Raw genomic sequence first — 288,358 nt, forward strand, 5'->3', positions numbered from 1 at the left:
TAAATGACACTTTAAGAACAGCAAATATGATCTTTATTTTTAAATACTGTAAGTTTAAAAATGTATCTGACACCAACACCACCTCCCCTGCCCTCCCTCCCCCCTCCCCCAGCCAAAAAAAAAGAAAGTCAAATAAGGATTTCCTACAGCATGGTAAATGAGGAATCCAGCAACAGACTTCAGCTTAGACTGTATTTTGAGAAAAACAAAAACAAAAACAAAAACACAGCTTTACAGTAAGATTGATCTGGTTTACTTGATCTTGTATTTTTTTACACTGTCTTCAAAATCCCCCTTTATTCCTTTTTTTCCCCTGCAGCATGGCTACTGTGAAAAAGCTCAAGTGAAACTTACAGTAAAATCCCTTTAACTAGCTAAATAATGACTGGATTATTGATTACATGGAGATGTTTCTGTTTTGACTGATACAACTCAAAATGTTATGGGTAAATACAAGTCAAAAAAGAGGAAATATCAATAACTCTTCAAAACAAAACATGGTCTTGCAAGATCTCTACTGACCTAACAAATTAGGCAGAGACAGATGGCTTCAGTGGTTTAATGCATACTAAATTTTAGAATGTATGGTTTATGTCAAAAGAGGGACTGTATTTACAGAAGTGTGAATTTCTAAATTACAGTAGTTGACTACCTACACTAGGCCATTTTAACTTCCTGTGTTATGATGGTTCTCCAAAACGCACTGGCTTTACTGGTCTCCTAACTAGAGGTAGGTCATTTGTAGGCCTTGTTAATATGCTGTGCACACTTCATTAATTTACTAAAGCAATAGTATGCAGGATAACCATGCACAGAGCTCCAACAACAGCAGCACGTATAATAAATTATTTGGGTAATTTTATTTTTTTTTTCATGTGGGTTAGCATGTCTTTGTTTTCTCCTAATACTTCATTCTTTTGTGAAGAATGTGTAGCAAGGCAAGAGTTATTCGGTTGAGTAATCTGAAAGTCTTTTGCACCTTACAACCAAAGGCTGGGAGTCTAGCAACGTCTTTATATGCAGCCCTTTTCCCCCTATTTAAAGTTTTTGCAAATCATGCAGTCAAGTCTGACTGATATCCAGCATAAGAAGTCTCCTCCACGTTCAAACTTAAAAAAGCGATTCACAATCATGTGGCAGTATGATTAAAAATTACAGTTCATACACCTTGACAATCAAAAGAGTCTGAATTATAAAAAGTAAACTGCCCTTATAGCTGCATCATCCTATATATGTAAGGACAGTGCCAGTTAATTTGTGAAAAAGGCAAGTTTAAGGTTTCTGTAAAACACGTATTACAGCTTTCTTGTGCTAGCGAACATCTAGAATACACAGGTTCCCATGACGTTTTCCTTCCCTCCTCCCCCATTTATGACATTCAAATAAATCACATAATTTTGGCAAAGTTAAAAGGGTTTCGGTCTTATTTTTGCCTTCAGCTTCATGTTAGAGGCACAAACTTCTAGACTCAAGCACTATAAGGCATAGTAGAAACCACCAATTAAAACAACAGCAACGACAACAACACAACAACAACAACAGAATATATTGCAAGTGGGAACAGCTGTGTCATTTAAAAAGGAAATGTTTCTGTAAACTGTCACACTGCAATGCTGTGTTAGGTGATTCATGTAAAGCTTGCCTTGGCATGCTGATTTTTTTTTCTTTTTTTTCTTTTTTTTTTTTTTTTTCAGAACATGCTCAAATGATCTAAACACTGCCACAGGTTCAACTTACCTAAAATATACCAGAAGTAGCCCAGTGGCACACACTCTTGAAAACTTTTGCAATCACAATATAACTATAAAGCATGAGTAAACTTTTGTTTTTATACAAAACGTAGAACCACATTTCCTTCTCCCACACCCAATATCCCCTAACAAAAATCAAAACAAAACAAAAAGAAGCTCCGCCAAACCATACCTTTGTTAGACACCACTGGCTTTTTTCTTATTTTCTGGCTACAGTTTTATTTATATCACTGACACCAGCATGGCCAATGTATCCCCAGGTTAAAAGACGGGATATTATCAACAGTGGAACTGTAAAATAAGAAGCTCTGTTGCATTTATAGCAAGACCAGGACGAATTTTGTAATGCCGTATATAAGACTAACTGTTCTGATCACCTATTTAAAATGTCAGTGTCATTTTTTATAACCTACGTCTATCTGCTTTAGCTTTATTAATTAAAATGCTTTAACACCTTATAATTCTTCACAATAGTGACTTTTTGGTTGTTGTTGTTATATTTAAAGTTTCTGGAATTTCTGAAATACTGTATAATTGATCTGATGTTCCTTTTTTTTTTTTTTCAGGGAAACAGCATGTACCCACTATTACTTATGTGCAATGGCTTCAATCATCTCTAAATTCACTTTTCTAATAAAAGTCTCTTGGAAAGGTAAAAGTAATCTAATGAAAATCTGCCAAAAATAAATTAAATTTGTATTTAAGAGCTTATGTTCCAATCCTATATATAACGGCTTAAGTTTTTCTAATAAAACTGGTTTCTAAATCTGTATAAAGCCCTGACAAGCTTTAAGCAGTTTCAAATATGAATGGCCTCTGTCTGGGTGTCTCCAATTTACTTCTACTCAGGAATGTGCAAATGATTTTATACAGCACGATGCTAGTACCACTCTGTACTATAGTATTTTTTTTGTTTTGTAAATAAAAAACAACAACAAATCCCTAGTCAGAAATAAACTGACAAAATTTACATTCTTCTCTCTTAAAAAAGTAAATAAAATAACATTATTTAAAATGTGAATTAGCTATAAGACATACAATACAATTACATAGATACATATCAATACAGCACATTCAATTTGCCAAAAATTAATGATTACAAAGCCAATATGGATGCTGCCATATATATATATAGATGTATGTACAATGATTATAGCATTCATAATTGCACTATACCTACAACCAGTTTTAAATTACAAGGTGTTTTATGAGGGAGCAAAAAAACAGCAACTGTTCTTATTATTTTTGTTTTGGAGTTGGGAGGGTTAAAGATGAAAAACGTCTCATTAGTATTTATTGTTAACTTTGGTAATCAACTAATAAGCCATTCTTTTTTCCACCTCCCATACGCTGCTGTAAGGCAGCAATTTCTGTGTTAAGTGCACTCCAGTGCTACTTGGCATTGCAGATAATCAATTTAATTACATGTCTGACCTCTGAGTCTTCTGTAGCTTGCTAGCAATCATGCACCTGGTCAAAAAACACCTTTCAACTTAAGCTGCAGAATAAAGGCTCATCAACGTGTGCTGCATTTTTGTTGTTATAAAATTGCACATTAAAATTTCAAGAATGATATTCTCACTGTTTCATTTACATTAATAAATCTTTTTCTAAAGAACATCAAGAGAGGCTATTTTGATGAAAGCCTATCAAACGTCTGTGAATCAGTTAACAAGCAACCTTATCAGGAAAGGTTCCCTGTTGTGATCTCTCATCAATAACATCTTGTTGTACAACTAAATGTGCCTTGATATTATTACAGAAACCAATCTCATGCCATACCTGACATAAAGAGAGACTTAAACTGTCTTTACAATAGTAGACCATATGCATGTGCATGGTGCACCTTGTAGCGTATTCACTCACACTGTTGTTTTTGGCATTTGAAAATGGAACAATTTCCAAAAAAGGGAACAAGGAGCTGAAACTGTTTGTTTGGCAGTTGACTCAATCAGGTCAGTTCCCAACTGATCAGTTTGGCATTTCAATTGGTATCTTACGTTTCAAGAGTATCAATTTTGTAAAAAGCCAGATTTGGCAACATTAATTTTATACAATAAAAATAATTTTTCTACCGTGGAAAAAAAATTAAAATGCTCTAACTTAAGAAAAAACACACAACTGAAGAAAGAAAAAAGAAACAAAAACACTGTCTCAGGCTGTAGCCACTGGGGAAAATGTAGTGTCTATGACATTTTTGTTTGGCATTTGTGAATAAAAGAGAGAAAAAATGGCACATGGCAATTAAAAAGAGATTCTACCATATTCCATGTACATCCTAGGTTGTGTCTTAATTATTTCATTACTGTCTTCTCTGCACCTTTCCAAAATGTGAAAATGATTAAATTTAGTATCCATACACCACTATAATTCATTTTTGAAATTCCAATATTGTAGTCCCAAAAGCGAAGACAGAACGAAAACATCCATGTCAAGAATTTAAAAATCACAGTATCAATACTTTTGATCCTTCAGAGAAAGTACATACTGTAAAATTATAATGGACTGATGACTTAAATTCTGCTGATAGTATTTTCCTGACCAAATCACTCAACAGAAAATATTTTACCCAGGAACGTAACTGGGAAAAAAAGGCCATTGTACCTTTAAAAAGATAAGGGAGAAGGCAAAGGAGGGGGAGAGAGACGGTCAGGGAAACAGGAAATCAGCTCGATTTTGCTTCAACAGCAAAAATCTGCTATCCTTTGTAAGTGTATGACTGAGAATTTAAAACACATTGAGTCACAAGGTTTTGCCTAAAAAATGAGGAAATGTGCTGTGAATGTACTTCAGCATCTTTTGGTTTTCCTCCATATAGTTTAAATAAAATCATAATATTAACTACAAACTCTGTGGACATTCACAGAGTCCAGGCCAACAATAAATTAGTATTATGCAAATTGTTTTCACAGATAATACAGTCCCTCTTGTGTATCTTCAATCACGCAAAGTTGGTTTTGGAGGGCCTTGTAGGCACAGTTAGACCAGGTTGTACTCCTTCAGGTTTAACTGAAGGATTGTGTCCTTGACAGCAGCAAAGACGAAGCGGATATTCTCTGTGTCTGTAGCGCATGTGAAGTGGGAGTAGATAATTTTGTCACTGTCTGGATTCAGGTCTACGAACATCTTCAGGATGAACTCTCGTGCTGCTTGTGCATCCCGCTGTGGTCCTTTTAATAAGGAAGAGAAAATTAGTTTTCTTACAGTCAATTTAATATTTGAACTTCTTTAACAGTGATCTATTTGGAGCAGAATATGGAAGCAAGGCTCAATCTATGATCTTCACGTAAGAGGAGACTAGAAACCTTTTACAAATAAATACTATCATATGCTGGCTACTTTCCTCTGTGAAGGAACTGTTAAAAATAAAGAGAGAAAGTTCATTGCAGAGCTATCACATCCGAGTTTTATTTTTCCTGCGGATCATCTTTCTTTCTTAAGATGACTGTTAAAATGGAGAGATGAAATGGGTGGTTTATAACCACACAGAATGAGTAAAAGAAAGATGAAATCCCTAAAATAAATCCTTACAAATGTTAACAGAATTAGCAAGTTTCAGTATACACCTACTATTTTAAATTATACTTAAGTTCTTTTAGCACTGTAAAATGTATTTGTTGTACGACAATTTTAACAGATAACATAATGAAGTTGTATCCTAAACTGGTATGACACTGTCATCAACAGAACCTCATTTACATTAGAGATAATAAAATACATGTGCTCTCCAGCTGAAGCTGTTCAACAGCAAAAAGTTCATGTTCTAACAAGTCAACTGCTATCTAAATTATAAGAACAATCCTAAATTAAATCCTAAGTAGTAATTCTGAGAAGGATGCAGACTCTACGCAACCAAATCCCATGTTTAGTTTTACACAGGACAGAAGGTAAAATAGCAACTTCCAGAGTAGCACAGTGAAGATTCATTCACATTCACAGCCCAAAGAGCAGAGCAGGAGCAAGAATGACAGCTGTTGTTCTCCTGTGCTGCAATTCTATTCCACTATTCCAATACAATTTTCATAGGGCATTACTTCCTCACTCCCCTGTTTCTGGAATGCAGGTTTCTATGGAACATGCATGTTTTCTGTGCTGTCTCCTCTTATTCTTCCCATTAGTCCTGGTCTCGTTACATGGCAATATAAATACCTGCGTTCTGCTGTTACATATAACTTTGTCCTTCAATAGTTATGAAATCTCTACTTTAGGGAATTAACAAGTACATATGTATTTTTCAATAACTGGATAATAACATTTATTTTTAATACTTCAAGTTTACTACTGCAAACGTTTCTGATGTGAGTAACTTCATAAAAATTAGGTAGCAAAAGCATGGAAGAGAATTCACATGCTTTCCAGTATCTACCAGCTGCAAATCCTTATATCCAGCTTAATATATGGATATATGCACACGAACATATGTATTCATTCATAAACATATACAGACTACACATTTTCTAGGACTTAGGCATGTATACAGATTTGTAAGCTCTCTAAGACAGGGTGGAGGACTTCTCAACATTTTTACAGTTTCTGCACAATTGGATTCTAGTTTGGTCACCCAGACTCAAAAGAAACAGCAGCAACTATTCACACTACAAATATAGCAAATTTATTAAGAAACTCCTAGACTTTCAAAGATAACAATTTCTTCAAAATAGACCATTTATAGTTCTAATCAACTTTCTGTAATTTTGTTAATGCAGTTTTGCAGTAGCTAGACACTGTCCGTCTCTCAAAATCTTCTGAACTATTCAAAGCCTTTATCCATTTGCTAACCTGATGACACCTGTGCTGACGATATAATGTAATTTAAAATTTTCACTTTACTACAGTTCAAGCACGGAAAATTGAGGATTAAAAAAAAAAAAGATTACTGCCTTAGAAAGACCTTAGAAAGAAACAGGATGTTAGATTTATACTGCTAAGTGGTTATGATCTCAATAACATGGAGACTTTGAAAGTAATTGCCATATAAATCAGTAGTTTTCTTGTCTGCTACAGTCTCTCTGCATGATATACTAAAGACTATGAGTGTACAACACTATGCAAGAAGTACTGCATCAGCGTTTCTCATTCTTTGCTCCCAAATACGTCCCTTTTTGTCTGTTTCACCTCTTCATTCCTGTCTGTAAGTCAAGCCTACTAGCACTAGCTGTGAAAGGATGACTTTGTGTGATACACTGACACTTGAGCACGTCTCAGTCCTCATTTCAATGCTTCCGGTACCATGCAACAGAACCGCTTAATTTAAAACAGTTCAATTCACCATCCCGGCTTGCAGTTCTTATCTCTACGCTACTTTCACCACTCTGCTGAAAACAAGAAAACAGAAGGGAGAAGTGATCCAACTGAAAAATATCTAATTCTGATCCCTTCCTCAAACTTGCCCACCTCTCGCATTCAGTGTACTGGGACAGTGGAGGACACCACACTGTGACCTGTGCAAGCCTTTGACTCTACCTTGCCAACAGAAGATATCAGATCAAACCATAACCTTGTCCAGCAAGATTTGCAGAATTAAGAGATAAAGACACTTCAAGACTTCCAGGTCTGCACTGCAACAGTTCCACCTTTATGAACAGCTCTTCATAAACCTTTTTTTCAGTCACCCATAGCAAAAGGCAGGAGAAATAGGGTTTCTCTGAACTGAGTGGTTGAGTTTTGTCTGTGTTTTCTGGACACATACCTAACACAGATGTTATCTCCTTTTAAGTGGTGATAACAGAATGGCCTGTAGACTCCGCTTGTGTTCCAGGATGTCATCTAGGGAACTTGTAACTATGAAATAAAGTTGCAACAACTAGAATCTTTTCTATTTAACTGCTAGTTCTCTTCTGCACTATGAAACTAATCTCACTTGTGAACAATGCAATCTGATCCTGCAGGCTAAGCTGTTCAGTGTGAACAGATAACTTTCCCTGAAACAGGAAAACAAAGTTGTAAATTTTTCCTATTATTACTCTCCAATTTTTAACATGAGAGATAATCTTTTCTTCAGCTTTCAAAACTGCTGTTCACTCCCTGGTGGGAAAAAAGATTTTTTATATTTTTTTTTTTTACCAAAGAGGAGCATTTAGTTTTCAGTCTTCTTATCATGTGAATTTGATTTTCTTTGTTTTGAAGGCCTCCACTCAGTTAACTTAGCTGTCTACCTCAAGAGAAATCTCTGAAAGTTTTATTTCTCTGCTTTATTATGATTTATTTATGATCTATGTATTTTTTCTGAGAAAGCAAATTAGAACTGTTAGAACAATTAGAACACTTTTACATAAGTGATGTAAAATTAGTATCAAAAAAAGTTTTTTTTTTAAAAAGGTTATGAAGAGTGATAATAGTTTCTAGTTTCTGGTAACTAGTGCTACCTGAGAGCTTGTAACACTGCTTTAAGCAAAACCAAACTTCAAAAAGAGAGTATGCTAGACAATATATAAAAATGAGGAATGCATTTTCACTTATTTTTATATTTCAGCTTCAGCTTTTATACTTCAGTTCCAATGCTCACTCCAACGTATGAAAACAAGAAGAATTCTGTCCATTGCTAATGTTGATAATACTCACCTTAACATTAACCATTTCCCATGAAATGTACTGCCATCCTACCCACAATTAATAGCAATACAAAATTAAATCCTAGCAATCTAAAAAATCCCACAAGACTTCAATTACATTTTTAAAAATTCCATGATTAAAAATTTTATAGCACTCGTTTTTTTGTTTGTTTGTTTGTTTTGTTAAGGAGCAAAGTATCTCAATGGATCTATCTGTCTACCATTTGGACAAGACTTTTGTCCAAATTTTGTCAGTATAAACACAGCATGAGCTCTGATGTACTACTTACCATCATACTCTGGAAAATAATCAACTAGATGGGAGTACATAATTTTCTCCTCTAAGAGATCTTTTTTGTTTAAGAACAGAATAACTGAAGAGTTCTGGAACCATGGATATGTGATAATTGTCCGAAAGAGCGCTTTGCTTTCTTCCATTCGATTCTGGAATAAAAAAGAGAGAGGAATTTAAGTGGTCAAGAAAATAATAAAACCCAAAACAATTTGAAATCAACTCATGCCATCTCATTTTAGTTGGTAACAGATCCATTTTACGCTTTGCACCTTCCTAACAAAATGGATGGTTTAAGTGATTCAGCAACAACTGACAAGTAAGCAGGTAATTAAATATCCAGGCATTTTCCTTTTGCAAAGTCAACTCCCCAGGCATAAGTATTCTTTAAAACATAGGTCATGAACATGAATGCCAGAACAGATACGGATGTAAAGTCTGAATATGCATAGTTATGACCAGCTAATGAGCTCTTGGGTATTGAAATGCATGGATTCTTGTGGAAGGGACAAGTATACCAAAACAAGATATGTTAACAAATTCAAGGTTTACAAGCATTATTTATTTTACAAGACATTTCTAAACTCCAAATGCAGAGACATTTAATTTGTAGAACGACCAGCTTTAATACACTTGCTAGTAAATTTGGTACCTGAGAACACTTCCCGTACGTCAAAGGCTTATAATAAAACCTTAATGTGAATTGGTGAATTTGTTTCTAACATCACTGGGTTAGCCTTTATTTTATTGCCTAACTGTTCCTTAACTGCGCTTTTTGTTATAGCTGAAATGTAAGCAAAGCCTATGTTTCTATTTGTAATGACTTTCTGACATGGTAAAATTAATTATGATTTGATATAATTTTGAAAAGGTTAGGCTGACATCATGTGGCTGATGTCAGAGTCAGAACAAAGTGAGTTCAAAACCCAGAATTAACTTCCTCTTTTTTATTACTATTATTTAATGGAGCTGCCCTCTCAAAAGAACAATTTCACCACCAACAGGAAGGCTGTGAATCCTGCAGATTCTGCTTTTGTTCAGCCAGGGAACAATCTTTGAGAAAATTCAGACAGTTCATAAAATTTTACAGCATGCCAGAGTGATGGATGAAAATGGATAGTGAAATGTATAGGTTGAATAGTTAATACAGATGAGTGAAATCTTTGCTTTCTTCCAGTCACGTCTTATGAGTCACACTGATTTCAGCCATGCCAGGATTTCATTCAGAGAGAAGAAAAACTGAAATATCAATGGAGCTGAGCATAAAACCTAAATCTTCTACATATTCTGTATGGATTTCTTGTCTACACAAAACCTTATAGAGAGGTAATGGGAACACCACAGGATCAGTTTTCACTTTCATAGCCTTATGAAAAATGTAAGACAACATAAACTTTAAACTACTGTTTCAATTCTACATATTCACCTGAACTCATCAGCACTTGCTATCTTCTAATGGGACATTCAGATAGTGAAAAGGCTTCATCACTTGATTAGCAGTGTTATTTCACAATAAATTTATCAGCTATTGATAACTTCTCAGTAAGAAAAGTGCATAGAAAACACAAAGAAATCGTTTTTCTAGAGTAATCATTCCCCCTCTTCAAAAAACAAACCTTCAAGTGTACTGCAGCATTTCAAACTGTAATTTTGATCTTTTTTCCATATACATAGTACAGAATTGCAAAGATAAAATAAATGAGCTTGGATAAACTCATGACACTTCTCCCAGGAGAGCTAAGAAGACTGTGTTTTGCATAAATGGTTATGAGACACAGCATATTTTCATTTTCTGTTTGAAAGGGATGCCAAACAATATGAAATAGAAAAGGCACGCAGACTAAAGTACAATGATATCATGCCTGAAACAATTTCTGGCATCTAATCAGCTACATTAACTCTGTAAGTGTTCTGTATCATGAAGATACCAGAGGACAGGCACAATAAAGAAAAAAATATTGTCTTCAATGTCAAGACTATGTGCTTATCTATTTATTAAGTATGAATCCTTTATAAATATGAATTCCACATACTCTTTTTTTTTTTTTTTTTTCTATTACAAATTTATAAATATGTCTAAAGTCCCTTTGGACTTGATTTGAAGCATCTTATTTAAACCTCTTACTAATTTAGTAAAGATACCACCCAACAAACAGATCAGAGATGAAGCAGGTTTCCATGATTTCAAAGAGAAATTTAAATTAATTTAAAACCAATCTGGAATGCCAAAGAAGGAGATTTCCTACTACGAAGGCAGTATAGAAGTGATGCCAAATAATAAAAATAATAAATGTAATGAATGTTTATATTAAAGGAAATAATTACAGCCTTGAGAAATCATTTACAGAAGTGGTCTGTAAGTGTAGTCTAACAAAATGGAAATAAGGCTGAGCTGCTTTAGAAAAATACATAGTTCAGGATGGCAGTAACTGAAATCAGTATAATACTACCAGATTATCCCAGCCTTCTTCACTTCACTGTATTCCTTAATACAATCACAAGCTTCAATTCTAAAGAAGCTGCTTGCCTCCAAAATTCATCCAGTTAACTGCATTTCCAGGAAGAGCCATGCTCTTCCTGAATCTATCTATTCTATGAATCTATTACTGAATCTGAGGGAGTACACTTTAAAGAGGCAACAACAGCAGATTGTTGCCCTTGCTGATTTTGCATTATATTAACCAGTCCAAAACAAAATCAACAGGAAGTCAGAGTATTTTGGGAACGAAAAATGATACAAAATGCAAACTGCATTGAAAGAGCCCCCTGGAGTAGAATGAATTCTTATGGTACAAGGACCTTGCCCTGTACAGTGGCACCAGTTGAGGATATTGGGAAGGTGAGACCATCGAGTCTTGCATACTAACAGGTATCTATGAGGAATAGTAACTTACAGGTATTATCTCAGAGTGTACATCATTACAGAACAGCCTTGACGGCATCTTGAATGAAGCATAAAGCAGCTATTAAGATATCAGGAAGGCTACAGAAACATTTTCTAAAGAGTTAGTAAAGGGTGATAAACTGCCCACATCAGTCAAGAAAAAGATCACTCTTCTTGAGTTCTGATATTGACAGGTTCATGAATTTCCTTGATCCTTCCCAAGGAAAATCACTCAATGTTATGATCTACCCTACAACACGGTGGGGGCAACGACACTTTGGCTAAAAAAATACTAGTTATCTTCTCTGATTGTAAGTCTCATTGCAATGTTCTGCAGTCATCTATACCCCCACAAAAGACACATAATAAGACAGTACCACTAAAACATCAAGAGGACAGATCTGTAAATGCAGATTTCACATCTTTCACGTAGTTAGTATCTTGCGAAGCTTCATAAATATGTTAGTTAAGAAAATTTCATTTTAGTTCATTTCATGACATTCATAACTTTATGAATAAGATACTAAATAACCGCTGCAGTCAATATTATTTTACTGGAGGGAATGCTATATCTTAGATGGAATAATGTCATGAAGGAATTGTCCATGAGCTTGTCTGTTTTCTCTAATTGTTGTATAAATTGGTGTAGTACAATTATTGTCTTCTACAGCTCTTGCTTATTTTAGCATTTGAAATGTCCATGGGGATCCTCTGAGTGAAAAATGTCAGGGCTATCTGACAGCATTGTAAACTACGTAGCAGTTATTGCAGTGGTGTTACATTAACATCATAACTTACACATCTAAAGATCAAACCAAGAATTTGTTTTTTCAAAAAATACATAAATGAATGATGTCAACTCTGTTCTTTTTTGATGTTGCTGTTTCTTTTTCTTTTTTTTTTTACCTTTATTAACCATACACCTACTGAAAATATTGTGGAAAGTATTGTGGAACTCAAAGGGACTCAGACAGAATAGGGGAAAAAAGCCAGTAACATATGTCCTAAATTTATACTCACTTAAATAAAAAACAAACAAACAAAAAACCACTACTCTTTTCTCTGTCTTCTTGGTGCCACAAACTGAACTCACAGGATGGACATTATTATCAAGGTGGGATAAAACAAAGTACTTGAACACTGTAAAAACCTGGTATGTCTTCTCTGAAGAAAAGATAGGCACTTGTATGTTGACCTTATGTCTTCTGTTGATGTGTAGGTGTAACGAATAAAATGTAAGGAGTCTAACTCTTCTGTTCCTTCCCAGTAACTCCCCTATTCAGGTAAGTTGTCTTCCCAAAACTGAACCCTTTCTTAGAAACTAAATAATGATGCTTACTAGTTGCCTGAATTATGGGAAAATCTCTGGCTTTTCGCTGTACAGAGGCTTTTTCTCTGTCCTTAAGAGGAAGGTAATTAATTAAATGCATGTTAAACTCTCCACACTTTTCAAAAACTGTCCCAACTTTCAGCACTATAAACTTGAGATCAATACCTATCATTATGAAAAAATGATTGGCCTTTTCCTTCATTTGAATACTGTACCAAACATCGAATTAAACCATTAGCAAACAGTTTCATAGTTTCTGATTTAACAGAGGAGAGTCAAGAAGTTTCAAAGAAAGCAAATGGACAACAAAAAAAAACAAACCACACAGAGACGAAATATTATAGCTTATATATTAATGGGAAGTGATGGACTTTCTAGGAAAATATTGTATTTGGAAATTAAGGATTACTTTTGTTAAACATTCCACTGAACAACTCAGCATAATTAAAATCAATCAATAGCAAGTGCAGTCAATATTTGTGGGGGTAGCTGAACTATATCCAACACAAGCCCTAAAGGCAAAAATTATGAGAAGAATTTTGTTCTTACATAATTAACATGTAAATAACATGGATTCAGCAAAGCCACTCCTTTGCTTAACATTAGGCATAAGATCATGATGGCACATGCTGTTAGGAAAGCGTCTGAAGGAAAATACCATTATACACTCTTCTACTTCTGTCATATGCTCTTTCTCTTCTTAGAATCTATTCACAAGAGGGAACCTCCTATATTCTTTCTCTGTGTTAAGACACTGGGACACATATTTGGAGAAGAATTTTGCCTTTGTTTCACCAGAATCTACTCATCATAAAATTAGTAATGGCAACCTACAACAGTTCCAGAATCAAATTCTTCAGATAACAATACTACTGATCCTACTCAATACACATTCTGAGTCCGGCTACATGGGTGGTATCAGAGTAAGGTCTACATCTATAAACAGTGCAGTTAAGATGACAGAAGTTATCACTATAGGCTAGGAGGACACAGACACCACGACTAAGTACATACACACTGGCAGGGATGCTGCTGCTTTGCTGATACCAGTAAGAACCATGCAACATGAATGAGTAACAGACACATACTTAATCTGTTCAAATGCAAAGAGCTGCAACTGGTCACTGTGACTCTCACACATCTTCTAACTGAAACAGCTCCGAAATGGGAGCAGAGTGTTAACCCTGAAATGTTGGCTGGAAAGCAAATTCAGAGCTCACGTACAGTAGCTTTTTATTTATGCAGGCTATTGGCAACACAGGAGCAGGTCAGTCATTGCGTTGTCTCAAGCACTCTTGAAAACCTCTGCAGACAGAGACTTCAACACCTCTCTGCTTTCTTCTCCCCACTGACAGACATTCAAGGTAAAAGTGTTTCCTAATAAACAACCTGAACCTCCAAACCAACAATTTGTGTCCTTTGCTTTCTGCTATATTGTCTACCTAGAAGAGCTTGGCTCCATGGAACACTTGCAACTCTTCAAATATTTGCTGGCAAGTATCAGCCTCCTCTTCACCAGACTAGACGTGTTAAGGTCACTTCCCCAGTCTTCACAGGACATGGGCCCTGGACCGTTCATAGCTTTCCCAAGAGTTGATGTGATCATGAAATTGCATTTATAAATCCTTTGCAGTGATTCCACATGGAAATGGAAGGGAATTGTATTAAGGATGTTGAATAGACATTTTGCTATTTTATCACTCAGATGTGTACCCCATGGATGTTTTGCAGTAATTGAAAGATGGCCTAGAGATTTTTAAGTAGATTTTATCTGCTTGAGCAGATAAAGCAAGATAGGTCCTTAAAATACCTTAACAGGCTAAGCATCCTAACACAGCTTTACTATCTTATTTTAGAATGATTCAAGAATTAATCCCAAATCATTTTTTGACTCATCAATCTCTGCTTAGCCTTCTGCAGTCTTTCATCCCTTTGCTTATTCAATGTCTAGGAGCAAATTAACTTTTACAGACTTCATGGCAGATAACACTATTTCTGTTACACAAGTCATTTCTCCAACAATACTGCTGATCATTCCTTAAAATTTCTCCCGATTTTCTGTTGCTAATAATAGCTTGTACCATCGCATGCTCAACATTTCCTTCATTAAACATATGCAACATTACTATCATACTATTTTAAATCAGTTTAACTAAAGAATGTTTGACAACACAAAATTGTTGCATTACTCACTGTTTCTGAAAACCACTCGTCATTAACAAAATACACTTTTTCTTACATAAGAAACAGTTTCATGACACAGTATTTGTACTGGAAATAAGGATGGGACTACGAGGAATATAGAAAAAGGCCAGCACTGAGGATCTGACCTTCTATTAGATGCACCCCATAAAGGAAGCCCTGCCAAACCAAGCTGGACAGTGCAAATTTTGAAAAGGGGGCAGGAGCAGTGCAGGAGCAGTATTTAATAGTTTGATCAAACACTAGGTCTGACTTCATAAGCCTGCTCTACCTCACCAAGTGGCTTCCAGCAAAAACGTACTTCAGTTTCAATGTAAAAGGCTACAGAAAGAAACTTGCCAATAACTAATGCACAGAAGTGTGCAGCTGGAGCCGATGCAAGCGTTTCTCAGCAGCTGACAGCCGTTCTCAGCAGTGGTGACAGCCTTCAGAGCAACAGCTCTCTGACATGAGCAACCACTCACTGTGGCCTCACTGGCTTTGCAAGTACCTGGCACAAGGAACATGAGAAGCACCATCACTATTTTAACCATTCCCCAAGATGTGCTGGCCTAGGCAACCTCCCTGTTGTTCTTTTGTCTGTGTGCTTTACCTGCATGCAACTGAACAGAGGCTTACTGACATTGTCAGCTGTTAACTTCACTTTTCCTTGTTATGATAAACAGATGTCAGCACGAATTTCTTCCATCACTCTCCACACAAACTGACACAGTCACCAATCCAATGTAATAGCACCATCACGAAACACAGAAGAAAAAGTAAAGACAGACTCAACAAGTGAAGAGAAATTTGTTAACTATAAACAGATTGTATAATGTTGGACAAAATTGTTCCATTTCCTTATTAGATGCCAAGATAGAAAGCTGCACTTACTCATTAATCATAGGAATGTCCACTTTTATGACTAGAAACTTCTCTTTATAAAATCTAAGTAAAACAGAATTTTTCTACCATGTACCTCTTCCTATATAAAAGGTCTTATACTAATAAATTATTGTATGACAATGAAACATTGACACAAATATAAGGAGACATACATACCGTTTTCTCACATTTTTATCAAAATGCGTTTTCTGACATTTGCTCATTTTTAAATAGGTAAAAAAATATACTTGCTTCCACATAGTTTTTTAATCCCGTTTTTCAGTTTTTGTGTTAAAATTACTAATTTCTAATTTGTAATTACTTATTAAAAAATTCTTAGTTACTTATTGCTCTGGAAAAATATGCAATTAGTTCTGCAATTATGAAATTGGTATAATTTATAAACACTTGGTTCTAACAAGTCACATCCTTGAAAAAACACCTGAAGAGGGCTAAAATAACATTTAGAAGCCATACCCGCTGATACCCAGTGAAGAGAAACCAGCACTTCCCAGACAACAAAAACAGTGCTTTGGCAGAAGACAATGTACTACATTAATCTAAAACAATACAGAAACATAGTGGAATTACACTCAAAAATGTCTTTATAATTGTCTAGAGTGGCATCTAGTGGGCATACTGTAAGTTACATACTGAGCAAAAAATGCTCTTATCACAAGTTTTCTTAAAAACTTGAGTAATTTAAGTAGCATCTGCTAACAAAGCTAAGAATTCAGAAATCTTGAGGGACAGAATTTCATTGAATTGATGAGTGATAAGGTGGTGAGGCATACAAGCATTTTTAAATTAACAGCTTGCACTGTACAGACAACTGTTTATGCTGACAAGGAATGTTTATTCTAGTGATAGGGCATTCAGAGATGGTAACTGCAGAAGAGGAGATACTGACACATGAAAGCATCAGAAAAAAAGTAGAAAACAACTCAAAGATCACAGTATTTCAGAAGTTGTTCAGTATCATCGTAATGTGTATTATTTTACCTGTGTGTTGTGTTTTTTTTTTTGGGGGGGGGGGGGGGAAAGTCTGTGTTAGTTTGTCGTATCTCGCTTCTCCAAATATGGCTTTCAGCATTTATTTAAGTAGAACTGCCTGGCAGCACACAGAGACCCTACAGTGTATTTCTTGGCTAAAAATTTAATAGGGCTACTACTTTAAAATTGGGAAATAACAGGAAATCAGGAAGTGGGAGGTCAGCAGTCTTCAGCATGTAAAAAAGTAAATACAGTATCAAAAATGGAAGGACTTCTGTTTTTTGCCACCAGCGAAGCATAATCTTCAAGCTACACTGCTACAGCTGACTACAAGACAAAGGACTAAACTGGCCGTACAAATATTTTCAGGAATAACGCAGTAAGTGAATACTTCAAACACAGAGCTCACGAATAATTCCTCTATTTGATTTGCTTGCCCTGACTCTTTCTGCAAACCAGCCTGACGAAAACAAGCTGCTGACTGGGAAGACAACTGCATAGCTAAGAACTGTACTTGTAAATCACCTGGGAGAAGAACTCTAACTGCTCCATCAACTTGAAATTGCAGCATTGCCCTCGGAAATATATTGCAATTTCATGCACCCAGCAGAGGGACAGATGAATCAAATGACAGGTGAAATCCATCAAAATCAGCCTGTTCAAAATCCACCAAATCACAGAAATACTGTCAAAATAAAATTGGTCCAAAAAGTGGCCAAAAACTTTAGTCCAAACATTGTCGTCAACATATTTTTAATGAAAAAAAAAAAAAAGATGTTAAATTGATTTTGATGAAATGATTTGAATGCGGGTATAATCAGTTTTTCATGAATATCCATGTACTTTCGAGAAAAATGGGTGAAAATCTTTTAAAATAATGTTGTCATTGAAAAAGCTCCTTTTCTGGTCAGTTTTTATGCTGGTTATTGAACAAAAGAAATCACAATCTTCTTTGCCAGCAATTGCTGCCAATAGCAAAATTTACCAGCAGCATTTCTGGCAAACAGGCTCACGAATGTTCAACATCCCATTTCCATTACGATCTACCACTTTAACAAAGACAAATAGGCTCTGGCCCTTCCATATGCAAATGTTCAATACTAACACTTTATATTCAAAGTGTTCTCTAACCAAAAACCAAAAAGATAACACATATGCATGTGTGAGAACTTGTATGAACAAATACAATACATACAGCAAAATAGTTTTGGCACAGAAGATTAATGTGTTGTTTTCTCTAGTTTCCAAATAAACAATGAGTTCTGGAGATCTTAATTACCATGAAAGTAATACTGTTAAATAATTTTGAAGATCATTTGAGGATTTTAATTCTATCTCTCTGTCCTATACCCAATTGTTCTGGATTGCTGAATGTTGAAAAAACAGACAACTGAAGTATTATGTTTATTCATGATGCAGAAAAAAAGAAGTGCTCTGATCTCAATATTATTTTCTTTCAGCCTTCGTGCTAAGCCATGTAGGACTAGCTTGTGAATAAGGAACACAAAGTGCTGGAAGAAAAGTGGAAACATGCCCAGATGTGAACCGCAAGATAGTTCTGATGTAAAAATGAAACATGTTCTTTAGATAATTATCTCCATAAAGAGTGAAAGTATTCCAAACTCTGTGTCCTCGTGCCATTCTCATTTTTGGTCCCTATTGAACGAAAGTGTGACTGGCACATTGTACCCATTTGTCATCCATTAACAGATCACACTGATGAACACTATGGAAGTTCCATCTAGAGGCTTTGGATACTCCTCTATTTTACAGATTTATTTTGTCCAGAATCAAAACATGAGCAAGTATGTCTGCATCTACATACTGGTATACACACATGGATGAATTCACACTAAAAATATCTATCCTAGGTTTCAGATTTTCATGTAGTTTTAATATGTTAGACCTTAACTGGAATGTTTTTGTAACAAACCAACAAACACCACTGATCCACTCTACTTAAGATTCTACTTTGGACGATCTAAGAATAACAAGATTTTTCACCAACCCAAACAACTGACATCCTTGCACAGTGCTTTCATTCAGTACTTAAAGCACAGAAAACCTCTGTTCCTTAGGTTTCCATTTGCACTTGCAGCAGAGGTACAGAAGCTCTATTTTCTAAACACCCTGTTCTGCCTTCATATAAGTGGTACTCCTGATAAAGTTGCAGAACAGTTCTTTAATGTAAATTAAGTACTATGTAGGTAACCACATTAATTCATTTATCCAATGCAACATAAAAAGGTTTAAGGGTTTTGAAGAAGTTGTGGGAAAACTTTACAGCCTGACTGCAAAGACACTCTCCAAAGAAAGAAAAAAAAATTCTAAGCTCAGAGTCACAGAAGAATATGTATCTTGGAAAGGACATGTGGAAGTCACCTAGCCCAAGTCCTTGCTCTCTGCAGGACTGATTTTGTCATTAGATCAGGTTGCTCATAGTCACATTCAGTCAAGGTTTGAACGTCTCTCCTAGAATGTTGAAGGCACAGGTCCAGAATTTCTTGAGCCAAGGAATAATAGTTGTGATTTTGAGAAACTCAAAATCCTTAAGTCACTTCAGTTTGCCTCATTTATTACAAAAAAATTCAACAAGAACTCTAATGTATGATGAAACGCATATACATGAATTAGAAGGAGGTGGTAGTTTCCAAAAAAAACTTTAATGAAAATTGGATGACAACTCTCATAATCAAAGGCAAGAGAAGGAAATATTGGTTTAAGAACCAATTATTAAATCACACATTATTATGTTGAAACAACTTTAGGTGCAGCTACATCAAACAATTTCTTAAGATATAGTATGAGCCTTAGAACTAGAGTTTTCACGTCTCTTAAGTACATCTCTAGATTGTACATGCATGAGAACAGAAAGCCTAGATGGAGCTTCTTCTGTACTGTTTGTCATGTCATCTGTTAACAGATGACAAATTGGTACAATGTTCTAGTCACACCTTCTTTTTACGTCAGCAAAAAATAAGAAATGGCATGAACTAAAAAAAAAAAAAAGCTCTTTTCCACGAACCCAGATTTTGAAACTATACAGTACTGTCTCTAGTCCTCATATAAACTCAAGTGGTTAGTGTTGTTTCTGTATTTATTGCTCCGACACCATGAGATTTAGTACATTTATAAGAGATACCTATAATACATATTAGAATGGAGCCTGTCCTGGAACATGGATTAATACACTTTATCTATGAAAAATCCTTTACATAAAGAACCAACTTGATTTTTAAAACGGTAAAGTTCTAAACTGTGCTTTTTGATAAAACTGAAGATTTATCCACATCTTCTCCTATAATTCTGAGCAAAAACCTGACCTAGAGGACATTTCACACCATAAACTTACTTATCAGAGAGTTGATTCCTTCACTTTTTATCTCACGTCTAATTCTGTCAGTCTTTCCTTAAATAGTGAAAAGGTCAAATACACCTGACATTTCAACTTGTAACACATTCTCCTTCATCACATCATATAAGACTTAGGGACAATTTACTTAATTTACAATACTATTAATGTAATTAGTATATTATGTCCTCTGGATTGAGTTTTGTTCTAATTTCCACCAATGAATCTAGACAGACTTACTGTTTTATTAAGGGCAGAATTTGGAACACTAAAATAGCCCTTCTTTTACATGTATTTAAAAGACAGAAGCATTTCAAAACTGTACATCATCTGAATTTTTTGAAAGGTGTTTAAATATACCATCCTTAGCAATTTCTCATATTTTATATTAATGAATCAAAGCAGATGCCTAGTTATGTACAATCTAGACACACACTTGAGAAAGGAGAGATAATGGTATTTTTGAGAATTGCCTGCCAGAGGAATCACTGTTATGATACTGCTGGGCAGCCATGCATGCTCTTCTTCAGGTTTGAGGCCCCGATTCTTTGACCTTCAGATCTTTGTCACTGCAGTGCAACTTCTTAAAATTTCAATTTTCATGTGCCATTAAGTGCCATTCTACATGAGGTTCTGAAAGGCAGGCAGTCTGAACATTTGTCTCGTTTTCAATGTATGATGTCCTCTTCCAGAGTATTTATACTTTATTCCTCAGAACTATGAAGTCTTAAGTCTTTCAAGGGTATGAAGACAGAAACTGTGCCCAACTTAATCCCAAACATACCAAGAGAATAAAAGCCCCTGAGAGACACTAGCAAAGCCTCTCAACTCAGTGTAGCCTCATCTGATTTATAATCCAAATGTATTTCTCTCGAACAAGCTAAACAAGGGAAGAAATGACTTACAGCTAAGAGTTTGTCATGCACGACATTCTGAAATACAAATCTGAGTCTTAAGGGCTCTAAACCAGTTTCATAATCATGAAGGGTCATACAAACATGCATGCACTGAATGCCAAATAATAATTCTTAAGATTTATGTTTATACATTAAAATGAGATTAATGAAACAATTTATTAGCTAAAAAGAATCCAACAGATGATGAAAAAGTATAGTTTTCTTTGTAAAACATACTACAAGGAAAAAGACTTCAGGCAGTAACATGCAGTGGACTAATTAAAGTAGGCTGTCTTACAAAAATCATACTGTATAATCAGGCCATGAAAGCAATGCAAAGGGAGTAGCAGAACATTGCAAGTTGTTGAGTCAGATCTTTTAATTTGAGTAAGAGGCACTCAGATCAAAGGAGGATTAGATTCTAGTGTAGTATCACACTGATGCTGTACATATGAAGAAAGTAGGGCACTCTCACTTTGCTGCTGAAATTTTAATTCCATTTCACAATTAAGGAGTGTGAAAAAGTATCTCTTTGTTGATAATCAGAGTATCCAAGCTAAATTACTGACTTCCCCAGTGAGCTTGTCACACCACAATAAAGAATTAAAAATATTCTTAATTCAAGGTGTGATCTAGCCTTTAAAACCTTTCCAAATTTCTGTGATACCCACATTCAGACAAACTATACTTTACTTCATGCAGAATAAGTACACCCATTATTCTCCTACGTGTTTTAGGGCTGGAATGTCTGGAGGTACAGCAAAGGAGTAAAAAAGGGAATATAGCAGTGCTCTAGTATACTGACTTTTGTCTAGACAGGCCACAGCTTGCTGAAAGCCAAAACTTAGCTGTCCAGATAGGTGATCAGCATAAGACAGGTCGAATCCATCTCAGAACTAGAATAACACAGTCCTCAGGGTGCTGGTATGTGCTACTGGGGCCTGTACGTGGGCCTGTATGTAAGACTTGCAAACAAAAACTGGTATGAATTAAACTTATGAACAGATTCCAAACTGAAAGTCAAAAAGGTTCATAAGTTTTCCACTGCTGTTAGTAAGAAAAATAAACAGTTTAGCAGTGAGGTGCAAAAATCGTCTTCAAGGTGAAGAGGAGTTTTACAGCTTTTACTTCCACAAAGGTAGAAGTGAAAACTTGAAAAATCAGAACAGCTTTCTGAGTACGATGACCGTTTTCACAACAGCTGAAAAGTAGTTACAGAAAAGCTATCACAACTTGAGGTATCACTTCAGGCATCAGACAGCCCAGGACCGAACATGATCTTCAGTTTGTGTGTTCAATTCATAGAATGTGAACCCTTTTAGCTTACAAGAACACAACACAAGATTATGTACTCCAAATGATTCAGCCTACCTTCTACAGTATAGATGCTCTATGTCATGATCTGCAAATTGACATTATTGGACCAAATATAAAATCAAGGGTTTTATCAAGCCACCTAATTAGAAGAGGATAAATGTAATAGAACACCATTATGTTAAGCCTTTCCTATGAGAAAGAGGGTTCCTTCCTTTTGTTTAAAAGGATGAAAACACAATGGGTTGAAGAGCTAACACCAAAAAGTTTCAAAATTTATTTTGGACAGTTAGATAACAGAATTTGAAAATTATCACAACAAAGTTTTCTTTATGTGATTTCCAATATAATTTCACCTGTATGATCAAAATGTTTGATACTTCATCATTGATTTTGTGGCTACAAAAGACTAATGCAAACCAGAAAAAAAAGATAGAACCAGACACTTCACTCTTGGCTTCAAGTGAGCCAAGTCTGACTTTGTTCTGTTTTTATCTACATATCTAGCTTCCAAAATTACAAGAGATCAAGTTGGTGCTGATTACATCACTGTAACAAAATGTCAGCTAGTCACTTAAAGACCAGCTCTTTTTGTAAATTAAATCATAAATGATATGGCTGATACATATTTGCAAAAAAAAAATAATAATAATAATGTAAAAATATTTTTCTCTTATGGGAAGACTATACATAAAAAATTCAGACTTTATTATAAAAATAATACTGAATATATTTGAGCATAGAAATGTGTCCAGGGTGTTCAGAGACACCTCTTTGCTATGTCAGTCACTGTCTTAAACAGTGAAATCAGCCATGGAGGACTTTAAAATATTTTATTTTTTTCATCTAAATTTTTTAAGTATGTGTTAACAGACTTGTACAGGACAGTGCCAGTAAGTAACTCATAGAAGGCTGATGAATAACTGAAAATAGCCCTCAGGAAAGAAGAAAAAAACAATCAATCAAAAAAACCCAGCACCACATACTCTCACTACTCTGTAAAACTGCATTTGAAATACAAATACTAGTATGCTTTATCCTGTCAGCTCACAGGTCCCCATCCAACATATCTTGATTTTTGTTATTGTTTGAAAAAAAAAAAAAAAAAAAACGATTAGAAAATATAAGCCATCACAGTCTATGCTATAAGTCAACTGAATCAATTTTACTAGTGTAGGGTTTGTTCTAGCAAAAAATCAATAAATTTTGTCTTCATTTCCACTCTCAATTTTTATGGCTCTGCTAGTCAATACCTACTGTACAAACAGCCAAAAACATTTCTCTTTATTCAACCGTACTCCCTTTCAACACAAAACAGATAGGTTTCACTGAATATCCCACAGAGTGGTTCAGCCTTCCCATAGTTCAAGATTAACCTCTAGATCTTTGCAGTACTTCTCAATCCATTGTGTGTAGTTGTATATGACTGCTGGGGGATGGATGCATTTGGAAAAACCTGGGACTGGACAAGTAAAATTATTTTTTTCCTGAAAACTGATGCATTGTGTTTGTTGATGGTTTCTTACCTCATTGTCTGACTCCACAAGCACTTGATCATATTCACTAAGAGCTACTAGGAACATGATAGATGTGACGTTTTCAAAGCAATGTATCCATTTTCTTCTTTCTGATCGTTGGCCTCCTACATCCACCATTCTGCAAAATTAATATCCACATCAACTCCATGAATACCATAACAGATGAACATACAAGCACATACAAAAAAAAACAAAAACAAAAGAATTTAGTTGAAAACACAGTTTGGTTTTCTTAATGTTTTTTCCATTGATATTAAAGTTTAATAGAATCTGTTGTAAGTAATCCTGTTTGATTTTCAGTCTGACGTGTTCCTGTATTTAAATTACTGTGAGTCTCAAAACCTTCAAATTTCTGAGATGATAAAGTCTGCCGATCCTGAGTCACGATTACGGAATGTATACTCTGTATATTTAGCAAAACACAGAATAGTCTCAGTGGTTTGCCTCTTCCCTCCAAAAATTACCAGTGTCAAAATTCCCAGTTTGCCAAAGATGACCCATTTTAAGAGTCCATACAGAAAACAAATTTACCTACTTAAGTTGTTAATAGACAGCAGAAAAACTCAAATGTATTAGCAGTTTACTCTCACACTGCCCTCTGTCTCAGTGTAACTAAACTCTCAGGTGCCTAACTTGCAATTGACATCCCATAATTATTTTTTAAGCACCAGTACTTGCACTCCAGTAGACATGATTTCTCTCCAGGAGAGTGATTTCTTGCTAATACTCAACTACACAAGTGGTAATTATGCATTCCATAATTTACAAGAATTAGGATACCTGATTGCATTTTCATGTTATTATTCCTAATAAGACTTTGATAAATTTTACTGAAAAGATGAATTATAGGCTTTATCAGTAATAACTGTCTGCAGAAAAAGAATAACTTAATTCTCTTTCACCCTTTGACATCTTTAACATCAGCTGCTAATTAGATGTGGACAATGACATGAAAAGAACATAGATAAGCTCAAACTGTAAAAGCACAGAATTAACACTTTTTTGTGCAATTTTAACCAATATCCTATATGTGGCATTATTAATGCAAGAGGAAGCAACAAAAACAAAGCAAATGCCTGTTAAACTTTTTTTCTACCTGAAAATGACGCTTTGTAGGTCGAATGGATATTCAATGATTCCTGTTGTTGGGACTCGAACTCTAAGCACATCTTGCTGAGTTGGCAGATAGGTGGAATCTGCTATGCGGTCCAAGTCATTAAGATAGCTATAGACAGGGAGAAACAAAAGGAATGCAAGACAGTGACACCATAATTTGAATAAGGAAGAGAGAAGGGAAGACTTGGAAGTGGAAATGGGCTGTGGGATAGGAAGAAGTGCAACAAAAAAAAAGCATTATTGGCATAAAAGAGGGAACAAACTGTAATGTGATCCATTCACCCTTCCTGGGCACTTTCACAGAGTTAAGTAAATCCTACAAAATGGAAATATAAAATTGCATAGTCTTATGTGACAACATAACACATTCCTTGATATTCACATTTCAGTGTCTACACAGATACATAGATAAACGTGAGTCTCCCAAGGAACAATGCAGTGATATTATCACTTCACTATAAATACATATAAATGTATGTACATGGAGGTGTATATACAAGTATGTATGTATATAAAAGTATATACATATATACAAGTATATATGTATATAAAATATTTACCAGTTATAAAATGATTAGGGATAAATGGCACTGCTTGAAGATCAATTAAAAAATAATAATTAAACAAAGAAGGAAAAAAGTACCCAGTGACAAATTAAGGAACTTTCTGGATCTTGTTGTTGGAAGACAGCACTGATCCCACAGTGGGATCTCTAGCACTTAAAATTCCTGCATTTACACTGAAACCTCTGATCAGGTTAATAAGCCTGAAGTATGTGAAATACATCCCAGCTGATTAGCCAAAAAAAAAAACAACAACAAAAAAATCCTGGTAAAGATTCATTAACTACAACACAGAACTCAGTGGTTTGCATCTATAAAGCAGAAATATACTGGAGGTTTTGCCTAACTCTCTTAAGAGAGAGGCCTTAATAAAGATATGTACCTATGTCTGTGTGATGGCCTGTTTGGGTCCACGAGCTGGACATTTGATGAATTCAGTGCAGCAGACAGCGTGGGCTCTTCCCACAGCAGACATCTGAGAGAAAGACTGCTGCAGCAAATGAAGTTCTCAGGCATTCGATTACTTCCAAGCACAAGAATGACTTAGAGCTAGCCACTGATATCAGTTAATCTAAGAATGCCCTGATTCATTGCTAGGGAGGGCAGCAATGGACTCCTTGAATTTTTCAAATGATGAAGTATCACAAAGCTCTGAAAATGTTCTCTTCCTCCTGGTTATTACTGAAGGTGCTCTTTTTAAATAAACCCCCACAATAAATACTTAGACCATTTCTAAATGCTCTGAAGGACTTGTTATGAAATAGTGGGAGCAAATTATCCTGAACAATGACAGAAACAAACCAGTTTGAGCTCTACCTTACAGCAAAAATTCAGAAGAATTTATCTGTTAGGTCTGGAAGGGATCCAAATGCCTTATAACATTTTCCTATGATTTTATTCATGAGAGATTAATCTGATAGTAAACAATGAATGTGAGAAAGTTACATATATTTAGAAAGATATAATGAACCATCTATCTCAGATATCATATTCAGAAGCTATTACTTTGAAAATATTTCTCAGAATACAGATTAATTTCTGCCTGTAAGAAAAAGTCTTAAGAACATGAGCAATTCATCTGCCCTTAGATGCTTTGATGCTTTACATACACACACAAAAAAAAAAAAAAAAAAAAGAAGAACAAGTGCATCATCATTTTGTCCGGGGAAAAAAAAAAAGAAAAAAGTGAAGGAAATCCATAACCACCACAAGAGGAAACTGATGGAGACCCTGAAACACTATTTTTCCCCTCCCACCTGGCAAAATTGGTTTTGTTACTTCTATTTTGGAAAGCTACAAAGAAGCACTGTGGGTCACTACACGCTACAATAGTATTCAAGACAGCAAAGAATCTTAGCAAAATAAATTGGCAGGTGTCCCTTTCATACAATCACCCTCTTGCACAATTTTGGAAAGCTTCAGCTGGTCTCTGATGCGAGCCTGGTGACCGTACCTCTGAACCATGAGCACAGTGGACGTAGTACTAAGATACGCTCACTGATTTTAGAAAGTCAGTAATTTAAAGGCATATTATTCAATAAGCAAATTTCATTTTTGCTACTTGAAGCCATTCAAAGGACAGATGAGTATTTTTTTCTGTCCTAGCACAACTCACTGATGTCATTAAGTTCCACAAAAACTAATTTATCCTTTACAAATACATCTTTTCTTCATTCTTAGTTTTGTTCTTACACATGTAATAAACAGAAACCTTGATACTCATTTCACCAGCAAGCACCATATAGAGCCTAAGTCCATAACAGAGTCCTTACAGATCTTTACAGAGGCCTGTTTCTTATCCTAGATTTCTCACCTAACAAACAAAATGATGTAGAACACTCTAAGAAATCTCCAAAACTATGAATTCAAACCCAGAATCAAGGAAGCTGTGTCAAAACCAGTCAGAGTAACTCACAGAATATAAATAAATAAATAAATAAATAAATCCTAAAAAGAATAAAAGAAAAAATCAGACAGCATGCACAACAACCTACTGGAAAAAAATAAATTCGTATTTGCAAATCAAGAACAGAATTTATAGTCCAACAAAATCAATTCATTTTTTGTTTTTGCATAACGACATTTAGTCCTTACTACTTTTACTTATGACTTAAAACCTATAAATAAAATAAAGACTTCATTATATGCTTTTATTTAAATGAAAATAGCCCAGTTTTTTGTTGCACAACTTCTAAATCTGTTATTATTGTAATTTTTGTGATGCAAGCATACAACAAATAGTCAATGAAATTCTTTTAAGTAGAAGAAAACCCTCCTTCTCTATTAAGCTTTTATTATTATTTATTTATTTTAAACTGAGACATTGCTGCTGAAGAACTGTTTGTGCTGGAATTCAGATTTTAATAATGCTTGTGCATTCTTGCTCTGAATCAAAGGAATAGAGGTTTATTTATTTTATCCTTCTTTGCATGACTGTATTTTCTGTTACTTAAACAGTTCTGCAGATTAGCTATACTTCCTATTACCATATAACATACATAACTTCACATACTTTAAATGATTTGGAAGGTGGTTAAAAGTGTTTCTGAAAAAAAGTTTTGCCCTTCAAGATGCTCTAAAATCACTGAAACCTACTTACATCTCTCTTACAATTCATGCCTCTTAAACAAAGTAAAACAATTTGTTACTATTTGTATTAATTACAGAATAGTATGATTCTACGTACATAGAGCTACATACACAGAGCTACACAGAAAAAAAGAAATCTCTTCTTTAAACACAAAAATACATTTTTACATTGCACTAGGAGGGACGGTGTGACAGCTTCTTTCTTAATACCTTAAGTTGTTGAATTGATTTTACTATTTCAAAATGCTCTGCCTGGAAGTCAGTGCCCATAAGCACCTGCAAGCTCTTTCACTTGCACAATAGCGCTGTAACAGATTTCTCTCAAAATGATTAGAAATAGTGAAGAAACGCTATTAAAATTGTTCAAATTAAGGTAGTTAATATGACTGATGTGAGGATACAGGTAGTCCACAAACAGCAGCAGAAAGACATGCTGCAGCTATTACCTTCCTTGGCTTATCTATACCTTGTGAAGCCAGGGTTTCAAGAGTCTCTGAATTCACGCAGGTGACGAAGGAAGGAAACTAGGAAACTTTATATACATATTTATATACACATATACACACATATATACACATATACACATACATATATATGTATTTATGTATGTATTTATTTATATATATATTTTTTGACATCCATTTGTTATAAGCCTGATTCACTGTGGCTTTGAAGTGCCTACTTAATGGTGCCCTAATCAAACTCCTGGTAAAAACATCACTCATGGGCAAACACATCCTGTGCACATACAGAAAAATTAACCATGTATGGTTAACCAGATATGCACAGAGTATTTTAGAATAACTTAGAAAATGATTTCTAAAAAGTCCTTAGAATTTTCACCACATGCATGTATGCACAAATATTGTCATCAGCCTTTGTAGCACAAATGACTGTTCAGCATATGCTAGAAATCGATACACATGCACTCTTGCAAGCAAATGATGAAACACATCATAAATATGAACTTTCACCAAAAAAAGTATGCCCAATAATTGCCAAAAGCCAATGTATCCTTAATCTATTAACTTTATACATTAAATTACTAATAATGAAATGGATATTGGAAATATCCTGGCAACTGCCTTGAGACCTACTCCAAAAACAGGTTAACTGGAGTTACCAGCCTGGGAACTCACTTACACAGCGAGCAGCATCTGTGTAAAGCATTTCAGTCTGATCTGTACGGCACTCTGAATTTATTTTTGCCACCTGTCTTACTTTGCTGAGACATACTGTAGTTACATGGCCTCTCACCCAAATAACATTTATTCAGCTAAGCATTATACAAAATAACAGAAAAATAAAAAAAAAAAAAAAAAAAAGGAAACTAATATGAAATTACTTTAATGAAAAAAAAAAAAGCAAAATCACATAGGTCCAAGTAAATGTTATAGTGCAGATGAAGTTTAAAAAGTTAATTATACCAATAATTAGTTTTGTAAAAATGAATTTTAGTGGCTGCTGAGGTAATTTTCCAGGAGGTTGCTATAGTGACAGGCACAAGGTGCATTACCAAGGTAATGTGTGTGTAATGAGCTGCTGACAGTAGCTTTCCCCTGACGTCAAGAAAAACTGCCACAGCCTCATAGTACACTTGTGGTCTGCACACTGACCAGAAACAAAGGAAACCTTTTGTTTCCTAATCAGTATTGAGAGAGAAGTACTCATTTTAAATGCACTTCATATTGCCTATGACAAGGTCCAAAACCACAGCCAGCCTCAAGGACGCTGCCAAGCTATGAAGGTGCTAATGATACCCTTGAGAGAGTGTGTTTCAAAAGTACCTTTTGTCCATATTTCAAAATAAACAGAAAGAACAGGGTAACAGGAATAGGCTGACTAGCTCTGTATTTTCCTACATGCCCTTCTCATATAGAAAACAGGCAAAAAGGTGAGACTCCTAACCCTATAAACAGGCAGTCTTAACCAATAACCTTCTTCCAGAAGGTAAATACAGCCCCCCCTTGCCATAACACAGTAGCTCAATATTCACCTTTAATTCACTTTACAGAGCTGCATCACCTAAGGAAAACTGGCCATTGAAACTTAGTTGAATTCAATTTCAGTGAATGAAGTCCCGAAACATCTTCAGTATGAAGAAACACGGGTCAGGCATTTCAAACACGTAACCTCCTCCAACCATGAACTTACATTTTCCAGCATCTCTGAGGTCAAATTTTTATTGCAGGTAAGCAGGTGACAGAGAAGCATTCTCTCAAGAATAATTCTGTAAGATGAATTTCCGTAACTCTAAACTAAATTTAGTGTATAGCCTAATTAACCAAGGGAAGGCATTAAGGGATGAGCAGACAAAGACAGCAAGAGCCTTTGTCTGCATATAACCTTCATTTTCCTGCCCAAGGCTGCAACTGAGATTGTTCTATTCATCAGTACTGCCCGTAACTCCTGTCAAACTCAACAGGCAAGACTGATGGAGCACGACGCTGAATTAGTATTTGTCAGCATACTAATAAACCTCATGCTTTGAAGGAATCTCTCTGCCAACACCTTGCAAAGACAAGAGAAATTCCTGGAGAACATAGTGGCTCTGCAACACATTGCTGAGGAGAAGCAATGGGGTGACTGGAATGCCACAAGAAGCATCCCCCAAAAATCTCTAAACCAGAAACAAACATGTTGAGATAAAGGTAACTAACACTGGTAAGAGCTCAATCTACAACTAGTGAAGATGACTTGTTACAATCCAGTCAGTAAACAACGAAACGTTTCCTTCATCTACATGGGGAGGACGACAGTACAGGGGAAGAGGAAAGGGTCAAACCCCATAAAACTACAGAAAGTTTGTCATTTAACTGAAGGTTTGTTAGGAGATGTCAGGATAGCTGCAGCTATAAAGGCAAGGCTTACTAACAATATCTTATACGCAAATGCTTCCACTGTGTTTAACCACATGCAAGATAGATGCCACTTGGCTTTTTGCTGGTGTGGCACTAACTGTTAACATTTACAGCTTTTAAATCCTATAGCTCTTTGATTTAAGGCAAACATTTATTTTCCACAAAGCTAAGATAGTTCATAGGTATGACCCTTCCATAAAATGATCACCATCATGCACATACCAGTGACAGTTCAGCTGAAAATAAAACACTAACCAAAGTTTAAGACTAAGGCAGATTATTTAATTAGATTTGCTATATCTCTGTCCTTTGGCTACTCTGCAAATGGGCGGAGCTACCATACTTCTGTTGGGGTTTGGTGTATTTCTGTGTTGTTTTTGTTTGTTTGTTTACCTTTTTTTTTTGTTTTTCCTGCAAAACTCTGAACCGGCTGTTGAGAATACCACAAACTAAAACCATGTGCTGGAAAACAAACTCTGAAAGGGAAAAGCCTTTTTATGCATTTTAGAAAATACATACATATATTATTGTCTACCAACTCCACATATGTAAAATGTTAAAGCTGCTGTAGTAGGACTTCTCCTACCTCACAGAGTTGCCAGAACAACACAGGCATCCTTTTTGGTAACATGCAGTAGACTAAATTGAATCAATTTTCAGTGTACTAACAGGAGTTGTGGGAAAAAAAAAAAAAAAATATATATATATATATATATATATATAAACTCGTACTGGTTGCATTTTCAGAATTTCTGTGGAGTTTTGCATTTCTGATACTCTCTACCACTGGTGAGAAGTTGAGGTACATCTACCAGTTTCCAGAACTACCTAATCTTAACCTAAAGTAAATACAGTAAATCTTAAGATCTTTGCAATATGGTAGGAGGTAGATAAGTCTGCAATATGTTCCTTTTGTTGATACCCCTTACAAATCATGCCTTTCTACCTCAATTTCAAATTCCTGCTTAGCTAAAAAACAACCTTAGCAGAAGGCTAAAAAAAAAAAAGCAAATTAAAAATGCTTCTGCAAACTGAGTATTTTAAAAATTATGTAAGACATTAAAAGTATAAAATAATAGAATGGCTTGGGTTGGAAAAAGATGTCAAAGATCATCTAATTCCAACTCCCATTCCATGTGCATGGACACCTCCCGCTGTATCAGATTGCCCAAAGCCCCATCCTGGTCTTTAACTTCTCCAGGGATGGAGCATCCACAGCTTCTCTGGGCAACCTCTTCCAGTGCCTCACCACCTCCTGAGTAAATAATTTATTCTGAATATCTAATCTAAATCTACCTTCTTTTAGCTTAAAGCCAATACCCCTTGTCTATCACTCCACTCCCTGACAAAGGGTCCCTCCCCAGGTTTGCTGTAGGTCCCCTTTCAGGTACTGAAGGCTGCTGTAAGGTGTCCCTAGAGCCTTGCCTTCTCTAGGCTAAACAACACCAACTCTCAGCCTGTCTTCATAGGAGAGGTGCTACTGTCCTCTAATCATCTTCATGGCCCTCCTCTGGACTTGCTTTAACAAGTTCCTGTCTTTCTTATGCCGGGGCCCCAGAGTTGAACACAGTACTCTAGGTGGGGTCTCACCAGAGCAGAGGGGAAGAATCACCTTCTATTCTATTGTGCAATCTTCATTTTTTCTATGGGCTGCAGTGATCTAGTATGCAGTCAATTCCATGCTGTGTCTTTTCTCAGACCTTCCTTTTATATTTAAGGAATATGTGTAAAGTGTAAGATAGAGCAGGAACGGTTCTACTAATAACATTTGATTTTGATCTTCAGATTCTCATTTTTATTTGCCATTTTTATCTTGCTGCAAACAAGTGTTAGACTGTGTAAAGTGTGAGCACATAAAAGCAGAATCCACTATTTTGCAACACAAATTGCACCAAAATATAGCCTTACAACCTTCAAATATATATTTTTAAAATGAAAAGAAGAAACAAGCAATGAACAGTATTAAAATGCTTATGAAATAATTATGTGCTTATGTATATTATAAATAGTGAGTGTAAGACAATATGGTTTTCTCACACCAAAAAAATAGCAGTTACACAGATAGCTATTTGTAATTTGCTATACCAGTGTCAGCAGCGTAACAGGTCTCTTACAGTATTAGTCCTTTTGAAAGGCTCCCACAGGCATACAGCTTTATGAAACAAAAGAATGAATGTTGTGATCACTAGAGGCAGTACCATCAAACAGTAAACCGTTGTAGAAAAAAAAAATAGATTCAAACATCAATCTTTCTTCTGGCAGAAAAAACACTATTTAACAGACAGTAAGTGCACTGAAATGCACCTATTTTGAAAGGGTAACATGGAAGCAAAATGGTGGTTTTAAGAGACAGGTATGAAGGAATTAATTGTTCAGCTGAAGTCAACAAACCCATCAAACTCTGAAAGAATAGAACCATAGAATGGTTTGGGTTGGAAGGGACGTTAAAGATCATCTAATTCCAACCCCCAATCTTATGTAAAATATTGTAACATAACAGTTACTAGATGACCAAAGAACTACAGTGCTGTTCATCTAACTCAAGTCACATAATCACATGGCTAAATTACCATACAATAACAAAGAGTTTAAATTAAGACTATGTTGCTCAAGGTGATGGCAAATGCAGAAACAAAAGCTTCAAGGACCTTCTGCATTTATAATACTGACTGGCATAACAATGAAGTGGGGTATTCAATACTAGGTGGTATATAACAAACTGATGAACTTGCAGGGAAAATATATTTATTTATTTGAAGTGTTGTAACACACAAGCAGGGAAGAGCTGCTAACCAGGTATCCTCAGATACCCTTGTGTAGCAACTAAAAATGTTTGGTTGGAGGTACACAGTGACATAATTCTTCCATTTCGCAAGGCCAGAGAAAGGTGAAGTTTATCACCAAGGCTCTGAGAAGCTTTCCTGTTCTAAGCACTTCTTATTTCTTCACGAAGGTCAAGTCATTTGTGTCATATTGGAGAGAAATGGTGATGAATCTCCATAAACTCCAGTTTCAACACAAATTCTGCAAGTTGTGCCATAAATATGAAATGTTACTTCTAACGACAGTCTCTTGGTAAAACTGTTGCCTTTCCTTTTTACAGGCTTTGAAACACCATGATATAATCAGACTGCTGACTGGAAACCTGCTTCCTTTGCTTCCCTAACCTTGGTTACTGTATTGTCACCCTGCACAGTACACACAGAAAGATCTTATCGTACACAACTATTACTTAAGGCTATCCACACTGTGGTGGTGTTTTACATCTGGCTTACACTGTGAACACTATCTCTGAAGCCATAAAGGGAAGTGGTTTAGTGGTAAATAAGTGGGTAAGTCACCCAGTAATATATATGGGAAGTGAATGATCTCCATTTACCCAACGTGCTGTTGACTTTACCACAGATAATACAAGAAATTACTTCTAAAACAACAGGAACATCCAACTTTTGTAGCATCCAAGGGTAAGGGAAGAGAATGGAATGCAATTGTTGAGCTACCAAGAGGTCCAAATCAAATCCCATAATTCAGAAAATTTTCTCTTAGATCTAACCCTCAACCTCATCTGGTAAAAACACATCTGATATATTCTTCCATGGTACTAGCAGTTGGTATAAAAACATAAAAAATATAGCTAACGTTAACAAAGCAGATCAGAAGATGACAGTAAGTGAAAGGATAGAAACATACAAGATATTTTAGAAGCTGAAACATCACTTATAAACAATAACAGAAAGAGAAAATACAGAGAAAGAGATAGAGAAAGACATGAAATAGTGAAAAACAAACAAAAAACAACCAACCATATAGGGAACAGACTGAAAATACTACTACAAAAAAAAAAAAAAAAAAAAAACAGGGAAAAAACACTGAAAGGATCATACAAGGCATGAATGATCAAGCTGTGACACACTCACACATATGCTTAAAAACATGCAAGAGATCGGGTGGACAACAAACCATTGTTTTCTGTTTAAAACATCAAGCCAGAAGAAATTTCTAAGCCTCACCAAGTCAACCGGCAGTGAGTGTTTATTTCTCTTTTACTGCCCTGTGAATCCCAATTGTGAATTTTAAGCATCTTGTTTTGCTGCTTTGTGACATGGGCACTTAAATTAACAAATTCTCTTTCTATTGCTAAACAGATTAGCTGTGTTTCTGAAACAATGCCTCTTTGATTTCTGCTAATTGCTTTTCCGGGACTTACCTATTTGAAGAAACTCTACTTGTAAGCATAAATACATGAGATACTTTTATATAAAAGACTCATATAGTGATTCATAATTCTGATGTTCTATGACATGTTCTAAAACAGATTTTGCAGAACTCTGCAGTATGAACTATAATCTATTATAGTTAAAATCAGGAAACTTGCAAAACCTCATGTCAAATTGCTTAATCTATTAAGCTTTGAAAGTAACCAATCTGCTAGTACATTTATCTTTTGCAACGCAATGTACTAGCAATTTGCTTCTATAGCTACTTATTGAATTATTCCCTGCTATTTTTAATAGTACTCAGAAGATCCACTATAGTGGTAATTTCACTAGAACTAGGTCAAAATAATTGTATTCAGTACAATCTGATCTGAAGTAGCATCAGATGATTATTTCCTACTTTGGAGACTTAGTTTATTCTATCTCTATCCTCTAAGGCAAGTGCACAAAATACATACATTTATTTTAACTTCACAAGCATTATCATGCCTGGTGTAGAAACAAAGATAGGACCTACAGATAGAAGAAACTGAGAGTATAAGGCAAGCTCTGCTTCGCTTTCTACTTGTGCTTGCTACTCATCTTAGTACAGTACAATCTGGAAGTATACTGTTAGTAATTTGTCTCTCAAGTTTTCTTTTTACCATTTATATACCCTAAAGTTTTTCACTTTAGGTAGTATTTTGTTTGCTTTCTTACCACTGAAAAATAAAACACAATATTGTACATTTGGGGACAACAAGAACCTAAACAATAGGAGAGGCTTCACTGTCCTTTGCGCCACTGTGCACCAAAATATGCATATACAAATAATAGAAGTTGTAGGCTGAGAAGGTAACCAGCTCCACAGACAGGACCCTATATATGGGAAAAGGAAAATGAAGCAAAAGAAGAAAATTATGTGCCAACAACAAGGAGCGCTGGAACAAATCTAGGCAGAACAGTATCATGCAATTCTAGCTCTTCAGCTGCCTAAACTGTATCTGCAAGACATTAATATGTTTGTCTTGAAGCAGTAACATATTGTTAAGCTAGATAAGAATCCTCAGGCTACTGTGCAGATCATCTCATCCCAGTCCTCTCCTATGTCTATGGCTGTGTTCCAATGAGCTGAATGGGAGCTTCACCATGTCTTTCAGCTCCTTCTGTGCTTTCCTCAATAAGAGACTTCCACTCATGTCAGCATGACAAAGCGACTGGAATGACATAATTAGAAATATCTTCATAGATGATACAAAAATTCATGTGGAGACCACAGAGGTTTTTGCCACAGTTTTAATAAGCAGGCATGCCGTATTTTTTAAATATTGGGCAACACCAAAAGGTCATCATCCGTTACCATCACCAATTTGATAGAGGATGAGAAATTTTGTCAAAGTTATAGGCTACTTCACTCAAGAATAACTGGATTTCATTAAGCTAATCTTTGGCTGATTCCAATGTTAAATTCTACAATGCTACTTTATCAGGACCCTTCCCCAGAAATGAAGAGCATAACATTTGAGAGCAATTTTAGTCATGTAGGCATTTTTATTGTTGATCTATAAAAGAGAGGATTTGATTTAAAAGGCTCTTACTGTACTTTTTTTCACCTTTTACAAATTGAAGTCTCTTTTCAGCTATGTCTTTTCTGGAAGCCATGTTCTTTCACATTTAGGCCTCCTTTCAACAAAAGAAAGGCAGCTCAACAAAACATGAGAACACTTGCTTGTTTACCTCACCACCAGGACTGCAAAAGCAGCCTGTGAGGGAAAAGGGGAAAGCCTTGGAAAAGAGACTTCTGATTTTTACGCATTTTACAAAGTTTACCTTGATTACACCTCTTGTGTTATAGTATCTAAAAGTATTCTTGCCCAGTTTGCAATTGTGCGCATATGTCGGAGGAGAGAAAGGGCTTGAAAAGATACATCAAAATCAAAACCAGCAGTGTTTAACTACCCCTAGTTAGAACTTTTAAGACTTCAAATGGTAACCAACTTTCACTCTGGGAAACACACACACACACTCTAAACTAAAACTAGATGCACTCCACAACTTAAAAGCAGCTTTTAAATTACAATTCTTAAGCGTATGTTCATGTAAGTTCATGTTCCACATGCATACAAATATGTACACAGACAGACAGTTAAGAAGTTAAAAAGTAAGTATTACTTTGTTAGACACAAAGTGAGACACGGTTATTTGTAGCCATCATGCACTTACTATTTAGTTGAATCTGATAATTGATACTCCCGTCGTCTGTCATAACATTCCTGGATTCCAGGGTCATTCCATAAGCTTCTTATTGCATCTACATACGGGTTCTCAAAAGTTGACACCTTTTCTACATCGACTTCTCGAACTAACTGTGCATGAGCCTAATTAAAAGAAACAAAACAATAAACTTTACTTAATTTTCTCTACTTGCAGATAGCTTATATACAGTGAACATGATTAACAGGAATAATTTTCATGACTGGCCATCCCACCAATGCGTATATACAATTTGAAAAATCAAGTACCATGATGAAGGTTGGTAAAATGGAGAAAAGAGACTACCAGTATAAGGCATTCCAGAAATGAGAAGGAACTGAGGAACCCTTCATTTTTTTATAGAAAGTACATACATGTCAACATGAATTAGCAAATTATTTACCTTTCATGCTACTAGACGCTGTCAAACACAATACCTACCATCCACTCTATGAGCTGAATAACTCACAACAAGAAGATAAAAAAAGACAACAAAGTCCTGAAATATTCAAAGATGAATAATTTACTAAGATTTATGTGAATGAACTTAGGGACGCTGCAGGAAGGACCATCACTGATGTATTCCAGATGACCTTAAAGTAAATGGTGAATGAATGAGAATAAATAGGAGTACTGAGTAAATTAGAAATGAGTGATGATAAGGAGAGCTTGAACTAAGACAAACATTAACAAGTATAGCATTAGGACAGAAGGTGAATTAACAAATGTGGGCCTTCCTTTCAGACTACGTTTACTCCAATCCAGTATAATTTAGATGAAATGGATGAGGTGAATAAAATTTATATTTAATTAAGCTAATTCTAAAGAAAGCTTTCATTTTTGATTTTTCAGGTATAGAGCATATAAAATATCTGCTTTTTAAATTATAACCACAGAATCACAGAATGGGCAGGGTTGAAAGGAACCTCTGAAGATCACCTAGTCCAACCCCCTGCCAAGCAGGATCTCCCCTCAGCCTTCTCTTTTCCAGGCTAAGCAGGCCCAGTTCTCTCAGCCTGTCCTCGTATGACAGGTGCTGCAGTCCCCTGATCACCTTCATAACCCTCCTCTGGACTCCCTCCAGTAGCTCCATGTCCCTCTTGTGGTGGGGTGCCCAGAACTGGACACAACACTCCAGGTATGGCCACACCAGAGCTGAGCAGAGGGGGAGAATCACCTCCCTTGACCTGCTGGCAACACTCTTCCGAACGCAGCCCAGGATACCGCTGGCCTTCTTGGCCACAAGGGCACATTGCTGACCCATGGTCAGCCTGCAGTCCACCAGGATCCCCAGTTCCCTCTCCTCAGAGCTGCTCTCCAGCAGGTCAGCCCCCAGCCTGGGTGGGAGGAATAAATGATATCTGACCCGATCATCTTTGACCAAGGGAAAATCCTTCTTTCTCCGGACTTAACCAGTCAACCAACTTGGCAGATTCAGACTCTGACAGGAGCAGAGAATAGAGAGATAAGGAGTTTGCCTTTCAGAGGGATTAATTTTTAAAAGTTATTGGTGCTGCCACAAATGTATTAAAACTTATTACTAAGAAAAGTGAGATTCTTAGAAAAGTTCTTAAGATTCAGTTTGTACTATAAATTCTGTTTTTACTTTAACAAGTAATCTCTAAAATTGGAATTTGCCGATAGGAAAACCCTAATAAACACATCACCCTCCAAAATACTGTCAAAATTTAGTTAAAGCCTACAGAGACAGAGAAGAACAATTTGTAATTTGTGCTGAAAGCATTATGTACACGATTCAGTGTATGAACATATGTATCTATGTAGATATAGATATACATACAAACACACACAAACACAATGAGAAAAAAAAAAAAGGGAAACTCAGTCAAGCAAAAACATGAAGAATTAAATTCTCTTATGTAGTCTGCATTTCAGGCAAGGACACAAATCTCCTTCCATTTTAAATTAGGTGAAGGTATTCTGAAATAAGCTTTTTGGTTATTTTTAAATAAATTTATCCTGTGTTTGCACATGTGCAACCCCAGTCCCCCTTTTAAACTCTCCAGGAGAATTATGGTATGCTCATTACTTAACAAAGTATTTTATATACAACTGTTGTTTATTCTAGATGAAATAATCTTCAAATTCCATGTGAAAAAATTGCGTCTTAGAGATATGTTGAACTTCTCTGTTACCAGAACTCAATCTTAAAAGTTCTAACAGAAAGTATTTTCTTCTGCATCACATCCACACATACCCAAAATATCTGGAAAAATCATGAAGGGTCCCTACATCCTCAGAGTGATTAATAAGAAATCATATTCTACTAAGCACAAACTAATGCTCTCGTGAAATGGGTTGATTTGTTTTGGAAACTAACTTGTATCTTACCAAGCTCAGTTATATTCTCTTGACTGTGTATGCTTCCAAAAGAATATGCCACAAATATTTGTTCATTGTTTGTGACAAACTAATAAACAGTATATTCTGATACTGTTTTGTTTGTTTTTTTAAGCACTTGAGCTCTGAAATTATAGCCAAGTGCTCTCTAGGTGCTAATGGAGGTGAAAGACTGACCAACTGTTCAAAAGCTGCTCTTAGGTTTTCATTGGAAATCTATCAAAACTGAAATATTTCTCTAAAGGTTCTCTAAACATTCTCTGGAAAGTGCTCAAATGTACTGGTAGCAGAGAAAATTGTGCAGGATAATTACTTTATTTTAGACAGTTACCTATCTAGAACAGATAGTTACTACTACTACAGTCGTCCAAGATATTGCATTGTTTTATTTATCAGTTCTGTGACTTCTACCATACAATTAACATGACTCTGCACGGCAGGTAAAACTTAACGAAATAAACTATGGTATATGCTGGTAAGTTACATCCATCAGAAAATTAATTCAGCTCTTTTAAAAGAAAAAGTATTTCCCCAGTGAATACTATTTCTGATTCCCTGTGGTTTGCTTGGTCAACTCATGAGAGCTGACTCACTCTACTGACTTACAGTTTACTACAGTTCACTTCACATCACTGCTACTTCTCTTAAAGAAGTAATGTCCCTTCACATAGATTTTAAGTTTTTATTAATTCTCATTTATGTCTTCATGTTCCCAAAGTACTGTGTTTTCTTGTACACAACATTTTTCATTTCTCTGAGAGTCTTCGTCAGCCAATATATTTTGCTGGCTTCTAATTCCTGGTGGCAGAGACAGAGATCTAAATACATCTGTTGGCTTTACACTTCTCTTATTTGCTCTGATGAAAGTAAAAAGTAATTCTACTGAAACCTTGTGAGGTGAAGAAACATAAATTAAATGTAGAAGAACCACCAAGCATGCACATTTGGTGTCAAAACTGCTAACTACTAGCTTTAGTTCCCTTCTAATAATATAAATAGCAAATTCCAAACATTATTTTTGATGTTAGCACTCAAATTACTTGCAAGAAAAAAATAATCCAAGGACTCTACATAAATCTGTTAGTAAGATTTCTGTAAGTATAAACTTTATCTAGAAATTCTTAGTCTTCACTAATGCTTTTGCTGTACCCTGAAATTAATGTTATTTTGAGGGGCGTGGGGAAGTCAAGCTATTACCATTTTAAAAACGTGATTTCTTAGATTTCTCTTTTGGGACATCAATAATTACTATAAAGGCATTCAAAAACCACCACCAACAAAAATAAAATAAAATCCAAACAAAACTGAAGTATTCTGCAAGTATCAACTTCAAACTGGTTATTTAGATGTAATTACTAGTTCAGCTGTGATGTACCACCAAATAAATCTAGACAGTGTAGCTACTTTTCTGTCCAATACACTATTTACATCAGCAGTGATTTTCCATGGCTGTCAAGCATAAGAATACTTGTAACAATTTTCACGTTATGTCCCAGAGATCTTACTAACACTCATCCAATTATTTTTTGCAAATGACACCTATCCTAGATTAAAGAGTTTCTTCACTGATTTCTACAAGCATTTAATAAATGATCCCAGAAAAAAAAAAAAAAAAAAAAAAAAAAAGAGAACTATTAGTTTCTGAAACAAGGAAATCTGAGCCAGAGAAAATACCAAAATACCTATCTTTTCTTCTTCATCATCATTCCCCTCAGCAAACTATGAATAGTGTAAAAACTAATTGTGGGCTTGAACAACATTACACTTTTATGTTGGTCTGTCTGTAATAGTCTTTTGCACACAATCTGTTAAAAGTATGGAACTTCTGGGCTCCATTGCATCAGTTTTCTACTTTTAATCTGTTAATTCTTTGAAAGCTCTGATGCTTCTTAGGGACTAACTGTGCCAGCCAATGTTTGTGTTCTTGTGTTTACTCTATATGTACATCAACCATTTGGAGCCTTACAAACCATGGCTGCAAATCAATGTTTTAGAAAGCTTGGTAAAAGTTTCAGATTTTTATATTCTTTTTGATATAATCACTGCAATTTTTCCAGAGTAGCTCTACAACCTACCAGATTGATTAATATGATAGAGGCCAGGCAGAAATGCAGTCTATTTCAAATGAAGTTCCTCTGAGATACTAAATCCACAGGAGAAAGCAGTATGTTTGAGATGCAGCAGGGAAGGGAGTTTTTATATTAATGGTCTCTGTGGTCTAGCAGATTTTAAGATGCCCATTTAAAGAATAACCTTGAATGGGACAGATACCTTGTATTTATAAATGTAAATGTTTTCTGCTTTGTAAAAGGATTTCCCAAGCCAATCAGAAAAACCCAGTGTCTGTGATGCTTGGCTGCCAGTAGCTAAAGGAAAAAGCGCACTGATGTTAGGTCTGTATGCTGAAGTTTATGAAGATTGTACAATTGAGAGCAAAGTCATGGGATCATATCAAAGCAGTCCAGGAGCTGAGTGGAAGTCATTCCATAGCCACCGTCATGATCATGGATTTGTTTCTCTTATTTCACAAGGACAAAAAAATATACATATATAAAAAATAAAAATAAAAAAGCAAAACACATTCCTTGATAATGCAGCGTAAAAACTATTAATCATTCCAGTTCAACAAGAGCCACGAGCCCACATTTACGGGTTCAGATCCTGCTGAGTTACAATCTACAAGTGTGGTTCACACAAATGTCTTCACCTGCAGGGCTGTACAGCAAGACATACTGCTTTAGAGACTTTCCTGTAAACCTGTGGATATTTCAAGCAGGTGTAACGTTCAGGGAGAGCAATACTAGTCCATTCACTGTCTTGAGAAGTAAACAGCCCCAATATGCTCGAATCTCCCAACATATTTCTTAATATGCCAGAAAACCGAAATCTCTGACTGATAATCTCTCCCAGGTAGCAAAGTGTTTTCACACACCAGTCCGATAGTTTGGAAAAGGACTGGAAAGAGGACATTGCTTCCTGTGACCAACTCTGGACCACAGAATGGACTAGCCTAAACAGGGAAGCGTTTGCATGATGTGCTACACTGAAGCACATCATTAAATGTAATAAATTAATACATTCATTATGTATTAATAAAGTGTGCTGTGGAATTCTGGAAAAAGGCTTGATATGATCCTAATCAACCTTCAGTTACTCAGGAAGGTTAATAGGGGATCAAACCACCTAAATGAGAATTTGTATTCCTTCCTGTTTCACATCATGACCTTTGAAAAGAAAAAATAGCTTAAGTTCTTTGAAAAAGAATTCCACAGACACTAAGAAGAATCTGAAAAATCAAGTGGATAAATAAAATTTTTGCTTGTTACTGGTTATTGTCTGTAAAATGCTGAGGATAACAGATTCTAACTCATGAGCACTAAAGTAAAACAAGGATTTAAAACAAAATATTTTATGACTAGAAAATTAATTCATTTGGAAAAATCAGCTGGAAAATGGATCCATTCAAAATACATCATTATACCCTAGCTGCAGTATTTTCATGTATCAAAAAACTGGAATAATGAAAGAAAGACGTGTACACATATGAGATTTTTTATTTATTTGTTTATGTATTTTTACTAAGGCTCAGAGAAGCCTTAGGAATTAGCTGAATGAATCAGAACTTTATTTGTGCACTTCAGTCAGAGCCCTGAATTTTCTTGATTTCTTGTTTACTTATAAGATGCATCAGAGATGGAAGACAAGCATGATGCTGCTGCTATAAGGCTACAACCAGAACATTTGAGTAAGCTGTTATCTACAATTATATCACAGTTTCTACATATGTAATAGAAAAGGTTTCAAAAACATATATTTTAGAAGCTAGATTATCCCTACAGAGCTTGAAAAAAATGTTTTAATTACAGAAGAAGAGAGGCACCATGAAATAACTTACTGTCACCCTAGCAGAGTCTCTTGCAAAGGTCAGAGAGACATGTACACACCATGTGAGTCATGTTAAAGGAGAACACACGGAAGCTTAGGTGTACAACTTAAATGCCAAATCAAGATCTAGCTAAATGTACACAGTCATCCTACTAGACTCTCCTACAGATTCCAATCCTCTTTTTATACACAAAAGCTTTTGTCAGCAAGAAAACAAGGTTTTTCCAATGTCAGCACGCAGAAGAATAGTCACCTTACTCTCTGATAACTAAGACACTCTGTGCAAGTAACTTTCAGAAATTTAGCTGAATTAAAAAACAGAGAATGTAAAAATAGTTTTCCTTTATGAAAAGTGAGATGTTCTCCTATGTGACAGAACATAACCATTTTTTAAGGAAAGGAAATCTACAGAATGATGCAATTACAGCACACTGCAGATACTCTTTAGAAGTAAGCAGGTCTAAAGAGCCCAGAGCTAACACAGACTACTTCTGCTAATGCAAACAGTGCTACAGGGCAACAAAAGGGTGTGTAATCATTTTTCCACTTACTGTCCAACTTCCATACTCTATATATAAATGTCTGGTTGCCTGTTAAGGTGTTGCCTAACACGGAAAAGCAACATAAAAATATCAGTAGGAACAATACTGTTGTTTTGATTGAATATCAAATTCCACGTAAAGCCTTGAAATAATGCTTTTATCACTCTTCACTCCTTCCCTCTCCAAACCACCTACCTGTAACACTTCAAGTAACTGAAACAACTTCTGGCAATCAGCCTCTAGAGAACCAAACATGTTTTCAAGACAAAGGAGAAAACAGGAAAATGGGAAGAAAAAGTAAGAATGAAGCCATTCCCCATCCACCGAAAGGAGGAACAGGTAGAAGCAGTAAAATGAATCATTCTGCCAGTGGTCTTGGGTAACTTCTTTGCCAACTCTCCTCTCAAAAGAAGGCTAAGTTTTAAACAATCTTTGAACAATCCCAACCTTGTTATTTGTTGCAAATCTACACAAAGTATCTTTAAGAAAAACTCTGGTAAAATGACAGAGATGAAAGACAGAAACTGTATTTTTAACTTCAGGTTTTAGTTATCCATCCTCCCCGTATCTTTTTCACCTGACCTACCTGCTTCATTTTGTAGATTTAAAATAAAATATGCTCTATATAGCATTGGATCCGTGTAACAAAAATGATAGACTCTTTTACCCTCTCTTTAAAAAGCTTAGTATCCCTAACTTTTCTTAGGTATTATTTTTATGAGGTCAGATCATTTTAAGCATTATAACTTTGTTAATGACAACACATGTTCTTATATGCTCTTCAAATATTGCCAGAGCTAGGAAAGCAGAGATGGAAAATGACACCAATGCTTGACAAAATACCATGTTACAAATACCTCTTTCAAAAAAGATCATACTTGATATTCATCATTATTCTCAGTGGTATGTTACATTTACAGTGGATTATAAATTAGGTATTTGCACGTCCTGCTTTTAATAAATATAGTATACTGGCTGAAATTTCTAGACAAAGGTTCTGGAATTGCGCAGCTAGTGATTGCTTTTCTGACATGTGAATCAAAAATCCATCACTTTTCCTGTGAAGATTACAGAGATAGAAAATGCTTTATGCTCTGTACATAACCTTTAGTGTGTCTCTTTTCAAAGACCTCTTTATGGATCAGCCAACTGCTATATCCTTCACAACTGCTCTAGCAATTCACCTTCAACTGATTATTTTTGTCATGCTGGGAAGCCAGATATTCTGCTTGATCGATGCTTTATTCCATGAATTCAGCAAATTCAATTTGTTTTCCATGGTTTGCCTACTTTTACTTTGAACAAAATAGAGCAACAAGTAAAATACAGGCCACATAAGTAAAGAGATCCAGAGCACTGGAGTGCAAAATTATGTTTACTTCTTTTAAAAATGAGGTAGTCACTGAACATTATGTTTTGACTTGTTTTCCAAATGTTATTTTTGCTACTAAATTTTCGAAGACTTTAGGCAGGTATTGACATTCTGAAATTCAACTCCTTTTTGAAATAAATCTGTAAGATTCCAAAGGAAGTTATGGCAGATATTGGTGAAGAAACCCCTACTGAAGTAGCTGAAAGTAAACAGCTGAAAATGAATTCTTCTTGGGTTCTGACATTGCTAACCTGAATATAAAACTAAAGAATTCTTCTCTTGGACATATTTACTAGCAACTATTTATATCCTCATGAAGTCCTCATAATTAATAACTTGCAAGCACAAGCTAGTAAAATATTTTTCTGGTAGCAAAACCTATTTCCAAAGCTAACTCAGTTAATGACAGAATGACAATGACAGAAACTAACTGAAAAACATTTCACATATAAATCCCATATATATCTATATCAGAAACTAACTGAAAAACATTTCACATATAAATCCCATGTATATCTATATCTATATAAATCACATATGTATCTAAGTAAGAATTTGTAACAAAATCTTTTCTCTCAACAGTAGTTGTAGTTAACACAAATTATCCAAATTACTGCTGTCCATGGAGTCTATAGAGTACTATCAAAAATTGTTTTCAAAAACATATCCATGCATGCACATATAGTCATGTTTTCAGAAAAAAATCAATGTCCTAGAATTTTTTCTTTCTGAGGGCCACTTTTAAGATTGTGCTGTAATTGTATAAACAATTACAATAAAGACACATAAGCAATAAACCATTGTTTCTTGAACTGCTACACAGCAAAAATGAAACTGATGGAGTGCTTCTTAGTGTTTTTCCAGCTGACACTCCAAGTTAAGTGTCACAGAAACTGCTGTATCGAGCTTACCTGAGTAAGTAAGGTGTACAGAGGCAGAAGGGGGATATACCTGAAGCCAGAAAACTCAAAGAACACTTTCTATATATTTAGCTGATACAAACTGGGGAAGATTTAGAACGGCTTTTAACAATACTGAACAGAGAACAACGTCAACCTCAGACTCAGGGATGTATTTTCTCAGGAAAAACTATTCAAAGTATTTTAATACGTGAATAAACTAAAACTGCTCCATCACAGTCCCTCCTGAGGGGCATCTTCCGAATGTGTTGCCCACAGAAAAAAAATAAAAATGGATCTGTAAAACAGAAGGGTTAATTAATTATTTAATTCTACAGCAACTCTCTCTACAATACCTTCACAAGAATCCAGGATAAATCACTGCAATTTTTAAGTAGTCCTTCTACTCTACATGTATCACCGATTTTATGAGCTTTATAGCAGTCTTCATACCCTAGTACCTCTTTTTTTGAACAACGGTGCTTAATAACAGCATCACAAGTAACAACAAACTTTTCTGCAGTGATGTTTTTCTATGTGGTATGATAGGATCTATGGAAGAGTATGTTACGCAAACATGGGCATGCTGAAATCTTCATTCAATTTTAAGCAAAATAACTGGCTGTACTTCACAGTCCTGCAGGAATCCACTACCTCAAGTCAACCGATGCAATACAACAGTAAGTGTATAAAAAGATTAAAAAAAAAAAGGACAATTGGTCATGTAACTCCTCCTGAGCCTCACTCCTGCGCAAAGCCTGAACGAACATTGCACAATAGATGTTTTTAACGATCAGAGGAATAAAAGCTTTGCTTGGCTTCATGGATTAAAATAGCTAGAACTGAAAGGACTCTGTGGCTCTTTATATAGTAGAGGCTATGGTCATTTGATTTGGGCAATTCAGAAATTCAGCAATACCATTCAATTGCCTACATGAAAGAACCGCATTAGGTTTCACTGTTTTTGATACCTAGAGAGGAACCAAGAGGTGAACATACGACAGGCACAGGGAAATTAACAACAGGTTCATTTTTAAAGAATTATGTCTTCCTCTGTTTCAATTCAGAAAAGTATTTACATGAAAAATAATTCTGTACAGAATTGTATTGTATCAAATTTCGTTTCACACATACAATTTGTACTAAAAAAAAAGTACTGCAAAGAAAAGCAGCTCACCTCTCTTATTTTTAAGTCATACTTCCTTTTATTTTTCAAGGAAGAGAGTGCCCTCTGCTGACTAATGCATATTAGAGAAAGCAATCTTTTCAAAGTGGTATTTCTAGAAGTATCAGAGGACTGGGAGGGTCCCTCTCAAAATAATGAATGACTGAAGTAGGAGTTTTCCTCTGCAAAAATTACAACAAACTTAAATGGTGTGTTCTCCAACCACGAAGATTGTCTTTCTAAACAATTACCTCATTTCTTGGGAATAAAACTTTGAAAAATGACTTTCAGAGTTAACATAGGCATGATAAGCTACATGATACAGTATCACCTACTTCTTTTGGGTGCTTTCATTAATCTCTTTATGTGTAGAGAAATGAACTGGCAGAACTGCAGAGAGGGGCAACATTTAACCTCTGATAAAAATCTGTTCTTTTGAACAGGGTCACAGAAGAATTAATTTTGCCCCAAGTTATTAAAGATAGCAATCCAACATGATTTTCTCCAGAGAAACCACAGACACATTATAACATGGTGATGAGTAACTATTTGAAACATGCCTTGAGGGAGAATAAAAATAAAAAAGCTTTTGTGCCATGTGTGACCTAAAAAAATGATAGCTTCTTTATAAATTAATTCCTAGAAACATACTGCATTTCTGCTGGCTCAAATCAGATGCCAAGAAGAGCTTATTTAAAGAAGGACAGCAAAGCACTGCTGACTACTCTTGCAAGGCTTCAGGCAAAACACCAGTCTCTTAAAACATGGTGCCAACTTCCACCATTAGGAAGAAAACCCATTAATACACAACACTCCTACTCTTAAATGACAAAATAGAGTTTAACACAAATAAGAGCTTGAAGAGCTCTTATTAGTTAGTTAGCTCTGCTAACTAACATCACTATTTACAGGGAAAGGTTACACTGGGCTCTTTAACAGCCATTTGGGGAGGCCTATTTATCTGTCAAAGCGTACATGGATTATCCTCCCAAGATGTTAACCAAAACAGGACATGGTCCTTACAAAAGTATCACTATTCATTAACTGAGGGGAAACATTTTTGTACATTGTTTTTAATAATCTAAATGTCTTATAAAAGCCCTTGTTTTCAGTTAGAAGGAAAGCAAATCTGATTTTTAAATTAATTTTCATTAAATTGTAAGTGAAAGCTTATGGATGACTGAGTAGTAACGATAGAAAAGCAGCAACACTGTCTACTGAGGAAAACTGTATATTCCTATTATTAGTTTATTAGTACAGTGAGGTTTCTGTACTCGATCACCTAGTCCCACTGTGCTATGGAGATTCCCAGGACACAGCAAGAGGATGAATATCCAGGGACAAAGTCAACAGCTCCATACTGGCATATCACATCAAATCTGCTGGAGACAAAGGTTTCCATGTAGTGACAAGTGCTCTGTACCTACAGACCATGTACCTGTACCATTTGTAATTATTTCACAAATGCCCAAAGCAGTTTCCCAATAAATCTTCAAGACAAATTTATTAAGTTAATTTGGGGCAGCTCTCAGAGTAGCAAAGACAGATTGTTTATGTTACATTCTGCTACCCAGAAAAAAGCATATTCATAGTCCTTATCTACCCTGTTCACACATACTATCAGAGACAGACAACTACTTAAGAAATCAGCATGCAGCTAGTCCATATAATCACTTTCAACTAGGATTACACTATTAATGCAAATGCTGATATTAAGACTGAACTAGACAGTTAACAGAAACAGTCTGCAATTAGTCTGTAAAACTGAAAGTCGCATTAATTCACCTTAATAAATAAGAAAGAATTATGATGAAAAAATCAGCAAAGCACTGTTGCTCTGACCCAATACCAACTGAAATTATCATCATAATTTCAATTTTTTTCGCTGGACTTTGAACTCCCTCTCAATACAAAAATGACCACAATTCGTTTTTCAGGACAGGGTAGGTAAGTATTTTAAGTTAGACTTCTGGCCCAAGACGAACCACAAATTCGCTAAAAGTGAGTAATATTTAGCTTCATTGGATCATTGTAGTATTTTCATTTCATGAAATCAAACTACCCACAGAATGAACATCGTATCAGGAACATTTCTGCATGTTTGTAGGTAGGACAAAATTTATAAAATTAAAGAGAGCACAGCTGGAGGAGAGAAATGAGTCAGAAGCAGTTTTATGCTGGTTTTGCACACATCCAATACTTTTTTTTTTTTAAGTGTTGATTTCTATACAATCTGCAAAAGCACAGCAGCCCCGCAGTCCCTCTAATGCACAACAGCCAGTCTAATGGCTGGATGACTGCTCATTAATGACTGCTATGGTCAGCACCTGGCAGTCCCTCCATTCAGATATGCTACCACTGCTCTCCTTAAACCACCTCTGGAGTCTAACATACAGACCAGGAATCACAGAATCACTGAGAATCCTGAGCTGGAAGGGACCCACAAGGATCATTGAGTCCAACTCCTGGATCCACACCTGACTGCCCAAAAATCAGACCATGTGTCTGAGGGCATTGCCCAAAGGCTTCTGGAACTCTGGCAGCTCAGTGCTGTGACCACTGCCCTGGGGAGCCTGTCCCAGTGCCCGACCCCCCTCTGGGTGCAGACCCTTTCCCTAACCCCCAGCCTGACCCTCCCCTGTCCCAGCTCCATGCCATTCCCTCGGGTCCTGTCGCTGTCCCCAGAGAGCAGAGCTCAGCGCCTGCCCCTCCGCTCCCCTCGTGAGGGAGCTGCAGGCCGCCATGAGGCCTCCCCTCAGCCTGCTCTGCTCGGGGCTGAGCAAACGAAGGGACCTCAGCTGCTCCTCACATGCCTTTCCCTCTAGACCCTTCACCATCTTTGTAGCCCTTCTTTTGGCTCCCTCTAATAGTTTTATGTCCTTCTCATACTGTGAAGAGTATGAGAAGGCAGAGCAGAGCAGGACAATCGCTTCCCTTGACCAGCTGGCAGTGCTGTGCCTCATGCACCCCAGGGTACAGCTGGCCCTTTTGGCTGGCTTGCCATCAACCAGAACCCCTGATCCCTTTCTGCAGGGCTGCTCTCCAGCCTCTCATCCTCCAGTCTGTACATACAGCCACAGTTGCCCCATCCCAGGTGCAGAATCCAGCACTTGCTGTTGCTAAATTTCATATCGTTCGTGCTTGCCCAGCCCTCTGGTCTGTCAAGCTGTCTCTGCAAGGCCTTTGTACTCTCAAGGGAGTCCACAGCTCCTCCTAATTTAGTGTCATCTTCAAACTTATGTATTGTGCATTCAACTCCTGTTTCCAGGTCACTTATGAGAACACTGCAGAAAGCTGGCCCTAGAATGGAGCCCTGAGGGACCCCACAAGGGACTGGTCACCAGCCTGATGTAACCTAATTTACAAGCCTTTGAGCCCAATCTGTCAGCCAATAATCTCTCTACCATCTTATGTACCTGTCAAGCTATATGTCCAGAAGGTGAGAGACAGGATGAAGATTTTGCTGAAATACAAAAAGATTTCAGCTACTGGCTTCCCTTGGTCAACCAAAAGGGACTAACAAGTCACCTTTCTTTAGCCAGCATGAGCACAAGTCCTAATTGTAATGTTATTAGCAGGTGGCAAATTTTTAAAAGGATGAAAAGTTGGAAAAGTAGAATACCTGGTAAGGACATGGTTCTGCCACCATACTTTTATGTTTGTGCACTTTCCTTCACACTGTAATTTTGATGCTGTAACACATATATTTTTAAATGACTGATTTAAATTAGATTTAGTTTAAAAGACAGACATTAAACAGATAGATGAGAACCTTAAAGATGCATGCTAACTCAGCAGTTATGGGATGTAGTATGGTATGTCCCTTATAGTAAAATCTGATTGTTATGATAAAAATAGAATCATGTTGATTCAGACATCAACATAATAATGGATCACTTTCTTCTTTATTCAAGTACTCTTAGTTACTATCTCCGTCAAGCTGTCAAAACTGTTTTAACCAAAACCCACTGGCAGTGGATTTACAGTAGTTGACTAATTCACTGCATTGGTGTCACACTGGTGAATTATATTGGAATGCATAATAAAGGAATAAAAAACATTTAATAGAAAGCTAAGCAATTCACAGCAAGCATAGTTCAAAGAAAACACTAAATTTTCTCTTACTTGCTGCATGGGAAGAAGGAACCTCAGAACCCAAGGTTCTGAGATTTCAGTGACAAAAGATTTCAGTGTTGCTTCCCTTTCATCATCTTCTTTTATATAATTTCCCTTTACAGAACTAACTATTGTAACTGTTAATCTGCTGCACACTTCACTGTTATATATTTTAGAATATGACTTTAACTAAAAAAATCTTATTTAGAAAATAGGAAATCAAATTCCACTAAGAGATATTTCCATAAAGTAATCAGTCCTTTCTTCCTGTGATCATGAATTCCAAATAGTCTTCTGCATCCTTTTTCAAAATTCTGCTTTTACAATACAGAACCATCTTCCTTAGTTGGGGGCTCTATGTTGGAGAAAGCTACCAGTATATTCAGAGGTCCCAGTAACTCATGACCAGAGAAGTATTTATCTGAATGCAAATTTGGATTAGCAATCACATTTACCTTTTAGAAGCTGCTAAGCATAGAGTAGTGAAAACACCCCATTCTAAATTGAAACAAGTAAAATCCAAGTCTGAGATCAGAAAATCCGTTGCTCTTTTAGGTCACCCTCTTTTCAGCTTAAGCAGAAAAAAGCCAGAAATGGTTGCAGCGTTTGCTCCTGAGAGACAGCACATGACTCAAGTATAACAAAGGAAAAAAAACGTTTAAGAACAAAACGGTCTGGATCAGAACAGAAAGGTCTGCATACGCGCCTTTCTGTGGCTGCTGATCTGCAAAAGCTGTCTCAGCCTCCTGCACCACAATGTCACAGATATTGCATAGCATTGTGAGACTCACATACACAGTTTCAACTCTGACATGTAGGTTATGTGTGTGCCATTCTGAAAACCTACTGGTATGGTAAAAAGTTAACTAAGCTTGTCAAAATGTGAGCTTTTGAGGAGGAAACAGAAGTACAATTAGAAATCATATTTTGATTCCATAAACACAAAAGACTTGACAAGCCACTTCATCAAATTAAGGCAAGCATGCATTTGTGGTTTGGCTCTCAGTGCTATCAGATGTCACTCTCCCATGCAACTTATTATTCTAATGGGAATCCATGAATTCTGTCCATGTATCTTGATACACCATACCTCCTAACAACTCCACTGCTGTAATTTTAAGCAAAACCTGTGATCTGGAAAAAAATGATAAAAATCAAAGTGTTTGATCATTATCAACCTCAAAACCTACCCAACCTTCTTCATCTCTATGACTGATGGGCTCAATGACAATGTCTTGGGTCTGACACTAGTACTTCTACGCCAAGAAAGAAGTAATAAAAGAAAGAAGAGGGAATAAACAATGAAAAGAATTCTCTAACCTTTAAAGTGTATAACAACCTCATTTTCTCTCTACTGAAATCTAAATTAGAATAGCTCCCACAATCTGTACTGAATGAGCACTTCAAGTTACTATTCCCATGTGAGCCAGATAAATTACATAAATCCTGGAAGGGTCTAACAAAGATCTGAAAGTTGTGTTCTTCTCCTTGCTATCTTGTGTTCTCTTGTTATCAAACCAAACTGGAAACCTAACTACCTTACATACTGGATGAATGATGATAACTGGTTCAAATTGCTGTGTTACCAAATTACAAGTTTGAAAACCGAAAAACACCCATCAATCCTTCTTTGAGTATTGCTGTGCATTCAATGTCCTTATTTACATCAGACCTGCTTTTATTAATACAAAGTACAGCAACTTGGTCTGTTTTCCTCTTGCGTATGCCACATAAAATGTGATGGCAATGAGGAGGAAGAGATGAGAAACAAAATGACATCTTTAAAGATGATATTCCTTGGGCACTGCTGTCTCCTACTGTCCTAGGAGAATAATTATAAAAGGAAAGCTACATTTCTTGAAGCCAAAGAAAAAACATTCCCAAGGCAGTATTTTAGAAGCGTATTTGAGATAATACTGCTACACTGGTTTCCCTGCTTTTATCCATAGACTCAAAGGGTGAAATAAATTTAACAAAAATAACCAAGAAACACAGCTTTAACAATATGACTAAATTTTCATTTTTCACAGTAAAGGCACTACTATATTGGCTGTTTTCATGTACAATCTTCTCAAAACCTCATTACAGGTAAGTCCACCTCCAGCTAAATGTTCAAGTGATGTACTAACAGCATCAACACAGAAACTTGACTGCTAAGCTCCTAAGGGTTCGTAACTCCCCCAAAAACTGAAGACAGGTTGTATAAGTAGTCCTTTTCATCAAGAGGCCTTGCCCAGATTAATGCTGGTCTTTCCTTCTAACATGAGTAAACAGAGATGTTAGAACAAGCAACAGGCAGAACAAATACTCTGGAAGAAAGCAAATTAACAAGCAGAACAAGAACTCAAGGAGAAAGCAAATTACTCATCCAAGTGTCACAGTGGCAGCTTGCCATGAACTTGTAGGCCATACCAAAATGGCATCAAACAAAGCAGAAGACAGCTGCCCCTCATAACCTGAATATCAATGGAAGAGATGCTTAATGGTTTCTCCAGGAAATGAAGATGTGCCTACACACTCTACACTTTCAAATTAAATTGTGAATTGCTTTTGCAGAATACTGGGTATTGAATTTGACTGTGGACTATATTTGGCAATCTCTGAAGTATGTTGTGTGAGTCAGGCTGCAATCGAAAAGCTGTAATTGAAGAACCTGGTAAGGTTTATAACTTCAGGAAAGAAACCAGAAAGCAGGCTGACATATGAAAAGCTAATTTACAAATGAGAAGAAATCTTCATTTTTCCCATTCGTGCTTTTACTTCTTTAAAGTGTCACTCTAAGCAGTTTTCCTGTATGCTGGGGAAAAGGAAGGCTGAAACCAACACTATAAAAGCAGTATCACTGCTTTAGTTTCCATCTTAACACATTTAACTTTGACATGCATTCTACACACATTAAACCTTTACTTTTTACATTTAACAAACAGGTTTACTTAGTAGTAAATAGAAAACACAAAGCTGCTTGCCAAGTAGATTACAGACATTTCATTCAGATGATCCTCAAGACATAAGCATAATCAATTTGGTTACATGGTCACATGCTGAAGTCATACACAGAAATATGACTAAGTGAGAAACAAACAACTCAGTATGACTTAGAAGTCATTTCAGAAACTTTTAAAATAAAACTACTGGATGAATATATTTTACTGAAAGGTAATTCAAATCTACATAAATTCTAACAAGTCACTCTGTATTAGGTATACTACAGAAAACAAGTTTTCACCCTCTGTGTTCAAACTACAATATTGCCAATTGTCCTACAAGTTTAAAACAGATTGATCTCTTTCTGTTCATACAAATATTTTTGTTTTCAGAAGTCATACATCATGGAAATCACTTGCCGTACACATCATTTATCTGAATGAGGCTTGCTAGGTTTTTTGGTACAACCTGTATCATCAGCAAAGTCAATAATGTAGGAGTGACCCTAGACAAAAAAACAAGACTTCAAGAAGTTCGAAAAATTGAGGACGAAAATGGACACAAGGAAAAGCAGAAGAGCAAGATTTAACACTGAGAATAAATGCCAGGTAGAGCATGCGTGTTTCATGGCTTTAAAATAGTGTACCTGGAAATACTTCAAAACTTTTAGTGCAAATGAAAATGTGGAGCTATACTAGAAAACAGAAAATACTGAAAATGGTGTACAAGATAATTATGAACTACAACATGTCTCAAAATATGCACCAACTACCTTCCAAAGGGCAACAGAAACAGAAAAAGCAGCTCCAGGGACTTAAAGCAAGACCTTAAATAAACTATACTATATTCATTATGAATATATGCATTTATAGTCTAAAGAATAGGATTTGGCAAAACAAAAACAAAACAAACAACAACAATAAAAAGACATTCCAAGGGGGAAAAAAGAGCCAATCAAAAACCTTTGAGGCAAAAATTGCTTTCCTTGATGTAATGTAATATGAAAGACAGTGCTTTCTCCATCTTCTAACTAGAATTTATGACTTCACTATTCTGATCTATCTAGAACCTCCATGTCTTTAATTTATGTCTGAAATCACGCACCTAGAATACATCACCTTGTCTATATCACCACTATAATTAGCCTGGAGATTAATGCATAAGGTATCATTACTACTACTCAGCTAGGAAAAAGAGATAACCATAAAAAAATTACCAAAACACATGTAATTGTGTTAACACAACAGCAGGCTGCTAGAGGATGACAGCCTTCTGGCTACTATGCAGCCAGACAAAAATCTTCTCAAGTCAGCAGAACTATTAAACAGACAAACCACCAAACTTGAAAGCTGTAGAGAAAAACAAAAAACATGAACTCATTCACGTATATTTCACCACTGAATTCTTATCAGTATTTTTCCTATTTTTTACCCACACGATACTCCTGTTATTTTTGTCCTCATGACAACCTTCTACTAGCCACTACTACTGTCTTTGTTTTTATCTCACATCTTATTTCACTTAATATTTATCCAGATATAAAGGAATAATTTTACATGATTGCTCCAATTAACACTCCACAAATTTTAACTGTTTTGTTTGCTGGAGGCCTTGTGCATGGGTTGCTAAATTTGACTGCTCCTTTCACAAAAAGAGATAAAAATTTCATTTGTTACTGCACAGGAAAACTAAGGCTCTTTCGCTTTCTGTTGAAACACAGTTCCGGAGCCAGAGATGTAAGCTCTGATTTCCCTTCAAGATATTGAACTGTCCTGAGTGCTTTCAGAAAGCTTGGGAGCCAGATTGCTTTCATGGTTCTGAAACACAGGTCTATCATATTAAAAAAAAAAAAAAAAAAAAAAAAAAGACCTACTTGGGAACTGCTGTTTTCTTTTCTGGGCATAAGAAACAAAGACTCAAATTGAGATCATTCTTTGGCAGTACAAGAGATTTTACTGACTCACAAGCTTTGCTGGATTCCAGAGCTGCATGTATTTATCATGTAGTTCTTGAGGAACTGGGTTAGCAAAAGCAAAATAATTGCTTTTAGTTTCTCTCTGGTACATTGTACATGGTATTTTATTTCACAGCTATAAAACCAGTTAAGTGCTAAGCTTGCTGCAATTATACTCACTGATTTTGATATAGCATTAGGTTATTGCTTATGGAAAATATTTTTTTATTATTATTATTTTTTGCACTTCTGTGCATGTTTTTTGTGAACTGTGAGAAACACAGTGTCAGACCATAGTTTTTAGTAAGTCTATTTTAAGAATAAACTAAGTGGCTCCTATATTTTTCCTTCACTTTTAAAAATACCTTTCTGTGTGATACCACATCTTAGGTGCCACTCACTATTAAAACCAATGGTTTCTCCATATGTAAACTCATAAAAACTGAGGGGAGTTAACTGAAATTAACTTAGGTGTAGACATAGACAGTAACTAGTCTTTCATTCAGATCAACCTAATTGGTTTTGGAAACTAGGTTTCCTTTTAGAGGTTAAAAATGAAAAAAAAAAAAAAAAAAAAAAAAAAAACAGGCACAAAACGTATTAATATATCCCCAGCTATCCCCTCTCACAAAACTCATCTTTGAGTTCTGTGCTAGATTGAACCTGGACTGTGGGGCATTTGAGATTTTAACAGATGACAAGCATTAATGGGGATCATTAGTTATCACTTTTATTTTGTAAAATTTTATTTTATTTACAAAATTTTATTTTGTAAAAGTAAATTTAAAAGTACAAAATGCTTAAAATAAAAGTCACTCAGGAATGAGAGACGGGAAAATTCTTTTTGGTGATTTTTGTTTTCTTGAGAATAGGGTGAACTACTGCAATTTTCAAGGTAATACATTTTCTTTTAAAGAGAAGCACATTAGAATAAATGCTAATGAGTCTGTAGCTAAATTAGGTCATTGAGGTTTACCACACACTGGACTATATATGCTCTTAAGTTAGATTCACTGCAAAGATTCCCCTGGGAATCTCCCAGGGGAGGTTGCAGGTAGGCTGTTTGCCTGTAGATCTGGCCAACAGCTCCAAGTATCCAAAAGTCATTTCACTGTGGAAAACTGTAGGAGAAGTAGGTAACCAGGAATGTTTGATCTATTGCGTGCTGCTGCTGCCACATCCTCTGCAACAGTCCTTACCCACCCAATGACAATGGAGAAAGAAAGATGCAAAAATGACTGTATGAAACATTAGTGAGTCATACAGTAAGAGAAACTTTCATTGTACCTACACCCTTCATTGCGTTTTGTGTCTTACAAACCACTTGCTAGAAATACTACCTTTAATTGGTAACAAAAAAAAAATCAGCTTTTTTCTAGAAATTTAATTATGCTGCTTATGTTGTATATTATTCAGTATTTTAGTACAGACTAAAACTTAATTCAAAACATGCAATCCTTAGCTGAATTCCAAAGGTGTTTTGATTTTGAACATCTGAACTATGATAATATCTGAATGAAGATCGACAACTTATTAATTTATTTTTGTAGGTATATTAAACTCTCTCTCTCAAGCTGATTTATGCTAAAACCTACCACATAAATCAATCTCTCAGTTATCGTGCTTTTGGAAAGTAGAAAATTGTTAATGGAGATTTATTGGGTTTGTTGTATTACGAGATTACAGCATCAATTAAACTTGTTATTTGGTTTGTGTCTTAAGAACTCCATGTCTCTCTTCCTGCCTTTCTTTATCAAAGGAAATGAAATAGATATGTTCATAGTATTTACTAGGGTCTCTTAGGAAATTCTGCAACTAGAACAAATCCTATCCCTACATGTGCTACAAAGACTTTTTACAGTACTTTATACAACAACAAAAGAGGCAGATCAAATGACTCATGGTTTCTGTAATCATTCAGAAGTATTTAGATTTGACCATATATGTGTATCTTAGTAAAATGAGAAACATCTCTGAAATGCATGCACTGGCCACATAACAAAACTGTAAAATGGAAATAAAATTAACACTGGAACTACATTCATAGAAAACAACCCTTTGGTGGCAATCATGCTTTGTGTTATCACAATACCAATTACATGAGACACTTAAGTCACTCTCATCTGGTTTGCTGGAAGAGGAAGTGTTCTACTGTTTATATGTACATGTGTTACAGTATCTGTTTGTAGGATACATCTTTAGTGTGATGCATGTTCTGAAAATGAAAAGGAAGTGCTAAGTAAAAAATACATTTTAAAATTAAAACCTTCCTTTTCACTGAGAAGTTACACTTCTCTCTAAATTTCTTTGGACAAGTTAAAAATATTCTCACTTTTGATAAAATGCAGTATTTTACAAAATAAAAACACATTCTATCCAAAAGTGAAATGTTAAAATTCTAAGTTACCTTCTAAATAGTAACCCATATTGTCGAATGCAGAGTAAACTGAAATGAGTCATTGTGGATTCAGTGAAACCACTGTTTCGGTCAGTATTACCCAACCTTCACCAGTTTCTTACTCAAAACATTGCTTGACATCAAGTAAGCACCACCCTTTGATGACTACTACTCCGGTTCAGTAACTAGCAGATATTACAGATACTACAAATTCAAAATCTCTTCTGTCAAATGGATTTTAAATGTTCACAGTCATTCTGGAGGTATAAAATATCTGGTTTCTATATGAAGCTGAAAGTCATTATACGTCATGTAAGTCTTTCCATTAAAGGCCATCCGGTCTGCTACAGATCCATCCAAGTCCCGTATTGTAACACATTCCAGTTAGAGGTTTGTTTTCTACACAGATAGTATTCTCAGTTTATGCTTGCTTTAATATTAGATGATCAAAAGCTATATAATGCAATCCACGAGAAATTATTTACATTCAAGACCAGCGGACTTCGGGCAACTTTATGAAATTGTGGTAAGATGTAAAGTTGTAATAGAAAGCAAACTTTTAGTGTGATCTTTGCTAGAATAATAAGAAAAGCAAACATTGAGAAAATGCACATAAAAAAAAATATGTATTCTTTCAACATTACTACAGCAAAATAATTCCATCATAGACAGAGACAGAACATTTTAAAGACACAGAAAGGAAATCTTTTCCTAGCGAAAGGTTGGAATATGTAGAAAAGAGTAAAATGTATGAAATTGCATCCCTTTCAAAACAGAGTTGTATCAACTTCTTAAAGAGAAAAAATAAAAGTATAATCTAAGTAGTATAAAGATAAAAACATGCCTGCTTTTTACAGAATAGATTTATTATTAGAGCTAGAGTACGGATACTTTAGTGTTATTTTTGTTTCTTACTATACACATAAAGCAAGAAAAAGTACAAAATGCTTAAAATAAAAGTCACCACTACTGTTGAACCCCCAAAGTAAAAAGACTACAGCCAATTGGCTCAGACAGAGCAAACCAATAAACACAAAAGGCTACGTGCAGATATGTAGAAAATCATAGTGTTAGAAAAAAATCTGGAAAATGAACATGCTACTTCTATATACGATGACTGTAACACACTGAGTACAGTTATGAGGATCTAATGTAAATTTAATCTCTAGATTATTGGCACTGTAAATACTGAACACTATTTCAAAACAAAGTGAATTCATTCAAAATATGACAGCTACATTTTGCAGGACTACAATAGAGTAGTCAGAATTTGCAACTACTAAATAATTATGGTTTCATCATCTGTAAAGATGTTGAATTCACACCTTTCATGTATTTTTTAAGTTGCCCATATCGGATCTTTTAAAGAATATTATGACCCTGAAAATCTGTGGACAAGAGGTATTTCTAGAATGTCACATCTTTAGTCATATGCAGTTTCAAGTCAAGGAGAGAGAACACACTTCAATTTTCATATCATTATCATTATCATTTGAATTTAAATTAATGAAGTGTTGCATTTCTTTTACTATGTATTTTAAGTTATTTCACTAGAGGACAATAGGAAACAGCATGTGTAGGGAGTCTGCTTCATTTTGGTCCTTTTCAATTGCATTTTTCCCTCCCAAAAAAGGCAGATGTCCAAATGCTAACTCCCAGAGCTACACATAATTTCCTGTTTTAATGGAAACCAAAATTAAAGCAACATGGAATTATTGTAAAATCACTATAATAGTAAGGCATTGCAATACTGTTTCTCCGATGCATGTGAAGAAATATTAAATATAGACAGACAGAAAGAAAGAAATTGGAAGGTACTTAACCACTTCATATGACAGAACTGCATGTACATAGAGAGAAATTTACATAGATGTGTTTTCACACCACCACAACTCCTCCATACACAGTAAGCAAGGACATATTCTCCAGGGAAGCTAAAGGAAGTAACATCAATTTTGACTTACTTACGTAACTTTTTACATATTTCTCAGTTTATACTACCAATAGTTCTGTGCTCCTGCACAGCTCGTCTATTCAGTTCGAAGAACTCTCACATAAGGAGATGCAATTAAAATGAGAAGTGTAAACAAAGCAAAGCAGTTTTGCTGTCCTAGACTCTATACACATCATTATGGAGAAGCTCCCTTCAAAAGTCCCACTGAAGGAGCTAAATTCTCCTCTGCAATCCAGTAACAAAAGTGCTCCCAATAAACCTTCTTCTGCTTCCTATCTTGATGAATCAGGTAGACTATTAAAAAGAGCAATTTTCAGAGAATGAGTTTGGATATTCTTGCACACACATCATGCCTGGACGTTTTACAAACAAAACTCTGAAGTGAGGGCAGGGTGCAATAGGTTCAACAGAAGGTTTATCTTTTAATGAAAGTGAAAGCAAGGAAAGAAAAAAAGGCTTAAAAGAAAGGGCTTGAGAAGAGCTGCTTGAGAACACAGAGCACAAAATGTGCCAGTTTCAATTATCATTATATGTACATGTTAGGCACATTTTCATTTTAAATCCTCTGAGATTTATCTGCTGTTGACAAAGGTTCTCCCCTGCATACACCCTCCAAAATTATTTGCAAATACTACAAAATAGATTTCCTAGTTTGGTCAAGGGGTAGGAGGAATCAGGAAGGGTGCAGAATGGGATTAAGCGAAGAACCAAAGTAAGTAATTTCTTTATAATTAAGTCTGAAACAAACTTTCCACTACCTCTACCAAAACACATGAAAAGTTGCACAAAATCAAGTGTGGTTTTGTTGTTTTTGTGTTGTTGCTTTTTTTTTTTTTTTTTTTTTCCAAATTGTAATCTGACAGATTACTCTTTGGGAGATACTTAAGGTTTCAGAAGACATGATCTCACTATATCAACATCTCTCTTCTTGTAAACATTCAGTAAACAGTCGATACAACTTACATCTAATGACTTCTCTTTTGTTCTTCCATGTCAAAAACGGACTCAGCTAGTTATACAACCAGAATACAGAACTTGTGAAAAACAGGAAAAGAACCAACCAATATTTCTTAGGATTCCCATGGGCAGTATTCTTGCCTCTGCCAACTGAGAACAATAAACCCGTCTCAATGCTGTCAATCTCTCCTGTCTCAGAGTTAGGTTTCTTTCAGGAATTCAAACCCCATGCAATTTCAGGCATACAGTTCAAATGTATTAGGTAAGACTGTGAGAGCAAGGTGTCTTTTTCTGATGAAAGAGTTTCAACGTAAGTTATGATTCCCATAGATTTCTCATCTGTGTAGAGCTTCTAATGTTAATGGGCCTGACCAGCCCCACAGAGAACTTTCCCAGTTCCACACAGGCCCATAGAAAGGCTCTGATGGACAAATTACAATCACATGGAAACAAACAAACAACAACAAAAAAAAAAAAAAGGAAAGGGAAAACAAAGCAGTGTGTATCTGTGGAACATAAAAGACTTTCAGGAGGGTAAGTGGGACTGTTGTGGGAACTATCAGATGACAGTCTCCAACTGGTACCACGATCCACGAGGTTTATTAAAGAAAATTTCCTAAAAATGTAAGAGACATCAACAAATTCCCACGCAGCATTTTTCTTTTTTTTTTTTTTCTAGTATCTCAAATTATCAAGTACTTTTCCTGAATCCTAAAGAACTTGGGAACTCAGACCTATTATTTTATTTATTAAGAACAAATTATTTTGAAAAAAGAATAAAAAATATGCTCCAGAAATAGAGTGACAATGAAACATGATACAATGGGACCACTATCCCAGGTAAAAGCAGCAAAACCAAAGCAATCTTTGAAATTAGACTCTGAAATTAGACGAACTCTGAAATTAGACAAACAATTTGAAGAAAATTAAGTTTGTTAACGGTCTGTAACACAGTAACAAGATTGCAGATGTAAAGGTATTGTTATTCCACTGCAATTCTTAGAATACACAAGTTAGTAGAAATATTAATACTCAAAAATGTGTTTAGCACATCCATAAGCACATGTTCAGCACAGTGCCTCCATTTTATAGGTAACACTGCAAGCACTGCTACAGAATTAGCTCACTTGCAGGAAAAGTGTTCTCTTGATGTTAACATGTAGAAATGAAAGGAATAAAGAGGTCCATCATGTAATATCCTGGGCAACAGTTTTGCTTAATAAGAAAGTAATGACAAAAACCAGCACACTGTTTCTCTACGACTTTTCCTTTAAATACTTAAAACTCAACCATAGCTCAGCAAAAAGGTGTATGCACACATGTATAAAATAAAAAGTAAAGGGACACGATTCACTGGCACAAACACTGTTATTTTGGTTTCCTGCATTACATTTCTTGGCTGAACATGTCCTGTTGTTTAATCTGCAAGTGTTTGTTGTTTCTTTACTATTGAGTTTAGATTCACAAGAAGAGATAAAAGTTTCTTCCTTCTCCAAGAAGTGCCCATTTAAAGCAATGTTTTATTTCAAGTCATACATAACATTTGATCCAAATTATATTTCCCCAAGCTTCATGGCCAAGTTTCAGGAAGAACTGGGTAGACCGAGAAGCATTTGGGAGTCTGAAAAGGTGATAGATCAACGTAGTCCTGCTCTGCCTTCTCAGGTACACACCTGGCTTGGCCACCGCTGAAGCAGGCCTGGCATCAGGATAAAGGCAGTAACTTGAAGAGGAGTGGAAGCAAGCTACTGCACAGAGCTGCAGGAGAAGCCCCTGTCTGCCCACTCCACTACCACTACTGAATAGCTATGAGTCTCTGGGTGCAGCTGATGAGGGATATGAAATGAGGGAAGAAGAGGTGTCTATGCAAATTCTCTCTCCAAGGTCAGATCAATCAAGCTTGATAGTGAGTGCAGTGTCAAGACCAGCACTGTGAAGAAACAGTGGCAAGGTATAGTAATGGGTGACTCCCTCCTCAAGGGAATGAAGTCTCTCATCTGCTGGCTAGACCCTCTTCAGAGAGGTTTCCTGCCTCCCTGGGGCTAGGATCAGGGATATTACCGCTAAGCTTTCAAGCATAACACAGCATTCAGACTACTGCCCACTCCTCCCCTTTCAAGTAGCTGCAGGAAGCCTGGGGTCTATCAAAGGAGATTTTAGGGTCCTGGGGTGATAAACTAAGTCTCAATGGGGGAAATGTTTCTTGGCTTGTAAACTGGTGAGACTGACTGAGAAGGCTTTACTCTAGGATCAATCGGGGAGGAGGGCACCATTAAGAAAAGAGGTTAAGCCAAGGGATGTTGTGGCACTGGCTGAGGAAGGCAAGGCTAACGGGGGCGTCTATGCAGCTCCAGGGAGCCCTGAATATTTTGGAGTATATCGGAAGTCCTTGTAGACCGATGCACACAGTATGAGGAACGAACAGGATGAACTGGAAGCTCTGGTCCTTTCCCAGAGCCATGACATCACTGGTATTAGTGAGACTTGGTGGGACAAGTCCCATGACTGCAGTGTCGGGATGGAAGCCTATCGGCTCCTCAGGAGGGCCAGGCCAGGCAGGCGGGTGAAGGTGTTGCACCATGTGCAAGGGAGAGATTAGACTGTACAGACATTGCCGTTAGGGATGATGCAGTACGGAGCCTCTGGGTGAGGCTTAAGGGGACAGATACCAAAGCAGATATCATTGTGGGTGTCTACTACAGACTGCCCACCCAGAAAAATGGCACAGATGAGCCATTAGGGGAAATCTCTTGGGATTGGTTGACTTCATCCTTATGAGAAATGTCAACTTCCTAGACCTAAACTGGGAATATCATATCATGAGAACTGGTTGCTTTTCAAGAACCACCTTTTAAAAGCCGAGGAACTGGCAATCCCACTGTGCTGCTAGTCAAGCAAGTGGGGCAGAAGTCCAGCCTGGCTGAACAGGGAACTCTGTCCAGAAGTAGGGAGGAAAAAGGAAATGCATCACCTCTGGAAGCCTGAGAAATGCTGGACACAGGTACAGCTGGGAGACAAATGGCTGGACAGCAGCTCAGCAAAAAGGGGTCTGGGGTGCTGGTTAATAGTGAGCTCAACACGAGCCACCAGGAGGGCAAACTGCATTGTGGGGTGCGTTAAGCATGGCATAGCCAGTCAGAAGAGGTGATTCTCCTACTACATTCAGCACTGGTGCAGCCTCACCTTGAATATTGTGTGCAGTTCTGGTCTTCATAATATAAAAAGGAAGTTAAGGAGAGGTTCGGACTGAACTTAAGAAGAGATTTCTTTCCTGTGAGGGTGGTCAAACACTGGAACAGGCTTCCTGGAGAGGTGGTTGATGCCCCATGCCTGTCAGTGGGATTTTTTTTTTTATTATTATTATGAAGGTGGTGAGGCACTGGAACAGGTTTCCCAGAGAGAGCTATGGATGCCCCATCCCTGGAAGTGTTTCAGGCCAGGTTGCATGGGGCTTTGAGCAACCTGGTCTGGTGGGAGGTGTCCCTACCCATGACAGGGGGGTTGGAATTGGGTGATCTTTAAGGTCCCTTCCAACCCAAACTGTTTTTGTGATTTGGACAATGCCCTCAATAATATGCTATAACTTTTGGTTAGCCCTGAAGAGGTCAGGCACTTAGACTTGAGGATCTTTGAATGTCCTTTCCATATGAACTATGCTATTTTCACATTCATGAAGAAAATCACAGGGTTTTGCACTTGGAAATACACAGCTATCACAATGCAGTAACTGAAACAATGTTAAGTTTGAAGTATGTGAAAAAACAGAGAATGCTCATCAGAATATGACTGCGTGTTTGTTGCACTGTATCACAACTTCAGAATTTGAAAAAAGAAGTGCTATGCATCATAGTGCTTATTACATTTGCTAAATGTCAATAACAAATACACTAGTCCTTCTGCAAATAAGCATTTAGGCAAGTCTCCAGACTGGTCAAATAAACTCTAAAGATTTCCCATTATTTGTTACTTGCTAATACTACTAAGGCAGGCAAATCTGCACAGCTAAACATAATAGCACCAAGAAACTTATTTAGTATATCTGGTATGATCTAAGAATCTTTTGAACACAGCATTAAAAAATGGTTTCACAATCTAAAATCAAATTCTTTGTCTGAAGTTCTCTCATTTTTTCTCCTGATGTTTAATTTTCTGAAACATCAGTGGAAGAATAAAAAAGGGCATAAATTCCTTATTAGAACAAAAACCATCTTAGAAGAGCAGAAAAGCTGGACTTAATCCAAGGTTTTGATGACGATGGGAAAAGGAAACGGGAGGAAATGGGAAAGCAATTGCTATTTGACTTCTGGTAATTTAGCAGATGAAATGAGGAGAACGAAACTGTTACAACAGAGTTTGTAATCAACTAATATCTGCAGGCAGGTGCAGAATTATGGTCTCAACAGAAACCTTTGCTATTGGAAGCATTTCTTCTGGTAGCAGAAGAGAAACACCCTGATTCCTTAATTATGTAACCATTCTTGCTTTGAAGTCTCTGCAGACCTAAGAAGTCTGATGTCAACAAAAAACAAATGTGGTATCAACTCTTGGCTGGTAGAAAGCAGATCATTACAGACCTTGCAGCAGAACTAGGAAAATTTATATAAATGCTGAAGCAGAAAGAAAATCAAGGAAAGGTGAGAACTATATTCTTTATTATGTTTTCTTTATTTTTTATTATCCTTTTGAGAACACTATCAGGAATACACAGCTATTGACTTACAACTGAAATGAATGAACTCTACCTCTGACATAAATACTGATGATGTTAGCATGCTCATCTGTTAGATTTCCTTACAAAAAGAAATGTTTTTAGTACAAAAGTCTTCTTAATTCAGTTAAAAGGAAAAATAAGAACTATCTTATACTGGATGTATTGTAAGATGGTAAGGCTAACTATGCGAAACAAAAAATTTCCTTTCTGTTTAGAGCATCAGACCTGTAACTCATTCAAAGGAGCCTGGATTCTCAGAGACTAAGAGGTGCCAATGGAGGTCATGGTTCCTGAGGGGACTACTCCTGAGTGGAAAAGAATCAACAAAATCCAAAGAATCAACAGAAAAGTATAATGGAAACATTAGATTAAGGCTTGTCAGGCTGTACCTTTTCTTTGACCTGCATACATAGTCTGGATAAGTTTGCAACATATTATTTAAATAAAAATTGAAGACTATTAGTAAAAATTTTACCTCTTACTTTCTCACTCCTGTTCCTTTCATTTTTGGAGTTAAGGAGAATCACAGAAACACGTCATTTTTGCTTTGTAAATACACAGCCTTGCTACTTGGCTGCAAATTGGTGTAACGATAAGCATTATGCATGCACATGCTGAACGAAGTAATCTGACAATCAGCAAAAGGACATAAAGAATTGATTACAGTGAGTATTCTCCACTGGTCAAAGGAGTTACAGTGATACAGTTTCATTACTGTACAGTGTAAGCTTCTAATTACACCCTTCATGCTCTTTTCTTACTCTTTTTACCTAGCGGTTCAAAAAATACAGTGCTCCATTCTATGCGTATTTTCCTGAGGGTCTGAACAGAAATAGTGAGTTTAGTGCATGACTGTTGAATTGTGTGAAAAGCAACGAATTCGGAGGTTTACTCCTGAATTTTATGCCTGTAATATGGACTGATTATTTCTCTTCTTGAATGTTTTCTCGTAAGTTTCCCAAGCATTACCACAATTTTTACGTGCTCTGATATATGGAGATTTTGGTATGTAATGTTACTTTGCAGCCCAACATGTGTATTTTATACATATACATATATATAAAATTCTAAACTTCAACTGGAATTAGGTCCTGACTTTATTTTCATTATTTTCCTTGTACAGCACAAAAGCTTTCCCTATGCTTTTATTTGATATCATCACAGATGTTGATTTATTATCATCATGACACGTGTAGAAACAAGTTAACAATTACTTTAACAGCAAATATTTAAAGCAGCATGGGAAAACAAAAACAAAAACAAAACAACAACAACAACAACAAAAACACACCAGCAATTCCTACAAAAGCACTGAATCAGAAGATACATAATCATTGATACAGATTTTTGAAAGAGGTTGCAACTTTTCAAGAAAGAAGTGCAAAGGCAGTAGGATCACATTCTCTTTTAAAAATGCACACTAACAACTAATACTAATAAAGCGAACATAAATTTTTCCACTATCAGTCAGCATTAGCAAAACAGGATAATCAAGGAGCAGTAAAGTTTGGAAGACTGAGACAGACCTTACTCTAATAGGTAACCGTTTCAATCCACCTTAGCCATGATAATAGCTGTTACCATGTCATGAAAACAGCTGTATTATCTCCTCTTTGGAGAGCTTTCTGACCTCTGTCTAACCGTTTGCATTGACCTACTGCATTGCTGTTATCAAGGTAAGAAATGAAAAACTATGAATTGCTGCAGTGAATCCCTTCAATGCAGCATCATACTATGCTCATACAGCCCACTACCTTCTACACATTACTGCCTCTTATGCCAGCACCACCAATACCAGAGCCCAGAGTCAAAACTCTCTGCTTTGATTTCTGTCCCCAGCTTGTCACTGAAATCATAAAAGCTTGAAGCCAACGGGCTTATCTGAATCTAAAACACAGTGCAAGCACAGTTTACACAAAGGCAGACCGTGTCCGTGAACTAGGGAGGTAACAGCCTTCTTGATGAAGCACCCTCTGTCTGCTGCATGCATTTACAGAGTGGAAGGCGCTCAGGAAGAGAAGCAGTGTCACCAACTTCAGCAATACGTTAGGTAGACACTGTTGCACTGATTTGCTCCACTGCAGAAGCAATTGAATCAGAACAATGGAAAGGCCCCTCACCACCACGCAGCAGAGCTCCTGCTCAATGCTATCTCACGATCTACATAACGGTGCCCATTTATCGGGGTGAGAACCTGCGTGGTTTGTAGCAAGCATCAGCCACCTCCATAACTCCCTTGAGCTGCTTGTTTTGGTTCAGTTTTCAAAGCTATTTCATGAATAACTTGAGCTCTCTGCTAAGTACTATTACTTTGCTTGCCTCCTCCATTTGTATTTACAGAGATAACAAGCGTGACTCACTTGCACATAAAAACAGTGCTCTCTTCCTGAGTTAATGGCCAGAAAGCCGAGATGCTTGTGCTGCTGTGTTTAGCTCTGTCAAACACCAACAGGAGTTAACAAGTTTACAATCAGCCTCACCACTGTTTTTTTTTCCAGCAGTACTTGTACAATTAAAAAAACTATGCTAATTGAATTCCGCTCTGATGCTAACGGAAGTTATGGAATGCAGAACTGCTGCGCTGGACTCGCTTTCTTGGGGAGGAGGAAAACCTAAAATACAGTCTGAGATAGCCATCAAGAGACACACACAGGCTTACAATTATAAAGGCTTTTTCTTCTCTTCCTACATCAGAGGTTCACATAAAGGTGACACCCAGAAATTCCAGTCTAGCACCATTACTTTGTACGACAAATAAATAAAAGAATACCACCCTTCCTTCTCCAGCAGCTATTTACTGGGTGTTGCCAAGACTTGAAAGTATTGCCCATATCACTATTTGCAGATACGTGGGTTTTTATTATTTTTTTTTATTATTATCTTGTTTGATTCTTGCCTGTTAGTTTTAGCCTTCCTGTTAGGGTAGAATAGGTATGAAGAACTGACAAAGTTGAGAGTCAAAATGAACTGCTACTGACATGGAAGTTACGTCAACCACCAGTGCATGACTACTAGATAACCACAAAATCCCTCCCACTTATCTCAGCTGCTTGCTACACAGATTCACCGTTTACTTTGAGCCTCTGGAGCAACAACAGAGACAACAAACAAAAGATATCAATGCTCTGAAATTCTGCAGTTTAGCATCATCATTAGCAGTTCTGCAGCATCACTGTTAGGAGATTTAATTCAATTGAGATCTACAATAAATTTTCATTTCACAGTTAGGAGATGCAAAAGTGATGAACAGACAATAAAAAACAGAATTAACTAGCTAGTGATTCACCAACAACATGGCTATACATTAAATAACATTAGTTACTCATAATTTGGTTGCCTTTAAGTATCCAAACCTAAAATCAAGGATATTGTTCTTGAAGCAATGCATTTCTGGAAAACGACCTCCATAAGGAGTTGCTGTTTGTTCAAATTAAAAGCATCCTGTTAGCAAGCACCATTTTTTTTTTTAAATTAAGGTAGAAAAACTTAAGAGGTTTAAAAAGGAGACAGTATTCAAGTTACATCCTTGGAAAAGGACTAGAATTAATTAGTTTGAATGTCATGGATTGAGATGCTTTTTTTCTTCCCCTTATGCACAGTACAGATGAGGGAGAAGAGGTAGCACAAGTGTAAGGACCACAACATGGATTTGTATGATTAACGAAAAAAAGCATTAAATACATTGAGTCAAACACAATATTCCACTGTCAAAGACAACACTAAATGAATTTCAATTACTTACTATTGGCAATCTTTCTCTGGACATTTGCTTCCCCTTATTTTTCACTTCAGTAAATAAGACCCTCAGTAACATTAAAGTTCCAGTTCCTCACTAGCTTAGCAAAGAAAAGCTCCGGAAAATGGGCAGACTGTATCCTACAAAAACTGTGTTCATGCACCTCACCAAAAGACTATCTGAAGCACCGTCTGAAGCCTAAGTTTTATTGGCTGCTACATAATAAACACAGACTACAGAAACAGACAAATCCACAAGTTTCCTGAATTAAGCTGAGCTCTTGAATGTAGATCTTATAAGTGACAGCACTCTGCATGCCGAGAATTGAGACTAAGCCTTAACACCGAGCATAAAAAAAAATTACATTAGGCCCCTAAAATCTAGTGAGTCCCATAGTTTGGGAGAGGAGGATGATCAACTAGACATCCATCTTTTAGACTTTTCAAATGTACTGAGCCTGATTATGCAACCTTTATTCATGTTCATGAATTCTTTCACGAATAAGCTGGTATTAGTTTGAACAAGTGCTCATCAATATGAATAAGAGAACTACCACTGGACTCATCATAACTAATGCTGAGTCACACCTTTGGGGAAGAAGGAGGAAAAGAATTATGTGCTAAATCAAGTTCACTTTATACTACAAAGTTTAAAGATTTCTTCAAATATTTGTTTAAATTAGTTTTATGAAAAGGTTTTCATATGAGAACTTCGACTAGACTTGTGAAGCATGCTTGGAAGGATGCTTGACATCAAGAGGGAAAATGGCTGCAAAGTGAAGACCTCGAAAGAACACTCACATTTTTCGGTTACATTTTCAACCACATCTTTCATCTTTATTCTTTTGTTGAGGTAAATGGGTAGGAGAGCTGTCTACCATCTTTGTCTAATCTGAAATGCTGGTACTGGGGCTCTGGTATGAGTAGCTAAATACTACTTAACTTGAAAGAGTAACTCCTACACAAAATAATCCATATAAAGTCACAGGTACTAAGGAGCACCCACAGGTGAAAGAGCTCTGGGGCAAACTACCCATTCCAGCTAACTGCATGCACACCACTTCGCAGCTGAACCAGAACCAGACTGCTCTTCTGGGCTGGTGTTGCTTGAAACGAGCCATAAACAATGAGCAGGTAACTGCAGATTCAAGGCGTAAAAATTGGGTGTTTCTTCCTACTAGAAGCAGGTTAGCCTGCTTGCCCTGAACACCCCACCCTGTCAGTACATCCACCTTAACTGACCTATGGACTAGGGGTGATGTCTGTGTGAGAGCACTGTATGGAAGGCACATGCCCTACCGATACACAATGTGAATTGAAATACCAACAAGACAGGTGGGATGGAGGAAAATACCCATCACCTGAGTCAGGCTCCTTCTACCTCCGTGAGGCATGTCATGTAATTAAAAAGAGGTATTGTATCAGAAGATCCATGGCACTCTCACTGCCCATCTACCTTGCACAAATTCACTTGAGCTTAACAGCATTCATTACAAGAGCTGGAAGACAAGGGAAAGAAGCATTGCCTTCCTACTGAGGTGAGGCTGACTTCTGTTCAGTTGCAAAAATGTATTCTTCCATCCTCATAAAACTGAAACGGTGACAGCAGAAGGTTAAAAAGCAAGTGCATTAAAATGAGAAGAGAAAGTAATAAAGAAGAAAATAGGAGGATGATGAGTGAAACTATTAGCATTTATTACAAATTGACTATTCACAATCCTGCAATTTCCAAAATGAAGACTCACTTGTAACAACTTACCACCAAAGACAGATTTACTATCCTCCTTCCTCCCTCCCCCCCAAAAAAAGTAACTGTAGTCACTGAAAGTGGAATGAGCAGCTCTGTTGTGTCCTCTTGTTGAATCCAGATTTAGGAATTAAAAACAAAGACAACAAAAGCCTTTCCCTGTGTCTAGAAACTGCTAGTACAATTAGCAACCTATTAAAAAAAAGAAAAGCTTTAATATGCCACCAGACATATTTTAACAGAGAATGGAGATTTTCTTTTTAAATATTTAAAAGAACTGATGCCAGAAGAGGCAACATTAACTTCATCAGATTAAAGAAAAGTTACTGCAGTTTGTCTTCTGATTCTTCAGAGGAAAACTGCATTTGTCAAAGCTAGCATCTTTTATCCTGGTTTTTATGTAGCCAATATTAGAAGTATTTTACAAGCAAAATTCCTTACAAAATGCCTTCAAGATGAATTGTAGTGAAATCACTGTTGTTTCATATCCAAAATACAGAATTTCATTAAAGTGAATAAAGCAGAATTTCACTTTGCCACAATAAAAAATAAAATAAAATCTTCTGTGTGTGAAATTCTAATTCAGAAACTAGTGAACACAGATAATTACTCATCAGGCAATGGTTTATACCTTAAATCTCAAAGCGTTATGTCATTTTTTACTAGGAAAAAAAAAAAAAGGTGTTTTTCCATCCTGGTTTTGGAGATGAATGTATAGTATTGACATCTATAAATCAAAAAGAAAAAAGAAGTCTTAAACAAATCAGGTCTGAAAGAAGTAAGACCTAGTAGCAAAACTCAAGTTGCTGAAGCAGCAGGCAGACTTTCTGATTTAGCTCAGGGAAACAGTTGGTTCCTCGCTTTCCCAATTGGAAAGCATATCTAACCACCTGCATTATCTCACAAGCCAGTGAAAAATGCACATTTAAAATAACTCCCCCAAGAAACAGGCTGATATTGACTGACATTTTCTAGAATGTTTTCTTGTTGCATGTGAGGTCAAATCTAGAAAGCCAGACAGACAATATATGCTCAACACAAAACCAGTGAGAAAAGAGGGAAAAAAATAGAAGAAAAGGCATACAGTAACAATGTATCACCTTTATACCCTCTTGACTGTCAATGCTTTTAGCTCCAGGCACTACTCCAAGTTAAGCTAGAACTTCCTCAGGGCTGACCTAACTTTCACCAGCTTTTAATGGGTCTGACAGACACTGCTCTGCTTCTCCTGTGTTGTCAAAGCTCATGGTGGTCCACATCTCTAAGCATGTACAAAGTGAATACTGCATGAGAACGGAAGCAAGTGTGGAGACACAGAGGTTGCAAGTGGGTCACAAATAGACAAAAACTCCACAGACAATTATCTGGACTGGTTCCTGTATTTGTGGATCCTGTAGGTCTGCTTGCCTGCATGGGGGCACAAGTCACTGAGATACAAATACGTGATTCCGGTATTCACTTCTGCAATCACAAGTCTTGAAGGAACCCCATACTGGTATGATTAATACTTTGGTACAATGATTTTCTAAAGGAGGAAACAGTTTTATTTTATACAGAGGTCAAAAAGAGGAAAGAGACTTATTCAAATTCATTCACTTAAAGTTTTGTATCTTTACAGTAAATAGCATTAATATTAATCTAAATGCTGTGGGATCTAGTCCAAGACCCATACTTAGGTTCCTAGATATGCTGCACCAATTTACTTATTGGCAGCTATGTTATTAAGTACTTTAAGCAAGCAAAATAAATTAATGCATTACTATAGAATATTTGGATTGAATTACCCCTTTAACAAGCATCTTCAGCGTTTCTGGTAAAACTGATGTTCTTGTGGCCACACGAGTCAGTGAAAGAGACAGGGATCAACAGCAGGATCCTTACAGCCTACCACAGCTCGCTCACAGATGGGAAATTTTGTAGCTCATGATGGTTCAGCATCTGGGCATGCCACTGTTGCTTTCCACACATGACTCCGCACCGTAAATCAGATAAGGGGTTATTCTGGGACTGCTCATTATGAGAGTGATACTGCAAGTGGGGCAAGGGATGCAGAGGCAGGGGCACTGGATGGAGCCACAGCCCAGCACAGTGGAAAGGAGGGAGGAATAGCTCTACCCTTTCTGTGTAACAGCTCTGAACACTTCTCCAGTGCTATGCTTCATTTTGAGGTCTATTTAATACTATTTCAGGCCTACCCATTGGTCTTGAACAGCACAGGCCTCTGCTTAACAAGATGCTGTAAAAAAGAATATGAAATACAGCACAAACTGACACTCAAAATGGCAAGCTTGCATCAGAACAGAAGAAACATTTTAAAGGAAGTGAGCCTTTCCTTTATTCTGTTACTGGCTGTGCTGAGGAAAAAAAAAAAATCTATGAAGTGCAGAAGAAAATGCTTTGCTCAGTTACTGATTTTATTTATAAACTGTAACAGTGCTGGCACCCATAACATATCATAACAGTGAAGATTTATCCTTGTTTCTTTCATTACATTCATCTGCTGATGCAGTGAGGCATAATTAGGAGATGGGAGATGAATACAGATGTCTGAATTTTGGGTGCGGTAGGGTTCTGGTTAAGCACATTTTTATTCAGCCTTTCAAAGTATCTATGAACTCCAGTCTCTCGAGCAAAATTACTTCACAGTAAAAGCATGCATAACATTTTTGCTCATCGTGAGGATGAGATAGTTACTGTCCCTTCTTTACATGTATCTTACAGAAGGCATATTTTGCATTTTGTGCAATACTGCAGACCTAGAATTATGGCATTGTTTTCTGTTTGGTTCCACAGTCACTTGGAACGCTTATTTTCAACATGCACTGCATTATCATCTCCTGGACTCTGCAGCTGGGATAGCCTTGTCTTTGCAAAGCAGGTGTTTGAAAATGCTACTGAATCAGGAAGGCTGTATTCCACATGCGGCTGGACGACGTGAGGTTACGTCAAATAATGATCCCATTTGATTAATTACACAGTCCACACTGATGGAGAAAATTAAGACTACCCTAAGAAACTCAGCAAGTTTCAGAAAAACTTAGAAGTCCAAAACAAATATGGGATCACGTAAAAGCAGTCTAACAGTTCCTGCATATTATCCTCCTCTTATGCTCTCCAGCAAAATACAACTGCACAAGATCTGAGGCAAAGAATAACCAAGGTTGGGAAAAAAAAAAAAAAAGGCCTTAACATGATGAAACACTAATCACCAAATCTAGAATGGCCAAAATAACATGTTTAGGGGAAGAAAAAGAAAGAAAAAAAAAAAACATATTTGGTACCCTGCTGAGAAATTAACTGTTGTGTTTGAAGAATAATGACTTGATAAGACCAACAGAGCACTGGAGAAGCATCACTGAACAGACCTATCTTCAGGGATTAACCCTTACCTTAGAAGTTAGTTTTTGACAATTCAGACTGCATCTCAACTACATTGTTCCCTTCATACCACTATATACAGTCCTAGCAAACTCCCTCCAAGGCATATTTGCTTAAATTTCCTCTCATCCTGTTAGTTTAATATGAGAAATCTAATTTTCATTCCTTTCCGAAGAGGAAAGAAATTATACAATCTAATTCTCATGTAGTTTTAACCAGTAATACAAGACACAATGAAAAATAGCATTAAAATGTTGAACAGTCACTATTTGATTACATTTTATGTTGACAAGGATTCTCTACATGGTGTCTGTTTCAGTGCACAAGATAGTTATAACATCTGCATGGGATGCATTCAGAAAAGGTTCTTTTCTATTGCATATCTTAGTTAGCAGACAATAAATTAAAAACAAACAAAAAACACCTACTGGATCACACTAATGCAACCCGATGTGAATTAAGAAAGAAATTCTCTGAATAAGACTGACTTGAAATGAAGAAAAATTACAATAATTGTTGCATTTTTCTCATTTGTCAGATGTATAAAACACACCCACAATGCTGATTCATATGGTATCATCAGACAGAAGTACACAGGAAGCTCTACAGGAAGACCACAAAAGATGACAGGCGTCGAAAAGGGACAGATAGTCAGAAACATAGCAGTAAGAACACACACACACATCACTGGAATCAGGAAACGAGGGACCGAGCTAGCTATTGAGCTACAGCTTCTACTATTAGAATTGTCTGCTGGAAAATTTACTCTAGAATATAAATTTCTTTCCTGAAATAGAGATGAGAAAAAAAAAATAGTTTTTCACAGGAGGGAGCTGCTGTTTAAAATATTTTGCAATGCAGTGAATGACTACACTGCTACAGCAAGGGCAGCCAGTGCAAGTCATTGTTTATCACACAAGAAGGACGTGAGCTACAAGCCCGTGCTGCCATGCCCCGTTCTGATTAGGACAGTTTTATCTATAAATATTGCCCTGCTGAAGAACTTTATGTTTGAAATCAAGCCTTTCACAATGAGTCTAATAATGAGATCGCACCATTTGTTTTCCTGGTCAGTGGCACTAGAACTACTGATGAAATTTAAAAAATTCCAAGGCTCAGTTTGGAAACATGCCAACAGAAGTTTAGATTCCTCTGCAAGAGCTGGAAGACTTGGGTCACAAGCAGCAAATGAACTGTACACAAACATGGTATCATTACACAAACACTGAAAGAACGGCATTCTGTGAACTAACCAGCCCACACGAACAGACACGCTCCCTCTAAATCACAAACGGCCTTTAGAAACTGCCTGCCGGTGGTTCGGGAACTACCTGCACCATCAGTGTCCTCCCTTGCAGAAATCCCTCCTTTATTGTCACTGTGCAGGCTCCTTTGCAACCTCTGAAAAGATCTGTACATTCACAAATTCCTCAATTTTCTCATAAATATCCTTGAACAACTTCCCTTATGATGAGGTCTGAATCAGAGCTCCAATTATGATATAGCTCCGATCTTCTTTTATAAAATACATTTTATACTCTGCACATGATGGTGCATAAATGTCAAACATACATGGTCAAACACTCTTCATGTCTTAGTGATGTCTTAGTCCAATACTGATGGCATCTGCATTACCACCGAAGAAGCACTTAACTTTTTTTGATGCAGAAGAGTTATTTTCACAAGTTGTTTATGAATCAACAAGTGGTTGAAAAAAACTCCATCTTTTTCACACAAGAGAATAAATATTGAAGTTACTTTCTTCCCAGAATTGTTACTGCACATCTAAATTAAAAATTCCCTAATATTTTTTAATGTCATATCTCCTTCTGTTCTGTACCCTTCTTATTTGCAGACTACTGACCACAAGAAAATCTGTAATATCCAGAATGTTTTTGCAATGTTATGAGTATCTTTGCTTTCAATCCTTTACTTTTACTCTTAACTTTTCAAAGGTCAAGGCAATATTGAAAAGCTTCAGCTCCAGAGAAAGTAAAAGAAAGGAAAGGAGGAAAACAAAACAAAACAAAACTAACCAATAAACTTTTGGGTTTATGGGAATAAGAAATTAAAGTTTCACAGCAGAAGATCTCAGCTTTAAAGAAGATGAAGTGAAGTTTGAATGAAAGTGTTTTTACATAAGGTCATAGGACAAAGTACAAAAATATATGTAGTTTCTCAAACACAAGTATTCCACCCCAGAAAACACAATTTTATCTGATCACACAGTTTTGTTTTGTGAATGAGGTTTAAAATTAAAAAAAAAAAAAAAAAAAAAAGGCTACCTTCCAAGAACTTAAAATTGCACAACATACTTCCTATTTGATTGGGACACGTGCCTTTAAGAAGTAAGTTTAGTTTTCAAAGGCTTGTATAATGAATTATTCTGGCATGAGTTTTATTCTCAAATGGTGTTTCAACATATGCTGTTAGTTTAAGACACAGGAATGGATTTTTTTCATGGAATAGCATCTTGATTCATATGATTAATAAATTAAAAGCAAACAAACAAACAAACAAACAAGAAGTTAAATAAACAAAAACAACAACAAAATTTCCAATACAAATGATTTATTCTTTTTGGTTCCTGAAAAAGTGGACTGATAACTGGTAGTACCGTTTCATCTACACTCCATTCAGAAGCAATATTGCAGTAAACTGAATTCTTGTGCAGTTACATCAGACCACTTCTTAAAATTCTTACATTGGGTACAAATCCTGTTTCTGCACAACTACGAATTGGTAGTGTAGGCTGAGAGGTAACTTAGCGAATCCTGCAGGTACAAATGCTATTGATTATCTCTTTAGTACACAGCAGATTTCCGCTTAGAATGATCCCTGAAGGAGCCTTGAATAATTGGTGCTACCGTATCTCTCCAGTTTCCAGCACCTGGAACTGGGAGTAAAGAATAAGCTACTGGGCTACCTCAAAAATAATCATAATTGAATAAAAATGCACTAATACAGGCATGCACATAAAAATCTAATTTCTACTTCACTCTAAAGCTCTTTACGAATACTTTATGACACAGCGTGGCCCTACACATGATACAGTTAGGAAAACAAGTCTGCAGTCAGACTTCCAAGGTCAAGCTGATGCTTTTCTTCTACAACATATATAGTAAAACCACTGTAGATTACATATAGATACAGACTAGATAAGAAAAGTTTGACTAAACATTAAATCCCATCCCTGTGCTTTTATCTTTTTTGGATAAACAGAAATAAATAAATAAATAAACAAAACAGCCATGAAGTGGTGCAATTAACCCCAAATGCCACAATAGGGTTTATGAGGCTTACATAAGGATTATGTCAATAGCTGTTACTCCGTGGCACGTCCCCACGGCTCCTCCACCCAGCGTTTGGCTGTACTGGAGTCCAGAAGGGAAGCAGGTGTGCCCACAGTTTTTTCATGCTCCAGTTACCTTTTCACCCAATCTGTACAACTGCCAGCATTTGGTTGGAGATAGGAAAAAGCATAGCTGGATAAAGGCTGGAGACCAGTTGCAAAAAGTATCTTCACTTATCAAGCACACCCATTTATCTGTTTGTACTACCACCAACAAGCTCTCAAACCAGTGGCTGCTGCTGGATTAAAAAAAATAAAATAAAATAAAATAAAAATATCTGAAGTAGAGAACACCTTCAAACACAAACTATCCAGGATGCATCCACATTTTGAAAACTTTCGACCAACACTCCAAACTAGCAAAACATGTACATCCAATCCATTACGACACTTTATCTTGAAATTAGCTTAGAAGGTTAAAAAATGAAGGCTAATTTTAACTCTGGCCAATAGGTCACATGAGAAAAAAAAATGAAATGTCCTGAAACAACCCTAATTGGCATGAAAAAAAACTTAATTGCAACAGCTTTTCCATGGTATCACCCCTCCCAGCTAGGGCACACACCCCATAAACCCTCCTGTGTGATAGGGACTAAGGAAATTGAGAGACACATCAGAATTAGAGTGGTATTAGGAGGGATTAAAAGCAACTCTTTGTATCAGCTACCCTTCCAACTCAAGACTAAGCTCTGTTTTGTCACACTCAAGACTATTCACAAAAGAGACCTGATCACAATAAATAATTTTCCTGTCTATGCAATATCCTAAAACCACCATAATATTAAGTATTATATAATATCTACAGTCAAGACCCATATACTTCTTTAACACCAAAGCTGATACATACTACAGTATGCTGGTGTTTTGATTCTAGGAAGGAAATAGACCTGTAAAAATAAAATGAAAATGTAACACAAATCATGTCATGCTTAGCTTCTGTTTTGCTAGCCTTCTTTTCCAGAAACAAAACACTGGACGCTTGCCTCCTGCCTCACCTTTATGAAATCACCTACAGCAAATACGTCTAAGAGTGGAGCTACATGGGTCCATATCCTGAGCACAGGCAGGTGTGATTGGGCTAACGAAGTGTGAGTATGTAATCTACTCAACACGTAGACTTTATACCTACTTCAGCCAGGAAGAAAAGATGGGCAGAAGACCTTTCAAAAAAAGGAATGAGATGAGTAACTATCAGACAATACACACTGTGATACAAAACAAATAGTAATTGAGGGGGCCAAAAAAAATAAGGTATTTTCTCAAAATTCTTGCTTAACAATAGCCTAGTTTCTCAGCCAAAGCTGAATTTTATTACAAGACAAAGCTTTCTTGCTTGTAACAAATAAAAAGCACAAACTGAAAAAGAGCCAAAACCTGAAAAAAAAAGGTCCATTTTTCTAAAGATTCTTTAATTCACTGCTGTAAACCTTATTTCAAGCAAGCCTTGTGTTAATACAAATTAACAATGAATACATGAGATTTCACATTTTTTTTTAGTAGTTATAAGCAATACATATGGAACACAACTGGATGAGTCAGAGTTCACCAGAAATGTTTGCTGGGGGAAAGATACGTTTTCGTAACATTTCAGAGGAAAATATTACAATCTGAGATTACTTCAAAAATAAACACTAGATAACCTTAGCATGTCTTTTATAAATTAAATAATTAGGAAGCTATTATTATTAGATATTTCCCTCTATAACAATATTAACATATGGTTACAGTTCTACATTTTATTTATTAAAATATATTATGTAAATATTAGAAATTGTATATATAGCTGTTGTTAATCAAGAAAAAAGTCAGAACCACTCCAAGAATATAAAATCTCACTATTTACCTTAAAATAAATTCCAAACCCCTATTACATATAAAACTTGCCCTGAGCTTATTTTTATTTCACTCTTTCCTTGTCAGAGAGCACACACATGAATATTTCATTTCAGACACACAATATGCTCTGTAAGCAAAATAAGTGGCAACCGTTATCTGAAGTAGAAGTCAGAAAGAAAAGAAACAAAAAAGCTACAGGATGTATGAGCAATCACAAAATCTACAAGAATCTGTAAGTATTATTACCACCCATTTTCCACAGTAAAAGAAATAGTAAAATGGTGGAACTGGAAGAATTAAACATGGACATCACGCCCCACACGAGTACTTTTGTATATAACATTACTTCCTGTTAGCAAAGGGCAGTTAATCACTTAAAATACCATGTTTAGAAAAGTAAAGGCTTTCTCTTAGAACAAAATATAAAAGGAGGAAGAAATCTTACTACACTGTAAATATAGTAGCTAAAATTGAATTTTCAAATTTTACATTGAAATGAAGGCTAAGACAGTCTCCTATTTCATATGGGTGAAATTACCTATAATTTTAATGGGAAAAAGAAGGACGTTCATACATCTGTAAGCTTACTTTTAAGAAAGATATTCTCAGTTCTCCATGGAAGCATGCAACCATACTCATCTATCTCACTCATGATACACAATCATTTTCCCTGTACTTGGAAAAGTATCTAAAACTGACAGTTCGACTGTGGATAACGTATGAAATATTTAAGCTGAATATAATGAGGAAATGACTTAGAAATCCGCTGGAGCAATACAGACAAATGCAAGAGACCTTTGCTCTAAACAAAGAGCAAGCAAGTGATGGCAAGTAGGTGAACGAGAAGAAATAAGTCAGGATGTAAATTACTACATGCATGAATTTGTTTATGTATTTATTACTTTGCTGCAAATAGGACGAGAAAACAAACATCAGAAAGTAGGAGAAAATGCTAAGTCCACAGCCAGGTAGATGAAGACCTGTTGAGGTCAAATTTGCATCAGACTGGCAAGATGCCAGAGAGAAAGGCAGGACATGAGAGGAGTAAATGACCAACAGAGGAAGACCAATAAAAAGAGGAGAGAGTTGCTGGGGAAACACTGAAATCCAGCTAGGACTGTAAAAGTCCTTCCCAGCCACCTCTATGAAGCACTCAGGAAGAAACTGATCGTGGCTCTGCTGGAGCTTCCAAGGTTCCTCTTCATGGGAGGAAACATGGCTATCATGGAGACAGTTTTTACCTCACATTAATGCTCCCGAAAAAAAGTTTTCAATGTCTGCATCTGAATAGATGTCATTCTAATAGACTATAATATTTTAAATCTAAATATGCTCTCCTCTGTGGCAGCTGGCTCTGCAGCAACCCATTTCTTGCCAAAATATTGAATCTGGAGCTCCTTCATACTAGAAGCATTCATTTATTCCACAAGGCTTCTGTTTACTTGTTTTCTATCCTGTTGAGTACCTGGAGAAGAACATCTCAGGGTACTGCTCCACTAAGTTCTACTGATGGTTCTAAGATACATTAATTCTTAAATAACACTATTAGTACAAGACCCTTTATCCTGCAACCTACTTCAAGGCCTCTGCTTCAGGTTTGAGATGCTGAAGAATGGTCTGCGCAGATGGCACAGTTTGGGTTTCTCCATCTGCTCGAAAAACCACTTTATTATCTGTGTTCCAAACCAATAAGCATTTCATTTCAACATCCCAAGAACATCATTTCTGGTTTTGTTTGTTTTGTTTTTTTAAATAACAGCAACAAACCACAAAAGGCCAAAACTTCCACACATTCTGCTTCATCTGAGGGTCAATAAACCTCACACTCTTTGCACAATCCTGCTCTGGATTGAATCCTTCATATTCTTTGCATATCAGGTAAGGTATATGAGGGAGGTCCTTTCCTCCAGCTTTTTTTTTTCTTTTTTTTTTTTCTTTTTTTTTTTTTTTTTCCTAGAATATCAGATTTCATTGAAGAGCTCTAGCATAATTAACACCCTCAACTGTTTAGCCGAGATAAGAATTTACATACTCTGGCTCCAAACCTGGTCCTGTTGTCATACTTCTGGCTGTACTTTTGTTTTTTTCTCCAGTGGATCTGTCTGACTTGGAAGAAACAAGGTAGCAAGGTAAAGATGGCTTTGAAGATGGTTTCAGTACGAATCTGGACTTTAAAAGCATTTCCGGTACCTGTGTATTTTCGCTGTAAAGCATTTCCCAAAGGAATTTCCCAATAGGCATAAATACTGAAACAACTTCAGCAGCAGAATCACTCATAGAAACTTAACAGTGAACGTCCAGGCCTACAATAAAATTTGTATTTATGTTTTCAGCCTTTTTAACAATTTTCTTGAAGCCTGTTCTGTTATTGTTCCTCACACTAGTTATCTTGTTATGAGTATTTAAGAAGTCTCACAGGAAATTATGGGCATGGGACTCAAGCAAGATTTCCTGCCTGTTAATCACTACTGACTGACACTTTCCTGACACAGTCTACAGAACAAAAAAGCAACTTATATTTTGGTAGTTACACTGAAGGAGAATAGTAAGGGGTAACAGCGGTAGAAGGTGTCCAGTATAGTAACATTTTAGTGTTGTTCTTGTTTTTTTTTTACTATAGTTTTACTATAGTAATTATTTTTTTCTGGTGGAACTTCTGAAACAACAGCAGAAAGAAAGTAAAAAGCCACCCATGTATATTCCACACCTTCAGCAACATTAGACATGGTAAAAAATGCTAGAAAAGAAAAAATGAAGACGGGTTATCTGAAACAAGGGCCTCCAATCAGATATGAAGATAATTGAGAACTGTAAAGATTAAAATTGATCATTTTATTATTTCAGTATTTGAAAGGGATGACAGAAGCATAGAAACACAGTTTGGTTTTCTGAAAAGATAGCTTATAAAAAATTAACATAGATTTTAGTGCTAAAAATGTGCATTTGAATGTCTGTGGTTGCACATGATTTACTACTGTACACTCACAAAAATTTTGCAGACAGGCAGTTTTGAGAATTGCTTCTGAAGATTTCTAGAAAAAAATAATGCTTTTCCATTTTTCATAAACTATTTCTTACTTTGAAATTCAAGAAGCGTATGAAAACTTATCGACTTCTAGTTATTTTTATCAGAAACACAGCAACATTTACCCAAAAGGAAACTAAAAACCCATCCATAAGCCACCATTTCCTATGACAGACAAATTCCTAAGAGGAGAGATCACCCTGACACATTATCTTAAACCTCAGTAGAGCTCGTATTCTGCAGTTTAACATGAAAAATAAATGCATTACATGTTACAGTGCCCTCCCATTAGTTTTGAGGCATCACACTGAACACAATCAGTTAAATTTCTCATAACAAATCTGTTATTATATGACATGACAGTTCCTTTCAGTCTCTGCCCCTATTGTTATATTAGAAACTATGAAACCAATAGCACTCTGTAAGAACTAACTTGCTAAACTTAGAAGTTGCTTCTTCCTACAATGACTATATTAAAATAATTCAGACTAGATGTTAAACACCAGATGAAGATCCCAACTGCCTAAATAACTGAACTTTCTGAAATGAAAAGAGTTCAAATTCCAGAAGCAGAGATTCAAAACACCCCTATTTTATCAATTATCAATTAAAGGAAATAAAATTGGTACAGTAAGAGGGAAGCATTTCTACTGTAGCCCCATAGTCTATCTTGGAACATGAAGAATTGTGTGTGTGGGGGATGTGAATGGTCACTTAACCCTCATTTCTTTCGGAACAACCACATCAGTATCAACAAGCTGTAGTTTTCTAAACTATTGTGCAAAACAAGTACTGTGCTAAAAATATGTTGTTACTCAAACTTGGAGATATTCTCTCCAGAGATAGGATTTCCTGATATGAGAATCAAATTAATAGGAAGTGCCCTTCCTGTGTTTTCTCGACTGCTAGACTAATGAGTTTGTTTTCAACAGACTTTTAAAAACAAAACAAAAAAAAAGTAAGAAAGAAAGGAAAAAAGGAGCAGATTAAACAACTGATCAGTGGTCACTAAAGTAAATTGAGCTGGTATACAAAGTATACATGTGGTGGACCATCATCTTCTCCACGATGTTGTAGCAAAAATTGATTTCCCCTGTATTTCCACAAGGAATTTTTATAGGAATTCCCCTGAGACCCTGTCATTTGGTAACTTTTACTTTACATGTAGCCCTATTAAAACCTGATGGGAATGCTTCTGAAAGAACCAAGCACAAAGATAGACTCCGAGGGAAGTTAACAGCTCTAACCAGATGTGTACTATGCCAAAACTAACTCGCTCCAACTGAAAAACACTAAATACATTTAACACTCTTAACTTGAACTGTAACTATATCGCATATACTCTGTAGCATACTGCAAGTTAAAAATACCTTATCTAGGATTAGGACTACATCAAAGTAACAACAAAAAACAATTTTGAAGAAAAATGACTGTGCTTCACAACCAATTAACTTTTCAAGTCAGGTGCTCTGCATACAGCAAAAACATGCAGCCAACGAGCTGAAATATGTGTACAAATGCAGTTTTCTTTTTAATCCTGGTTACATATTTGATTTTGATATCTGAGGGATAAGGGAAAATCAGACAGCTCCAGCACATGGTCAGACTAGGAAGCTCAACAGTCTCTTTTATTATTGCTTTTTCCAACATGCTCAGAACACTAACCCATCATTAAGGACAGATAACAATACAGATTTTGACAGACTGGATCCCCTTGACTTCCCACTGCATAAACCCAGGTTCCTGCAAGATTCTTGGGTTTCTGCAACATTATGTCACCAATAAGGGATGACCAGCTGCAATGACTGGCAGATTCCCATAGAGAAACAAAGCTTCTTTTACATGACAATAAGCTTTATCTTTACTACTTCCAAATTACCTGACTTAAAACATATACAACAGTTCTATTCTATAATTAAACTTCATACATAGAGACACAAAAGATTTTGTCTTAACACAGACTTATTTCATCTTGAATCCCCTGGTTAACAGCAGCTTGCTTACTTGTTTATCATAAATTTCTCTGATTTTGACAGTTTATGTTAATAAAAAAAACACAAACCTTTACTATAAATTTATTTTAATAAAATGCTCTTTTAATCCAGGACTAGTAAATTATTCAATTTTCACACAATTCAAGATTCAAAGAAAGCCAAGCCCTGTTCTTGTGAGAGATCTCAACCTTTCCACCTGACAACATTGCTGATAATGACTCAACTGTAAAAATCTGGAGAAGTTCTCAGGAACTTTCCTCAAAGCCATGCCACTCCTATCCTATGGCAAGAAGTGTGAGACATGCTGATGTAATCCTGTGCTTTCCTGTGTATTGAAGTAAATACTAAACATTTCCCCTCTTTATGGAATGCTTAAAGTATTTTATCTTTTGTTGTTTTTGTTGTTGTTGTTTTTGTTTGTTTGTTTTTGGTTTTTTTGTTTTGTTTTAATGCAAATTTTGGGAAGAATTTAGGCTAGTCATAGATAAACTTTACAAACACTTCAAATATATTTTGTCTTTTTAGACGTCAACAATGTCATTAATCTCAGAAGAATGTGACTGCTTTAAAATCTTGTGTCAAAATTCGTATTTCAAATATGCTCAAAGCCAGGTGTCTCCGTATGTTTTTCTACTAATAAAAACAAAAAATATCCACATTAATGGCAAACTTTAAGTACTGGTGCAGACCAAAGAAATAGCTTAATTGTGCTCTGGCCAGAGCATTAGCTGGAAGGAAAAAAGTTCAAGTCTCAAGAAACATCAGCCTGCTGTTGAAACTGCCCTGTGATGAACCCCTCAAACATCTTTCAGAGATGAGTACTCTTACAGAAGCAGTACCTCTGTGCTGTCAGAGCAGCACAAAAGGCAGAAAACTGAAGGGTACACTGACAGATGTACCCTTTCTTCTGAACTTTGAGTATAATTTGTATGTGACATGTAATTTTTGAAGACCTTCAGTGTATTTCCTGAAACAAAAAGAAAAAAATTTCCGCTATGGTAATAAACAAAAATCTCACCTTGTTATGTTCATACTTGTATGGGATTTTGAGGGTATCCATGGCTCTGATCATGGCCTGCATTGCTGTGAAGATATTCTGGTACACCAGTTTTGTAAAGCCCCTTTTGTCTTCATCAGAGTAACCTGATCCATGAATGATTCTCATCTGCTTGATAAATGTGCTTTTGCCACTCTCTCCTGTGCCTGCAAGACAAAAAATAAGGATATACTTTAGTCACTGGATGCAAACATGATTTTTTAGGACAATGCTGACAGCTTGTTAAGTGCAGAGCAGAACAGTGTCAAGTGTTCTACACTTGTAACTGTTCTATACAGTAACTGCAAGGATCAGTTGGATATCCAACAGAAGTACCAGTAACAGCTGACCTGCTGCTGAATTGAAGCTTGCATTTTGAAGATATGATACAGAAGGGTGGTTTAACAACTAAACTAGTATCTAAACCAAACCTCATAAACATAATACAAAAAATCATATATGCATATGAGTATAATATAATGCATATGACCAAATATTTAAAATCATGTAAATGTAAATTTCACTTCTTGAAAATACTGTCCAAAATCTCCAACTTCAGATAATTACTATGAGACTTTTTAAATCATAAAAATTCATAAAGTAAGAAAAAGTTATCTTGTTTGGCCAACTTGCAGGATATTATGATAGGCAGCAGTGAACAACCAGGAGACTAAAAAATAAATAAATTAAACTAAATACTGTAACAATTACAGCCCTGCAAACTTTAACCTAAGAAACATGTGAAATCAGCCTTAATTAAGATTTGGCTCATATTCATTAATGGGTGGTCATTCCTTCCTTCAGATTACTTTCTGTCTTTGAATTTTAGACAAGCCAGGAATGTTTTTTTTTGTTTTTTTGTTTTTTTTTTTTTTAATGAACACCTCTGAATATTTGTCTATTTAAAGTTAAGACCTGTTTGTTAGAAATTTCATGCAGGATACATCACACATTTTTTCCCTTTCAATGAGCTCATCCTCTGTGATTAGAAGAGCTTATCTAAATTATTCCTATGTTTGCTTAAAAGGAGGAGTTGAAGTTTAGAACGAACAGTTGCACAGCATTATAAACCCTATGTCCAGCCAGATACCCAGCCCTCCAGGAAACCCAACACATTCATCAGGGTGCATTGCTCAGCGCAGTGCTTTTCAGGCTGGGTTTTACTTTAATCATTTTTGTAAGGCTTTCATGCCTCATGCTTGCAACTCAGGACAAAGGCAGCCTGATGAGGTACATGGTGTTTCAGGTGTGTTCCACAGCTGCACAGTGCACAGTTAAAGCATGATGTAGCACTGGCAACCCTTCAGCAGTTCTGAGGTAGCACACCGTGCAAACACCTAAGCTGGAAGCCTCTTAAAACCATGAGCATTATTGTGAAACCTTCAACCTCATTTCTCATACATATAGAACAAACTTCTAACAGAAGCCTTCCTTACACACACTCCCAGAAAATCAAGCAGAGTGCTATATACTGACCTATTTTACATTTTCTGGGGAGACATGAGTGATTGCTACTGTAATGACAAAGGACATGCTCTGAAGTTGAAAAGTGAGACCAAGACTGCTAGCACACTGCCTTCACTGGGATCCTCAGCCTGTGCTGTGGCCAAGAGCACAGCACAAAAGGCACCAACGACCTCTGCAGGGCACTGCATAGCCACCAGGCAGGACTCTTCCCCTGCGACATGACAAATTGCAGATGACAAAACTGGGAAGAGTGACCGATACACCGGGGGGTCACGCTGCCATCCTGAGGGACCTTGATAGGCTGGAGATACGGGCTGACAGGAACTCCGTGAAGTTCGATAAGGAGAAGCATGAAGTCCTGCAACTGGGAAGGAACAACCCCAGGCGCCAGTACATGCTGGACAACACACAGCTGTAAAGCAGCTCTGCAGAAAGGGTCCTGGAAGTCCTGGTGGACACCACGATGAATGTGAGCCAGCCATGTGCCCTAGCTGCAAAGAAGACTGCTGGTATCTTGGACTGCACTATGCATAGTATTGCCAGCAGGTTGAGGGACATGATATTTCCCCTCTACTCAGCCCTGGTGAGGCCACACCTGGAGTGCTGTGTCCAGCTCTGGACTCCCCAGTACAAGGGGCACATGGACATATTCAAGACAGTCCACTGAAGGGTGATAAAGATGATGAAGGGACTTCCTACGAGGAAAGCTGAGCAAGCTGGGACTGTTCAGCATGAATAAGGTAGGGCTTAGGGGGGATCTGATCAATGTCTACAAATACCTGAAGGGAGGGGGCAAAGAGGATGGAGATCCATACTATTTTCAGAAGTGCCCAGTGCCAGGACAAGAGCCAATGGGGACAAACTGGAGCATGGGAGGATCTGCCTGCACACCAGGAAACACTTCTTCAATGTGTAGGTGACAGAGCACTGGCACAGGCTGCCCGGAACAGTAATGGAGCCTCCCTTCCTGGAGATCTTCAAAAGCCTGGTTTTTAAAAACATGGTCCTGGACAAACCCTTCCAAGTGACCCTGCTCGAGCAGGGGGTTGGCCCAGATGACCTCCAGAGGTCCCTTCCAACTTCAGCTGTTCTGTGAAATTTGTGCTAACCAAAGGCTGGCCTTTGCAATAAAGGGGATGTATTACAGATAGTCCTGGGTCAATAATCAGAAAGATTTCTGATTTCCCATTGATCAGATCTCAAGGTGAGATCTTTACACTTCCGGAATCTACTACAGATTGCCTTCCATAAGAATTTATAGAATTATTGACCTAGGCAATACAGAATTATTACGCTATTTTCTCTTGTTCTGAAACATATCAAGCGAAGTCATGTTCATCAAAATCATGTTTGTATGAATCAAAGCCATGTAAGTGATGTTCCTGTACATAAGTGACATAAATATACACATACACACGTTCAGTAATATTTTCTAGTTTATCTGTAAGGTATGTCACACATTCAATAGAAAGTCTGTTCAGTTTGAACCTATAATGCACAGAATGGCATGTGATTATGTCTTTTTGACATGATTAACTCTTACCAAGAATTCTGCTTTAACTAACACAGAAGAAAGCCAATTGCACCAAGCTTTCAGAACTGGGGAACCCTGAGTCCTTCAAAATCCCCAAATGCAAATTTAGTAATTTAGTGCTGAGATAATTGTATTATTGTGATAATTGTATTATTACTATTATTATCTACGCTGTTTTAAAAACTGAAGCATTTAATTCTTTATTTAATTATTTTAATCCGGGGGGGGGGGAGAGTATAGGTATGAAAGAGTATAGGTACTAAAGAGTACCACACACAACTGGGAAGAAAAAATATTGATAAAGCACTCTGTGTCATATTAGAGAAGACAGTGTTTCAGAGTATTGACATCTAAAGCATGTCTACAAAAAACGCAATACATTGGCATACAAAATTAAAATCCAAAGAAGTATCAAAAACCTAAGTAGTCTGCATCTTACTACTTTTTGTGGTTGTTCAATTGGGTGGCACTGTACTACTACTTTGTCAGCTGAAGACCAGTTACAAACTATCCTTGGAGACCTAAAGGCATATAGGGGTGTGTGGGTGTGGGTGTGTGTGCACTTCTCCACTGAAAAGAGGCTGAGGGAGCTGGGGTTGTTCAGCCTTCAGAAGAGAAAGCTCTGGGGATATCAATTGCAATGCCCCAGTACCTAAGGGAAGCCTGCAGGAAAGCTGGGGAGGGACTCTATCAGCGAGTGTACAGGACGAGGGTAATAGCTTTAAACTAGGTGAATGTAGGTTTAGATTAGATATAAGGAGGAAATTATTTGCTCTGAGGGTGATGAGGCACTGGAACAGATCGCCCTGACAAGCTGTGGATGTCCCTCGAAGTGCTCAAGGCCAGATTGCACGGGGCTTTGGGTAGCCAGGTCTAGTGGGAGGTGTCCCTGCCCATAGCAGGGGAGTGGAAGTGGATTGTCTTTAAGGTCCCTTCCAACCCAAACCATTCTATGATTCTATATATATATATATGAAAAGAATATATTTTATGTACATACAAATATGTAAACACTACCCATATATGCAAAAATTCTGTTTTGTATCTATGTGTATTTTTCATTTCAATAAATAAACAAACCACACTATTCATACATATTTAAAAATGGTATCTCTAGTTTTTGAAGGCCGTTTAAAGCTTTGCCTCAAGTCCATCCCTCTTCAGGTCAGTGCTCAAACATACCTTCTATGTATGCCCACAAGCTAATCTTTTGGTTATGTCATTAGCAAAAAGGAGAACATTTCTAGACCTCTGCTGCAATGAGCGCCATTTATAAAGGGGCAATATGTGAAAAGTAGTCCTGGTGAAGAAGGAAATCATGGAAAAACACCTGCAAAGAACACACTAAAATAGGATAAAAATATAAATGATAGATAACAATAAAAATTACAGGAATGCCCCAAGATTACTAAGAGGTGAAAATGTTCATTTTCAGCACAATATAGAGGAACTGACAAAAATTCACCTTGACAGTTATGATCGACAGGAAGTCTTTTCTATTGTTGCTGACAAGAAGTGCACGCAAAGAAAATGTTAGGCATGATTTTATTTTTAAAGAAAAGAATGGAATCAAATCTTTCCGTAAGAAAGTCCTGTTTACATGTAAACTGTTCAGTAATGATAGAACACCACTTACTCTACAGCATTTTACTCAGATACTTTGACCAAACCAATTAGGAAGAAAACAAGCAAGATTATTTACTGTCATGTAAACAGGGAAAAACTGGACATAACGAATTACCTGGGTTAGCTAAGCAAAACTGCAATCATTACAGCATTATCCCCGCTAGACAGTGGGATATTACTGTTATAGCACTGAAGTCAAACCTAAGTTTATTTTTTTAATGTATATTTTAATCTTTTAAAATCCTATCATTGGTATTACAAGAATATCAAAGCAAGGACTGATACCACACCAACTGTGTTCTCTTCAGCCTCACCCATTACAGAGCAAGTTAAGAGATTCAAGTTGGCAACACACGCAAAGATCGTATCACTATAGTAAACAACAACAACACTGGGTAACAGACAAAAACAAGACTCTGGAGCGGGTTTTGCTTGGTGAAAAACGCAAAACTGAGAAGTGGATTAAAAAAATCCACATCAGCAAGCGCTTTACTGCTTCTGTTAACAATTGCTAACCACCATCATCCCCGATGATACGGCTCCAGCTGATATAAGGAGAGAGCAAAGGTGAAATAGTAATGCAAAAGATTGCAGAACAGAGCAAAGTGGAAGAAACTATACTGAGGTCAATTTTTTCTGATGCCATTGCATGTTTAAATTAATCAAGACCTGTAACTGAAGCCAGTCAAGCAACACGCTCTCATCTGTCAGAAGACAGTTAAAGACCACACAATATACTTGAAGTTCTTTAAAATAAATAATAATAAACCATCCCTCCTTGTCTTTTAAAAAGGATGGTTCTCCTCTCAAAGTATGACCCTAGCATAAACCTTGGGTAGTACTTTGCAGATAAATCTATAGAAAGCTTCCTGGTTCAAGCACAAGGGATGGTCAGTCATCTGACATTTTCAGGTGTTCTGTTCCAGATAAAAACCAACCCAACCACTGAATTAAAAGTAGTAACTAACATCCCACAAAAAAAAAAAAAAAAGAAAAAAAAAAAAAGACTGCATAAACATCTCAAACGGTGATGAATTCCCTTTTTACACAGCATGGAGGATTATTAGAACTACACAGTTTTGAAAGAGTTTAGCATCTTGCAATATGGCAAATCTCTGAACACCTCCCAGAAGCTTTCTCTTTCTTTTAAACAGTTATAGCAACAAATATTATTGCATCATCAAGGATTTTTATGACCAGAGATCTGCCAGATCCCCAGCAGTATTATTTCCAAAAGCAAAACCAGGAAGGAAGTGTTTAAATGCAGCAGTAACCCCTTACACACACCATGCACAATTTACTACATGACTGCTGTTTTTCCTGGTGCACACCCTTCAAAAACGAAACTACAAGATGTTGAAACGCAACATTCTTTGCCCTGGGAGATATACTGAAAAACAAAACGTATTTAATTTTGAGTAAGTGGCAATGCAGCTCCTGGCAGAATGGCTTCAAAATTCATGTGGTGCCTGACAAGGAAGAGTCAGAAAAATAATTTAAAAATAATTCAAACTAGTAACCTAGGTAGGCAAACTTTTCTTACACATGGTTGTGTGATAAATACCTAGACTTGATTTCCCATTTCTCTGCATTGTAACTTAAATAAGTCTTAAGTAGTACCTTGTGGGATCAAATATAAGGCTGTTTTTAAAGTAAAACCACAAAGATGCCATTCTCTAAATAAAATCCGCACTGGCATCTGTTAAGAAACTGAAAGGAGCTAAACTAAGCCTGACTCTCTGTGTTTATTCCTAAGTTTGATCTATAAAAAGTAAAAAGAAAAAAAGGTCTATTTTATTGGTTGAAGTTATATATATAGCTTAGATAAGCCTAGAGGGAAAAAGAAAATAAGATCCTTAATATATAAGAAAAAGAGTCAATGAAATTTGCTACCCAGTTAATCACCATCTACATACATTTATTGAGAACCATGAAACCCATGATGCATACCTTCACAGAAGACTGGCTTTTAGCTTGTGCACCATCCCATGCAGACTGGGTGCAGTCTCGCATTTCTATCTGCTGACCGTTTTTATACTTGAGGCATTACTGTAAGTACACTGTTTCACCAAATATTTACTCAGAAGAAAACAGTCTGCTGCAAGTTATTTCTGAAATGTAAAGCATAGTGTAGAAATCAAGTTCATCAGGTATTAAGTAGTAAATTAACTCCTTTGAGGAATAAGAGCTAAAGCAGTAATAGAGAGGTTACACACAAGAAGAAAAATGTTTGATTTCAACTATAAAGTTATATTTCACTTGGAAGAGAGTTTTATGTCCTCTCTGCTACTACTAATTCAGCTACAGAGAAAACAAAAAGTATTCCTTCTTTTGTTGCTGTTCCAGCAGTGGAATGCAAAAGGATCACATTTCTGCTGAAACCAAGTACTGTCCTGTATCAAAACACGAAAACCGCGCAGAATTCAGGCCTTGGACTGGCCTGGCTCTTTAGGTGCCAAAATATCTGAAACGTATTACAGCCTGCATGAGGTCATCCCCGGAGCTCGAGCGAGCGAGCCGGTCTGTCCCACCGCCAGGCAGCAGGACCATCAGCCCGGCTGCCGCAAGCTGCTGGCGGGCCATGCAGCTGAGCCCTGGGAGGCTCTGCAGCTTGGCCACCAGCACTGACCGGCGGGCAGGCCCCGGAGCCGAGCCAGGCTCCCTGTCCTGATGCTTTTACTAACAGATGTTCACCCCCATGGCCTGCGCCCAGCCTCCTGTCACAGAGGCGGCCAGGACTGGAGAGCTGCCTGTCAGTGCCAAGATGGCGCAGCTCTTGCCTCACCGTCCTGCCCAGCTGAGGGCTCCTGCCCCATGGCGCAACTCTTCCTGTCCATCGCTCAAAAATATATATATATTATCTCTATGACACACTCTATCTTCACACCGTAACTCTTGTAAGGTATTAAAGCATCACCCCATGCCTCCAACCATTTTATGTAATAGTCAACCTCCCAAATGAATTTACAATTTCCATCTCAGTCACAAATCCAGAGATACATCTCTAAAGATTCTAAATTACAAATCATCCAGAGACATGAGTAAATGTGAAATGAGGAAATACTATGAGCCCTGATAGCAAATACAGTAAGCGTATTTATATTTTCCCTAAAATGAGCAGTAGTAACAAAGTATCCTCCCTTTGTGATTACCAAACTCCTTAATTAACACAGAATGACAACAGATTACATCTCACACAAGTCATCTGATTGTAGGAAGCATTTTCAGTTATGTTTCAGTTACACTGATGGAAAAGGCTATGGCAGGAAAGCATCTGAAGTTCCAAGCAAGGCAACAAAACAAGACCAGAAGGGAACTAAGGTCTCCTGAGTTCTGTTCCTGCAACATTAGCACAAAATTTTGTATTTACGTTAAAAACTGGATAGAATTAACTATAAAAAGACTATAAAATCTACGTTACAACAGAAACCTGAGTGATGAACTTTGCAGTTTAATAAAGCACAGGTTTAAATTAAGGCCTAACACTAAAAACTAAAAGTGTCACTAAAAGCGCCATACTGCTTTATTGCCAAGAGCTTTCTCCACTGACAAAAACTGCTGTGTACTCATCCTTTTAGCTAGTCTGATCATAATCTAAATCTGTATATTCCACTTGCTTTCAAAAAAAAGAAAGCACATCATCATTCTGCTGTCCACTAAATTACCTCCTTTGTATCATTTTAGTAATTTATGAACATACAGTTAAGATAGCTACCAATATTATGTGAAAGAAAACAAAATATCATTTCATGAATCACTGATGTAACAACAACAAGAAAGTCTGGCACGGTAAGTAAAGATTCCTTCCAAAAAACGACTAACAGAATTCCATGAATACAGCTCAGAATGTGAAGAATTACATTAAATAAGTAGTGTGACACATCAACATCAATCTATACTGATCACTTCAAGAAAAGTCCTGAATGTCTCAAAAGGTTACGAAATATTAAGCAAATTATATCAATTGCAAAAGATTAGTAAAGCTACCATACAGATTTTATAATCCAGTTTATAAAAGGGAAATGCATCTGTATCAACTGTTGTATATCTAAGATTTTTTTCTCATTATTATATAGAGATATCATATTGTATTAATGAACTTCTACAGAGCTGAATCCTCATACTTCTTTAAAGAAGGTGAAGAAAACCTCCTGTTACAGAGACAGTCTGAATATTTTCTAAATCAGAGAAATCCTGTTACACATTTAATCTGGCTATGTCTGAAAGGACAGTAAACTTTACTTGTCATTCTAGTGTAGCCACCAAACCCAAAGAAATAAAACTAATACTCATCCTCACTGTACCAGTGACAAAATTAAACAGTCCAAGTAGCTACTAAAATAAAGTGTAAGACACTGAATTGCCAACAATTGTGAAGATCAAATTAAAATTTAAAATTCAGCTGATGTTCTGCAGCTTCTTAAATGAATATTAATTCAAGATTTTTACTGAAACAGAACCTCTCAAGCTCCTTTACAAGAAATCTAGTTAATCAAGTGTAGCTTCATGCCAGATAATCAAAACCACACTGTGCTACAATGCAGCCAGGCACAACCCATTACTGGAAGTCAGTGTCTTCCTCCCTTCAATCCTTCACTTCTGAAAAAAAGAACAACCCACAAAAACATACAAACAAACAAAAAACCCCACTGCCCAGAGCAGAAGAACCTCCTTATCTTTTCAAGCTATCATCAGATCATTTTCTCAATTCTACAGCTATCTTCTTATGGTTTGGATGTAATTTAGAGGCAACAAAGTGAGAGAAGAATTGGCTGCCTTAACAGAGGAAAAGCAACTCCTTGAGATTTTACACAACCTTGTAAAAGGGTTCAAACGAGGACAAAACCCCACCCCTGTGTGATTTTTTCCTCCCTGCTGTTGAAAGGATACTTCTGAAAATCCTTCTTTAGGGACTCCCTAAAGAGAAACAACTCTTTATACTCCATCCTTAGCTTTCCATTTTATGTGCTTTGGAGGAAACGGATACCCCTATGAAGCTTCAACAAATTCTGCCTCTCATTCATGCAGAAAAAGTGCCAGAAACAAATTTTCACCCTCAAGAACGTTTTCCTTATGCTGTTCACAACTCCAGCTGACAGCAGCTGAAAATCAGCCTGCTTCATGCTGCTGACCCATGGAAAAAATAAAAACAAAACCAGAAGCAGGCACAAGCATCAATGAAGCGGAGGCATGATACAAGTTCTTACTTTCTTGCACAGATGAAGGGCCAAATATGGCTTTAGAAACTTATGCATGATTACTTTCTAGTGGGTTTTGACACCCACATCAGAAGGCAGAACATAGCCTTGGAAAGCTGACTCGCTTAAGTAGGCTCCAAGGCACAAAAGTGATCAGAGTTGATCACTGTTCACATAGGTGCTTGGTTTTCACCTCAGAAACAAGCCCTATATAAAAATCTAGATAGATCAACTGACACCTTCACCACACCTTTTTTTCCTCTGACTATTCTAAATTGTCATCTTCTACAGGGAGATCATATACGCCCATTAACGTTTTTGTAAGCTATTTATTAACAGATCATCATCAGAATTATTAAAACCTCTCTGGTGTTGATTTCCTGTGAAAAAAAATCATCTACTGTTTTGAATGAAGACTGAGTGGGGGTTAACCCTCCTAACTTTCTTTTGTGTTCCACCCGTGGTCATTCGTCTGTACACATAAATCAGACTGATTTATGAAATACCCGAAGGGAGGATGCAAAGAGAGCAGATATAGGCTCTTTTCAGCAGAGCCCAGTGACAGGACAAGAGGCAGTGGACACCAACTGGACCACAGGAGGTTCCCTCTGAAGATCAGGGAGCACTTCTGTACTGTATGGGTGACGGAGCACTGGCACAGCTTTCCCAGAGAGGTTGTGGAGTCTCCTTCTTGGAGATATTCATATTCAAATCCCACCTGGGCATTGTCCAGGGCAACCTGGCCACGTCTGAGCAGGGGCAAGGGACCAGATGGCCTCCAGAGGTCCCTTCCCACCTCAACCATTCCGTGACTGAAAATGCTGTGAGCAGTGCAGGACTGTATGACCATGTATGTCATGCAGACCTCTAGGAGATGAACTTCACCGAGACTTTAGTTAGTTTCTGGCACTGCAGGATAAGGCTTGAGACTATTAACCCATTAAGGAAGACAGCTACATAGAGTGTAGTAGAACAGGAAGTACTCCTGCCATTAAGGAAGCCTATCCAGTGGGTTTAAAATAAAGTTGGGAAAATAATGTTACTATCACCTACCTGTATATATACTTTTAAAAGGGGACGAGGGAACAAGGGGGGTGGGAATACAAAGAAATCTCCAGGATCGATTCAATAAAATGTTATCAAAAGCATCACGACAACTTGCTGATAAATAACGTAGATATTATCACTGCATTGTAAAAAGACGTATTTACATATTTTAAATGTTTTATTTTTATTGTTACATACATTTGTAAAATGAAATAGCATCTGCTTTTCAAATTTATGTTTCAGTAGTCTGTGAGTGCTTCTTATGAGGAAGTTCATTGTTTAAATTCCTTTCATGTCTCTTTCATTTTCTGTTACTCAAAGCAATTACGAATAGACAGACATAATTCCCATTCCTAGCAGCTTCTGAGATACACCATTTCAGTGATAGCATAAACCACTTTGCTTAATCAAAGGCAAGGACAAATACTATTAGTAATCAAAACCACTATATTTTCCTTTTATTTTTATCATGGCTGCCAATAAGATGCCTTTACTCCTTTAAAAAATACCTATATCTTTGGTCATGAAAGTCACTTTTTCTACGATACAGCAACAAGTTTTTGCTTTCATTTTTCCCTCTACTGGCTAACACTCTTTTCCCCAAATGAAATTTCAGCCATTATAACTGGAAATTGAGAATCTGGATCTCATAATATTTTCTATTATCAAACATAATTATCTTGTACAAGAACATATCTACAAAACAAAAGCCGTATTTATGATGCACACATAATCTTATACTTGGTATGCTTTGCTTTCCTTGCAGCATATTTTGTCGTCTAATTTGTGTTTTAAGATATACTGTAATACCTGGAGATTATACTTGATGCTTATCTGTATACATAAGAAATGCTGATAAAAAACATTATGTTATAAAATTTGTTAATTTTTACAATATGTTAACAACCAATTTGTAAAAAGATGAAAACACTTTAAAAAGTACGTGTATTTTTCCTCTTTTCATTTTTTTTTTAATAATAGTTAACCTACTTTATCTTTGTGAGCTCTGTTTTGAGAGACAAACTCCTCATCTCTCACTCATTCAAAGGGCCTCCATCCGGGAGCCAAAAGGATACAGCAGAGCTGATTTCTCAGAATGTGAAAATTCTCCTAAAATGCATTGTGTCACTAAACCAAAACCTACATAAATGTATCTTTGCTGGAAACAGAAGTTACAGGAATAGCTGTGCTTCCGTTACAGCGCAATGTTTATGTCAGGCAGCATTTCTGGTATCACTGAGTATCACTGTCCTACATTATAGACAAAGAATGGCAAGTGCTTCTTAGAATATTGGAGTACTTTTTTCTTTAAAAAGAAAAGTGTTTGGTCAGTGTTTCCAGAAAAGATACCCACTCATATTCTATCCTTTTTCCTAGATACCATGGAACATTGCCATGAACCATTCCTTTGGGGGGCGGGGTGAGAAAGAGGGGAATATTTTGCTTTTACTTACAATACCAAAAAAGAACTACTTTGGTTTAGGATCTTATTGTTCTTATTTCATGGAATGGAAAGAACATTTTCACATGGACTTCTACAAGATAGACAAAGGTTTATATTACAAAAAGATAAATGCTGGTTCCTCTAAAAGATGAGGTAAGAGTATTTCTTCCTTGAAGCTACTTGGTATCTCACTACGGTATGTACACTTGGGGAAGATACTGAAGTTACCCATCAGACTCTTCTGCTAGCACTTTTTTCTGTTGTTCATGGCTCTGAATGCTCTGCATCTCCAAATTAGTATGATAATGTGACAGTTGCTTCTGAAAGTGTAATTAGACAATAGTCAACTTATTAGTGTTACTGTCAAAGGGTATTTTGGAAACATAAATTGACTATATACCAAATGTCAGTATACCTGTCTTACAACTTTCCCTGATCCATAACATCCATTCACTCAGTCAGTACGAGACCCAAGACAGAGAAGGATGCTTTCGAGCCTCAAATATACCACTAGCACTAAAAAGATAAAGTATTTTTTACTTCATTCAAACTCCAAGTGACTCCAAGTCCAAACAACGTCCAGGATCTTGAAAGCAGTGACTTCAGTGAGGAATCTGCCTGGGTAATACACAATTTTTAAATTAACACACCTTACAATGTTCATTACACATTGTCTATCCTCGCTGGCTGCCAGAGAAAATCCATATTGTGAGAAGCACAAATGCAATACCATCTTAAGGGTGTAAGTTAAACAAGAAGCCTACAATACTTTTGTCTCATATTTGACCATTTTTCGTCATACCAGTGTGAAGGTAACGCCCTCACAGTCCTTGAGGAGGCTTCACAATTGGTAGCTATGCAGACCTACACCTGCTTGGTTTCAAGCCCACTCAAACACACTTCCTGAAACAGGATTCATCTCACTCCAATGTACAAGCATCCCAGTTAATCTGCCTCAGATTGACCTCAATCTCATTACATTTTATAACATAATTAAATGGGGAGGGTGGGGAATTAGGTGTTTTGTAGGGAAGGAGTAAGAAACATCATGGCAGAAAACAAGGAAAGGCAGGAAACTCCAGCCGGGAGTTCCAGCTGGAACTCCACCTGCACTGGAGGAACAGAGAAGAGGTGACCCGAGGCAGGTGGGAGGCCAGGTGACAGCAGGTGTGATTTCAGACTGGCAGCCAGGAGAAGACTCTGGGAGGCCCCTTCCCTTGGTCTGTTGAAGCAGGGCTCCTCACGCACAGCCTCTGCTCCACAGCCATGCCAGGACTGCAGCTATCGCTTCCTGGGTTGCACACACAATTGGGCGATTCCTTGGGAAAGCCAGCGATCAGAGTGGAAGTTTCTCACATGGTATCGAACAATGCTGCAACATGCTCTGTCACCAAAAGACCCATACCCTTAAAACTAACAGAAACCCTTCACCCCTTCTCCCCCAGAAAATGCACAGCATCCAGCAGAGCTGACAGTTGAGCGAGGAGCTGTGGCACTGCAGTAATACAGCAAAAACACTGCTGTGTTTTTATGTCCTGACTTCCGATAATGTGAGAGACTCAAGAGCTGGGCTCGTATTCCCCTGTTTCCTGAATGTCCAGTGTTTCTCAGAGCTGTGTGTGCTTCTCGCCACACCAGCGCAGGCGCACGTGTGCATGCACACACACACAGCCAGCCAGCCAGCAACCCGTGTTGGCTCCAAGGCCAGCAGCAGCATAAATCCACCCAGCAGCAAACACAGTTCCAGATATTGTGGCACATTTCCTGCAGCTTATTGCAGACTGTCCTTAACCTGGGAGAGCTTTTTAATGGCTATTTCCCTTGGAGAGCGTCATAAGCTGTGCATGTTTCACTGCCCCTTGCACTTTGATGCCTTCTCAGCCACAGCAAGGTGCGGTGCACACCCAAGGCAGCTCCTGCACAGGAGGCAGCCCCTCTGCTTGCCAGATCTAGCAAGACCAGGAACATTAGCAGAAGCATCACTGCACAATTTCATGTTTCAGTCAGGCTCTGTGCATATTTTAATACACTGATATGCATGCACACAGAGCTGTGAAGGCTCTGTAGACACAAATACACCACTGGCACTCTGAGTTTAAGAAATCGGGTCAAGGGTAATAGAAGCAAAGAACAGGTTTATAATTAAAAAATTATAATTAGATTCACCACAAAAAAAATCCCCGCTTTTTATTAAGAAAAAAAAATAGAAAGTAAATTGAATAGCAAAGTTCTGAGAGGACATCCTTGCTAGCCTTATACACTGGTATTTTCATGCTAGCTACATGGTTATGGAAACGTAACGTTCTCAGATGCACTATTTGCTCAAGGATATCACTGAAAAGCTGACCAGTTCCAATCTTGTGGTGAATGGAAGGATGAAAGCTATTCACTAAGAACATGCTACTAGAAGATGACAGGGACAGAGGGGCAGGTTTCACTGGTGAAAGCATCCACTTTGCACCTGCAGTCGTAATAGCAAGGAGCCCTAACACGCTGCGCCACTTAAAGTATCGCTTTTTGGTGTTTTTTTACCTGTGGAGCATAGTTTCTTCATTTCCACATGCTGCTGGTTCGGAAGGGCACGGGGCACACGTGCCCATGGAGCTGTTGTATCTGCTGGGCCCCAACCTGGCCCCTCCGCTGAGTTCATCTCAGCCATTTTGGCAGCTCCAAGTTAGACCTGCTTCTGGCTGCAGAACATGAGATATACGTATACACAGAACACTGACTGAGAATGGCTAGATTAAGAAATAACTGCCTTTTATTCATAAAGCTAATAAAAAGCATATGATAATATGAACTCAATGGAAGGTATGGATAGGGAACACCTTGCTGCCTTTCAGAAGAAGCATCCGTTGACTGGATGCTTTTCAGTGCTAGAGCAAACCTTGGGAAACCCAGGAACCAGGCGAACTTTGAGTTACAACTGCTCTACTCCAGCAAGTAACGCGTTTGGCAGGGATGAGGCCACTTGCCCAAGAAACAGCCACCTCCCTTCTCTCCTAGTCTCTTCATGGTTGTGACCTCTCTTGAGGTGACTTGTGGCTTCCTGTTTAATGAAGGGCCACACGCTGTTCGTTGGCATGTGATTTATTGGCATGATCAGGACTGCTTTACCTCTGCATTGGAGAGAAAGCTCGAAACTCACTGAAGTCCCTGGCTAATGAAGCTTTCTGTAGTGCTGGGTTGTTGTTTCACAGGCATTCACATAACCCTACTTTTCCCCAATTACATTTGCTTCCTGTCCCACGGAGGTGGCTCAGATATACTTCTAGCCATTTTTCAGTGCTATGCAGCAAGACTTAAGCACATGCTGAAGTAGGTGACCAGCCACTATTCTGATTTTGTGCACCAAAATACAAACAAATTTAACTGTCAGGGTGGAGAACCGTAACACAACTACAGCTCACAGAGGGGTGAGGGGGAAGGACTTCTAGTTTGTTTGTCATTTTTTTCTTTCCAGAGGAAACTTTTACTTCCAGGAAGTAAACATTTATTTTACACGTCATTCCTTTGCACAATAGTCAAATGAAAAGTGTTCCAGTCCAACTCTTCAGTTTATATTTTAGGCTATTAAAATGTTATCCACACAAGTCAACATTATTCATAATTTTTTTGTATTATAATTTCAGTTCAACTATAAAAAACAGCCAAACAACCAAGCACACATCCAGCTGTCAACACAAACCACGCAGTTAACCATCAAAAGACCTAACCAAGGATTTACTTCCAACAAGCGCTACGGTAAGATTCTGCAAGGCGATCATATTTGCCACTTCCATATTTATTTCTTCTTTTACATCACTCTGATCACATCTTTGCAGTAAGAACACAGCATCAAAGAAAAAGCTAGCTAGTTAGATTTCACCAGGCCAGTACGTCCTCTTTCAGGAGACACAAGAAGGCCCAAATCCACAAACGTGTGGAGGAAACAGCTAAAGTTCTTTCAGGCTAAAAATTAAAATACGTTTTTTGAATAAGCTGTAGCCTCTGCATCAGAGAACAGTATGAACTGTAGTTTCTAAATACATTTTAGGTAGGAATCGAATGTCTGATAGTGCCTTGTGAACAACTCTGGGAAATTCAAGAGTGTTGTCTTCATTCACAGGCCTGCTCTAAAAGGAAGGAAGGAAGAATGAACAAAGTTACAGATAATAATTTAGGACAATTAAAAAATAGCATAGACTCTTTGAATATATACATAAACAAGAAAAGCAGCACCACAACAACACTATTGCCTAAATTTCTTCAGTCTTTTTATAGTAAAAGCTCATTTTATGGACAGTCCAAATGTTGAAATTTTTCAACACAAAGTATTATTAATAATACTATTTCTTCACAACCTCTGGCTAACAGACTTCCCATTCGGCCTGTGGTACCGTTCTGCAGATCCACAACTCAGAGATCCCCATCATGGGCAAAGAATGAGGCATCGCCTCCATGGCCTGCGCATGCCTTTCTGACACGATTTCCTCTTACAAACCCACAAGCAGCTGTTCAGCCTGCCCTTGCATGTCCTTTTTTTCCCCATGTCAGTGTGCAGAAAAGAGTTCTGTGAAGAAGAGGTCGACTCAGCCTGCAAGGCCAAGGCTTTAGCTGTACGCTCCACATGGCACACACGCAGGTTAGCACCTGAAAAGGGAGGACACGGAAGCAGCCCGTCCTCTGCTCGTGGTACAGGCACGGGCCAGGAAGTCCCCTGAGAAGCTCACAGGGCAGAATTTATTTCTGGAGCACTTCAAGATCCTGAATCCTTCAAACATCGGCAACGTGAAGCCAAGAGGCAAAAAGCAAGAGGCATTTGAAGAAGGATTAGGATGTCATGCTTATCAGCACCTACAGCCAGCACTACGCAATGCTTTGTAATGTTTCTGCTTGTAAGAGGGATGGGAAGCACAACCCAGTGAGATAGCCAGACAGTCCTTACTGCTGCTTCTTCCTCTGGGTGGCTGCCAACTTTAGGGACACTTTTAACTGACCCCAGCTGTTTCATCTGCCACAGGAGAAATCCAAGAAAAAGCCCAGCTGCTCCAACACCACTGCACTGCAGACCCAAACACTGCAAGAGGTCTTTGTGCATTAGTAAAAAATTAACCACTGAACCCTCCCAGATAAGTACATAGAGTACATACAGTTGCTGATTGATGTATGCACATCCAGCCTAAGCAACACCTCTTGCTAATTAGCAATTATGTCCTCAAAAACATTTGCCAAGAAGCTGCATCTCTCTTGTAACATGAGCAATTTGTAGGTGTTCAGGAATCTGTTACCTTTTTACCTAGTAAGTAACAAGAGGTATGTCAACTCTTGTAAAAAAAAAAAAAAAAAAAAAAAAAACAGTTGCTCAAAGTAGTTAAAGACTACCTTCTCACTGTGGCTGACAAACAATAAAAATGTAGTGATGCACTAAAAGATGATGAGCAAATCCCAGATGCTCTGTGTTGTTCCCTGTTATACAATCTAAAAGGATTGTTTCTACCTCAGTCAGTATCAAGCCCTTCTGAACGTCACCACAGATCAGCTTTAGAATCTGATAATGAAATTTCACTGTGTCATCTTCACAGCTTTCTGTATTGCATAGTTTCACCTGTTTCCTAAAGATGAACAAAAAAAAAAAAAAATTAAAGGCTTCTGCAAAAGTTTGCAGAGACTAATACTTATATCAGGTATCATACAGATCAACTTCAACTTACCAAGTACTTGTATTTCCAACAAAACAACTTGGAATGTCAGTAAGAATAAAAATGTGAAAACTCTGAAAAGAGTGCAGCTATTTCTGTAAACTGAGTAAAATAAAAAGAACAAGAGAAAGTTCACACTGTATCTGTATAAAAATATACATTATTACACTACACAGCTTAAGGTAAAAATAACAGAATTCCAATTCCAGAACTACAATGAATTGTAGTTGTAGCAATGCAGATCCAAGGTATACTCAGACCATTTTCACACAGAGAAAAACAAGCAAACAAAATAAAACAAACTTGGTAATTGTGACCTGCTGTTATATCAGTTCCGCTGATTTCAATAGTAAAGAAAAAACAGAATAGCTTGCAATAAGGAATTAAGGCAAGTGATAATGACCTCAGGAAAGGTTAATCATAAAAACCTTTTTTTCTGTGATCCTTATTAAGGATTTTATTCTGCCATCCTTACTCTTCAAATACTCCCAATAGACTACTATGGCCTTATTAATATGCAGGAGGGCATAAAATTGAGAGTAGACATAAAGAGGGTATGTTGCAATGTGTCTTTTCATCATTTATTGAAAAAAACGGGATAAAAAGCAGTAGGCAATTTTGAAAATCTTCTACATATCACTTAGTAACTGAAGAACCTAGACAGCTTTTTAATAGGGAAAAGAGAAGTCTAAGAACAAAGTTACCATGGTGTGAGTCATTACCACACATCAGCTGTTCCACAGTGTTGTTGTGCACGGGTAACTTCATTTATGTGCAAATGCCAACTTTTACCAAATTAGTTTATTAGTCCTCTTTTATCCTGCAGGATTCAGTACTTAATGAGAAGATTAAACATGCTAAAACACTATCCTGAAAAGTGACTCTAGCTGTGTTATAGCATACTAAGAAACGAAGATGAATTTATTTAGAGACTTGATCCTGTAATTTTCTAGTAACCGCTACATTTTTTAAAGGAAATTATCAAGTGAAAGGAGCAGAACACTTCATTTTCCATTAATTCACTACATTTAGTCTAATGCAGCTCTACTATTTTAAGTTTGTTATTCATTTATTCTAAAGCTTTTATTTTTTCTAGTTCTATTTGGGAAATAATTCTTTGCAAGGTACTTTGTAACATTGCTAAACAACATATACAGGTCATGATCCTATTCCTTCTTAACAGAGATGAAATACACCTGAACTAGAACAGATTTGAGCCCAGTGTTGTTAGAGTCCTGTGATTTACCACTTCTCATATTAAATATTTGTATTATTTTATTTTTTATTATAAGTAGTATTTATTTATTTATTTCCAAGCAATCAGAAAGAACAGATAACAGTGATATTTTCCTACGTTACTTCTAAAGGCCATTTGTACCTAACCAATTACTACCAATTAGTACCAATTCTATGTATATCTTTTTGCTTCTTTTTTCCCAAGCAAATCTTGTCTGTATACTAGATTTCACTAAGATTTTTTTTCCTTAGTTCTACATAACTGTTTTCTATCTGAGCTATCAGTTTTAAAACACAGTTAACGTAGTGTTGCCTTGTACCTTCACGAATTTTTAAGAATGGTATTGAGAAAAAAGTTAGACATCAAGTCTGATCTGGGCAGGCAAGCTGAACTACTTCGCCACACAATGCCATCTGGGTTTCCTTAAAGTTTTGTTTACTGGAGTTCTATGATCATACATAACTCTCTTTTGAAATACTGCTCCACTAGAAGGTGTGTTAGCTGCCTTCAGTTAAACACAGATGCTGTGACAACAATCTGTAATAAAGGAAGTGCAGATGCAGTGATTTGAGTATTGTATACCAGCCTACAATTATACAAACAATTTTGCATCTCAAACAGCAGATGACCACAGGCAATCTAGTATTTGATTAATTCTGGAAGGTATATGAAATTTGAAAAAGTATCTACTTTTTTTATAGCCCTAAATACAGTGGTCTGACGCCTGAGATGAGTGTCTTACATTCTTTTCTTCCTTTAAACAGGTATTTCCTGGATCATCAAGACTCAAACGCAGCCATCCCCATTTCTGAAGAGGCACAGAAGACAAACAGTGTTGGAAAGCCATCTACCACCTGTATGATATATGTTTGCCAGCCATGACTGTTCCTTGCTGCAGGGAAGGACCTAGAGCAAATAAGCAGTAAAAGGAGAACTTTCCAGAGGCTGTTACACACCAGGTCTGTATACAGCCCACATGCCTGACACATCTGTTAAATCACCGGGCTTTCTCCGCAACCACAATGCAAACATGCTAGCGGCATGTGTGCAGTAAGCCTGGCACTCCCAGAAAGCACTGGCTTGTGCGCATGCATGTGCGGTGACTACAGCACATCTGTACACTACTTTTACTCTGAGCATGTTGCACAAATGAGTGGGCCCTGTAAAATCATTCACGGGATGGAACCACTTGCAGGTCAATTAACTGGCCCATTGATTATTCCTGGCCTGTCTCTGCAAGAGTCCAGGTTAACACGTCCCAACAGATTGAAGTACCTCCACCTTGAAACTGACAATATCAACACACACTGAACAGTCTTCAGATGAATTCACTTTGGGTTATTCCAAGCCGAACTACTATGAATTGCCAATTAAAAAAAAAAAAGTTTTTGTGACACTGGCCTTTCCTTAAAGGCCTTTTAAAAACATAAACATGGACTGAATCACACCACTACTGAAATGCGTTTGCATTTAGCTAAGTGTACAAACACCAACCCCTATGGAAGCTATACAAGTTAAAACAGAAGGGACAGTGGCTTCCCAACTCTCTTGCTTACGGATTACTAAGCAGTAATGTGGCTCTCAAGCTAGGAAATGCCATCTAGATCAAAGTATGAAGGGAAGAAGATGCCCTGGAGCTTTTGCTGCAGCCAGGAATTGAGTAACTTGAAGCCACTATGAATTATTTTCTTTGATTTCTGAACCACAAAGGCTCACTGGAAAAAGAACTGGACTGGGATCCAGGTAATCAGTTCTACTTCTGGCACTCGACAAGTAGCTTTAGGCAAATACAATCTTTGTTTCGGTTTCCCTATCTTTACAAAGTGCAATAAATAGCCTTGTGTAAAGTGTTTTGAAACCTACCCAACAGGACTCTGAATAAGAGCAAATGGTTTAACGATCCCAGCAGGATGCTGCCTTAAGCACCTATAGCATCAAGTATTTTCATACCGTAAGAGCAGCCCACTACTGACAGCTACTGAATCACCAATGTGACTTCCTGCAGCAAAGAGGCAATTATTTTTATGGCTACAGCTAGCTCACGTGCATCCTACCAACAATGCCAGCAGTGCACATAAGTGATTTGAGACTACAGTCACAAAACAGACTTCATTATTAAACAAAAGCGTCATCTTGGCTTTTGCTAGGAGAGATTGCTAACATCATGCTGTATGAACAGATGCATCTTTTTGTATATGTATATATATATATATATATATATATATATATATATATGTACATATTTTTGTTTTTAACCAGCAAGCTTAGTTAGAAGTCAATGCATTGCAGAATATGCAATAAGTTTTTTACTTGAATTGTCATCTTTCTAATCAAATTTATAACATATTGATTTTCTGTGAGGCCAGGAGATAAATAGTCGTGATTCTCTTTTGCTGGACAATGAAGTTTGTTTTTAATAATTCCATGACCTCTGAATTCAGCTAGCAAGTTACCTAGATCCAAGTCCAATTGTTTGAGTTTTTACATTCTTCACTTTGTCTTCTTCATTCCACTTATTGACCAACTATTTTTCTCCTTACTAACAGTACAAGATCTGTTGTGGTGAACTAGATAAGGACAGGAGCTTTTTGTTTTCAGTAATACGTAAGACCACTATTTAGGCAGTGCCAGACTCCTGTAACATTACAGTGTAATAGCTTGCTTGCTCACAAACTCAGCTGATGGACAAAGATTGATTTTTTTTCCTCTTAATTAGCATAGGGTATTTGAGACATACTTCTCCAACACTTTCAACGTACTGTTATGAACCAAAACCATTTATTTATTAGAACTTTCATTTTCTATTCTTATTGATGGCCAGTAACCTTTGTAAAGCACTTCTAAGAAACATGTAAAAGATCTTGTATATCAAGTAAAAGACATCTGGCTCACTTTAAGCATAGGAAAATTCAAAAGCGAAGGTCATTTTGGTGGAATTAGAACTGACGCAGTGAAAAGCTGACTTTAAACCTCTCATTCTCACAATACTGTTGTGCAGCTACACACACTGTATTAATTAAAGTTATTTTAAAGGCTGTATGAATCTACTTGCATATGCAAAAATACACAGAAGGGAAGCTGTCTTTTGTCCTCACAAAAGGACAGTCTGTAGGATTGTTTGCATTTTTTCCCAGCTTGCCTTATTTTTAAGATCAGAAACTTTAATTCTCATAATCTCCTGTTTCACTGAAGCTTCCATTGAAGAACTTGGTGATGTGAATAGACAGTACCAGTAACCATTAACTGCAGAAGTCTAATCAAACAAAAAGGACTGGTAATTTAGCAAAGACAAACAGTAACTGAATGGCTTTGACAATACCTCAAAGAATAAACACTGACTTAATAATTATGCTGCCATTCAAACTTTCTGCAGAGTCCAACATGCAAAGCAAGGCAAAAGACAAGTGAAATATTAATGGTTCGCACTATTTATAATACCATAAAGATAATATGATATTCAAAGTTTTTTCACCGAACGGATTATTACTGGTACTAATAAGCAGGAGAATAGACTAAGTAGCTCATATTCTTCATGAGAACCAGATTTAAAAGATGTTTCTAAACCTCTATTTTTGTTATTTACCAACATGAACAGGGAGGGAACATACCCAAGGTGAAATGCCAGTTCCACAGCTTCTGTGCAAAGCACCAGTCAACTACTGAGGCCAAGTTTTTATTCCATATACACAAAATGTTGTTTAGAAATGTCTACAAACATAAATGTGTGTTTTTTTTTCCAGCCTTAGTGACCCTGAAAATGAAGGCGTGGCTTTCTTAACCTGTAGGCATGACGGAACTCCCTGACTGAAACTGCCACACTATCCTTGGTACACACACACACACACACACACACACACACACACTAGTCTTCAAGTTGGGTTCAGGAGCACACTTTGGAAACGATCTTCCAGATCTCCCCCTGTTCAGTGTGCTCACCTTCACTGTCATCCGAACATCTCCAGGAGAGGAGCTGGATTCCTTTACAATGAAGCCAATAAATATGCTAACAAGGGTATGGAAGATCTGCTCCAGGACCACACCTAATGTTCTCTACCCAGAGCCAGGCACCTAGTCTCTGTGATCAGATTAGATATGGTTTGAAGCAAAACAAAACCTGAACACGGACATCAGGTTCCCAGCACCAACTGTTTTGCCCTACAGACACACTCTTCTGTTCATGCTATGTGCTAACATAGACATAGCCTTTGTCTCCATTCCCCCACCTACGATCACAGGGATAATAATAATTAACTACTTCCTCCCTCGCTGAGGCGAGGGAGTGACTGATTAGCTAGTGGGTGCACAGCACTCTGAAAACGGGAAGTGCTGTGTAACTACTCCCTCTTATTACAAATACTCTTCTATTTAGTAGAATAGCATGAAAATAAGTATTCATTTGGAATATCTTCATTTTCTCTGCCATTAAACATCGCTCCAGTTGATTGAGCAACTGATTGCAGCACGTTTATTTCATACAAGTTGATAGTAATCTGACATGCTCACTCAAGGGTGCAGTCATTGATTTTAGTTGGGATGCTGTTCTGTAAAATAGAATTTTGCCCTCTAATATAGTCGAAGCTTTCCTAGGCCTGAGAAGACCATTTAATATTTATCAACCAGGATACAGAAAGACCATGAAATAATTAACTGAAGCCTTCTCAATGTCATTGCTACACAAGACATTGCCAGAAACAAGAAATGCCTACTACTGTTTTTGTCCTCTCTCCTACTTTTTTATTCTTGCTTAATTTAACTGCAGACAATGTAAACAATTTATGGGTATTTACTTTCGAGACAGCCACTTTATTAATTATTATCTTTAATATATCTATTTAGCACTATATTTAAACTTCCAGAATTCCTCACTAATCAGATCTGGCAGTACAGCAACAGTCCACTGTGAAAGGCCAAAGTCGTGGGCCCCTGAAGACAAGGCAGAAGATGCACATGCTATTAAGAAAGTTTATCCATTAGGTATGTAATGGTAACATTCTTCTGACACGGAAACCAGGGCTCTGAGATAAGACTTCAGCTTAGACTATGGACAAGCATTTCACTGCTCTTTGTGGGAATTTCAGCAATCGTCCTTTGAAAGGCCTTCATTAGTGGCTGTAAAACATACTCAGTCCGAATTTTCCCCCCACATCAACATGAAAAAAAGAATGAAATGGAACTTAAATGCAACTCTGTAACTGCAGGGGCTTTACATCTGTACTCTCCTCTTTTATACAGATATTGAGCAAAATCCACACTTTCTCGTTTTTTTGGTTTTGGTTTGGTTTGTTTTTTTACATGTAAGTTCTGCAGCTGCTTAGGGTTTTGCTTCTCATTTACCCAAAGGCATCCTGCAGTTGGCAAAAACAAGGAATTTAGTCTCTCATTCTTGATGCCAGTCTATAAACTGAACACGTCTTCACCTCTCAGAGGTTATCAGACTCATCTGACAGAGTCTGCTGACCACCGCAGGCCTGGCATAAAGTGTGAGGACATCAACTGTGCTTCAAAGACAAAAAAAAAAAAAAAAAAAAAAAAAGCCTGAGGAAGAAACGAGCCCTTCCACCTGAAACAGTATTGTGTTTAGCAAAGTCACATGGAAAATTTAAATTTAATTTCTCCTGTTTAACTGTTTCAGCTCCATCTCCCATCTTCAGCCTCTCAAGAAAACAAACTCACTATTGGTCTACACTGCAACCTACCTTCCATCTACGCATGGAAAAGCAGGAAGCATTACCAAATAAACGGGAACAAAAAGTATTGTGTTGCCACCCTCAATCATAAGGTTGAGTCCAGTTCTGCCATGGCTTCACAGTTCTGAGTAACCATGCGTGTATCTGCTCACTAAGCCTATTCTTCCTGGGCTTATGAGTTAGGTACTAAAGCTCTTGCTGGCAGAGAACCCATTTCTCTCTGGGAACCCTGCAATCTCTTGAAATAGATTCTTCACCTAGACGATGCTGCATGAGGAGGATCAACAGATGCAGCCAGGTGTGTGAGTCTGCTGATGATTATGGTACGAGCATCCAACACCTAAAGCAGCCAGAGGTACTGGAAATAAATTATTGGATTTCAGTGGCTTTAAACATACGTTTAAAGAGAGGAGTGACTGGATCTTTCATATACACCATTACCTGGATCTTTCATATACACCATTACCTAGAATTACTTCCATCACTGCATAGTTCAGACCAAATATAACAGCGCTTTTTTAAAGACATCTCATAGTACAGTTTTTTCAGAACAAATGAACTACTGGTGCCACCAAAAATATCAGTACCTCACTGTACTCAATAGAAAAGATGAAAAGGAACTTCTATAAATAGTGATTTTTTTATAGAGTTTTAACAAGAAGATGTTCCCGAGATATTTAAATCTGAAGCTTAGTTCAGACATTTAGCGCAGTCTGGGTAAGATACGAAAATCTTACTATGCCTAGGCAAGCATTTTTAGTGCAACAAATTACTAAGACCTGCCTCTTTGTTAGCTTTGCTACCTCAGTCTCTTCACTATCTCACTCTGTAAATTGGATGATGAGTTACAGGGGGAATAGCATCAACTATGAGAGTAATATCTCATGCTTCTATCCTCTCCTAACTTGAAAATTGAGTTTCAGTATGACATTCTTCCAAACAGAAAAGCTTTTGTAGGAAGATAATGATCCACAAAGTCTTCACTTGAAGGCAAACTCCTTATCACTTCGAAATGGAATCATCCAGCAGGATTCAGGCTGTTATAATTATTTTAAGTGGATCACAGACAAATAACAAAGTTGGTGAGATGCAGTCCTTCCCTGATAACTTAGAGCATCAAAAACACAACAAAGCAAATGAAACACAAAAAAAACCAAACCCTAAAACCTAGGGCAGCCTGAATCATTATTTTGTTTGAGAAATGACAGTGACTGGGGATTCATTAATTGACCCAGGAATAAAACGGGGTGTCATTTCCAGCATTTTGCTGAAATGCAACTCATAGAACTATAATTACAACGAGATTACTGGGAAATGAATAAGGCCCATGATACTTATTACAGATAGACTGTTAGCTTTGGAAAAAGAAGAAATACTCCTAGGTGATATTTATGTCAAACACAGAATTGCAATAATCTGCATTACTAGAAAAAACTATGCCCTGGTTGCTGACGAACTTAGAGGGCTGCTTGAAATCCAGAACAAGATTATTGTGAAAGCATTAAGCTTCTGAATTTACATTACCAATTGGCCAAGGCACTCTTCTTCATCAAGAAGACTTGGGGTCATCATTTCCCCCTCTGCTCTGAAGAAGAAATACTATAGGAAACAAGTACCGCCGGTCTGCGCTTAAGTACCCTTCCTATAGACTTAATCTTTTCAATTTAGTTGTCCAAACTGGAAGAGAGAAAGGTCCTGACCAATGGTCTCTGGAAACAGACTGTGAAAGTCTGAGTGGGAAGGTAGAATGGGGAGAAGGGAAAATTCATTTACAGCTGCAAACCTGAATGTAAATATTCATGTCTAGAATTCCTCGCTTTTCAATGAAGGAAACCTGGGATATTCCAATGTAATTCATCACCGAGCAACACATACTAGAAAACTAACAAGTTCATTATACTTGGCTGCAGGAATAATGTGGCCCCCAGCACAAGAAGGACATGGACATATTAAAACAAGTCCAGAGGAGGGCCACAAGGATGGATAGTCAAGGGGCTGGAGCATCCCTCCTATGAAGGCAGACTGAGAGAGCTGGGTAGGTTCAGCCTGAACAGAAGGATCCATGGAGACCTTAATGCGGCCTTCCAGTGCCGAAACAGGGCATACAGGAAAGCTGGGGAAGGACTATTTGTCAGGGGGCATAGTGATGGGACAAGAGGTAATGGCTTTTAACTAAAGAAGTGTGGATTTAGATTAGACATTAGGAAGAAGTTGCACTGTAAGGGCGTTGAAACACTGGCACAGGTTGCCCAAGGAAGCTGTGGAAGTGTTCAAGGCAATAATAGCCATGACTGGAATCAGCCAAGGGGAGTCTGGGAAACAGCTCATTTGCTTTTTCAGGCCAAGATGCAAAGAAATTCTAGATACTAAGGGTTCAGAAGACCACTTTAAAACAAACCAACAAAACAAAAGGAAAAATAAAAACAAACAACAGGGTTATAAAAAAACAAAACAACCCCACCTGCTGCTTTGACAAAAAGACAACCAAGATAAATACCTGACAGCCAAAGGAGGTCTTCCATTTGCTGAGGTCTACCCTTCTTCAGCGGTTTCACGACCTAGTTACCACAGGATGATGAGCAGCAGTTTTACATGTACACTACAAGAGGAACCTACAGATGGGCTGTCTTCCATTCCCATGCAGCTCAACATGTCCATCTCTCACAAATACCGAGCTATACAAGGTATTTTGCAGTAAGACCATACCAACACCTTTATTCTTCCCTGCAGCATGGCAAATGCAGATGGCTCCTTCTTCATGCACCAGAGCTGAGGTATGTATCACAGCTTTGCCCTTCAGTAGCCCAGACACCACGAGTGTCATGAGTGGCCACCAAGGCAGTAGATGCCTCAGGGTACTAGAGATGGGATGCCAAGAGATGTGGTGCACCACATCTTTTTCTCCAAAGGCTAGCTAGCTAGGAGAGGGGTTCCTAAAGAAAGCAAAGCAGTAGGAGCAAGACCACCTATTAGATTAGAAGTGGGTGCCTGTATGCCCCTAAGCCCATGTTCATCCTCTCCACCCCCACCAATTCCTAAAGAGGAGCCACTGGCCCCTCTAGCAAGCATCCTCTTGCTCCAAAGCAAAGTCCTGACAGCCTTGCTCTCTCACGGGAGAGAAGGCAGGAGCCAGCTGCACTGCCACTCCAGCACCTGGCCTGAATGTGGCAGGGCTACAGACAGGCAGTCCATGCACTTCTTCTTCACCTCCCATCTCTTTCACATAATCTCAGAGTAACCCTAGCTGGACAGGCTGACAGTTTTAAAAACACTTGTATGTATTTTAGGATACACTGATATTTGGCATACTGTTCCTCTGCAGAGAGATGTTGAATCTCACATCTTTCCCCTCACATGTCTACCTTGTGGGGGAAACTGACCCTGGTCTTTGCAAATAATCTCCTGGCCTTGTAGCACAGTTCTGTTGGTGATAAGTGTTGAAAGGGGAGCTTCCCATCCCCAGACAGGCACTTCTGGGCACTGGGAAAAACAACTGAGCTTATGACCACAACCAGCTCAATTTATCAGGCTGTTTTGGTACTGGTCTGGGGAGTTTTGGTCTGGGCATACCTGCACAGCTAGCATCATGCAAGCACCTCACATATGATGTTAGGGCACTGCCAAAGCACTTGTGCCTGAACTGCAGGGGTTCACTCCTGCTGTGATTATAATAATTTATAAATTGTTATACCATAATGCCCTACCTCACATAATGATGCTAACACCATTGGGGATACTGACACCGAATCAGGCCTCAGCCTACAGCCAACTCCTTGAAGCTACAGCCTGCCTCACTCCTGCAGATTTTCAGGGATCAGCTGGAAGATGCATCCCATAACCCACGGTAACAAGATATCCTGCTGCCTTTGCCAGAAGACAGGCTTAAGCAGCACAGGCTGCTGCTCCCCAAGAAACACACTGGAAGACCTCCAAACTGCAAACTAAGGTTTTCATTGATTCTCCTCCAAACAGCCAGTCACAGTGGCTCTGAGCATCTCCACGATGATTCGCAGTACACCCATAAGCATATGAGCAACTGCTACGTGAGTGGCAGCACAGAGATGTGAACGCTACGGGATGTCCCCCACACTATTTCTGGTAAGTCTGGGTAATAGACTGGTGACAGATGATACACATCTGCAGTGCATCTGCTCCAATCTGCCTTCTCAAGCGGGGACACCTTGAGCAGGGTGCCCAGGACCATGTCCAGGCAGCTGCTGAAGGTCTCCAAGGGGAGACACCCCACAGCCTCCCGGGCAACCTGTGCCAGGGCTCCTTCACCCACACAGTAAGGAAGTGCTTCCTGATGTTCAGAAGGAAGCTCCTGTGCTCCAGCTGGTGCCCGCTGCCTCTTGTTCTGTCACCAGGCACTACTGAAAAGAGCCTGGCTCTCTCTCCTCTGCATCCTCGGTTCAGGTATTCATAGATGTTGATGAGGTTCCCCTGAGCATCCTGTTCTCCCAGCTCACTCAGCGACTCCTCACAGGAGAGATGCCCCAGTCCCTTCATCATCTCCATCACCTTTTGCTGAACTCTCTTCAGGATGTCTGTGCCTCTTTATACTGGGGAGTCTAACCTCAAACTCACTGTTCACCAGGCAGAATAAGGTCTGAGTGCTCCTGGAGATGAAGAAACCATTTTTCCAGGGGGTACAGGAGCTCAGCCTGCATCTCTGCCAGTGTCGGACAGGAAATATCAAGTCCCAGCCACACTTCAACTGTGTTAGTCTGTCTGAAAATTATGCAAAACCTGCTGTTCTCCTGTGTGCCTGTGGAGACCTACTCCCACAAGTACTAGTCCCATGTGCCTCAAATCGTCTTTCTTGGTGAGATTTAAGTCTGTGTCCACAGAAGTCTGAAGGCTAGACTGTGGTTAAGTGAGAGAAGGGATCCTGTGAGTATCACAGCTTTCCAACTGCAGCTAAGTCCTGGCACATACAGTTCCTTCCTGATAAAAATAATCACCCAGCTCTTAAGGACATACCTGGTGCCTCTGCAGAAGATGCAGAATTCCTCATAACAGGCCTCTAAAGTCAGTCTGTCTCAAGATGCAACCTCAAGCTGTTTTCATATTTCACAGAATTGCTAAGCAGCTGCTGCCAAGCGCTCACTAAGTGCTGCCCATTACACAAAGGCACCAGCATACAGTCATACGGTGCTCATGAGGCAGATGAGCCAAAAGCACTGTGCAGCAGCAATACGGGAGAAGCCTGCACCCCCAAGTGCAGGTACAAACAGCTCAGACAGCTATTCCAGTCCAGTGCGTTATTTGGATGCAAACAAGTCCCTGCAGGTAGATCAAGGGACTTTATTTAACACAAGTAATGACACCAAAGTTGAGCACGTGTCTATAGGCATCAGTGAGTAGCCACTGATGACACTTCATTACATGCTATGAAACAAATTCATCTGTACCTTGCAAATTATGAATACCTAAATATCCACTACTTACTACCCTGACACCCAGTGTGAACATTTCTGTTCCACAGCAGAACAGAATAACCTACAGGAAAACTCCTAGATAGGTAAAGAATATATATGATAGAGTTTTGTTCTGGGGCCTAGTCATTGGATTACTGTGGAAGAAAGAGTTGTAAAATTTGGATAGCTTCCATTTTAAGAAAAGGTGGGAAATAAGAAAAAGTGGAGAAGAAAGACATTGAAAAGGCATGCTGGCCAGAGAGGTTGGAATATCATAGCACCATTAAGTGACAAATGGGAGAACGAAAAAAGGTACAAATTTAAAGCAGAAAACAAAAATACCATTAAGTTAATCAAAGGAGAAAAATTAAATTGTTTGTATATATAAAAAAATCTAGATGCATAGGTGAGAAACTTAAAGAATTGCTAATATACGGATGCAAATTTGAACAGAATGCTGTAACTAAAGCAAATACTTATATGAGTAGAAGTTCAGTGATGAGCTTTCTCATACTTCAGAATTGGCTTGCTGCCAGTGATATTTAGTATTTTGGGTTTAAATTCTAACAGAAAAACTGACGCAAAAGCTGGCACCATGGCAAGTGATTAAGTCATAGGTGATGTGACAGACATCTGTGTCTTCAAACACCTAACTGCAATGAAAAGGAAAAGCAGCATCTCCCATGGCCATGTAGCTGATACTGAAGTTCTCAGGCAAATTACCTTGGCATTTCTCCAAGTACAGAAGTTACACTTTTCCAAAACAGAAAAGCACCATGAAGAAATACTTCATAAGAAAAAGAACTTGTGGCAGAACTACAGTCAAGAGTAACTTTTAAGCATGTGATCATGACTTGATTCCATTTGGTGTGTAAACAGATGTCTAAAACCAGTAGTATAGGTACATGACAGGCACGTTGTTTCATGACATAACTACAAGTGAGAAGTGGATATAGACTTAACATGAGAACAGAGTAATTTCAGAACTTTTTTTGAATAGCTAGACAGCCTTGATTCCACAGAACAAGAAAAAAAAAAAGCATCTTGATAGGCGGGGAGGTAGAAATAGACCATTGTATGTATAGGTACAGGATTTTAGGAAATTTCAAAAACTCCTAATAGAAAGAGTAAACTAAGAAACCCTCAAGTTGCACGTGAGACCCCACATTTTTATATCACAAAGCACTTAGAACAGCACTGGTCCCTTGCTCAATTACTCATAGAACACTTAGTATGAACAGAGAAAAATGCATGCATCATTTGCAAATATCAGTTTTGTTTTTAGGAAAACAGATCATATTTGTAATGACAGTGAAAGCATCTCTACTATAGCACCCACTGCAAATAAATAAGGCAGAGGATTTACTAATGTTAGAACACTGTTACTCAGCAGGTCCAGACATCTCTCAAAGAGAGCTTTAGAAGCGCCTAGGAAGCCACTTTATAATTCTTGAAATAAAGACAGAAAGGGGTGAGGAGAGAGTGAATAGCAAGAGCTATGTGGTTACAACAGCTCAAATAGTTTGGGTGTACAAAGTCAGTGATTTTGAGGCACTAGGTATATTCTAAGCAAGTGACTTGGGATCATACAACAAATCAACATGGCATGCATTAAATAAGAGGTTTTTTAAATAGACATCAAAAAAGACAACTCCTACAAGCAGGATCCCAGTGATATTACGATTAGTATAAGAGATGTTTTTAACCACAATACAGGAAAAAAAAAATATTACTGACAATACCTACATGTGACATAAGAACTGTGGAATTGTAAATTATGAAGAGGACATGATGCTAAAAATTAGCATAACCTGTCAAACAGGCAAAGACTGTGCATCTTGAATACTGTTAAATGTAAGGTTGTTTTTCACTTATGTAAGGTTGGTATTTTACTTATGGCAGATAGTCAGCTGAATATGACTACTTTAATGCTGTGGCTAAGATGGCTGTTGCATTCCTTGAATGCACCCTAACAGTGGCATCTCAATGAGCAAAAGAGAAATTCTAGTCCTGTACTTCTAAAAAAGATGTTCAAGAAAATGATGAATTTGTACCATGACCTGTGTAGCTCCTTTATTTCTCATATTTTATTTAATGACAGAGAGTAAATTCCATAGTAAATAAACAAGTTAACAGACAGGCTGCTAGCTTTTTGTGGAAAAACACTGTGTTTTGGCTCAAAAAAAAAAAAAAAATTATCTCCCTCCCTAAAAGCAAACAAAAATCACACAAGCAACATTGAAGGCCATGAATCCAACACCATTATGTATACATACATGTATCTGTAACTAAATGCATATTATAGTCTAGATTGGTAGGTTGAAATATTGTTTAACAAAACAAACAAAAACAGAAGTCATCAAGAAACACTGGTCTTCCTTATAGCTCTAGGTCTAACCACTCCCCAGAGTTTGGGCTCTTTGCACACAAGAATCCTACAAAAAAGTGGGAAGGTAATAGTGAACTCCATGTCACCATGCAGAAGGATCTTCATATTATGCAAACAAGACAAAGAAAACACACAAGCATGAAAGGTGATGAGCTGTTTCTCCAACTACGGGATATTCCAGAAAAAGTCATAATTCCTTGGAGATACAAACAATGAAAATGTAAAGCAAAGACATTATAAAACACTGTCATGATGGGTTTTTCCTCCTCCTTTTTAGGCTGCTCTATTCTGAGAATGAGCCCTACCAGCTCAACAAGTCACATATACAGTACTACTGCATAATTACCAAGGAAGAAAACAACTTATTTTGCCTCTTTAAACAATATAAAGTATGTATCACCTCCTCTTTTGCTGGTTTTATATTAGTAGGAAAACCCCACAGACAAAGGAATGCCATATAAAAACGTATATACTGTGCTTTCCACATTGTTACATAGAATTGTTGACAAAGGAAGACCATAAATCCAAAGATTCAGCCCAGGTATTTTCCCTGAGAAAAGCTGCACAAAAGCTGCACAAACAAAACTAATGTGGTAGTAAACCACAAGCCCAAGAATAAATACCCTTACCCAGGGAATGCTTGTATCAGAAGTTTCTTCACAAGCATACAGACATACTAACTTCTCTGTTAAATGTCAGAGGTTTGCATTTGTCGTTGGGAGTACAGCTACAATTAAGCTATTAGCAACGCCTGCACACAGTGTTTATCTGGCCTTGGTTCAAAGGCTAAAATCTTCAGAGATTACCATAACTCTGGTTCTTAACCCTAACTACATTTAATAATTAATAATAGCATATTTCACTGTTATACAGCCCAATATAGCTCAAAATCCCACCGAATCAGAATTCATTATTATCATGTATTACAGATAAGAAGCAAGAATGAATGCAATTAAGTAAATAAACCTCCAGAGAACAAAAATTACCCTGGACAAAGAATGTTTTTAGATTCCTACAAGTACAGATGGCATTACCAGCCAATTTGAAGACAATCACAAGCCCAGCCAGCCATCTTTGAAAGTAGAATACCACTATCACTAGCGTCAGAACTAAATCAAACATGCCTAACTGCAATTATACCTAAATTTCAATGCATCTTAGTCCTATTTCCAGAAATAGCTCTATTTTACATTTTGATAAAAGCAAATTTACTCCTAAATTGTCCATTCTGTATTTCTATGAAATCAGCTGCTAACACAGAAGAAACAGTCATTTAAGTGACATCCATCTTTTCATGGATCAGAGTAAATGTTTATTATCTCCTTCAATTTATTTGCCATTTAATTGCTGAGATAAACAGACACCATAAGGAAACTGAACACAGCATAAAAATACTTATGTTTCTTCTCAGCATTCCAGCCTCACTACAGGAAAAAAAAAGTTTAGATGCAATTTCAGAGGAAAAAAAAATTAAATATTGTTCTATCTAGTGATGAAGTGCTGAAGAAAAAAAAAATCTTTATTTCTAAGACATTAATTATTACTAAAGCACTGTAAGTTACAAACCTGACTGAGTTTGAGAGTCGCCAGAGATGTCCCCCCATATTGGGGGGGAAGATCATAAAACATTTTACACATCAAAAATGCTTCTCGTGAAGGATTTACATGAAAACCTTTCAACATGACGTGCAGCACCTGTAATTCTCCCCCATAAAAACTGACTGATAAGTGACCCAGTTGGTGGATCGGGGAATGGCAGTGAGATGAAGGCACTCTGATCCAGACTGCACCAGGTCGGCAGTGATCGAGAAGTCAGACGGCTGCTTGGTGGCCTGCACACCAAGATGAGCCACTCATGTCTTCCTTGGTCATGATGACCAGGTGCAAGCATCAGAGCTACTTCCAGCAAAAAACAGCAGCACTGGGACAGGACAGATTATTATGGGAAGACAACTGTCGGTCTGCCTGAAAATATTTTGAAGCTCCAGAATCTGACAACACATACACAGAACAGCAAGGAGCAAGAGGAAGTTTAACCATAGCTACTTAAAGACAACTGTAGAACCATTTGTTTTGCTTTGGGGGCTTTTTCAGCAGCACCATAGAGTTTCCAGGTTACCATTATTCCCTTTTTACACACACAACAGAAGATGCAGAAGTGGAAAGTATTGTATGAATCTGTATTATTTCTCTCCTAAAAGATTAACTGAGTCAATTTTTTTTTTTTTTTTTTTTGCGAGCACCTTTGAAAGGTTCTCACTATCAACTAAATGCTGATTTCAACACCTTCTAGACAACATGCTCCACAAGGGAAAACATCAAATCGGACACATACCTGGACAGTAACATAAGAACTTGTTAGAGGTACCTGAACAATTCCTTTCATTTTCAGTATTTAATTTCCATTCCTATTACTGCTCTGGTCTCGTTAAGACACAAGCAACACACTTCATCTTACTAAGTACAGTATCAGGGAAAAATAAAATTCATATTCGATCCTCAGCTACCCAAGCCTTTCCAGTTCCTAAAAAGCAAAAGGAATTATGATGTCTTTTCCAGCTTCTATGCATTCGAGTTTTGTTGGCCTTACAGGTTAGCTGCCACAGAAACCTTCTCTTTGACATTCTGGATGACTTCCCTTTACCCAGAAACATGGGCTGGAATAGCCTCAGGCATTCTTTTCCGACATTCTTTAATACGAGGAAGGTAATTAACATCAACACTGAAGACCCAAGAGTTAAAAAAAAAAAAAAAAAAAAAAAAAAAAAACCTCTCCAGTGATGGGTTTGTAGAACAAGGAAAGAAGAGCAAGCCTCCTTAACTTACATAGATGTTCTCATTCTGTACGAGGATTCTTGCCAAAGATTATCTTGCTTCTTTTGGGCCTGCAGCTGGTCGAGCAATGAATTAGCTGAGCAGCAAGAAGCAGCAGAGCAGCAGCCAGTGGGGCCACACAATACAGCTCAGGTACAGCAACAGACATACGCACAAGACTAAGCAGTAGTGTACACTCCGTGCCGTAAGTGGAAAGTACAATATCGTCTAAAATGGTGAATTTCAAAACATACCTAAGACAAATTTTATTACATCGCACATCAGTTTTTAAATCTATAAGCAAGGAGATGATTTTTATTTTTAATTGGTATCATGGCTGTATCATAACTACAACAGTTACTTCTAAGTTCTCGGTCCTCATTTGCTGAAAGGATCTGTGACTGGTTGGGTCTCCACCATGTCAAACCACATCAAACGCCTACAGAACAGTTAACCTAAACTCTTATTTTGGATTCACTTTGAAGTCAGCTAAGTGCACCCAGAAAAAAAAAAAAAAAAAAAAAAGAAAAAAAGAAAAAAAAGAAAAAAACATGAACTTCTGATGCACATTTGGTGATACTTACCAACATTAGAGCTCAATTTTCAATTAACTTCAAAAGAGTTAAGGATCTAACTCCTTTGATTTCTTTGTAGATCTTTGAAGATCTTAGAAGAAAGGTAAAGAAAATACATTTCAGATGATGACTGCCCTTTCCACAGATTTCCTCAAGGAAAAACAAGCCCTCCTTCAATGGATATTTGATAACTGGGGGTGAATCCTGGAGCATTTCAACAGGAACCACCACCACATTTTCCCAGGTGTAAAACAGAAGGCACAGATGATCAATGAGGATGGGACCTTGAGTAAGCATTTATCCCCTTTGTCAAGAAACCACACCAGCTCCAGCCCCAGGCACCAGACAAAACTGCCCAGCCCCATTTCTACCAGAAGCTTCTCCCACATGCAGAGTGGGTCAACCTGGCTCGTGAGTAGCACAGCTCTGAGGCGAAGCGCTAACACACGGCTCAGCTGTGCAAAGGCAGCCTCAGTACCACCACTCCTAGCTTTCCCACTTTACTGAACCACAAGGGGCTTCCACTTGCAGAAGCTTTCCGATGTCCTGCTGCTTTATTCAGGCTGTGCACGTATTACACACCGCCTCCCCTTTGGGGAAGAATAAGGTGAACCACCCGCTGTGGGACTTGCCTAAACCACGTCGTCCATATCTGCAGTTTGTTGGATAAACCGCTTGAACAGATTGGTAACGGCAGGATCTTGTTTGATAGGTTTCATTTTTGCCTCTGGCATAGCCACACGCCACACCACCTTCTCAGGCAATGCAGAAAGAAGTCAACAGCCACACTCCTCTGCTGGCAACTGCATCTGTGCATGGGCTCTGCGATAAAACTCTGCAGCACTGACCCAGCTCTGAACACTGAACTGTCTGCAAATTAAATAGTTTGATTATTCCATGCAATTTGCCCCCTGAAAGCCCACAAAGGCTGAAATCTTTAGACAATCCCCCTTCAGTTCAGTCTCTGTATGAACATTACTTACAGGGGGAACAATGTGTTTTCAGAACACTGAAGATTTAATCTTTAATTTAGCTTGAAAAACATTTGGACTGTTCCTGGAACTCCCCCAGTAACTTCTGAACTTTTTAAACCGTGGTATCTCTTAGATTCGTGCCCTCCGGTATTAATGCATTCAATTTCCTTGTTTGGGGTTAACAGCACTTAAAGCCTGATGCATCCTTCTATCTGTGATGCTAAGAACACCAAATACATGGCTGCATTTTGGACATTCAAGATCTTTCTCAGTTTTGTACCGCTCTCCTGCTCTTGGTTCTTGCCAGTCGGGCATCTTGTAATAATAATTAAAGCAAATAAAAAGTGAATGCTGAAAGACTTCCATAATTTTTATTTGTCAGAGCTGTTCCTACAAGGCAGTATTTGAGTGTAAGAACAGATCTGTCCTGAGTGTTACGCCATTCAGCAGGGCAAGAAAAAATGCTCAGTGTTTATAGTAGTCTGTTACTGCAACAAAGCTAATTACCATTAATCACGTCTACTGCATAATGTTATTTCACACCTTCTTGGGATTAATTTTGTGGACTGTCATATTATTTCAAAAGAAATACTTTTCCTTATGAAATCGGCATTGCCACTGTACAACAACAAAAATAATCTGAAGTAGCTCAAAAGTAGTTTATTTAACATTGCATCACATGCCCAAATGTCTCATCTCAGGAGATTCTTTTGTTCAGCATATACTTTTCCCTCCTGCACTAATTTCATACTGTTCTTTAATGCGAGAAACAAATCTGGGGTCCTTTGGCTCTCTGAAATATTAATTTAACTTTATTCATCAGAATTCTTTGATTATTGAGGCCCTAAACGAGGTTCATATTGATGTCAGTGAGTGTAGACTGCTTCTAATAAAGTAAGGCCAAAACAGCAACAACAGAATTAAATATATACTTTTTCTCCCAGCAAAGGTGAAATCATGGTATCACGCTGAGACCAAAGTGATGACTTATGTTTTCCTCAAATGATTTTTTTTAATATATATATGCACTCAACTATATATGATGGAATTCAAAGTATTTTGCATCCAAAGTATTTTGACACCGAATGTTATTATATGACCCCTACAGGGTCGTCTTAGGAAAATATTCTAAATAAGAGATACTTACCAATCCAGTTACAACACATGTCAGGATGTAACTGTTCATTTCAACTTCTCTGGTTTAACACAGAGCACAGAAAGTAGTCAATCCAAACACACTACCCAGTATCAGCACTCGCTTGTTTCGTGCACACATCTGACTTCCTTCTGTGAGGAGAGGAAACTGCCAGCTTGTGCAGGCATTTCAGATTGTAACAGGGAAAAGAGAAGAAGACAAACACCAAGCAGGAATGCAAATAAGACTCCAAAATTTTACAAAGGCCTTGGTCACAGGCGCGTGCCTGAAATTGATCTCAACTCATTGCCTAACCTATTCTCAACAACATTCAGCACTTCAGGTTATTAACTCCACAAGTGCAGCGTGTTGCTGATCAATAGCGAATATGTAAGTCCTTACTATCCCTCCAATTTTGCAGTTAAAGAAACTGAGACAAACAGCTGCAAAATAGCCTACCAAAAATACGCAGGGGATGAATACAATTAGCTCATTTTTGCAAACACAATTAAGGGCTTCACTACAGGAAAACATATTTTAACATACTCAAGGTGTACTTGAACCTCTCTGTTGAATGCTGCTCTTCTGGAGATAAAAGCACTGAAATGGACACAGCAGAAAGCTCACTACAGGGTTTTAAAATAATACCTTACATTACACTGGTGTGTACGCACAGACCTCCCTCCCACTAAGAATTTTGCATGAATTTGGCTTTAAAACTGCTGTCTGACATTTATGGTCAGCAAGCCCAGTAATGCTCATAGACAGTTCACGTCAATGACCACACACTGCACGTCTATTTATTATTTAATATTCACATTTCCTTTACGCGACTTGCTCTGCCTGGCTAGTCAAATTTGTACTTCACAGAAATTTGTTTTTGTTTAGTAACTGCAACAAACCTACAGTTAAAAAAAAAAAAATGAAAAAAAGAAAAAAAGCCAACGTGTGGCCAGACCTCCAACATTTGGTCGTGTACATATAAACAGGAAATTCATTTATGTACAGCTTCACCGAATTCTCATTTTCACACATCCACATTCCAAACCACACATCTGAGCTGCAATACACCAGCAGAGATTTACTGCAACGCCTTCTGTAAAAAAACTGCCACCCTGCCCTGTCCCATTTCAAGAAACCACAGGCAGCAGCTCAGCTACAGGAAAAATAAGGAAGCTTGCTTGTTTCTCTAGCTGATGAAAAAGTTATATAAAACCAGTGTACTCCATTGTTGGCTTAATGGACTCACTTCCTCTTCAAGTGATTTAAAGAAAGCCTAAGCCCTTGCTAACTCACCGAGTTGTGCATGTGAATCTTTAATTCAGCTGGCAGAGGAAAACAAACGCGTACATACCCTGCACGCTTACTGGGTATATCCACCCTATGTCCAAAAGCTTCTTTCTGCATCAGCCTGGCTGCCATTCACACTAACTCAAATGGCTTATCCTCCACCTGTTTCCTCTGGTAACGCACAGAGAATAAATGGACACGCATCTCAGGCACCCGTCGTCGCTGACACACCTGTCGTCTCACACGTAGGGAACGTGCACCTCTTAAAAAACGTGTTTTGCACATGATGCTACCTGCAAATAGGGTGGAAAACAGTGAATACACTGTCAGGCCCTCCAACACCTCTTTTGGCCGTGGTTTTCACAGATGTACAGACATACCTAGCCAACTCGCATGATACTGCTAGGTTATCTTCTTGCACACTCAAAGCATTTCCCACTGAGAAAACAGCGTGTAATACTAACACATGCAGTGCACTGACAGAGAATGTCCAGGGCTGAAGGTTTATGGCTACAAGCTATCATTCAGGCCCAAGTGCTGCTTTTTGAGACCATGGAAAATTTCTGTGGATGACAGTCAAAATGCTATACAGAAAAATTAGAGCACATGTCTCTAAGTATTTGTTTAAGAATAAGTATGTGTTTTAAGCATGTATGTACAAGCTCTACATTTTGCTTGGCTTACAACAACATAAAACATTAAAACACCTCATTTCTTTCCAGCTATAAAAATAATATAAGTGTTTTTACAGCTAACAGCAAACAATGGATGGATATTAACAACTTTAAGCTCTGGAGAACAATCATAGGGTTTTACAAAGTGTTCAGCAGTAATGAAATCCAGAAGAATTTGGAAAATACATGAGATTAAAAACAAATTCAGTGGAAGACTGAATTTGTTCCAAAGTGCCTAAATATTACAGCCAAGTTGTGCTAGCAGAACTACTAGTATGCCTTTGTAACACCCTTCAGTGTGTATTTTAAGTTCGGACTTGTTAGAATTACAATAGCAAAAAAACAAAAAACCCACAACCTTTTTTCCTGTTCTAATCTGTTCCAAAAAATAAGCAATGATGCACAACAAAGTACCTAAAAGTGGTATTTTTACATTTAATCGCAGAGGTTTATTTTTAAACTAATACTTAAAAATAATCTTAGCATGCAGTAAAAGTTTTCCAGAAATGACTTAGTATTTTGAACTCCGATCCTATGAAAAGTAAAAAGATATCATTAATACACAAAAGGGCGTACCCAGTACAGCATGTGTGTGTCATTCGGTAACGGTACTCGCACGGTCAGGAGGGAACTAATTCACTTTGCAAGGAAGCAATGTATTTTCCACAGTGTAAAAAGGGTGGGGGTGACGACTTATCCACAAACGCTATTTTTTTTTAATTATTATTTACACACACACACAAGTGTGTATGTCTGATTTCCAAACAAGAATAAGTAGAAATCTAGCGCAGATGTGCTTATTTGTGCCTCAAAACCCTTCAAGTCAACAGGTTTTGCATAGACTTGTTGCAAGTAGAGAAGAGCACACATGGTCAATTACCAAGGCTCGGCTTAGGCTGTGCTAGTTCTCCCCTTTGGATCCAGAGGACATACCTTAGTCCCGTTTTCAAAAGCATTTAACCCACTTAGGCTTTAAGTTTCACAACTCTTTACAAAGTGGGACTGAGGAGCTGACACTTTGGGAGAAAAAAGAAAGTTTGCCTATGTTTACACTAACATAGCTAAGCAATGCTAGTACCTAAAGTCCTTTAAGTTTTGAAGGGAAGAGTCATGTAATGGGACAGTGGGGATCTAGTCAGATTTTAAAAAATAAAAGATGACTTTAGCACAAAAAATATCAGAAACTGCTTACCAGTCTCACTGTTTTTAATAAAAACATCTTTGTCTATCTCATAACAATACAAATGACCACACAAACAACATAACCTTAATAACCGAGCAACTGCAGATGCTGGGGAAGCAGAGAGAGTGACTAAAAAGAGTCCTGTCATACACCTGGAACAAACCACTAATAAGAAAAGTTTTCCTCAGAATTTGTTTATGAATTGAAACCCAAATCTCTACCCAATCCCACGACTTCAACGGTGGTTCACCACTGTACTGCTTTGTACAAGATGAGGTCATTACGTGTTAATCCAAACAGCTGCACAGACACACAGACTTTCGGTCAAACACAACAGAGGGTGACAAAGAGAAACACCGAAAATGAGTGCGCAGTAGTAATTTCTGTACTGGTTTCATTACCCAAATACAGCCACGCTGTTTCCTATAAAGCAGAACATTCACCCCCTCCTGGTTTCTAGTACCTCTCGCTCACATCTTCATCAGCACGTTGCAACTCCTGGTTTACAACAAAACCTGTCGAAAGCTTTCACAAAGGCAACCTAGTGAGCTTTCTCCAGCACCTCCAAAAGGCTGTCTTCTCGCCTGTCCTCCAGCCAGGTCACCGCCTTCCATGTGGCCTTTGGCAATGCCGTGGGGAAGCCCTAACCTGGACGCTCAACATCACCTGCGGGTGGATCTTGGAAAGTAATACCGGGGCTGACTGCAGAGGTGCACCTCTGAACTCCTTCTCTGGGTAGTCTCTGTTGGTGCCTTTCGATAGAATTCATACATTTTTGGGAGCTTGGGAGAAACCTCTAGCTTCACCATGAGAAATACCAGGGAAATACAGAAACAATTCGGGCTTGAGTAAACAAGTCAAAAACGCCAGCTGCCTCTCCTGAAGCAAACGTCTATCATTCAGTAATTATACTTCAGCATCCATAAAGTTAAACAAATGGAAACTATCTAACTTCTCTTTTATCTCCTCTGTGAATCCCGAAACAGTCACAACATGCACTTCCATCAAGCAGAATTAGGCCAAAACGAGACCGAATGTTATCACTGCAAGCGCCGCATCTGTCTCCACCGCTTCTATTCCACGCTCGCTAAGGATCCCAGCACCCTCCTCCACACAGAGGAGAGAAGCTCTTGTCTCACAAAGCCGGGAATAACACGCTCACGCCAAGCATTAAAATACACTGTGACTTTTCCTCTCAACCCTCCTTGCCCCACAGAGAGGGCAGGTCGCTGCCCCACATACGTGACCCGTGACAGGAGCCCTCAGCATCACATCCCGCGTCCTCCCGGCGCGTCCCTGCTCATCCACACGCCAGACGCTGCTGCTGCAGACATATTTCAAGGCCTGCGAGCCCCGGGCAGAAGCAGCACCGCCACCGGCGCTGCACAGCAGCGTGGAGCACGCTGACTGGAGATACGTGTTTTAATTCTGAAGGTTTATTTTAACGGGAGACAAATCTCTGTCAGATAAGCACTGCCTCTGCATACTTGCGGCTCCGAAATAACGACCTCTGCTTTTAACGAGGGAGAAGCGATGCCACAGATTTTGCTTCCTGACTGGTGGGTGGATTCCAGAGGTATTAAAGCTCCTGTCACCCTCCCGCATACTTCGGGTTACTCTTCGCCTCCCTGCCTGCACGTAGGGCTTTACGTTTTCTTTTTTTTCCTTCCGCTTTTTTTAAATAATAATAATAATAATAATAATAATGGGTCTACAATCTGAGCACCAGCCCCTTATCCCAGTTCGCATCGCTCAGTAAGAATCACAATATCTGAAAAAAAAAATAAAAAAAATAAAAAAAAAAAAAGGCAGAGGCGGCGGGAGGCAGCAGCCCCCGGGAGGCCGGCAGCACAATGCAGATATCAGCGCCCGCCGCCACCCACCCGCACCGCGGCTCCCCCCGCCCGTCCCCCCCGGTCCCCCCGCTGCCACCGCGCACCCAGCGGCGGCCCCCAGCCCCGCTCCCCCTCTCCGTGCCGGGAGGCCGCTTCCCTCCCGCACCGCCCGCGGCTCCCCGGCGATGCCCGTGCGAGGCCGAGCGCCCGGGGGGAGCCGAGCCCAGCCCAGGCGAAGCGGCCCCGCCGCCGCCGCCGCCGCCGCCCCGGCCCCAGCCCCGCCATGTAAGGCGCCGGCGGCGCCGGGCCGGGGGGAGCCCGGGGCGGCGGCGATGCCCGCGGGGCTCCCCGGCGGCGGCCCGCAGCGCACCGAGCCCAGCCCAGCCGAGCCCAGCCGAGCCGAGCCGGGCCGGGCCTGTCCGTGCGGCGCCCCCCGGCACTCACCCAGCAGCAGCAGCTTCAGCTCCCGGCGGGCGTCCCGCTTGTCCCGGCGCAGCTGCCGCTCGATCTCGTCGTTGATCCGCCGGGCTTCCTTGGCTTCCTCGCTCAGGCAGCACGCCATGATGGACTCCAGAGTCATTCTTCCCAGCCGGTTCAGGCACAACCCCCACCCCCCGAAAACCGCACGCACTCAGCACTCGCGCACCCGCACGCCCGCCCCGCTCCCGCTCCCACTGCCGCTGCCGCTGCCGCCGCCGCCCCGAGCCGCGGGGGACGCGGGCGCTCGGTGCCCGGGAGCCCCCGCCGGGCAGGCGCAGGGAGCCGCCTCGCTGCCGCACGCGGCTCGCAGCCCCGCTGCCTGCCCCCGCCGCTTCCAGCTCCTCCTCCCCGCGGGATCACGCAGCCAGCCAGGCGGACACATCCACCGCGGCGGCAGCGGCGCTCCCCGGCCGAGCCCCGCCGCCGCCGCCGCCCCTGCCCCTGCCCCTCGCCCCTCGCCCCCCTTCCCCTACCGCCCGCCGAGCCCTGCCCCCCGCCGCCGCACACGCATGTCCCCGCCGCTCCCCTCGCTCGGCCAGCCGCAGCACGGCGGGGGGGAGCCGCTGCCGGGGAGCTGGCACGGCTGGGCTCGGCTGGGCTCGGCTGGGCTCAGCCCTGACAGTAAGGACGGGAGAGGGGGCGGGAGGAGCGAGGGCAGCCGCCGCAGGGGCAGAGGAGGCAGGCAGGGGCCGGGCTCGCCCGGCTTTTCAATGGCTCGGCTCCGCGGGCGTGGTGCGGCAGGAATATGGCGGAGCGGGGCAGAGCGGGGCGGCCGCCCCCCGGCACCCGCCCCCGCCCCCGCGGCTGGCGGCGGCGGAGAGGGGGGAGAAGGGGGGAGAAAAGGGAGCGGGGAGCGGGGGGGGTGGGGACACGGTGCTGGGGTCGCTGGCAGACCCCACGCACACACACACCTCCCCGTGTCGCCTCCTGGAGTGGGCTGGGGGCACGGGCGGGATTTGGGGACGGGAAGGGAGAGGAGGGGAGGGGAGGGGAGAAGCCCCCTGCCTGCACCCCCGTCCCGCAGCTCCCTGGGGGTGCAGCCCCGGGGAGCCCGCAGGAGCCCCGTGGAGGTGGCGGGGGGCTCGCCGCCTGCCGGCACCTGCTGTCACCTGCTGCCACCTGCCCCCAGCCCGGCCTCCTCCTGCGTCCCCTCAAAACTTTCCGTCCAGGCAGACGGCCCCAGGGCACGGCGTGGGGCTGGCAGGGAATTAAGAAGGAGAGCGCGGTGATCGGCCCGGCAGTGCGGTCAATTCACCTGGAGAGCACCGCACATTTTTTTAGAAAATGAATTGGCGTCCACGTTGATCTGCATGGCATCTTTACGTGTAATGTATAAAAACTTGGGGTATTTTTTTAATAATTACGTTTCTTTATCCCCGTAAATCAATTCAGGCAAAATCCTGCTATTCCGATCATTCATCGGAAATACTTCAGCAAAAGCATCATCTCTATTTTAAAATGTACCTGTATGTAGGTATGCCTATCCATATATTTGTCTGCCTGCCTTATCTCCCGGTCCGAGGTTAATGCATTAAATTCAATAAAGATTTCTAGAGATTGAATTATAGATGGGACTTAAGGAAAAATGTGAATAGGCAACCAAATGGGGAAAAAAGAAATTCTTTGTGAAATTAATTCTGAACATACCGCAATTTATTTCTAAAAGCCAGGGCCCTGAAAAGGATGAAGATGCATGCAGTACAGGTCGCAAGAGATACTCAGTGTATATGCAGCAGCTTTGTGCCGAGAACGCTGGTACACGGAGTTCCAAGTCCACAGCGGCGTGATCTGCCATCAGGTGTAAAGGAAGGATAAGAGCAGGTCAATGAATTCACGACCTGTGGGTGAGCAGATCAACCTCCTGCGCCATCCCCCAGATGAAGGGCACAGTGGTCCTTAATAAAAACCGCATACCTCAGACATTATTGCAACATTCCCCAGTAGATGAAGGCCAACGCAACTTTCTTAACCAACTCTCTTATATGCTCAGTGTAGAAGGCATGAACACCGTGTGTACCTCAAACCCAAAACTAACATTTCATTTTGCATTTATGTAATCTGTGTGCACTGCTCCCATTGACATCATTGGATTTAAAATCTCCACTGAATAAATATCTTTGGATTTATAATGGCCGAACCAACTAGTTCTGAATCTGTCATCAGCAGATAGCCATTACGCACAGTTTTACCCATTTGCTTTGTGACTTTGTGGGAGTCAGAAGAACCCCCATTATGAACAATTACATGATAAAAAACCTATGAGGAAATTTCTGTCCAGTCCTCATCCCCATAATGGTTGGCTTCTGTTTTGACACATGAAACATCCTTTATAAATATTTTATCCTAATAGGAATTATCAGTAAATGACAGATACCATTATTACCCATACAGATAATTATTATCCATAGATACTATCCATACTATCACCTAATCCCGCACAGAGACTTCCTGATAAGCCTCCCCTGTAACATTAATAATTTCATATTCCTCTGTCCAAGTAGTCTCCAGTGCGCAGCTCATAGCAACCCGTTGCCTGTGAGACGTTTTAATGCTGCTTGCTGCCACAGGAAATTAAAAGTTAGAAGTGAGCCTGACAGGGGGAGCGGAGCATGATATTAAACACGCTGCATCTTCAGTTTTCTTGCTCAGAAGCCAACAGAGATTGGGAAACCACCACTCCATTTTATCATCTATCATTCTTTGCACTCATCTATCCCAGTTTTGAATTGCTTCCTTCCCGATGCTTAAGGATATCCATTGTCACTCTTCACTGTCTCTTCTGCTTGAGATATGTTTTCTGTGGTGTTCTGACAGATTCCAAGCAGGGTCTGAACTGGGTGCTCCCATGACAGTAGGCCAGCAGATCGTGTAGAACGACATCACAGGATTTTTGCAGTTGGTCAGCATCCCGTCTCAAGCAACGCAGGATCTCGCAAGTGCTTTTTGATTGCCGTTGTGCATTAAGAAGACGTTTTCGCAGTGCCATGCACAAGTACATCTCAGTCTTGTTTTTGAGTACTTAAGAGTTAATTGAGAGGCCATCAGTGTGTCTGAGCAGGGCAAATGGCCCCGCCAGTATGCCCTCCCGATCACTACTTTTATGTTTGTTTCTTTTTAGAAGAGCAAACAAATGGTATCGGTTGGTTCTCTACAGTTAAATGAGTAACATCCAGTGTTTGCAATTTCCTTCGGCTGAAATAATCGGTTTGTTCCGGTACGTGCTGTTTTGACAAATCCCCTCAGCGTTTATTTATTTCAAAGTAAGAGGTGTCTGCCTAAGGCTCTGGCTACAGTGACCGGAGTAGGGTTAAAAAAAAAACCCGGTTTGGGCTGATGTAATTCTACGTGAGGTGCTCTACGGGGCTGATTCCCTTTTCCTTCGGACACGGGCAGCTCCCTCCCCACGACTTCTCCCCGCCGAAGCGCAGCAGCCGCCTGCCCGCTGACCCCTCCTGAGGCGCTCCCGGGGCCGGCGGGCGGCGCCCCCTGCCGCCACCCCGCCGGGGCTCCGGGCTGCGGGCTCCGGGCCGGGCCGGGCCGCCCGCCCGCTTCCTGCCGCCGCTCGCTGCGAGGCGGAAGCGGCCGCCCGGCCCTTCCCTCCCCTCCCGTGCCTCCATCGATGTCCCCGATGCCTTCCAGCCCCCGCTGCCCGATGGCGGCGCCTCACAGCCTCCCCCAAACCGTCCCCGGGGCTGCCCAGTGTCGTGACACCGGGCGTCGTCGTCGTCCCCCCCCCCCCCGGTGCCCGTGCTGAGGGGCGCTGCGCTGGCTGCCAGCACAGGCGGAGGAGGAGGGGAGATGCCATGGCAACCGTGCGGGGACAGCCACAGCCACAGCCACACTGCGGGGCCCCGGCGGCCCCTGGCCGCTGCACGCTGCGGGGGTGACATGGCCGCCGTGGGCAGGGGGCCCGGGGGTGACATGGCGGCCGTGGGCAGGCAGCCCGGGGGCTGTTCTGCAGCGGCTGGTGTGGCTCCTTAATCCAGCGTGAAACAGTTCCTTCCCCTCGTTCCTCGCCCCTCCGTGTCACTGTGCTCCTGGGATCGGTTTCCCAAAGGTTCAGGTGCTGCTCCTTCTGTAGCAGCAAAGCTGCTGGACCAGCTGCCATCAGCCAGGGGTTCCCACATTTACACAGCTACACGGGTCTGGTGGAGCAGGGCCATGTATTACAGTGCTGAAAAAATAACGCTCGATACAGTCGTATGACACAACGTTGTGAGATGGGTAGCGTATGAGCTGATAAACACTACTAAAACAGCTCTGCAAAGAGAGATGGTTCACTATTATTAGCATGTGGCACACATGAAGGTGCTTCTACCATTTATCAACTGGCTCCATCGAGAAATAGATGCCAGCTATGTATCCAGGCCATTGCATTTGTATTTTTGTGATTTGTGATTTGTTAACGGCATGGATTCTCCTCAGAAATGTTTCAGCAAAATCTTTGGTGAAGTGTTACCTCAAGATACAGTCAGTGACTGGGACACCATTCCTCCACTGCTGCCACTTAAACTAAAAATCTTTTTGTCTTTCACTGAGAAGTTTTATTCACATTTCCTTCCATTATTCATTTGCCGCAGATGACCTCCATAGGTCCCTTCCAACCAAAACCATTCTATGATTCTGTGAATGTGTCAAGAAGGTAACAACTCTAGGTTGTTTTTTGTTTGTTTTTGTTTGTTTGTTTGTTTTCCATCCAAAATATGTCACTAGAAAGAGTACAGATACCTATCAGATTGTCTACAATTCTATAATGTAAGACTAGTCCAAAATCAGAGCATGCTACAATACTTTTCACAATCTTACACCAAAGTTTTATACATAAAGTGAAAAATGATAATTTGCTGTGTGTCATTTCTTAAGTTAATTCTAAGCAAACCTTATAAAAAGACAGGTATACAGTAAGTGCAGGAGATTTGGGTTTTTCAAAAATTATTTTTGTATTTCAGTGCAAGCACAGTGCTCCAGCTGGAAACAAGTATTTATTGCATATAATGAATTTTATGTAACTGTAAATACAAAGTGATCACCACTACAACAAGTCAAAATATTTCTATATTGTTCTGCCTGAATAATTCCATAGCAGAGTAAATAATAATTGGATACTTTTGGTGCAGTTCCACCATACACCACACACTGCCATTACAGATTCCAGTACCATTCAACACCACAAATAAAGCAGGGTCTGCCATCAGTGAAAGAAATCAGGGGACAGTGCATTTCAGTTCTCTTACATTTATATGTGTATTTTCACCTAGGTGTTTTTAAAGAGAAACAAACATAGTTAATAAAAACAAACAGAAAATGAGACAATTCAGTGTAAAAAATAAATTGTATGTGAATGTAAACCGACCATTAACATCTATGAAATTATGCAAATACTTCTTTCCACATAATTTCCATATATAGTGGTAGAGTATGTAAAATCATGAGTCAGTGTGGTATTTTCCCAGTGAATATGAACAGGAAATATTCTTTTTCATGTAATAGTACTTATTAAAATTGAGTTTTCAACATTATGCAGTCCAATCACAAATTCACTGCAAGACCTTGGTGGTCTGAGTAATGAATCCCATACTTTGTATATCCTTTATAGCTTCTATTGCTAGAAGCACCAATATCTTTTGCACGTTGCTATCAAATCTCTTAATGAAAAACAAAAGGAAATACCTGAGTGATAGTGACATGAGGAAAAAAATATGCCCTTATCAACTGTGTTTTTGGATGGACAAATAAATGTTTTTTTATTGCCATATATAATTTTATAAGATGATAACGGAAGTCCATAAGGACAGTGTTTCCAGTCTTTATTGTTTTAAAGTGGGTGCAGAGAAGGATCTTGACACAACAACTAATCAATGTCATCTTCTAAGTGGAAATGCAGTAACAATGCAGGTTGTCTTACTATCTTCACGTGAGAATCTGTTAGGAAAGCTTGTAGTACTAAGGAAAAATGTCCCTTATTAAGTCTTATGTAAAACAGTGACAAATACTTGGAAAAAGTATGTTTCCTGCAAATATACTTAAACTGGTGAAGACTGAGTTAGAAGATAGCAGATAATTGGCTTCCCGTTGGTACTTCTGGAGGAACTGAGGCACTCAGATACTGAAGTAGAAAAGCAGGCCATGCTGTGAACTTCGGTTTACCACAATGACAGCCGGTTAGTGTGTTGCCTAAGCCCATATGGCATGATGAATTGTGAACCTGAATATAGGCAGAAATTGAAAAATTCTCATGCCTGAGATGCACTGCTAATGGTACTTGTACAGTAGTACAGATTGCTATATATTAGTCAAATTCCCCTGGCACTTAATGTTGAATTTAGATAGTGCTCTCTTAAGGAAGAGAAAAGAACGAAGATTGGTGAATCTGTAATAGTATCTGAGGGAAATACTGAAATTCATTACTGGGGAAAAGGGTAACATGACTGGTTTCATCTGTCTGACGAGGCAGACTTTTGAACAAGTACAAAATGCTACTTTGGACATATGCACGGAGTTCTGTAGAGTAGCAAAATATTTTAAATACATATTTGGATAAAACTCATTCATTACCCTGGTTTGGGTATGGTAATAGAGCAAACTCTTGAGGTGCTGTGTTTCTATTAGTCCACTTCCTAATCCTGTTGTATTTTGAATTCTGGCATTGCCTTACATTACATTGGAAATAATAAAAATAACATGAGATATTGGTTTAATTCTGATGCTGATATAATTTAATGTGACTGCAATTTTTTTATTTTTTTTTTTTTACTCCAGATTAAATAATGATTAATGCATCTACTTCTCCTTGAAAAATCAGGAGATTTTCAGACTAATCAGCACTTAACTTTTAGGTTGGATATACCAAGAATATTCTAACAATGTTTTGGATTGCACTGTATATTCAAACCTTTTGTATTTATGGTGGAAATTTATGGTGCTTATGCTAAAACACTAGTCATGATCCTGTGAGATTTACAGGGAAAAAAGCGTTGTGCTCCCCCTACTGTTCCACCACATACAAATAACCAGAAACGCTGAATTGATTTTGTCCTGATGAGTCCTCGATGACAATGGTGTGCAAAGACAGTTACAAATTATAATTTATATTTTTTGTACTTTTGGTAAAATATCTTCTAGGTAAACCAAAAAAATTAACTGTAAAGAAATGCTATTTTTTCAATTTCTGGTAACATCCTACTAACAGTGGAGATAACTAGAATATTTAATTTTTATTTTTTTTCCAAGTACTTGGTGTTCTCAAGTTCTTTCGCATTTATAGCATAATGTGCATGAGTATATATACTGTAACATTTAACAGTTTTCAAAGTTCTCTGCACAAGATAGCATTTTATGTTTGTGCATGCATACAATTAAGCTTGTTCCATTTACATGTTTATGATGAGACTCCTAGATGCTAAAGGGAAAAGTTACATCTCTATATGACTTCTTTTTGCTGTACAAAATTATTCTAAGAATCAACGACATTCCTAACTGTAAATTGTGAAATTTATGATCTCTGGTTTGTGATAATATTCTGACAACATGGATATGAAAGTGGATGTGCAAACTGGCTGCTTTGTACGCCAGTAATGATCTTCTTACATATGATCTGGATAAAAATCAAGCCTATTAGACTGAGACATTGGGTCTGACTCAGAACAAGGTAATATTTATTCCTCTAAAAGGAAGGTTTATCTATCTCACACAGCTAAACGGTCAACAAGAAATTAACATGGGCATATTTTTGGTATAGAAAGATGGAAAATCAGAGAAGGAAAAGATAAATTTAATAAATAACAATAGATAATAAATAACAATAAATAACTTGCTTGGCCTGCAAGCAAACCAGTATTTTGCTGTATGTATTCAGCATTGATATCATCTTTCACTGATACATGGAAGAGCCCAAAAGGCAGGCAAATAAGAAATAAAAAGCTGCTACTGAATTGCGTATCTGACAGTGTACATGTTGCACTGCTAACTGGGTATTCTCTCTCACCTTCTCCCTTCATTCCCCCATGTATTTTATCTAGATGCACACTTGCATGAAATCAGAGACTCAGAAGGCTTGTCACACCAATATATCCACAGGGATATCATGAGTTCCTCTGAAGAAGGAACTCCTAACAATGTGAGTTGAATTTCCCTAGAAATGCTCATCTACATAAATATCTTCAGAAGAAGCTTCTGCTTTGGCATAAACAGGCATTGGCATAAACATGCGTTTTTTAATGTCAATCCTTATTAGCCACTAATGTGGGACAGGGTTCTAAGTGGGGTGTTTTCTGGGGACTTGTTAATTTTCTGGCATAATTTAGATTTTTGTTTTAGCAGTTACATTTCCTATGTATAACAAAAGCTTTTTGTTTTCCTTCACCCTCTTCCTCCTCCCTCCCCCTCCCCCCCTCCATTTTTTTTGGTCAATTTATTATGAAAGAAAGAGACCCAGTCTCAACAGACTTTATGGATGAAGGCAGAAGTCTATCGTGTTTCATAATAGTTGAAAACTCAGTCTTTTAAAAAGTCAGGTATAGTGTTGAAATAGAGAAAAGTCACCCAGCAGTTTACTACTGGGGAGTCAAATACATTTTATCTGGTTGTAATGCAACTGCACTTTATAAAAGGTATGCTAGGATATGTAGTGACATGCCACTGTTTGTATGACAAGCTCTTAAGAATTCAGGACCCATAGGCATAAGCGGCAACAACAGGTATCAGAAGGAAGCTGACCACCTTATGCCAGCGATGCTTCTGTTCCTACATCTATTGTGAGTGAAAAGACTATCAGTTAGAATAAGCGTTTGCATTCGGTTCTGGGTACAATAGTTTACTCCTCCAAAAGCTGTAGGAGCTCTTAATGAGACAAATGCCCTGTTTGAACATCTGTTTATTTAGCAAATTCACAAAATTTTACGTGTTACATCTACATACTTTCCTACATATAAAGTCTTACTTTCTTTTCTGATCTGTTTGGTGATTGGAAAAACCTTGCAAGTATTTACTTAGGTCTCATTTTTAACCTAGCATACACATAAGCTGCTTAAACTGGTGAAAGAAAAGCGCTGTTGATACATATTGAAAAGCAGAATTTGGCTCCTCATGTAGTTTCTTGCACGGCATATGAAGCAGCAGTGTTTTTCCTTGCAAAAATATCCCTTAGGAGTCTGGAAATCTGACTGCATCAGACCAGTGGCCTTTGATGTTTCCTTTTTAAAGCTTAGTTCACAAGTGCATTGCACACCATTTGTTTTGTATTTTGCAGTTTGCTTTGGAAAAGCACAAGTCATAAGAATGATTTAGAGTCATCCTATAAGAATGAATTAATTCAGTGCTGCTAAGAAACACTGTACTTCATTGTCTGCTCAGAAGTGGCAATGTCACTGTTATCCCATTTCAGGTAATTATAAATGACTACCCTCCCCCTTCGCTTCCTGATGTTCTTGAGTCAAATATGTATCCTATTTTTTAATGACCTCAGAATCAGCTGGCACATGGAAAAAGGGCCTAAGCATGAGTAAAAAATATTCTGAATGTGTTCTGGCATGCATACCAAGGATTTTTAATTCAAGATTTCATGCATCATGACTAGCTCTTGGGGTAGTTTTTGTTGTTGTTGTTGTTTAAAGTAAACCAAACAATAGAGAAACATGGAAACAGGAATATACCACCCTACCAAAATAACATACAAACTGAATTTAAATTTGGCATCTTTAAAAGTGAAAAAGAGATACAGCACTGCATGGCATTCTTCCATTAAGACACTGACATTTTATATTCAATTTTGTTTTATTGAGTACTTAACTGGTTTATCTTTTCATTATTTGAATGCTTTAGTGTGTCAATTATGAATAAGACAGGAAGTAATGCACACAGTAGTGACGCTGTGTCAGCTTTTTTTTTTTAAAAAAAAAAAAACAAAACTTTGAACTCTTGTAAAAGACTTTGCTTTTCTGAAGAAAAACTACTGACTATTTTGACATATGCTAAGCCCTATGATAATTCTTTGAAATTCGTTGAATCTGCAGTGTGCTCAGACTTAGAATATGAAAGTCCAAAACTTACCATTTTTCAATTACATGTGTATGCATTGTTCTAGTATAAGATACTATTTTTTCAGATAGACTCTGTCTTTCCACAGCTGCAAAAGAATATAACATCTATGTCATGTGATTTTTCCTTCTCTTCCAGCAACACCAGATTCTGAGAAACTCTCAGCTGTAAGGTGCAATGAAACAGCAAGGCTAATAACAGCTTTTCAAATCTGAAACATTACTGTTGCCATCAGAAATTATTTCTGAAATATAAAATAAAAAATAATAATAATAAAAAAGACAAAATTAAAATAAGTATTTTCTAGTACTGTATTAGTGGTATTTAGTCTCTTTTTCATTTGATAAATAAACAGTGACATGCAATTTGTTAAGCAAGCAGTCCAAAGCTTAGTAGATGAACAACAGTCAGAAAACTGCTTAGTATATATTTCAAAGAAACTGCTAAAGCCAAAACTTGCCTCCATTATTTATTATAACCAGGCACGTTGTCAGACCCAACTGAATCTTTCTGTAAAATGTCACACTTTGTTTCCCTTGTGTAAATAATTCTAATTAAGTAAATGATTCAATGGTCAGACCCTAAATGTACTTAATTCAAAACAACGCAAGCATTTAAAGAGAAGAATGACATACATGATGCTACACATATGGTGGATGATATTAAAAAAAGCTGTAGAAACAAGCAGAGAATCTTATCTGTCTTCATATTGAATGAACATAGATACTGTCTTTTGTACCAACTTGCTGGAATAAAGATTCAGTAGGCATTGAATAAAAGAGGAACATTTAGTATTTTAATATAAATATTTTAGCCACATATTTGAAATTAATTGCCTAAACTGAATTTTGTGGCTTTTTTGTTTGTTTGTTTTCTTTTTGTTTGTTTTTCTGAAAGGCTTGTTTTTTCACTAACACCTTTTAGGAGTATGCTGTGATCTTAGGATAAAATTTAGCAAAAATTCCACTGGAATTACTTGTCTCCATAGAAAATTCTTCCAGAAGCTGAGCTCTAAACAGATAAATTTGTTGCAAATCAACATAAAATGAAATGAAAATCCTAGTTCAAACAATTCAAGTACTAATAGTGACTCTTGAAGAAATAATTTAATTATCCATTTAGATAGGTAACATAATTATTGTCTGGTACAACAGGAATGTACAGAGATAAAGACCTGAAGACTAGAAATGAGTTATAGACCTTCCTTTATAATATGTGATGCTATATTATGTTTTGCTTTTGTGATATGCAGTAAAGGTGGAGAGACCTACAGACTAGCCAGTTCTTTACATCTAACGCTGAAGAAGCATTTAAGGCATTGAATCAAACAGAGTCAGAGGTATAAAACATTTTATGCAATTAGATATATATTTTTTAAAAGGCTGCAAGATTTTCCCAAGGTGAGGCAACAGATGCTAGTGTGTTGTTTTATGTTTGTTTTTTTTTGTTTGTTTTTTTTTTTAATTTTGAATGTTTTCTGTAGCATGACTTGTTTCAGTCATTTTTCAGTTATATCAGAATAAATTTCCATCAGTCCCTAAAGTCAGTTCTCCGCAAAAAATCTGAATGTTTGTCTGAAATGTCTGCATCATACAAATCAGTAAATACTGGTCTATTCACACAAGTAATGAGTTTAATTTGCTTTCCCAGATAGCTTTCAGTAAAACATAATTTATTCTTTTTTTAGACAAGTGATAGGGGAACTCTCACATACTGTAATTTATAATAAATCAACTATTCTCAAATCTACTGTTGTAGGTCATTTACTTCACCGTACCCAGAAATTAACAAAGAATACTATAAGAATTAAAAGGCTGATCTATATGCTCATTCACATTACAAATCCATTGCAGGGAATCTATGTTTTTATTCTCATAATTGCCAGATTTGTTTATAACATAATTACTGAGTTCAATACCATCAGCAGCACTCACGATCAAAGCACTTTCATCTGTTTATTAGCTTGTTCATTGTTGAATAAGACTTTTTTTTTTTTCAAGACAATGTTAGACTATCTGCACATATGATGACCTATATTTGATGGTCTGTGCTTCCATTATTTTAACAGCTGCAAAATACTAATGTGGTGGATATCTCAAGCATTGTTATTATGGCCATCCTTATAATGCTTCTGCTAGACTCTTCAGAGGCAACCTTGAGGTGGTAGTGCTGAACACACACACACACACACACACACACACAAAATAAATACAGGTAAATTTCTCATATATATATATATATATATATTGGTACTTACAATTAAGTGTCTCTGCTTAGCTCAAAATTCTTGCAATGAAATCACCAGCCTTTTTTAACATGCTGAAATCCTAAAAATAGTTCAGTGAACCTCTATTTCTTTGGCCTGATAACACCACATACCATCTGTTCTGCACTGTGGTGGGGTAGGGAGTGGGGTGAGAGCGAGCTGGTGCAAGGCTCTCTTTGGATCTTAGCAAGAAAGGCCCAACAAAAATGGCTTGATAACTGCTTTAAAAAGACATCATCATCATCATATAGACTAAGTGAGTCTTTTATCCCATCAGATGCTGGGCACTCCATTTCTGTGCAGCATCAGACAGAGCCTCAATGGACGTTTCCACGACACAGGGCAGATTCTGCCCATGGAGAGAAGCTCTCCTTCTTTGGTCACTTGAGGTGGTATGTAACTTCCTCACAAGAAAACAACCCTACATGTATTCCCAAAGGATGTTCTCATGAGAACTCCCTCATGCCTCACCATTAGGTAAAGGCAAGGCCTCACAGGTGGTGTAATCGCCTTTACCTCCCCTGGTACTGTGAGCTGCTGAAGTTTGTCTTGCAGGCACAGGACCTGTGTGGCACGGGTCAGCCTGAAGGCTGCTCTGCGTGTCCCTTAGCTGTGCCGTGCATTGTCGGGCTGACCATGACGTGAGTCACTGACATCCAAACACGGAGACCATTTATCCTGGTGGGGATCACCACGTTCCACCCCTTGATCCACCATGCACTTTACCTTTCCCCAAGACTGAAGCTGCAGAGTATGTTAATAACACACAGGCTTCTCGAGCCCTAAGTACAAGTCCCAGTGTAACAGACTTGGTCTGTTCAAGATCACCAGCTTCTCAAATACAGCGTCTTCAGCAAGGCTCCCAATACACAATCTTCTTGTACTCCTTCCCTAGCAATAATGTTGATGGCTTAGTCATTTGTGCTACCTAATGAAAAAGAAGGCCAGCTAAACCCCTATATCACATGAAGTAAAATTTTATTGCAGTTTTAATTCCACTTTCCTGCTTCAGAAGTACTGGGTTAATATTTTTCTTTATATACCTTTATGCTTGCAATCCCCCTCTCTCTTCCTTTTATGAATGGAAAAAAAAGAGCTCCACCGTCTCCACAAAGGGTTTATCAAGTTGTTCTGTGAGGCTTATATCTGATACAATTCTTACACAGCTGACCATGCTGAGAACAGCCAGTTCTAGCTGTGAGCTGAGAGTACTGTTTGTCATTCGAGTTCTATGTTGTAAATTGTAGATACTGGTTATTGCCATTTGTTTAATCTCTCTTACATTCTGTTTTTGTCTTCATTGCCCCATTTGGTTGCTTTGTTCATCTGTTGCATCTTTTTAAAGTTAGCACCAGACCTGCTTTGTAACACATGCGGATAGACAGCAACCAACAGTTTAAGAGCGGATTTCTTTTTTTCCTGTAATTCTATTCAGTGTCTAAGATGGCATTGCCATTGCAGTCCTAATTGGAAACAGTTGTAATAGAAATACATAGGAGAAGCTCTATGGGCTATTATAGGTATTTCAAGAAAATTACTTCTCTCAGTGGATACTTTCCCTCCTTTCTGCCACCCACTAGGCCCTCTTTATGTACTACCCAGACATGAGTACAAGCTGAATGCAGAGAAAACTTTGGCCATGCTGCAGAAAAGCACAGTAGAACATTTAGCAGTTATAACTGCACCGCTATTAGTAAAATGTCACCATCAGTTAGCAACTCTGTTATTACTAAGAAAATACGACTTGTTTGATGGTCTGATTTAGGACACTCTGCCCTTGGTCAGCATTTAGGATCTGTTTTCCTTCTGGCTGGCTGTCCAATTTTGGATTTCTTTTAAGCAACTACCACTCTCAGAGCTTCCAGCAAGCTCTCTCCTTAGAAGGAACTCATTCAATAGACAAATTCTGTGTAATACCCTCTATGATGACCACTAAAAATAACAACAACAACAACACATTTCTAGATGCTTAATTTGAGTTTGTTATTCAAGAATTACAATAAAGATCAGAGAGGTGAATTTACTGTTACACGCAGATTTTTGTGGCCATACACCACAAGATGAATTTTTTACTAGTCAGCACAATACTCAGTTGTAAAATTCAGCAAAATTACAAAAGCATTCAAGTATGCTGAATTACCTGCTGATTAAAGCCTCTCAGAGACTTGTAGAGATTATGTCTCATGAAACAACATCTGAAATCAAGGTTTGCATTTGCAATAAAAGAATTATTTTGAAGGCTGGGAAAACAAAACAAGTTGCTCAACCAATAGTGAGAACTGTTGTTTCCTGTATTAACATTAATAGTTTAATACTTCAGAAACATTCAAAACATGTTCTCCAAAAAAGAAAAAAAAAAAAAACTACAACAAACTACAAAAGCAAAGCAAAAACAAAACAAAACAAAACAAAAAAACACTTTAATTGATCATCCACATTAATGCAGGCCATAAAGAGAATGTTTTTTTTCTCCCACTAAGAGCAAAGTCTAATCAATATGTCTGTTTAGAAATCCTGGCTATCTGCTCCTTAAGGAGCAATAAATAATGAATAACAGTACACATTTGTTTTTAAATATTAATATGTAAATATGAGATCACTATCAAAAAAATGTGGTTTACTGCATATGATAGAGCAAGAAGCTGATTTTCTTAATCTTTTGCCATTTTTTATATTTCTTCCTTATATAAATAAGGATCATATCAGCTATGATATGAAAATTGCAATGCGCTTACATGTGGATTCCTGTTGGATCCAGTAGAGCTGCATACATGAATGAAATTGAAATCAGTTTTCAAGTGATTCAAGACACATAAGACTGCAAGGCCAAAACCTGAAGTAAAAGAGCTTGTCCTGTCTTCCTAGTATTGCTCATCTCATGTCAGGATATTGGAGGATTCAAATACCTGAATACTGGCCACTTGAGGATATAGCTTAAAGATTGCTATAAGGTGAAAACATCAGCCTCCATAGAGAAAATGCCAGATGGATAGTTTAAAAAGCAGACAACCAAACTTCATCTGAAAATACCTTCATTTCATTAGTGTAATTCAGAATATAAAAGAGCACAGACAGTAGCATAGATTTGGTTTATTTCCCTCACTAGATCACAGTTCAGTCCTTTTGTTGCCTTTCAGTACTTAAAGACGGCTTATAAAAAAAGATGGAGAGTGACTTTTCACTTGGACAGATAATGACAAGACAAGAAGGAATGGTTTTAAACTACAAGGAGAGATTTAGTATTAGATGTTAGGAGGAAATTCTTCACTCAGAGAGTGGGGGAGCACTGGCACAGGCTGCCCAGAGAAGCTGTGGATGCCCCATCCCTGGACGTGTTCAAGGCCAGGTTGGATGGGGCTTTGGGCAACCTGGTCTGGTGGGAGGTGCCCCTGCACATGGCAGCAGGTTGGAACTGGGTGATCTCTAAGGTCCCTTCCAACACAAGACATTCTGCCACTCTATGATTAATCTTGTGTTACTGTTGAGGATTCACGGTGTAAATTACTTGAAGATCCAATCTAGAAGAAATTGTTTTTATCTCTGCTGCTGGAATCAGGTTCCACTGTCTGGCTGTGTGAATGGCCAGGGGCTTCTTTTGAGGTTCCAGCCCAAACAGGCTGTTTACTGGCCTCACAGGTGATACTGGGATTCTTTCACTGTCTGCTCCAGAACCCCATCCAGAACCTTGATTTTGGACTGTTAGTTGTCATATTTATTTTCTCTTAACTTTTATTTGTTTTCTTCTAATGCTTTTTTTTTTTTTTTTTTTTTAAATGAAGGACAGTTGTTTGAATTATCTGTGAAATTCTGCAGCTTTTCACTGTTCAGTAAAATGTGTGAACACGCTGCTTTCAGTAGTACTTTCACTGTTATTTGGTAGCAGAGAGAGTTCTTTTTTACAGTAAGTCACAATAGCAGTATCAAGATGATTGATAACTTCAATCAGTTTGAGACAGAAAATAGGAATATCTTTAATTACCACAGCTCAGGAAAGAACGAACAGTTACTATCACCTGCCTCAGTAAGTAAGCGTCGTCTTACATGTTAAAGTCAGTGATTTCCCACAGAATTAAATGTTAGTCTCTTAATTAACTTGGTTAGTAAAAAATAAGGTGAGAAAGAAAACCTAAAGGTAAAAGACTGAATCAGGACTGAACACTATTATTAAGTTCAGCAAATACGGCTCCAAATAGGCATGCCTTTTCTTGGGTTTCCTTAGCAGTTTTGGAAACATTAGGTTTGAGCACTTGATCTTGTGAGATCAGTGAACATCACAGGTAGTCTTAATGAGGAATTCTTGCTGTGACAGTGGAAGAGGCCAAGCCTCTCTTCACAGCTTAGCTACGTGTTTGGGAAGAGAGCTCTCATTGCAACAGCTTCTTAGATGCCTTGATTCATTTCTGCATTACTACTCCTTTCCGTTCTTAGAATGGCATGTTGTCTCTGCATGCAGTTTCCCAGCTTTATTTTATTTTATTTTATTTTATTTTATTTTATTTTATTTTATTTATTTTATTTTATTTTATTTTATTTTATTTTATTTTATTTTATTTTATTTTATTTTATTTTATTTTATTTTATTTTATTTTATTTTATTTTATTTTATTGCCATTGCTTGAAAAACATCAAGTTTCTATCTAATAGTTGGTTCAAGATATTCTCATCTTGTACTCTTCTGAGTACAGTACTCACTGAGTCATTAGCAGTGCAATCTCTTACAACTGTGGTGCCAACTGTACCTACCTTGTTGTCAAGAACATTTTATATATAAAATCAGACTGTTACTTCTATTTACTTTATATATTGTTTATTCATGTATTTCTGAGTTTGCTTTGCCATTCTCACCTGGTTAGAAATACAATAGGCAGTAGCAGCTTTCTCAGTTAGTCTGTTCTTTTCAGAGAAAATTACATTATCAATTGCTGTTTATTATCTTTGGGAACACTGTTACTGCAGGTTGCTTTTTATTTTTGAGATAATAACAATTATCTTTAAAAATTAAGAATTACTAGCATTATATTTGGCTAGTAAAAGTTTGTTGTTGTTTTAATTTTTACTTACTTTGTTTTCTGAAACTCCAAAAGCCTTTCAAAATTTAGAAGGATGTACATGTATGCTTGACATTATCCTGACAGTTTTATGTATAAATTTTACATGCCTTGTACTACTTATCCCTTGATGTAGGGACAACCGTATAGTGTAGTGGGTGTCCATTTCAATGTTTTGGCAGCAGAGGTGGGCTGCAAAACTGGCCAGTGACTGCCCAACTCAGTGACTCCACAACAGACCTGCACAGCTAAGCACATCAGTAACGCTGCTAAGCCTATCAGTAACACTGGCAGTGCCTCTATGAAGATATATTTAAGAAAGGGTAAAAAACGCTGCATGGCAGCTTTGAGAGAGGAGTGAAAAAAAAAAAAGAAAAAAAAGTGAGAGAAACAACCCTGCAGATACCAAGGTCAGAGAAGCAGGACGGGGAGGGAAGTGGTGCTCTCAGCACCAGCACAGAAGTTCTGCCGCAGCCTGTGGAGAAGACAATGATGAAGCATGTTGCTGCCCTGCAGCCCCTGGAGGACACCACACCACAGCAGGTGGCCATGTCCTGAAGGAAGCAGCAGGAACTGCGGCCTGTGTGGGACCCATGCTGGAGCGGTTTGTTCCTGACACACAAACCTGTGGAGAGGACTCACACCATCGCTGCTCTCGAAGAACTGCAGCTGGTGGGAAGGGCTGCATCCCGTGCAAGAGACCCCATGCTGAGAAGAGGAAGGCGTGGCAGAGACAAACTGTTGTGAACTGACCACAGCCCCTGTTCAACATCCCCTCTAGGCAGCTCGGGGTGGGCGAGGTAGAGGATCTGGAAATGAAAGAGTGAAGTAGAGCCTGGGAAGAAAGGAGGGTGTAAGGTAAAGTGCTTGCAGTTTTTTTCTTTGTTTCTCACCAACCTGCTTGATTGTTAAATGGCAGTAAATTTGTCTTCCCTAAGTTGAGTCTGTTTTGCCTTTGATGGTAACTGGTAAACGATCTCTCTGCCTTTATCTCAACCCACAAGCTATTCTGTCCTATTTTTTTTCTCCTCCTGTCCTGTTCAGGAGGGGGAATGAGAGTCTGGCTGGGTGGGCATCTGTCAGCTAGCCAATGTCAACACACTGCATACAGCATAGTGCATTAGACCAGGGCCACAGTGAAACTTACATCCTTCATAGTCTTTTCAGCTGATAATATAGAATGAGCATGCGCTATTTACAGTACCTAAATAATTAAAATAGAGACTAAAAATTTCTGCATCACTATGTCTTTACACCTTTCAAACTGCATCAGAAACAGTGTCTGCACAGTTTGTATCTACAGTGTTCCTTGTGGGTAGGGATCTGAATTTGCAGACTACCCAGTTGGTGCTCAATAATATACACAGAGCAATCTGTTAATAATGTAACATGAAATACATTAAAGTGTACGTTTTCGTATGGTAAATTCAATTTCAGTAGTTAATGCATTTTGGAGAATACACAGAAACACCGTTCTTGATAGTTTTTTTTTCTCTGCCAGTACAATGATTTATTTTATGACTTCTCTAGAGAAAATCCAAATAGGGCATTGATGCTGCAAGAAGGGGAAAAGGGCATGAAATGATGTTCAGGAAAAGAGTGGAGATATCTGTAACAAAAGAACAATCTACTTTTAGATTTAGATATTATTGGCAGTGAAACTCGGAGAAAAAAATTACTTGTTGATCAAAAATATTTGTGTAGGGAATACTTGGGTACCATCAAACACATATGTCAGAACTAGGACAGCATATTCTATGCTGTTACTTATACACTTTTATACTCTCTACTCCTTCTATACTCATATTTCTATACTCCCACTCCTTCGTTCCACCCCACTCCTACTTCTACATGCACTGACTGTGATGCTGGATTTTGTTCTTTAACATTTTTTGAACAATAAGCCTGAGACTGGCTGGCTGCCAGACTACTTTTTTGAGCCAGGCAAATGTTACTCTGTCTTTGTATGCCACTGTTGTGAAAATGTGTTTGTCCTTGCCTACAGTCCTGAAAACTACTGCTTCTTTGAGCAAACAGGATGTTTCTCTCGGTGTTTTCTAAATTCCATCAACCATACATACACTGCAGTTTATTGCTAAAGTCCCAGTTTTCCAATTTCCTATATATGAGTACAATCTTGAGCAAGGTCAATTAGTATTGCAGAATCTTGAGTGAGTCATTTGAGTTTTCTTATGGTAACAGATGAAGGCTCCGTATCACTTTCTTGTTCAGTTCTTTAAATTTGGATTTTATCAAATATATTTAAAGTACTAGTAACACCAGCTTTTGTTTCTAAAGAACTTCACTCCTCCAAGGTTCTTAAGCAATAACATTAAAATTCTTACTTATTTTTCTACTCATCCCAACTGCTTCATCCAGCCAGGTGAATCCAAAACTGTATTGTTTCAGGCTTTTTTAAATAGTTAAGCATATTAGATGGATGGCCTAAGTAGGTGCTGTGTGACCTCTGAGGTGGTCACACCAGTGTAACATCAAAGATTCGTTGTAAGTTAAGAGAAGGTAAATCTTCCCTGGAGAAGTAATGACAGGAAAACGAACCTTTACATAAAGAAAACTGCTGCAATATTTTATTAAAAAGCATTTCTGTTGTCATTTTATCTTTTGGCCTTCTGCAAATTCTGTAGTGCTGAATTCACACAAATGGCTTTCCATAGACCGTAGGCCAAGGATGAAGATAACACAGCAGAGATATTTCTTATTCTATGCTCTGCTTTAAAATTGGTACTCATAGGTTTTTATTCTTCTTGATTGAGCAAGCACAGGTAAGTCCAGAACTGAAAACTTGATTCTACTCAGAATGAGAGATACACCAAACACAAGACTTAACTCAGAATTTGCTACTCAAGAGGGAGTTCTGGAAGTCATCATCAACAGCAAGAAGAGGTCAAAGGAAAACACTGGAGTGATAGTCGATGCAGGCAGTCACCTAAGAAGTAAGAATGAGAAAAAGGCAAAGTCATTTAATACCTTTTTGCCTCACTATTTAATAGTAATGACAGATCTTGGGCTGCCTGGTACTCAGAGTTCCAAGGGCTATGACTGGGGGAGCTGTGATTTTCCATCTGTGGTCACCAAAATGGTAAGGGAACATCTTCATTGTTCATAGGTCCATCAGGTCAGAGAGGACTCCAGAGTGCTGAAGGAATTAGTGGGTATTATAGCCAGACCCTTTTCAACAGTTTACCAAAGGTCATGGGAGTCTGGGGAGGTCTCTGCTGACTGCAAACTACTCAATGTTACAACCATCTACAAAAACGGCATAGGAGTAAATTACATACCTGTTATTCTAACCTCAGTCTCTGAAAAAGTTATGGAAAAGATTATTTTGGGGGATACTGAAAAGTTAAAGAACAAATCTAACATCAGGCCTAGTCACCATGGGTTCAGTGAGTGTAAGTCCTTCCTTAGTAATATGATCTCCAGCTACAATAAGGTCATCTGCTTGGTGGGTGAAGGGAAAGCTGCAAATGCAGATCCTTGCTGGATTTCAGTAAGGCCTTTGACACTGTCCGTCATGGCATTTTGCTGGACAAAGTCTCCAACTGTGAGATAAACGGGTTCTTGCTATGCTGGGTGATGAACTGGCTCAATGGTAGAGCTCAACAGTTGTAGTGAATCTGGATGGCAGCTGGTCTCTACTGGTATTCCCTATGGCTCAATTCCAGGGCCAGTCCTGTTCAACATCTTTATCAATGATCTGGATGGAGGAGTGGAGTGCATCCTCAGCCAGTTTGCTGATGATTCTTGACTGTGAGGTGCTGTTGACTCCCTGATGGAGCAAGAAGTCTTGCAGAGGGATCTAAGTGGATTAGAGTCCTGAGTGATTACCAACAGCATGAAGTTCAACAATGTGCTGGGAGCTGTGTCCGGGATGGAGTGATGCCTGTCACAGGTACAGACTGGAAGACCAAATGAGAACAAGGGAAAACAGCTCAGCAGAAAGGGATATGGGGTGCTGGTGGCAGCAGGCTTGAAATGAGCCAGCACTTAGATAATGCCCTCAATAATATGCCTGAAGTTTGTTTAGCCCTGAAGTTTTCAGGTAGTTGGACTAAATGATCTCTGAAGGTCCATTCCAACTGAACTATTCTATTCTATTGCTGATATCCCTCTGAAATCATCATTCCAGTGTGCATTAGCAGCTGAATACAACAAAAGCATGTTGGTGATTTCCAAAAGGGTATTGAAAACAGGTCAGAGGCTTCTCCTTGTGTCTAAACCTTGATAAGTCTGTAGTAGGTACCATGTCCATCTCTATTTTCTGCATTTCAAGAAGTATATTTGTTAGATAAAGTTCAGAGAAGGACAACTATCATGAGGTGGAACAGGCAATCATGGGGTGGTCATGAGGTGAGACAATTCAATTGCAAGAACAAATTACAAGGACAAGGACTCCAGTTCAAAGATAAGCTTGAGGATGTGACTGAGATTTAGAAAATCATGAAGGTGCTTCCCAAAGTTTATGGAGAACTGTTATGGACTAAATATCACATTTGCAGAACTAAGGAGCATGTGATGAAACAACCTGAAGATGTTATTGGGGAAAAAAAATCTGAAACTGAAGGTTTTGGACTTGTAGAACTTGTTGCCCAGAAGCCTGCAGAGGCAGATAACATGAACAGCTTCAACAGTGGGTTAGACAACTTACTGGGCAATGAGTCAATAATGGACAGCAAAAGGAAAGGTGTGAATGTTCTCTGCACACATGTTGGGGGAGTACAATGGACCACAGAAAAGAATCAGGCTTTTTGCCTATACAATATTTCTTTTATTGGAAACTATATATTGAGGCTTAGACAGACCACGAGTCTGAACCAGATGAACATTTCTCATATTCTCAGTTTAAGGGGTGAGTATTTTAATTGATTCTTATCAATTTCTGGAAAAAAGAAATAATTAAAAAAGAAAGCATTTTATGAGCAATAAAGTATTTGATCTCTGACTGTTCTGAAAACTCAGATTAAGATTTTAAAAGTTCAGTTAGCCTGTCTGAAATGCAGTTAGGTTTTGCTTTACCCGTGCTTCTTTTTTTTATTATTTTATTCTTTTTTTTTTTTTTTTAATCCATCCTTATCTGGTTCTGAAAACAGGGTTTAATTTAGAGAAAAAGTGAACTTAGTTCTAAGCTATATAGCCTTGCTGTGATTTGTTGGCCAAAACAAACAAACAAAGAAAGGTATTTACAACATGAATGTTGCTGACTTTAAAATTTGTCTCAGGTATATTAAAATGTAGGGGTATCACATTTGTTATTTTTGTGTGACTGAGATTCTAGTCCTTGTTGCAAAGCCTAAGACATCTGCAACAACTTTTGCCTTGTTCTGTAAGCACTTTTAAAAAGGAGCAAATTCCACATTCTGATATAAAAATGTATTTCTATGAGCTTCTTACAATATAATTAATTAAAAATAATCATAGTTTAAAAACACTGTATTTTTAGTAAAGGCATCAAAAGAATTCAGATAGCAAAGTCTTCAACTGAATTTATACAGATGCCAAATGTCACTAAGAAAATAACATTTTCTAATATCTCTCAGTTATTGTTATGATCTTTAAATTCATCACTTGCTTTCCTCAAAAAAATTCGTTATGCAGTACAATCATTCTTAAAGTCTACTTTTCTCAAAGACAGGTGCAAAAAAATCATTCTTCCCATGGTATGCTTTTCCAATAAAATGAAAAGGGGCTTACACTTTGCAGACTTGATAAACATTATCTGAGTAATGTATCTAGAAGTGATACTATCCTTGTCATTACAGCATAGTCTTTAATTTCTTAAGTTTAGGTTAAGAGAATGCAAGTTCATTCTCTTATAGTTTGTACATCTTAGATGTAAATATGAAACTGCTTTTATACTGAGAAATAAAATTGGCCTTGTAAAACGAGGTTATATGTTGTGTTTTTTTTTGGGGGGGGTTGGCATTACTAATTTTTCAGGCTTTCTTTCCTCCTCCTTTTGTATTTTTGTAACTTTTTGGAAGCTAACAGCTTTTATTTGAATTTTAGAAAACTCAGTCTCTGATTCAGTGCCTTGGATAGATGTTTACAAAGTTGAGTGAATTTCAGTGGTTTTGGTGCCTAGGGCTTTCTTATTTTGGGAGACTTTCATGTGTATAATGAATTAGCAAAGCAATTCTAACAGAAGACTAGTACAAAAGGTGTTTTAGAAAAGAACATTAATGATAAACAGCACTGACTTAAATGCTGTACTGGTATGTAATGAAAAATAAATTATTTTCATGTTACAGAGCATCTTAATTATACATTAATGAAATCAGTACAAATATTTATCTTTAATGTATAAGAATAATTTACCCTGAGAATTTATTTTATTGTAGAAACTGAAGAGCTTCCCCTAAAAGCATAGTTTATAGGAAAATTCTAGCTTAGGACAATTTTAATGCCTTTGAGGAAAAGCAGATTTTGATTTAGACAAGGAAGGCATGATCTTTCCCTATCACTGAATTTGATTGAACAAGGAAAAAGTTTTCGTGAAATGACTTCCACTTCAGCAGAACTATTTCAAAAAAAAAAACCATCACCAACAAAGAAACAAATAAATTAGCCTAGCTAAACAATGTAACTTTAAGTAATAGAAATATGTGGAAATATATACTGTTCACAAAATACTGCAAATATACTGTTCACATAACCCAGATTTGAAAGTGGGTTGTGTCCCCAGAAGATACTTATCTATACACAACTCTCTCAACTTGAAAATTTACATTCAAATATTGATGGTTATTTTGAATGTACCTAGAAAACTCAAAAAAAAAATAAAATGAAACATTAGTTATTTTTTGGGAAATTATGAATTATCTACAGAAATATGTGGGTATTACCTCGATACAAAATAATAAAGAATACATTTCTAACAGTTTTCATGAAGTTTCAGAAGACTAGGTAGTATTTTCTAAAGAATTTATAAATGTCTATGTTTTTCAGTATGAACTTTTAATAAAAAGACTTTCTTTGTGTGAAAATCTTGCAAAAATAAATGTATCAGCCTTCTATATTTTAATGAATTTTACCTCAGGTCAGAAAAAAAATGCATTTATCCAGTTCCCCATACAATAACCGATCTTTTCATTCTTTCTTTTTGAAAGAAATATCAATATCTAGAAATATAAAATGATCTGTGGGATCTTTTCCCTGATAGAAAATCTCTCAGAATCCAAAGGGACTAGAAGAACTATGTAAGTATGCAAAAATTCTGAGTCTGAGCAAGTTTCATTTAATGTCACAGGGGGACTTGCTATTAACAGAAAATACAAAGTCATTATATATTGAGTAAAATGTCAGAAGTGATTAAACTAGTAATGATGGAAAGCTGAACAGAAGAAATACATTTATTATTGTAATTACGTGCTAAATATTTGATGAATTAATCCAATTTCAATGACTTAATCCAATGAAGTTTAGCTCTTGCTCCATGTACAGTTAAATAGAGCTCTGGTAATGAAAGCTGTGTAAGAATGATAACCTGCTTCATCTGGTGCTGCCAGCTGCCTCTGCCTGGTCTTCTTCAGGCTACAATGCATAGCTGTCCAGCAGGAGTGCCAAGTATGGTAGCACTGGTGTGTATGGTATCTGGGTGTCTTAGTTCTTGTCTATGCCCCTTGTGAGATGTACTGTATGGTAAATTCAGTGTTCCTCAAGCATTGGGATTCCCCTGCCACATCACCATATGCATTAATACTGCAAAGCTGGAACAAGGATAGACGTATTTGTCCTTTCAGTCATTTAACTCTGTCTGTTGTAGTCCACACATTTCACTAGCAGATAGAAAGCATATCTGAAACCTACCCTAAAAAATAAAAATCAAAACTATTTCTCACCTTTCTTCAGCATTTATATACTCAAAATTACTATATATTTCAAAATTAGAATAGTAATAATACTGTTACTGTAACTTACTCTGGCAGTTCAGGCTGTGCAGGTCTGTGTAGTGAATCAAAACACCATGACTAACTCTATATGATGAAGCCTAGAAAATGGTTCCCAAACTAGGAGAAAATTTAAGGACTAGAGATGTTAGCTAAAAGGGTGTTATTTTCTTAAACATTCATCATATCGTGAATTTGACCTACTTAATTATGCATGTCGACAGAAAAAAAAATATTTTTCATATCTATATTCTTATATATATATAAGATATACATGAATATACATAGTATATAATATATATTATATATGTACAAACAGAGTAAATGATGTGGTTGTTTTTCTTTGTTATTTTCTTTCTATACCCTCTGCTGTCATTATTTAGTCATCTCCTGTCTCTGAAGCATTTAATTTTCTGGTTGATTTTCCATTGTGGCTTCTTGTATGTATGACTTTCAGAACTGATCTTGGGGAGTAATTATTTACGTTCTAAGAGTTTTACCCCCAGATGGTTGATTTTGTTCAACAGCAATTCTGAGAAACATTAAGTCCAAGAAAAAAAAAATTGATGGGAGACTGTGAAAGAGGAAAAAGGCTTTCTGTATGCATCTCACAGGGAGACAGAACGAAACAACAAAATTGTACTGCGTGCTATTGAAACTCAGCTTTTTTTTTTGTAACAAAAAGGAAGCTAGTGGTACATAAAAGGAAAAATACCCTATTTCTACCAAACAACTTCTGCTTTGCATTCAGTCTTCTCTACTTGGATTCAGACATCCCAGTCTACTTCAATGAAAGCAAATCCATGGAACATAAGACAGGCTGTTATTGCAGGGAGAAAAGAACTGAATTTATTTGACCTATATCCATTTCAAGTTTTCTAGAACAAAGAATAGTCACCCTTGAGGTCTCCTGTTTTTTTCTCCTCAGTCCTTATTTCATACTTTCCTCTTGCCCAGCTCTTCCTTTCTCCTTTCCCTTCCGGCTGTCCTAAGCATTATCTCCTCACCACTGCTTCAGCCTCCTGTGTCAACTCCATGTTTCAAGACCTTTTGTGAACTTACTCATTATTAGGTGAGCTTGATTTACACCAAGTTTCAAACCTCTTTGGATTTCTCAGTATGCCTTATTGTGGAGATTCCCAAACAGTGACACAGTTTTTATAACTTGACAGGCTTTTGGATTGTCCCAAGATAGATGTTGAGGTTTTGTGGTTTTAAATATTTTGTGTGTGTTGAAGTGCCATGCCTTGTTATGGTATAATGCAAATAACAGTGCACTTGTCATTACGCAATCATGAAGTTCCAAGAAAAACATGATAAAGCTTTCTAATGATGGCACAATGAAATCATTATTTCCTCCTTGCTTTAAGCAAAAGATTTACAGGCTCTACCAATACATCTTTACTTGAGGAACATTGCCACCTAGCAACAGAGCTCCTCTCATGCTTCTGGATGACAGCTACAAAGAACTGCCCTAGCAGCAGCTCTTCAAACTTTTTCAAGTAGTTTGGGAAATTTTGTTTTTGTCATTTTGCCACTTAGAATTCAATGCCAGCTGGTCTTCTGTAGAATATGAGAAAGCTGCTAGCTGTTTAGTTTTCAAAGCAGACTTAAGAAGGCAAGACAGAGAAGTTGAAAAAAAAAAAAAAAAAAAAAGTTAAATTGTTCCTTTAAGGCATACTTTATAATAAGGGATAATGTAGATGATCATCAATTAGGTCATATACCTTCCAGGCATCTTCATAAAGCCAGGAGAAAATAGCTGCTGCTCACCCATTGATAGAGTTAACTGTACAACTACTTTTTTTCCTCCCCGTCACCCCCTTCAAAAAATAACACTGGATTTGGTGTGAAGCTGACAAATGCTTATAGTGTAAAATCAGACTGAAAAATAGAATTGGTATACATTAAAAACAAAACAAAGCAGAACAAAGAACATATGGCTTAGAAAGACACAGAAAGAAAACAGACCGAGAATTAACAAATTCAGCAAAATTATGGCTGATGAAGAATTCATCATTTGCCACAGTGACAGAATTAGGTCTGTTTTGGAACTGTTATCTAGAGCAGAGACATCTGGTATCTCACCGGATCAATTCATATTTCTGGAGACCTAAAACAGTAATAGGAAATGTTTCTGACTAGAAAAGCAAGCAAGGGTTATAATCACAATTACAAAATGCAGGACTTTTCACACAAAAATGGGAAATCTAGCCAAAGAAAGAACACAAAACACTACGGTAAAAAATCCAACTCTAATTTTTTAATGCTTTCATGAGACAAATTTAACTAAATAGCTTTTACAATGTTGTCAGAATATTGTTGGAAGTCCTCTTCTGGCAATGAATAAAGGAAATACAGCCAAGTGGCTTACTCCAAGGCCTAAGTACAATAAAATACATGTTTTTACCAACATGGCATATGTATTACACACTGAAAATAAAATGCTACTTCAACTGCATACGTAGTTACTGTAATACACAATAAATGTTTGTTCATTGCCTTTTGTATTATAAAACAAGGAGTTCCATTTGAGGAGCAGGAGTTGCAAAAGCTTCCTGCTGAAGTAAGGAGATGTATAATGCTTGGCTAGACACTATGAAAATTCTTTTGCTTAATGTAACAAAAAAGAGAACCCCCTCCCCTTCTCTCCTTCTGCATCTCAGTTGCCTCTTTTGTTCAAAGACACTGCTGCAAAGCTCATGTAACCATCTCCTGATAAGTTGCTAAACTAGTGTATCAACATCCTGCCTTCCTGTCTCACGCTGGGCCAACATGACCAAATAAAAAAAGAAGTTGAACCACAACGCGGAGGAAGGCTACGGCCTTCATCTTCACGACCACCAGAGGGACAGAGACGACCCCCTAGCAACAGTGTGCGCAGTCGCAGAATATACCAGGATGTGCTGCATAATCCCGGAATTACCAAGATATAAAAAGGGACCCTGGCGGGGGTGAGGTGCGCGCCATTGGCGGAGCTGAGACTCCCCGGCCGCCCAGCGCTGTTTTGCTTGCTGTTGCTTACTCAATAAATTCCTTTCTATTATTAATGCAATGCTCTCTGAAAATTAATTAAGGGGGCAACTTATAACAGTTACAAAAAAGCAGGAAAAAAAGGGATTTGTCATTTCTGACTGAGTTGGGCTCCTATTTGCAGCCATTAATAAATTCAAGAAATACAGTAAAACTATTTAAAAATATCATTATATTAGTATCTCATCAATCACTACAAAAATTCAGCCCCTTTTCAAGTGTTGTGAATAAGTATTCTCAACCATGTCAAACTTAGATGCTCTAAGACATTTATTTTCTGTCTTCTATTTGTTCTTTCTAGATTGAATATATGAGACTAGCAACTAGCTGGAAGTCTGTGAACACAAAAGACTGTGGAATACTTTTGAATACTTTATTTTTGAATACTTCAGAATACTTTTCACTGGAAGATAACATGTCTTTGTTTCCATTTGCAAAACCAGAAAGAATGTAGTGCATGCACAGGTCGCATAATACTGTGTTTCAGGCTGAAGTGGTCAAAGCTTGTCCATGTGTCTTTTTCCTGGACATCTAGAACAGTTCTTGAATGACAATATATAATTAAATCTATTATTAACTTACCAACAATCCAGACCTTCATGCTATTTTCAAAGCATATTTTCAAAGCAAAGCAGTAGACAGGGATCACTTCACATTGGAGGCTATGAAAACCCCCTGAAATGGGATGAAAGACTGGGATCTGGAATTGAGTCAGCCAACTGTAGGTTCATCATTACACGTATTACAGCTGTCCAGTGCATAAAGCCCATATTTAGAGTCTCCGCAATGATTCACAAACACAGAACATTCTTGATGCTTCCTCAACATCCAGCGCTTTATAAGAGATCTGTATCATGTTTACCAAAATCTGATAAAAAAAAAAAAAGTAAAAAGCTCTTAAGCTTTATACGAATAAGTAGAATGAAAAGCAAAACTAATGATTCAAATACTGTCAAAAATGGAAATGGACACTCAGCACTATTTTGTAAAGGAAACAAAGTTTGGTAAGAAGCAACATGCAACAGATTCTCTGCAGTATTTTGTATTTCAACTTTGGAGATGTTTTATTTACTGGCAAGACAAATTCCATTTGAATTGTAACTTAATTGTGGACTAAGCAGCCTGCAGTTTAGAGTTCCAGTGCAACTCTTTCAAGACTCTTTCAATTTATGGTCAATAAAACATCTGGGTAATAGTTTTGATATGACAGAAAATAACAGGAGCTATATTAACAGTTTAATCACTCTTCATCTTGCTTTTTTTGACATTTATTCCTGGTGCACAAAATGAGATTGCATGCATACCAACTGCATACAGAAAAGGTTCTTGTTTCACTTACATGGGAGTGACAGTGCTGCTGTGATTGATTTTTTTTCTTGAACTTTACAGTTGATAGCACAATTGACTTTGAAATTGACCACAAGATGTAAGGCTCCAGTAGGTAATATCTGTAGACACCAGGAAAAAAAAAAGGAAAAAAAAAAAAACACACCCAGAGAAATCCCTCCTGGAATCTTCAGAGATCCTTTACTATTTTTCATGGCTTACATGTAAAATGCATAGCATTCAAAGTTACTATTCAAATATCATATCAAGTACTTTAGATTACTTTCCCAAATAAAATGGGGAAATTCCTAAATATCCTACCCATCTACCCATGAATGATTTTAGATGGTGAGCCAGCACCTCAAGACTTTGATATTATAGGGTAAAATGATTCATAGCTGTCACCCTGCTCAAAAGCAAACCCCAAATGGAGTGAAGACTGCCCAGAAAAGTAAGATGAATGAATTAAAAAAAAAAAAAAAAAAAAAAAAGAAAAAATGATTAATGACGTTAATCAAAGTGAAAAATTCAAATCTGTGTGGACTTCCAGTGAAGATGTATTATACCTCCCTACCTGATAAAAAGGGATTAAACAAAATAGCATAAATAGAAAATCTTTTAAAGCAAAATTTCTTGAGAAGTATTCAGTTTAATTTTCCTTGAGTTTTCTCCGTGACACCAAGAGGTGTTACAAGCACCAGGAATATTTTGTGTTACGGTCAAGAATTGAAATCTGCTGTTACCATTTGTATGATTATGGCCCTGAATACCGCTTGGCTTTTATGCTCAATTCACAAAATGACATGCTGAAACAACTTGTGCAGACGGTGACCTAAGACTTTCTGAAATAATTCTTGTTCTGGCACACTTGATTACAGTACTTGGGCTGCTCTGGTTATCTAAAGACTGCGTTTAGTGTTATTATTGTTTAGTATTAGGGTGGTCTGACACCCATTTACAGCAATCTTTTTTCTCAAGCAGTTGGTGTCACTTTCCATGAATGACCTGCAAATTCTAGGACCTGCAATTTCATGGATTACATTTGAGCCGCTTTGGGTTAAATGTACTTTAAAACTGAATGTTAGTACGAATCCTCCGGTCTCGACTGAAGTCAGATCTCCCTAAATTAAGCTAGGAAGCTAATGAGAAATGTAGCGGGGAAGAGGAGTGCATCTCCTCTCAGACTGCTCGGACCAGTTCGCTGCAAATAGTGTTAGAAATTGAAATGTTCAGTTTATTCGGTTTATTATGCACCTAATGTGATTTGCCGGCTGTACAGCTACACAGCACGTACGAAGAGGCTGTGAAAGACAACGCTTGTTTTCTTCCAACCCTCCACCTCAAGTCCCTTTGGAAGAGGCAAATTGCTTTCCAAAGAGCTGTAAAATTTTCCTCCAAAACGCCTGGTTCCCCCCCCCCCGGGTCCACAAACCCCCTCATGACAGCAGCACCGCCCGCCCCCTCCCCACAGCGGGGCGGCGCCCCCTCAGCGCCCCTCAGCGCCGCCCCCTAGCGGCGCTCCGGGCCGTTGGTGCGGGGCGGGGCGGGGCCATTTTGAACGCGGGGAAGGGGGAGCGGGGGAGCAGCCAATGGGCTGCGGGCTTGCTGCGCCGCGTGGCGGCGGTTGGGCTGCCGGGGCAACCGCCCCGCGCGCGCATGAGCGGCGGCGGTAACGGCTGTAACGGCTGTAACGGCGGGCTCGGGAGGGGGTGCGAGGTTAGCACCGAGAGCGGCGGGGAAGGGGTGGGGGATCGGCGAGGCCCGGCCCGGCTCGGTGTGGCGGGGTGGCCGTAACGGGGAGCGGGGAGCGGCCGCCGCCCTTCCCCCGTCAGGCGGGGCCGGTGTCCCGCGGCCGGCGGCCCCTGCTCGCTTGGTCGGGGGAGCGGAACGCCCCTCGGGCTCCCGTGGTTAGCGGCGATGCGGCGTGGGTGAAAAATAAAGTGCTGCGTGATGCCAGCACGCCGTGACCGGAGCCGCTCGATGCGTTTGGTGGGTGTTGTCTGTGCTTAACGTAGCCGTCCAGCAGGCCAAATGTGCTGCAGCTCTGCAGAGCAGCAGATGCTTGAGAAAGTCTGCAAGGAGACAGTGAACGTCTGCTTGTGTCGCAGTACAGGCAGCCGGGCACAGTGGGGCCAGTGGTCCTGTGTGGAATCTTTTCCCCTGTGATTTTCACAACTGCTCTCCTGAATCCCTATAAACTTTTGGGTTTCTAAAAACAAACAAAAACCCTGTGTGGAAGGGGGCTTCTCAGTTTTGCTATGTGCTGTGTTTCTTTTTTCCTCTCTGTTTAAAAAAAAATAATAATATTAATCTGCCACCAGCTAGTATTATTCAGTGTCTTCTCGTTTTGTATTGAAAAAGTGTGTTGTTTTCCCCCGTGTACTTCCTCAAGGACAGTTGAGGCATTCTGAAGTGTTGTCAAATCTGCTGACATCTGTGCAGATGGGTCCTGGTTTACATAGTCGTGTCTCAGTTGCAAGTTCATATGGGTCTAATAAGCTTTCCCCTCTTCCTTTGTCTGTTTGTTGTATGCTGGGGCCAGGATCCCCTTTCTTTACTTCAGGTGCAGGTCTGATGTTTGTGTTGGAATGAAATGAAGCATGAGAAACAATGTTGGTTAAGCACTGGAAATGAAAGGCTAGTATGTTATGTATCACCTGAAGTCAGGGGGTTGATAAGGGACTGTCACTTTCTGAAGCATTGGATTATAACTACTCATTTTAGTTTCTGTGACCACAATGTGCTTACATAATGCTAATTAATCAGATAGCTAAAATAAACTAGCAGGCCACAAATAGCTCTGCTTGGAATGTAGTCTTTCATATCTTTATTTTTGGGTTGGGGTTTCCAAGCCTTTCAGGAATCTGCAGACCTTTACACTACAAAACTGTTAAAAGGAAAATGAGAACTTTACAGCAGTTAGTAATTGAACCTTTTATGTTTTGCAGGTAAGCATTTATATGGAAAAGTAAAACATAGGTTTTTTTCTTGCTGTATTCAGCAGTGTTTACACAGGTAGTTAGCATTGTAAGACATCACTGTTTCAGCTGCCACAGTGAAGACATGTAGATGTAGTGTGAGTGAATGTACTCCTGTTTTGGGCATGCGTGTTGAATTGAGATTGTGTTGCTAAATCAATTTTACATTGGAAAAAAATGAAATTTTTTTTTTCTTCTTTTACAGAAAAGCTTATCAGATAGAAAAAATGATTGACTCAGTGAAAATAAGAAGACAATGCATGCTGGATTTCTACTCGCATTATGAACATCTTTGTGCTCTTCAAAGCTCCGTGCCTCTGAAAGCTGTGAAAACTAACCTGACTGAGGGTACTCTTGATCTAATTGCAGATCGCATCAAAGCTGCAGACTGGGCACCACTTCTGAATGCTATTAGGCATGATAGGACTCTGACTTCTATTGGAATAAGAAGTTTTCATCAACAAGGTCTTGGAGAATCAGGTTTGTACTGATGGCTGTTGATGATAAATACGTTGATGTATATTTGTTAGAATACATTGCACATTTTTTTTGTGATTGAATGCATGGGCTAAGACTTGTACTCTCTGAGGAATTATTTCTTTTTAAGAACAGCAGCAAGAAAGTGTAATGTGATTATGATTCCTTCTAAGTCTATAGGAACTGGATGCTCCTGCTGTGTAATTTTTGTTTACTAGGTGGTGAAAGACATAAAACTTACTTCAGAAGGAGAATTCCAGCAATTCGATCTAAAGACTTGACTGGCCAACTATGCAAAGCTGTTAAAGGCTGTCTCGGTATCTCTGATGTACTCAAAAATCTGGAACTGCACGGTTTGCTCCTGAGGGAGAGAGATCTAACACTTCTAACAAAGGTAAGAATATGTTAGTATACGCATAAATATATGCTTAGAACCTAGAGAAGTAGCTACTACTTTTATACATCGCTGTCACACACAAGAATGTGCTTTAACACGTGTTTTAACACATCTTTGTGTTATCCACAGTATGAGACAATTACTATAACCTAATCTTGCTGAGCCTTTCAAAACTTGCATGACTTTCCTCTGCCCTGATTTATCAAGGCTTACGAAGTTTCTTAACATCACTGCAGTGTATGTGGGGGCATATAACTTACGTATATGACTCAAACTGCAGTGAATGTTCATGACATAAGAGAATTGGAACACCAAGAAGATAAAAGCAGGTCTCTAAGGTGTGTTATTAGAATACTTCCTCTAGTTTGCTTGTGAGTGGCTTCTAGGAAAGGAGGTGCTGCCTGTTGCCAGTAGGCAACTGTGTTTTTTATATATAAAAAAGAAAAAAAAGGCGTAAAGTGAGCTTTGACCTTCCTCACAGCTTCCGAAAGTTTCTTGTAGGGAACACAATGTGTTCTGAGCAAGTCTGACTTGGACTTTTCTCTTTTCGTAATTTTGCATCTGAGCCAGCTAAAAAAATTGCTTTTATTCTGAAGGGCTTGGCTGCTTCATCATCTCTGGAGAGCATTTCTTTAGCCCACTGTCCAATTGGAGATGGAGGATTAGAAAGTAAGTTCAGAATCAAAAACGTTTCAATATCTCTCTCTTGTAGTGCTTTAAATAGGTAATTTTTTTTCACTATTTCCATTCCTGTTTTAAATCTGTTTTTAGTTACAAAAATAATATTTTCTTTATTTTACATGATTTAACATTATTTAGACTTGAATTTGTTTACTTGATTCTAGTAAATAAATATGCTACTTAATAGTGATGCGTATAGTTTTATTTAAAACAGTCACAATATTTAAGTTGGAGGCTAACTTTCTTGATTTTTTTCATGTCTATACAAGTAAACTGAAATAAAATGCTCTGGCTTGTTCAAAGAATCTTTTCTAAACACTTGCACTAAACTGTATAATTTTACAACAGATTAAATGCATTTAAAATCTCCTTTACTTCAAGACCAGTGTTTTGTCGTGGTGTTTGCCATGCTATTGATTCAGCTTCTTAATATGGTAGTGAACAAATATATGTGTTTTGATAACTTAGTTGTGGTATGTGTAGATAACATGCATGCTATTGTGTTCTTCAGCAATCTGTCAGAGTGTGAAGAATTCAGCTACTATCAGATATGTAAACTTCACAGGATGTAGCCTCACCTGGCGAGGAGCGGAGCATATGGCAAATGTATTAAAGGTAATTTCATCATCTTTCTTGAACTAAATGTTCACAATAACTTTAACTAAGAATAATAACTATGTTCAGCTAGTAACAAATCTAACAGTATCTAATTTTTTCCCAAGCTCAAAGAACTGTTTGTGACTTCAAATCTCTGCAGAAGGATAATCTCTGGCATAGCTACTGTAACACATTAAAAAGACGGAAGTCCTGAAAATTGTATTTCATTGTGGGAAAGCTGTTGTCACATGAATGTTTAATGCTAAGTCAGTTTTATTGTAATCAGTTTCATAAGCCCTGAAGTGAACATCTGTTAAGACCAAATTATTTGATACTGAGTAGACATAAATATATCGTAGTACACTTGCATATACAACAATAAAGGAAAACATTCTGATCACCAGTGAGAAAAATACAGGCTATTCTGTGTAACCCGTGTTGCGCAGCTCAAAGTGAGCAGTATTTATACTCTGGAAATAAGTTACATTGTATCCTTTTTCAATTGTTTCCCCATAAATTAAAATGTAATGGGATTGGATAATGAATAACTGAGTTGTAATTTAAATAGCAGTGAATGTTCAGATCTGCTTTTGGTTGTTATTATGTTGTTTCCCAACTCAGTGAACAGAAAATTAATTAACATGTGTTATCGAACATTTAATTTTTTTCTTTAACTTTCAAGCGCTAACACATCAAAGCACTTTGTGAGCAGCATATGTGAAGTTAAGTATGTGAACAGTCTTTCCAAAGTTTCTGAAATTATATGCAAAAAACAGTTTACAGTATGAGATAAAAATGTGTTTTTTCTTAATAAGTGTCATTTAAAGAAAGTTCAGGATATCTTCAAATGAATATTAGGGCTGTAATTGACATCTGTTTTAAGGATTGTTTCTTTAATCATTTTCACAAATGTTTCAGAATGTCTATAAAATATTCTTAAGCACTGGGTAGAAATAATGAAATGAAGTTTACAGTTTAGAAGTTTCTAATTAACTGATCAGTAAGCTTGTAAGTAGTAACATATTCTAATTAATGTTAACATTAGTTTGCATGAAAGCATGCAATTTCCTACTGCGTGTATCTTGTTCAAGGTGCATTTTAAGTGGTATAAAAAAGGTGTTAAGATGTTTAGAGTTCTTTAACCATATTTTGTAATATGCATTGAAAACTAGATCATGAGAGCAAACATGACTTAACTGTAATGTTTAAGAATGACTTGTATTTCTTGAACTGAGAACCAGTATAAATGTGTTTTTCGCATTAGTACACAAGCCATTAAACATCAGTTTTATGATCTTACCATTGATTGTGGCTTTGTCTTTGCACTTGGTAACACTACCTTGTTTTGCAAAGCACCAGGCAATGAAAAGACATGGCGAAGCTTGGGCTGAAAGCCTCCGTTATAGGAGACCTGACTTCGACTATATGACAGGGTTGAGGCGAATTACTTTGAACTGCAACATGCTTGTTGGAGATAGAGGAGCAAGTGCCTTTGCAGACTGTCTAGGAGAGGACCTGTGGCTAAAAGGTATTGTGAAATACTGACTCTTTGGATAGAGGCAGACAGAATACTGAAAGCTGACAGATAATAACAAATGTAGCCAGTAGTGTAATTTCCTATTTACCTAGGAAATAATTCCTTTTGAAAGAGATTCTTTCTTTCCCTCTTTTTGGATAGTTAATGCCCAAACACTTCTGGGTCATCTGGAAGTGTCTTCTAGCATATCAGAGAAGTAATTTGTTCTACAGCACATATGTATGAAATTACTAATAATGATCACAGAATCATTAGGATTGAAAAAGACCTTCAAGATCACCTGGTCTAACCATCCCGTTACTACCAATGTCACTCATTAAAGCATGTCCCTAAGTGCCACGTCCAACCTTTCCTTAAATACCCCCAGGGACGGTGACTCTACCACCTCCCTGGGCATCCCATTCCAGTGCCTAACCACCCTGTCTGAGAAGAAATGTCTCCTAATTTTCAACCTGAACCACCCCTCGTTCAACTTAAGGTCATTCCCTCTAGTGCTATCACTAGTTACCTTTGAGAAGAGGCGGACACCCAGCTCCCCACAGCTTCCTTTCAGGTAGTTGTGGAGAGCAATGAGGTCTCCCCTGAGCCTCTTCTTCTCCAGACTAAACAACCACAGTTCTCTCAGCTGCTCCTCACAGGACTTGTGCATCAGGCCCTTCACTAGCTTTGTAGCCCTTTTCTTAGATATACTTAAGCATGGGAACAGTGTTATACCATGAGCTAGGTGTACAAATAACATTCATGTGGGTCTAAGAGGATTGGGTTAACCAAACTGAACATACAGAATTCTGTTGGCCGTCATGGGATGCACCCACAAGTGCTGAGTGAGATGTCTGATACCCGTGTGAGTCCACTTCCAATATTTGACTAATCATGGTGACTGGAAAAGGTGCCTAAAGACTGAAAGAAAGCAAATGTCACTCAGATCTTCAGGAAGGGCAGGAGGAAGGACCTAAGGAGGTACACTTCAGTGAGACTTGCTTTGATCCCTGAGAAGGCAAGGAAGTGTTGTCATCCAGAGGGACCTCAGCGGACTAGAGAAATGCAGTTCAGTAAAGAGAAGTTCTTTTACCTGGGAATTAATAATCATATGCACCAGTACATGCTGGGGTCTGACTTGTTGGAAGGCAGCTTGGCAGAAAACAGCCCAGGGGTCCTTTGTAAACAAAGTTGTCTGTGAGCCAGGTCTGTGCCTTGGTGGCCAAGGCTATCTATCCTGTATCAGAAGTGTTGCCAGCAGTTTGAGGAAAGTGATGCATCCCTGCTTCTCAGCACTGCTGAGGCAGCCTGTTCTAGGCTTTCCTGTATGGGAGAGAGATGAAGCTACTGGAGGGGTGGAGTCCCACAAAGGGCCACTAAGATGGTGAAGGGACAAGAATAAGGAAAGGCTGAGAGAGCTGAGACTGTTCAGCTTGGAGACTAAGGGCAGGTCTCATCAAGGTGTATGGGTATCAGAGTGGGGGCAGTGAAGGAGACAGAGACAGGTTCCTTTTAATAGTGTCCAGTGACAGGACAGGAGGCAATAGACACAACCTGAAACACAGGAGATGCCATCACAAACATCAGGAGAAACATTTTACTGTGAGGGTGGCAGAAAACTGGTACAAGTTACCCAGAAAGGTTGTGGAGTCTTCCTTTATGGAGATCTTCAAAAACCATCTGGATGAATGCAGTGGTCCTAGACAGCCTGCTCAAGGTGGTCCTGATTGAGCAGGAGGGTTGGGCAAGGTAACCTCCAGACATCTGTCCAATCTCAACTGTTCTGTTATGTTCTGTATGCATAACAGGAAATAAATTGCAAAGCTTTGATAGTACTATTTCATAGTGACCGAATAACTTTCTGATCTTGCAGAAGCTGTGATCTGACTCAGACTAGACTGAAGTTGATTGCTTTTACATATTATGGTACCTTGAATTAATCAGTATGTAGATGTATTACCTCTTCTCAGAATTCTCAATCACAGTGACTTAACTGTCATTTTGTATTCCTTCCTTTGCAATTGTTTAGCAGTTATGTGTTAATGTTAATGTGTTTTACTGACTTAATTTCAGAGTTGAAAACTAGAAGTTTAATAATTCTTGTTTGAACATTTGGCTATTAGAGTAACATTCTTTATTCATATTCTATGAAATGGAGGTTCTCATCAGGTGTGGATTAAATTGTATTAGATATTTCTACAAGTTATGCCATTTAATAATTTGTTTTACTTCTCCAAATATTTTAGCACTTGATTTGCAGCAATGTGGAATATCCAATGAAGGAGCAAGGTCATTACTAGATGCTCTTCAAACTAATACAACATTAGTGGTACTTGACATAAGAAAAAATCCATTAATTGGTATGTATCTGTATGTGCCTTTGTCCTTTTTTTTTGTTTGTTTTTTTCTATTTGAGTAGTTCTGGTGGGGTAAAGTACACTGCTTTCAAGGAACAAGCCTGCAACAGTATTTTGCTAAGCATTTAACACTGCTTATTCAATGATCTGTTTGCATAAATACTGGTCTCATCTGGGAAATTCTTAACAAGACATCTTAATTCATTCTAGATCACATTCTGATGAAAAAGATTATTGAAAGAGTTCTTATGAATGGAAATAACGCTAATACAGAGGTATGTGCTAGGCATTCTGGAGTGACTTGTGCTTTGTTTTTTGTATCTGTCATTGCATTTATTTTTACAAAGATAACTTAGTTCAGAATAAATCTAATGCAGCTATTCAAATTATAAACAGAAAGGTGACTATTTAAAAAATAAACAAAAAATAGGAAAAGAAAAGCTTAAAACACTAGTAGCAACATTAGCTATATTATATTGGACTTCTTATGATTTCCTTAATGTAATTTAAGATATAATAAAAACAGGATATCCATTTTATTGGAAGGATAATGGCAATTTTTGTATACTTAAGCATTACTATAGAACAAGTAAGAATTCTGAACTAAGTTTTGCAGAATGTTTTCTTAACACATGAAAATTGCTTTTTTAAATTGTGAGTTCCTTTATTTAATTAAATTTAAAACTTTATTTTGAAACTCTTAAAAATAATTTACGTAGTCAATTTTTAAACTACTCAAGACTATATTTTTTAATATTAATCATTTAAGAAACTATAGTTTACAGTCTCATTTGCCATCTTTAATAACTGTACAGTGTTTACTGTAACTTACATAAAATATCTGCACCGTTTATGATTAGATATACTGTTTAAATACTGAGTCTTTTATTTATAAGACGGAAATCTGATTCAGTTCCCAAAAGAGCTATCAAGCAAATGAGTGTACACTTATTCTTGTTTTCCCAGTTCTTGTTCTGGAATTTATTGCTCTTTTGGCTTTGAAAATACTTGGAAGTCAGAGCTATGGTTTTGCAGGGAGAATCTAATAAATTGAGAAGTCTGTGTCACATTTCTTGGATTAATACAGTTCTCCATTTCAATATCTTAAAGAATCTTTTGGAGAAACCAAGGTTAGCTGTGAAAAAGTACTCTTTATCATTGGCTGGTGCAATCAACACTTGCAAGATGTTGCAGGTATTACATGAAAATAGCATTTGCCTGTACAGAATATAGCTCGAGATAAATAGAAAACTGAACTGTGGAAAGAAGCAACTCTATGGGGAATCTCCCATATACCATGAGACCACTCAACTCAAGACATTTGTTCTATATTTACCAAGGTAGTGCAGTATCTTAATTCTTACTGGCGAAGCTAACAGTCTTGTATACCAGATTAATAATGTAAATGAAAAATGACCGATCAACTGATCACCAGCTTGCTAAATAACAGTCTCTTCCATAAATAAGAACACAACTGCCTAGATCTGTTATTTCATAAACTGTGTGGGTAATCTGTTGTAAACAGCATTTGCTGTATATATCATGTGAACAGGACAGGCACTCAAAGTGGGATAGTCCACCTGTTTAGCCAAATGCAAACATTTGATGTTAAGGTTAATAATCTTTTGAAACTGAAACATTTACTACCCTAACCTCAGGATTTACAGTTGATTTTAAGCTCAGTTACATAAGCCTGAGTATTATGAGCAGAAAAACAGTTGAGTTTCTTGACAGCAGTGTCTTGATGCGCTCTATATTGAAAGTCAGCAGTGTGTGGGTGCTTTGTTATGTTTTGCGTAGGTTTTGGTGGTGGTGTGTTTTTTTAGGGATCAAAACAAGTAAATTTATAAATTGTCAGGAGTATCAAAGATGACAAACAGTTGGTCATAAAGCTGTGCTGCTGAAAACTACAAGGACTCATTTTCAAGTAAAAATGATCTATGGGTGTATTTGTTTGAGTCCTAGTGACCTCTTCTAAATTCTGGATGTAATTAATACTCCAGTTCGTTCTATTTTTAACAAGTTTTAGCATAACTCAAACTTCAGTTCCTTTTCTGCTTTTTTCTCCTGTATTTTTATGAAGGATCCATCACAGATTATGTTTACAGATTTAAAGAAGCAATGTTTATTTTGTTGTTTCTTATAGCTTAAGCTTGGCAAGCAAAACTGTCAGTGTCTACATTGCTTCCTTTTGCTAATTGTGTACTACCTCCGACTTGGGAGGTTTTAAAAGGATACGCTAGTCCTTTTTCTGTAGTAGGGAAAACATGCATATCCGTCTTCGAAATATTTAATCTGGTGGGGTTCTTTTTCTTTATTTTTATCCATGATAGTTGCTAAAGATCTGGATTTCATATTGATAGGAAATAAAGACTCAGTTGTACTAAGTTTAGCATCTGGGTAGGGACTTCTGAGACAAGGTGTAAGATACAATATTCTGTCTGAAACTAATCCATTGCTTATTCTTGCAGCAAGTTACCTAATTCATACTGTATCTCTTCCACAGAGCCAGTTAAAAACTTGGATGGATGACCATCCCTAGTACTTCTTCCAGTTTCATCTACCTCTAGTTTCAGCTTTTTAACCTGCCAGAGGCTAACTGTGACAAGTCTCATGACTAAAACACAGTAAAATGTGGAATTTGTATATATTGGAGAAGTGGCATTCTCCACCATCTTATCGTGGCACCTACTGTGTGAACTCTGCCTGAACTGCTTGTTGAGTCAGGAGAAAAAAAAAAAAATAGTGCGTTGCTTCATAAAGAGGAGTTAGGTGGGCTTTTGATTAACATATAGCAGTAAGGTCTAATAACAAAAGATCATGTTTCAGCTGCCACTAATAGCCTCTAATGTACTGTTACACCTGCTTACTGGATACCAGTCTCAGCAGCCCTTACATCTTGTTCTGCTTAAGAAGTCATTTTTCTGTCTTTAAATAGCACTTATGTGCTTGTCCTTTTGATCGGGTTTTCAGGTTTGCAGGAAGGATTGCTCACTGCTAACTGCTGCCTCTAAACATAAGAAATTTTCCAGTAAGTTTAATGGACACTTAAAATGGAAGAAGGTTGTATTATCTTAGCAGCACTGTGTAACTCTTGGATGGTGGATTGCAATCCCAGATATCATTGGGTATGATAGGTGGTGAAAGTTTGTGTAGTTTCTAGGCAAGACTGAGTAATTTAGAAGAAAAATCCACTGGAGATTTCTACAAGACAAGTTGCTTTCAGAGTCCCAGCTTAATAGTCATTTTTCAACTGTCTTAGTACCTTTGCTGTCTTCATACTTATTGTACAACAGCAGCAGATAGCATGCTCTTGAGTAGGTGAACTTCACGTTTGACTTAGTAATAGCTAGTTTATGTGTAGTAAAACAAAGCTAAGCTATTCTTGCTGTTTCAAGAATAGTTTCAGTCTATTTTGTAGTAGCAAATGTGCAGTTCACTCTGCTAGGATTTGTTAGCTGCAGCACGGTAATTGCAGATTAATCTTCCCTGAGCATTAGGTGGGAATAATTTTGGTTTCATGTTCCTAGTACTATGATGGTGGGGCTTAGGGCTGTCTGAAATAAGCATTAACATTAACTGCATTTCCTTTGATGGCTGCTTCAGCAGTGTGCATCAAGTTATAGTTAGTACAAAGTCCAGTGAAAATTATGTGACCGTGTAACTTGGGAATAATAATAAGACATTAACTGGCAGAAGTAGAACCTTTTATGAGTAGAGCTGTTGCTGTAAAGAAGTCTGAATTATAGCAATTGCCTTTGATTATAAGCATCTTAATTTTAGTTGGGATGCTCTTACTTTGTATGGAAGTCTTTTCGTTAGAGGCAGTGAAAATTGAACTTAATTTTTAAAAAAATACTGACTCTATTGGTAATATAAAAGCATGTTAGTTAAGCTTTTATTACTCTGGAGAAGTTTGGCTGGAACCAGTCATTCCTAGCAAGCCAACTTTCTGTAGAGAATGAAAGCAAGAGCCAAAGTTTCCTTTTTATAGGGTTGATGCCATTTTTTTACTATAAAAGGAGAAGTGTTTTGTGCAGGAGAAAAGAAAATATTGGATGGGATATTAACAGTGGTATTCTGGGAACACTCACTGATAATGCAGCATTCAGACTTGCATTGAATCTGTGTTTAAGTTGGGGGCTTGTGGGATTTTCATTTTTCTCTAGTTTTGCAGTTCACTATTAAGTTGTAACTGGCAGTGGCAGTCTTGTATCTGACAAAATAATAAAAATAAATTTGATCTTAAATAAGCACCTCTTAAAATATTAGCTACTAAACTAACTCTTCTTTCTTTATATTCAAAAATAAATCCAGTATAAATGGCTGACTTCACCATCTTCCAAGGATGCTTTGAAAGCTAGACCAAAGAAAAGAACTATTGTCCTAGGAAGTGGTCGAAAAGGAAAAGCTACTATTCGTATTGGTAATACTGTATTTTTTTCCTGCTATAGTGAATTTTGTTTACAAAATGGCATGTTAATGTTTAAGAATGCTAATTATGAAATGTTTAGTGTGTTTAAATGTCAGTGTTTTGCAGAATACCTTTCTTCAAAGAAAATTTAATAATGTCTTCCATCAGTGGTTTCTATAGTGAACCTTCTGTTGCTTTTAGGGCTGCTGTGTATGTGGTTGGGAAAAGTGTTGGATATACTAAGTTAACTGTTCTGAAGCATTGCATGTATTCTGAGTGCATCCTCTCCACAATTGTTCACTTCTAGGGCACTTGCTGGTAGGGAGTTGCCTAGTTTTTCTGATGCTGTAGCCTTTCTGTAGCAGACAGTGCCAAAACAAACAATTATTTTTTATCTGATGTACAAAATGTTCTTTTTAAAAACTTTATGCAAACCTATTATAAATAATATGCTTAAAATAACATAGGTATTTTGAATATTTTAGTACTGATAGCTGCATGTTGTGGTTTAACCTGGCAGGCAGCTGAACACCACACAACCATTCACTCACTACCCCTCACAGCAGGATGAGGGAGAGAATCTGAAAAAACTTGTGGGTAGGGATGAAGACAATTTAATAGGATAAAAAAGGAAGGGAAAATAATCATGATAGTGATTAAAAAAAAACAAGTGATGCACAACAAAGTTTTTTTTGCCATCTACTGACTAATGCCTAGCCAGACCTCAGGTAGCACCCCTTCCTGCCTCCCAGCCAACTCCCTCCAGTGTTACTGTTCAGCACGACACCGTATTACGGCATGGGATATCCTTCTGGCTGGTCTGGATCAGCTTTGCTGTCTGTGTGCTGTCACAGCTTCTTATTCACCCCCAGCCTCCTTGCTGGCAGGGCAGCACGAGGAACTGAAAAGTCCTTAACTTAGTGTAAGCACTGCTCAGCAACACCTAAAACATCAGTGTGTTATCAGCATTATTTTCACCTAAATCCAAAATACAGCACCATACCAGGCACTACGAAGAAAATTAACTCAATCCCAGTTGAAACCAGGACACTGCAATACACTATTTTTCAACAAAATTACTGAAAATTTCACCGTAATACATTTGGCTTGTCTTTCATATTTGCTATTGTTATCTGGAGGCATAGTGGTAAGCATAAATCAAATTAAAATCTGTTTGTTTATATAAATTGTGATGCTCAGGGTGACGGAAGAAAATGCCTTACTTAAATACAGTTTAAAAATATCTATCCCATTTACTTTTTGACAATAAAGTGACATTTGGAATTCTGTTACCCCAGTTTTACATTTCGGTGCCCTTACAAAATCAGTTGTTCTATTGATTGTACTCAAGAAGTAACTTGAGTTCCCTCTTGTTTAACTATATAAAATATGTGATGGACAGTTTTCTGGGTCTTAATTCTGTTGATACATAACCTGATGTAGAATATAGACATTTATTCTGAATGTACTTTGAGTTATATTATGATTTAAACAAACAAAAGGCTGAATTAGTGAATATGACTTGGTTAATTATTCCTCTTAAGCAACGATGCTGGTGGTCTGTGGAAGTGATCAGTAGGAATACCAGCTTTAAATGCAAGCATCTTGCAAAATACAAAAACAATGCTTTTCACACTAAAACCACTAGAGGGCAATTTGAAGTGCATATGAAGCCTTCATTGTTTAATGAACTGTCTTAAGTTCCCGCTTCCAACAACTGAATCAGATATCTGAAATTACCAGTATTAATAAATTTTAGCTATGAAACTTTGCTTCCATTTCTTAATAACCGTGTGCATTACTTTGGCCAACCTGACGTAACTGTTAAACATGCCAGCAGATTAGCTTGCCACCCTTCTTTTTGAGAAGCAAAACAGAAATTAATTTTTGAAAAGATCATCAAAATAAGATTGAAATGTAGATTTCTTGCAGTCCTTTTATTACGTTGGAAATTTCACTTATACATACAGTTGCAGTTGACTGTTTATAAATATCTAGTTGCAATGAATTCTTTCCTCCTATTCTTGCTGTTCAATGCAGGATTAACATCTAAAAAGTCTGTAAGTCCTGGGAAAAAGACTACATCTGTGAAAGATAGTTATTCACCAAAACCACTACCACCAGGCACAAAAGGCTTCCTCCCTTGGCGTACTGCAGAACGTGCAAAGAGATGCAGGTAAGGTTTTCACAGTAAAAGGGAAAAATATTAAAGCATAAAAACTGCATAATAAAGGAAGGAGAGAGCAGTGTTAGCTTTTCTAAATACATGTTTGAAGTTGGACTTCATATTATATCCATACTTTTCCTCCTTACATAATTCTTGAAGGGTGTTACAAATTCTATTCCACTAAGTTTTTAAAATAGACACAAAGACATAATTTGATGGCCATAGGAATATCCAGGTGTACCAAAACAAATCTTGTTCGTTTACTTTGTTAATGATGATTTATCATACTTCATAGCAGAAGATGTAATTTAGTTTTCCAAGCTTCTAGCTTGAAAAAGGCAGTTGATCTGCCTTCCAACTCAAGATGTGTAGGAACTCTCCCTATCGTTTCTTTCTGTTTTGTCTCCTCTAATTCTGACGTAATTGTTGTCACCTTAGCTATATGAAGTTTAAAAAGAATTTTGTAACACTTGGAAGTTGTAATATTGTTATAATGCTTCCTTTCCAACACCTTGAAGAAATTAAAAAAAAAAAAAAAAAAAAAAAAGATACAAAGACAACTAAAAACTTATATATTCTATAATCTCCAGTTTGAGCAGCTAAGGTCTATTTAAACAAACAGATTTCTTAATGTACTATAACTAATTATATGACACTTGTTTCTTTAGAAATGCTGAACACCAATTTATCTTGCTGACTTCAGGTCATAATGAACTAAACAAGATATCTATGGAAGACATTGTTAGCATCCAGTAACGCTGCCCTAAGTCATAATTACATAGGAGTACTAGTAGAACAAAATGAGAATGTAGTGAGTGTTAAAAGGGGTACAGCAAAGTGTCTGCTTTTTTAACTTAACTGCTTTACCTGTCTTAAAGCTGATGTTTAGAAATTGAAGTATCAATGATGACTTCACAAGCTTAATTTCCTCAAAAATGTTTTTCTCTCCCTTTTTAGGGGAGAGGCAGTGGATGGTAATGAAGAGTTACCAGTGAAGATTCAGGTACTTCCTTGCTCGTGTGAAGGTTTATTTAGTATATGAGTGCTTAAAAAAAGATGGGTGCTCAACAGAATCTTACTGTCTAAAAGTTGAGACTGGGACATCATAACTTAAACTTTCTTTGTCACATAGAAATGCAAAGTAATAGTTTACTAAAGCATTTGGTTGAATCTTTGATGCTCAGTTTATTCCCATTTCTGTATCACTATTCTTGGTTTATTAACCCTGTGAGCAGGCTGGGGTTGAGTGTGGACACAATCTACCCTGAGGCAATAAGTAGAATTAACATTTTTCTCTGAGGTTCTGCTCTCCCACTTCCTCTCTCTTTTCTGCTTTAGGACTATGTTCTTGTGTTAGAACCATCTGTATTTGTAGGGGGAACCTTTTTCCTCCTTCACCTTCCCATTTCCATCATGTCCCCACTCTCAGAGAAAAGCTGGAGATTAGCATATACTAAACTTTAATTTGGGCACAGACAGGTCAGATGGTTGCTGCAGCCAGCACATTTATCCCCTACTTTGACATGGGCTTCCCCCAAGTTGCAGTCCATCGGGAACACCTGCTGTGGTATGGACTCTCCTATAGGTTTGTACCGTGTCTCGCTGGGATGGAGTTCACTGTCAGGAAAGGAGAAGAAGGGGGAAAATGGGGGTCTCGTTATGAAAACATACTGTTCTCCCAAACAACCATTTTGTGTATTAAGCTTCCCAGGTTGTGTTTGAATATTGCTCATTGATGGGAAGTTGATACTTTTTTTTTCTCTTTCCATGCTCCTGCACAGCATTTGCTTGTCTTTTTTCTCTTCCTTTTAATTAAATTATCCTTACTTCAACCTGTGAGACTTTTTTTTCTTTCCGGAATACTTTTCCCCGTCTTCTCAAGAGGTGGGGGCGGTGAGTGGTTGTGGTGGAGTTAAGTCACCCAGCAGGGTAAAACCGCACCACAGGGCTGCAGTTCTTTTTTGCCCGTCTGTCTGCTTTGGCAGGGGGTCCTCCACAGGCTGCTCTGTCATGGACAACTACTTCCTTCTCCTCTGACCTTAGTGTGCCCTCTGTTTCTGACTGTTTTCTCCTAATCGCTGCCTGTGGTGTTTAAGCCCTTTAATAAGCAAGGTTTCACAGAAGTACTGCACATGTGGATTGCCTGTGTCCTGCAGTGGGGGCCACTGGAGCTGGCTGGAATTGGCCACATGTGGCACAGAGCAGCACCAAGCCTTCTCCACAGAAGCTATCCCCATAGGCCCCTAGTGCTAAAACCTTGACACATATGCCCAACATATGTGTCAATATTGACACACAGATCTTCTTTTTATAAAGTATTATGCAAATTTATCACAGAATTGCATAACTGGGTGTGCTGCGTATTCATTTTAATGGACTTTGGGAAAAGATTGCATTTAAATAAGGCTTTTGATAGCATTTAATCTTTCTTTTTTGTTACACAGTTTAATACTGTGGGTGGGTGTGTTTTTCTTTTCTGATGCAATTAGACAGGTATTCCTGTGAAAGTGACAGTAGAAAGTGCTTCAACATCTGAAACTGAAGAGACAGAAGATCTAGAAGATGTTATCCATAATCCAGATTTGACAAAATCACTAGATAAGATTAATGTAACAAAGCATCAACAATTCCAGGTAAGAAGCATGTTCTGTGCCTTAAATTTCATGAAGATAAATGATACCAAATAAACTGTTTTATTCAGGAAATTATGATTAAGCTAATAACCAGTCACAGAGTGCTTTCTGAATAGATTTTAATTGTCTCACAGGCTTCTATTTCAAAAGATGTGGGTTGATTGTGCACTGAATTTCCAACTTCTGAATAGTGCAAATGAACATGTGTATGCTGTACTTATCTTGCCAAATCAGGGTCACAATAAGGAAGAATTACACTTAATGCACAAAACTGTAGTATGCATAATTCCTCTTTTCTGGACTTGAATCATGGTTCCCAAATCTTTTGATGAGTGTTATTGCTTTAGTAATTTCCTTACAAGTACTTTCTTTAAAAATGTATTTTAATGTTATTTTGAAGAGCTAAAATACTGTAATGGTTGTTGCATGAAACTAATTAAAAATTGAAAGTGTGTAAAAGCTCCATTTTATAATTCAGCTCAGTAACTATTTTTTTTAATTTGTTCTTTATTATTCCATCTATTACTTCGGTAGTTCTAAAAAAAAAAAAAAAATGAAGTAGCTGCAAATGTCTTCACAGAGAGTGTTATAAAAAAAAGGAAGGGAAAACAAAGGTATTTCAGTGGCCCAGTAACACTGCTGTGGCAATCTAGCACTACTATAAAATACGTTCTCAGTCCGAGTAACAGGACTGTATCTCACCTGTTAGGATTTGGGTTTTGAATGGAGAAGCTGTATTGCCTCCATGTAAGTATTGCATAAAATAAGACTCACAGTCAGTCTTTCCATGGTGTTTGTCGTAAAGGACCATGCTGTGTGAACAAACAGTTCGTTTGGGACCACAGAACTGTTTTTATATAAGCCAAAATGAAGTTAAAACTTGATATCGTTGCATATCTATATGTAATGGCAAAGTTGGGGTAGCTTAGAGTTGATATGGAAGGCAAAATGACACCACAAATACATGGTAAATAGATCGCTGTTTTTTCAGCTGATGTATACTTACCCTTTTTCTCTAGAAACTTTTTAGGAACTTTTTTAAGGTATTCCCATTGGCCTGGGACTTAGTTGTGTAGGTGGTTTCATATTACTGTGCACGTGCATTTTGTTGATACTGTACCTGTGCAGTGTCTTCAACGCTCATCTAGAGCATTGTGTCTGGAATCATGGAAATCCATGTGCCAAAAGCTTCTGTGCAGCAGGGACAGGAGTGTTTTCAGGAAATACTTGATGTTTGTGTTCTTGTTTGGAGAGAACAGAATATTATTTCTGGGACTTGAGAATGCAACCAAGTTGAATAAGAAGAGTAAAATTCTGCATCTGGGGAGGAACAGCTTCAGGCCCCAATACATGCTGGGGTCCTCCTAGCTGGAAAGCTGCTCTGCAGAAGAGGTTCTGGGAGTCCTGGCAGACAAAAAGTTGAACATACTCTAACAACATACTCTTGCTACAAAGAAGGCCAACAGTATCCTGGGCTGCACAAGGAAGAGTGTTGCCAGCAGGTTAAGGGAGGCAATCCTTCCCCTCTAGTCCACACTGGTGAGGCTACACTGGGAGTAGGGTGTCCAGTTCTGTGCTGCCCAGGTCACACTGTGGAGCAGTCCAAGGAAGGGCCATGAGAGTGATGAAGGGACAGGAGCATCTGTCCTATGAGGAAAGGTTGTTCATGGGACTGTTCAGCAGGGTGAAGAGCAGGCTCAGGGGGATCTTACCAATGTGTATAAATTTGTGAAGGGAGGGTGTGAAGAGAACAGAGCCAGGGTTGTTTTCAGCGGTGCGGGGTGTCAGGACAAGAGGCAGTGGGCACAAACTGGAACACAGAAGGTTTCATCAGAAACATAAGGAGAAACTTTTTACCGTGCGGGTGACTAAGCAGTGGCATAAGTTGCCCAAAGTGGTTGTGGAGTCTCCTGCCTTGGGGATGTTCAAAAGTGTGGTTTTCAAAAACATAGTACTGGACAGCTGACTCAAGATGTCTCTGCTGAGCAGGGAGGTTGGATGAGGTGACCTCCAGAGATATGTTTACTTCAGCCATTCTGTCATTTTGTGATGCGCTGCAGACAGAAAGAAGGTGCGTTTTTTGCTTTGGGGAAGGTTGTCATATTGACCTTTGTTAGCATAAAAATCCTTTTTTCCAATTTAGTGAAATAAATCTGATACTTCCAGTATATTTTTGGATTACATATAGTGCATCTGCAAGGAAGGGGTAATTTGTGATTAATTTGTGCTTACAAAGAGAAATAATAAACTCTAGGAATGTACTCCAAACCTCCCATCTTTATATTGGCCCAGATTTTACTGATTTTAATTACAGTAAGGTAATCCACTGTAGTGTCACTTTCTAAATTTGGTATCAGAATACTTTTCTAGGCCATAGTGGCTTATCTGATAGCAGTATTAAAGCAGTATTGAACAGCTCCTGTTGGTTACCCATTCCTTTTGTTATACTGATGCAAAACAAGAATTTTGCATTGTGACAGAACCACGCTAACCACTTGTCACAATTTAATTGTGAGGTCTACTTCCTCGCCATCCTTCAGTACTTTTCTGTTTCTTAATTAAAGTCTTTTCCCATCTTGTGTCTTTGCTTATCTGATCATAAGGCAAGTTAATTCAACTTGCTGTTGTGGTAAAAAGTGAGATTTTTCCACGTTAGTTCTCAGCCATCCTAATAATTCACACTGGCTGATGTGATTTGGGTGAGTTCCAGAACTGGAGCAAAGTAAATAGCAGAAGTCTGTGGCTAGTAATGTGAAAGGACGTGGGGGGCCCTTCTTAGCTGTGTTAATTTTTCCTGAGGTACTGTTGTTAAACAGCACTTACTGCACAGCTGCTTGGGTGGAGACCTGTCATGAGGATCGATCAGCTGAACACCTTGGTTACTGTTCAGCTGGTAGCAGGTGTTAGCAGAACCTTTCAAAGAGGGACAATCAGCTGTGGAAAAACAATGATGGAATTGCAGAGTGGGAATAAACAGTAAGAGGTGGAAGCTCCTCAAACTGCCAGTGTGCAAAAAGAAAAGATCTCTCCAAACATACCTTGATGTGACTGAATGAGGAGAATTTGACTTTAGTATTCAAGTTTTTGGGAACTTCAAATCCTCCTGCTCAAGGAAGGGATTTAAGCATACTACTCTGAGACACTAATAGTTGCTTTAACTTAAACAAATTCCTTTTGATAAAAATGTAATTTCTGCTTAAATGAAAAATAAAAACTCAAATATTTTTTCCTCCCACTAGAGGGAGTCTCAACTGTCAGTTTCCTCTCATTAAGAATGTAGTTGAGGAAATTCCCAGAAATTAAATTTGTCACTTGTACATGTTGAATTTGTGTGTAATATTGCATACTGATCTGACATTTGGAATTAAATTTTCTGTCTTATGATAGTTGGAGCTGGAAGAATGCATAGAAAAATTAAAGGAAGAACGAAGAGCCAGAGTAAAGGCTGAAGAACGGATAACAGAGGTAATGTTCCTTAACTGATAATCATCTTTACTTTACAGGAGGCGCCAATCAAACTATCCACTTGCTTAATTGGAGTAATTATCAGTAACCTCTAACCTGGTAGCTTCCAGAATTTCAGTTCAAAGTCACATGGATCATTTACTAGCCTACGGACAGTGATGAAATCTACATTTAGTAATGTGTGTTTGTTCTCCTGATCCTATTCCAGAGCCTTGAACTCCTGGTCAAGCTACCCTTTCAATGTGCTTTATTCATTTCATGTTTTAGATATGAAGTAGAGCATTTTGATGTTTGTTTTCATTGAGAAAGTAGTTAATACTGCTTGCAATTTGTAGCAGATGGATAGTTTTTACTGACTTCTCCCACCTTCTCTATAATGACTTGCACTGAGAAGCTGTTTGTTGCAAATGTTAAAAATCAAAGGGACAGCATAAGCCAAATATAATTTTTGTTCTTGTGGGCATTAAAAATGTTGGATGGGTTTACTGGTAGCATGTTGGCCAGTTATGAGTTGGTGTTGCTGACCTAGAAAGATCCTTTTGAATTGAGTGTAATCAAAAAGGAGAATTTCTTGCAATAGAGTTGAGTGTAAGATATGTAATTTAATGGTTTTAGTGTTTATATATGATCTACAGTGGGATGATGTTTATGGTAGGTACTATTTTGAAATTGAACAACAAGTGGTGCCCAGTACAGGAAGCAGGTTTACAGAAGAGACTCTAAACTCCGCAAAGTTCGTTGTTGTCCTCTGTTGTGGACATCTCCATCCTCATGTAATGTAAAGTGCACCAGTAGTCTGTGTTGGTTTATACTTAAATATTTTCAGACTAAATACCTACTGCGGGATGTCTTATTCCTCATGCCAGGCTATTTGAACATAATACTTTTCCTGAGTGGAAGGGATAAGCTAACAAGCAATAACCTCTAAAATCAAGCATTTTGCTGGTTAAGCATCTAGAGTTCATTAGGCAGATGTGTAATTTTTCTGGCCTTCTGTTGTAAAATACAAAAGAAAGTAAGCCTGTGGCAGCAAAGATTGCATGTCTGTGAACTCAAATAAGTGACTTAATGCTTCACCCAAACACAAAACCCTGTGTATTCTACAGTTGTCATTCAGCTTTCAGACTGTCATTGATTTAATGTTCAGTGGGAAGGAAAAATGGGATTATCTTAAACTTTGAATTTTGAGATGCACAGAGCAGAGGAGAGATAGTGGTATGCATTCCCTTTGATAGAGAGGGGTGAAGAGTTGGCCTTCATTACGGTCTTTTTTTACTAGTAAAAATAAAATATTTGGTGCTAATGTGTCATACATGCAAAGTATCATTAGCGCTAATGTGTTGTATTATATATGCAAAGTAACATGATTTAGAATCTAATGTCTTTGTTTGCACTTGCTCTGCACTATTCTGTACATACTAAAGACAGTGCTGAATCACCAGTTTTAAGTGCTTTCATCAAGTTCACTTATGGTAGCTTAGAATTAAAGCTGTGGATAAACAAGCCTGCATGGAGCTCCATGTAACAGCGCCCTGAATGTTTCTGGTACATGAAGCTCTATATCACTGATTTTCGGTGTTTCTCTTTGTGATATCGTTCTATAGACTTGCAGAGGTGATATTTGTTTGAACTGAGAATGATAGAAATTTATTTACTTTTTTCTGCCTTTCTTTTATAGCTGGAAATTGAAAATGCAAGACTTAGGAATCTAAATATCTCCCTGTCTGAGGTTCTTCATGCGCAGTCAGTAGCCAACATGATATTGGAAGATGAAGGTGTTCTTGGCAGCATTGAGAACTCTTTTCAAAAGTTTCATGCTTTTTTAGACCTCCTTAAAGATGCTGGGTAGGTTGTTGCTTTACTTCAGTCTTACTCTTTCTGCTGAGACTTTCTCCAAAATTATCCTCTCAGTTAATTATGCTACCTTTTCCCCTCAGATCTCTAGGAGTGTACTGGCAAATAGCAAAGGAACAACAACAACAAAAAAAAAGCTATGTCCTTGCTGTTCAGTCTTTTGTCAGTGTAAAAAAACATCCAAACACTGTCCCCGCTGAATTCAAGTATCTGTCCTTTCAAAAAGCCCTTTCCAAAAGAGAAGAAAGCTTCTATTGAATTGTTTGCTAAATGTTCAGTGGATCATCTGTGGTTCTTAGGGTTCCTGTAGTTCAAAAGGCTGAAAATGCAGTTGAACTGGCTTCAGAACGTGTTCTGTTGTCTTGGGGCCCCTTTTTACTGATGGAAATACAGAAGGCAACTAGATGAACGAAACTGTCCTCTGTACTTAAATTTTGGATTGCTCTTTATGACTTGAAATATTCTAGAGAACACTGATTAAAGTTTGCATTAAGACTCTGCCAAAGGAAAGGTGTTCTCTTGCTACATAAAAATAACTTTTTTCAAATGGGTCTTATATCTGGTCATGACAAGTTCTGGAGCTGCTCTGAAGCTTACAAAATCCCAGTCACAAAGACTGGTTTTCTCAATAAACTTCTGTAAAGAGCCATGCTATCAAGTGATGGCTGCAACTCCTGACTTCTTATTGTGGCTTAAGTTAAAAGATAAACTAAAAATGGCAGGTTTGGCTGACTTCTAAACTAGCAGGTGAAACAACATGACTATTCCTGAGGCATGTAATTGGATTTGGCTGTTAGAGGTGATACTAGTTTGGGAAATGTGCACCAAACTTGTGCCTGAATGATAAAGTTTTCATCTTTCATCTGCGTGACACGGAGTCTGTTTGCTGGCATCCTGCTCTGAGATCAGTGCTAACTGGAAGATGACTCACGCTGGTAACACTGAGTAAAAAGACTGGTGATTTTGTACCTGCAGGCTAATTAGTGCAAAGATAGGAAAATAGCTGTCACCACTCGTTTTGATCTTTGATAGCTGTTTTGGGCCTCTTAAAAATGGAAAAACAATCTTCAGATATTGAGATGGATTGTTTCTTCTGGTTTTGAGCATTTAGATCTTTCACATGAATGAGTTTTATTTGTGTTTTTTTGTTTGTTTTTTTTTTTGACGCATCATTTTCTACTGAGCTTTGTTTTACAGACTTGGACAACTTGCTGTATTAGCTGGGATAGATCAGTCAGATTTTGGTCTTTTGGGGCATCCACAAATGAATTCTACTCTCAGTAAGCCTGCTAATGTGCTAAAGGAGAAGTCTTTTGAAGAAGAAAGACAAGAACATACGCAAAATAGCAGAGTAAGTCAATAGAGGAAATGGTAGTGGCGGTGTACTTGGCAATACCTAATGTACTTTTCAGCAGTTCTCCTACTCTGACTGAAAGTAATGATAACCAAGTGATCCGTGAAACTATTATTACAGTCTCTTGCTGTAGCTGTATTTATACAGATGATAGTGATTAATGTCAACTTTCTAAGTGATAAGCGTTAGGAACAGAAACTATACTGTCTTGTAATGTACTAAAGAAAATGTTGGTGGTAATTTCCATGTGTCTTTTTCTGAAATACGAAGTTACCATACTGATACATTAAAATCAGAAAATATCATGAGTAGTTTTTTAAAGACACTTAAAAATGATATATAGCGCTTTTTAATACCGTAGAATTTGATAACAGAGGATAGTACAGTACGCCCACTGGAAAGCAGGAATTTTCTTTTAAGTAATGGTAGTATATGTTTCCAGTTCTCTTACATTCCTAGGTGAGCAATGCTATGAATTTCAGGCTAGTATATACCTTAGCCACATAAAGTTTTAGTTTCAGCTCCAAAGACAATGAATGGAAAACTTTCAGGATTTTTCAAGCAAGGTACCAAAGTTCACTTCAAAAAAAAAAAAAAAAAAGAAAGAAAGATCAAAGTTAAGATGTTGGCAGCCTGCAATCTTGTCCAAGGTCCAAGTTGGATAAAACTTTCATACTAGGTATTATTCTGCATTCCAGTATGTTTACTATACCTAATGTCTTCCCCATTAAGTGTTCCAAATGATTAAGTGTTCAAAATTCTTCAAGAATACCATGAGCTTCTAAAACACAATTATTTTTTTTCATGCTGTTGAATGCAATTTCCAGTTTTTCAGAGTCTGTTAAAATTACTAGGAGTAATTGAGTTAATTCTCGTCACAGGTTCTTTCACATTGCTGTAGTTCAGCTTGCAGCTTGCAACTATGTTTTCAGCTGATGGCATTCTTCTGAACTTGTCCATGCAGCTCTTCTAAGTCATGTTTTTTTTTATTCTGCTCATTAGAAGCTTGAATTTGAGGTGTTCTTTAAGTATACGTGAAAAAAGGTTCAACTAACGTTAGTACTATTTCATACTTAAATCCTAGTATCTCCTAGTATTTCATAGTTTAGATTCTTTTTGCAGCTAGGTATTGTGGGATAAACTACTGGGATCAAACTGCTATGAACTCGGAGCAAACATACTGAATTCTATTTCAGAATGATGGAAGTGATTGTGCTTTGGCTGCATTATGACTGACTCATTTCTGTAGCATAAAGTTCAAGCTAGATGTGAAAGAGTAAATATGCCTACTCTGTCATTTTCACCCTAGCTATCTTCTGAAACTTGGTTGCTGTGTAGGGCAATAGAGGTTGTGATTGCTATTATCTTTAAATCTTTTGTATATTTTGTAAAGACTTTATTTTGCTATGCAGACTCAAGTACATGACAGTTGCAGTGTTGGATTTTTTTTCTCTGGTTTCATCAGTATCTTAACTGGAATCTCTTTATTTCAGAGCGGAGGTGGGAACATCCAGCTTTCTCCTGGCACATTTCAGTCCCAGCTGGTGGTGAATAATACCTTCTCTTCTCTTAAAGAAACACAGGAACTTCCAACTGCTGTGCAACAGCAGCAGCCAGTCTTACGGAAAGAAAATGGAAGTCAAGCAATTAACCAAAACAAAGAGGATAAACCTCAAAACAGCATTCCAACATTCTCTGAGAAAAGAGTCAAACAAAATGAACAAGCAAAAGGACATTATTTAGCAAGGCAATTGGTCACCAGTCTGCATTCATTTACTGACTCGAGTATGAATATTAAAAGTAATGGTAGCAGAATATCCAGCAGTGCTTCTGGTGAAAAAAATAAAAATTTTTCCTCGAAGAAATACATTCCTAGAGTGACTGAAACTGCAATTCCAAATGATGGAACAAGAACAGATCAAAGTAGACTGCAGATGGTAGACTGCTCTGGAACTGATACCATAGGATCTGTCTCTGAAATACAAGAAAGTATCCACAGTGTTACCAGCACTTGAAATGTTTGGACTTTTCTTTACACATACAAGGTTAAAAATAAAATTTGGATGCCTCAGTACAGGTTGTGAGATTTTTTTGTAAAATAGTGTAGACTTTTAAAACTTACAAAACATTCCATGCTGTTAGTATTCCTGTTTCCTGTTTGCATCACTTGTCACTAGATTTTTATTCCTGGAAACAAATGTTGTACTGGTACCTCGCAGGTTTTACTACACACAAAGGTTCCTGGAATATGGTTTTTATTGTATATCACAGATCTTGTTACAGAGTGTAAACAGTTCCAAGCTAATAAAATTTAGTAAAAATTTTGTTTTTAAATTTATTTCCACCATATTGCATTGGAAGTGGAAAGAGTGTTTTTTAAGGCAAACATCAGTTGATGCCTGTCTACAAAAGTACAAAAGTAGTTGGAAGCTTCAAGTATGAAAATGAGTACAGAACCATTTCTAAAATAATTGAATACAGATGTTCTTTATTGGTGCGGATTGAAGAATAATACATCTGTGAAGGGACTTTTGGAGGATGTCTACTCCATCTGAATTAGGTTACTCTCACAAATAACTTACAGAAATGTGAGAACAGAGATGAAAAAATACTGTTTTGAGACTTCTCAGGTCTGCCCCCCCAGCTACTACTTCCCATCTTTCTGCACAGGCAGCTGCCTTGGCAGCTTCTGAACTATGGCACAGAGTAACGTAGGTCTTGGTTTGCCTAATGCAGTACAGAAGGCGCTGTTTAACACTGGAGAAGGTTCACTTCAGTATGGCCCCGAAAAATAAAAGCAATAGCTTTCTTTGTATTTGTATGCTTAACTAAGTGCCATGACAAGGCAATAGGTCAAGAGACTAATATAGTAATTATGTTCTATAATTATTAGTTTCCTTCGGTGGTTTTAATAGTGCTTTGTCTTTTTTTTTCTTCATATAGAGAAGTGGAAGTACTATGAAGTCCACTTATTTGAAAGGGTTGCGAAGATGAAGATATTAAATGTTTAAACAAATTATTGGAATGTTTTTTAAGCTCTGGGGCAAGGTAAAGGTTTTCATTTGGAAAAATTACCTTTTAGTTTAGGGTTTGCACCTAGGTCATTTAGTTGAGCATTAGGAATGATTTTTTCAAACAAACCAGTCAACTTTGCTTTCAATAATTTATTTCTGTGACATTTTCACATGCATGTCAGTCCTGATTCAAAAGAACTTCTTAAATTACTGTAGCTAGCTCTGAGAGATGGGATAGTAGAGTCTGATATACAGTGTTTGTCTTTAAGTTTAAAGGTTCAAAACTCGTAAGAGTTGGACTAGATGATCTTACAGGTCTTTTCCAACATAAATGATTCTATGAGTCTATGTTGCCAAGTGATCCTGAAAAGCTTCCATTCTGAAAAGTAGATCAAGTTGTAATACTTTAATTTCATATTTTACAGTGGTAGCTGAAATTTTTCAGTGATCATAACCTTTTAACTTATTTTGATTTTTTTTTTTTGGCATTATGTATTCCATCTGGAGAATTAGAGGAGGACACAGGAGGATAGAGCAAGGGAAGATTGATTTCACATATATGAATTAGGCAAGATGGTTTAGGCTGAGCTAGGGTGCAGGGGTGGTGGAATTACCATTAACTTTATTTTTTTTTTTTAACTCTGTCATCAGAAGTGAGAATTCTGTAATACAAGATCTGTAGAAATTCCAGTCTATAGCTGCTTGAAAATTGTGAAAAAACTCATGAATCTGCAAATGGATTTCTGCTGAGCAAGTAGCATGAGATCACCTTGGCTATTGCAATATTGCACAAGTAATTGCATAATGGAAGTACATTATTTATGTAGACTTTGTCACTTCAGAATAATAGCAGAGTAATATGTTAATCTATGCATTTTTGGACATTCTCCCAAACATTTGAGGTCTATACTTGAGTCATGGTTCATTGTTTATAATTTTGATTTGATTGATTCATTGATTGAAGTTTTTTCAGCAGTGAAAAGCTATGCATTCCTTTTTTAAAACAAAAACTGATCTCTGAAATGGTGGAAAACCATTAAAATGTCAAGTGTTCAGATGTGTGGGATTGGGAACTGTCTGTTACTTATCTCTTAAAGATTGTCAGGAACTTAAAACAGTTTATGTATTGTATGCCTAAAAACAGGTGGCATAAATTCTGTCTGTTAAATAATTTATTTGCTTTTAAATTATGTCAAAAGTCGTCATTTGAAGCAAAATTGACTGAGTAGTTTATATAGCTTCATCTTTATTTCTGCAATTGGATTAATACTTAAACATTAATTATTATTTTCAAGCAAAAACATGAAGGGTTCTTCATGTTGTCAGAAGAACTGTCGTGTGGCTTACTGTGAGAATCTGGAGTGGGTACTTTATACACAATCAAAACACTGGATCTGCAGTCAGTAGAGATAACGGATGTCAGTTGCCTTGAGGGAGAAGCACTATTTTAAGGCACTATTTTTTTGAATACTTCAAAAGTTTCAAGGTGATTTAGTTTTCAAAAAAAAAAATGTAAAAATATATTTAAGTATTTTAATGAAAAGTAATATTCTTAAAATATTTTTGTGCATATGCATTTTAAGTGATTATGAAACCATCTTGCCACTGAGTTTGGCTATAGACTGTTTCAACCTCTTGCTATTAGTTAATGTTTTACGTATTTGTCTGTGTTCGTTTGACATAAAAGCCTAGAATCAATAGCCCAGCTATTTGCTAGAGAACACATTGCTGTTTACTTATAAAACTCTAGCTTTTTTCTCTCCTTACTTGGGCTTCCCAGGAATGCTTGCTTTTTTTTTTTTTTTTTTTTTTTTCTTCACATTTCATATTTGCAGTATTTGGAGCTAGATCTCTGAAAAACAAAACAACACCTTTCTGAACTACCTGCATCTTTTTAGTCTCATCAAAATTTGCCTTTCTCACTCGTTTGCTGGACCAGACATCCCAGCTGCCTCCTAAAGTAGATGCCAAGTTGCTGTGTAGTCAGCTTATTTGTCTTTCAGTAATGACGTCAGTTTGTCCATCATTGTACCAGACAGAACTTGTGTGTTCTTGGTCTCCTTGAGTGAGCTAATTCTTTTCCAGCAGTACTCAATGAAGGTTTTTCTATACAGCGTGACACAAAGTGATGATGAACTCAACAGAAGTTCACTGAAAACTTTGGAGCTCCAGTGCTCGTTCTCTGACTTCTGTTTTATTTTTCCAGTTATGCCTTATAGTTAATATAGCACTCAATGGCTTCAGGTTTGTTAATTATACAAATTCAGATCCATCTGCAGGGATCTGTGTCAGGGTCAAGTTCTCTGTCAAATGGTGGAAGCCTAAATTGTTCCTGAAAGCCATGGCTTTGGAAGCTTGTATTTTATATGGGATGGCTATGTAAATTGACATGAGTGTATGAACTTTGAGGTAATAAGTAGCAAAATTTTAAATTAGGAGAACTTTCAATTCAACAGAAACCAAACTCTGATATCACCTTTACTATTCCTCTCCATTGTTTCCAGCTGCAAAAGCATAGTAATCCCTTGCGTGTATATAAAATGGACTTCTCTGTGTTCAGGTAACTGTAAAGTTTATTCATCTGTATCAATTTTATTTACGTCTTGTCAGTACACAAAAATAGATTTTGTAAAGCTCCGGGTGGCAAGCCTTCCAGCAAAGTTGTCTTCTGATCTCGTAGGATCTGCTACTTTGACCTTGCTGGTCCAGATGGGACCCCCTCTGTCCTTGAGAGAAAAACGACAATGTCTGCTACTTCATCCCCTGCTGTTTAATGCTTTGAGCTGATACCTGCATCAGCTTGCCTCGTTTTGGTTTTTGTGTTCTAGCAATTTGTGCCAGAGGTTTGGAAGACATTCAGTTCCAAAGTTTTAAGTTGCCTTTTTGGTTTATGCCACACAGGTAATACTCAAAATTGATCCTGCTTGGACATCAAAGCACTTTGCCTAGTAGGGGCCCAGCTTCTCGAGCCACCTGAGCCACCACCCTGAGCTACTTCTGAGTGCCTCTGTCATCCCTTTGTAGCGAGGACACCTTTTTACACAGTGAGTTGGAGTTCAAAGCAGGCTGCAGCCAGACGCAGGTACTCTGCTCTTAGCCACAGGAACAGCGCGTACAAAGCGCACACGTCTCTGCAGCCAGCTTCTGTGAGACTCCAGCAAAAACAATTCTATTATAGCCTCATGTGTGTTGGTACTGAGCGTTTCCCCGGAGGGGTCTATTTAGTTCGACTAATTTGCATAATTAGAAGTAATTTACTTGTCCTGGGTGTTGTGGCCTAAGCTGTACTTTTGGAGTACCTTGATGTTTTGCAAAGAATGTGTCAAGTCTTCAATGCCCCTGAGAACCGCGTGGGGCGGTTCTTTAGAACTACGGAGGGCGCTGGTTCCTGAATGTGAATTTCATGATTTTGTTTTTTTTTTTTTTTCTTAAAATTTGATGGTTTTTCCTTAAGTTAGCTTCACTACAGTAACGGATGTATCTTTGCTCTAAAGCAGCTGCCTGTCAGTATCTCTTCAGCAAAACCAGGTGCATGTGGTGACAACCCTTTAGCTCGACGACCCGCTCAGGCAGCAATTCGTAAGCCCGCCCCACTTTTCGTGGTCCCAGCTCCGTAAACCCCCAAATTCACCCCAGCGCCCCGCCGGGGGCGTGCGCGGGGGCGTGCGCGGGGCCGATCACGCCGCCGCCACCGCCTCCCTGCGCCGCAGCCAATAGGCGGCCGGGGCGCTGCCGCGAGCGGCCAATCGGCGGCGCGCTGCCGGCGGCAGCCCCGCCCCCGGGGCGTGCGGGCGGGGAGCCGGCCGGCGGCGCGGCGGCGGGGCGCTTATAGCGGGCGGGCCGGCGGCGGGCGGCGGCGCCATCGGCAGCATGGAGGGCGGGCGGCAGGTGGCCAACTTCGGGGCCGGGCCGGCCAAGCTGCCGCGATCCGTGAGTGGGGACGGGACGGGACGGGACGGGGCAGCCGCCGTGGCGGGGCAGGTGGCGTTGCCTGAACGCCGCTTTTCACCTTTTTTTTTTTTTTTTTTCCCCCTTTCTATCCTTTTTTTTTTTTTTTTTCCACTTTTCCCCCTTTTTCCTTCCCCTTCCCTTTTTCTCCTTCTTCTCCCTTTTTTTCTTCCTTTTTTTTTTTTTTTTTTTTTTCCTTTTTCCTCTCAGTCCCATCACGCCACGTTCCTTTATCACAAGCTCTATCAGTTTTGGGGACGCCTCGCGTGAGGTGCCCGCCGGCTGATAACTCACGTAGCCGCTCCGTGTCTTGTCTTCGTCTGCGAAAGCGATAATACCAGAGCGCAGCCTAGCCTCATCTCCCCGGGGTGTTGCATCAGCACCATGGGCTATCCAGCTGCATGCGGGGAGGGGGCGGTTTGTGCTGAGTGCCCGTGCGGGTTGTGCGTCTGACTGTCAGCGTAGGAGCCGTGGGACACTTGCTGCTCCTTTCTTCTTCATTTCTTAGTGATTTCTGTAAAGGGGCTTTTTTTTTTTTTTTTCCCCCTGCTTCTCCCTCATAAGCGTCCCTTACGGATCGTGCTACAAAGACACTTGTTGCCCTGCATTGCTGAGCAGAAATGAGCTCTCCCTCGGTGCTGCACCATCAGCCTCTCCCAGAGGATCCCGAGAGCTGCTTTTACTGTTGGAGGACTAAAACAGCTGAACTCCATGTTATTAGTCTCTCTGGCCCTTTTGAAAATGCAGTAGCCTTGAACCTTGGCTGTTTCACTTTGTTTGGCTCTGAGATGATGCTGCGTATGAGATGCTCAGACTCACTGAAGCAAGAAGGTGGACAGAGCTCTTCATGGATATTACAAGACATAAGTAGCTATTGTAAGGCATGTGCAGGTTGTCAGATGATGTTACTAATAGAATTTGATTTTATCGAGCTGTTAAAAAGACCTCTCTAACAGTCTGCATGTTCCTTTTGACTTTTTCCTCCCCCCTCCTTTTTTTTTTTTGTTTTGCCATGAATGTGTTTGCACATGAAATGCACTTGTTAAAATTTCATGGTCTCAAAGATAAAAAAAGCAGCACAGCTGTTCATGGTTGAGCTACTGTCGACCAGCTGTTAGAGTTGACAAGTCCCACACAGACCCTGTCAGCAAGGTAGCTTGCTTGCTTCTGCAACTACGCAAAGCATGTGGTTTCTTGGCAGATCATACAATGCATGCGTACAGCCTTTGTTTTGGAGGCTTTTCCACTGGACTCCATCTTCTACTCCTTTTAGTAGGGGCTAAGAAAGTTCTGTTTCTAATAGGGGCATTCACTGAAATCAGAAGAAACAAAACTGATGGGTAGAATCTAATTCTGCTTGGTTGATGTGTGAGAGCTGCAGGGGAAGAAAGAAACATGAAAGGCTGAAGAAACAGATCGTCTTGCCAAGGCTCCTAGGCACAACCTGTCTATTTTAGTTAACCCAGAACTATGTTTCATTCTTTTCTTCCAGTAACAGAGAAGACATCTTCAGACAGTGAGGGACTTCATTCTATGAAATCAGGCCTCGTACTATTGTGTCAGCATGAGGCATCCTCATGCTCTCATTAGACGTTTTCCTTAATACCTCACTTTGCCTATTTGTACCAGTCAAGTGAAATAACATGGGAGAAAAATAAGATCCTTGAGTAGTAAAAGCACATGTGCAAATATTAAGCCTTCTGTAAGAGATAGGGAGTTCGATCCAACTCTTAAAAGTCATTCTGAAGTAATCTGGAAAAGCAGTTATTGAAATAACAACTTGAAATGCAGAGTTTCCACAAAAAGCATGGGTTTAAATTATTATTATTATTTATTTTTTTTTAGACAAGCCTTCAGATACTAGATACAATTAAATTATATAATATCTATTCTGTTAATTTAACTTGAGAAGTGTCAGGTTATTACGTTATGGAGCAGTTGGTATGCGTATGATGCATCAAAGATTTCAGATAGTGGATAATTCCCTTAATTTATTTGTGGATTTTTTTGTTTATTTGTTTTGTTAGGTACTGCTGGCAGCACAGAAAGAACTGGTGGACTACAAAGGCCTTGGCATTAGTGTTCTCGGTAAGACTTTAAAAATTCTGTATGTCTTTCAAAGTGTAGATGCTTAACTAAACTTCTCAATAATAGCTTTTGATCTCGATATTTCTGCTGAATACCTCTTTTTATTTTGCAATACCTTATTTCTGGTAACATATATCCAGAGAATATTTGACTGCTCTTTTCTTTGCTTACCATTCATCCAGAGTATCATAAAATGATACACAGACAGCTGTTTAGTAATCCAACACAAAGGAATAGAGACAAAAGTAACTAATCATAAGTAAAACATTAGTGCTTTTGGATCTTTAGGGAGTTGCTTGGTTTTTTGTTTACATGAAATAACATGAAATTTGTTTACATGGGTCTACACATACTACACACTTATATGCATATGTTTATATGTATCTAGGTACAGTATTTTGCATACTGTGTGGCAACACTTCAGATGTATTTGATGTTAAGCATCCTTCCCATTAGTAAGTCAATGCAGTCCTACCATAAGGAGGAGTTGTATTATATGCAATTTACATAACTGACTCATTTTTCATCCCCAGTTGCGGAAAAAAATATGCACAAACATGCCCAGCATTTTACTAGCCCTGTGAAACTGTTTTGTTGCTAAAAGTAGAACATGCAGCAGTCTCTGCAGCATGGGGATTCATGTTTAAATTGTTCACTCTTTCAAAGGGAAGAAAGACTATGGTTTAATAAAATAAATTAATATTCAGTAGTCTTAACTTCTAATTAGGATTACTGCATAATGAAGCTGTTTTAAAGTAAAAGAACAAAACATTCCCCCCTGTGCTGCTGAAGCAAGTACAGAGTAAAGTAATAACAAAGAACATTTTTAGAGTAAGGAAACTTGCACCTTTCTAGGGAATATTTTTCTTCACTTAGATACACCCCTTGTTTGTTCCTGGGGGTAGTAGGGTCATGTGAGTGACAAATGTGGATTGACTGTATTTGCATGGATCTGGACAAGACAGGAGCTGTAAGGCTGGGTATTTAGGAAGGCTCAACAGAACTAGGAGTTGGACCTGGAAATGGGAGCCTTTGGGTATTTGGGGTCTGAGAGTGTAAAATCTTTAAAGCTTAACACAACTTTTAAAATTGCATTCATTTATTAGCATTTTGTTTCACGCTTTTTTTTTTTTTTTTTTTTCCCACCACAGAAATGAGCCATCGAACTGCAGATTTCACAAAAATTTTAAATACAGCTGAAAATCTCTTGCGTGAATTGCTGTAAGTGAATTATTTCCTTTTTATTTTTAGTTTGGTTATTATTAGTGCAACTATAACATGTAGAGAACTGTCCTTGAAAGCACTTTTTATGTTTAGATACTACATGTAATATTGGAGAGGACATTGGTCTTCCTTTGTCTGATGCTGATTTATTTGAATGTAGCAAAGGGTTTTTATTAGGTTAAGATCCTTTTCACATGACTGCTATAAGCTGACTCAGTAACTTAATTTGTTTCATCTTCATGGAATTCATGTAGTGCAGCAACTTTCTTAAGAAGTAATTGGAAATAGCAGAAAACTGTTCTGATTGTATAGAAGTGTTCTATGCACTCATTACTTAACTGATTGTATTAACAGATGTATGGATGTGTTTTAGGATGACTGGTATGGGGCTGTTTTCGTATGTGTAATGTGACACATTTAAAAAACTTTAAAATATAAGTATTTATATCATGTATTAAAATTAATGCATGAATTAATGTATAGTTCTCATAGTAGTTTAAAATCATGGCTCTTTTATATGAAGGCTTGACTCTTAGTCAAAACTATAATTATTGACAGCAGAGCTTTCATAAGTAATTTGAACAACTAATTTTTGTAATGGTATAAATCGCTCCTCGTGGCACTTGCTCCGCATGTATAACTTACTATGCAGTTGCACTTGCAAAATTTTAAGGCTCTCAAAGCTGAATTCTGCTTCAAGAACTTTGGTGTGAAACTAGCTCAGAATTCAGAAAGCTAGCAACAGACAGTATTTCAACTGAGCTAATTCTGCTGGAATGATGTTCAAGTTTGTGTGTACTATGATAGAAGAGCTACACAAGTATTTATTTGTAGCTGTCTGAGACAAAGCTTGCTTGTTTCTAGAAAACTTATCTATTCAATATATAGCACTGTTCCTTGAGTTAATAGTCAATGTCAGTGCAGATGGAAGTTAACAGCATTTAGATTAACCTCTCCAAAAGGTGTCTTCTGAATTCTTCTTCTGTATTGTTGCAGTCAGATGGCAGTATTTTTCCTCTGTATGGATAGTCAGATGTATAGTAGCAAGGAGTATGCATCCTTTGTCTTTGGGAAATAAAATAAATGTTATGTTTCTTGCATGCAGAAATATACCAGAAAACTACAAAGTTATTTTCCTCCAAGGAGGTGGATCTGGTCAGTTCAGTGCAGTCCCACTTAACCTTATTGGCTTAAAGGAGGGAAGACATGCGGATTATGTGGTTACTGGAGCTTGGTCAGCAAAAGCAGCTAAGGAAGCAGAGAAGTATGCCAAAGTGAATATTGTTCATCCGAAGCTATCAACCTACACAAGTAAGTTGATGATTATATCCATCCACGTGAATGCTTACCTTTCTGAATTGATCTAAAAACTGGCCTGTCTCAGCTATGGAGTTATTGAATGTTAACAAGTTAAACAGTTGACTGAACAACACTCAGAAAAAACTGTCTGCCACATGTTCATGACTGGAAGACCTGTTAGATAGCTTAATGGTCTCCAGGAGAGAAGAATTTTGAAGCTAAGTTGAGCAGAACCCAGAACGTGAGTGGTAAGAAGGAAATATGTATTGATAAGGAAATTACATGGGCTTTTTTTAGTTATGTTTTAACTCAGTGTTTAAGCTATTTGCAAAGATATTGTTTATGTTGTTCAGTTTCAGATACATTTGATAATGAGATTACTCTGAAATTTAGAACCATGTCTGGGTTCTTTAGCTTGTTGGCCCTGGAGATGGGTGATACGCGTTCAGTTACAGTTTTCCAAGAGTTTGCAAAACTCATCTCCTGATCGTATGTCATAACAGATGGTTGGCTCTGGAACAGGAGATGCATATCCAACTCCTTCTCTTGAAGCTTGTTACTGGACACGACATAATTTGAAAGACCACTGTTTAGGAGAAAGAGAAAGGTTAACTGTAACTGAGGTGTTGGGGTATTTTTGTGAGAAAACCTGTTTCAAGGACACTTTATATGTATACTCTAAGTAGTGACTGGTTATGAATAAATAATTCTTGGAGCAGGGATACTTGAGTTCTGGTTTCTACTTCTGCTAGTTTGTACTCATTTTTCTTCCTTATGGTCCAGGTTATAGCATTTGAACTGGGAAGAGTGGCAACTGGAAAGGCAAAGAATATCTTCCAAATGAATTAGTGCCCAAATTGCAATTTATTGTATTAACCTGGAAGATGAGCTTGTATCATCGGAGGCACAGGAACTCGTTGCACCTACAGCTTCCCATTACTGGTGGTTGTATTGACCATTTGGCAGCTATAAGTAAGGGGAGAGTAAATAATAGCAGAGGCAATAGCAGCATTTCTCCTAATGTTTTGGAAGTGTGGAGAAGGGAGGAACAACCATTTGTTTTATGCAAAACCTGTGCTGTGCTGTCAGGGCATGCCTGTAAATTGCTTGTTGACAGATTCAAATCTTCGTTTTATAAATCCCTTTCAGGGCTTAAATAGGAGTTAGGTAACCATATGTTCAGCTTGGACCAGACTGAAAATGCTTCTGGGGATGCATAGAAACAGTTTTAGACAACATTACCAGTGAGAATTTGAATGCTGCAGTTGTTCCAAAGGCAAGTAGAGGACTCTCAGATCCAGAATCTGAGATTCAATTTTAGACCTCTAGGGCTGTGGTTTCTCATCTGTGATTGCAAACCTGATGAAAATTCCTTGAGGAGAAAGGACTGAAAATCAGATGGGTGCCTGCAAGCCTAATGATGGCTTACTACAAAACTTTGGGAATGTATGAGTGTATTTACTTTGCAGGTACACTGTATCTTTGTGTTAATAAGATAATTTTTACTTTATGCTGCAAACTCATTCCAGGTCTGCACTGCAAAGTCCAGTGTTAAAATAAAATAGCATGCCAGGAAAATTACATGTCTTTTGTGACCTTTGGTTTTCATTTTGTCTCGCTTAGACATTCCAGACCCAAGCACTTGGAATCTCAATCCAGATGCATCTTATGTCTATTACTGTGCTAATGAAACAGTTCATGGTGTGGAGTTTGACTTTGTACCCGATGTCAAAGGTGCAGTTTTGGTTTGTGATATGTCATCAAATTTCCTGTCAAGACCTGTGGATGTTTCCAAGGTACTGTAGTTTGAGGGGGGAAGAAAAGGGGGATAATGGGAGGGGGAGAGTCTTAATAAATTCATTTGTTTTTCCCTGATCTGCTTCTCTTTGAATGGGTGGGTTATATAATCCCTCTTCTGAAATACCTGATAGGTTGAAAATACTGCTATCTCTTAACTTCTTTTCAGTAAATTTGCTTGGAGTAGGGTGAAATAGGACAGGTTGCTTTGAAAATTATTCTTGACTAAACATTTGTAACATTTTGTAAACATGAAGTAAACATTTAGCAAATTATTGGAAAGCTTGTTAAATGTGGTCTTTGTCAGTTGAATGAAGATACATGGTTCTGACATATGAGATCACAATTATAGCTGTAAGTGGGTTTTGAAATTAGAACTTCTAGCCTATCTTTGACCCTGACTTGCTCATTTTTGACACATTCTCCAAGCTGTTCCATTGTTAAGTTGTACACTTTTGTATGAAGTTGTACACTTTTTTTATAAAGATATGTATAAAGTATGTTATTCAGTTATAAGATCACCTAGTGATCTCATTAGTTCAATTCCTTCTTTTCGTCTTTCTGTTAGTTTGGTGTGATTTTTGCTGGTGCTCAGAAGAATGTTGGCTGTGCTGGAGTTACTGTTGTAATAGTACGTGAGGACTTGCTGGGATTTGCACTGAAGGAATGCCCGGTAGTACTGGATTACAAAACACAAGCAGCGAATGGCTCTTTGTATAACACTCCACCATGCTACAGGTAACTTACCCTGCTTTTTAATATCCATTATTCAGAAAGCTACTGCACTGCCATCTGCTGTGCTTGTCAAAAAAAAGTTTCAGAAGTGGGTACTACTTGCCTTCATGCAACTGATACGTTGGAGTGTTTCACATGATTCCTGTGAAAACATCTGAATTAATTGTAGTAGGCTTTGTTGCCCTGTGGAATTGGCCATAAGGAATATAATATTTTTAGAAGTAAGTATTATGTCTCGTAATTCCATTGTAGAAGTTTCAGTATCTAGTTCTCAGACTTAAATGAATCCACCTTTAGTCGAGTACAGTGCTGATGATTCTATCATTGCAAATAGATAACTTAGCATTTTAACCTTGTTGCTTGAATGCTCATAACAGATTTAATTTCTTCCTGAGAGACTGCTCTCAGCACTTGAACCTCAATATCCTTCTCTACTTTCTTTGCTAGAAAATAATAAACGACATTATTATTATTAAAGGTTCTAATGTTTTAAAAACACAATCATGTAATATTTTATATTTTTTGAGTATTTCTTGCTCTAGATACATCACTCACTACAGTGGATTTTGAAATGAAACTAGAGAAGACAAGTTTTTTTTAAAAAGGTGTTTTACTCATTGCTTTACCTTGTTGTCTGCTAAAACTTTCCATATTTCTTCAGATACCACACCGGTTCTTGACTTGGCATTCAGAAATAAAATGGGTCAAGCTATCTTGACTGCTAGCAGTTAAGATCACAAAATTGACATGTACCTGATGATTTCATGTATGCATGAAGCAAAACAGACTGCAGCTTGGTTTTTTAAAAGATTAGGGTAGTCAGATAGTCAATAGCTAGTCAAATGATGTTTTGTTACTGGAATGTTTAGGCATTGAGCCATTGGTTTCTACTGCTTCTTAATAAGGCTGTTCTAAACTATTTAATTTAATGAGTTTTTTAGAGTATTTTTATACCAATGCAATGCCTGCTAAAACAGTTATTTGAAAAAAAGAATAAAATCTTAAACCAAATATCACCTTTTCCCAGATTTTTTTTTTTTTGCAATATTTTAAAAATAATTGGTTTTACTGTCAAAGATAGAATTTCCTGTTGATTAGAGACAATGTAATTGCATACTGGAGATATTTAAGCTCATCTCTTTGAACCTTTCTCATACAGGCCAGAATTTGCAAAGGTAAGATGCCTAATGTTGTCCAGCAGATGTCAAATGCACTGTGTCAGCATGAAATGAAATGATACCTGCACATAGGATAAACCTTAATAATTCACTTACTTAAATGCAGTAGAATTTTAAGTGGTACTTACTGTATTTCCGAATCTGCTGATTCGCACTATGGTGTGTATTATTGCAAAGGCATAGACACAGTTATCTTAATTTATCAAAAACAACAACAACAACAACAACAAACAAACAAACAAAAACAAAAACAAAAAACAAACAAACAAACAAACAAAAAAAAAAACACAAAAAACACCCACACAAAAAAAAAACAGTAAATTCTGTGCCCATATAGTCATTTCAGACTTTGATGCACAACTGGAGTTCTCCAAAGGAGCATGAACACTATAAAGTATTGCTGTAATGAGGTGCTCTTGCAGCCATTCAGAGACTGCCCTACTGGCTGAATACACCCAATATCATTAAGGCTTATATTTAAGAGAGGAATTAACCTTGGTGTTACCAGATGTTTGTCTTCCTGCATGTAGGTTTGTTACATGGGCAGTGTGCATGCTTTTTTTTTCTTTTTACAGTGATTGATAAAGCCTCTATTTCATGACTGATTATTTTCCTGACTGCCAAGTCACACACACTGTTTTGGACGCTCTGTACTTGCACATGCCAGGTTTTAAATCCAGCCATTCATGTCTTCCAAGTACAAAGCTATTTTCATAAAAAAAAAAAAAAAAAAAAAAAAAAAAAAAAAAAACACCACAGAGTTCTACTTAATCTCAGCCCTGGAACGCCGATGCTTCTCTGGTTTGAAAAACAAAACAAAAATTAAATTCTGCAGTTTAATTTTATTTTAACCACTGTAAGTAATGTCTAAAAAGAAATTGCTGCTTTAGCTGTAACCCAGTATGTTAGGAACTTTAATAGGATAGTGGGAAACCAAGGAAACTGAAAATAAAGGTTGTTCTAACAATTTTCTTTCTAATCACTGCCTTGCCAGATTTCACTCTGTGCTACAGACCCACAGTGGAGTGTACTCCAGAATTCAAAATGTAACAGACTGAGTTGTTGGCAGGGTGCACGTCTGTTTGGCTTGGTTCTAAATGCCTGTTCCAGTTTTTGTAAGGAACTGGCAAAGCTTCTTGACTTTTTTCTCTCCTCTTTTCCTTGCACTCTCTAATGGTTTGCTGGCAAACAGGCAGGAAATACTAACAGAATTTGTAAAAGCTACTTCAGCAGGGTGTTAAATTAAATTAAGGTGATGCTAATGGCTTTAACCTCTTGGTGTTAGAGAGCTTGACTTTTTGACCTTAATCTACTTTGCTAAAATTAACAATGAATTTGCTATAAAAATCTAATTTTCAAGCTACAAGGGTTTATTTTGCATTTAAAGTTGCTCCAAAACCATTATTTTTTACTGACATGGGAGACAGATGAAAGGTTTCAGCTGGCTGGATTGCTTTTGTGGATGACTCCAGGGCTGACTTCTTAAAACCTTACTTGTCTAAGAAGTTTCACTTGAGGAAATGAGAGCAGGAGATGAATGTGGCCTTGTATAGTTGTCAAGGGTGTAGGCTGTACTTCACTTAAATCCTTCGCACTGCAGTTGTTGGCAGTCTGCTGTCATAAATGTGGCAGGATTGTCCTCTCAAATCTGTAAGGTGCTTTCTATCTATAACACACAGTCTGTAACCTCACTTCTTCTGAAGTCTTTCTGAAGTCTTAAAAGATTTGTGACTGGCATCCCTGGAGAAATTAAAAAAAAAAAAAAAAAAAAAAAAAAAGAAAAAACAACCTCCTGCTAGATTGATGTTAAGGGAAACTTGTAGGGTAACACTTTCCGAGTACTCCCTTGGAATCTGTAATGAAGGGATTAATAAAAACAAACCTGTTGGAAATGTGCCTTAAAAACTTGTGAACAGTTCATTATGCAAAGTGTTGTAGTCGTGGGAAATGCCTGAACTTGAACAGGCTGAGTTTTGTAGCAAAAGCACAAAGGCAAAAGGCCTTGGGGATTTTTTTTATGTTGCAGTGAGTAACTGACATTGAAATACTTGGTCCCTAGACATGTGATTTCAGTATGCTTCCAGGTCTCTGTTTAAAGTTGAATGGTAATGAATAATTAAATGTAATACATTCATTGTTTGTTTCACCAAACATCACTGTTCATGAAGGAAAAAGATCTTTTCAGACAGAAATGGGATTACAGGTTTTATTCTTAATGTTTGTGAACGTGATTAGATTTCTGGCATTATTAGTGAACATACGTTTGAGATTCACCCCCTACATCATTTCTGGAGCAGCTTTGCAGGCTTTATACCACCAACTTTAGTGCTAACTCCAGACTGAGAGGCAGTTGTGGGATAAATATACTGGTGGTTCGTGAAAAATGTCTGGGATATCCTTGGGAGCTCTGCAGGGCTAAGGGAAACCAGCAGGACTTGTACTTCTGTTGTTCAAAGCGTTAGGTCTGGTACAACAGATTTGTGTAGCATTTGAATTTCAGGATACTTCATCTGGGTCCAAATAAAGCATTTCTGCTTAGAAATGTCATATTTTTGAATGTACTTCAGACCGAGTTGTTAATCATCTTAACAAGCAACTTAAAATCAAACATAACATTATACTGCTGAAACATTTTGTGGACTGTTAAAGAGTGCCGTGGTTTTTTTTGTTGTTGTTGTTTGTTTTGTTTTTAAGTCTAACTAAAACTTTTTCTTTCGTTGCAGTATCTACATCATGGGGCTGGTACTGGAATGGATAAAGAATAATGGTGGAGCTGCAGCCATGGATAAACTTAGTTTAATCAAATCACGAATGATTTATGATATCATAGACAAATCTAATGGATTCTATGTGTAAGTTGCTGTATTTGCTTTCAACATTTGTACATATTAATATATGTACAAACATATTAATAACTTTGAGTCTATATGCAGCATACTTTTAAAAGTATGGAAACTGAAATGTAAATACTTCTTCAATATGAAGAAATTTAGAGGAATCATGAAATTCTAGAGGGACTATTTGTGCAGAGCATTCACTTGATAACTATCCAAGGATGAGTTTCAGTCTGATAGAACATTATTTCCAGTTATCTGCACAGATGATAAGTTGAGAAACACTTACAAAATGTGAGAGCCTAGGAGAAGCCTGTACTAAAAGCAGGTTGTAACACCTCCTACTTAGTATGCTTACTGAATCTCTTCGAGGAAATATAGGCCAAAAAAAGAGATGTGGCTTGTAAAAAGTTACTCAGAGGAATTCCACATCATATCCTTTCTTACCATCTCTTCAATAGTCAAAGCTTTGCTTTTTCTCTGTCGATCAGAGCATCTTTATCTGTTAATTGCGCTAAATTATGAAACAATTCCTGAGATAGCAGGGGGAAGATCAAACCTAGCTGTATTCAAAACATAATCTGTACATAAAGAATGTTTTAGTTTCAGATATTTCTGATGTTTCTTCAAAGCAGATTTAACCCTCTGATTTTTACATATGGTTGTATATATTTTGCTTACAGGACCCAAAGTATCTGTAGCTAAAAGCTGATGTTGTGATAGGGAATAATTAGTTTAATGCGCACCAAGTTTAAAAACTAGTAGATGACTGAGACTACAAAATGTTTTCCTTTCCCTTCAGAATAAAGTCAAAAGATTTGGGATCTGATTAATTTTAGAGTCAAAGTTTGGATAGGGAAATTAAATTTGGATTTTAAATCTGAATTGGCTGCAACCTTAATCGGCAAGGAGCTAGTTTCATTATAATATTCAATGTGTTCTGCTTATCCATTTAGTTAATGAGAACAGCTTTGCCTTTGGCATTGTAATGATCAGGATTGTGATCCTGCTCTATTGAAATCCTGAGGGCTTTTCCATAAACCTCAATGGGCAAATCAAGCCTCGAGAAAACATTTTATGGCAAATAAGAAATCCTTGTTTTTGGCAAGTGGTTCTGTAAAGCTGAGTGGGGAAATGCAATGCAAATAGGATGGTAAACAGGCAATTGAGAAAACAAAGCAAACTTCACTAACTGATCTGTATGCATCTTACTAAGCAATGCAGTTTAAGTTGTTTTAGTCATCAATACAATTAAAAAAATCCAGTCTTATCTGAAGCTGCCTTCCCAGCTGTAATGTACCTCCTAATCCGGGGCATGCTTCACTGGGTAATCAGTGTCACAAGCCTTTGGCTGGATGGAGACTTCTTCTGTGAAGCTCTGTGTGCCATAGGCAGTTTGTTGCTTTCTAAAGTCTGTGCACTAACAACATGCACTGAGTTATGTTGGATTGCCTAATGCTTCTTTAAGGAGAACCAGTTACTATAGCATAGCTACAGTTCTTCAAATGTGAGAGCACTTACAAGCATAGGCCTTTTCAAAGAGTGTTTTCCTGGTTATGGCTGAAGTAGAAAATTTGCAAATGTAGATATTATGTTCAATTTCTTCTTCATCATGAAAATATCAGTAGAAAGGAGCTAGGGGAGAACTCAAACAAAAAACGATTCCTGCCACAAACAAATAAAACCCTCAACCATCCTTTGTGAAATAGAATAATAATAGAGTTCACATGCTGGTTTTTGGAAAAAAACTAATTCCTAACAAATCCCTGCAAGAATTTACATCACACCCTTGGGGGGAGATATGAAGGCTTCATGTTTCCTTTGTAACCAGAAGCACTAAGGAAAAATATTTAAATGCTTCCCTGCCAACCTCCCACCCCAGCCCTATTCTTGCTTTCACAAAGTAATTGAATAGAAATTATGCTTTCAATAGATCTTAAATTTTCTAGTTTGGGCAAACAGGAATTTTAAGGAAATAGAGCTGTGATGCTTGTCCTAGATGTTGTGGCCATGCATGTAATTCAAGATTATTTTTTTTCTAGACATCTCTTTTCTCCCTGAGATATGTTCCTGATTCTTAATAATACTTTAAGACTGGTGTAGAGTGGGGGCTGAAACCACTAACAAAAGTCCCTAATGTTAATGGAAATTTACTACGTTTTTGTATTTGCTTTACTCTTGTTTAGCTTGGTCAAGCTCAATTGTCAGTCTTTGAAGGTGGAGAAAAGAAAATGTTTGAGCTTTAGTCAAAGTTCACTGTAACTAATCTCAGCTATCCTAGGGAATGCAACTGAGACTGTCTTGAATGAGGTTGCGAGTTTTAGTTTATTTACTTTTCTTAGCTTGTTCCATTCACTGGCCTTCTGCACGTTCATTAGGGGCAATTTTAGGTATGTCAGGGTTAATTAGACTTCCACTTACTATTACTCTAATTATACTTGATTGAAAAAGTCAGGTTGCTTTCTTTCACAGAAATTAACAGTCACTTTCATTATGGAATGGTGGCTTTGATGCTCAGCAGGTAAAAATATTTGCTTTCTGAAGTTACGTATAGCTGAAAATGTAAATTTAGCAAAAACCAGGTTAACCATTACATTTTGCAACTTCTCCAGATGTCCAGTGGAGAAGAAGAACCGAAGCAGAATGAATGTCCCCTTTCGCATTGGCAATATCAAGGGTGATGAAGCCCTGGAAAAGAAGTTCCTTGAGAAAGCTGTGGAACTTAACATGTTATCCCTGAAAGGACATAGGTAAGTACTAGACTGAGACAAATCCCTTTGCTATGCAGAATTAAATGTTATTACAGTGATAAAGCAGGAGGTATTGTGTATTGACTTACCAGCTTTCTGCTTACAAGCTGTACCTCATATTGGCTTGAGAGCACTGGGAATAGCGGTCTGGAGACTGTAATCAGAAACTGCTGGTGATTCAACTATGGCTTAGGTGTGATGGGGCTCACTTAATTCTGTCTTCTTCTCCAGTTTGATTAATATGTCTTGTCTCTGTTCAAGTGCCTAAGAAGGTGACACTTGATCAGATTCTGTCATTGTGTAAAGCCTCCATTACATGGTTAATCCCCTGGGCTGCAAGAGTTCTTTCCTATGCTACACTGGTGTTTGTGGGATTTAAAAAGTTAGATTTCTTTTTTTTATATATATTGTAAATCTACAGTGTTGGAACTGTAAGTAGCTAATAAATACTGAGTTTCTGTGGATTGCATGCTTGCGTTGAGTTTAAATGTTGCCTCTCAGTCATGTAAAATGAATACTATTCTGTTGGGGTAGGGATAAACGTAAGTATCTGTGAATGCTATTCACATTTTTTTTTTTTTGGAATATACAAAACCCTTCTATTTTTTTTCTCTGCTTTTCAATTCAGATCTGTGGGAGGAATCCGTGCCTCTTTATATAATGCAGTGACTGTGGAAGATGTTCAGAAGCTTGCAACATTCATGAGAAGCTTCATGGAGATTCATCAGTCATAAATGCTCATGGGTTAGAGCCATGCTGCACATCTATGAAATGAAAGTTAAAGGGTTTGAAAATTACTGTGGTTCTGCACAGCTGTAGCGCACAAGTTATATTTTCTTTTAGTTTCAGTAGCTATTTTAGTTAACAATACGGGATTTAGGCCCAATCTTGCAAGGGTTTGGCAGCTTTGGCTTGTCTCCAAAGGTGGGGATCCCAGACCAATCAAGATTGGAACCAAAATTTGCAAAGCAATATTCTTAACATGTAGTTAGCCATGAGTAACGTAAGATGCTATGAATCTCATTCTGACCTTAGATATACCACTGTGCTACTTAGTTGAAATCAGCCACTCTTTAATTATACATATACCTGGAGTAGGAATTCACACTACAATTTGAAAAAACTCACCTATTACTTGTTTCTAGTTACAATGACTTCTTCAAAGATACCTTGTTCTGAGTGAACTTCTGAAGGCAAGATTTCTCATAAGCTTTCAGTATAGCTTTATAAATGATTTTACTATATGACTGCACAGTAAGTGTTGAACTAATGTTAAGTGTTGTCTAAGGATATCTAGTTGGTTTATCAAATATATCTCAATGGTATACCACTAGTAGTTTTTGGGAGTTAATACCTATTTTCCTAACTTAAGGCCGTTACCTTCAGACCTTTGCTCCCATGCAATAAGTGCTATTATGATAGTCCTGTGTAATACACACTAGTTAAGTCTGTAGCACTGGGCTTCTTCTGGTATTACCATTTATTGGTTGAAAGCTAAGATGCATGAATCTATAATTAAAACAATTTCTGAGACGTTGCTTATTTCTCTATGCATTTTATATTTTGAACTTTTTTTGGTTATTAATTTTATATTCTGTGGAGTGTACATATTTGATGCTCCTACCAAAACCCTGATGTTCTAAGATATTAACCTTGTGCCAAACTGGATTGTTGCATTCCACTCAATGTGGCTTTATCTGCACCAACTTCCTAGTCCAAAATGCACCAAACTTTCTTGTCTGGTGGTGCTTAAATATCTTTCCCCTGTAACTGCTCCAGTGTTTTCTTAGCCTCCTTACTGATCAGTTCTGTCACCTTTTGTATGTTGGGCTCTGCACAAGTACTGTAAGTGAAAGTCTCAACTTCTCTACCTGTTCCTGACACTACATTACACGGTCCAATTTTCTCACTTGGTCCTTGTGGCTTATTCCAGACTTTGATACTCTGGAGTAAGGAAGAAACTGTGGTTATGCAAAGATCTTCAGAAGGTCTTTTATTGTAATACCTTTCATGGGTTACTTTTCCTTCTTCACCTGTGAATTTGTTGCCAATTATTGTATATTGGTACTAGCTTCTTATTATAATTGACATAAAGCTGGTATCACAAGGTTTAGCATTACTGCAACTGGTTTCAGACTGCAAACTTTTTTGATAAAGAATTAAGTCGTTTTTTTTAATGTCAGTACAGTGGTAACAATTTAATGGTAATGATGGACTGCTTCTTTCCTTGTGGAACCTTGTGACAAGTTAGTGGAGCTGCACAAGGGGTGAATTACTTTCCTATTTGAAAAGTCATTATTTTATGACTGCTGTTAGGAGATTTTTTTTTGTCAATTTAATGTAATTCACAGTAATTAAATGAATTGGGTCAAGACAATAAAACTTGTCACAGCATGCTGTGAAGTACCAATGTGTCTGAAGCTTTTGTTTGTCACACCTTCAGGAAGATGAGAGTTTTATGCACAGTATGTGTTAGAATTCTAGGTTCCAGTATCAACATTTCCCTCAATTACTTGCATTTTTTTTTTCTGGATTTTTTTTCTTAGAACTAGCATGGGAAAAAGAAGAGTATTACTGTGAGATAAAGCTTTGAGAATGCTTTTTTTTTCCCCTTGCCATTCATGAAGATTTAATTCAAGATCTATATTAGAGCTATTTAATTCTTTAATTGAAATTATGCTTCCTCACAAATTTTGTATATTTGTTTTCAACAGTAACTGTGGCTCATGCCTCCTTCCAAAAGTTAGTAAATGCCTCAATACTACAAAAGCCTCCTATTCTTCTTAGCGGGCACACTTTCCCTTATGGTGACAAAGCAGCTTGAACTGCTGTATGCAACTGGTTCATGGACCCAACAGGGAACCTCTTTGCTTCTTCTGAATTGTGCCTAACATGTTGTCAATAAAGAATTTTACTTTTACCAAGAAGGGCAAAAAAAAGGTGTAAAAGCAAAATCCAAATTGAAGCTTAGAATTGGACATTAGCAGAGTGATGACTGAGTGAATGTCATGTGAGAGGGATGCAGGAATGTTAGGAACACTGGAACATACTGAATTGATTAGTTGCTTGAGATTTGTTTTAATCTCATTGATGCAACAGTTTTACCCTTTAGAGATTGTTGTCAAGCTGTGTCCCTGAAAGAGCTAATCTCTGGGAATAATCAAGATATTGAGCCATGCTGGATGGAGATGGAGAAATCCTAGTTCTCCTCATCAGATTACCAAGAGGAGTTCAGCAAAGGGCTGCTGAGAGTCCTGGTCTGTTTCTGTTATGTCAACACTTCCAATGCTTATGTCAAGTCAATATTTGCACTGTTTGGAAGTGGGGCTCTTTCTGATGTGATAAATATTCCCAACGCTTTCAGAGGTGTTGACAAAGTAAAATACTGGTCTCATCTGAGTTTGCGCACGTGGAGAAGCTGTTGTAAGACGAATTATGTTCCGTGAACAGTCCTTTCAATTCCTCCGCTAGTGAGCAGTCTATCACAGAATCAAGTCACATCTCCTAGCTTCTGTTTGTGCTTTCACAAAAGGAATTGCTAGCCTTCTCTTCAGTATGTAATACAAAAGTCTGGGCCTAATGAGCGGTGGAAGCTCCTGAGGTTGTACTCTCCCTGTTTCTGCCCTGCATAATGAGGAGTGTTTGAGCCCAGGTGAGAAGAACTGTGTATTGGGAAGGTGCCCTGTTTCAGGGGACTCCTGTCACTTGTGTTTGTGTCTTTCCCCAGAGGAAGAGGATCAAATCAGGGAATACTTAAGCAAACAACATTTGCAAGTCTGTGGGCTCTGATGGGGTGCACCTATGAGTACTGAGGGAGCAGGCAAATGTGGTTGTGAGGCCACTCTCAATCTTCGCTTAGTCATGACAGCTGGGAGTAGTGCCCAAAGACTGGAGGAAAGTGATAAGATGTCACCCCTATCTTCAAAAAGGGCAAGGAGGACCCAGGGAACTGCAGCAGTCAGCCTCACCTGAGTCCCTAGGAAGATGGTGGAATGCCTAACCTTGGAAACCACTTCCAGGCACATGAAGGAGAAGAAAATCATGAGTAGTCAGCATGGTTTCACTAAGGAGAAGTCATGTTTGAACAACCTGATAGCCCTCTGTAATGAAATGACCATCCTGATGGATGAGGGGAACAGTGGGTATTGTTTTCTTGGACTTCAGTAAGGCCATTGACACTGTCCCCTATGAGATCTCTGAGAGAAGCTGTTGAAGTATGGGTTGGATGAGCAGACTGCGAGATGGGTCAAAACTGGCTGAATGGGTAGACCTACAGGGCAGTGGTCTGTGGTGTATGGTGTAGCTGGAGGTTAGTAATGAGCAGAGTATCCCAGGGGACAATACTGGGCCCAATCCTATTTAACTCCTTCATTAACTATCTTATGATGGGGCAGAATGCACAATACATAAATTTGCAGGTGATGTGAAACTGGGAGGACTGCCAAACCCAACAGAGGGTTGTGCTGCCATCTGGAGGAACCTTCACAGGCTGGAGAGAGAGACTGACGAATCTTAAAAAGTTCAACAAGGAGAAATGCTATGTCCTCCACATAGGGGAGGAGCAACTCTGGGGACCAGTACATGCTGGATTACACCCAGCTGGAAAGCAGCTCTGCAGAAAAGAAGCTAAGAGCCCTGGTGGACACCAAGTTAAACATGAGTCAGTGATGTGCCCTTGTGGCTAAGACTAGTGGTGTATTCTTGGTTGTGTTGGGCAAAGTATCACCAGTAGGTCAAGAGAGGTAATCCTTGCCCTCAGCACTGATGAGGCTGCACCTAGATTACTGTGTCCATTTCTGGGTACTCCAGTACCAGTGAGACATGGGCAAACTGGAAAAAGTCAAACAGAGGGCCACCAAGATGATCAGGGGACAGGAGCACCTCCCCTTGTGAGGATAGGCTGAGAGAACTCAGACTGTTCAGCATGAAGAAGAGGAGGCTCAGGGTGGGGTGGACCTTATCAATGTCTGTAAATAACTTAAGGGAGAGTACAAAGATGATGGAGCCAGGCTTCAGTTGTGCCCAATGCCAGGACAAGAGTCAATGGGCATGTAGTGGAACACAGGAGGTTATGTCTTAGGATCAGGAAGCACTTCCTTATTGTGTGGGTGGTGGAGCATTGGAACAGGTTGCCCAGAGAGGTTGCGGAGTTTCCATCCTTGGAGATCTTCAAAAGCTGTCCTGGACAACCTGCTTTAGGTGTCTCTGCTTGAGCAGGGGGGTTGGACCAGTTGACCTCCAGAGGTCCCTTCCAACCTCTACCATTCTTTAATTCTGTGATTTCAGTGATGCAATTACGGTACTATCTCCAAACCCAGCACAAGACAATGAAATAAGAATCAGAACTCTGGTTTGGCACATCCTTATTGAGGTAATCCTGGTGGAAGAAAATTATTTGTACAAACAGAAATGTGAAGAGTCCTGCCTGTCTGTCAGCTGACAGTCTGTACTTTCATATTTTTTCTGTTTCTGTTTAATCCTGTTTTTTCTTTTCAACTCTGTAAGTGGTTTAACGTTTTAAGATGTACCAGATTGTGTTTGGCTGGCAAAAGTTTAAGCCTCATCCTGATTTTCAAGTAAATGTCTGGAGTGAAACAGGAATAAAAAGTAAAATAGTATCATAAGCTGATAGACTGGAAATTGTTGAAGTATGCTGAAAGCATCATTAGACCTGGCACTGTATCAGTATATGATTAATGTTTGCTGTATTCCATTCTCTGGATAGGAAATAAAATGAGGGTGAACCTCTTCATATTTGATAAGAATGTACATAATTAGAAAGTGAAATGTTACAAGGTTTTACATGAAATCAATCACTTTAATTGGAAAGAGGTATCCCCATTTCTGTCGTTAATTGGACTCTTGATAATTTAAAACCAGGATTCATGACACTCTTTGATAAATTGGTCCCTTTTTGGATAAAGAAGCTAAGAAGTTATAATTACCCATGGATTACTGAATGGTTGGAGGAGCTTGATCAAAGAGATGCAAGGAGATACAGGGAAGATCTAGTAGCTTCTGAAGATATATTTATTCTTAAGTAGCTAAGGAATAAATGTGTATTTGATGTGACAAAAACAAAAGCTGTACAGCTTCTGTAATCCCCAAAAATTCAAGTTCAATCTCCTACTTTTGCACTCTGCATGAAAGGCAAAAAATGATTATTCTATAATTGGTTTAATTTCAGAAAGATCTGAAGAAATCACGTGAGAAAGGTTGAAATTTACTAAACTGTTATAAGAGGAATTACTATTAAACTGCTTAGAATTTGTAACATAATGAACAAATATACACAATGCTTTGTTTTAGTTCTATGATGTAAATGAAAGTAATTTGTGAGCCATGTAGCTTGAGCCATGGCATGGTTATAGCAAATCTTACTTTTTGATGTATCACTGAAATATTTTCAACAGTGTTATCAATAGCTATTGGACTGAAACTGCATGAAACTTTCAAATTCTGGTGTTGTGTTCAGTAGCTGGATAATCCAGAACTGAAGAGGATTATAAAAGCTGAAAATTTTAGTTTGGTGTGGGTACTTCCATGGCAGTACAGGGTAATTCTGGCACATGGCTTTTCTTTACAGAGTAGCCTCAATTTTTGCTGCATTTGGACACATTTTTATTGTGAAAACATACTTAGCATTTGTAAGGTGTTCATGCTTGTCTCACTTGTGATAGTACTTCATCTGATGTCCCAGGACACTGACGAGTTTTATATTAGGTCCGGTCCCTCTATCAGGACTAAAATCACAGAATGATAGAATAGCCTGAGTTGGAAAGGGACCCACAAGGACCCAGAAGTCCAGCTCCTGGCTTGACAGAAGACCACCCAAAAATCAGACCATATGTTCAAGAGCATGTATTGGGTATACATGGCAAAGTTTTGGTAGCAGGGGACTGCAGGGATGGCCTCTTTGAAAAGAATCCAGCAGCTTCCCCATATTAGGTAAGGATCAGTTTCAGCTGGCTCCAAAGGGACACACAGCTGCCCAGAGCTGAGCCACTAAATGATGTTGTTTGTGCCTCTGGGAGACCATATGTAAGAAAGGGGAAAAATAACCTTCTGGGCAACAGCAGCTGGGAGAGAGTGAGGAAATGTGAGAGAAGTAGCTCTACAGACCCCAAGGTGAGTGCAGCAGGAGGTGCACCAAGCAGGCAGCAGCAGTTCCCCTGCGGGCTGTGCAGGGAGAGGCCCCCGGTGGAGCAGGCTGTCCCCCTGCAGCCCATGGGTCCCACATGGAGCAGATCTCCACACTGCAGCCCCCCCATGGGTGGAGGAGCCCCCGGTGGAGCAGGTGGATGTGGCCTGGAGGAGGCTGCGGCCCATGGAGAGCCCCCACAGGAGCAGGCCCCGGGCCAGAGCTGCAGCCCGTGGAGAGGAGCCCCCGCAGGAGCAGGGGTCTGCGGGGAGCTGCTGCTTGTGGGGACCCGTGCTGGAGCAGTTTGCTCGTGGGGGATGGATGGACCCCGTGGTACGGAGCTGTGTGGGAGCAGGGCTTGAAGAGCTGCTGCCCGTGGGCAGCCCCCGCAGGCTCAGTTGGGGAAGGACGGCATCCATGGGAGGGACCCCACAGGGAGCAGGGGCAGGGAGGGACTGTGAGGGAGCAGTGTAGATGAAGCATCAGGGACTGACTGCAGCCCCCATTCCTCATACCCCTGCACTGCTTGAGGGGAGGCGGTAGAAGAGGGTGGATGGGGGGAAGTCGTTTTTACTTTGCTTTTAGTTTCTCACTGTGCTTATCTGCTATTGATATGCAATAAATTTTACTAAACTCCCTATGCTGAGTCTGTTTTGCCTGTGATGATAATCGTTGAGTGATCTCCCTGTCTTTATCTCAACCCTTGAGCCATTTTCATCATATTTTCTCCCCCTTTCCCTTTGAGGAACGGGAGTGAGAGAGCAGTTTTGAGGGAGCTCAGCTGTCCACCAGAATAAAACCACCAAAGAGCATTGTCCAAACACTTCTTGAACTCCAGCAGCTTGGTGCTGTGACCACTGCCCTGGGCAGCCTGTCCCAGTGCCCAACCCCCCTCTGGGTGCAGACCCTTTCCCTATCACCATCCTGACCCTCCCCTGTCCCAGCTCCATGCCGTTCCCTCGGGTCCTGTCGCTGTCCCCAGAGAGCAGAGCTCAGCGCCTGCCCCTCCGCTCCCCTCATGAGGGAGCTGCAGGCCGCCATGAGGCCTCCCCTCAGTCTGCTCTGCTCGGGGCTGAGCAAACAAAGGGACCTCAACTCTTCCCCTCCACCATCTTTGTAGCCCTCCTTTGGACACTCTCTAATAGTTTTATGTCCTTTTTATACTGTAGTTCCCAAAACTGCACACGGTACACAAGATGAGGCTGCACCAGCACGGAGGGCTCTTCCATCTTTGTATGACATGGGAGTTTGTCTTCAAGGGCATTGCTCTGGGGGTACGAGGAGTCCTGTGGTGTGGCAAGGCAAAGGGTGATCGACACTGACAACTGAGCTAACTGCTCTGAAGCATCTGTAAAAATGATTTGACCAGGTTACTAGTGAAGTATATATGTAAGCTAAATGCTGTATGTTGGCTGGTGAACAGATGGTTATGTTGAAAAGGCTTTGGAATTAAACTGTGTATGAAACTGAAGAAGAGTAGAGAATAAAAATATTAAAAGGACAATACAACAAAGCTGTTTTGTTGGGGTAGCTATTTTATCTATTGGCATGTAAGTTAATAATCACTCTAAGAGGTAGTGCTGTGCTTTCCCTCCCTGCCCTCCTGGGTGCCGTGGCTCCATGAACACTAATGTCAGGGTAAGGGATTAGCAAAATTGTGGCTAGGATAAAAAGAGTGGCAAAACACAGTTAAACGTGGGGGTTAGAACTACACTCACTTTGCATGCACAGCTACACAATATACCTCCAATGTGTAATTTACTTGATATATATTGTAGTGATAACTGCAGATGAAGAAAATTCTGAGTTCAATTACTTCTTTACATCCTTGTTAAATCAGAGAAACAGTCCCATGGTGTTCTGAATGCCCTCTAGCCCTAGTTTTAATTACAGCATTACTTTGAAAGGAAATTGCTTGTTTGACAGCACTAGCCAGTCTTTAACTGGCAGCTGAGTGTGTGTTTCAGTAAGTGAAATAAACCACTGTATTACCAGCAAACCTTTAACCTCTTCATACAAAACACACACATTTGTGTATGGTAAACCAAAATGCTATTTATATCCCTACTGCATTTGGCACAGAGAAGGCAAGTGCATGTCTGGAATTTTGACACTAATTCTCCGCCAACATTTGTTTTCTTTGGTCTTGCTACTGGTTGGTGGATGCTCTGAACCACATCTGAATGAGAAAAAACTATTGTCTACACATATGAAAGAATGCATCCAAAAAAAAGTGTCGATAGATGTCTTTGTGTGTGTGTGTGTGTGTGTGTGTGTGTGTGTATGTGAAGTTTTAATTTGTACTCTGATTGCATTGATTCCTGTCATTTTACATAGTCATTGAATTCATTATCCAGTTAATATTGAAGCAGTTCCACAGTTCTTCCACAGATAGTGCTTTCAAGATGTTTAACTCAGTCAGAAAATCTGTGTTGGTTGTGTATGAAATCATGAAAAAAAAAATGTTTTATTTTGGAGTAATCCTAGTATAAATCATAATTCAAGCTACCAGTGAATCTATTCTGCACATTCCAGAATGACAGAAGTTTAGCATGATTGACTATCCATGCTGAGAAGGGAATAAAAGAATATGAAATTCACAGGTCAGGAAAGCTTTGGCTTAACAATACTGAAACATTGCCCACAAATACAGAGCCAAATGATGTTTAGCATTGCTAAATCCTGACTGAACCAAATGAACAGCATCAGAAGACTGTTGGGCACAGTGTAATTGCTTCCAGTTCACACTTTCATAAAAAGAATTGCATTTATTTAGACAACTTACTTTATTTAAGATGGCTGATTGTAGAAAATGTGGAGTTTATTTTATCAAGAAAGCACATGCAAAATACTTTACAGAGAAAGAAAGACATACAGGAATTTACTAACAAGATCAGATGCCTGTGGATGAGGTGTGAAGCAGAACACACTTTGTGTGGATCTCCTTGTTTCTGTGAAAGGGAGCATATTTTGCACAAAGGCATCTTATTCAGGGTTTTAGTCCTGGAAGAAGGCCAGATCAGAACTAGGCAGGACGTATATGTCTTCACAAAATAAGAAAATTATATTCACAGAGACTAATGTTTCAAAGAGAACATAAATAATCTGCATTTGTGACTCCCACTACCCTCTCTGTTAACCCACAAAGAAAGACTTGCTGTATCTTTTTTTTTTTTTTTCATACAAAGAGTAACTTTGTGTTTCAGGAAGATGTCTTTTATTTCATATTAAGACAAACTAATATGCTAACCATTAAGAAAATGTAAAAGGCTGGAAAGTTCTCTGCATCTCAGGAGGTATGGATGGAAAAGATCTACAAGAGCAAAGGGAATCAGTCATTCACAGTATCACGATTCCTCTTCTTGTGCTGTACTGAAGTGCCTCACAGTGCTCAGTAGTGGTCTGTATGCCTGAATGTACAGAATTGGGACAAGATTGGGACAGACCCAAAATTCAGCATGAAAGCTCACGGTCAGTGCTGAGGTGTAAGTATATCTGGAAAATTCTACTCCAGGCAAAGGTAATATAAAAGGTAAGTGAGTGCAATTTCATGTTACTAGGCTTAACAAATTTTCACTTCACTAGGCAAATATGAGTTCAGGTCACAAAGATATCTATTCTGCAGAACATTAATGTAGTGTAGCATGATTCTGTTCCATATAGAGAGGAGGTCTAAAAATGCAAAACAGAAACAGCTTGTAATCCAAGTTGCACAAGAGTGAAAAGCCAGATGAGCAGTATTTTACTTCAATTCTGGCATAGTCAGAGATGGCAGTAGTGACCTGCAGGATATAAATCACCTGCCCCAGTTTACCATTGTGGATCACAAACGGGGAAGTTTCCATAGGCAATCAGCAGCAAGTTGTGGTACTACTCTGAGAAATCATGAGTTCTCCGGACTGCAGCATGGAAGTGTGAAAGAGAAATTGATTTCATTTAAGGATTTAAGGAACAGTAAATAGGCTGTTACATGTCTGACTGTGTTCAGAATCTTTTTAGGCTACTTTGCAGATTATATATAATTTGTATCCCACCTGAAAAACCTGTGACTAAGTGAGTTTCTGAGATGAAATGTCCCTAACTCTTAAGGGTAGAAGCTGCTTCCGATTAAGTTCTTAAAATGGTGATTGCCTTATGATTTATTTATCTACAAAGAATTTTGTATAGTCTAAAATGGAGGCTCAAAAATTCCAGTCCCAAGATTGAAATCTTGCAATAGTATTAGAAGCTCAATTCTAGGAAGTAATGATTATTCTCTGAAAAGAATATAATTACTATTAAAATGTAGGCTAAAGGGGGATTTTATGACCCTCATTCTAGTACTCATTTAAATGATTGGGATTGCTTCCATTTTACACTGCTATGAAAGAGAACTGATGTTCTATTAACTGTTAGAGAAACAAGATGTAAAAACATGTAGTAATTAAGCCATAGACCCCCTTGGCAATGGACCTCAGTAAGTACTGCTCCAAGAATATTTTGACATTGTGGTTGGAGTCATGGTACTTTTTGGAATCTCTTTCCCAACTCAAACCTTCAGCCATGTCAGCTGTTTCCCTAGAACATGATATACTATCCATTACAGTGTACAGTAGGCTACTCTGTGGCTCATCACAGAGGTCACAATGCTCCCAGAAATTGTGCAGTTGTGCTAATGCTACTGTTTCAGCTGTTTTATCTATCAAGTCTTATACATAAAGGGAGAGCAACTTAGTCAAAACTCGGCTGGTTATCCAGTATATATACGTTTCATGCTGGTATAAAGGAGATGGAAAAGATTTTTATTAGTTGAGGCCACAATAGTTTATTAGTTGAAACAATAAATCCCAGCCGTGCTGCTTATAACAAAATATGATACACTCATTTATCATCATATTACACAAACACTGTTCAGTAAGAGATATTGGAGTCCATTGATAGTCTGAATTCACATCAGTGTAACTGAGACAATATTCCTGGCCAGGGAAAGTCAGAGACCCCATGATCTAACTGGGAATAGCGGCAGAGATAAGGAGAGCACAAGAGTGAAAAATATCTCTTCTGAATCATCACTGTTTAGTTGGCATAGGTTGGGAATGCTATCAAATGTGGATGCTCAAGCCCTGGCAGGAAGAGCACCATGCATCATGTAGCAGATGTTGTACCCTGTTTGTAATGCCATTTGGCCACACAAACTCCCTGTGTTATGAAAAGCAGAGACGAACCATTGATTCCAATAGTGGGTATCTGCTTTTGCAACCTATTTAGAATGTAATCCTTGTAAAAAAATGCCCAGTGGATGGGATTGTTCTAGAGCACCACACATGCTATGTGCATCTGGTACCTGGGAAGTCTGGACTAGCCCTGAAGCTGAAGTGAGGCCTTGGGGCAGGGCAGGGGGTCTCTGTGGGGCTGGGCAGGGGCAGGGTGGCCTGCAGGTGTCCTTGGGGCCTGGCCCTGCTTCCTGCTGCTACTGCTGTTCTGTGGCACGTGGTTAATTACAAATCAGGGCAAAGGCAGGAATCAGGAGATGGTTACAGTTGGGACTGGGGGTAGTGCTCTCTTGCAGACCTCCAAGTCCAGGTTTGTGAAGCTGATGGAGTAAATGAAGGAGGCCTCTCACTTAACAGGGGTCTGGAAGTCCTGCTACTTCTGAAGGAGATTTTGGGTGAGCTGAGGAAATAAGGAGTCAGTTTTTTGGACACAGGCTCACAGTCCAGTGCAGGCTTCCCTGGCTGTTGGGGGGAACAGTAGGTGTGGAGGCTTCCCTAGCAATACACTCCCATGCTAACAAATGCCTCTTCTGTGCCAGCCGACTGCTTGCAAGCTGGATGCTGGCAAGCTGGCTGAGGTGGCAAGGCCCCGTGTTAAAGAATGAACATTTACATGTTGTCCTTCTCCAGCTGCACTGTGGCCACGGGTGTCTCTGCTCAGGTTAATCATGTGTGGTGCTTAGCGCTGGGCCCTCTGGCAAGAGGCCTAAACTCCAGCAGCCTATGGCCCTGCCGCACGAGCGGTAGGGTAGCAGGAGCAAGGTGCAGAGCAGAGATTCATTTTATTCTGCTTTCAAAAGGGACTGAACAATATATTTTCCTATGACTTCCCTCCTTGTCCTAGCCTGTGACAATGAGGGATAAGCTGCTGGGTGTGACAGGATGGATGGCTCAGCTTGCTTGTGTCTAGCTCTTCAGAGGAGCAGGTGGGCTCCGTGCCCACTGTGCCCACCTATCGTGCCCTTCCCCTTGGGCACTGAGAGGTGATGTACCCGCTGGGGTCACCCAGCTTCCTGAGGCACCGCCGTACTTGATACCCATGATTGTTTCAGTGAAGCAAGGCTTTGGAAAAGGCAATGTCTTTTATTACACTCACTGAAGGTTTATTCAGCCCCTTTCTGGTAATATACAGCTGCCCCTGCAGTCAGCGCTGTGGTGCCCCAGCTATCCACAGCTGCACTGCTTCTGTCATTTGCTCTAAGGAGAGTGTCTGATTCTCTAGATCTGCTTTTCCTGAGGTGCTATTGAGTACCATCCAAACTGTAATCACCCGAATGGCTGTGGACTTCACTGTCTTATTATTACTACTGACACAGATTTTTCTGCTGCACAGTGTTCTCCAATATGCTGAAAAATAACAACTCTGTTTTCTAAAATATGGTTTAAAAGCTGAAGTCTATCAGTAAATGAGCTAGTTCAGGGGATTCTTTAATTGGTCATTAATGCAGTCCTCGGATGATATAAAGTAAAGGCTGTCTGCTACACAGTTATACTATGCTTCTGTTAATAGCCCATTAAAGCATACTTTGTAATATCTTTTTTTTTAAAATTGTACAAGTCCTTTTGGTTTGGGAATAAAAGGATATAAATAGAATTTGTCTGGCTCTTGGAAGTTAAAACCTGTTATCTTCTCATCCAACACATGGTAACTATAGGCTGAGGGATCGGATTAATCTGTTTAGAACTTGTTTTAACTTAAAAAAATAAAGGGTCTTATTAACAACTATGTATAAAACAACTGTACAAAGTAGGGCTTTTGGCATACGCTTTGTCTTTCTAAAACCTATGAACAGAGCTGCAGGCTGCTGTTTACCAGAGTGTCGATCTGTCAGGTGCCTACCTGGTGTGTGGGATTTGGGGTAGGGAGCTCAGATGCCACAGCAGGTAGTGGGGCACTGGGTTGCTCCCAGGGCTGTCTTTGCTTAAGCAGAGGCAAGTGCCCCAACTTCACAGTGTCCTTCTGCTGCACCACAGGCCACAGAATTATCAGCATGGTGTGCCAGTGTATCTTTTCAGATGTGGGGAAGGTGTAAGATAGGACCAAATGAGTGAGTGTTATGGTCAGATAGCAGGATCTGAAAAATTGGGGTACACTTGTGTCCTAAGGGGTGCTCTGCAGATGCTCATTTTGTCCCATGCTTCTGCCTGTTTTAGGCTCTGATGGTCAGCCCCATCATCACCTGACTGTAATCCAAATAGCAGACCTTTACAGCTAGTGATATTTAATAAACATGCATTGTCCAGAAATGAACAAATAAATAGCAGAAGAGCAGAATGAAGTCAGGAATTTTACTTCTTGGTGTTGGACTCCATAATGAGAGGACCTGCAAAGACCAACAGAAGAGGAGCTCAGGTTGAAGGGAGCATCTGTGCAAGGCCAGCGTTACTTCCCTGTGAAGCCTGAGGTGTGCAGGTAATCAGTACAGGTAAATCAACTTGCCATTTTAGCCTACATGCTCTGTTCTATGAATGGATCCCTTGCTTTGCTCTGCAGTTATGTCTCTTTCCCTACAAGCTCTGTAGGACACTGGCACGCATCTTTTATTTGCTTTTACAGCGGCTGGTACTTGGCTTCTGTATAAATAATGTCTGCTCCTAAGAGGGCTATGGCTTTCTGTGTTGCTTGGAGAAGACATCCAGGATTTAGTCAGTGTGAAATAAAGTCTGAAGGTCTAAGATGACTTCTTAGAACAGGAATGCTGAAGCAGCTGCTCTGTCACTGTTATATGGCTCTGGTTTGGACTCAGAGTCCCTTTTTTCTTTTCCACTGCTGGAACTGTTGAAATAAGCCACTGCTTCAGACAACAATCCAGCCTTCAATTTTACTTTCACATACTACTCAAGGGATGTCTGTTTGATTTTCTTTAAAGAGGCTACTAATCCCTTTTTCTGCTGCCAATGTGAAATGATGGCACTTGATTGCTAAAGACACAGAGCCACAAATTTCATGTCTGATGACTTCCATTAGAAAGAGAGCTCCCTTGAAAGTGGTGCCGCTCAGCAGGGCTAATTTCAAGTGCATTTTGTTTCACAGATTGATGTAATTGTTGTAGGGTGTTTGGGGTACAGCTGTTGCTCGTGTTGTGGAAGGACCTCCAATTCTCAGGCAGAAATCCAGGAAAAGGGTGGCTCTTCTGGAAAACCTGTATGTGTACTACAGTCCCTAAAGAGTTTTAACCTGACTTGGGAAATCACCTGTTACATATCACAGCAATAAGATGGAAGAAAAATTGTAAGTTATTTGTCATCAGCTGCAGCACTTTGAATTATTGTTTTGTATCTCCTTCTGTAAGAAATGAGTTTCTGAGACAAAGAGAATGTTGCTGCAATAAAGAAAGAAAAAAGCAAGGCTGAAACTGGTCTTAAACAAAATTCTGTACTTCAAAGCATTTTATGCTTTTCAGAAATAATCTCTTTATTTTTAAAACTCCACATATTATAAAAGCCAAAAAATAAGCAATTATTAGAAGACTCATCTTTTTTTTTTTTTTTTTCCCCATGGTTATATAATCCTCTATCACTTGCTGCTATTTCTCATTTATTCCTACAACATGCTGTAACCAATGATATTGAAGTACTCTATAAATATTAATTAAACATCTTAATAAATAATCCTGATGGTTCATAACACTTTTATTGTGCCTGTTGCCATACCTCCTGTGAAGAAATGGATACTTGTATATATTTATAGTCTTGTATGAATCCTTAACCATGACCAAACTAGTGGTTATCTCTACACCAAATATTTCTATTTATTTCTTACACATTTAAATGCTCTTTAGAAGCTTCATTATGTTCAAGAAAAAAAAGAAAAAAAGAAAAAAAAAGACAAAACATATCTCTAACTATTTATATATAGAATAAAAGCATTAAAATATCAACATGAAATGTAAAAATTGTAATGTTTGTATAGAAATTTTTTCAGAGTCGCAATACCCATACAATACTCTTAATTGTAAAAGAGCACCAGTCTGAATTATTAAGTACAGCGTCGGGGAAGTTGTCTGACAGAACTGGAAATGTCCAGATATTAATGAGCCTTAGAGAACAGATAGTGCATGGAAAATGAGTCACTGTTGTCTGTCGCTTCCAATGAAAAGGAGATAATATATGCATATCCTGGCTTTTTAAAATGATGCAAAATTTTGGTTGAATATAAAGGCCATAATGGCATTTGGAATTTGTGGTGACACTTGGTCACATTTCAAGCCTGTGTTCCTAGTAGAGTGTGTGAGTCTATTTTTCTTACTGTTTTTTCTTACTGTTGACCTCTGTGACAATGGACTTCATTGACTGAGTTAATTGATTGACAGTGGGTTAATTAATTTCCTTGTCCTGATAAGAATTAGGCTTTTGCATTTATTTCTTGTGTATTTCAATTTGTGTTACAGTTTTCTCCACATCCACCCATTTAGAAAATCTGGGGCCTACCTAGTAAGCATACTCTCAGACAAGTTCTCAAGTATGTAGTCCTCAAATCTCCCTTTCAGGGAAACCCAATTGTAATGTTTGTTTTACATAACGCTTCTCTTGTTTCCAAAGTGCTGAATAATTAGATAAAACCAATCTTTAAACTTCAAGTCTCCTCATTCTCTGGTGTGTTCCAACTATAATATCAGCTACACCTGGTCATTATGTTAGATTACTTTGTAAGCACTGTAGAGCAGGGATGTTATTCTTCATGCAGCAGATCTGTACTTACATTTATGGTAAATCATAGAATGATTAACACATATACAGAACTGTGTGGAATTTTTTTTGCCTTGCAAAAGTTGCAAGTGTGGCCATATATAAAATATTTTTTTTGCATATATGCCTTGATAATACCAGTTAGATATTACAGCACAAGGGATAGCATGAGAACAGAGAAGAAACTAGTTTATTTTGAGTGTGTGAATGTAAGTTTTGCTGCACACCAAAAAAATCACCCTTGCTGGGAAGCACTTTGACTGGTGTCATGGAGTTAATAAATCCACATATCACAATGCACTTAAGAATTTGCAGCAATATATTGTGAATACTATAAAAAAAAAAAAAAAAAAGAACATTAAATTTTTAAATATCAGAGAACTGTCTTTGTGAACTGGAAAATAAGTCAGAAAATCACCAAAATGCCAGGAGGGCAATCTGAACTGAGAAGGCTGGTTAGGAACTGGATTGTAATTTGGGCAATAAACCCTGTTTATGATAGTCTCCCAGTCATTAACCGTCTCTGCTGCCAGAGGGAACTGGGACTATTAACTTCCTCTGAGTGAACCAGAGGGGAAAAGCAATAATTTCTTTTACAAGCAGAAGGAAAGGTTCTGCTCAATAAAGAGCAATTAAACATTTCCTATAAAAAAGAATGCTCAGGAGCTCATGCCACTGTCGACAGACATGTGGCCATCAAAACCTTTCTTTCTTTCCTATTCCTGGCAGTTAATCACTGATATTTTTTCAGAGATGAGGGCTTAACTTTTTCTTGTGTGTTGATCTTGCTTCCTATAACTGAGGATGACTTTTAAAGTATTCAGATAACTCTCTATTTCTGCATCTTTAACTTGTTACGTATATATGTACATATTGTATGTATATTTTTATTTTTCTTCTGTCAGTAAGATATTTATTGTGTTCTTATCTTGGGTCAGTGAGCTGTACAGGAAATTATACTCTATCGTTATGTGCTGTATAAAGAAATGTTTTATTTCAATCTTGTTATTTTTTTCTTTTTGTTGTACTACAAATTACTTCAGTTCTATTATTTCTGTCAGAAGATTTAAATCTTGAGATCCTTGTCTTTATCATAGCATTCTGTGTGCCATAAAAAGAAGAAAAAGAGTGGTCTTTTTTTTTTTTTTTTGCATGGAGTTCACAATTGGACAGCAGTAAAAGAGGCAAAAATAGCAGGCATGGCTTCTAGCTGTAAGAAGAATGGCTCAGGAGGAGAATTAATTCATTTTCACAATATACGGGTAGTATTTAGTCATATAAGTAATTTTCTTTCAAGGGAGAGGGTAATAAATTATTGCCAATTACTCCTCAAATTTATCATTATCAGCATATAACAGCCATATCACTTTAGCAGTTCATAAAAATGTGGTATTTCACAGGGTTTTATTAGTATCTGGATTGCTGTACAAAACAGCTTTCAGAAGAGGGAGGCTGCTTCATTTCCACTGCTTCCCATCCATCACCAGCTGGCTATCAAAGGATACAGGAGTAAAACAAACAATGAAAATTACTGCCCACATGCTGGTCCTCTTTCCTCTATGATTTCTGCAGTAATTGAAAGCTTGGCTTGACTAACTGCTGCTGAATTCATGCAGCATCTAATGCCAAAAAAAGCACCAACATCACTGCCATTTCAGAACTCATTTTCAGTCGTGTTTTGACTGGAGCCTATTGCATTGTGGGATAAGTACTTCAACACTTAAGAAAAATCCTTGCTGAAGGTTGAAGAGAACTTGACTGAACTGTACATTTTGGCCCCAGATCATTTTATCACGTTGTGTTAGAAAAGGAGTGAGAAAGTAAAGCACTGTGGGAATTATTTCTTTTCCCATAGACAAGTCACCCACCAGAAACATTTTTCCTGAGACCTGCCTTCAGTCAGGCCTCTCAGGATGGATCACAAAGCCTACTTGCACCTTGTTGTGGTTGTGTTTGCTGTATGACTAAGAAAAGGTGGAGAAGGGAGAAAGCAAAGATTTAGTGACGCAGAAAATATTAAAATGCAGATGTGGCAAAGATGATATCTGCTGAAGAAGCTGTGTGAAGCAACTTTATTGTAGCTCTACTATACTGTCTTTCTCTTTAGCTAGATAGGAAAAGTTTATTATAAAGAATACTTCAAAGTTCTCTCTATCCCCCTGTTGGAGAGTTTTCAAAGCCATAAAGCTATCAACTCTATTTCATCTCTCCTTTAAGTAGGAAAGGAGAGAACATAACGGAGTGATGGGTTACATCTTCAGAGAGCTGTGTGCAGTCCTGCTGAAGTCAGTGGAGGTAGGGAGTTATGGAAGAACAGACCACAGACTGCTGAATAAAAGAGGATTCCTGTGACTGAAAGCACAGAAAGTTTTGAGAACTGCTAATATTTTCTATTAGAGTAACTGAGAATTATAAAAAGAAGAGAAATTTTGACCCCCTCATTGGGGCCAAAAGCACAAGCATCAGATAGCATTTCAAGGTATAGTCCTCAAAAGTTTTGAGGATATGAATTAATGTCTTCCAAGTCACTCACGATAATAATGAGTACATAAACTATTTTAGATAAGTATTCACTGTGTAATATCCATTTATTGGCTAAATTAAAATGTTCTGTGCCTAAAGGTCTTGTTGTTCAATTTCTACTTATTTAAGTGAAACAAAACAAGTATTATCTGGAAGATTCTTGCAACATTTTTTTGGAGGGGCAAGAAATAGGAAAAGAAACAGAAATAAATATATCCAAGCTCTTCATAAGGGCTACAAAAGAGATTCTTTTCATTAAATAAAAAAACAAACATTTATTTAAATGTTTAGAATACTGCTAGGATTGGATCATCTGCCTCAGTTTTTTAAAAGGTGTCTACCAGGTCTGACTTTTCATGTAGCTAAAGCATATACGAGAAACGGATTAGACCTAAGGTCTTCATTTTCCTTAGAGAAAGGTACAAATAGCTAGCAGCAAAGAGAAATGGAATATTACAAGATTTTGTTGGTGGGATGGGCTTATAGCAAGTGAGAGACTTATAACTCAGCAGCTGAAATGTTGTGGGTTTATTCCATACTTCCATTTGACTAAATGATGGGCATCAGTGTTCTCAGAATTAATGCACAGTGGCTCTCTATGTGCGTCATGTCTTTTTGTTGGAAATATTGGGAACATTCTTCCATAAATTTCAAAGAGTTCATACAAATAGATACACATTTTTGGAAACACTTTCTCTCCTGTACTAGAGGTTCAAGTGTTTATGTGTCAGATACTCCACCTTACAAAGAACATGACCTGATTTAAACAGGAAATTTGTTCCCTTATAGAGAAATGATCTGCTCTACAGAGTCCCTTTAAATTGGACTTTGCTCGGAGCTAGAAAACTTAAAAATACAGCAACAAAACATACTAGGCTTTGCACAAAGACAGTTGTCTCAGTGATTGCAGGTATGAAACAAAGGAAAATAGATGAAAAAAAAGAAAAGAGGTAGATTTTGCATGGTATGTTTGAGGGTCTCTCCCATGTACTAACATCTTTTAAGAGAATCTCACACTACTTAATGAGTTGAGGCATAGATGTGTATGCACATCAAAAATGCATGACATATCTACCTTAGCTCCATATATTCCCTTTGGAAATAAAAACAGGCAACTTTTCTAAGGTATTGCAGAATTTAATAATTGATTAGTTTAAGATTTAATGGTGTGTTTTATCTGTGCATTAATAGTTTCTCCCCCTTCTGAGGCTAATGCTTTTGGAAGTCATTGCTTGATGAGATCATGTAAATGCAGCAGACTGGCTGTTAAAAGAAAGGTTTAGAGGTCTTGGATAAGTTTTTGCAAAATACTATATTGCAGGTTACCAAGGAATATTAGACACAATATTTTAGCAGGGGAAAAATCAATCAAGAATCACAAAGGGATTGCATTGATTTTGTTCAGTCTAGTTAGCAATTTTTCCTGACCTGCTTTTATCAGATGTGAACTATCCTTTATGTAGGAAGTATTTATGTTATCTGGGAAATATTCTTTTTGCTTTGCATGACATGAAAAAAGAGTTTTAAGATATTTACATTGCCTGTAAATATCTGAAAGAGATCTTCATTCAAGTTTCTCTCAAATTCATGTTAACTGTAGGTTATGAACACATGAGGGAGACAAAGACCTGGTTAATATGTCAGAGGGAGCAAAGCAGAAATCAGAAGAAATGTTCCCTTCCCTTCCCTTCCCTTCCCTTCCCTTCCCTTCCCTTCCCTTCCCTTCCCTTCCCTTCCCTTCCCTTCCCTTCCCTTCCCTTCCCTTCCCTTCCCTTCCCTTCCCTTCCCTTCCCTTCCCTTCCCTTCCCTTCCCTTCCCTTCCCTTCCCTTCCCTTCCCTTCCCTTCCCTTCCCTTCCCTTCCCTTCCCTTCCCTTCCCTTCCCTTCCCTTCCCTTCCCTTCCCTTCCCTTCCCTTCCCTTCCCTTCCCTTCCCTTCCCTTCCCTTCCCTTCCCTTCCCTTCCCTTCCCTTCCCTTCCCTTCCCTTCCCTTCCCTTCCCTTCCCTTCCCCCGCCCCCCCCTTTTTTACCTTAGAACTATGTAAATGCAAAGCTTCAGAAAATAAATATATGGAATGACTATACCTGTAATAATATACATGTAATACTATTACAAGTATTACATATGATTAAGAATAATATGTTTATCATGTCATATTGTCTTCTGACTTGCTACCTAATACTTCACTACTTCATGCTGAGAAATAGCTCACTTTTTTTTTTTTTTTTTTTTTTTTTTCTCTGTTAATTGCTGCTACTGCAATAATTTCTTAAGCTATTCCTAGAAGTGGTATCATGAATAGTCTTCCACAGCGGTACTTATAGTTGATTTGAGGTGTTTTTCCCAGCAGAGAAATCACATTCAGTAACAAGAGTTACATCATTGCTCACTGCAGATTGCACCACTGATGTTTGGAGCAAGATGCACTTATCTGTAATTATTATTATTTAAATATAACACCATTTAGCACGTGCTCATAGTATTTTGCAGGGCTTGCTACCATTTTAGAACTCATAGTAGGCAGACATGATAGAGATTGATTTTTAAAACTGTTTTCTTCCAAAACTTCTTGGCATAAAGAAACGATCAGACCATGACTGCACCATCTTTACAGTCTTTTGTAGTTTTCAGTGAAAGCAGAGCTGAGAAAACCTGCCGGCTGGTTGATAACTGAGAGACTGAATGCCTCTTTCTCTTCAGCAGAGTTACAACAATGTTCTTGGCCTTGCCAATGTGAGTCAATCATAGCTCCGAAGAAGCCTCTCCAGAATTCATTTTCCTTGTACTCTTGGGGTCTGTCTGCTGAGATTGAAAATCTGCTCATTATTCTCATCGCTGATGTGGTTTTCTGCTTGCAGGGAGGTGAACTGAGTCCACTTACTCTGACCATCTTAAAGCTAAGGGAAGGACTTCACAGTGCAGTCATATGGTAATTAAAACAAAGCCATCTAAAAGTGTATGCTATCTAACTTGTAGGTGGTGGACAGGAGCTGGAGATGATAAAGCAAACGTGTGATAATGTGGAAGAACTTCTGAGCAGTGGGAGAGCTTATCCACGTGGTTCCTGCCAAGCTGGCCACCCCTGTCATTGTTACACAGCTTTTGTCTTTTATAGTTGCTAAAAACATTTTTAAATGAAAACAGAAACAAAAACAAAACAAGAAAAAAAACACAACACAATTAATCCTTAGTTTTGGTGGACTAAAGATGTACAAGAATAATTCAGTATGATCAGGAATTAATACAGTAAAGTGTAGTTAAGTTCAGGGCATGAGCTGAGTAATATTGCCAGTACTACGCTGTGATTCTGGGATGATATTTAGAAGTGGATGGTTTCATATCCTTCTCTCAGACCCTAAATCACCCAGTCTTTTTCATGTTATTATTAATTTTAGGTCGGTAAATCACACTTCTCAACTGCATCAAAGAGCTCTCTTACGGTTCCACATGTAAGTCATAGTAACAAATAATATACGGAAATACAATAAATACCATCTGAACTTTTAAAAACTTTGTGAAGCATGGCTAACTTCCATGATATTACAAATAATATGCTAACCAGATGTTTGATGGAAGTATGTGTTTAGACTGCACATACACAGCATCTGTGTGACTTTTTGGATCAGCAAAACAACCCATAGTTCAGTTACTTCTTCTAGTGCACTGAAACTCAGTGTGTTCAGGAGCATACATCAGGAGTTTTCCCTTAAACATGAACAATTTTGATTGTTAATTGATTTACACAAACAAGGTGGGTCTGTTAAACTGCTTAGGGAGTACGGTTCCTGGAGCAGTGTGTAAGCAGAGCTTTGAAACAGGTACCAAAAAGGCTTTCAGGAAGCCTGGGGAGAGACATTGGTGCTGTGTGGCAGAGGCTGTATTCTGCTCTCTATTTTCCCTTCTTAAAAATGATGTGACTGCCATGCTAGCATTACTGTAGATCTTCACTGGCAATGGAGACGGGCGCAGCACAAGCTGCTGGGAACTGTGGGAGATTTAATCAGTTTGGTAGTTCTGAGCAGCTCAGAAAGTCTAGTGATTGAAGAACAGGCAGAGCTACATGAAAACCATTGCACCAATGGGAAATCTTAAACAAAAGTAATCGAAGTCACAGCTAGTGGCTGTCGGTAGGCTCTTCTCTGCAGCTCTCCTAAGACAATGTGACCGTCCTACATAGCTCCCTGTTTCTGTGGCTCCTAATCCCATACCACTGAGGCAGAAGAGAACTCTTTACTAAAATGGTCTAAATTTTTTCCAGGAACATGACCTTCTCAAAGAACGGCACTGAGGTTCACTTTTAGGTTCCATGTACAGAGTGCTTGGTATGCCTTAGACGTCTCCATGGTGGAAGCTGATCACTGTTCTGGATGGAAAAATTTGCCTGTAAATTCGTTTTAATTCATTCTAACACTCAGTTACGTACATGCGTTTGTCATTTATTTTTTGAACAGGGAGGCTGGGAATGGAGTGCAGCAGCTTATTCGCTGGCAGTAACTTTGAAACATAGCTTAAAAACTTGGCATTGAAATGATATTTGTGCTCTCAGGCTGAGACAGTCTTCTTCAGCCACGAGGCTACTAGCCTGATTTATAATAACTTCTTGCACAGAAACTGTGCGTATGGCATAGTTCATCATATTTGGAAGTTGGCAAGGATGGCCTCAGACTGCTTCTGTTTATTCCTTAAGCAGTTGTCACGACAGCTGTGGGGATTCCAGTTGCATAATTCTCTTAAGAACTTCATCCTATTTCCACACCCAAGGAAAAGAATAGTATTCAAAGGCTGAGACAGAAGTGAAAGTATTAAATAAGGTTGGTACAGTTGGAAGAGATGGTGGGGCTAGATGGCTCAGATGGTTGGTAGATAAGAGGATGCATAACCCCACAACCCTCCACCTATTAGTCCAGTGCCTGATGCTCCTCTCCTGGTTAGCATCCGCTGCCTTCCATGGGTCTTCCTGGGCAGGAGAGCTGTTTCACAGGGATCTGGATCAGAGCCCTGCCCAAAAGACAACCTTTCTGCTCTCAAAGGATCTGGCTGAGAGGAGGAATTTTCCTTCATGAGGTGTGAATGCTCTGAGCTATAGCTGAGGCATGGCACCTGAGAAATATTAAGAAAATTCACTACAGATAGCACTAGCACTTCAGTTCACAGTGCAGCCTCCTTTTACTGATGCTGAATTCTCTGTTTCTCATCCCGACTGGTATCCCCCCGTGCCTCGTGGAGGCACACTCACTCTGTGCTGCTGGGGTACCCAGGCTGCCTGCAGTTCGTTGGTGGGTGACGGATGATTCAAATGTGTGCTGGAGGTATCCACCTGGACCAGATTATTGCCTCATAAAAATGGGAATGAAAGGGGAAGTCTGTGAATGGATTTCACACTGAGGATGAGTGTTAATGATCGTCAAGATCACTGTCACTATTCAGAGTGAATGAAGATTTTGTTTTAGGGCAGCACAACTAATCATGTAGAGTGAAGAGAGGATCAAGAATACCGTTTCCTGCATCACAGCAGACATACTTCATAATAATAAGCAGAGAGACATCAAGGCTGTCACATCAATATCAATGATTCCATCATGCAAACCCTGTCAGCAATATCACATTATTTAAAAAATATAATACTCCACACAGAGACTGCAACACTAAATACGCTCGAGAAAATAATAAAAACAAATGTGCAGTAAGATAAAGAAGAAGAAGAGATCACGTGTGTTAGCATTGATTCATTATTTTTTCATTTTCTGTTCCCTAGGAAATGAACAAAAATTTACTGGTGTGAAACTTCAGACAGATACAGACTTAAAGAAAAAAGACATGTAAGGACCAGATGTTACAAGAAGATATGAAAATGTGGACAGCTCTGGGAAAATGACAGGAAAAGCTGAGGCTCATTTACAGTCTTTAGCTGGCAAACTTGAGTGGCTGTATGTCTACTTGTTCATTTGGGCTTGATCTCACTCCCAGTTATGATAAATTCTGTGGACTAAAAGCAAGCTACTCACATTCCTCAATTCTGGAATATTTGGTGGGCAAAACAACACAAATGATGACAGAAAGGTCATGTTTCTCAGAGGGAAAGGAATATCAGAACCAGATAATTTTCTCCCTGTGAATTAAGTGCTGAGGGAGAAATGTTATTCACTTACCTTATTTCATTATCACATCGCTCATGTTTTCTTTGTATGACATTCTGCATATTTTTTCCTGTTCATTGTCAACCAAAAAGGGGAAGCAAAAATTTAAATGAAGACAAGAAATGTATGCAGCTAGTTTTTAAAAAGGAGCTTTGTGGTATTGTGCATTGAGGAAGAAGCAATTTTGCAAATATTATGTGTTATATTCCTTGGAAATACTCATTTTCCTGTGTAGACAGGATGTGGCAGAGTTGCACAGAGTTGCATTCTAACAGACTGAGACATCTTTTACACTGTGGAGAGGAAATTTATTTAAAACTACATGTTATTTATCACTGATGTGTTAGAATTATATATATAACACAGAAGCCTCTACACCATTGTGTAAGCCAATGACTTTTATTACATTGCTACAGATATAGCTTTTGCAATATTTATAATTAAAATATTTCAAAATACTCATTGTTTCTATATGAACGGTAATGATTATTTCATAAACTTGCTAGTCAGCTTTTTATTTCAACTCTTTAGATCATTTTTCTTTAGATTAAAAATGACTGAAATAAAGAGATAGAATACAAAGAAAAGGAAAGTGGAACTGGTCTGAAAAAGATGAAAAGGGTAAATGGAGCTCTGCAATTACAATTGACAAGTTGGTTTAATATCCAGTGAAAGAAGAATGCAATTCTAGTATAGCTGGATTAATTAAGTAATATGGCAAAACAAACCACGGTTTATTATCATTCAGTATTCCTCAGGAGTTAGGGAGGCCTGAGGGCTTACAGTTCAACTTGTCTCCACACAAAAAGTGCAGATATCTATAATTATCTTGGCTGGCAAGATATAAAATATACCTTATATATAAGTGTATATATGTAAGACATCTTATTCAAAATATCAATAATATAAATTTATCTTATATAAATGTATATTATTTTATAAATATGTTACATATAATCTCTATACATAATGTGTTTTTAAACATTCCTGTGATTAGAGAATGAAGACTAAAAAAAGAAAAAGGGAGAAAATTCCAACTTCTAATATGACAAGAACTAAAACAATCTGAGGAAGAAAAACAGTAAGTGGTATTGAGGAAGTGAATGAAATAAAAGATGTGACCCAGTTTACTTTTACTGGAAATCTGATGTTGCTTGGGGCATTATAAAAATCAATCAGACAGGTGAAAATAGAAAGTGAATGGCCACTGGATAGTTTAGCAAATTTGTAAAAGATTCACAGAAAACCTGGAGACCTTGAAAATGATTCTGAATAAGTTCACATGCCAAGTGCAGAAAGACATGAAGATCACATCCTAGAAATGACACTTGCATAAGGTATTTTGACATACATGTAGACCAACAGATTTTATTCATTTATTTATTTATTTATTTATTTATTTATTTATTTATTTATTTATTTATTTATTTATTCCATGAATTTTTCCTGAATGTGAAAGGGAAGTTTTCTCACTGTACCACAGCATGAAGAGTGCCTGTTTCCCTGTGGGAAGCAGGAGTATGTAGGTGTTGTGACGAACACCCTTATTGTTCTATGGAAATTACGTACGGCAAATATTTGTTAACTACATGGCTAATTATTTTTTTTTATGTTTAGAGATAGAAAAAGGTGGAGGGTTTTGCTTCTTCTGTTGGGTTTGTTCTGGATAGCTGAGGAAGGATAGCCAATAGGTGTAAAACCAGTGGATTAGCAATACTTTCTGTTGACAGATGACCAGGGAAAGCAGAGGGGTAATGAATACAGGCTGCAGGAGTTATAAAGACAGGCTGGGGGTGTTGAGGTTGTTCAGGCTGGAAAAGAGAAAGCTCCAGGGAGACCTTATAGCAGCCTTCCAGTGCCTAAAGGGGACCTGCAGAAAAGATGGGGAGGGACTTGTTGTCAGGGGGTGTAATGATAGGACAAGTGGGAATAGTTTTAAACTAAAAAAGGGTAGGTTTAGATTAGATATAAGGAAGAAATTATTTACTCAGAGAGTGGTAAGGACTGGAACAGGTTGCCCAGAGAAGCTGCGGATGCCCCATCCCTGGAGGTGTTTTAGGTCAGGTTGGCTGGGGCTTTGGGCAACCTGGTCTGGTGGAAGGTGTCCCTGCCCATGGCAGGGGGTTGGAATGAGGTTGTCGTTAAGGTTCCTTCCAACCTAAGCTGTTCTGTGATTCTAAGATGCCAGTTTGAGAAGTATGTGGCTACAGACATGGTGGTAATTCTGCTGGTGAGCACTGGGGAAGTCCTCACACTGTGAAAGTCTAGAGACAAACCTCCTGCAGGCAATGTTTGCCTCTGTACACAGGCCTAGTGTCATAGTTTTTGCTGGGTTAGGGTTAATTTTCTTTGTAAAGGCTCACACAATGCTGTGTTTAGGATTTTTGATGAAAATAGTACTGCTAACCCACCAATGTTTTTAGTTGATGTGGAGCAGTGCTTGCACAGAGCTGAGGACTCATCTGCTTCTTGTGCTGCCCTGCCAGTGAGGGCGCTGGGGGTGTACCAGGAGCTGGGAGGGGACACAACCAACACCGCTGGCCCAGGCTGACCAAAGGGACATCCCATAGCAAATAGCACCATGCTCAGCAATAACAGCTGGGTCATGGGAGGAGGAGGGGGGGCACATTTGGAGTGATGGTGTTTGTCTTCCCAAGAAAACATTCTGTGTGCTGAGCCCTGCTTTCCTGGAAGTGGCTGAACACCTGCCTGCTGTGGGAAGCAGCAAATGGATTCCTTGTCTGGCTCTGCTTGTATGTGCGGCTTTTGCTTTCCTTAGGCCAATCCCTTACTGCCTTGGAAATGAGCTCCTTGACAGAAGGTGTAAAGGTGAGGACAAGATTGACATGTGACAACCTGAATTTAGGTTAACTGATAAGCAACAGTGAGAAAAACTTTCATCAAAGTGTAGAAAAAAGTGTTCAGGGACCAGAATTTTGTAAGAGCAAGGCAAAAACAGACCCAAAAAGAAAATACAGTATCTGGGCAGCACAGAACAAAGTCTAATAGCAGCCATAGACAGATGATGTGAGCAAAAATGGCAAAAACATGTACTTCCTTTCAGAACAATAAAAACAAATACACCGGTGATTACTAATAGATATGGGATCCTGTATGGAATGTTGACATTTATCAAATATTCTGCACGAGAAAATGAGGTTAACTTGACAAGTATCATGTTCCAGGCCTGAAAGCATTTGAAATGAGTAGAGACACAGAGACACTTACATTTGGAGAAAAAAGTTGTACTGAACAGTGAGAAAGGTAATCAGTCAAAGTGATCTGGGAAAGCATCAGAGAAGGCAGTAACAGGCTGTGCTTTGGAGTCTGTGAGTGGAAAACAACTAGAATCAGAAGTAAAATTAAGGTGGAAGACTAAAATAGTAATTATGTTGATATATGTGGCATAAATTACAAAGCAAACCTTAATTGCCCTACATTTGTGATTATTTCTTACCATATGGTAGTGAATGAAGTTGTTTATTGTCTTGGTAGGCTAAAACAATATAATTCTGCTTTAAATTACTACACTGGGTCCAGTCCTGATATCATGAATATTAGTGGCAAAGCTGTGAGAAAAAGTTATTTAGAGGTAAGTTCGAATTTCTGAAAGAAAGCAAGAAGTCTCAGAAAACCACCACAGACTCTGCCATAGACCATAAATAAGCAAAAAAACTGTGTTTGAAAGAGAGGCAAATATAAACAACATTCTGGTCATTTTACTGCAATAGAGAAGCACAGATAGCGTATCTGTACTGCATAATAGGAATTGTGTTCTCTATAATGAAGTTACATTCAAAAAGTAATCTACATATTCAGTCCTAGCTGAGTGATGATATACATATCATCATCACTCAGCATATGTGATAAAATACTTACAGATTCAAGGGAAACATCATACTGTAAATTCTGATTTCAAATTTAGAAACTCTGTTAAGAACTGCATACACTTGCACATTTTAAGCATTATACATTGTTGTTAATTCTTCTCAAAATAAATGTGTGTACATATGCAATGTAAAACACATGAAGATACAAAGAAGGCAGTACATCTTTCTTTTGGATATTAAATATTAAAAATTCCAGATATTCACAGTTGTTGGCAGAAGACTGTATTCTATGAATGCTTATCAATACAAAACAAATTTAAAATCTTTGAGGGCATGCTTTCATAAACAAGAGTGGGATAGCTGCTTCACAAATCCAATCACAGTTTCAGTGCTACTCTCTTCACTGTCCACTCTCACTTAAGGAAGCCTTGCACAAGCTCTTCCCTAAGACAACTGCAAAGGTGACAGTATCACAGTCCTTTCTAAAACAGTCAGTGATCACTGCATAGCTACAGCGCTGTCAGGGATGCATGAACGCCAGGGTTATTGCTTGAAAGTCTGTCTAGCTACTGCAACCTTAACACTGTTAGACATTTTGTATTTTGTGACACTGCTTATTGACATTAACAGCAACAATAATAATGCACATGTAATTTCTCATTTAAAACACAAATCTAGCTTCTGTATGAGGCCAGTGTGTATGAAAAGATATCTGCCTCATGACTTATTTTATCTGTTGATCTGCTTAGAACCTTGCTATTGGAATCTGATATGTCCAGTATATTTGTGCAGTCTATGTTCTACATGGAGACCATCCAGGAAATTATTCCCACATATTTTGGTAAAAATATTAAGCGACATGAGAACAGTGACCAGAAATGGAGTAAATCTTTTTATAACTTTGTGATTTAAATAAGTCAGACTGTAGGCAGTACCACAGGTCAAGACTATTTTAGACAAATTGCTGAATGATTGTAATTGCTTTCTACATATGCCTTATCCAGCCATTTCCACAGAGGCATTTAACTATGTTGCGAACTGTATCCTGTCCTAAACCCCAGAACAAGTGCTCAAACTTGTGGTGGTGGTCAGATTATTCTATTTACGTATTTCTGAAAAACACGAATGAAAAATTGATGCAGGACTGCAACACCCTACACTGGCATAGAGGAGCTTACATGACAAATAAATGCATTTGCTGTTAATGGATGACTGCTTCAAAGTCAGGGCAGATTCAGAACTGGCTCTAGAAGGCAGTCAAATGTCTCAAAGCATACACTAGGAAAGCAACGGTGGTTTTGATCATCTACATCTGTCCTCTCCTCTTCAGTACAGGTTTCAGGAATGTATGTAATTTATACACGTAGAATATATTGTTGATTTGTCAGAATATTTCTAGACTTGCAGGAAAGCTATGATATTAGGTAGATATAAATTGATTTTTAAATAAAATATGCTAGTGAAAATTTGTCACTGCAAATTAGAAGCCATCCAACACATCAACAGTGAAGAAAGCATTATATAGTTTGCACACAATCTTTGGTGTCAGGAAATTTTTGAAGAAGTTCATTATCTCGAGCTCCATGAGCTCTGTGTCAATATGGTCATTGGGAACACTCACATCCAAGAATTTTTGAAGTTGAAGTCATGTCTGAAACATCATGTTTGTCAAAAAATAAAAGGAAATAAAGAAGATTTGAAGGTATGTTATATCTGGCTGCCATTTTCCCACCTCAGGCACTGTTGGAGCAAAAGAAAATGTTGTCCTCTCTCTGAAAGGTGTTTGGACAGGATTGATGCTGGACAGGCTGATTTAGCCCTTGGGCTAAATTCCCAGTACACCCCAGATGATATGAACACAGAAAGGCAAAATGAACTGGAAGTCATAAGAAAACCTACAACTTTAATACTGTTTATGATCTGCAGTATTAAGGTCTTGGATCTCTAGCTGGCTGTCAGAGGCTTAGTCACAGAAATAATAGAAGCAGCTTGTATTTCCTATCATTCCTGATACCTCTAAATGCAGAAATCTGGCAGCTGTGAGCATCTAAGATGATCATCCTCATACTTCTCTTTTTAGAATGAGAATGGCTGAGGAAGACCACATATTTTAAGCTTCTGGGATTTGTTCTCCTCCCCCAGAGATCATTTTAATTTGGGTAATCTACAGGTAACAGCTAAACTCATAAGGTTTTTGATGGTGAAAGAGGCAATGACTATTCTGTGGGAGAAGTAGAGATCAATTTCAAAGGCTCAGCCAATCTATTTGGATATAAGTTTGGATTGTGAAACCTTTGGCAGGAGTTCTGATCATGGCAGCTGTGTGAAAAAAATTTGTACTACTGACTGTGTTTAGCACATATTGGGTAATTTAACTAGCAGTATACAAACTGATGTATGCTCACTAATCTGCTCTACTACTTCACAAACACTGTCATCTTAATGTAAGACCCAGGAAAAAAAAGTCACCGCTTTCCAAAAATCAAATTTTATATCAGACAAGATTGATTTTCGTATTTTATTTTTATTCTTAATTAAACAAGTTAACGCATCATCTGTATTAAAAGCCCAGCCTCTCCACAGGAAAATGTCTATATTAAAGATTTTGTCAAAGGGATTTAATGAAGTTGTTTTAGTAAGCAGTTCTTTCAGGGGGGATGGGGAATATTGTGTGAAAGAAGAACTTTATGACAAGAAAATCATGTCAGATACTTTATTAATTAATGAAGACTTTCAGAAATTTCAGTGTAGTACATAAGATCAGCCCATACCAGAGAAATGTACCTCTCCAACAGAGTGCCTCGTGCTTGTGTACTTATTCCAATTTATGATTTCTTCCATCTTCCACCACTACCCAAATTTTGAACAGCAAGGCTTTTTAGTCATTCTTGCATTACATTGTATTAAATTATTCAGATTGTTTTCTGAACCTCTTAAAGAAATTCATAGGGCACCCCACAATTTCTGTCGTTCCCTCCCCAAAGCCATTAGAGGGGAGAAATGTGCTAAAAGTGACAGAGGAGAAGATTCTGCATGCAAACACTTGTCTTTAATAATTAGCTGGCAATGGGAAAGAAATCATCACATATGTACAAGTGGCAAACCAACTCGTGCCTCAGCAATATGATTCTTCGGTATGACTGAGCATGTAAGTTCATTTTTAAAGCAGTAATTCAAACGGTGTAAAGGGAGATCTGTTTGTTTGCCTGCCTCCCGCCCTCCCCCACCCCCTTCAAAGACAGAGCATTAGTTAAAAAAACAAATGAAGGAAAATTCCCCAAAGAACCTTAGCAGGGAACAAGAAAAACATCCATTGTAAACAGCGGGTGGGTCTTCTGACAGGCTTTGTTTGCAAATGATAACAATTACAGGTAATTTTTCATTTCAATTGGAAGAACAGGTATAAAAAAAAAAGGAGAGAGAGAGAAACAGAGAGCGAGAGAGATTTCCCAAGTGTCTTATTCCCTCCCAGGTCTACAACCTAACAGGAGTGTAGAGAGCTCGGTAGTTTCTTCTCATTCCATTAAGTGAGATCTAATTGTGTCTCTTCTGTCTGTTGGCAGATGCGGTTTCTACATAACAACAGCCCAGAGACAGAGCTGCCTGATTAATGCCTCCAGCTGTCATATGCCCCATTATCTGTGCATTTGCATAACTTAATGGTTTAGGACAGGGGAGAGAGGATGCTTAATTTAATGTTTAGCAGGCCCTTGATAGCTGAATAATTTAAGAACTGTCAAGGGAGGTCAGTCCTACAGCGATTCAGCAAGACAGCTATGATTTCTGCATATCATTAAAATCCTTACTTAGGATAATTTGAAAAAAAGAAGGAGGGGTGGGGGGTGGGGAGAACAACAGTGCCTGAAAGGAGGCACTGCTCTTCTGTTAACCCTTCCTTCCCTGAGGACTAGGAGAAAGGCTTTGGGAAAACGTATAAATTTATCACATGAACAAGAGAGAAAGGGTTAACCGTATTATTTCTCTCCCCCATCCCCCATTCTTCTTCTCATAGCTAACGGGTGGAAATACAGAATTTACTTAAATTCAACTAACAGCCCAACATGCTTTGAACAGGAAACACTCTTGGTTTCATTAGGTACTAATGAATATTATTAAGCTAATCTGCCATTTGTTTTCTAATTATGTGTCAGAAAGCACCACAGTGGCAGCTGAGGCAACTGCCAGGGTGCATTTATTTATCTTCCAATCCTGTCTTTGCTGACCAGCTACAGAGCAGAAAGTGATTAGGATCAAATGAAAAGGGATAAAAAAATATTTTTTTTTCAGGTTGATTACTGCTGTTCTTTTCCAAGTTCATCAGCTTCTAAGTGACACGTGACTGTGTTTTAAGCATTGATAAAAAGGCATTATTTGGGCCTCCCTATAAGGCATAATATGAAACTAGATGAAAGAAGTATTTTATGGCTGGATTAGCCCTACCTGTCTGGTAGCCAACACAAGGACTTGCTCAATGAGTCATGGAACTGTGCTCTGCTATTTCTGTTGAATTCATCGTATTCATCTGGCCCTGTCCTTCGCTCTCCTAAAGCAGAGCTCTGTGCTTCCTGAGCTCTGGCATTTTGAAGACCATATGGTTACCATTTAAACAACTTCATAACACATCTGATTAATGTTTCTTCTAAGAGAAGGAGTTGATAAGTTTAGTGTTGCTTGGTGGAATGGCATTTATTTACACTAAGGCATGCAAAATTATTTCACTGGGTGAGGCGAGCCTGCTTCTTTGGTTATGGTAAGTAGTCTGACTCTTCAGCTTGGTGCTTTGCCCCCAAGAGCCTCTTCCTGCATGCTTTTCTAGACCACCCATTCTTTTCTGGCTTTATCCTCCATCCGTGACTCCTGTCTGTTCTGCTTTGTCCTGCTTCAATTCATTTGGTTCTGACAGAAGCCTCCACATTTTTCCACGGGCTCATCGTGTGGCCCCTTCTGGCAGTTAATTTTTTAGGCAAGGACTTCTGCTGTGTTAGCAATCTGCTTCTGTGAAAGATCTGATCAGCTTATTTGATTTCTGATTTCATTTGTGTCATGTATGGGCAATCACTAAATGTGCTTATGTTAAAGAGATAACTTAAAAATAGCCGTAACTTATATACATTATGTCATTGTGTATGTGTGCATACAGTACACTAGACCTATGTACAGAAATATATGTACATGCAACCGGGTGAGTAACCTTAGATTTTTATTTTTTTTCCATGTGTTATATTAGGAGCTTAGAATATTATCTGCCATTGGACCACCTAGTTTTTCTCCCATATTCAGAAACAAAGTGTGGGGAAAGTGAAGTTGGAGGATTACACTGAGCTGTAGGACATCAATTGCTATGGTTGGTTGGCAGCTGTCCAAGATTTTGAATGGGATGGAGTGCCCCCCTGTCTTTGTACTGGTGAAATATGTCTTTTTTTTTTTTTTTTTTTTTTCTTTAAATTTTGGAAATACAGGAACTCAACCAATGTCAACAGAATTATTTATTCAACTGCTTTAGCCTGTAAATAATGACCTGCATCCTCCTCTTGTAGTTCTTACACTTGACAAAGACATTTGGTGGGGTGGAGTAGTAAAGCTGTAACAGCCTGGAAAAGAAAAAGAAATCTTCTCCTCTGTTACAGGGCTGTTTTATCCTTTTTATGATCACCTCCTGAAGCATGCAGAACTCACCAGAAGATGATGTGGGACCTAACGGCATGCTTGTCTGTTGTGACTGGCAACTTTTATACACAGAGCTTGTCCATGGTATCAAAGTCCTGGGTAGTTCCAGTTGGTAATCTTGAGGAAAGGAAGGAAAGAAAAGATGATGGTGGCTTTTTTTTTTTTTTTTTTGCTTGGGTACATTGCTATTTCTTGCTTGCAGGTTCCTTGATTTTTACTCCTAGATACAATTTCTAATATTTGTTTGATTTTCTTTCCATTTGCTTTGTTTTAGAAGTAAAAATTGAGAAACAAGCGTGCATTGTGAAGCTCAGTTTTTGAGAGTTACATGTCCGTCAGGTTCATTTTTGGCCATTGCCTTTTTGTTGCTTCCTAGCAGGGAATTGATTAGAAACAGTGTGAAGCCAAAGCAGCAACAGAGATCTTTTATTTGGTGGAAACATATAGTTCCAGGTTAGAGACCTCACTGTCAAGCACTGTTGGCCTTAGAATCATTTTGCTCAGTTCTTATCAGAGACAAATTTAATACTTGTGCTGGAAACCCGTAAGGACAAGGTTGTCCGTTCTCAGGCTTCTGCTAACAGAAAAAGAATAGCAAACAAAAATGGGAAGGGAAAAAAATCCTTACGCATGCTAACATAAATCAACACAGTTGTTCCAATCAGCACATATGGTACGGTAACATTGCCCACTGCTCTGAGACCCTCTAATGGAAGACCATATGGGCTGCTGCTGCATCAAAACACAATAGGCCTGTGTTTAGGATTCCTCGGTGACCTGGATTCAGAACTTCCTTGCTTTTATTTGTTTGCGTGTCTGCAGTTTTTCTCCCAACATAGGGAATCGTTCCTTTTTTTTTTTTTTTTTCTTCCCAAATTCCTTTGTTCTGTAACAGATTCCTATGGATAGAGCAAGAGAAATGTATGTCTTCTGTTTTTGGTATTTCATGTTACTGTCTTTGTATATTTTGGTACATTTCCAGATTTCAGAAATAGTAAGCAACCCTTACAACTGGATCACTTTGTCAGAAAAATTCAGAGAGAGAAAAAGTATTTTTTCTTTGGTGCACAGTTTTTGAATTACAAAATGATACTTTTGGGATCATGGAAATTAGGGTCATTCTGGGAGTTCCCAGTTGTACAGTTGGTGCCACTGAAAGAGTTGCAAAGCAAGATGCTGTTAAGAATGCGGTACTACAGTGTTATAAATTTTATTTACCTGAAGACTTATAAACTGTAATTGAAGTAGTCACAAAGAATACCCTCAGATCTAAGCAATTCTGCATGGTAATACTTGGTACTAAGGATCTTTGCTGTATGCAGAACATACTTCCCTACTTTTTCCACACCCATCAACTGCTACAACTCCTTCAAATAAAAAGAGTTACAACCATTTTATTTTTATTTTATTTTATTTTATTTTATTTTATTTTATTTTATTTTATTTTATTTTATTTTATTTTATTTTATTTTATTTTATTTTATTTTATTTTATTTTATTTTATTTTATTTTTTCCCCAGGAAAAAACGTGCAAATCCTCCATGGATTCCACATTGTCTTCATTCAGCAGATCTTCTTGTCTTTGATTGTATGCTTTGCTTAGCTCTTACTGCTTTATGGTACCTGTTAGCTGATTTTGAGGCCCCTGAAATCCACTGGATTTCTAGCTCTCTGGCAAGTTATGGCTTTTTTTTTTTTATCCAAGAAGAAAGAAGATAGGTGAGGTTCTCCATTTCCTGGTCACTCCTCAAGACAGAATGGCAGCAGATAGGTGGTGGCATCTCCTGAACTACACTGCATGTGGGCTGCACTTGTGGCTTTTTATGGTGATACTGCTCTTCCTTCTCCTACTGCTAAGTGACTTTTTATTTTTTTTCATTATAGCAAAAGCATAGTCAGCAAAGACTATACATTCACCAAGCATTCGGCACAGATCTTCCAATCTCAGTGTAAGACAGAAGACAGCAGATGGATATGGAGGACAGATGGGGATGTGGTTATTAACACAATGATCGAGAGTGGTTGGCTGGAGGATGGCTTCCCTTTCTGTTCCCAAAGTGGACAGGTTTTCTCTAGCAGCTGGGGCTAGCTGGTGGGAATGAGTACAGGCAGAGGAGGGCAGATGTCTTCACATTGGTGAGCAGGGAAATAGGGCATAAACTCCCCTCAAGTGATAGCTCTTTTGCATCTGGGATGGGTTTAGATTGATTTTCCCTTGCAGAAAGAAGTACCAGTTTCAAATGGCATTGGATGTATTGGATGTATATGGAAGCATAAGGGGCTTAAATGGATTGTAAATGGGCCCAGGCCATGGCAGAAGGGTAGAAGGGTGCACTGAGACAGAGAAGGCAATACCTACTAATACTTACTGCCAGTATGACCGTATTTCTGTAATTTTTTTTTTTATAACTGCCATCCCTAAGCAAGGGTACAAGTATATCAATCTGACTATGCAATAAAATCATCATCATCCCAGAATCAGGTAACTGTTTATTTTGTAACTGCTTCTTCTGTCAGTACTGTTGCTTTAATGCTCATGCAGTATGAATGCAAAATGATTTGTATTACTGGACACTACTTTACAGTACAATAAATTGTACTGGAGGATTGTACATGGAGGATTTGCGTGTTTACTTCTGAAAAAAAGGTTAAGAGGCCAACATGGCCCTGAGCTCTCAGTTATTCTCTAGGTAGAGAAAAGGTAGGAATAAGTATTTTTGGTAAATATTAATTGCTCTAGGTCTCTCCCCTACTTAACAAAATTTCTTTTCTATTTTGTTTTCTTTCCAACTTTCCTCTTAAGATTGCTTTCTCCCGTGCTCTGTCATGTCACTCAAATTTTCCTACCTATATCTGGTTTTTCATCTTAGAATCATTTCAGATAGGCCCTTTAATTCTGTGAAACACTTGATTCTGAATCGTAGGCCTGAAAATTCTGTGAAAGCTGGCAAAACAGAAGTTAATTCCCAATATAGAACAATTCAGGAGAAGAAAGGGGCTGGGAAACTTCTTGTTCCTTCTCTGTCCTTCTGAAGTAGATTGAATTCTTCCAAATCTGAAAATTTGGTTTGGTTATATGGAAAGGTTCCAGTCAGCACTTATTCTTCTAAACCAATTTCAAAGCATAAGTCCTACAATAAAAGCCTCATCTCATGCATACAGATTCAAAACCACTTTTCTGATTCTGTCTTTTTCTGTCACACTGAAAACACAGAGAAGTCTCACATTCATATTCTCCCACTCACACGTTTAGTGGAAAACAATGCAAATATTCTTCTGCTGCACTAGATGTCACCTAGATGAAAATTTAAAAATAAAATACCCTCTTCTCTCTGTTTCCAGAGGCGATTAGGATGACAAGTTAATCAAGACTTCATCTGAGCCTTGCATTTTCTATTCATCATATCACAGCTCTTCTAATGTAGCTGTCCAGTCCACTCAAAGCAGGCTTTTTAAAAGTACTGGATATGTTGCAGATTTACTTTACTGAAAAATCCCCTAGCCTTCTCCTTAACTAGCCTTATGCTAAACAGAGCCCAGAAAGCCTGCAGGTGTCCCACAGAGGTAGCTATTAGGAGGATAGCTGCAATGACCTCTGTGCCCTGAACTGAAACCCAAGGAGACCCAGACAGAGCCTTTGGCAGAGCATCATGCTTCCCTGTGACCTGGGGAGTCACTTTTGCTCCCTTCTGCTCAAGGATCCTCATTTGCAAAAGAAGAGCAATTTCTCTTTGCTTTAAGGGTGCTGGGAAGAACTGCACCAGTAATGACAGAGAGTGCTCAGCCTCCAAGTTGATAAAAGGCAGTAGGATGTATGCCGGTGGTCTTTAACCTGCTTTGTGCCTTTTGGGGCCCAATGTGCAAAGAGTACAATTTTCCTACACCACCTACCAAGCTACATATAATTCAGAAGATTTAAATAAGTATCTGGAGAGGCATATTGTGTCATGAGGCTGACAGTCACAAAGAACAGAGGTGGTTCGTGATAGACTTTCAAGAGATACAATGATTGGGGTCAAAGCCCTGGTTATTTGAAAGCAGCCTATAAGTTTAGAAGAGAGGCCAGATATAATCTCCTGGTGACTTGGCTGTATCCTGGGATGCCCTGTGGTTTGAATGGAGGAAGGGAATTGTATTCAGTATGTATTCAACGGTTGTTTTTCTTTTGTTACCATCTTCTGTAGCTGGTATGTAATGAAAGGATATTTATTTAAAAGTGTTATGTTTCCTTTCTGCAGGTTTTCATGAAAAATGCACAGATTACAGCAAATTTTCTACTCTCTGTAATATGACATTTTACTTTTAAATGGACTCTAATGTTAATAAAGCCTTTGTAAACCCTAGCAATGGTAGTCTGTCTTTTTGCTCAGCCATCAAAATAAAGAAAATGTGTCCCAAACCATTATTTTTTTTCTAAGAAGCTCTAGCAGAAATCTTTTAGAAATGTAAATTGAAAGGGATGCTGCCAAAACTGGACTAAAATAAATGCTGCTCAGTTCAGCTGGAGGTGGAGGCATCTCTGGTCAAGGCACAGTTTCTGTGCCTTTGGCTTTATGGGTTAAAGCCCATCAGGAATAAAATTATGCCTTAAATCTTTTGATCTGTGTTACGAGTAATAGAATTTCAGTTGGGAAGAGATCAGAATAATTGAATATATTCAGATTTAACTCAACATTTGCTACCTATTTTTATTATTGCTTTCATAGTTACTTTTGAGTGACATATGTGGGAAACTAAGCATGAAAATAGAAACCAAGACAATCCATGTGCGGATTAAAGGCTGGGCCTATGAAGTGACCAGATTTCTATATGGTGGTCAACAGCCAAAGAGAAGAGTTGTTCAAACAAAACAAATTTGAGTTTTAGTCTGTAAGAAAACATATATTGTGATACAATTCTCAGTTGTGAATAGTCTAACTACTTGCTTTTACTGACCATGTGCACAGCTAGAAGTGAACACTATTTCATTTGATTTCCATGTGAAATGAACTAGCAAACACGAAGCAATTATGCTTTTCATGAAAACAACAGTCAGAAAACGGACTAGTTTGCAACATGACCATTGGAACAGCAGAATGGGTAAAATGTGAATAAATGTGGAGACTGGAATTTAATTTGTCACTAGAAATGGTCCTACTTTGCCAAAGTGATGCAGGGGGATAGCGGGAAGTTTGGGGTAGGCTGTATTTTTGTTTTGCTTTGTTTCTTGTCTGCTCAGTGCTTAAGAAAATGCTATGTACTATTGGCCTATGCCAAGCCAGAGACTTTCATAAACACTACTAGAGACTAAAAAAAAACTAGTGCTGCATGTCACCTGTAATATTTCAATTGTCTCCTGAAAAGAATGTGCTAATTGTCCTGGAAACCTAGTGATCTATTTTTCACTCTGAATGTTTGTTTATAATTTGTGCCCTTACTGAATTTTTGAGGCAGAGTTCAATAAAAAATGAAATTATTGCCCTGTCACCTCTGTCAACAGAGCACTTTGTCAACTATTGAAGTTCAGCCTAGGATCTTGCTTTAAAGACATTAAAAAGTATTACTGCAGGCAGTACTCTTTTTGTTCAGTCAAACAAAGTATCCCTCCATTTACCTGCCATCAAAATTGGGACTGTGAACACACATCTGATAGTGGGTGGAAGAATTCTTGGCTTATGCTAACAACTGTAAATGAAAAGCTCCAGGGTTAAGGAATCCATCACGGTGCAGAAATGAAGGACTTGCAAATAATTGCACATGACTAAATCAAGGCCAGAGTGAACCCAAATTCTTTCATTGCAGTGATGCTTCTCTGCAGCCTCCTAGCATGTAGCTTTCCAAAGCCTGTGAGATAAAAAAGCATTGCAATTTTTCTCGCTCTGCTTTATTTGTGGAGTGAGGGGGTCTCAAATGATCTGCATGTACTCTTGACTGCAAGAAAAGGGTCGAGCTGAAAATGCTCCTGGAATAATCCTTTCTGCTTTCATACTGCTTTCTAGTTTCCTATGCAGTTTTGCCCCTTTGCATTTGCCCAGCAGATTCAATAAGTGTCCCATGGGAGAATATGTACTGACCAGCAAACGTGGTAGAGCAGAGGGGTTGTTCTTGTCCCTTTCTTTCTCCCCATTTTCTGCTTACAGACACTACTGGAAAGAAGATGCTGGGATGGATGAACCTTTGGTTTAAACCAGTATTCAGCTCTCCTGTAAGGCATGTGTACCTATTAAAAGACTGACAAAACAATGAGACTAGTGAATATATTCAGAGTTTCATTCATTTTTATTTCTTTTTTCTGTCAATTCACGCCTACTACTAATTAACAATGATTAGTGTTAACTCCCCTCAACCTCCTTCTAACAATGCAGTGTGCATGCCTCAGCACTGCTTCTTATTTGTAAATAGCTTATCTGAGAAAAAACAATTTAAAATCTCCTCCTTGTTTTGGGGACTAGGAAAAGTATGTAGTCTTATTCACTTCATCAGCTAGCCAAGCATTTCTATTTTAGAGCATGATCTGAAATCCACAGGTAGACTCACGCTGGGTTAAACAGGTTTTAGATGAAGCCCTTAGCAAAAGTAGAACTTAAATAAACCACAGCCTTGCAACCTCTTTGGCAGGCTGCATACATACCATTGTGGTTCTCTATGGCCTGCTAGTCTGAGGGTTTTCTTTGTCTTTTTAAGGATTTTATTCTACCCAAGCAACCCTGACTTATATTCTGCACAGCCCCGTTGAACGTAAATGGAGTTTTACAGACTGTAAGTCAGAACTGACTCCGATTCTCTGATGTTGTCTTTTTCTGATCCAAGGTTCACTGTCATGCTAGCTTGTCTCTTTCCCCCCTCCTTCTTCCTTCAGAATTTCATTTCTCTCTTATTTCTGTGTTTCCAGAGCTCTGCCCACATCACTCAACTGCTAAATCTCTGTCTTCTCTCTCTATTGGGCTGCCTTCTTCCTCTCAGCTGCCAGGTCTTTTTTTTTTTTTCCTTTCCTTGCTCCCAGCAATCTTCTTCCCCTCCTCAAGTGCCATAATGTATTTGCTACTATTTAATGAGATACCAAGATGGGTGAACTGACACTCACATTCTGTCTCCCAGCATCTTTAAATGGATAGCATGATAAATATAAGCCAAAACTCAGCACTTTCTGCTGTGGAATCTGAAACTCCTAATAGAAATGCTTTTCCAATTCTCCAAAATAGATAGGGCCATGTCCTCTGACAGTAACTTGACAAAACTCCATTGACTTCAGCAAAGTTACTTTGACTTATGGTGGCTGAAGATTTACCCCATAGTATAAATGGAGCTTGTGTTTCACATAAATCACAAGAAAGTAGTTAGATGTATGGCAAATTAAATTAAATATCTGATGTCAAATTACTTCAAGTTCCTGAATTAGTGCTGCTTAATATCAAATCTTAAATTTGCGTCTGAGGTCAAATTAAAATTACCATTATCTAATGGAAATAGCTCTGTACTATATCTTCAGTGACAGTCATGAGTTTAATAATCTAACAAACCACTGGATGTCTCTACTGTGCCATACAAGTCCAGTTAAAAGATATATATCTGGCATAAAAGCCTACTTAAAAAAGAAGGCAATTTGAACACAGTGATATTTGAAATGATGGGACAGAGATTTGAGATGGATCTCTCACTGTATATACTATGAAACACAGAAGTTACAAAATTCAATCCACTCCTTTAAAATTGGAAGTTCCTTTTCTTTTTATTAATTTAGATGGTACCTGTTCTTCAGAGCTATAGGAAACCGCAAATCTCTTGCAGAGTGATTTTGTTTGCTTTTATTTCATTAACTCAGCTGAACAGCATTCAGATTTAAATTTTAATCTTCCTGCCTGGAACACCTTCCTAATGTCCTGTTCCTTTGCCATCCCTTGCCATGAACAGGGGATAACGGAGGCACTCCTCTGGAAAGACTAAATGTTAATTAAGTAACAAAAAGCTACATGAGGACCAAAGCAATTTAGAATGGGAAGGATAAAATCATAAGGACAGTAATAGCTAGGGGTGTCAAACATATTACACGGCCTGTGTGCTTTTATGTGTAGGGGAAAGGGGATGAGCCCTCTGATAGATACCAGCTGGATTTAGTCACCATGGCTACACATGATTTGTTCTGGCTGTCCCTTCAAGCTATTTTTCCAGTGAGAAGGATTGCAGGGCTGTGTGGTTTTTGAGGGGTGGGTCTCACGACACTCCTGAGACAGTGGCAGCAGCACTTCCAGGTGCCTGATGAGAAGCTACAGACGTGTCCTCATTCAGATGGCTCACGGGGTATGGCAAAAGCTGTGCTTCAACATCAGGCTATTTTTGTTTGTCTGCTGTCCTGCACCACCACCATCTCCTTTGAGGGGCTGTTTGTATAGTGCATCAGGGTGCATTAGTTTGTTAAAGGAAAGCACTTCGCAATTTGAGTAGTGTAGAGTGGATAATCTGTATATCCCCCAGGATTAAACGTCTGCTATATGACGCATGTTGTTTTGTCCCGTCCAGTTTTGATTCGAAGTTAAAAATGAAGAAGGAAAATTAATAATAAACAACTACACTACAGAGTTTTCCATTTGTCAGAAAACTACCCATCCATCAGAGTAGTTGTAAGTCATTACTAGTGTGGATGCTTTTGCTTGATTGCAATCTCTCATGCAGTTACTTCCACTTCTGAAAAGGAATCAGGATGTGAAAAATGGATGTCTAGTTTGAGAACTGGGAGTTATGACTCAGCCAAATGCTTTTTTGTTGTGCCAGTAATGACAACTCACTGGCATCTCTAGTATGACTGTCAGGTATTCATGCAGAAGAGATGCCATGTGTGATGCTGGAAGACAGTGATGGCAAATTATTGTGTTAGGGTATCAAAGTGGGAATTTAAAGAGTGTCATCAGATGATTACAAACTATTCCAGTCTGGGAAACGGTAATAAATGGGGGCTTGATGCTCTTACCTCAGTCTTAATGACTTCTACTGAAGTTAGTTCTTTTTGTTTTGCTTTGTTTTGCTTTTTAAATCCATAAAACACTTGAAATCAAAAAAGCTAATGCCTATAATGATGGTGGATTCAATTTTACTTCATCACAGAACTTTGGTGTGAGGAGAATGGTTGAGTTCTGAAAGAACTGCTCTATTCTCCTGTATTTATAATAAATTCCTGCCCAGCAAAGTTTAAATATGTTGCTTCAGGGAACAAAGGAAGCAGCTAAAAGGTAGATAAATCATCTGCTTTTATTCAAAGGAACCTTTTCACCTATTCAGTAGCATGAATCTTGCAAGACAAAAACAATATTTTGAATTTTATAGTGCCTTTCATCCAAAGCATTTTGCAAAAAGTGAATAAATTAGTTTCCCCTCGTAGTATGATGTTTGCAAATGTTGATATTTCAGCTTCAAGGTGGAGAAGGTCAAGACAGACTGAAGGAACAATAGTTTTTCCAAAGTCCAACACATGTAATGTGTGCTAGAGTCAGTAGTAGTACCCGGATTATCATAAAATAAATGTAATTACTGGGTTTGGGAAATGAAATCACACAGAGAAAAACCTGTGAAGAACAGAGTCTAATTGTCATGGCGGAAGATGAAAACTCACCTGCTGACTGAAGGTATTTCTGCAATGAGAGTACAATGAAGGTAAACAGACATTAACTTTATTGGTAAGCATACCTCTGTGACTATGACTTGAGCTAGGTCAGGCTTGTAATTACAAGCACGGCAATGCCAGATCTTGGGGATTTAGCTCTCAGTCTCCATGTCAGCTTGAGACTCATGAATGTGCCCTCTTACCTTGCAGGGCTCTTGCAAGGATGAATGTAAGTATGAGAACATTAAAAGATTTCAGGTGCTCAGTTGCATCTTCAGCAATAAGCACAGTATGTGTTTTCCTAGAGTATCTTATCTACTTTGTCTAGGGTCCCATGTATCTGGACTCATACTGTGCATGCTAGACACAAAGATTTACTGTTTTGTACCACCTGTGTAGTTTCCCTAATGTACATTTCTAAGTATTACATCTATACCATCTATACCGGTTTTAATTTTCCATAATAATAAAGTTTGCATTTTCACTTTTGCAGACTGCTTGCTACCCCAGTAAATTTTCTGACATCCAGTCTGCACATCTTTTTGATTCTGTTTCCACACATCATTATACCTTGTGTATTGTTCCCGGTAACTCCTTTTATTGTCTGTGTTTTTCTATCTTTCGACTATTTGGCACCTTCTGTTATGTCTCCCCACCATGCACTGAGTTATCACTTAGGTTATCATTATAGTTATCATTATATCATGCAGAACTAGCTCTTGTAACCTTGCCTCATCATCCACTGGTGGACCCACATTTTTTTTGTGCTCTGACACAAACTCCCCCTTGTTTCTCAATCCATTTTTGGGTAGTGGACTGAACACAACATACCAAATGTGAACATATCAGTGTCAGTGTTGCACAAGAGAAGAACAAGTCTGTTCCATGATGCCCAAGTCCAAGTGTTTTGCCTTGTTTTGCTGCTTTGTAACATCACTAGCTGCATTGCCACCTCCTGTACCTACTCCCTCCTGTTCAATACATGCTAAGCATTTCTACCTGGAGAGCACATACCTAAAGAATGTTTATTTCTCTTTTCTAGCTTTCAATAACCCTCTGACTATTCTCAGTAAATTACTAAAACACCTTCTTTCTCACCACCCTCTGGTTGCTGAGCTGTTGTCCATCCTGAGCAGCTTCAAACGGCTGCTTCAGACTGTCCCTCTGACACTTTTATCTTAGCACGTGTCGTGCTCAGATTGCAGTGATTCATCCTGCCACTCCACCCACAGCAAGTGTCTCTCTCCCCTATCTGCACACAGCCTCTTAATTCATCAGGCTTGGCCTATGTGTCTTGGAGAACCCCCTGCTCAGTCCGTCAGACTCTCCAGCTGTGGTGGGATGATTTGCTTCTGTTGCCCTCAGAGGCCTCCCATTTATCTGCAGCGTGACCGAGGCAAAGGCACCGCGTGTTACTTCCTTCCCCACTGAGGGATGCTCTGTGCTGAGGAGCTGTGTCCCTCATTTCCCCTGATCCAGCAGGGCTTTGTCACAGCTCCTGGCATGGACCAGGTGGCAGGGGAACACCTCTACCTAGGTCTGTCACAGGCACTGACATGCGAGGGCCTACCTGGAGTCAGGCTTAAGTAATAACGTTGCGGGTGCCTTGGAAGCAGGAGGGGGAGATGGAGCTGCCTGTGAGATAGGCTGCATAGGAACTGTGATTTCTACAACTCTTCTGAAAGGCTTTTAATGGTCTACTTCATGGCCTCATTAAGTGAACAATGTCAGAGCTTTAAAAAGAGCCCTTTGCGATTCTTGCGCGGGGCTGGTAATATATGTCACAACAGATATATATAGAAAAGCAGAGGAGCACAGAAATGAGCCATATGGTTGAACCCCAAAGGAAGGAGCTAGAACATTTCTTCTTTCACCCTCTACTCTGAATCCTTGCAATAATTAGCCAAAGTAAAATGAATATTAGCTTATGCTTAACTGCCTTTCCAGCATGTTACCCTGCATTGACCCAGTAGTGCTAAACCAATTATTTTTTGAACTTTATGGCTTTAAATAATCCTCTGCTCTAAAACTCCCTCTACCCCTCAGCTACTTAACCACAGGCCCGACTGCCCTAAATCCTTTTCTTATACTTTGTAGCTTTTTAAGCAAGCCCCCTCTTTAAGTAGACATAATCCCTTCTCTGTAGAAAACATGAAAGACCTTGAACAAATCAAGATTTCTCCATGGAGAATTCAGCTAATCCTGTGCTTAGCTCCTAACAAGGAAATCCATCTCTCCACCAAGCACCCCATTACTAGAACTAATGCCTGACTTGAATAACAAGCAAATTATTGTGCTTTAATTGTAGCACTGCTCTGTCACATGGAGAATTTGGAGAGGAATGTGACTAGGCTCCTCCAGGAAAGACAGGTCACGCCTTTTTGTTGTTGTTAAGGTTGCTGTGATTTAAAAGCAGGCTAAATTAACTATTAATATGGACTGCACATGCTTCAGATTAGATGAAACAGCTGCACTGTAGCTCTGTAGTACACTTTATTATAAAACAAGTGCTGTTGTACTGGATTACTATTCTCCTTTACCTTGTCTTTTGACTGTTGTGAAATTCATATGCTGGGGCTTGAAGGGATATAATCATGCCCTTGGGGGCAGGGAGGCATCAGCCATTTGGTCACAGAAAATTATGTTAGTGTTAAATCAGAGCAAAAGCAAACTAATCCACGACGCTGATGCACGGTCAGCGCTTTTTCCCAGAAGGGGTCCCCGTAGCACAAGCTGGTTATTGCTGCGATAGTAGAAGGGAGGAAATTCGTGTTGTGAGGCAAGCAGCCATGTGTATCACAGGGAAAGAGAAGGCGCGATTTGGCATCGCCGGAACAGTGGTGTGAGCACTGGCACAGGCTGTGCTCTGGGTAACCACCACAAAACGGAGAGAGGGAGAGGCTGCTCGGTGCAGGTCTTGGGTACAATTGGGCAGACTGACCTGCCCAGTCCACCGATGTGAGGATGGTCCTTGTCATTGCTCAGCGAGTCCCTGGTGGCCCAGCAGCCTCATCTAAAATGGAAATGAGTGGTGCTGCAGGAGGCAGGCTGCGTGCACCTCATCGTGCGCAATTAATGAGCACTCAGGGAATGCCTGGCTTCTCCCCAGCTTGCTGGGTTCATTGGGAGGTGTCCATTAAATTCAATCACCAGCTGTAGATGCAGATAGAGAGACAGGAGCCAGTGTTTGAGTAGTGAGCCCTGAACATGAAACACTCCTTCTGACTGATTTGTCCATGCAAAGCCACACTGTCTCTGGTTTAGTCTCTTAATCAGCTCAATGGCATGGAAATACTGTGTGCTGCTCCTGCTGATTCAGGTTTTCTGTAGCTCCTTTGGATGCCCTGATGTAGTGTGGGACTACAGGTGATTCCCCAGCTTTTGTTTTGGATTAAGAAAAACAAATTCATTTGGAAGATGTCTGGAGGGACTCCTGGGTTAAGGAAGGGAAGATCTGTGATGCTGTTTGGCAGAGTGGAGAGAATTAGCTGTGAGAACTGTAACTCATTTCTGTGTTTGGTAAAACTATATATGTAGTTCTAGACAAGAGTGGTTGCAACAAGACAAGAGGAAATGCTCTCTATTCCACTGTGATGAAAAATTAGGGTGATATATATTTTTTTATTCAGGCAGGGTTTATCATCCTATGTGGAGAGCATGGGCTGTATGTTTGTTCTTTTGTTTTTTTAATGTGCTTTTCTAAGTGAGAATTTACCTCTCTTGTATAATACAACTTAGCTGTGCTGCTGCTGCTGCAGTCGTGTCTCTAGATCTTGAAAAATAACACTGTGGAAAAGGTGGGAGTGGGGGGGGGGGGGGGGGGGAGAGAGACAAGCAGCAGCATTACATGGATTTAATGCGACATTAGGCAAATATTGAGCGAGATTTTAATTACAGCGGTTATGGCAAATTTTCCTGCTCTGGGAGATGTCAAAAATCCTCCTATATTTAGTAACCTGAATACAAGAACCTCATTGCCTACTCTCTCCATCTCAGACTGCATGTAAAGTGCAGACTACCAGAGTTAATGGGTTGTAGTTTAAGGGGAGTTCCACTAGATGATGGTATAAATCTTCATAATGAGCACGACCAAAGTGGGCAGCTTGAACAGGAGAGGCAAAATGCCACACAATCAGAGGCGGTGGCAGCCCCTAATCCTCCCCTTGCTGCATCTGAGTGGGGCTCCCGACATTTGCAACGGCCACACGAACAGCGGCAACATCCGTCGGCACTGCAGTCAGCTGTGGCACCACGCAGGCAGCCTGAACAGAGGGCTTGATTTACTTGATTTAAAATCAAGTGACAATTTGCTTAATTTATTTTGCAAATTAGACAGGGCTAACATCAATTCATTTTAAAATGATACTATAAATGAGAGTAATTGTGTAATTAGCAGCAAATTAATTACAGGGCAGCAGATCCATTTACATGAATCTGAAATAAAAAATTGAAGCTGGGTCTTATGTTCCCCCAGCTGACAGATGTCAGGATGCTGTTGGGGCAAAGGCCTCAGTCCACCTGCCCCCAAAGGAGAGAAGAAACAGCTTTTTGTACATCTAGATGGCAGCTTCCATAGCTTGTTCAGACTGGCAGTGAGTTCACCTCAAATGTGAGTGTATGGAGACTTTCCCAGGTGGAAGGAATATTCCCTGATGAGCTATCAATTTGGAGAAATGGCATATTGGAAAGACAATGTTGTCAATAAAATCTGCTGAAAATAATAATTAATAATAATAATCATCAGGCTCCTCACATTTTCTGGGGCCTAGTGCATCTGCTCCTACAATATGACTGCGCAATTCAGCTTGAGGAATGGAAATCCCAGGTTTAATTTTCATTTCCATTTCCTTGTACTGGGTCTGGCTGGGATGGAGCTCATTTTCTCAATAGCAGCCTGTATGATGCAATGCTTTGGATTTGTACTGAAAATAGTGCTGGTAACACACCAGTGTTTTCACTGTTGCTGAACTGTGCTCACACAGCATTGAGCAGGCTGGGGTGGTTGGGGGGCAAGAGTCAGGGAGAGGACAGAGGCAGGACAGCTGACCCCAGCTCACCAGAGGGATATCCCACATGCCATGATGGCATGCTCAGCCATAAAAGCTCAAGAAAAGGAGGAAGAAGAGGGACTTTTATGGTTATGGTGTTTGTCTTCCACCACATGTGCCGAGGCCCTGCTCTCCAAGGAGTGGCTGGACATCTGTCTGCCCATGGGAAGTGGTGAGAGAGCTCCTTATTTTGCCTGGTCTGCACGTGCAGCTTTCACTTCACCTCTTAAACTGTCTTTGTCTTGATTCATGAGTCATCTTGCCTCCTTTCTGTTTTCTTCCCCATTCCATGGGAGAGGGGAGTGAAGGAGCAGCTGTGTGGATGCTTGGCTGCTGCCTGGGTCAATGCTCCACACATACATAGTGTATTTATTGCCATGCAAATAATTCACTGCAAATTACAGAATTACCTGCACTTATAATATGAATTAAAGACAAACAAACAACAACAAACACAACCAAAAAGTCAAATGTAGAACCCCAAATCAAAGAGTAAATGAGTGATGAAAAGAATACTGATTCATAACCTCACAGTCTAACCTGTGTGTGAAGGAGATACTCTGTGTTCCTGTAGCAACTATGCTCTGTAAATCAGTGTATTTCAGAAAGCAATGTGAAATACAAAATTTTGAAAGATAGCGCTTGAAGTACTTGCTGCCATACAAATTATATATTAAAAAATCCCCTGTCCAAAGGTAAAATCATATTGTAGAAATATTCTAAATGCTCGTAAGACAGTCACTGAAAACATCACAATACTAATAGATATGTTATATATGGAGTGGTAATTCGTGTCGAGAAAATGGTTGATATTAATAAAGAAGGGGGAGATTTGGGAATGTGGCCATGGGGGTTGGAAAACCCCGTGACTGAGATAACATTAGACTCTTAATGACGAGGCCATCAGGAATATAAAAGAGTTTGGAGGGAACAAAGGAGGGTGATTCAGGAGACTCCATGCAGTCTCCGGTTTCTTGTTCCCCAGCTGGTTCTCTTGTTCTCCAGCATGGATGATGGCATGGATGAAGGCATGGATGTTTCTGGGTGTTTGCTGTTGTTGTTACATTCAAAGTTGTTTGACCAATGAAAAGTTGTTTGGAAAAGAACTGCTGTGGAGAGAAGGGTATAAGAGGGGAGCCTGCCCTCAAGATAAAAAAAAAAAAAAAAAGGCAGCACGATGAAGTTACATCAGTAAAGAAGCAGGAAAAAGTGAAGAGGAACAGGCTGGGAGAATGGAGACCAGGACTGGAACAGGCACTTTGATCGTCTCATGAAGATAGGTTCGGCTAAACTCAGCAAACTGCTCAGAGAAGCTCGTACAGAAAGTCGCTGGAAATAGGCGCACTGGAGCTGGAGAGAAGCTTGAGCTGAGAGAAGCGGACCCATGCACACAACTGCCCCTCGCTGGTAAGCAGCTGCGCATTATGGGGAATCATACGTCCTTAGAAACAAAGACTGTCCTGGTAACCTTACAGCTTATTCTCCTCATTAACAATCAGACAGTTTATGAGCCTGAAACATGGGACCAAACTGAGGTCAAGGTGTTGGACTCTGCAACTAAAACCGACAAGGTTGCAGTGGGATTGCTTGGCACCTGGTAAGCAATCTCTGAGGCCTTAAAGAGCCATGTGGGTCCACAGTCAGAAACGTGTGGTTTGCCAGATAATGAGGGAGCTGCGGGCTCCTTTACTGATCTGACTGCTACGCCATGGGCCCCTCTGCTGCTACAGCCATTGAAGGCTTTTGCTGTTACGCCCCCTGCTGACCTGGACGTGCCTTCTGACCCAGGCCTCATTGGCCTTGAAAAGGAGATGGATATGTTTTTCTTCAATCTGGGAAAAACGGGATACATAAGGCCTGAAGCAAGAAAAGGAATGGAAAATGGAGACTGTTAAGTTATGGAACTTAAAGGATTGTTTGTTACCTATCCTGATTATGTATGTACAGGCATACTCGGGTTATTATGTAAAACAATGTTCTGTATACATGTATTTAGAATGTTTGATGTGTGTGTGTGCGTGTTGGTAGAGCATAGACTCCCCGCGCACCCGGCGCTGTTTACTTGCCTTTTATACCTTTTACAGCTTTTATACCTTTTAGAAATATTTGTTTTATAAATATTACAAAATTCAGATTGAATTCAGACCTCATTTATAAAAGATATAATTTTAACAATTTTAAGGCAAAATATTGAAAATCAGAGCTGATTTTATGTAGGCAACTCTCACATATGCTTTTGTCAGAGGAGCTGGGAGAAGAGCACCATACTTAGGACAGGCTTGAATCTGTGCCACACACCATATGCTGAGCCTTTCATTTCAGCTCTAGGTACTTTTGAGAATGGTGACCTTGATGACTCTTTTTACCCACACAGCTTTATAGAACTGTCTTGTTACATCCTGTGGGGATGCAACTTCTAAGAGGTGAAAGCAAGCCAGAATCGGCTGTTATTGTATGTGGAGTTGCTTGTTGTACAAGGCTGATTGGTTATAAATTGGACACTGAGTAGCACAGACCTCTGCAAAACATCCAAGTAGTTATGGAGCAATTTGCATCCTTTCACAGATCTCACAGGAAAGCCGTGAATCTCTAAGCCTGGCCCCAATGTGCAGAGGTGTATGCAGGGGCTGTGAAGTGGCATGAGCAAAATCAAGCGCTAAATTTGGGCACCTCCCCTTGGGCAGCAGTGATTCAAAGCCAGAAAGTCGACATGGCCCTCCTTTGTGTTGTGCACATGAAAATGGTCAGTGGTAGTGGAGGACTATATGGGGCAGTGCCTAGCTGTTGGTAGCAGCTTGGTTCCTTCCGCAGCACAAAATAATGTGTAAGGACCATAGAAAGGAGTCACAGCTTAGCCCTCTCCCCTCCTTCTCTTACTTCTGTGACATGGGATGACCCTCCACTGCTGCCAGACCTCAGCTTTGGAAGGGTCACAATGAGCTTGCAGCCCTGGGCAACGTCTCTGGTTGCTTCCCTTGAAAATCTGCTCTGCCTCACAACTGTTTTTTTTTTCCTGTCAATGCAAGACTGCATTGGTTTTACACATTGACCTGCTGATTGCTTCTGACTTTGGTTGAAGTTAGCTGTCACACTACCTCTGCTTGGTGTACTTACCAAACCAGCAAGGGAAGCCACAGGTGTCCTGTATTTAAAGAACCATGGACTGCCAGATTCCCACCAGACCAAGCAGCAGCTCAGGTTACGTGGAGACATGTGTTAGCATGTCTGTCAAATGCAGGACGTATGACATGAAAGGCTTCCTGGCTGTAAGATTAAAGGCAGTATGAGGTCTGTGGTAAAGACTGCTTGTACAATATTAACCCATCAGAAAAATTTGCACAAATGTAAGGCAATGGCATGTGTCCATGCTAGTTGGCTACTTTGCATAATGGGGCTGCAGAATTTCTAATCTGGTGCAAACCAGTCTTACTGTATTGTCAAAGTTTGATCTGTGTGTAGAGAGGATAGAGGATGGTGGTATCCTCTCAGTGGTATAAAAACAGAACTAAAAGCTTTTTACACATCTTTTGCCAACTAATAGTTATTTATTTCCCCATCCCCCAACAAAAATAATTCTTCTAATATTTCCACAAAGGATGCATTATGATAATTTTTGTGGTTTTCTCTTCTTTCATTTACTGTAGGATTGCAAAATCAGTGCCAGGAGTTCACTGTATATCGGGTTTTAATGCTTAGTATTTCATAGATTTTTACAAGCGCTGGCAGCAGTCTAAAATAAAGGGAGAGGAAATCTCATGACTTGACATCTGAAATGTTCCCAGACTTCAAAGAAGTTTCAGCTGGCCAAGCAGCTTCATTTCAATAACTCAGAAGGAAGGTGTAAGGAAACCTGGGAGTTCCCATCAGGGATAGAACGATGGAGAGCATGAAAGAAAATAAATCCCTCCTGGTAGAGCTGGGGTTGAAGTGTCAAGGAGCTGGAGTGCTAAAGGGGCCTGTGCAAAATTTAGGCTGAAGTGTATGCAGGATATATTTGGCCTTAGCCAACTCTGAAATAATAAAGCAACCGTCAGAGCTGGGAGATAAGAAACCTTTGAAACAGATGAAAATGTTGCTGAATTCTTTCTCTCTTTCTCTCTTTCTCTCTTTCTCTCTTTCTCTCTTTCTCTCTTTCTCTCTTTCTCTCTTTCTCTCTTTCTCTCTTTCTCTCTTTCTCTCTTTCTCTTTCTTTCTCTCTTTCTCTCTTCCTCTTTTTGGGGCGGGGGCAGGTTATTTATTGTTTGCAAATAATCCAAGAGAAGAAGGTTTTGTTGTCTTTCTACTTTATGAGAAGATGGCAGCAGTCTTCTGTACAGAAAAAAAATCATGTCTGAATGCCTAGTTCTCTTGTGAATCTGACAGTTCAGCACTGACCAGGAGTGGGCTGGATTTGGCAGAAATGCCACTGGTGGTGGGCATTACCCTGTGTGTATGGGGACAGCTGCTTTCCAGGGCACATGTGCCTTCCAAAAGCACAGACATGGCAAAGGGCAGCAGAAGAGTAGCAAAATGCCAGCTTTTCCTTTACGTGTTGGAGGGCAACAGAGCTGTGTAGCTGTGTAGCAAAGAGAGGTGCAGCCAAATGCTGTCTTTCAAACTCTTCTGCATGTTAATGAAAATGTCTAATGCATTACAGATGCACAGTGTGCAGCTGGACAGCATTGCTGCTTACTCTTCCCTGCCAGAGATACTCTCTCAATTACTCTGCGGAGCCTCTTAAGTGAACTATCCTCGGTTCTTTGTCATGCTGTACAACAGGTTAACTGTACACCATTAAACATTTTCCCTGGGGAGGGACTCCACAGACAAACCATACCAAGGGAATCTTCCATAAAAAGGAGCAATCAACTGTAACAAGTGAGTGATTGCAAAAGGCTCCTGGTGGTGGCACTGGTAGTGGTAGTCATGATAACGGAGAGAAAGCTGGTTAAACCATCTTCCAGGAGTGTGAAAAACTGAAGGCTGTCAAGGGAATTGGAAGTAAACAGGCTCAGCCACAGCTTCACTGTTTTATAGTGTAGCAGAATTGCCAGTAACTTCTGAGAGCCTGAGAGCTGTAGATTATCTTGGTGTTGCAATTTACTCTTAGACTTGAGTTTTCTGTACCCGTGACTTTCCCTGGTGCTAATGTAGTTAACCCCTGTGTAACCAGTCTGACTAGAACCACAGCTGCCTTTCCAGCTGCCCACTCAGAAGCTTGAGGTCATCTAGAAATCAGGGGTTCTGGGTGTAAAAATACCTTTGGTAAAGATGCACACTGCTATAGTAGGAGGTTAAGACATCAAACCTCAGGAAGGATCCGATCCTTTGAAATGACATGTAACTTCTAGAGCTGCTTGAATTTCTTCCCATTCTCAACTGGGGGATTTATCTGCAGTATATTTTATAGCATTTTGTACAGCTACAGATTGCTTTATTTCCTTGCATAAATAACAAAGATCTCCCGTACGTTTCTTATTTTTCTGTTTTGAGCTGTAAGAATTGCAGGAAAAACGAAATTTCTGAGTGCATATACTTGCTATAAATGTGTATTGTAGATTGGGAATAATAAGAACTAACTTTTTATAGACCTCTCTCATTAAAAGTCACCTTCAGAAAACACTGCTGCTCCTTGCTTATAATCAAACGACACCTCATAACCACCTAACCATTTTTAATATCCCCTAGACTCTATTGTATTATGCCAAGGCTCAGACACTGTCTAGCTAGTCAAGGAAAAGAGTATACCATCATATTTAAAAGCAGTTATTGGGACAGGTTTTACAGGCAGTGGGCTAAGACAATTCAGAAACAATTGCTTATGTGATAGTTTGAGGATTTGTCCCTGTCAAACAGTTAATATTGCTTTAATACATGAAGTAGGCTGTATAAGACAGCAATAATGAAAAATGTCAGGAAAGACAATATCAATTGTTATTCAACATCCACATCAAAGATTACTTTTTTGTCAGTAGCTTTCAGAAAATGTATTTTCCATCAGATCTGATTGCGTTCCTCTTTGAAGTGCTCCATCCTCCCGGTAGATTTAATGTGACATCTAGGCACTTTTTAGTCCCTGGGCCTCTGAGGCGATTCAAAGAGGCACAACAAGCCATCACAGGTTTATCCTCAAAGGCCGACACTGTCTGTCTGATTTATTGTAACTTTAAGAATCATCTCCAGCAAAGCATGAGCCTTTCTACCCATCCGCAGCCTCAGACTTTTATCAATTCATTTGTATGCAGCCTGTACATTCTGGAACTGAGAGCCCTATAGCCACTCATGGAAAATGCATTACCTGCTACTAATCCTTTTTATCTTTAAAGTCTGTATTTTTTATGTATAAGTCATTTTGGGTTATCATAAAATATACATAATTCTTGCCCCAAAAAAGACAAAATGAAAAGAGAATATATAATAAGTTATGAGCTTGCCATGTCCTTATCACTAAGGATTCTAAATAAACAGCTCTCTTTATGTAAACACTGAGGGATATAAAACTGTGATTACTTTCAATAGGGAATAGGAATGCTTCCATTTTTGTTCCTCGTTTCAAAGCAAAACAGTGAGATGAATCATTTTAAACATGTTTGGGAGCAGTTTTATTTTCCGCTTCATTGGTTTGGGGGTCTGACAGTTGTAGGGCTAAGTTGCCTGCCAAACTTCTTCTGTCATAAACTACAGATGTCCAGAAGTACCTTATTGTTTCAATATTTTGCTTCAAATTCATGGTTAACCATAAGTTAATGGCATCTGTCCTTCCTTCCTTCCTCCCTTCCTTCCTTCCTCCCTTCCTCCCTTCCTTCCATTCCTCCCTTCCTTCCTTCCCTCCCTTCCTTCCTTCCCTCCCTCCCTCCCTCCCTCCCTCCCTTCTTCCCTTCCTTCCTCTTTCCTATTTAATTGTTTTCCATTAATTCAAGATGTGTTTGAAGCACCTGCAATATCTCCTGGCATAATGTGAAAAATGTTGCTATCTCTGGGTGGATGAGACAGTCCTGGGAGCAGGGCTTTTTGTGCAGGTGTGGAGTTTGCTCACTGTAAGTTCTGTGCATTATTTTCTTAAGCAGGCTTCTTCTGTGAATATTGTTGTCAATAACTTTGTGAGACAGGAGAACTATTTTTTTTTCAATTTATTTTGGATACAATATTAATCCTGGATGAAACTTTTTAAAAATTAAACCTTACCTTCATCCATTCATGTCTGTCCTGTATCTTACATGTATACATATATACATCTGTATATATCTGTATAAATATATACACACATGTATAAATCCAAGCCCTTGCATGTGTGCATGTATGTGTATGAATAAGGTTTTTCTCATCGTGAATAGTTGAAAGCAGTCACTGGGACAGGTTTCACTGACAGTGGGCAAAGACGGTTTAATTGACAGTAGGGAAAGTGTGTGTTCTTGGATTCAATACAGCGTGAAACCATAAAAGACTTTAAAGGGCCAACTTTAACCCCAGACCACTGGAACTTGAGAATCTAGCTGGAACTAGAAATCTATACCTTTTTGCAGGTACAGGTCTATATGTCCTGAGTGAGTCAGTGGCTCTGGTCAGTGAATCTGGTCTCATGTTCAAACTCTTTCTGTACCTCTGAAGAGAAACAAATGTTTAACATTATACACTTACTAACAGATATTACGTTAACTAATTAAATTCACAAAGTTAAAGCAAGATAAAATATAATGGAGAATAGAACTGGGTCTATTTGTTAGGTGATATGCAAAAAACTAACACTTGGGGAATGTAAAAACATTTATTTATTTTTTTTAACATTTGGCATTAATACTTGTAGATAATTTTAATGAATATTTTTGCAATCTAATGGGCAAAATACTAAATTATTGATATAGTGAATAAGAACAGCTGTACTATACTGCTAAAATACCGCTGCAAGAAAATCATTGCGTATATGACTGGCAACAATTTCTGGTGATGAACTAACAGTATTCCTTATAAAGTTACTTGACTAATGCTCATAAAACTCAAGGTGTAACACGAATTCTATGTAAGGCACTAGTCTGAGAGAATTAATGATGTATATCTTCATGTACTCTTACTGGTCCTGTTGACTTCAAGGGGACTTCACAGCCTACATGATGAAGCTTGTCTGTTTGCAGGTTTAGAACTGAATTTTCCTTGATAGTCATTGGACATCTGGGACTGAATTCAACAAATGAAAGCCAGCCTTTCAGGAACTCTCTAATTTACTGGCAAGTACATAATAGAAAATCGGGTCAGGTTCTGCTTTTCTTTCCTGAGAAGTCTCTGCAGAACTGCATTCCCCATTAAACAGTTGTCCTTTGCCAGCTGTTCCCTCCATCAGGACTTGATTTCTAAACTTGTATCACAGTGTGGTATGGTCTAAGACAGGATATATGTTTGAGGGCTCCTTTCTTGTCTTTAAAGCATGCTGCAGAATAGAAATATATGGCTAGGAAAAGGATATTGCTGCTTTTTTCCAGAAGTCATGCTTCTTTTTAAACTTGATAAACATTAAGTACTATCACAGCCCATTTATTTCTCTAAGTCTGGTTTGTCCTCTGAGTTTGATTTTGCTCTTCTATCACCAATTTTTTCCTTTGCAACTTTTTTTTTTTTTCAACTTTTGTGTATATTAACTGTTTCCTCTTGTTATTTAAAATGATGGATTATAAATAATTATTCAAATAAAATTACCATATTTATCTCTGAAATTTGGACTTCTAGTATCATAATTTTCTCAACGGATTGTTTTGTTGTTTCTTATTTGTACTATATTGTTGTTTCTTATTTGTACTATATTGCTGTTTCTTATTTGTACTATTTTGATAACGTCCTTACCTCTGGGTTGTGTCCAGATGTGTTCAGGTGTACAGTGGCACCAGAGAAACCTGTTGCACAGTGTATGGTTTTACCACAGGAGAACACAGCAAGAGATGATTTACTGTAACAGGAACTCTAGGGCACACACAAGTAAGAGGTATCTTTATAACTCACTAGCCCCAAATACTTTCTTTGCCATAGAAAGACAATTAAAATTCCTGTCCAGCCAACCCTGAAATAAATGGAAAGACACTTATCTGCACTGAAAAATGGATCAAGCCATAAGAGGGCAAATATGTGTTGAGATAGAGAGTGCATTCCTAATAGAAAGCTGCTTCCCTTTTTTAAACACCTCCTGAACCTCTGTAGTGCAGGAGCAATGGAGTGTTTATGCTCATAGCACTGATGGACCTTCTAGAAGCACACTACATGGAAGCAACAGTGAATTAGTACAGCCAAAGCCAAACACTGTTCCCTGTGCAAGTTAATTGTAGGCAAAGTAACTTGTCATAGCAAGTTTCCTACACTGTCTTATTAATGAACCTTGGCATTCCCTTAGGGGGATCTTATACAAGGGTGAGAGAAGAGTTCAGGTTTTGTATCTCACTTTGCCTCAGATTCTATGTCTTGTCATCTTTGCCTTAGCTTTTCTCCACTTAGATTGTTGCAAACATATGAATTATTGTTGGTAATAAGAAGAAATTAATTTCATTAACATATAGTTTATTTAGGAAGTGCTTTCACTAATCTTGTAACAAGACGTACCTGATCTTTCTCATACCAGGCACTGTCTACCAGTTTGTCTGAAGAAGGAAATATACAGAAACATCTGTGTTTTTAAGCACAGATTAATAACCTTTATTTTGCCTGGGGCAGAAATTTAAACAAACAATCCTCTTGCATACCAAAGCCCAAACCTTTAAAAGTAATATAATTGACAGGATGTTAAACATTTTTTTCTTTAATAAATTTCCTATGACAATAAGGGAAAAAAATTCCTAAATTGACAATGGCAATGCTATGGATTTTGCTAATGACTTTATAGTCTATGAAAAAGCATGTGTTCTACTTTTAGCTAAAAAGAGAGTGAAGCCTCTTTTTAAAGAAAGAGCTTTAATATGTTGTCTGCATTTAATATGTTGTCTGCATAACATGTCTGTAATGTTAGACCGCTTGAGATCCTCATGACTATGTCACCTCCTTGAAGCTGACTGATTAACCAGGATGGGATGGTGGAAATGTTAAAATCCCTCCGGACTTTGGTTAGGGGAGGACTTCCTAGGCAACATGGCCAGGCAGGGGTGACTGTGCAACTTAATGGCTGCTTAATTACTCTAAGGTTGACTTTTTAATTTAATTTATTATTATTATAATTATTTTTTTTTGAGCAGGGTCAGCAGGGTACAAATATGCTTCAGAAACATCAAAATTCCCTGGCAGCTCTGGTGCAAAATTTCTCTGCTAACCACTGAAAAGCAAGATGCAGGAAATTGGCCATCAGTCGTAGTAGGGAGAAAGTGGTTTTGTTGCCAAAGGTCCATTCTCTTTGGATTCCTCTTTTTTAAGACGGATTATTTAAGAGATTGTGATGTTTTAAAAGGATGTACTGACATTTTCAGAATCTAACCATATACCCTTTATGTGGCCAGAACTGCTCTTCAGTGATCTACATTCAGTTGTTATCAATGCTGTCTAGTTGCTAAATTGCCACTAAACAGAGATGGCAACTTTTTACACAAGTTGGAGTCTTATCTGGGTTGGATTGCAGCAGGATCCATGATACTATCAAGAACCAACATTCATCTGCAAGTAGCTTCATCTGTTTGTGGTAATGTGGATGTATCAGTTGCATATTCATTTTGCCTCCAAGTTCTGGGAGTCAAAAAAACTTGTTCCAGCTTGGGAAGTGTCGTGGTTTAACCCGGCTGGCAGCTAAATACCACGCAGCCGTTCGCTCACCCTCCCCCCTCCCTCTCTGGGACGGGGGAGAGAAATGGAAAGTGAAGCCCGTGAGTTGAGATAAAGACAGTTTAATAAGACAGGAAAATAATAATAACAAAATAACAATAATAACAATAATGTTACAATGGTGATAATAGGAAAGTAATAATAATATGTACAAACAAGTGATGCACAATGCAATTGCTCACCACCCGCTGACCAATGCCCAGCCTAACCCCGAGCAGTCTGCCCCCCCCCCTTGGCTAGCCACCCCTATATATTGTTTAGCATGACGTCAGATGGTATGGAATACCCCTTTGGCTAGTTTGGGTCACCTGTCCTGGGTCTGTCCCCTCCCAGCTCTTGCTGCACCCCCAGCCTGCCCGTTGGCAGGCAAGAAACTGAGACGTCCTTGGCTTGTTGTAAGCACTGCTCTGCAACAATTAAAACATTGGGGTGTTATCAGCACTCTTCTCATCCTAAGCCAAAACACAGCATTCCACCAGCTACTAGGAAGAAAATTAATTCTGTTCTAACTGAAACCAGGACAGGAAGGCAGATGACCTCTCTGATTAAGGCCAAATTTTCTCAGGCCTAGGAAAAAAAAAAAAAAAAGAGAAAGAACCTACCTACACACTAAAAAGACGGAAAATCCCTGTATAACAAGAATGACCATAAATAAATAAATAAATAAATAAATAAATCGCATCCCTTTCTATCCCAAACAACTTTAAGGAGTTGATTTAAAGGAAATTCCCTGTTAAGTTTTGGGAAGAGCTATGTTCAGACATATCCAAAAGTTTTCACCAGTCAAAACGGACATACTTCCAAGTTACCCAAGTCCAGAATGATACAGGCAAAAAGAACCAGACTGCCTTTGCTGGCAGGATCATTTGGTGAAAGATTGAGCTCAGTGCTTAGATTCCAAAGAGATAAGAATGTAAAAATACAAAGCAAGGGAGCTTTTGAAAGCCAAATTAAAAAAAAAGTCATAATGTCAATGATTACCTAGATTAGTATATAACTGACAAAATAAAAGGCGATGTTTATTGTTGGAACATTTGTATGTGTTTCCAAATGTGCTGGAATAGTTTGCAGTGGCATATACACTTGGATCTACACTATTTTTAGACAGAGCTCTGAGTGAGGAACAATACGAAAACTGCTCAAATCCAAGAGCAGACGATGAAGCACCAAGGCTTGCCTTGTCCTTTGGGAGCAGCTGTGACAATTGTTCTTTCCAAAATGCAGGAGCTGCCCTTTGATGTTTGGCCAGGGTTGGTCAAGTGCATGGGACTTCTAGGCCAAACCTTATCCTGACACATATATTGTTCTATACATGATATCCGTTTTGTACACCGTTACTGAAGGACCCCCCAGGGAGCTAATAAAAGCATGCTTTTAACCATTTTGCACTGTTGCAAAGGCACAATTCTGAATTGGACTAACATCTACTGCACAACACCGGCAGTACAAAGATTGTAAAATTCAGTTGTTGAATTTCACTTAATGTGTGTGGCAGAAAACTAATAGTCTATTTCTACACTTACACAAACCTATACCAGACTATTTGGGATTTGGATGGAAAAGATTTGCTGGATATCAATTTGGACAAAAAAATACTTGGGTGAGAGGAGAGGGATGGAATGTGCGAGTTAAGTATTTAGCTGGAAAAGCCTTAAAAATATGAGCAAAGAAAGCATGTTGTTTAATGTCTCCTGCAGCAGAAAAGAACTTCATGTAAATGAACTGCATTTTATCAAAATACCAATCACTCCTTTTAAGATAAAATAAAGCCTACAAGGCTTTGATTTTAACTTAGTCCTTCAGCAAAAGTGGTTGAAAATAATAACTAAAGAGTGACAATGACTGGCTCTGATCATGAATAGAAACTCTCAGGTAAGAAAAACAGAAGTATTGCATGGAGACAGTATCAGAAATATACCCTAGATTGACCTGGCCTTGTCTGGGTTCCTGTTTTTATGTATTGTGAGTGGAAAACTCTTGTAGATGGGAAGAATGCTGTATTCAGCCTGTTTATTTAATACTCAACAGCCTTTGCAGAATTGCTGAGAAATATCGTGAAATATCTGACCTGATCTGGAAGTTGATGATTTCCTATATGTTCTCCCTACCTTGCTTTTCCTATTTACACTTCTTGTTTTGTTTTGTTATGTTTTGTTCCCCAGGAGAATGTAATTTTGAGCTAGAGAGAAAAATTCTTCCCTTGGAGATGCTCAGAAGGTGGCAGCTTAGGTAAACATAGTATCTTTTACTTTTCCAAATGCAAACTGTTTGTGAATTCATTTTCCCTCAAGATCAAACGTGGATTTTTTCCTTGAGCATCCTGGTTTTATAAACTAGGGTTAAGTAGCATTCCATCTTACACTGTTAGCATCAGCTGATTATTTTTTGCTAAACACACTGATAAATTTTAAGATATTGGCTTCTGACAAGTGAGGCTTTAATGAAGTGCTATTTTTCAAAATATTGCAAGTCCCATGTATCCTAGGGTGATGTAATAAAGACAAATACCCAACCAATAATGAAAAGCTAGGTAAATGCTAATGTTTAATGTCTATTGTATGCAGGGAAGTACATTAAGGCAGATCTAAGAGACACTTTAATGGATTTAACATTAACAATCAGACCTGGACTTAGTATAAATCAAATACCACCGCATTTCAGCCTAATGTACACCCACTCATTCATTAACACTGTTCAATGCAGATTATAAATATTAGTGAAGAAACATCCAGCTCTTGAAGAACCTTTCCACATACCCAGCAATAATTGAATAATAATGATGACAGTCTTATTTTTATGAATCACTATAACTTATTGATTTGCACTTGGGGCTTAAGAGAGCTTTCTCAGCCACAATGCAACAGGAAATGGTTATAAGCTGTTTAAAAAAAAAAGAAGAGAGAGAGAGAGAACAGTGGGAAGGTGATAGAAGTAACATTTGGTATCAGATAATTGCAGATGCAATCAGATGTAATGATAGGGTCCCCTAAATTACAAATAAGGTTGCAAAAAGTAAATTAATTACATCTCCTCACATTTGTGTTCATGCATACACACTCCTTTGAGAAGAAAGAAAATTATCTATTTTGCCTTCAAAATAGAAAAAGAGAGGAAATACTTGTAAATATTTTATGAATTGATTATCATAATAGTAAAAGAAGAGAAAGGTGGACTTTACCTCTCTCTGTGGTATATAACTTCTAAATAACATGAGCAATGCAGGGTTCTGGAAATGCATAATCTATTACTATAAAAAAGAGCAGAACTCTCCCATCATCTTCTTGTAAAAAATGGACCAGCATTTGTTAGGGAGCTTTTTCCTATCTTGTATCTCAAAGTGGTAGAAAATTGAATAGCCTGTAGAGCTATGAAGATAATACTAGCATACAAGTCTGTTTTGAAATAGGAGATGTATGTGTATGAGTGTGAGCATTATCGTTTACTTTTCTTTGTTGTTTTTGGAAAATACAGAAGATCTAATTTCACAATTAGAAAAGACAAACTGGAATTTCTTAAACATTTATTTTACTACACCAATATTGTGCTTATTGAGACTGATATACCTAGAAAGTCACCATGTATTAAGTTAACTTGAGACTGTGTTCTTCTGTTTATTTAAAAAGTAAATTTACATAATTAATGCTAGGATTTTTTATTTATTTATTTATTAATGCTAACATTTAATGGTATAACAATTACTTTGTTTCACAGGACTTCCTCTCCCTTTAATGATCTAAAATTTGCATAGCTTGTCTCAGCCTAATTTACTGAAATGAGTTTTCATCAAGGCCAGATTCTGAATGGGATTCAGATATGCAAAAGAATTTTTGACATTCAGAAGTACACCATAAAGCTCCAGGCTGATGGAAATTTAGGGAACTTCATTAATAGGCATAATTAAATTACAGAAATATTTTTTTGGACTCAGGTGTCCTGCTGGGAATTCTGAAATAAGTAAGTTTGTAACATAATCCAATGAAACTTAGGTGTTTAGGGGAGTCTTAACTATGAGTAAAAACGTCAAAAGTACTATTTTTATATGGTTCCTAATTGTTTTATAGTATGTGATCATAAAACCACTTGCTGCCAAGTCCAATTACAAAATGAACTGGAATATGAATTACAGCATTATTGATTGGGTTAATGTAGATTGCAACAGTTGTTATATATCACTACACAAAATGTTCATACTGTAAATATGCTTAAAAGGAATGACCGTCAAAATACCACAGCTGTGGGCACTCCATCAGTTGTTTTCAGTTGCTTTGTGAGATAACATAGAGAATTAACCCTACATGAGGTTGCTTTTCACCAAATGAAATGAAACACCTGGTGAAACCAGAGTAGCAGAAACCTTGTGAAGTTCCTCTAATAGGGCACCTGGGAGGCATCCTCTTAGGTCAGAAGATTTGAAGGACTAAAAAGTTAATAGAGTAGAGTAACTCAGATATTTGTGACATGGGAAGATGCCAAAAGTTGAGCAGGTAGAGTGGCTACTAATCTTATTTGCTTTCTTTCAGCAGCTTTAGGACTTTAGCTGGCTAAATCCTTAGGCAACTGCCTGTAACAGCAAGAAGAAGAACTTTATTCTGTATCAAGTGCCATTCTGTTCTTTCTGAAAAAGTGATTGAGAGATCTTTGTCCTGAGCTGCAGATGTACAGCAAACCAACATATGGAGTAGCTGCTTGCATAGGGGTACCCCCACTTGCACAGGGTGGGAGTAACACTGCAAATCCCATTTAAAGAAGCTGTATTCAAGGACACACAGTCCTAACACTTTTTTCCACCAATTGTGGTTAAATACTCTTACTTGGATGAATTTGACAGTAATAAAGAAATCAATTTTTGGTAAAATTTGCAAATTTAACATGGTTGGCTGTGCAAGTTGTATAACAAAATATATTTGTGGGATTACTGTAAAGACTGTGGACATGGAAGCAGAGCAGCAGCAACTTTAGGGAAGTTCCTCCTATAGGGTGTCTAGAATGCCTCCTCTAATGTTAGATTGATGTAAACTACATAATTAACCATGGTACTTTCTCCCAGTTTACTGTGGCTGTTCTTGGATGTGAATAGAATAATTTTGGTAAAGGAACATAGGAAGGTTTGTTCAGCCCTTCCTTTTTCTGTGCCTGGTGAAATGAACTTCACTTGCCTTGTTTTCAGCAATAAGACTTTTTTCAGCAATAAGAGACGAGTGGGAGACACATGTCCACAGTTCCACCACATACAGGGAGGTGTCAAAAGAGATCTAAAATACTATATAAGAACCATAAGGATTATCTTTGATTTGTTCTGGGTGATTTCTGTAGTCATTAGGAGTTCCCACTGAAAACAAGAAGTGTGGGCTGTGTGTGGAGAGTTGACCCAGGCAGCAGCCAAACATCCACACAGCCACTGTCTCACTCCCCTCACCGGTGGGATGGGGAAAAAAACAGAAAGAAGGCAAGATGACTCACAAATCAAGGCAAAGACAGTTTAAGAGGTGAAGCAAAAGCTTCACCAGGCAAAATAAGGATCTCACTCACTGCTTCCTGTGGGCAACTCCTTGCGTCCAGCCACTCCTTGGAAAGCAAGGCCTCAGTATGTGTGGTGGGTGTTTGGGAAGACAAATACCATAACCACAAATGTCTCCCTTCTTCTACCTTTCCTTGAGCTTTTATGGCTGAGCATGCCATCGCTGAAAGTTGGAAAAAGTCGTGCAAAAATTGCTGCCTGAGGTGAAAAGTGGCTTCTGAGTGAAAACAGTGGGACAATATTACTGTCCAGCTTCCTCTGATGAAGATGTAAGAAAGCTATAATCCTCAGCTGCCTTAGCTCTATGGATAGGTTTTTGTTTATGACAGAGTAGCTGATTCACTGGCTTCCTTTAAAAAATATTCTGCTAACACAATCCAAGTCAGATTTCTACATATAAATTGACTCTTTTGTTTGAATAAGGGGTTTGTCAAAGGGGAGCTGTGTAGCAGGGCCTCTGCTGCTTGGGCAGTGCACTAGTATAGTGTACTATGTAGAAGGAAGCCCCTTCCTTCTGCCAGGAGGCATCAGAAATTGCTTCAACTGTAGCAGGCACTGAGACTACTTTAGAATTTTCAGATGAAAGGATAAAGCCACCCTTTACATTGCAGTGTAGCATATTAGATTCGGAAGCAAGAAGTTGTTTTCCACCTCTGTGCCAGGATCATAAGTTGTTTTTTGCCTTTATTTATTTATTTATTTTTGATTTGCATGGGATTTTTTTACTGCATGGATTTAGTGCTTAGCATGCAAGGTGATCTCACAAGAAGCAGACTTTTTCAAATGCAGTGTACTGTCATTCCTGTACACTCACAATGCTCTGTTGGAGGCTATCACACAATGCTTCTGTTCACTGACAGTATGTTACACTGTACTATCCCTACTGCAGTTTTCAATTGCTTGAAGTCAACAGTAGTGTCTAAAGTTGCAAATCCAAAAGCAACAGGTATTATTCTGTCTGGAAACCATGATAGGTAGAAGATAATCACTGATCAAGGGGGTTTATCACACTATCAGTATAACGTATTAAGACTTTACAATAATTAAATCTTTAATCATTTGCAGGCAGTTTAAAATCACTGTAACCAGAGGACTGATGACAGAGGGCTCAATGGCAGTGAGGCTGTTCTCTTGGAGGGTAAAATCAGAAGGTATTTCTGAATCTGAATAATTGAGGGCAATTTGCAACTTCTGGCCAGCAGAGATGAAAAAGATGGGTGGCTTGGAGAGCAAACTGCCCCATGTGAATCAAGGTATATTAAATGTCTCCTACAGACCAGGTATGTTGTATCACCTGAGTGCTAAATGTGGATCAGGAGTATCCTGATCGTTTCAGTGATACACTGACAGAAAAACTTGATATGTTAGTTTTGGTCGTGTTCTGTTTTCAGACATAAGGGATTTCATTACATGAACATAATGACTAGATATAAACTTAATTTATTTATTTATTTTTTTTCCTCCAAACAAAAGGGAGTATTTTATTTTAGAAGGTGGGTAAAAAATATAAAAAATGAAAGGAATTAATGCAAAGTTATGCTTTTTCTTTTGGACAGGTATGATGAACGAAGGGTCACAACTCATCAAGCCCATGGAACAAAATACCTGCTAATCAAAGTTTTTAAAAAGAAAATAAATTATGCTAACAGGCTCCTCCACTTCTGAAGCTCCTGACTTATTGCTCATCAGACATTCCTCTGAAAATCAAGGGCTTCCTGTGAATGAATAGAATAAGACAGTAGTTTAATTCTCACTTTCCTTTGTTTTGTAAGTTATAGCTGGCCATTAGAATGCTATAGAATGTGGAACTGTTCTCCTGAGCTCTTTTCTGGAAGACCACATGTTGTATATGGCTCCAACAAAGAAAGAAAAGCAGCCAAGGTATGTTTGATGCTAGCTTTTGGGTTGTACATGTTGCTACTATCTATAATAAATTTTGGCAACATTTTAGCCCAGGTGATCTTGCAGACTAATATTAACATTAGTATTCTTGCTTGCATTTTAAGCTTGTAATAAATCACCAGCTGGCAAAAAAGCCTTTCACTCATTTAACTTAACAGAAGGTTTCGGTTGTTGAGTATGGTTTTAAATATAAGCAGAAAGAGCCTTATTATTAATTTGATCATTGACAAGTAGGTCTTTCAGAGGAGATAAAACCTGGAAAGCTCTCTTACTTCTGATGTTTGCAGAGAACAGTATGTCACAGGCAAGACCAAAAAATCCCATACTGTCCAACTGGTCATATACAGGTGAAGTTGCTTCTAGAGTGAGGTCCATGGTCTCAAACCTGTTGAGCTTTTGATTTATTGTCTGAAAATGCCAGAATGTGTGCCAGTTACAATAACATCTGGTCATTGCTGCCATGGGACTAAAGGTATAGAAATCCTGTCCTACAACCAATTCTCTCAGAATGATGCTGTTTCCCTGTTAGCTATATTAAATGTTCCCTGTTTGCTATATTAAGATTTATTTTATTTTATTTTATTTTATTTTATTTATTTATTTTTAACACATGAGTTTTAATGCAAGCTGATTACTGTCCATTTAAAAAATATTCTCAATAGGATAAAAATATATACACACACATATATAGAACCACTTTAATTTTTCTATGGATCCTGATAAAACCTATTCCATAGCTAAATTTCGTTTGTAGAGCTCATGAAAAAAAGGATTTTTGTAAAAAAAATATGTTACCTGTGTCAGGCCTATATTCCCTTTTCCTTATGTCAGCAAAGCTAGGAGGGCAAAACAAAAAAACAGCTGTTTTGTGCTATTCTGGCAATGTACAGTAGCTGTAACTTCCATTTACATAGGAGTTTAACCTGGGGAGAAAAGCTTTTTAGTGTTACTGCAGCAATGTAAAGCAGCCAGACCAACTCTGGACTAAATATGCCTTCCAAAAGTAAGCATTATTTGCAGCAGGTGTTTACAATACATCCTGATCAAACTTGCTTGCTAAGGTGAACATTTTTATTTGAGTTTAAAAAAAAAAAAAAAAAAAAAAAAAAAAGCAGTATGTCTCCATCATCTAGTACTTTAGTGGTAAATAATACAGTGGGTAAAATTGGGTCCTCAATATATTAGAGTAGATGGTAGTGTGGAAACTTTCTATAATTGAAATCAAGAGGAGAAAAACTCGTTTACCTGTGTTTGTTCTTAAGTATAGTGCTCCCTCCCTTTTGGGGTACAGTCCACTAAAATTCAGGGCAGGCAATACCTTGCAGGAGCTCCCTTTAAAAATAACTCATTTTTAATCTGTCGGCTCATGAACGATGGGGTGGTAGGCTCATGAATTATGGGGATGAAATAAGCACTGAACATCAGGCTGTTTTTCTGCAAGACCGGACTGGCTGTGCCAGGCATGCCACAAAAAGGTCTGTCCACTGTAGCAGTTCATAGCTCCTTCCTAGGCTAGGGCTTTCTCCAACATATAACCATAAAGTGGGAGGATGTGGCTTGTTTTCTTTCCTGTTCATTTCTGTTCTCTTTCTTTTCCACAGCCCTGCCATCAATCCTGTCCCAGCTCAGACAGCCCAGCCTGCCTGCCTCTCCATCCATGCAGTATGCGTACACATACGCGCACCTTCCTGCCCGCATCCAGCTCTCCTGTCAGAGGATTCTGTCTTTGAACTGAACAAAGCCCTCACAAGCCATGCTATGAGTTGAGTCGCTTACCTCTGTCTCGGGAGGAGTTTATCTCCCTTGACAAGGTTTTGTCTGGTGTTAGCAGCGGGGCTGATGACAGGCTGTGCATGCAGCAGTATGTGACCCCGGCTCCTGGCCTCGGCACAGGCAGTCGTCAGAGCTGTCACGCAGTCAGAACAAGTTAATTCAACGCGTGAAGGGCGAGGTGCGAGCTGTAATAATATCAGGCCTCTGGAGAGGGTGCTGTCATACAGCGTGTACTTGCGGCTGCCCCAGCTGCTGCCTCTCACCTACAAGGATGCAAGCTGACAGGCAGCGGGTTTATTTGCCCGGAGTCGGACGGGGAGCGTGCGTGTTAATTTTCTGTCCGTTTGGCAGAGCTGGTGATACCACTCACTGCATGCCTCTCACCTGGCAAGAGCGCCTGAGGAAGCAGGACATGCTTGACATGGTGGCTGAGGGGCCGAGGTGGCCAGGGCCCTGGTCTGCTGTGGCTCGTGGGCTGGGCCTCTGCCCAGTTTTCATGCTCTGCTCCTTTTCCCTCATGCAGACTACTCTGACTTTATAATCTGCTCTTCCTTTTCTAACAGGAGGCTGGTGCTTTTGGGGGCTAGCTGCCTTTAAAAGCTTCTGGGTAGTTGGCCCTCTTTGCTTGTGTTGATGCGTACTGCATATGTATACCAACTGTATACCTATACACACATAGTTTCTTGAGTATTTTCAGCTCTGCATCAGGCAAAGTGAAGCAGACTCTGCCTGTAAAGTGTATGTCATGTCATAATTAAAAGAAGACTAATAATCTGTTTCAGGACAGTGAAATTTCTCTTTGTTGCTAGACATGAGAGGCCTTTACTGGGGTGGGCAGCCAAGCTCCATTACAGATGCTTTCTCACTCCCCCTCCTCAACGAGACAGAGGGAGAAAATAAGATGCAAAGGGCTCAAGGGTTGAGGTAAGGACAGAGAGATTGCTCAACAGTTATCATGATGGGCAAAATAGACTCAGAGTAGGGACTCAAACTGGTCAATTTCTGTATGGTTATAAACATCCAGATGTGATAAACACAACAGCAAGACTTTGTTACATTCAACTCGGAACATATGAAAGTGATGGGATACAACAAAAATAAGGAAAAAAAATCCCTCTGTTTATTCCCTCCTACACTCTTTCTCAAAATACACTTAATTGAGGAGTACAGCAAGAAAACTAGGACTGCTGCCAAAAAAGTAATAAAACTGCTACCAGCCTAACTGACTTCAGCCAGGTGGGAGTGAGAAGGTCGTTGAAGATATTATACTCACAGAAACAGACAGAGCTCTGTCTGTTAGCTTGGATATGAATTAGGGAAAACTCTGATCCTTACCTGAAGATGTACCTGCTTCTCCTGTTCTACAATGTCCTGTATAAACTAAACCAGAAAAAGCTCTCTTATGGGATAAATAGTATCTTGTCTACATAGCCAAGCAGTCTCTTTTATGGAATAAGCTGTTCTATAGTTGATAGATTTCACTTCAGAAAAAAAAAAAAAAAGTTGCTTTAATTGAACTCTTAATTGTTAATTTGTGGCCTGGGTGAGGGTGTGGGAAAAAAAAAATGGGAAAAATCCATGGGGAAAAAATACTGTCTTGAGTTCATTGTCCTTTATTTTGGCTATGCTTGGCTGGTTAAAAGAGAGAGAGGATGAAGAAAAGCCATTAGTTCTCTTGAGTAAAATGACTGAATTTAGATGAATTGGGTTTAGGATCCACAAGTCTAGGGCTGATTCTAGAAAATATATTTAGAAATGTAGACAAAACCCAGTGTTTTAGAAAATGCAGACTGGGAGTTGACTCACTACAGCTGAATTCTACAGTGGGTTAGGAACAAAGGGAAGGAAATGCCTTTTCATACAATGTTAATTAAAACTGTGAACTTTTTGCTGTAAGATGGTGTTGAAACCAAAGTTAAAATGAGTCACAAAAGGGTAGGATGCTGATAGCTAACTAGTATGCAGAACTGCCACAGCTAATGATAGTGCATTCTTCAGAGGAATTATTAAACTGAGCTCTTCCCAGTTCCAATCTCAAGCAGCTGAAGAATATGGCATACATGTACATTACGTTTAGTACTGCTAAGAATCAGAAGCAGGATAACAGATTATATGGACCATTATTTCTGGCCCAGTAAGATAACACAGGCCTTAAATGAATTAAAATGCCTTTGTATGGGAGCATTGCAATCAGGCTGTGAGGTTTTGGTTGCTTCCTGAAAGCAAACTGTTACATTTTTGTCATTCAGCTGGATGCCAGGAGCTTGCCACTGGCCTGGTTTCCAGGACTCTTGATTCTTACTCTTGAAATGACATTTTAAGCAAACCATCCAGTATGAGTCCAAGGCCTTTTCTTTTCAGAGTGGACTTGGAGTTCATTATTCTGTGTGTATATATATTCATAAATAAAGAAATGTATACATAAATGTATATAAAAATATATGTTATTAGAATATCATAACATTATTTATTTATAGTATATATTTTAAAAATATATATTTTTAAATATATATATAACTACATATAAATGTATGTGTATACATGTATAAATACACACACACACACACATATATATCTACATGTAAGGTTTTTCCTTAAAGGTCCCCATCTTGCACTTACCAACACTGAATTTCAATTGCCACCAAATTTGCCTAGTATGAGGTGTTTGGTAAATGAGTATTTCTTAAACAGGATCACCAGCTATCCAGTATAGACAAACATTACTGGTGGACAAAACACAAATTTTGCCTGTGGTAGTAGCTAGATCCCAAACTTTTTTGCATATTTCTAGAGATGGAGAGCATGGATCAAGAAAGCTGCCAGAAGGGAAGCAGAAGGAGTTTCATAAAAGAACTTACCTCAGAGATGGCTAGTGTTGTACCAACTTTACAAATAGTATCATTTTACATATGATTGTATTCTACTAAATATATTTGTTGGCTGTTTGGTAAATTTGTATTTTTATGATTCCTTACCATTGGCATATGATAAAAAGCATGTGCATTATCCCATGAAATGTCAATCTCCTAGCATGACAGCTGGAATGGATCCCAGCTGTGATTATATATTAGATGTTTACAGAGAGGAATGGTTTTATTCGAGTAAAGGAGTTCAACTGCTCCTTGTGTGAGACTTTTTAAAAATTTGGAATAATCATATGTTAGGTCTTACTGTGCAGTATGTTCTTAACCTATTTATCCATCTTTATAAAGCAGAACACTAAAATAGTTAATGTGTTTATACCATTTGAAACTTATACTTTGGCTATACCCAATTAATAAGGGATTTGAAATCCTTTGAAATATCCCAGCTTGTGTGGTGTGGCTTGTGTAGTGAGACCTAACCTAAAATCATTCAGTGCACTGCAAACATATAAGATGTACTGGACTAGAGGGCCATGTAATGTTGATGCTTAAATGACGCACATTTTAGGATCTTTTGATAAGTGATTTGTCTATGAATTTCACTGTCTTGAGAGAAGTCTATAAAGTAGAAATGAGCTCATTGTGTTCTGCTCTTCAGTAAGGTGTACTAGGAAGAATAGCAATGTGATGAAGTACTGATTTGCTCTCTGTTTTTTTTTTTTTTTTTTTAAATTAATACAATTGTATTGTCAGTTTCCCTCAGATTTCTAGTCCTTTTTCTAGTCCTTTCAACAAGAGATGTCACAGAAATTATTTGCATTTATGATAGGGGTTTCAGTCCTGCAGGTTTTTGCTGACTGACTGTAAAGCACTAAAACAGGTACTCAGTTTAGTACCTGTTATTTGTACCTGTGTGTCTCTCCTCATACAATGTGGTTCAGGTTTGTTTGGTGTAAAGTCAGTCCATTTGTTTTTGATTTCTCCCACTGTTTGATGAGGGCATGTTCACCTGCATCAGGGATGAGCTGATCAGCTGTGGACAGATGGCAGGTCTGTCAGCCCCGTGAGCAGCTGCCTCTGCTGACAAAGATGCTCTGTGTCTTCTCAGCTGAAAGAACAGGAGAGGGCTGGGAAACCTATTGAATATTTCATCTGATATGAAGTGATTTTACAACTTACTTATGGTGATTAAATTAAATTGATTCTCTTCATATATATTTTATTCCTTACTTAACTATTTCTTTTCTTGGAGTAGAATGGTCTTACTTTCTTCTCCCTCCGGCTCTTAAACACAAGCACTTCATACTCCTTCAAAGACATACACAGGGACTTTGACTCAGGTCTTTCTTTTCTTGAGAGGGAAAAGGTCATATAATTTTGGGTGATGTGACAGTATATCCTGGCTGTTAGATGTTTAGCCATTGCCAAAGATGTGTGAGTAGTTGTAGTGCCTTTTTTTTTTTTTTTTTTTTTTTTTTTTTTTTTGTAGCCCCCAGAGACGCAGAAAGCACTCTTAAGGTGTGGTGGTGATCTGAATAAAAATGCTCTGACACTTGCTCACTACTGCCTTGTCAGTGTAGATAAAGTTTCAGCTGATCAAAACACCCCTGCAGGCAAGAACAAGACTGCTTTTCTCTCCAGTCTGCTGCTGAAAAGACTTAGACTGGGAGTCAGTAAATTAACACCAGCTATTACCAGGTTGAGAGGTTTTGTTTTAGCACTTAGCTAATTCTGTAGTCATGTAGTTTGGACTCCAGACGGGAGGATGGTGGTGAAATTTTCCACGTGGCTTGTCACTGGGCTGCCCTTAACCATATGCAGAACGTACTTATGGAGACAGAAAATTGGGTTTAGCAAAACTGTTCACCTTCAATACTCCTGGTGCTAGCCGTTTGAAAGTAAAAGGTCATGCATTATCAGACCAGTCAGCTGTTAAATGTGACCCCACAGCAATCAATCAGCCAGTGCCAATTGCCTAACACACTCCTCTTGATCTCCATGTCGGGGATGGATAGGATTGTTCAGCATATAAAATATGGCTCTGCCTTTCACAGCAATGTTTCTGCTGTGATTCAGGAACCCTTGAACATTTTGGTGTCTGTCAGCTGTGCAGGAGGAACAAATGTAGTATCAGCTTATGCTGTGTGAAAAGGCAGTGCTTGTGGACAGTCAGAGGCTGAGGTGTTGGCTTAGATCACAGCCTATCTTCACACACTGGCTAGAAGGAAATGGCACCATCCCTACTTGGATGGAGAATAGAATAAAAGAAAGGAAAATAAGGATTGTGTTATCTCCTTCCCTGAGATAGGAGAAATAAAATATGTTCATCTCCTGGTTACCTGGAGTGTTGAAGACCACCATGTTCTAGTCTGAAATGAGTTGAAGGGTACAATGTCTTGGCAAGGAATACAGTACAGAAATGAGAAACTGAAAGGTTTCCTGAGGAGGCAAAGTCATGAAGAGTCCTGAGGAGGAGGGCTGGAACTCTGAGATGCCAAACTCTGAGACAGTTCAAGGGAATATATGCTGGCATGATTGGAGCAAGGAGACACAAGAGTAAAAGACTGTAATGGTTGTCTGGAGAGACTAATAGGGAAAAAAGTGATTCATTGAGCCAAGACAACAGTCCTCCCAAATCATTCTTCATTCCTATGAAAATGTGAGAGAAGAATTTGTCTTGTCACATATTTTTTAGTATTACAGTGATTTACATTGGAGTGTAGTTGCCTTTTGGATAGCTAAAGGTCAGACTGTGAAAAGCAGTAATGGGAGAAACCTAAGACAGAGCCAGGTACTTTTGTTGCAATCCTGTGTATTTGAACAGAAAAGTTCTGTTTCCCTCAGTACAGTAGGAACAGAACAGCAGGAAACAGCAGGAGACAGTTTATTCGCTGTTTATTATTATTATTATTATTTTTTTTTTTGGTCAGCTTTTTCTCAGTGTTACTTTGCTATTGCTACTCTGGCTGTGTCTAATGATTTGGCTTTCTTGCTGTCTCTCTCTGGTCTTTTGTCATGTCTTTTACAGACACACAAACCTTTGAAAGTAATACCCAGAGAACCACTTTTACCCATGGAGCAAGCTGGAAGTAAAAAGTTCATGCATACAGAGATTTATCAAAACCTCTTCCATTCTGTTCAACAAAGCATAAGATTTTGTGATCCAGGCTTGCTTCTTGCTTCTTTTTCAGACTTATTGTGCAGCATCAGGCAGGATGCTCAGTCTGGCCATTGCAGTTTCCCCACTTCTGACGGCCAATAAGGGGTGAGGTGGCATAAGTTCATAAAGTCTGCAGAGAGCTTTGAGAAGTCAGTCTGGAAATTACAGCAGAATGAGAAAGCTGCTACGTAGATGAGATTAGGTTCTGGCCATGTGAACACAAAGACTCCAAGAAAAGCAGAGTCCCTGTCTGTACCAAACAAATTACCTCAGGGGAGTGCAATGAGCATGACCTTGAAATGAGCATACGACTCCATGAAAATTGTGCTGAGAAGAGCAATCATAGACTGGCGGATTTATTGTAAGAAATAAGTGGAAATACATGCCAGAAGGGCAGTAGAGGAATTTGTAAAATGCCGTCCTGATGAGCCTTGTCTCTTATAAAAGATGCAAGTTTGTGAGAGTTGTTACAGTGAGTAAATTAAAGAAAATTTCCAATATTGAACAGATATGTCAGATGCCCTTTTCTCATAAAAGTTTTGCTGATGAATCAGTTTATGCTGGTATTTTCTTTCCTCCTTAGACATGCACCAGTTTTGTTTCTTGACTGTGTATATAATACATATTTTTAATGAATTAAAATAAGAAAAAGATATTGCTTTGATTGTTCCTATGAAAAGCACAATAAAACTGATCTCTTTTTTTTTTTTTTTTTTTTTCTCTCCATATTTTCTGTCACAGAGTTGTATTACTTTGCAAAGGAAGGAAGTGGAGAGAGAAAATGTGTTCTGGAATGCTCTCAGTGGTTGTCATACTTTTCAAAGTAGGTCTTGTAATTTGTGCAAACTATGTTTCTAGTTATGCCAGAGTTGGAAGAAAATATCCATTGCAGTTCATTTTCCACTGTTTAGTCCCAGACCTGATCAGGGGTGGCATCTCTTTCAAATTACTTTAGTCCTGGCTCTCCCAATATATTAGATTTATATATTTAGTGGGCATTCAGTGCAGGAATCAATCATCTGGGATCTGATCACGTTCCTTTTTCCTCTGTTTGCCTCTTACCATCAGAATATAGAAGAGGAAGCATTCCTTCAGCTTTGGGATGTCAGAGAACTTCCTTCATAAGAAGGAATTTCTAGATTGTGTGGTGCTGTATTAAGCTTATGTCAAGTTGTGTTTTAAGGCTGGTCATGAGAGTTGCTAGTACCTACCATTTTTAGGAAAAGACAACAACTTTATATTGCTGCAACCTTGTGTGCAAGAAAATGGTATGGTATAACAAATCTTTGATCTTCGTAATGATATTAGGTAACTTTCATGTTACTCTACAACTGTAATGTATCTGGAACCTTTGTTAAACTTTTATGGTGTCTTTGAAAGATGGACAGAAATTAATATTAGCTTATTGGAACTTACAAACACACTCAAATCAATTTTACTCTAGTTGATAAGGTGAACTGCTATGAATAGAAAATGGTACAGGAAACTTTTCTTCCATGAAATCTTCCCTGAATTCCCCATCTGGCCACTCCAAAGTGATTTAAAGCAATTCTTCCCCTCACTCAAGTGCTATGATATAAATGAAAGTACATGATAGGATCGTGACTTCACCTCAGTTTTTAAAGGAAGGCACACTACATGTGTTTTAGTCTTTCATTCTTCAAGTCATCAAGTCTTTAGCTCAAAACCAGTGTGATTCCCTTTGATTCCCATCTGGAATCAAAAGAAGGAATTCCTGCTGACACGTGAAAGTGGTTAGAGCTAATCCTTCATTGGAAGCTGGTGGAAATTGCATGACTTGTCATATATGTCTTTGGCAATCTTCTTTGCTCCTATTAGGAAGAAAAAAAAAGGAAGAAGAAAATTTTGTCATGATACACATTAACTTGAAGCAGGAAGTTCAGAAAATCTCATGAGAAAAACTTTTTTTTTTTTTTTTTTTTTTTTGGTAAGTATTCCAGGCTAGAGGTACACACCTAAAAGCTTTAATAGTGTTTATCTTAGAGATTTATTTATTTATTTATTTATTTATTTATTAAATCCGGTTACTTATATATAAAATACAGAGGATGGTACCAAAATTGAATACAGAACTGCAACTGCAACCTTAGCAATGCCAATTTTCCTCCATCTTCTTGTGAAGCTCCTAATGTAGTCTCTATGCAGTTTGCCTTCTTGTTCTGCACATGCTTTTGTTTGCATTCAGATTGGTGTCCACTGTAATTCCCTTGTGCTTTTCAGATGAGCAGATTTCAGTGATATTTATGTGGTACAAATTTGCTTTGTACTACTACTATCTTCACGGAAATGGTAGTAATGTTCAGACTCCCTTCCCACTCCCCTGAATTAGTTGAGCTGGGATGCTTTTTGCTTTAGCTATCTTTTTGTCAGAGTCTGCCTCTTTTTAGGGTTTTTGCTTTATGGTATTTCACCTTATTTAAAAATAAGTTAAAATTAATTTATTATATAAATAAATTTTAATTTATTATATAAATAAATTAAAAATAATTTAAAAATTATTTAAAAATATAGATAAAGGCCACATATAACATCTTACTCAAATGGTGCCTCGGTAGCGTTTAAAAAAATCTAGCATCACTGCATCTGAAATCAGTGATGACATTATGAAATTCCCTTAAACCACAAACAAGTCACACTTGAGTTAATGGCAGGGTTGCACATGCTGGCCACCTACTGTTGAAGTCTTTCAAGTAATAAATGGATAGTTCAATTTATATTCATGTGCCTCATCTGTGCTGGGACTGTTTATGAGGACAGTTACACCTGATACTATCTTTTCACTTACTTACTTACTTACTTATTTATTTATTTATTTATTTATTTATTTTTGTGAACTGATGCTTTAAATGGTTTGAACCTTTAGCTCTTACTGGTTGCCAGTAGTCAAACTTATTTACATAATTTCAGCTACAGGCAGAAATAATCCTGACTTTTCTTTCCACTTTGGTCTTCTGGTTTGTCCCAGTGGTTTAAAGGGAATTAATAAACTGGTATGACTGGTCCCTGGAGAACTCTTCCAGTTTACAGAGGTTTTCTGCTTGTGCAGAATATCCTGCAATATATTAAGTGTTGGCTGAAAAGAAAGAAATGACAGTGGTGATGTAATACTCTGTCTATTCCTGGTTCTGATAATACAAGATGAGAACCCTGACTTGACAGTAATTTTTATAGATGACTCAATGAGATCAGGGGAAAACCCTAAGAAATCAGACAGTCCCTTGGGACAAATTCTTTAATACTGTATAAAGCAGAAATGATAGGGATGGAGATTTTTTTTTATATTATTATTATTATTTTTTTATCCTAGGGATCTGTTTTGTCTTGAGCGGCTTAAAAAAAGTTTGAAAGCTATATTAATAATTTGGACATAGATTCTGAAAAACTCCCTTGGTGAAACAAAAACCTCTTTCTCTCAATAGTTCACTGTTTGAAATATGTTTCTGGCTGAAAACAAAAACATCATAAAAACCTCACTAAGAATAGGAAGTTGCTGCAGGAATGAAACTCCCTTTCTGGCTAACAAGGCTATGTTTTCCTATGCAAATGCAGCAAAGCCCAGAAATTAGCAATGACTGCTAAATTAACACACTTGAAGAGCTTGGCTGGTTCTAATAGGCAGTCAAATGGTCTTGTTACATTGTAATGGTGCCAAGCTAATTGAAGTGATTACTGTTGCTCATGAGCAGCCCTTTTGAAGTAGAAGTCTTTTAAATTATCCATAGACGTTAAATGTCAGACACTATTGTGTAATTATACTTTGTAAACGCTGAATGTCATAAGGCATCACAGGTAATTGAGGTTTACAGAGAAGAGCTTTATCTAAACCTAATTGGGCATCAACTCTTTGTCACTATTTCTAAACCTAATTGGGCATCAAATTTTTGTGCCAGGGGACACTCCAACACCTCGTTGCAGTCCTCCCCCCATCACCATCAGCAGGAAAACGCACATCACAGCACATCTGACCCACCAAGCACAGGACCTCTTGCAGTCCAGCCTGTGCAGACACACAGAAATGGGAATTTTAACCAGAAAACCAGTCGTCTACAATTCAGAGGCAGGGACAGCTGCAGTTGATGGTGATCTTCCACAGCTTATTCTTAGAGCCCAATAACTTAGGCTCAGGCGAGGATCTCACTGAAGTAGTAATTTATTCATGATTGCAATGGCAGGTGTCCCACAAGCAGGAGAGTGCCCCTACTAGTTCCAAAACACAGTTTATATACTTTTTGCTGACAGGACCCTCCCCTTTTTCCCCACTGAGTGGGTAATCCAGGTTCACAATCTATCTGATGCTTCACAAACAATGTATGGCCTTCAGTTGCCGGTCTGTTAAATTTCAAATTTCTTTTGACTTTTTACTGCTTGAAGTGGTAATGTTTCTTCATTCATCTGACTTGACGTCAACACCATGATTTTCATCTAATTGTTCTAAGGAGTCTGGTTGTCTGCATTTTACAAGGTCATCGCCTGCTAAGCTTTCTTATCACTGTAAGCATATCTCAGTACCACATTCCTTTCCTCTAAACCATGTAACTCTGCAAAAACATTTTCATTCCCACACCTGCATCGTGGGCTGAGTTGCCATACCACCAAACCATTGTGGCAGTCATTGGGAAGAGTTGAAGTGCATAAAGGGAGAAGTTTTGGTTAGCAGACATGCATGGGTTTTGTTCTTTTATTTTTCACATACATCTTCTTTGATTATATCGTAGTATTTCCCAGAGAAGAGGTTATGATCCAAAGCACAGAAATCTGTTTTCCCAGTGATCTTTAGGCTTTTTCATCTGTCATTTTACTAGTAAGCAGCTGTTTTTCTTGATGATACTTTCTTTTAGGAAGATTACTGCCCACAGAACTTTTTTTGCTATGATCATGCATATACAGAGATTGATTGCATTGATATCACAGATTTTGTGCCTGGCTGCTTGATTTTTTTTTTTTTTCTTTTAATTTAGTTTCCTTTTTATTTATTTTTTCTCTATAAACTAAAGAATGACATTTAGGTAGTCTTAACTGTCATATTTTGGTGCTACATCTCCAAAAGCATTTGTTTTTGAAGAATCAATTCCCCTAGCCATATTTATAGAGTCTCATCCAAAGTTTACTGAGGTCATTGAATGTTTTATCTTTGACTTCAGTGCTTTTGGTTTGGAAGCCTATTAAATCAACCTGTTAAAACCAGTAGTTCTCCTGTCGTAAGATACAAAAGTCAAGCAACTGCTTACTTAGTATTGCCACTTCTGTATAATTTAGCGTGACACTGTGTATTGCATGTTTTCATCAGGTGCTACTTTGTAGTGAGTGTTGAAAACACTCATCCCAGGTAATGATATTACATTTGTGTTTTATTAATTAATCCTAATCGTGTGTTATGATGAGGGGGAAATTTGTGGATTTATGTGAAGAAGCTCACTGTGCTTCACATGCATTTCAGGTGAAAGAGCACAGAGATTTTCTGAGACAAAAAAAATTGATCTGAGAATCTCAATCCGTTTGCAGAGATAGAGTTCACAGTGGTTACCCTAAATATTGGCATGGTTGTCTTGGCTTACTGTTATTTATTCAGAAAACTCTGAATCTTTTTCAGCCAGAGGTTAAAGTAAAGACTTGTTTACCAGCTTGGGAAAGAGGTATTTTTACATAAGCACCTCAGACTGTTTTTTACATCACCTCCCTGCTTTCCCAGTCTATGAACAGATTGAAGTGCAACTCATTTTCAGATGGAAGGAGAAAAGGAAAGAATATTAATTTAACCAGCTTTGAAATGAAACACCAGCAGGTGTTTATATATATAATATGCTGCACCAGATGTTTGAGATGGGTAGGTGGATTTATATTGACTGGGGGAAATGGCATGGGAAAAGACCCCTAAAATGTAAGAATCCCCTTCCCTCCCCTGAGATGATACAATTAATTTTTTTAGCTTTACTATGCATTTGCATTTTAGGAAGATAAAAAGTAGCAATTTCACTTCTGGACAAATGCACTGAATTAAATTGTCCCTCTGAATGTGGTCAAAATGGAAAATAATAAAAGGAAACACTGTAAAGCGTATCAAGTACATATCCAGTTATATTTGAGATCTGTCACTTTGATGTTTGATTTAGTTGTATCATCTAGGTGTTTGATAGTCTCAGACTTCCTCTCTCTCATATAAAATCATATACATGTCCTTTCCTGGTATGTGCTGAAGACTGTTGTCAAAAAGGCGTTTCATTCTCAGTTGTCTGCAGGAGTCCCGACATGACTGCTAAAATATCAGAAAATGAAATTAAACCTGATGTCTGTGCTATCCCCAAAGGGCAGAGAACCTGATTTCACTTAGAGCAGAATACACTAATCCACAGCATTAGCAACTTGCCAAGGCTGTCTAAGTCGGTGCTTGTCTTTGTCAGGCGTGGAAAGAAAAAGAGATGTACAAAAAGCTGGTGGCTAGGACAGGTTTGAGCAGAAGGAAATTGGTGCTAACCAAAGAGATTAGCAATAATCTACATTTGGCAAAGACTGAAAATAAATGAAAGAAAGGACAGAAGAGGAAGAAAAGGAGG

The 288,358-nt window shown here is 38.4% G+C and overlaps 3 protein-coding genes across 3 annotated transcripts; 2 read left to right on the forward strand and 1 right to left on the reverse strand.

The window, feature by feature from the left end:
* Window positions 1-1,527: 1,527 nt before the first annotated feature.
* On the reverse strand, window positions 1,528-130,981 carry LOC311221182 (guanine nucleotide-binding protein G(q) subunit alpha). Its single transcript, XM_084305011.1, has 7 exons — window positions 130,542-130,981; window positions 86,870-87,054; window positions 37,516-37,670; window positions 25,064-25,192; window positions 23,956-24,085; window positions 8,593-8,746; window positions 1,528-4,921 (listed from the first exon to the last, which is right to left on the reverse strand). Exons 1-7 carry the CDS (start codon window positions 130,675-130,677, stop codon window positions 4,731-4,733), a joined length of 1,080 nt encoding a protein of 359 aa, XP_084161137.1. The 5' UTR covers window positions 130,678-130,981; the 3' UTR covers window positions 1,528-4,730.
* Window positions 130,982-163,397: 32,416 nt separating this feature from the next.
* On the forward strand, window positions 163,398-187,097 carry CEP78 (centrosomal protein 78; the record flags this gene model as incomplete). Its single annotated transcript, XM_084305568.1, has 15 exons — window positions 163,398-163,650; window positions 163,866-164,041; window positions 164,641-164,713; window positions 165,237-165,340; window positions 166,676-166,850; window positions 169,085-169,198; window positions 169,406-169,470; window positions 173,513-173,621; window positions 175,650-175,785; window positions 176,734-176,779; window positions 178,266-178,409; window positions 181,797-181,874; window positions 183,553-183,719; window positions 184,926-185,079; window positions 186,576-187,097. The coding sequence occupies 15 exons, from the start codon at window positions 163,398-163,400 to the stop codon at window positions 187,095-187,097; spliced, it is 2,316 nt and encodes a 771-aa protein (XP_084161694.1).
* A 4,815-nt stretch (window positions 187,098-191,912) lies between these two features.
* PSAT1 (phosphoserine aminotransferase 1) lies at window positions 191,913-206,683 on the forward strand (the record flags this gene model as incomplete). The annotated part of the gene is made up of 9 exons (XM_084304990.1): window positions 191,913-192,026; window positions 194,072-194,132; window positions 195,284-195,353; window positions 196,462-196,667; window positions 198,279-198,451; window positions 199,021-199,190; window positions 203,089-203,217; window positions 205,812-205,949; window positions 206,578-206,683. Exons 1-9 carry the CDS (start codon window positions 191,967-191,969, stop codon window positions 206,681-206,683), a joined length of 1,113 nt encoding a protein of 370 aa, XP_084161116.1. The 5' UTR covers window positions 191,913-191,966.
* Window positions 206,684-288,358: the final 81,675 nt, after the last annotated feature.

The sequence above is a fragment of the Netta rufina genome (assembly GCF_964035555.1).
Source record: "Netta rufina genome assembly, chromosome: Z".
NCBI lineage: Eukaryota > Metazoa > Chordata > Aves > Anseriformes > Anatidae > Netta > Netta rufina.

Coding starts and splice junctions, on each gene's coding strand:
- LOC311221182 (XM_084305011.1), bottom strand. CDS start 130,677: ATGACTCTGGAGTCCATCATGGCGTGCTGCCTGAGCGAGGAAGCCAAG. Junction 87,055..130,541: donor GCTGAAGCTGCTGCTGCTGG/GTGAGTGCCGGG, acceptor TTTGTCTTGCAG/GCACAGGAGAGAGTGGCAAA. Junction 37,671..86,869: donor ACAAGTATGAACATAACAAG/GTGAGATTTTTG, acceptor TCTTTTAATTAG/GCTCATGCACAGTTAGTTCG.